General features: G+C 39.9%; 1 protein-coding gene across 6 annotated transcripts; it reads left to right on the top strand.

Moving 5' to 3' along the window:
- Positions 1-89,000: 89,000 nt before the first annotated feature.
- On the top strand, positions 89,001-281,689 carry SLC8A3 (solute carrier family 8 member A3). 6 transcript variants are annotated; one of them, XM_070939214.1, is made up of 9 exons: positions 89,001-90,766; positions 234,883-234,989; positions 237,523-237,601; positions 237,703-237,806; positions 245,915-245,932; positions 265,431-265,555; positions 272,627-272,726; positions 278,355-278,630; positions 281,027-281,689. In XM_070939214.1, the coding sequence occupies exons 1-9, from the start codon at positions 89,001-89,003 to the stop codon at positions 281,401-281,403; spliced, it is 2,952 nt and encodes a 983-aa protein (XP_070795315.1). In that variant the 3' UTR covers positions 281,404-281,689. The 6 variants fall into 6 exon arrangements, with proteins under 6 accessions (XP_070795315.1, XP_070795357.1, XP_070795332.1 ...); XM_070939256.1 differs by lacking the exons at positions 237,523-237,601; positions 237,703-237,806; positions 245,915-245,932 and adding exons at positions 259,739-259,746; positions 262,644-262,666 and having other exon boundaries at positions 234,883-234,991; positions 265,440-265,555; XM_070939231.1 differs by lacking the exons at positions 234,883-234,989; positions 237,523-237,601 and having other exon boundaries at positions 278,358-278,630.
- The last annotated feature ends 6,669 nt before the right edge of the window (positions 281,690-288,358 follow it).

The following is a 288,358-nucleotide window of genomic DNA, read 5'->3' as shown; positions in this document are numbered from 1 at the left end:
AACACACCTTTCTCCTTCTATTTTACCTTACAACAACAACTCTGCAAGGTGAGTTGGAGTGAGAGTGACTGTCCAAGGTCACCCCAATAGCTCTCATGGCTAAGGTGGAACTTGAATTCACAGTGTCCCACTTTCTAGCCTGGTGCCTTAACTACTAGACCAGCGATGGCTAACCTTTTCTGGACCGAGTGCCCAAAGCACGCGCATGTGTGCATGAATGCACGCGTGCATGTCCAATCCCCCAAAATGCAATGCGAGTGCAGCCCCTGTGCATGTGCCCTGCCACCGTGCATGCACACATGGCTCCCTGCATGCACCCTGCCCCCCACGCATGCAGAGATCCAAAGATCAGCTGGCTGGTGGGAGGCAGGCATGCATGCACAGCAGAGCTAAACTGGGGTGACGGTTCACGTGCCATCAGAGCGGATGCTACGTGCCACTTCTCGCATGCGTGCCATAGGTTCACCATCATGGTACTAGACCAAACTGGCTCTGGTTATGTTCCCTGTATTACTTTTCTCAGGTATATACTCAGTTCACAGTTGTGCCACCACATTTTATTTTTTCACTCCAACAAACAGAAATGTAAAATTTCCTGAAAATGGGGAAAGGGAGTACCATGTTTCCCCGAAAATAAGACCACGTCTTATATTTTTTGACCCCCGAAATAAGCGCTTGGCCTTATTTTTGGGGAGGTCTTATTATTTTGGGGTACATGGAGCAAAATGGGGCTCCTCTTGCCATCTTACCTGATTTCCAGCTCTGCGTTTAAATATTTTCAGGGAGGGCTTATTTTCAGGGGGAGGCTTATTTTAGCACATGCACTCACAAGCTCGATTGGGCTTATTATCAGGGGATGTCTTATTTTCGGGGAAACAGGGTATCAATCCCTAAACTTCTTTGTAACAGCTGGAGAACAGCAAAATTGGTTGCCAGTCGACTGATTGGAATATTCCCAACTGTGCCCTGCTAGTAGAAGGAAGTGTGATAAATAGAAGAGGTAGTATCTTAGTCATCCCTGTTGAGCAAACATGACCAAACTGTTCATGAATCACATTAATAAGCAGTTATGATTTAATCAATCATAATAAAACTATCTTTCGTCAGAGTAATGCATTATTTTTATAATGAGCTTTGTAAATCTTAGTCTATTTGCTGAATATATTTTGCTGTTTTGAATGATATACTGTAAGTTCAATCTTTTTTTCCTCTTACATTTATTAAACCTCACCAAGCAAAATAACTAACAGTTATGAAAGATTCTAAATTTCATTTAAAATTAAAGGACCTTTTTCACTACTATGTAAAAATCTTAAATACCGTATGTATAGCGTAGTGGGAAGAACAGCCCACATATGAAGTGGAAATAGGGTGATGCCATCAGTGAAGGGCCCATAAGGCCCATACCAATAGCCCAAAATTGACTGATGCTAGAAAGCTGAAGCTCGGAATTATCTTGGATTTAGGAAAAATGCTAAGAACTTATTTAGATATGTTGAAAATGAAAGGAAAGATACACCAGCCTCTCAGTGAAGATGAAACATACTAACAGGTAATAAGGAAAATGCAAAGTTAGTCTATTACTCCTTTTTAGTTCAGTCTTTTTCAACAAGAAAATATATGTTTCATTAGATAATGGTGATGAAGAGATACCAGAATGAAACTGGAGGGTGATGGAAACATGGACTGGGAATAAATCTTCAGGACTGGATGAAATAAATTATAGAGCACTAAAGAAACTCTATAGTTTGGCTAAACTACTATCTATTACATTTGAGAAATCCTGGAGAATTGGTTAAGTGCCAGATGACTGAGGAACAAATGGGGTGGGGGAATGTGGGAATGTGTAGACATAATATATTACAGCAAAATACTTGTCAAAGTACACAAAGACATTCTAATTAATAAATTAGTTAAATATAGGATGGATGGCAAGATAGTTAACTGAATATATAGCCAGCTTGAAAATCATATTCAGAGAGCGTTCATCAATATCAATTGAAGAGAAATCCCAAATGGGATGTCAGAAAACTTTTCGTCTTTAAAACGTTTACTAATGACTTGGACAAAGTTTGCAGATGAGATACCATTCAGCAGTATAACTAATGCCTGAAAAAAAGGAAAAAGAGAGAGAGAGAGAGAGGGAGGGAAGGAGGGAAGGAGGGAGGGAGGGAGGGAGGGAGAGAGGGAGAGAGAGAGAGAGAGAGAGAGAGAGAGAGAAATGAATGCGAAGTAATGCAAAGTATATTTACAATAATTCTAATAAGTTGTGTGTGCACATGTTTGTGTGCATGTGGGTGTGTACTGCATGTAATGTACTAGGTACACTAACAAAATCTACTAACAATTTAACAATTTGATAACTAAATAATAAAATATACTAAGAGAATTGTAACCAAGTGATTCAGACTTCTACCCCTTTACTTTGTAATAGAAAACACAACAGCTTCTAGTTTCTTTCCTCCTCCCACACATCATTATCTACAGGCTTAGCAATTTTAACAACTTTTTCTGACTACCAGACCCAAACTGTATCAAAGTTTGCTATTCTCTGTCCTGTTAACTCACTCTTGCTCACTCCAGTTTTCCACCTGATGTTGGTTCTGCCACTGTCTATAGTCCAAGACTGTGTATTCCTTTTTGCCATCTCTTTATATATTCCTCCTCTGGCTTCAGCTGCCTCAACATCTTGGTTTCCTCTTTCCCTTGACCAAGAATCATCTGGTATCTGTCTCTCTCTCTGCTGCTCCTTCCTCTGTTCCACATCTTGTCCAATCACCTCTCAGTAGCATCTCCTACCCCAGTGGTGGGTTTCAACATTTTTTACTACCTGTTCTGTGGGTGTGGCTTGGTGGGCATGGCATGGCTTGGTGGATACTGTAAAATCTCCATTCCCACCCCACTCCAGGGGAAGATTACTGTAAAATCTCCATTCCCTCCCAAATCCAGGGGAAGTTTACTGCAAAATCCCCATTTCCTCCTAATCAGCTGGGACTTGGGAGGCAGAGAGTAGATGGGGGATGGGGCCAGTCAGAATTTTTACTACTGGTTCTCCGAACTACTCAAAATTTCTGTTACCGGTTCTCCAGAACTGGTCAGGACCTGCTGAAACCCACCTCTGTCCTACCCCATCTAGACCATCACCCCTTAGTTTGCCTGTTCTGGTTTCTTCTATATCTCTTTCAAAACCTACATGCCAGCTTGCACGTGACTCTAAATGGGATAAGTTTTTATCCTCTTTTTTTTCCTGTGTCTACTTATGTGCCTAAGCTGTGTGCCTGACAGTCAGACCACCACAGAGTTAACCTTGACAGTCTCATGTGTAACATTTTCTTTGTTTCAGGGCAGTTCTTCCTTCCACACTAAGAAGTACCAGTGAAGTTGCACAACACAGCGCCTCTAACTAACTTGTTATCTAACAAAGCTAACCTTTCCATTCACCTCTTGTAAATCTGAGGATGCCCTCCGTGTGTAATGTTTCAGATAACTGATTATTTATCCCTTAGATAAATGGGAGTGGTTGCTCTTGTTTCTCTTCTTTTGAAGATTCACTGTCTGCTGTCTGCAAAGAAAACTCCTCTTTGCTCCTTTTATGTGGCTCTTTTCTATTTGAAAGTTCGTTATGGCATGATAAGTATCTCCAATAAGCCTTGTCACTCACTACCAGATACAAATGGATAAAGTGAAAACCCTTGAGTTTGTGGATTGCGTCAGCCCTTGTTCTAACTCTTTTTGGTCTCAACATCACCTCTGCAGATGGTCTCGTACTCTTTGCACCGTCCCTCTGAGAATCACTTCATTGTCTGCAGCACAGGCATGCACGCACACATACAGACACACAAATGTTAAAGACAGAGATAAAGAAGGCATAGAATATCACACAAATAAAAAAGTGGTGCAATTCTAAAAGGTTTCGTCCTCTTTGTTTATAAATAAATAAATAAATAACTTTATTGTCATTGTACGTGTATACACAGTATACCCATACAATGAAATTCACTTAACATCCAAAGACCAGGTCCAACACACATAACAATCCCCAAACACACTCCCACCCACCACAATTCCACTACCCCTAAACCACCCAAACATCCACACAACAGACCAAGTAATGCTGTCCAACAGCTCACTGATGGTGGCCCTTTAGTTCATTGTTGAGTGCAATTATAGCTCTGGGATAAAAACTATTCAGAAAACATTTGCCTGCAGGGATGGTCTTCTCCTGGGGGAAAAGGAAGACTAAATGAAGGAATAGGTAGGGATCACTTGCATTTCCAAAGCCAAAGTCCCACGCCAAACAAACTCTTATTGTACTGTCATAGTCAAGGGCTCAGCAATTAACTAATGAGAAATTAATTGAATACACATGTTTGCCAACTTTTTTATCTTATACCACAGGAACACTGCTAGCCAGTTGAAAAAAAGAGACCTCTGATGGTTGCAACTATTTTTATTTGCAATAGCCACAGTATTAGCACATTTCAATCAAACCACCCCAAAGAATGCCAGAATACCTCAAAATGGCATTTCAAAATTAATCAGAACAACATCATCCATTTATAGAAAGTTAACTACTTTTCTTACAAAGTGGTGTTGCTGGGTCCGAGAACAGCTTTTCCCAACCTGGAACCTTGCAAATTTGTCACATTACATACACCTCCCACCCAAAAGAGTTGTGTAATGTACTTATAATACAAGCATCTCTGAATGATGCCAGACTAAAGAAGACTGAGCTAGTGTTATCTCCTGCAGAAGAAGGCATTTGCAAGCTGGTATTCATTTGTGAAGGAGGAGCTACTGCTCCCTTTGAAGGAGGGAGGAGACTCGATGTCTTATTTCTGGGTAAGACAGCTATTTTTAGCTGGACCAGTGACAATAATGAGAATTCTGCTCAGACAGCATCCCTTCAGTTAGATCTCCATCTGCATGAGCAATGAGGTCAGAGCCATCGGCTTCCAGATCACATCCAAGTCAACGGAATGAGTAATGTTCAGATGTCTTCTACCATTAAGGATTGTGTTGCATGTGGTTCAGAGTGGGTGACAATTTTTTTTTTAAAAGGCAGTATAGGGCCATGATGGCAAACCTATGGCATGCGTGCCAGAGGTGGCACGCAGGGCCCTTTCTGATGGCACACGAGCCATCGCCCCAGTTCAGCTCCACTGTGCATGCACACGCACCTCCCGCCGCGCATGCACAGGGGACAAGGTGCGTGCATGGGGGCTGCATGTGTTGGGGGTGGGGTGCATTTGGGGAGGCTGCATGCGGCGGGAGGGGGGCATGCGGGGGCCCGTGCGCGTATGCACAGGGGCGGGGTGCATGCACAGGATGGGACACATGCACAGGGGCCACACACACATTGCATTTGGGGGGTTCAGATACGCGTATTCACACAGACCCCCACGCACTTTGGGCACTTGGTTCGGGAAAGGTTAGCCATCGCTGGTGTAGGGTCTTAGTTTACCTTGTGCTAATTCTTTCAATTTTTTTTTTTTTTACCATGCATAATTCTCTTTGAGAAGAAATTCAAAATGAACCTTGGAAGCTCTCCCCATCCTTTGTGTGTGTTATGAGACACATTTTTTAAAAAAACTGGCAGAGTCGCAATTATTTATTTATTAAATGTATTTGCCACCCATCTCATTTCAACGTGTGTTTGGGTGGCTTATTGTACCCTTGCAGCTGCTGCCTTGACTTTTGGGACCACATTCCGTGGATGTTCCTGATTGTTAAACTGCAACTAAAAAAAATGTCAGTGAAGATTCTCAGTCATCCAGGTAGACTTGTCTGGAAGTTGAGACTGAAGAAACGACTTGGATAAACAGTGAAACCTTTCAAACAAACAAACAAACAAACAAACAAACAGAAATCCAGTTGCCATGACTCAACTTCCAGACATTAAAAAACAAACAAACCAGGGGTTTTTTGGGGAGATGGGAGAAAGAAAACCTTAAGTAAGCAAAACAAATTAAACCGACAGAGCAAAGACTGAACATGCTCAGGGCCCATTATTTGGAAGGTAAGGATTATCAGGAACTCTAAGAAGGATCCTCCTTCAAGAGTGTCCGCAGCAGGGGTGAAATGCTCCCAGTTTGGATCCGGTAGCAATGGCAGTGGGTGGTTCGGAGAACCGGTAGCAAAAATCCCTGCCCCCCCCCCATGCCCAGCTGAGCCGCACGATCATCAGAGGCTTTTTTTTTTTTTACTTTTAAAAGCATTTTTTTCTACAACCTCTTTCGATGAAAAAATGCTTTTAAAAGTAAAAAAAAAGCCTCTGATGATCGCGCAGCTCAGCTAGGATCATCAGAGGCTTTTCAAAGCATTTTTTTCTGCAACCTCTTGGCCGAAGAGGTGGTAAAAAAAATGCTTTGAAAAGTCTCTGACGAATCCAGTTGAGTTCCCTGATCAGCAGAGAGGCATTTTTTAAAAAGCCTCTCGGACGATCCCAGCTGAGTTCCTGATCAGCAGAGAGGCTTTTCAAAGCATTAGAAAAAATGCTTTGAAAAGTTTTTTAAAAAAAGTGGCCACGCCCACCCAGTCACATTACCCACCACCACCACCACCAAGCCACACCCAGAGAACCGGTAGTAACAGATTTTACATTTCACCCCTGGTCCATAGGCAGGGCTCAAATAAGTCAAGAAGGGGGCTGCAGCTGCTTTCGTGATCTTTCTGAAATTACTTCCCCAACCCTGTATGCCCTGGCCTTCCTTTCAGAAGGAAGGATATTCCAGAACTCCCCAAACCCTCAGAAGCACAACTGCATAATTGCCTTCATTTCTGTGGTTTTGAAATGCTTGGAACAAGGAGTGAAAAATCCCCGCCCCACCCCAAGTTGCTGCAGATCCCAAAGCAACAAAAATCCCATCTCCACGCTGCACAAAAGAAAGAAAGGACAAGTTGAACACAACTAGTCTGGCACAATCTATGTATTGTGGCCCACCAGCTACCAGTGGAGCTGGCGGTGGACTTGGACGATGAGGAGGTTGGGGAAGAACGTGGGCCAGTTCTGGAGCCTGGGGAAGACTCTGATGGATGCTCAGCATCAGACACAGAGATAGAGCCAGGGCCGTCCGGCATTTCCCAGGCAGAGAGGCAGCTGCCTTTGGAGTCAGGGATGAGCAAGGAGGAGGAACAGCTGGGGCCTGTTCCAGATGTGTGTATGCGCAGAGCGGCTAGGAGAGGTGAACAACAGAGACAATGAGCTGGCTCGGGAAGCAAAACAAATGTGGATGCTGACTGGCCCCTCCCTGCCTGAGGAATAAATAGGAGGAAAGAGGAATTGTTTGGTTGTCGCAGACAACAATTCACATTTCTGGAAAGTTTGCTCCTTGTGTGTTTCGTGTGATAAAGACTGCCTTGCCAGAACTGAGGTTTGTCTATTTCTCTGTTAGAACTGACTTAATTTGCAGCCTCCTGGCTGGGAGCTTACAACCTTCCATTTTTTATAATGAGATGATAAGGACTATTGTTTCAGTTAACTTCTTGCAGGACTCTTGCCTGGACTTTCTGTTGGTGAATGCAGTTAATTCCCAATGTGTAAATAAAGAGGGAGTTTTCTTTGTGGGGAGTCTGTTTCTTGCTTCTGCGAAGGCCGGCTCAGAACACTATGCCAGTTCCTACCCTACAGAAGAGAAGGGGAAATGGGAAGCGGGATGGGACAACTTGCTGCGGCCAAGTTGCTTTGGCCAATTCACCACAGGAACAACTCAGCCATTGAATACAGTTATTAAAAAATAATTTTAAAATATTTTAATTTTTGTCATTCACATTTCATTTTGTCCCTCCTTTGGCATCCTTTCTTCAATGATTATATTGCAACATTTCTTTGATATTTCTGTAACTCTTGTTCCACAGTGAATTGGCCATGGTGAGTTGTCCCGCAGCAAGTTGGCTGTGGTGAGTTGGCTGTGGTGAGTTGGCCGTGGTGAGTTGGCCATGGTGAGTTGGCCGTGATGAGTTGGCCGTGGCGAGTTAGCTGTGGTGAGTTGGCCATGGTCAGTTAGCTGTGGTGAGTTGGCCATAGTAAGTTGGCTGTGGTGAGCTGGCTGTGGTGAGCTGGCTGTTGTGAGTTGGCCATGGTGAGTTGGCCGTGGTGAGTTAGCTGTGGTGAGCTGGCTGTGGTGAGTTGGCCGTGGTGAGTTGGTCGTGGTGAGTTGGCCGTGGTGAGTTGGCTGTGGTGAGTTGGTTGTGGTGAGTTGGCCATGGTGAGTTGGCTGTGGTGAGCTGGCTGTGATGAGTTGGCCGTGGTGAGTTGGTCGTGGTGAGTTGGCCGTGGTGAGTTGGCTGTGGTGAGCTGGCTGTGGTGAGTTGGCCGTGGTGAGTTGGTCGTGGTGAGTTGGCCGTGGTGAGTTGGCTGTGGTGAGCTGGCTGTGGTGAGTTGGCCGTGGTGAGTTGGTCGTGGTGAGTTGGCCATGGTGAGTTGGCTGTGGTGAGCTGGCTGTGGTGAGTTGGCCGTGGTGAGTTGGTCGTGGTGAGTTGGCCGTGGTGAGTTGGCTGTGGTGAGCTGGCTGTGGTGAGTTGGCCGTGGTGAGTTGGCTGTGGTGAGTTGGCTGCGATGAGTTATCCTGCAGCAAGCTGGCTGCAGTGAGTAGTCCTAGAACTGCAGCTCTAGAATCAGGAGGACAGACAGGTGAAACCATTCCCTCACCCCATTGGGGAAAACGGTGCTACAGTGTCTTACAAAAGCCTGGCCTTGCAGCAGCTTTGGTTATACCATCCTGCAGCTGAACCAGAAATGAACTGTCCAGCCCTGCTGATTATGCAAGCATAGAGGTCCCAAGCTGTTTTTAGCAGAGAAGCACTTTAATACAGTTGATATAGCCCATGCGTTTCTACTTGCTCTATAGGACATAGGACTTGATTTGATGCTGGGGGGGGGGTTTCTGGATCAATCTATTATAGATCTATCATAGATCTTGGATATGTTAAAATCTGACTGCACAGTCAGATGAACTACGATTGAAAGAGCTCATCTAAGTATATAGAAAGCTATAGTCTCTTTCTCTGAACATAACATGCAATTTAGCATGGAAAAAGGTTGCTGTGCTGTGCTATGCTATGCTATGCTATGCTATGCTATGCTATGCTATTTTTTCTCACATTTCTGAACTGCCCGTATAGGGACCCTATAGTATAATTTCTAGAAGGATCCAGGGATTTAATTTTTTTTTTCTCCTTGGTTTCTTTCAATCTAATCAGGCAGTTTGAAAAGACAATGAGCAGACGATTTTGGTTTGGAGAATCAAAGCATTTGGTCTGGTTATAAAATGATTTCTGGTGTGCTTAATTGGAAATTGCTTTTTTTTTTGCAGGAGAGTTAGCAGTGTTCTCTGAGAAAAATCAAGAAAAATCATTCTTGTAAATTTAAAGTAGCATTGAGGATACAGCCTGGATCTTACCACTAGGCATGGCAAGGCATCTAAGTTTGGGTGATATATTAAGAGAGAGAATGGTATTTTATAATTTATTATTATTTGCCAGGGACGTGGAAAGGGATTATCCTCTTTCTGGTGACCCAGAGACGAAGCAAGAAATTGGGTAATGATGATGAAAATGAGGAGGAGGGGGGAGGGGAGAGGAGGAGGAGGAGGAAGAGGACTCATAGTGGGGTTCCTGACTATAGTGAACATATTTGAACAACCTCCAGAAATTGCTGACTCTAATACCAAAGATTTCTTCTTGTTATTAATCCTGCTCATGTATTGGTTGTGTCATTAGACTAGGCATGGCAAATACATGGCTTCCCACTGGAAAAACAGGAGATGCCTTCGAAGGACATGCAAATAGTTCTCTGCTTGGACTGCTGTCAGTCCTTGAATAGCTCTTTTTTCTGAACAGCTGTCTAGCTAATAAATCAACTAAGCTCTTTGAGAACTCCTGGAATACAGACTGAAAGAGCACAGCAGATATGTGTTTTTAGTTATCCCCTGTGATATGACAAAGTGTGCATAGTATAATACGTGTCCTGAGTTACCACATCACATGATTCTTTGTTGGGGAAAGTCAGCCTAGGGTTCAACCCATCTAAGTGTCATGTTGAAAAGGCTCCTGCTGATTGTGTGAACATTATTTCAAGGTATAGTGTTTGGACAATTTTATTTATAATTTGGCATGTCACAGTAAGGTAAAGGTAAAGGGTTTCCCTCACACATATGTGCTAGTCGTTCCCAACTCTAGGGGGCGGTGCTCATCTCCGTTTCAAAGCTGAAAAGCTAGCGCTGTCCAAAGATGTCTCCATGGTCATGTGGTCAGCATGACTAAACGCCAAAGGCGCACGGAATGCTGTTACCTTCCCACCAAAGGTGGTCCCTATTTTTCTACTTGCATTTTTTACATGCTTTCGAACTGCTAGGTTGGCAAAAGCTGGGATAAGTAATGGGAGCTCACCCCGTTATGCAGCACTAAGGATTCAAACTGCTGAACTGCCGACCTTTTGATCAACAAGCTCAGTGTCTTAGCCACTGAGCCACTGTGTCCCCTAATGACACAGTAATTGTTTCAAAATTCTTTTTGCATACAATATGTGCCACATTTGAAGTGATTATTTTCTTAATAATAATTGTGACTGATACATAGATTTTGAGGCTGCTTCCATACGAGTCCTTCTAACAGCCTGGCAATATTTTGAGCATTCCATTTCAAAGAATATTAATTCTGCTTTGACAGATTGGTCTTTATCATTAGGCTACTGCAAAAGCTGGTTGCTTGCCTTGTCTGATTGAACTGAAAAATAATTGTACAAGATAAAACCTTCTGCTTCGGAGCCACTGGCTTATAACATCACATAAAATGCCTGATACCAGACCTGGCCCAACCGTCAGACAGAGTAAAGGGCACTGATTTTGAATGTTATAAAGGGAAATACTTAACAACAATAGCAATAGCAAATAAATTAATAATAATAATAATAATAATAATAATAATAATAATAATAATAATAATAATATGTGACAGTGATACCCATTGTCATTGGGGTACTTGGTACCATGTCCAAGAATTTTATAACATACATCAGCAAATTGCTTCCTGCAATAACACCAGCGGAACTGCAAAAAACTGCGCTACTTGGAACATCGTACATCTTAAGAAGGTACTTGATTGATACCTAGGACGCTGGCAGCAACCCGTATCAACCATTAGCACCAGTCAATGGTATTTGTGATGCATTTTTGAATGTTCAGTTGACTGAGTTTCATATTTAATGAATAAAGATAATAATAATAATAGATTTTATGGGACTTTAAAATTCAGACAGATGGATATCTTGTTCGTAACAGGTTACTGTAACAGTCATTGAAAAGAAGAGAGTCTGGTTTATCGATGAACTTAGCAACTCTTACAATGGGGCTACTTAGGAGAGGAAGAGCCGTGGTGGTGCAGTGGTTAGAATGCAGTACTGCAGGCTAATTCTGCTGACTGCCAGCAGTTCGATTCTCAACAGGCTCAAGGTTGATTCAGCCTTCCATCCTTTCGAAGTGGGTAAAATGAGGACTCAGATTATTGGGGGCAATATGCTGACTCTGTAAACCGCTAAGAGAGGGCTGTAAAGCAATGTGAAGTGGTATATAAGTGTAAGTGCTATTGCTATGGCCTAGATCAGTGTTGGCGAACCTTTCGGCACTGAGTGCCAAAACGGGAGTGTGCGCATGTGTGCCAGAAACCGGAAGAGCAGCCGCCCAGCACACATGCCATAGGTTCACCATCACGGGCCTAGATTCAAAGTTATAATGGCCACACATTTTGATCCTGTGATTGTATTTGGGGCACTGGGCAACTGGCCTGCATTTCAAATAGGTGATTGTAACAAAGAGGAGGAATGCTCTGAATGGGATCCCATTGAATCAGTGGTGGGTTGCCCCCGGTTTGCACCAGTTCTATAGAACTGGTAGTGAAACCAGCGGGAGGCTCCGCACACCGACCCCGACTTCATCAGAATGCATGCGCGCGGCCCTGTTGTGAACTGGTAGTAAAGGTAAGTAGAACCTACCCCTGCATTGGATGTATGTAGACTGGAGTGCTATCAGTTTGAAAAATCACTCTTTCCTTGCAACTGTCTCCATGCCGCCCACCCACCCATTCTGAGAAATGTTTGACAAGACTTTTGCTGACTTTATGAATATGTAGCAACCCAGAGTATGGCTTTTCTGCCAACAATGTAGAAGTGGTCTGCACTCCCTTCTTCAGGGGCTTTTTCAGACTTCCTATGTTAGATTTTTAGACTTCCTAGATTACAGCCACTCATCGAAGTCCTGATTCTCCTTAGTTTCTGAGCCCGGATGAAGTCGGCCAAATGCTGCCAAAAACTGAGGTAGCTGTTTTCAATACTAATCTTCTCTTGCATCTGGCTTTGTGCCAGTCCTTTAGGAGGAATATTTTGCAAATCACCAGAAAATTGCACACACAAATACATGTAGACAAATGCATGACTGGGTATATGCAGTGGTGGGATTCAAATAATTTAAGCACCATTTCGCCCAGGGTCCTGGGAGGCATGTCCGATCCCCATCCTCCCTCCAGCTCTGCTGCACATATGGGATGAACCTCCCGTAATGGCCAACCTGACTCCGGGCAAACCAGTTGTTAAATTATCCTCCCTATCAAAATGGATCCTGTGTGCTGCACTGCACTGCAATGGAGAAATGGGCAATGGAGCAGCTGGCATGAGTAAAGATGGAGGGAAAGTGGGCTTCTCCTTCTCGTGCACCGGCTGCTCCATTGCCCATTTCTCAATTGCAGTGCAGCGCCCAAGATCCACTTTGATAGCAGGAGTGGGGAGTGGTAATTTGTACCGGTTTGCACGAACTGGCTGAATCCCACCTCTGAGTGTGTGTGTGTGTGTGTGTGTGTGTGTGTGTGTGTGTGTGAGAGAGAGAGAGAGAGAGAGAGAGAGAGAGAGAGAGAGAGAGAGAGAGAGAGAGAGAGAGAGAGAGAGGCAGAGAGGGAGAGAGGGAGAACACAAGGGAAAATGTATCTCTTTCTCTGAAGGAAGGTGGAAGGGTAATTTACAGAGTGCAGCAAATTCTCTTGGAAGGGCAAAATGGTAAACTTGGCAATTGAAAGTTTGAAGCAGAAAGCACTGATTGGCTAGCATTCTTTGTGCTCAGAATAAGCAGTTGTTTAATAAACCCTAAAAGAGCCCTCTGTGAGTATCAGAGGCCGAAATATCAAGCTAATATGATGAGAGGGTTTTTGATCTGCAGATGGTGACAGCAAAGTTGAAGAATCGTGGGAATGATTAGAAAATGGAAGGGTGGATGAAGGGGCAGCCCTCCATTAATGAATCTATTTATTCATGAGTAAGCTCAGTGAGTGGAACAGAATATACTTGGGGGACAAAAAAAAAATTGCAGAATGTGGATGCACTGCAAAATTCTTGCCTTGTTCATAGATAAGCTGCTTCTTTGACAGAACCAACCTTTCCTCCGTATGAGATGGATGGCATGTAATACTCCTTGGCAACTCAGAGTGATTAATGACCATGATAGAGAAAGAAGGAATGAAGCTATTGTTTTTGATTGATTGTCGCTTTCCCTTACTACCTGTTTTACCTTTTCTTTTTCTTTTTTGGGAGGTAATGCAATGTTTTCTAAAAAAAAATAAAATTGTGCATTCCTATCTTGTTTTGGGAAGCTATGAACAGATGGCATAGTTATTAAATAGCAGCCTTCCCATAATTACCTATGTCATGATAAAATCCCATTTGCCACGGTGCCTTAGACGTGGGTATCATTTGAAGATGGCTAACAAATCGGCGATAGTAGTTTAAAATGCAGAATTCATAATTTGAGCTGATATGGCTCACTTGGATTCATATCAGGGAACTGGTTGCTTGTTCCCTGCTGAAGACAATGCAAAGAGATGGTAATTGCTTTAAAGAGGGCTTGCTTTTCTATCACACTGCCCCATTACGCCAGGGTCTTTCGATAATCTTCTCCAGGTACCATTTATCTAAAAACTAAGATGGATGCCTAAGAAAATAAATAAATAAATAGCTCCTTCTGTAGTGGCAACTATAATTCTTGAATGCCCTACTCCAAGAGCCTTGCTAGACACCACTAAGATATTCCTTTGTACTTACTTAAGGCTTTTCATTGCTATTTATATTGAAGGATTTTATATCTCAACATTCAATCACATTTTCAAGTTGTTTTATTTTTCAACAAATATTCCACAGGCACAGATTTGAAACTCAGTTGCTCTTAGAACAGGTATGGGCAACCTTTTATAATTATGGGGCTTTGCAGAGCTGCAGAGAGCCGAGAAATATTTTTTTTTTCCTGGGGGGGAATTCAGACAGTCAGTCAAACCCTGATCTCCTCATGGTTTGACTACTGAAATACACTCTACATGGGGCTGCCCTTGAAGACTACTTGAAAGCTGAGAATCAGAAGTAATTGAATTATTAAATAACAACAACAAACATAGGCTTGTTTCCTGACCATAACATGTGACTTACTGTTTCTTATTAGACTGTTTTATTTTATTACTTTATTTTATTTCTATAGTTGCCCATCTCAGCCAAGTAACTCTGGGCAAGAAACAACTAAACAATAAAAAAAAAATACAAAATCAATGCATACAGCAGTCGAGAAAATTATCATAACAATTGTCAGTAATTTATTTATTTATTTAATCTCGATAGCCATTTTTTATTGCTGCAGTTTTTTATTGTTTTATGTGAATTTCATTACACAAAGTCACATTCTAAACTCTGCACATTGAGATGACACTCTGTTCTCAGTGAAAGAGTCCATTTTAATATGCCTCCCTTTGATGTTAAAATGAAACTCTGCAGTCACATTTTTAGCTCTGAAATATTGAAAGTATGATAATTCACAACATCTTAATACTAAGTAAATGACTTAGTTTTTATATTAATCTAAATATGTCATAGTTTACTTTTTTGTTAATGGTAGCGTTAACATTTAAAAGATATTTTAAAAAATATAATTGTTTAGGTAGTCCTCGACTTATGACCACAATTGAGCCCAAAATTTCTGTTGTTAAGTGAAACATTTGTTAAGTGAATTTTGCCCCATTTTACACAGTTGTTTCTTTCTTGCCACAGTTGTTAAGTGAATCACTGCAGTTGTTAAGTTAGTAACACGGTTGTTAAGTGCATCTGGTTTCCCCATTGACTTTGCTTGTCAGGAGGTCGCAAAAAAAGACACAGCAACGGTCGTAAGTATGAACCAGTTGCCCAGCATCTGAATTTCAATCACATGATCACGGGGATGCTACAGAGGTCTTAAGTGTAAAAAACGGTCATAAGTCACTGTTTTCAGTGCTGTCGTAACTTTGAATGGTCACTAAATTAACTGTTGTAAGTCAAGGACTACCTGAACTGACATTTTCAGGCATTTGACAAGTCCTGGATACAGGGTTTGTAGCTTAAAACCACACTAAGTCCATGCCAGTTGTTTGGATTGTCAAATGACCACATGGCACCTGAGAAGAACCATCCCTGGATAGTTAGTTATTGGGCACAATTCCAGATCAATTTCTTGGGGGAGAGGTTGATGGGGGTGGGGAAGTAGTATTTGTTGCCCTCACTTAAATGCAGCATTACGTGGGGACAAGTGCCATGATGGCGAACCTATGGCACGCATGCAACAGGTGGCACACAGAGCCCTCTCTGAGGGCACGCTAGCTGTCATCCCAGCGCAGCTCCACCACGCATGCACGTCCGCCTCCTGCCAGACAGCTAATCTTTGGGTCTCTGCCATGCATGCGCGGAGGGTGGGACACATGTGCGGGGGATGCTCGCATTACATTGCACGCGTGTGTGCCCCCCGCACTCTGTTTTGGGCCTGCAGGGGAGGTCAGGATGCATGTGCAGGGGGTGCATGCATGGGGGATGCGTGTGCATGCATGAGGGCAGGGTGCATGCCCGGGGGGCCACTCGCATTGCATTTTGGGGGTTCGGGTACACATGTGTTTCTGAGAGGGAGATTGGGATAAACTTTGCCCCAGATTCTGACTTAAATATTGATCATTACAATATTGTAATACTTATTCCAAACAAAAAGCCAAAACCAAGAGTGCTAAACTACTTTTTACAACTAGTTCTCATAGAGTGACCACTCATTTAGCAACTGTTGGAAATCACCATGTGCCATATGTATGTACCATGTATGTACCGTGAAGGAGGACTTACGATGAGTCCTCGTAATTCTGACCTTTGCAGCATCTCTGTGGTTATGTGATCGTGATTTGGGCACCTGGTGACCAGCTCACAAATACAACATTGCAGTGTACCAGTCTAATGACCCACCATTTGTGACCTTCGCTGCCAGCTTCCAACAAGCAAAGTCGATGAGGAAGCCAGCAGGGAGGCCGTAAATGTGGTCATGTGACCATGGGAATGCTCCGACCATGTGGAATTTGCCTAATGATGGCAACTGGGACTGCCGTAACTGCTGTCGTAAGTCAACGAGAACACGACGTCACACTTTATGACTATATTGGTGACAGAGTTGCCAGTCCCAATTACCATAGTCAGGACTTCCTGTATTGTAAGTTTACAGTAACCAAATCATGCAAGTCTAGGAAAGCACCTCTTATCTCCCTTGCCTTACTTTCTAGAAAACCAATGAGGGTTCCTTCTGAGATGCTTTTTCCAACCCCCCACTCCTTCTTGGGCTGAGGTATAGTTTATCTGACTGTGGTCTAGACCAGGGGTCTCCAACCTTGGCAACTTTAAGACTTGTGGACTTCAATTCCTAGAATTCTGGGAATTGAAGTCCACAAGTCTTAAAGTTGCCAAGGTTAGAGACCCGTGGTCTAAACTATGGCTCTTCCTCTGGTCTCCCAAGGTTGTTCTGACAGAGCATTACATTCCCTTCTTGAACTATGGAAGAGCCGCCTTATTTTTCTGGACTCTCCTGTTAGAGAAGGGCACTTCCTCCCAGAACCCTGAAGGCAGCACAAAGAAGATAATTAAATGTGGCTGATCACTGCCTATCTGTATGTACACAGTGTACAGAAAAAAGGATTTTAAAATATTTGATGATTCAAAAAGAGGATAACAGAGGGAAGGATTTTGACCTCAAGGAGAACCTGCTGACTTCTGGGAAAATTTTCTATAGTTCTGTAGGAAGCTAGCACCCATCCCTTTCCTAGAAGAATGAAATATTTTAGGGAATATTAAAAAGGCAGAATATTATGTTTCCCTGGATGAGAAATGGAGAAGCATGTTTTAAAAGACGAAGCAGCTCCCATCTTCTTGCCCCCCCCCACCCTTTGTCAATGGGCCAGAGGCAGAAACTCAATCTTTGTCAATGGACCATCATCTGCAACACAATAGGACCCATCTAGCAACAGAAACTAACACAATAGGACCCATCTAGCAACAGAAACTCACCACATGGCACCTGGGAAGATTACATCAGCCAGCAAGGCTAGCTAAGACCCCCACCCCTGGGAGTCTGACAACCAATCAGGATACTCTTTCTGGGCCCCAGGAAGTTCAAAGCCAGAGAGGGCATAAAACCCGGGGACTCGCAGCTTCTCAGCCCCTTTTTCTGTTCAGGAACTCAAACCATGTGATCCTGTCCACCATTAAAACATCTTTCCAAGCAGTCTCCATGTTTCCAGTGTCTTTTTCCCCACTTGGAGCTGAACCCAGAAGGATATTTCTTCTAACAGTTCCTCTCTCATAAATTTATGACCTGCTTTTCTGCTGTTTGTTACAACCACTTCTGAGGTTACATTGGTTCTATCTTCCATTACCTGTAAATAATTCTCAATATTGCTTTCAAGGAGCTGGCTATTTAAAAACAACAACAGCAACAACAAACAATAGCAACAGGTTTTACTTCCCAGTCAGTTATGCAGTGTGCATATAAGTTGGCATTTTATTCGTACAAATCTCTAAATTGACTTGTCTTCACACTCCTATTCCATGGCTGTGTAACAGAAATAACAACTGATGACAGGAAATTGAACATGTGCTCCATGACAGAAGCCAAAGGGAATGAGATTGAGTTTTCTGTCTGATGGAATATCTTTGGGTGACTCCAAAAGCCTCTGAAAGACAGTGTCAAATCTTGTATCCAATTTCCTGTTAGTCTTTAGGCATGTCAGTCGAATCTACCGCCTGTCATTATCAGACCACTCATCACAGAAAACAAGGGGAGCAAGGAAATGAATGCTATATATCTTTCTGAGAAACAGAAACCAAGAACCTCTCTATCCATCTCTACCCATCAAAATGTGATTTGGATAGCTTGCACCCAGGTTCAGTTCCTTCCCAAAATGGATGTTCAAAAGATGAAGTGCAGAGCTAATGATCCGTAGCACCAAGAAGGCATGAAGGAGCACTATTAAACTAGAAGCAATAATGTTTTTCTTCTGTAATTCCCAGATGTCATCTGGATGCTGCATTATGCTAGATTATTGGCAAACAGGGTAATACAAGTTGTATGGATCTGCAAAAGGACAAATTGCTTAACCTCCATCTAGGAAGGGTTTTGAAAAAAATTAACATATCTTTTAACATAGTTGTATGTTTGGTTTTCATTTACAGAATGGAATTGAAGATTCTTAAAACATTTAATATTGCTTAGAGATAGCATATATGTACTAAATGTCAAGAGTGGGGAATCAGGAGTCCAAGCAATTCAAATGAACATAAAGGTTTATTGCAAGCTTAAGTGCTCTACAAGAATCTGAACTACTAACAGTCAAAGTAAAATGGCAGTAGATAAGAATAAATGAAACTCAAGGTGGGGTAGACTTAGATCTCTTGTGGGCACAAAGGGATTTGAGGCTGATGATGTGTTTGACCTTCGGCTCAGTCTGGTTATATTCTACACTAAAGATACATGTGGTCATCTCTGTAAGAATTTTCAGCTGCTGTTTTCTGCCCACTGATCACAAAAGTGGATATTTGCAAATTGATTAAACTTGTCAAATGAGATGTGGAGGAGATCATTCGGATTCTGTCATTATATCTCCCTTCACTATGTAATAGCAATAGCACTAGCACTTAGACTTATATACCGCTTCACAGTGCTTTACAGCCCTCTCTAAGAGGTTTATAGAGTCAGCCTATTGCTGGGTCTGGGTCCTCATTTTATTGACCTCGAAAGGATGGAAGGCTGAGTCAACCTTGAGCCTGATGAGATTTGATCTGCCAAACTGCTGGCAGCCGATGATCAGCAGAAGTAGCCTGCAGTACTGCACTCTGACCACTGAGCCACCATGACTCATCCTATTCTCTCTACCTGAAATATTTCAGGCTTCAGAGCCATGAACTGGGACTAAAGTTACTAAATCAAGCCAAAGCAGCTTGAGGTATCACATAGAGTACATTCCTTAGTATCTGCCCACCTGCTTCAATCCAACATGGTTAGCACACTCCAGGTTCCTTTGATTAAACAAAACTATCTATCAGGACCCAGGAAGGGCATCGTCTCTGCAGAAGCATCTGTTCTCTGGAATGAGGTTTCCCTTGAGATCCTGAAGGCCCTCCACTCTGGTGAAGTTTCAAAGGATCTTGAAAACATGGCTGGTTGCCCAGGCTAATTGGCTAGGTTGGGTGTAGCCCATTCAGAGGAGTAACTATGTATTCATTGCTTCCTGATTTTGCCATCTTTGCCTTTTCCTTTACTGATGTATTTGTTTTTATTGTTTTATAGTTATTATAGTTTAAATGAACTGTCCAGAGTCATTGGGGGTCGGGTAACGTGCATATTGAATAAATAAATAAATAAGCACTGAATTCAGGAGCTAACACAAAAGGGAACAAGGATGCATTTGAAAAACTGAAATGTTACATGTTATGGACATGCTCAAAACAAGTTGCCATGGTGGAGGTGGCCAATTACAAAGCACCTTCAGTCAACCTGGTAAACTTTCACAGTAGCTATCCACTATATTGCGTTCTACTAGACTTCTAAGGTATGGATAGGTACTTCTAAGGTATGGATAGGGCCCAAAGATATTGTTAGAAATGCAGTATAAGCTATGCCTGCAGATGATACTTTGCTTTGCAGCACATTTGCATATTGTCCTTTCTGGGTTTCAATATTCAACAACATAAGACAAGATTTTCAGAGGCTTTGTCCAACTAATCTTTCAAATTTTCATACTCATATTGCCTTTTCTTAAGCAAACTCTTAAGTGTCTTGTTTTACAGTCTCTATAATGATGATGAGGAGGAGGATGTACATGCATTCAATCAATGGACTAACCTCATAATAACAATAACAATTTTGCTTGTGCTGGAAACTCTCATCCTCTTTTGCTTTGCATGACACTGGATAAAAGTCTTCCGTATCCACGAAAGAGGTCAGTGGAGCAACTAGGCAAAGTGAGAATAATTTTGCTGCTGTGATTGCATTGGCCACACTGAGGCTTTAGGTCTTCACCTTTTGTGTGAAAATTACACTTATAAAATTAAACAGCAATTTCACACATCTTGATACACCATGGAAATGATTAGCCATGGCTGCAGCTGGAGACTGGGAAAGGAAGATCTACCATGGTCAGATTTCCGTAAATAATCTTGTTTTCGGAAGGCAATTATTCTTCACTTAATACTGCCAGACCCTGTGGATGGATGGTCTGCATTCATGCCCAGATGGCATCACTCTGGATGGCAAAATTAGGATTAGTAAAGGTAGCTAGCTAGATTCTCTGCTGTTCTGGTAATTATTACAGCACTGTTGGCTGGGGAATTTGGGGAGTTGAAGTTCATGCCTCTTAAAGTTGCTGATATTGAGAAACACTGCATTAGAAACTTTATATCCCTCTAACCTAGCATGACTATGACCTAGAAGCTGTTTGTGCATGGCATATAAACATGGCTGCTTTCCTCTTTATCCCCAGCTCACAGTTGAGGCAGCAAAACTATTGTGATTTTGAAGTAGGCTGTACTTCTTTCCCCAACACAATTGTGACCGTAAATGTGACTGAGCATCCTTCATCACAGATGTCTTGCTGATATGGCCAGGGATAGGCTTTGCCTTATTGAATGCTTTAGTTCAGGGATCCCCAACCTTTTGGACCTCAGGGAGCACTAAATTCATAATTTTAAATCCCGCGTACCACTAATATGATCTGCCTAATGACTGGCTGGGTGGACATGGCTAGGTGGTCGTGTGACTGGGTGGGCGGGCCACCTTGATGTCACTCATATTGAGGGGCACCTCGCCGGCCTCTACTCGCCCCTCCCCTTCTAGCCACTCCTCACCTGTCCGCCTGGGCTCCTTAGGGCCCCAATAGGAAGCAGTTGTTGGAGCTAAACAGCCACCATGAGAAAGAGTTCGCAAATAGCTGGCTCAGTTCAATTTGGATCTGACCAAAAATGAGGCTCAGCAGAAGCACCTCACTGAGGACTACAAGCATAGGTTTTCCAAGCAGAGGGAAGACCTGCGGGAGTGCAAGACCAGGTACCAGCGCCTGGAGGCTCAACGGGCTGAGATGGTCAGCCAGTTCCAGGCCATGACAGTCCCACTGGAACAAGGCCCTCCAGCTCTTTGCCACCAGCGGCACTTCCCTCCAGCCTTCGCCCAAAGCCCCGCACCAGGAGGCCGAAGCAGACCCCAAATTGGAATTTTTGTCCCCCTCCAACCTACACAAAAAGACCCCTAAGGAAGAGACTCTCTGCAACAACACAAACGTTCATTGCACTTATCCGGCCCAAATTTATAATATACTACAGAGCCTGTAGTTTAAATTTATATTGCACTGAATCAGGGGTTTCCATCCCCTGATTCAGTTCAATATAAAAAATGCAAATAATTTTTCTGCGGATCACCAAAATTTTCTCAAGGACCACCAGTGGTCCACAGACCGCCAGTTGGTGACCGCTGCTTTAGTAGGTTAGACCCACTCCCTCTCCAGTTGCTCGGAATTGCCCTCCATGGTGATTTTGGTTTAGGCTGTAGGAAAACCAGACATCTGACTTTCTTAGTGGCATCGGCTATCATAGTGCCTGACTGACACTTTTCAAAACACCTTACCAGGACCTTTGTGGGCTTCTCATAAACCCAGGTTTAGCTTTCTTTTGAAAGAGCATTAGACATATAGCAGTGCTTAGTGCTTTCTTGATTAGCATTTTGCTCCTGTCCTGTACCGTACAAGAGATTGATTTAAACTGAAGAAAACAGCCAGGCTCTTCCAGGTATTCTGCCGCTGCTGGTTCTGCCACCGCTGGGGCATTATATTTTTTACCAACAAGTCATTTCATGTGCCTATATTTTTTATGGTTTACTTGGTGAAGGGAGAGTACACCATTTTGCTTAATCTAGTGACTATCTGCAGGGTACTTCTGGAATTGTAGATTACAAGCAGGGGTGGGATGCTGGGGGTTTGCATGGGTTCAGGAGAACCACTAGCTAAGATTCTGTGCAGTTCAGAGAACCCCCAAATCCCACTCCTGGCTGGTCCCGCCCACCCTGCCCCGCCCCTCCCAGGAGTCCCCACGGCCCACGCAGCCCGTTTTGGATGCAGGTAAGTGCAGGGCATGAGCCGAAGTTCAGGAAGGGCGAAAAACAGGCCTTCTGGAAGTTTGGGAAGTCCAGTAATGGGCCAGTTTCCGGCCTCCAGAGGGCCTCCGGAGCCTGAGGAGGCCGTTTTCGCCCTCCTGGAGGCTCGAAGAAAGCCTCTGGAGCCTGGGGAGGGCAAAAATGCTCCCCCCGGTGCAGAAGGTGGACTAGGCCACGCCCACCATAGCCACGCCCACCCAGCAACCAGGCAGAGAACCCCTTGCTAAAATTTTTGAAGCCCACCCCGTTTACAAGTCTGGTACTGCGACAAATGTGTTTTTTCGGGAGACAACTGGACTTTCTTGTTTTTCTTTGAAGACGTTTCACTTCTCATCTAAGAAGCTTCTTCAGCCCTTACTGGATGGTGGGGAATGGAAGGATTTATATTCCTTGCAGGCAGCTAGTCATCTGCATTCTTTTAGAGAGTCACTGAGGCCCCTGGAGGTTTATCTGTGTCATCAGGGTCACCTGAGTAGTGCAAATGTTTGTGAATTCTTCTTGGCTGTAGGATGTTTTCTGCCCTGTGTCCCTTCACTGTTGGAGACAAGCGCAGGCTGTTGGGGATGAGTCTGTGTTGTGTGCATCTCAAAGTGAAGCACATATCTACAATTTTTTTGGAAATCCGTTCATACTCCATTTGAAGGGTGCTCATCCCAAAGTGCATAGCTAAATATCTATGGAAATTCTCAGTCATCCAGGTCATGTCAACCATGACCTGGCTAACTAAGGATCTCCATAGACAAGTCTGGTACTGAGTGTGTTGCCACTACAGCACAACAGCAATTGAGGTTAGAGTTCTTATCACTCATTGTCTCCAACTTCACCCTTCAGTTTTCCTCCATGCTTGGGACCTGTCAGCCAGGCTAATTTTGAACACGGTTTTAGTACTGCTTCAGAAAAGCAGTGAGCTTCATATTCAGAAGCAACCCAGCTAACAGATCATAAGCGCAGAATACATTTGCTCCTTCTACCATTTGCCCAGGCAACTTTAAAAATGATAAAAAATGCTGTCCCGTGGTCCCGGGACCTGCCTATACTTGCCCCACTATATGCTAGGAAGAATGATCTGTGGTTTGCACAGGCAGAAATGCTTGGTGGGAGATGAAGCAAAGCCACAAAAATTCATCTGTCATTTTTCTTAATTTGTTTTCCATAAAATTTTTGGGACTACATGAGACCTCTGCCTCACCACTGTAACAGAATAGCTCATAAATCAAGGCAGCAAATTTTATGTTGGCATCCTTTTCGGCCAGCTCAAGGAATTATGAATAGTATTTTAATGTGACCATCTGGCTATGCCTCATGAGTCTATTATTTTGATACTAAACAGGGATTCATCTGGAAAAGTCCAAGCAACAGCCACCCAATTTCAGTAAGAAGATTTCTTGGGAGACTTGTCCCCCTCTCATTTTTTATAGCTCTATGTGAGCTCAAGGATTGTTGCTATGGTTTATGATTGGACAAGAAATCAACAAGTAAAATGACCTTACATGAACAATTGTCAACCATGCCCCCCCCCAAGAAGAGTTTCACAATTATGACACCATCTACTATCAAGCACACAGATTTTATTTTACATGCTTTATAGGGGAGAGACTTCCCTCCTATCTCTACAACCCAAATCTCCTTTGAAAGGCCTCTAAATCCAGAGGAGAATGCATAGGGTGAAAGGTGCACTGTTAAGTTTCCTTCTCCTTCACCATCCCCCTTATTATTCCACCAAAGTTGAATTGATCATAACCAGATTCTCTTAGAATCTCCAAACCATCATCTTCTTTTAATGACCCCATAATCCCTTGCGGGGTGGAATCTTGGCAACTCAATGGAGCTGAGTGTTTAGTGGCTGGATGCTCTTCCTGTTGTCAATGCAGAGTTTTTTTCAGCAGGTATATTGTCAGTGTGCCCAGAGAGAGAAATATCTGCTTCTACTTAGGATCAAACTTACAGCCTCCAGATTGTGAGATGAGAGCTCCACCTCTAGGCCACCACACCACTCACTCCTAGAATCTCCAAATGGTATGAGAAAATTGGATGGAGAAGGAATTTCTGCAAGCTTGAGCCAGCTTAGCGTTGTGATTAAGATACCAGGCAAGAGAGACTGCAGGACTGTGAGTTTTAGTCCTGCCTAAGGCACAAAGCCAGATGGATGACCTTGGACCAGAAACTCACTCTCAGCCCTACAAAGCAGGCAATGGCAAACTAGTTCTAAAAAACTTGCCATGAAAACTGCAGGAACCAGTTTACACTCTGGCTGAGGAATTCTGGGAGTTGAAGTCCACAAGTCTTAAAGTTGCCAAGGTTGGAGACCCCTGCTCTAGACAGTTGCCAGGAGTCATTGCTGACTCAAAGGGCATGTGCATTCTGTGTGTGTATGTGTAAAAACACGTGCATACCAGTGGTGGGTTGCCCCCAGTTCAGACCGGTTCGCAAGAACCGGTAGAAAAACCGGCGGGAGGCTCTACCCACTGACTTGGACATCATCAAAATTGATCTGCGCATGTGCAGAAGCTTTTGTGCATGCGCAGAAGAGTGCGGGCGTGCATGAGCGAAGCAAGCTCGTGCGTGCAGGCGCGATGTGAAAGTAAGCAGAACCCACCTCTGATGCACACTATGAGGCTAAGCTGTGTAGGCCCTAAAGACCAAAGGAGTACTTGGAAGCTAACAATGGAGCAGTGCAGGACTTGAAGTACAAGTGTGTATGCTTAGATTGGTAGAAGCCTTATAGTATCTTATTCCATTCTCCGCCCCCCACCACCCATTTTTCCATTTTTTTCCCATTTTTCATTTTTTTCCCCTTTCAATAGGGCTTCATGATCCCAAATTGAGTTGAGGTGAGCCAGATTCTTTTAATAAGAACTGCTAGTCTTTTTCCTGGCCAAGTTCCAATGCTTTAATAGCTTCAATTCCAATAAAAATTCATCAGGTGAAGCTGTTAATGATATGCCAGGAAAACCTGGTGTATTACACTTATATATTGTGTTCCTCCCATTGATTAGCAGTGAGGGTGAGAACTATTATATAATTTGGATATCTGCTTTTGGAACAAAACCTTCTTGAGAGGCTGCTGTAGGAATGGAATTAAAAGGCAATAGAGTCACATAAGCACCACAAAGTGTCCATTGCTCTTCAAGATTCTGTATTAATAACCCTAACCTTAGGTGACTTCTGTGCTGAGCAGGAATCTCTTGCATTAACTGAACAAGCAGATAAATGTAATAGCGAAGTGAAGCTGCTCTACCAAAAAAAAAAAGAATTTGTGAGGGTGAAAAACCCATAGAGAAGTAAAACAAGCAATCCTTTTAGTGGTTAGGTTTTAAAGATGTTTTAATGAGAGAAAAAAAAAGAAAGACAAAATACAATAGCCTTTGTATTGGTTTAGACAGATCAATCAATAATGGAGATTAAGGAGAAATGGAAGAAGAGAAAAATAAAAATCTGGATCACTGAGCCAGAAGCAGTTATTACAAATAGCTGTCATACTCATGTCCTGATGTGCAAGGAAGCTGAATTCTAAGTGCTACCTGTGATCAAATGGTTCCTTGAAGATTCTCTGCCCCCTTCTAGAATCTTCTAGTTATAGTGGTGTACAATTCCCATTAGCCCAGGAATGATGGCAGCTGTATTTAAGAGCTTTATCATCCAAACTTTGGCCCATGAGAGACCTGCAATATCTCAGGGGCTGCCACCAGTGGTGAAATCCAATTTTTTTTACTATCGGATCTGTGGGCGTGGCTTGGTGTGGCGTGGCGTGGCGGGCGTGGTGTGGTGTGGTGGGCGTGGCAGGGGAAGGATACTGCAAAATCTCCATTCCCATCCCACTGTGGGGCCAGCCAGAGGTGGTATTTGCCGGTTCTCTGAACTACCCAAAATTTCCGCTATCGGTTCTCCGAACTGCTCAAAATTTCTGCTACCGGTTGTCCAGAACCTGCTGGATTTCAACCCTGGCTGCCACAAAGAAGAGGGAGCCAAGCTATTCTCCAAAGCACCTGAGGGTAGGACAAGAAGCAATGGATGGAAACTAATCAAGAAGAGAAGCAACTTAGAATTAAGGAGAAATTTCCTGACAGAACAATTAATCAGTGAAACAACTTGCCTCCAAAAATTGTAAATGTTCCAACACTGGAAGTTTTTAAGAAGATGTTGAATAACCATTTGTTTGAAGTGGTGTAGGGTTTCCTGCCTAAGTAGGGGGTTGGACTAGAAGACCTCCAAGGTCCCTTCCAACTCAGTTATTCTATTCTGTTCTAGTGCTAGGGAAGGGGTGTGCAATGGTTTTATACATGATCTCCAAGAGGGCTTCATATGGAGGAGGCACAATTTACTTAGTCAAGGCACAGCATAAGCTTTAGCAGAGACTTAGATCAGTTTTCTTGTCAAGATACTTTATGACACCTCAAGATTTTTTCCAGTGTTGCCAATTAAAAGATTTTGCTGATTTTTTGGGGGGTGGGTGGTGGGAGGGTTATCCTTCCACTTTTCTTTTTTTATAAGATCACCTGCATTTATTTTAGATAATGATAAATAATAGTAACCTCAATAGCAAGTCTAGAATTTTGTCCTGATTTATTGATTACTAAATTTATTTATTACCCATCTCCTTGTTCAAGAAGACTCTGAGGGCCTTACAATGTATACGTTTATATATAATTGTAGATATAAAATAGGCTAAAATTTCAAAAAATTCAAACAATTTATGGTTATTTTTCAGGATGATATAAGGAGTTTGTTTTTATTTGATAAATAATTGATATTCGATTATTCGATTAATCAATGACATTGCAAATTCTGTTTATTTTTCTGTTTATTATACAAATTTAAAAATAAATAAATAAATAAATAAATAAATATTTCTTGATATTTTTATATATATTAGAGCAATAGCACTTACCGCTTCACAGTGCTTTACAGCCCTCTCTAAGCAGTTTACAGAGTCAGCATATTTCCCCCAAACAATCTGAGTCCTCATTTTACCCACCTCGGAAGGATGGAAGGCGGAGTCAACCTTGAGCCTGGTGAGATTCGAACTGCCAAATTGCAGGCAGCCAGCAGTCAGCAGAAGTAGCCTGCAGTACTGCATTCTAAACACGGTTCTTTTATTATGCCTTTTCTCACCTTCTTTTCCTTATTGTAGTCATTTGTTTTAGTCTTTAAATGTTTTAAAATAAATTAACAAGAACTTTAACAAATAGGGGAATTTGGAAGCTTCTGTGGTAATCAAGGTCTTGAAATGGAACAACGCTGCTGCTCTGCTTTGTGAAGCATCCATGAGAGAAGGAATACATTGCTTTTTGGAAGCATTTGTTGAAATGAAATATCCCCCTGAAGCTTTTTTAGAGCCTAATAATAAAATAATTGTGTATATGTATTATGCATCATATCTGATGTTACATTATTATTGCCAATATACTTAGATTCACCAATATTCTTGTGTAATTAGAGCATTAGCTGATTTTAAATGGCAATTTTGTGTGCCCCTATGTACTAAGATTATTTTGCACATCTGGCAGTTGTAATATGGACCAGTGATTTTCATCTGGTGGTAATTGCAAATGCCTTTGATGAGAATGTAATGGTTTGCATAAAACAACAAGCTGGGAAACAGGCTCCAGAGCACAGAAAACTTGTTTAGTGACTTTTGGAAGAAATGCAAAATAATTAGCAAAAAGATATCAGACAAAGCAGGATAAAGATACTTTTACAATTCTTACCTCACTTACCATCTATATGTTACCAAAGCTCTCATTCCCACAACCTTTAACTGGGCAAAACCATGCACCACAGGGCAAAAACTTTTAGACCAAGATGCCTCAAATGGGCTAACTGACAGAATGCATCCAAAATCTGGAACCTATGACTCCTGTGAAATTAAAGTTTTGGCAAATTTTATAAAACAGTTTATGACATAATACAAAATATCATAAAACATTTCCTGTGCTGATGTTTAACTGCGCTATCTGTCTCAACACAGACTATTTAATGGCTAGTTTAATGAAAAGTACTAGGAGTGACATGTTAGCAGTGTTCCAATATCTCAGGGGCTGCCACAAAGTAGAGGGGGTCAGTCTATTCTCCAAAGCACTTGAAGACAGGACAAGAAGCAATGGATGGAAACTAATCAAGGAGAGAACCAATCTAGAACTAAGGAGAAATTTCTTGACAGAACAATTAATCAGTGGGACAATTTGCCTCTAGAAGTTGTGAATGCTCCAACACTGGAAATTTTTAAGAGATTGGCCAACCATTTGTCTGAAATGGTATAGGGAAGTGATGGCTAACCTTTTCTGGACAGAGTTCCCAAAGTGTGCATGTGTGCAAATGTGCACGTGCATGCCTGAACCCCAGTGGTGGGTTGCTCCCGGTTCACACCGGTTCTTGAGAGCTGGTAGCGGTGACGATATGATGTCACCGAACTGGTTCTCTGTCTTTGGGAGCCAGGCCCTCCCGCCCGCCCCGGCGTTATGCCGACCTTATATTTCTTCTTTTTTCGCCCAGTTGAAAGGTGTGGCAGAGCGGATTGCCGCACCTCTGCTGGGCAGACTCGCAACGCGCTTGCGCAAAGCACAAGTTTGGCGCGCAGGCGAGCAAAGTGAGCATCCGCACGGCGATCACGCGCAAAGCACGTGACCGAAGAGGCAATCGTGCACAAAGCTGTGCACAAAGAGAACCGGTAGTAAAGCCAGTTAGAATCCACCCCTGCCGAACCCCCAAAATGCAATGTGCATGCTGCCCCCGCACATGCGCCCCTCCGCACGCATGCATGCACACCCACGCATGCCCTCTGTGCATGAGCACACAGCCCCCTGAATGTGCACAGCCTCCTGCGAATGCATGGCAGAGACCCAAAGACCAGCTGGCTGGTGGGAGGTGCGCATGCATGCGTGGCAGAGCTGAACTGGAGCAATGGCTCATGTGCCCACAGAGAGGGCACTGCATGTCACCTCTGGCACACGTGCCATAGATTCACCATCATGGGTATAGGGTTTCCTGCCTAAACAGGGTTTAGAAGACCTCCAAGGTCCCTTACAACTCTATTATTCTTCTCCGCTCTGCTCCATTCCATTCCATTCTATTCAATTCTAATTTCAAGATAGATACATCTCTAAATGTATCCCTGATTTTCCATTAAAGCCAGGACATTAAGAGGCCCTGATATCATTGAAGATATTGAGGACTTAGATTGTTGGGGGCAATATGCTGACTCTGTAAACCGCTTAGAGAATGCTATAAAGCACTATATAGGTGGCCTATAGGATCAGAGGTTGTCTAGTTTACTTTAAATACAGGGGCCTGGTCCAACATGTTAAACAATAAACTATGTTTTACAAATCACAATGACTAGGTTCCCCTATGATACCAACATGCTTGATGATTTAGCAGATAATTCAGGAATGTCCATATCTAAGATTTTCAGTAGAAAGTCTGCAGGAGTTCTGTCCCAGCACTGCAGCCATAGATATATCATCAACACCACTGATAATAAGACTTTGGGACGAGAGCAAGGAACTTTGCACATGTGAAAAAAGCCTGTCTACAGATAATTGAACTGTGGCTAAGGCAGCCTCCTATAGAGGCATTTGAGGAATATAAGCCTTCATCCAGAATATTTATTTGGTCTTAAAATAACTGGTTTCTTTGAATAAACGAGTCCTGGATCTGCACAATACATGTGACCTAACCCAAATGCTAGTAGCAATTCATTTCCTAATCCTCCGTGAATTTGTGTAATCTTTGTTTTAAAGCTGTCCAAGTTGATTGCCATCACTACATTTTTGTGTAATAAATTCCTGAGGTCAGCTACATATTGTACAAATTATTTTAGGCTCTAGTACTTTTGTGATAGTTTTCACACAGAAATAAACAATCTGAAACCAGCCGAGGCCAGTTATAAAATAAGGAACAGGTGCAAACTGTTTCTCCTATTCCAAAAAAGTTTCACTTCTAGCCTTTTACTTAGAATGGTCAGAAGAAAGAGGTGTGGGAAATCTGAATATTGAGTTACTACTTGAGTTTACATTTGATACATAGCCTTACCTGAAATTTACTCACAACAACTTCATAGTTTTACTACAATGAGTCTACTTATTTGAGCCTGTCATGTCCTGGGAGATATACTGTTGCAGTGCTTGGTTTTGTTAGTTAAGAGAAATTGCAACATTATGGAAGTGGATTGTTGTTACTGTTGTGTGACCATAACATAGTGACCTGCTTAACAACTGGCATGACTTATGACTGTAACTCTGGGCTCAATTATAGTCCTACGTTGAGGATTAACTGCATATACATTGATCAATTTTTCTTTAATTGTAATTTTTATTAATTCATGCAGAATAGACTGTAATGTATGTAATATATGATCTTCCAGGCCCCATTTTAAAAACTGGCACTATACTAGCTACTTTATAAACTTCTGGTTTATAAAGTTAGGGACATGTTATGTATTTTTATTAGAAGATCAGTAAGTTGTTTAAAAACGATTTGATAGGTATTATCTGGGAACGACTGAGGACAAAAGAAGAATGGGATGGCAGAGAATGAGGTGGCTGGATGGAGTCACTGAAGCAGTAGGCGTGAGCTTAAATAGTCTCTGGGGGATGGTAGAGGACAGAAAGGCCTGGAGGAAAGTTGTCCATGGGGTGGTGATGGGTCCGACACAACTTCGCAACTAACAACATCAAAGGCTGCTTAATTGTTTTTAATCAAACAAAAAGATTTTGAAGTTAATCTTTTGCTATCACTGCTTGGTTCAATTCTTCAGGCTTTCTTCCTGGAAAAAAAAGAAACAGGCAGAGATATACGTTCTACAACTTCTACAAAAAAAGAGAGAACTATCATCAAAAAACCTATCATTTAGCTTTTTTCTCATTTTTTATTACTTTAATATGAACTAGGCATTTGATAGTATTGAAAAATATTTTGGTAATAAAGAAATGTATTCTTTACAGGTACATTGTGTTAAGAAGAGTGGAAACTCAAATAAATACAATAGCAGCAAAAAAAAAAGCTTTTGATAGAATATCTTTGATCTAAACAATGTTCAGTCTACGCAGACTTGAAAAATTGCTAGAGCACAATGGTTCTCAACCTTGAAGATGTGGACTTAAGGCACCAGGCTAGAAACTGGCAGACGGTGACTTCTAGTGTCGCCTTAGGCATGAAAGCTGACTAAGTGTGACTTTGGGCCAGTCACTCTCTCCCAGTGCAACCCATCTCACAGGGTTGTTGTTGGGAAAGTAGGAAAAGGTTGCAAAGATTTAAGAAACACTTGCTTAGATTTCATGGACATGATCATGTTGAATATTGTTCTTGGCAACAATATGCAAATAGTTTATTGTTTTCTTCCAAGACCTGTTTTTTTCCCCATTTCCCAGCACAGTTCTGGTTCTTTGCTGGATTTTTTCCATCCAAATACTAACCAGGTGTGATTGTTCAGTTCTAATCTCAGACTGGTTCAGACTGCTCCTTGCTACATCTAAAACTGCTTGTTTTAATTGGAGCAGTTTGTAGTTGTTTTATAAAGAACAATCTAGAAAAAAAACCCCTCTATTTTCTGTTTATAGAGGAATAACACATGCAGCCTTTGTAAAGACAAATGACATTCTTGGAATCAAGAGCTAATGAAATTTTGTTTGGGGTGTTATTTTTTGACATCCAAGTTAAATAGGATTGGAGCCCAAATGAGTTTTATAGCCTAAATGCAGTGCTAATTATGCAACATACTTAAAAATGTGTCTCATTTTTAAGAAGCCTTATTTGAAAACATTTGAAATAAGACACTACACAGAATTGTTTTATTGGTATTTGTTATACCATGTCTTATGACTAACTTTATCAATTAATATAGATTGGGAAATATAAATTTGATAGATAATAAACTTCCAAGAGGGGTTCCAGGAGACAAATCAGTAGATAATATTATAGCGTAAATTATGCCTTCTCTATAACACTGGCACATTTTTGTGTTACCTTTCCTCTCCACATAACAAACTGTGAATGGTTTTAGCCATATTTGTCATGATAAGGATGTGAGGCTTAATAAAATTGTGAAACTAAGATCAGGAACTCTGCAACACAATCATTGGTAAAAAAGCTATTTAAGATACCGTCCTATGGTCTGAAAAGTCCCCAATGATCATAATTGATTTAGTGTTTAACATGTTAATTGATTAAAGAAGGTACAGATGTAGACCAAAATAGCAATAGCATAGCAATAGCATTTAGGCTTGTATATCACCCCATGCTCTACAGCACTCTGTGCAGTTTGCAATGTCAACATATTGCCCCCAACAATATGAGTCCTCATTTTACCAACCACAGAAGAATGGAAAGCTGAGTCAGCACCGTCAGGATTGAACTCCAGGCTATGGGCAGAGTTTGCCTGCAATACTGCACTCTAACCACTGCACCACCAGGGCTCCAAAAGAATATACTGTGTTTCCTTGAAAATAAGACAGGGCCTTCTTTGGCTTGGCCTTGTTATCAGGGGTCTTATTATTTTGGGGGTGCAGGAGGTGGCGAGCATAGGACTGGATGTCCCCTTGCTGCTGTCACCTCCCCTCCCTGTTCTTTGCACCAGCCAAGTAGCCCAACATGTCCCACCCCACCCCAATGGCAACAGCTGCTTCCCTTCCCACTCTTTATTGAGGGGTAGCAGGTGGGGCGGGGGAGAAGTGAGACCCGTGGAATGAGACGTGGTTCCCCTTGTCATCTCTTCTCCTCCCCCCCCTCGCTGGCCATTATGGGCTCCTGCCCCTTAATTTAGCTACTTCCTCCCTTTAGGGATGCAATTTGGGGGTGGCAGGTAGGGTGGGTGAGAAACAGGATGTGCATCTGACCTTTCCAGCTCCATCACGTTGTGTCCACCATGCCATTGTGTCCAAGGAAACACGCTGTAGAAGAAAACCTTATTGCGAGTTCAAGAAGTTTGATTGAACTCACAAGAAGGCTTTCTTTTACAGTGTGTTTCCCTGGACACAATGGCGAGGAAAGTGATGGAGCTTGAAAGGTAACACCTTTCTTCTTGCCTGCCCCACCTGCCACCCCCACATTGCATCCATAAAGGGGGAGGGTGGCTAAGCAAGGAGCAGGAGCCCTGCCATGCCCAGCGAGAGGGGGAGAAGAGATGGCAAGGGGAGCCACGTCTCGCTCCACACCTTTTGTTTTTCCCCACCCCACCTGCCACCCCCTTGATAAAGAGACAGAGGGGAAGGGAAGCAGCCAGGCTGCTGTTGCCATTGGGGTGGGGTGGGACATGTTGGGCCGCTCGGCCAGCATGAAGAACAGGGAGGGGAGGGCATGCCCCCCCTTACACCTCAACTCATTTTGGTTGCGTGCCAAGCAACCAGAGGAAATGGTGGGACCGGCTGTGCATGCATGTAAGTAGTTGGTGTGGGGGGGGCTTATTATCCAGGCATGTCTTATTTTTGGGGAAACACGGTATTGTACTTTTCCTTTCATGAAAGAGAGGGAGGGTTTTCTTTGGGAACAGATCTGCTTAGAAATCCTCCTTATACAGGTCCTTCCTATAGAAGATTTCTTCTATAACTGGCCAACCAGTAAGAAAAAAGTGTAGAAGCAAGGATGAAGAAACGATGGAACAAAATCAGTGGCAGGGGAAATATTAAAAAGGGGAAGAAATGGTGGGAAAAGGGGAGAGTGAAATATCCATTCATTTCTTGTTTGACTAATGGGAACACAGGAGTAATTAGAAAGTGTTGGTTCTTCCACCATTGAGCTTCCCCCAATATTCATATTTTGCATTTGACCTTCCTGGTAAGTGCAGGGAAAGGCACTAGATTAAAAGTCCCAATTTTTGACCCTGTCCAATGAAAGTGACTCTGGAGGATGATCCAAGGAAGGGAGGGACCATGTTTGCACCTGCCTAAAATAGCCAACAGATGCTAAGTGGGCAAAATACTGAAACCTCACAAATGTAATTGACCTTCTGTAGTGAAATAACATTTTTCCTTTGCTGCTTCATATACTTTTTCCATATACTGGACAGTGCCTCCCGGAGCAGCTGCAAGTTACCACCTGTCTTATTTTCTTCCAATCCTTCCCACAGCCCATCTTTTCTGTTAATGTAATGCCTCCCTGTGATACATGGGAGAAATTCATCAGTACTTTAGTGGATAATGAACTGGGTGGCAGAGATGAACTAAGTGAAACAGGACATTCTTCTTAACTTACTGACAGCCCCATAATGCTTTCATACCTTATCTTAGGCAGGATAAAACAGTTGCAACCACTAGTTGAGGAATTCACCCCATCTAAAAACTTAGCAGCGTGCAAAGCAAACCTAGAGTTCAGCAGAAATATCATAGCTCATAGTTCAAAAGCAGTATTTTGAACCAACCCAAGATCTGAGGCTATAATGAATCCAGAAATAATCAGAAATAATAGTGAAGTAGTTCCTGCATTGACTGCTAGGAAATGAGAACTTGTGAACCCAAGATTCCTGGTGTCCCACCATGGCATTGACTAGAACTATTCCTTCCTATGAATAAAATCCTACTCTTGAGCAAGTTTTTACTTAGAAGTAAGCCTATTTCTCACTCTAATACAGTGTTTTTCAATCTCAGTCACTTTTAAGATTTTTGGGATTCAACTCCCAGAATTTTCCAATATTCTTGTGGGGGGAGTTGAATTCCACACATCTTGAAGTGGCTGAGATTGAAAGACATTGTTCTAGCAGTACCCTTTTGGGTTTGAATGCTCTACTCCCCCCAGGTTCAGTCTCTTCCTCCAAATTTAGTAAGAGGTTTCAGGCCATAAAATGGTCTTGAATGCTGTTCAGAGAGTATTCAGGATTTATCAGCAACAGTCAGTCTCTGGAAAATGCAATATATCTCCTGATGATTGACAATATACAGAAATTGTTCAGAAGCAAGTATTACAGCAATGTCTGGCTCACCCAACATTCACTGTTGTTTACAAAAGCAAAATAAAATTAGGGCACTTCGTCTTAAAACTAGCCTGGTGAATTATTGCAAATCCCTCTGTGTGTGTGCGTGTGTGTGTGCGCGCGTGTCTCATTTATTCCAAAGGACAGCTGAACTTCTCAAGAACATGCTCCCATGGAACAGCAGGATGATGGGTGCTGTAGTCCATTACATTTAGAAGGCATCATATCAAAGGAGGCCACCCTCTCTAAAGGACCATAAAGGAAGAGCTAGGCCAGATTTCTTCAAGCTCCTGTATAGAAACAATAATAAAGATAGAATATAAAATACTGATATACTAGATTTAGTAAAAGCTTGTTATTCTGTAATCATTAGGTTCCTGTAACATATATATTGTGCTTTTTGTATCACATATAGTATTCCTTTCTATTTGTATCTCCTGTTACAAACATATTGTCTTTAGATCTCTGAAATGTATCTGGTATTTGTCAAACGTATGTCCCTGCCATTCGACCTGAACTCATATCAATCTCTTTCTGTGCCATCTAAAAGCATGGTACGAATCTCAGTTGAAACTAGCCATCAACAAAGGGATAAACTATACCTCAGTCCTAATTTATGCCTGATCTGGATAAGATCTGGTCTTCCAAAGTCAGGGGCTAAGTAGCCAATTAAGTAAACAAAGAAATGCTTAAGATAAGACTAATTGGAAGTTTAGATTCCTTTGCAGGGCAACAAAGAATACACAAACATAAATTAAGGGGCCAGAGTTGGGGACCTAACTGGTGCTTTAAAGGTATAAAAGTGGTTACATCTTCTCTGAAGGTGTGAACCCTCCCATATACATATCTCTTTGTATGTGTTTGGAATGGTTTTACCCAGCCTTTTGTCTTTGATCAAAGATTAAATGTTGATTCTTATTCAAGCCTCTGTTTAAGTCTTTCTTTTTGGTTCACTGAGAGCTTAAGCGTATAGCCGGACCTTACACTCCTTTCCCAGAAGTGCTTGCTTCTGACAAATATAGAGAAGCAATTCTGGGTCAGGAAACTTCTCTGCTTGGCTTCCCTCAGTTCCAACATTCAGAGGTTAACCTCTTCCAGGCTGAACAAATCCACATTTTCCAGCAAGCTCATTCCTTACTAAAGTCAAACAGTAATTTGCCAGGCGGCGGGTCCTATTTTTAGCCTTCAAATATTCCCGCTGCCTCCCAAGTAGTTATTTGACTAGGGTGAAGAAAGACTCCCAAGTGGATGGGCTCCTCGGGGCTCGACCTGCAGGTCAGGTGGCTTCCCCAACATTCGCCACGCCACCTAACTCTCCTCAGCAATTTCCAAAAAGGCTAAATTAAGGCCTCCTGGCTCGGGCTGGCTGGTACGTTTCGCCACGTTTACGCCCGCTCGTCACCCGCCCTCGTCTCTCGTGTTTTCTCTGGCCGAGTTCAAGCCACCGAACTCGAGCGCTCCTTGACCGCCGGCCTGTCTTTCCCTCTGCGGCCCAAAGGCCGCCCCTGGCTGGGCTCCCATAATAGCGAGGGGCTCGCCTGTGGCTTCCAGCCTCGCGATTGGCTTCCAAGTCCTCGTTTGAGTCCGAAACCGCCTTTCCTTTCCCTCCCCCCCCCCCGCCTTCCTCCTCCTCCTCCTCCCCCTCCTCTTCGCGCGCGGCGTCGCGAAGGATAAATATGCAGGGCTTGTAATTCGCTTGCAGTTCTCGCTCCCGGCTGGCAGGGTGACGCGGAGCTCGGAGAGGCTGGCAGATTGGCTTTGTTGATTCGGTTCCTTCCCTCGCTGCAGTTGTGCCCAAGGCGAGCTGTGCCCACCTTCTCGTCCACAAGCCGAGCGGGCGCCTGAGCTTCCCCCGGCTGGTGCTGAGATGCTGGGAAACCTCTGAAACTGGGGTTTGTGTGAGAAGAGGGAAGGGAAAAGCCCAGCCGATCCTTTGGACTGCAAGTCGTCACTTCCCTCTCTTGCCTTCCTCCCCCACCGCCGCACGCTCTGCTTCTTCATCCTCCTCCTCCTCTTCTTTCCCCGGCTCCCTGCTCGCACGCCCCCTCCCTTCCCAATTCCTCTTCTGTACGCGGCCAAAAGCTAAGCAGTTGCCTATATTCTACCCCTGACTCGTGGCGGCCGAAGGCAAGGCAACTTCGACTGACATGTCAAGGAGATTCCCTCCCTCCCGCCTCCCCACCCCGCAGATTCTGGCAACAATCTACCACGGGATGCAATGAGACCGCGCTAAAAACCGGGAAGGATCTGTCACGGGGGGAGTTCAGAAGGAACGCCCTCCCCCGCCCCCGCAGAAAGGTAAGTGTCGGGGAGGGGGAGGGGGAGGGGGGGTTCGATCCCATTTTAATAGCACGATCTCCGCAAAGCAAGCCGGAGGTTTGCAAGCCGAGCGAAGTGGACTTGCTATTTTATTGCCTGTTTCAGGCTTTGGAGGAAGAGATGGGATGGTTTTGCAAAAAAAAAAAAAAAAAACAGTCGTCAGGGACCTGCCAGGTATAAAACCCCGCAAATGAAAACACACGAGGCGTGATTTAGTGATTTATTTATTCTTTTCTCGCCTGCCTGGTTGGAGCGGAGTCTTTTGCTCGTGCAATTCTGTGCGTGCGTGCGCGTGTTGAACCTGCATAAGGAGATAAGCCTGCTGCTGCCGTTGCAGCCTCTTTTTCTAGCTCCGCACTCAGGACCAACAGCAAATTGCTGGGGGAAATTGCAGGGAAGAAGGAGGCGATCTGCTGGCTTTTTTGCGCGCTCCATCCAAGATGTAGTTTGAAGCTTTGCACCCGCTTGCTTGGGGCGGCCGCTCAAAAAACTCCTCTCCCTGGCAGTGGTTATACCCGGGATCAGGCTTTGGCAGTGGGGAGAGCGGTTTAATATCAATCCAGTAATAAGCCAGGGTGACTACTAAGATGCACCAGGCGCAGGAGGGGGTTCTTCCTTGCACCCAAACCCGGGATTCCCCATATCTACCGAACTTGCTGATAGACGCCGCAGGAAACGGGGGAGGGGGGGCGAGGAGAGGGAGAGAAAGGGCACCAGAGGTAGCTTCTCGGTGCCAGAGACGAAGAACAAGGGAGAGCCTCGAGAGCAAGAGGCCGAATGAATTCAAAGGCGATCGGTTTCTTTTCTTTCTTTTCTTTTTTCTTTTTTACTTTCCCCAAAACCCGATTTCTACATTCAAAAACAAGCCTGCTTAGTTTATTCTCGCGCCGGTGGCAAAGAAAAATTACCGTTCGGTACAAAGTGGCAAAATGTTATAAGGATCAGAATAATCCCATCGGGGCCATCTCCCCCCCACCTTCCGCCCCCGCCCCGTTTAAACAGTAGAGGAGGGGTTATTGGGGCGGAGAAGGGTTGGAATTGGAAAAGGAAGATCCGACTGTTGGTTGAATCCCGGATCCGAGGCTGCTTTCAAACTGAAACCGGCGAAAGGATCCCCCCCCACACACACACCTTTTAGGGGGTAGTGCCTGCGCAAGCCAGCCGCTTTCTCTCAACGGGTGCGATTAATCTTTGGCAGCTGTTGCGCTCCATCCGTGGTGTTTACCTCGTTTTGCAAATATAGCCCTTGCGCCATCATCGTCCCTAAATAGGACGAGAAGTGGAGACTTTTAATAGGGACCAAGGGGGGCGGTGGGAGGCCATGTTTGCAAGGGGCCCTTAGTTCTGTCCCGGACTGAGTACTCGGGCCTATCAAAGCCCCTTTTCTTTCCTTCAAAGGGGGGGGGGATAATGCCAGAGGAGAAACAGATGGGCCTTAACTTTATGTAGTAGTTTCTACTAGGGAGGTAGCCCTCTCCCTCTGGGACAGCTAAAATAAAGGCTACCACACAGTGATGGTTGCATAAGCTTTGTAGACTTTTTTAGACTTTCTTCCAGTTCAACATAAGGGACACTTATACAATTGATGCTGTTTCCTGTGAAGAAAGAGTTGGAAATATGTAAATTGAAGTGAAAATTATTGTAAATTGGAAAGAGTATCATTGGTATGTTTTAACTTATTTAATTGTTATGGTTTCCTCTCCGTTTTCCTATGTAGATATTGTAAGCAGAAGTTATCCCAACAAAACCTTTTTCATTTTTAACCAAAAGAACCCAAGAAGAGCTTAGCTTATATTGTCTGGTATAATAACTCTACTGCTTCTTTCAACGGGGTAGATAGGTAGTTTTCAGGTTTGTGAGCTCTATGTCTCTTCCCTGAAATCCCAAGATCCATCAACCAGTATTTGATGCAAAAGGCATGTGTTCAAGAATTAAGAAATGTTTTGCATCCTTTTCCTGCTAGAGAAGCAAAATTTCTTCATATGAATTGTACAGTGGGGAGCAGATATTATTCTTGCTGCATTAAACCTATGGGAGTCTACTGCCAATTATCCAGACAAGTAACCATCTTTCCAGATGTGCCCTCTGCTCAGCCTTGATCCAAATAACATAGTAGTCCCTGAAAAATGATAGACAATGAATACTTGATGATAGAATCTTGTAAGACCTCAGACTGTCCAACTGCTGCCTCTTTAATTCTAGTTGCTGTTTTTTTTCCCCTGGCTGTTTTTAGATCTTGTGGTTCTGTGGTGAGGTCACTGCAAAAGTACTAGCATGGTGCTTTTGGGGGCTGTTGTTAGTGCACATGTGTTGAGATTCCATACTTTTACATTTAACCCTTATTTTGGAAAAGCAGTAATATTGAACAGTGTCCTCAGCAGTTGTACAATTGAATGTATGTATTGTGGTTTCTCAGTTGGAAAGATCAGTTGTCAGAGCAAGTTACCATTCTTCCTGTCTAAAATAAGATTGCCTCTTAGAGGGTTATAGGACTGGGAACGCGACAATACTTTCTAATGTATTTCATCTTCATAATTAGTCTGCAATGAAAAGGCATTTGTATTTGATTTAGAGATAGGGAACCAGCCCAGCTAAAGACTGAGCTGTATCAGACATAAATCCACCGATTCCCCTTAGCTTGACCTTCTCATCCATCATGAAAAGAGGTGAAGGAGGAATCGGTGGGTTTGTGACCTATTTATATGGCTCAATATTTGTCTGGCAGAAACCAGTCTTAGGCTGCCTATTACTAATTCACCATCAACCTTTGGATAGACTGAGATTGGAGGTAGTTCTGTGTAAATAATGAAAGATTATTGTGCCTGATTCTTCTCTTCCTAACCAAAACCTTTCACTCATCTGTGGCTGTGCTCAGACTATCCAATGGTCCAAAATAGTTTCTTTCCTTCTACTTCAGCTGATAGAGGTTTTCTTTTACATATTGCATTATAATTTCACTGTAGTTACCTGGGTGTGGTATCTGTTAGTAATTATCCTGAATTAGTGGACTTTCTGTTCCATGGGGATGTCTTTTCTGCAAATAGAAGTTGTTTGCAGTAAGAAGGCATATTTAGTGGATACTGTGATTATAGGGAAAGGAAAACCCAAATTAAAGAGAAGGATATGCAGCTACTAGTGGGATCTTTGATTTTTAACCATCAATATTTGTTTATCTAATCCAGACATGCCATTCCGGTTTCTAAAATCTGCCTTTCTTAATTTAGCAGCCCTCAGATTGTTAGTTAGACTACAGATTCTATAAATCCACCCCACATAGCCTGTGAAGAAAGCTGCTTTTGATTAGCAGCTTTAATATCTATTATAATTCTATATATCAGGGAAGTAAAATACAAATGATATTTGCAGAGTAAGAAAAATGTTGAGATTCTAGAAAGAATGCACAGAAGAGCAACAAAGATGATTTGGAGACTGGAGGCTAAAACATATGAAGAACATATTGCAGGAATTGGGTATTTCTAGTCTGGTGAAAAGAAGGACTAGGGGTGACATGATAGCAGTGTTCTAATATTTGACGGGCTGCCACGAAGAGGGGTCAACTTGTTTTCCAAAGCGCCAGATGGTAGAACAAGAAGCAATGGATGGAAACTAACCAGGGAGAAAAGCAACCTAGAACTAAGCAGATATTTCCTGACAGAACAATTAACCAGTAGAATGGGTTATCTTCAGAAGGTGTGGGTGCTCCATCACTGGAGGTTTTTAAGAAGAGATTGGACAGCCACTTGTCCAGAATGTATAGGGTCTCCTGCTTGTTGGACTAGAAAATCTCCAAGGTCCCTTCTGACTCTGTCATTCTATTTTGTTTTGTTCTGTTCTATTCAAATGCTCTGGGTTAGACTGTTTGAGTGAACCCCTTTTTATGGCAGAACTTCTTGAACATGCTTAGCATCAGCATCACACTCATGGAGACCTGGGATTTTAGTTTCCTTCTAAGTATTCTGGGAAGTGTAAAGATCTGCAGATCTGTAAATTTTAAAGATTTGCAGATCTGGCTATTTGCTAACAGTGCTTGGAACCTGCTAGAATCTTATGTGGTCGTAGGGCAGTGTTTCTCATTGTTAGCAAGTTTAAGAGGGGTTTAAGAGGAGTGGGCTTCAACTCCCAGCATTCCACTACTCTTAAATTTGCCAAGGCCAGGTATCACTGTTGTAGGGTGACTGATATGAACCTGGGTAATTGAAATTTGAAGCACTTGATATCTCTGTAAAATATTTAATGGAATTCTAGAATGACTAGAGATTCTGGGTTTAATTGCTTTTTTATTGGTAAAAATATTAATTTCATTTATACACTTTCCATTTTTAAAGATTGAAGGGCAAATGGAATCGGTTTGAAACTGAAGAACCTAGAAACAGGCATGGTTTATCCTATATTTTGGATGCTGGATTAATTCCTGATCTAGGTACATATGACTATGTATCTGGCTATGCTATGCAATTCCTATGCAATTTCTTCATTTTGGGGGAGAGCAATGACGCTGTTAATCTACCATAGTGAGTAAATAACATCATGGTCAGAAGAGCACCAAAGAGCTAGAGATGCATTATAGGCATTTATCTGAGTCACAAAAGAACCAAGTAAGCTGTGTTCATAATAAGAAAATGCAAGCAACACATCCCTGCTTCACATTGAGCCTTATTTGTATGTGGCAGATAGTCTCCTGATATTCAGAATCCTGATAATAATACAAACTTTGAAAACTTTTAGTCAAACCAGCCTTTTCGCTTCTTGCCTGTTGCTTTTTGTAACTCTGGAGTGATGAGGACATCTGAGGATCCTTGACGAACAATAGCATTGTAATCTGTTGAGTGGGACCACTAAAGATTTTGGATTTGGAAACATTTGTTGATTCAAGTCCTGGTGAAAGTGCATTTCCATAACACTTTTATGTTTGGTGTCCTCTGTATATTCAGAGTGATTGATTTTGCCTGTTGGAAAAGAATGCAGTAGATGGGCTACTGAAAATGTGAGGAAAAGTTGACTGTAAAAAAAGGAAACCTCTTATCTCTAACTCAGTTGTAGAAATTAATTTATCTATTAGTTTGATATGACCCCCCCCCCTTTAGATTCATGTATGTGAGATAGGTGGCCATATCAGTCTAATAAATAAATTAACTCTCTAAAATGGTGATCTAATTTATAGTTATTGTACAAAGTCGTATGTGAAATTCTTTTTATTCATAAATAATCATATGCTATTATACTAGCTTATATTTTTTATGCCTGAAATCAGTTTTCTTGTAAAAGTCTATATATGAATTGGTCCTCACTGATTTTATTGCATGATCAAGTTACTTAATTCATTTTACATCTACCAAAAAGTCAGATTAGGTGGGCTTGTTTCAAGGTTTATGACATTCTCCTTGTGGGTATGGATCTGCTAAAAACTTAGTTATTTATGAGTTTAATTTGATATCTTGCCACACAGGTTGGCTATTTCTGGATTGCTCTATAACTCTGTTTTCAGGGACAGAAAAATGAGTCAACAACTTCTAATTAGAAATCGAACTAAAGTTAAATACTTTAAAAATTTATGTTATGTCATTTAATACTGAAGTTTATAAAACTCTACGGCCAACCTACCATTGTACATCATTCTACTGGAGATTGCAATTTCTCTGCTGCTGTCCCCTTGCAGAAATACACTCTTAATTAGCGATTCTTCAAAATCTGAGATATGCCAGTGATTGATCTAGGCTTATTAAGTTCAGGCCTTTTCAGAGATAATAATTAAACTGTTATTTTTCTATAATAGTTTTTTTTATATTTTATATTTCAGGTAAAGACAGCTATTGCTTTGAGATTGTTTACATAAATGAAGGAGAAAAGGTACAATAAGAATTATTCTGGCGGATTTGAATACTAAACTAGATAAATTTCCAGTGTCTCCATTAGCCAGGATTAAATTTACTTGTATATTAAAAACTGATGCTTTAATTTATCTCCATAAACAATTACTTCTTTCTTGTTTTCTAAAGAGTTCCTATAGGCTTAAATTATACTTATGATATTATAGTTTGAGTTTACTCAGGATATTTTAAAAAAAAATATCAAAGTTAATATCTAGCATTTATTTATACCTCCTATTGAAACCTTTTGGAGAAGAAAGTTTATTGGGGTTCCAATGCAGCTTTTATCTGCCGGAAGTTCAGTTGATTGATACTATCAGATATAGATAGAATTGGAGAATTGTGAGAATTGGAGTGTACATCAGTCAGAAAATATTTGTGTCATTTGTGTCATTCTGACATTGTGGCTTGTGCTGGACACCTATGTTTTCAGTTTATAACTCTGACAATCTTAACCCATCACAATGATGGCTAAAAGTACCAGAGAATACATGGATGGCCAAGAAAACAAACCAATTGATGATCAAATAAAACATCCCGTAGTTCTCGCTCAAGGTAAAAATGACCATTGCTCTATTTCAGATAAATTATGTGAAGGCCTATCTCTCTGGAGAAGGTTGTCCTGCTGGAAAGAAGGAAGGAGAGAGAAGAACAGGATGACTAGTAGGAAGGTGGACGGACTCAGTTACAATGTTTGTGGGTGCATCATTGGAAGATCTGAAATATGGGGTTAGAGACAGATTGTCATCACTAGATAGTCACTAAGTGATCATCAGGATTGATTGATGGCCCATAATCAAAATCAATGAATGATGACTAAGTATAATAGTCTAAGAACATCTGATAATTCTTAGATTTTCTATCAAATGTGTGATTTGTTAACAAAAGGATATAATTGTAATGGAAGGAGTGTATATTTGTACTTTTATAATAAAATATAGTTTAATCGGGGAGGCAGTTTTTCAGCAAATAGAATATCTGCCCTCACTAAATGTATTTAATTTAAGCACATAGACTTACATAGGATATCGCCTGAAGTTACACACTGTGTAGTTGAACAAATTTGTTCATTAGTATGTTGTATGAATTTAGCCTAATTTGTTATATGAATTCAATCAATAGTGATTTCTTCAGAAAACAATGGCTTAGTATAATCTGCATTCAGATTATATTCAGTCATAATCACTGTGCTCATAATGGCTAATTGCCATTATGTGTACAGTTGCATTGTTACAATACGATCTTACTTATAACTAACTATTCAGGAGAAAATCCTGAATTGGTTTCCTATTCCTTTAAGACTATCTGGAATTCTGAGTATACAATGGAAGTCCACCCTACACAACACATGATCTGTGAACAACAGACCATCAGTGAGGCATAGTGGAGCACTTCCATAAGTTGCTGTGGGTAAACAGAATGAGAATTTAAGTAGTGGCAGGCCAGAGAGGCCAACATTGACGGCTTGGACGTTGTACAAATCTAATGAAGGACATTTCAAGATCCTTGAATATGATTATGCAGGTTTGTTTAGAAAATGGATAAAATAAGAACTGCTTATTTATATGTTTATGATACTATATTGTTGCATTAGGAGTTTTTAATAAGTCGGTTCATTAAATTGGAATTAGACGTTTAGGCTCATCCTTGAGATTATGTTTAAATCCCAAGTGTTTTATTTGGAGTGAATCTGAACAAAATAAATAGCACTTAGTTCAAAAGCAAATTGTTTCAGGACATTTCCTCAATACTGTTTTTATTTTCAAGTCCTTCCAAAGCAATTGGAAATCAACCTGCAATTTTCCTCCTGCTGGCTTGGAAATATAAGGAACATGCTGAGAACCCCGTGAGTCACTTAGTGCTTCTTCGTGTTGACCAACAGGAGGTCCTGAACCCCGACATTCAATCAGTGTTCTTCCCCCTGAGCTGCCATAGGTCTGGAGGAAGAAAAATGTCTTTTCCCCCCATTCCACACCGAAAAGGAAATAAAATAAATAGGTACCACATCTTGCTGTGAATGGAAGCTTTGTAAATCCAAGCCATTTTATGTCACCATTGCATTGCACATAAAATTATCTAAAAATACAGTGATACCCTGTCTATAGTACTGCACTTTAGAGCTTTCCACATTATTGCTAACCATGTTTGCAGGATGATGATCACTTGGAAGCTAACGCTACTTCAGAATATGGCAATATAAGCAGTGATGAGCAAGCTTCGTGGTGCTCACATAACATCACTGCTGTGTGAACTATACTGGCTGCCATTTGGCTTCTGGGTGCCATTCAAAATGTAGACGAGTGCAGAGACAACCTTGGAAAGGGAATATAAGCACTGTTAAATAAATATTAACTTAGCCCTAGAAATGAAGAGAAGGTGAAACTCAAGATAACTCCGTCTTGCTTCTGTTTGGAATAAGAAGGGGAAGAAAGAAACTGACCAAACGTTCAAGCTTCTGTTACTATACCCTATAACAGGGGTGTTAAGCTCGTGCCTGCAGGCCAGATGTGTCAGGCGCTGGGCATGCCCAGTGTGTGACCACGGAAAAAAGTCCCAATACATCCCATGACGACAACATGATGACACAAGTTTGACACCCCTGCCCTATAATGTAGATTTTCAGTAGTTCTTGCATTTTCTGTCCCTTACTTGATCTATTTCGAAAGGTCAACAAGTCACCTACCTGGTCTAGCTGCCTGAAGGACCATTTATGTCTCATGTTGTCCATCCCTTTTGTTGGATTGGTTGCTTCAAGTTCCTTCAATTAAGTAATGCCATCTAGGAAAATGTAGGAGGCAGCCTCTTCTGCCGTGACACCTGCCTTTTGGAACAATATCCCCTTAGAGATCCAAAAGGGTTCTACCTTTTCTGTCTTTGGGTTGGAAGGATGGGCTCCAGGAGTTGTGAGGATTATGGACAGGGTTTTGCTCTCTGAATGGACACCGTTTTATTGCTATATTCATTTTGTACTGTATGGTGATTTTTAACTTGTAAAGCTACCCAGGGCCATCTAGAATGGCACTCTTATTATTATTCAGTAAAAAAGGCACAAACAATATAGGAATTTCATTTTAAAATGAATAAGATGGCTTTGATTGAAGCAATTAGCTGTTTGCAGGTCCTTGAAGACTGCAGGGATGAAATTGACAAATTTTGTTTTTGTTTTCTCTTTTTTTATATAGGGGACCAGAGATCATATAAGGCAGCTTTTAGGATTGATTGATTAATGATTGACTGATTGAGAGCTATTGCCTTGAAAAGAATAGGTCAAGGATGCATAGAGCAAAATTTCCCACCACTAAGAGGGCAGACCATCAGTTCCAGTGCTGAAAAACTGCTTTGCTCCAGTTTCAAATAAAACTGGTATAAATACAGAAACAAAGAGCTTTTGACATGAGTTGACATCATTTGATTAGACAATTTCTGAGCCAATTTTGCACTAGCACAAGCACTTGTGTAGAAGGATCCTTAGATAAGATTAGGAAATAAGGAGCTGTCCTTATTCTGTATGTTCCAATCAACAGTTTCCACCATTAAGAAAGTTCTGTTGGTGTTCTATATGCTTAATGGTCTCTAATTGGAATCAGTGGGATTCGTCAAAAGTACCACTCCCTTTTTTTGAGTTTCAAAAAACCCTCCCAACATTAAAAAAAAATCAGTAGGCCCGGAGTCAGGAGGTCCTCTTGTGGAGTTCTTGGTGCTCTCTGAGCTTGGCGGCTTGCTTACAACAAACAAAGGTAATGTCATTAGTGTGAATTTGGGTGGGGTTTTCAGTATAAAATTTGTCCTGCCAAATTTTGGTGGGGGTTTGGTTTCCTTGAACTTTGAAGGCACCAAACCCCACTCTCATTCACACTGATAATGTTACTTAATTCGGTAATGAAATGTCTGCAAGCAAACAACCAACCAACCAAGAACTCACAATTCCTGAACTGCATTCTTTTTTAGTGAGATCTGTTTATCTACTGATGTGTCTGAGCAGCCCAGTGGGTTTTACCTTACCTTCAGAGATTACATTCAGCCACAAAATTTGTAGTGTGATTTTGGATTAGTCACTCTCCCTCAACTCAATTTAACTCACAGGTTTGTTATTGTGGGGAAAATATAAGAGTATTGAGGCATACCAGTGGTGGGTTTCAAAATTTTTTACTACTGGTTCTGTGGGTGTGGCTTGGTGGGCATGACATGGCTTGGTGGGGGTGGCTTGGTGGGGTTGGCAGGGTAAGGATACTGTAAAATCTCCATTCCCTCCCTTATTAGCTGGGACTTGGGAGGCAGAGAATAAATGGGGGTGAGGCCAGTCAGAATTTTTACTACCGGCTCTCCAAACTACTCAAAATTTCTGCTACCGGTTCTCCAGAACTGGTCAGAACCTGCTGCAACCCACCTCTGAGGCATACACAACTCCAGAACAAGAGGCAGAATATAAATGTAACAAATAAATCTAACAAACAAGCCATAAAGTAGTAGATCATGTTTGCCTAATATAATGTGTGAACTCAGTCTTTTGGTTTATAAATCATAGTTTATCACTTATTAGACTTTTGTGTTTTATTTAACACACCATGGTTCAAACAATCATATCTATTTCTATAAACTCAGCATTGGTAATTTTTGCATTAATTAAAAAAACCTTTTTTATTCTAGCTAAAACTTCAGTGATCATTTTGGGGGTATCTATTAAAAAGTGCTGTAAAGTTTTATACAGTTGAGCAATTCAGGACTCAGGCTGAAAATACTAAGTTTGTTTTTGGATTGTTTTTATATTTATACACAATAACGAATCAAATAAGTAAACATTTCTTCCTTTTAACTAGACTGTACAATATTTTTTTTTTAAAAAAAAACCTTTCATACAAACCCATGGAAAATTTTCTTCAGCTGGTCTCCAATATTTTTTTTTAATAAACTCCTAGTCAAAAAGAGTTTTGATTGCCTGCCAAGTTTCATTTGTTTTTCAGTCAAGCAATAATATGATCTAATTCAATATTTCAAGAAATTAAATAAGTGCACAGAAGGTTTTCATGTTATGGCCAAAGCTCTCATCAAGACATTTATCTGCAAATCTCCCAACTGAGATTCATATTCTTGGTTTTGGTATTTATTACTTATATTGCAGAGAATTTTAATTGATTCTTCTTAATGATCATGTTTTAATGTAGTTTATGGACATGGATCATAATATCTGATGGAGCTGTGAAAGCAGATGTCTCATTTTTTTTTTCTAAAGCAATTTTCCTCCCATTAGTCATTTTTGACACATCACCAGCCTCAATGACAAAATATAAGTAACTTTCATGGTCTCTGGGAAAATAATATCTCTAACCATGGGTGACCATTTGAGAGTGTTTTTTCTTTCTTCCTTTTGCCTTTCCTTGAGTTATCCACCCTGCTAAGCCACAGTTTGTTTACCATTTTTTAAAATTGAGAATGATTATTATAATAATGTGTTCCCAAGGGAACCCAGAATGGTGCATGTATCAATAAAAAAATTAAAACAGTCACTTATAATGTATCACACAAAAATAATTTAGCTGCATAGTAGTTTAAAATAAAATTAATATAAAAGATAGCCTGGTCTTAGAGCAGTTGTTATCTTGCTGATGCCCAGTTGAGTAAATACATCTTAAGTTTTGTTTAAAGCTAGAAGAGATGCTTGCAGAAGTGTTGGAGGAAGACATGAAGTGTGTTGAGTCAGAGCCCCTATTAGGGATTACCTCGGGATGATAAGGACAATGAAATGTCCGCATGTCTTCACCCTTATTGTGGCCACTTAGTAGCCATTTAGTGGCTCTGTTTGGAGTGACCTGTTCCCTGTTGGATGGGTGGGTGGGGTTCAGAACATTTGTTGGGCTGCTGTGAGGAATATTCAGGCTATCTGATGGATAAAGTCATTCAGATTTGCTTTGACTTGGACTCTGATTGGACCAGGCAGGCTGAGGTGCCTGGAGTACTAGTATCTGGGGGAATGATCAGAGTTAGAGTTGGTAACTCCTGAAAAAGTGGACAGGCTGTCAGCTCAGCCACCTCTTTGCGGGATCTGGGCCCCACCTGGGTCTTAAAAGTACCCAGGTATATATCAGCCCTTCAAGGTAGACCAGACTAAGAAACCAAAGTTATGAATGCTAATAATACTTTTGTTATAAGATTATAGTAATAGAATCTCACACGTTTGAATACACCTCCCACCAACTTTAGCTTTTGACATGAGTTGACAAAGTGTTTGATTAGACAATTTCTGAGAAAAACTAGGGAGGGTCAAACCTGAAATGCTTTCTCAGATGACATTTCTGCCTCAGGCTGAAGCTTCTTTTGTCTAACCTTGGTCTTGGTTCCAGCTCTTTCTCCTGTCTCTCAAGGTTACTTTTGCAGCCCATTATAAGAGGTGATTTGCAGTTGGATCTGGGCCATGGGGTCAGCCTCTGAAAGATGGGATGCTGCACCCCCCAAAAAGACTGTTTTTTGACCAAAATCTTTAGTAGTTTTTGAAAACTACTACTGTGTTTTCCCGAAAATAAGATCCTGTCTTATATTTTTTGAACCCTGAAATAAACGCTTGGCCTTATTTTCGGGGAGGTCTTATTATTTTGGGGCATGTGGAACAAGATGGGGCTCCTCTTGATTTCCAGCTCTGCGTTTAAATATTTTTTGGGAGGGCTTATTTTCGGCGGGGGAGGCTTATTTTAGTGCATGCGCTCAAAAGCCCGACTGGGCTTATTATCAGGGGATGTCTTATTTTAGGGGAAACAGGGGAAACAGTCTTCAACCTTCCTTTTTTAGGAAAGGTTTTGAGCAATTGGTTGTTCTGCAGGGGAAATAGATGACCTAGACCCATTTCACTTGCGTATCAGGCCAGGATTTAGTATTGAGACAGTCTTGGTTGCATGTGTTGATAACTGGTGGTAGAAAGGGGATCAAAGTGGGGCATCAATCTTTGTGTTCCTTGATCTCTCAGTGGCTTTTGATACTATCAGGCACAGAAGAATACTATGCCCAGTTCTATGGATTGGATAGGGATCATCATTTTCTGTTGATTCTCTTTTTTCTCCTGGACTGGTTGCAGTCTAAGTTAGTTGGGAGGGGGAAAGATATTACTCCGTAGGTCGTCCTGTGGGAGGATCCCACAGTGTTCTACTCTTTCTCCCTTCCTTTTCAACATCTACACGAAACTGCTGGGTGAAGCCATCTGCAGTTTGGGATTCAGTATCAGTAGTATGCCGATAACCCCCGAATTATCTTTCAGACCCAGACCAACCAAATAAGATTGTCACAATTCTATCCCAGTGCCTGGAGGCTGTAAGGGTTTGGATTGGAAGGACCTGTCTCTGACTCAGTTCTCCCAAGACAGAGTGGCTTTGGGTACCCACATCTGGGGACATTCCATCTTTGATCTTGGATTTTAACATTGGTGTGCAATCTAAATGTGTTCCTAGACTCATAACTCCTTGAAGAACAGATAGCAGTTGGGGCCAAGAAGACTTTTACACACTCCATCTGGTGCATCAGTTTCACCTTTTCCTAGTTTGAGGGGCCCTTCAAAGTGCCACACATGCCCTAATTACCTTGTGCAATGCACTCTTACATGGGCCTGTCCTTGAAGAGCACCTAGAATTTTCAACTGGTGAAGAATGGAGTGACGCGAGCAGTGAAAGGCATGTCTTCATATACCTTTGTTTTGTGAGTTGCACTGGTTGCCAATTTGCTTCCAGGTGAGATCGAAGGTGCTGGTTGTTACGTATGAAGCCCTACATGGCATAGGGCCCTGTTTATTTATGGGACTACCTGACTGATTCAGTCTTACAGGGCTGGCAGGCTCCAGTGTCCTTTGATTAAACAATGGCATTTATCAGGACTCTGAAAGCACACCTTCTTTGTAGCAGCACCTGTCCTCTGAAATGTGGTGCCTTCTGAGATCCAAATCGCTTCCATTCTGCTATTATTTAGAAGAACTATGAAAACCTGGTTCTTCACCTAGGCTTTTGGTGAGGGAGAGTGAGACCCTTGATTTTTCCATACCTACTTTAAGCCAATGTCACCAAATTTCCTCCCTTTCAAAGTCACTCAATTGGCTACAGTATCCCATGATCACTGATGTTAAAGCTGCTTAGAAATACAACACAATAAGAAGTCTCTGATGAAAAAAAAAGTACCATGTATTAAAGCAGCCAAGGCTGTTCTGATATTATAATCAGGCCTGAAGCCAAAATTATTTAGAAAAGCTTCTTTCAGATAAATTTTATTATGTGCAAGCCCCACTCTTTCTATCACCTTGCCCAAGGAGAGGATACTTGTGGTGATGGACATAAGAGTTATTGTCCTACTGAAACTAGGACTGCTATGAATGGATTGCAGAAATCCAGATGACAATTAAATGACAATTCAATTTTCTGTATCTCTTTATTGCCAGTCAGTGTGGAGTTTTGAAGCCCAGGTATGGAAGTCTGACTTGATACATAAAGAGCCATTAACTACCTGTTAGTAAAGAGCCCAACTTGTTAAATCTACCATGCTAGATTTTACTATCTTAAGAATGGAAGGAATGTAGGTAGGTGACACAGTTCCCAGAGGGATTGATTGATTGATTGATGATTGATTTCTGCTGATTGCCGACTGCCAACAGTTTGGCAGTTCGATCTTCACTGGCTCAAGGTTGACTCAGCCTTCTATCCTTCTGAGGTCAGTAAAATGAGGACCCAGATTGTTGGGGGTGATATGCTGTAAACTGCTTAAGAGAGGGCTGTAAAACACTGTGAAGTGGTATTCTAAATGCTGTTGCTATAATTTAATTACAATTATATAATTATATTTTATAATTTATTTAATATTTATAATTATATTTAGATTTAGATTTTTATATTAAAATATTTTTATATGTTTACTTATAAATATAAAAACAGATTAAAATTACAGAGGATTAAGATTATCAGGCAGATGATAATGATGATAATTCAACAAGATGTGTGATAAGACATTGCTTCTACAAACTCAATAGGTTCTACATGCCTCATGATTGCAATGATAAACCACAGTTTACAAGGTTTACAACACATTCTGGACATAAATCGTAGCTTAAAAACTGCAGTGGCAGGATGGCACTACACTAAGCAAAAGACTAATATGCTGTAGCATGGATTTGAGTGATGTGTAAATGAGACCATTCTATATTAGTAAGTGCATTTTGGCTACTTTGCTTCCCTGTCTTTCTCAGTCCAGTTTCAGGCAGGTACTTAGGAGTGCAGCCTATACCCCCATACAGTTCTGCAGCAGTGTTCAGGGAATTAATTTTATATCTCAATCAAACTGCTCTTGACTTGCATTATTGCTCCACATCACTGGATCTGGAACAGATCCAGTGACTCAAAGGCTTTTCTTTCAGCATAAATGAAAAGCATGATCACAGCACAACCTCCAACTTGAAGCCCTTCAAAGATTGAGTGATTGATTGATTGCCTGCCCACCTGACTTTTTCGTGGAACCACAACTTCCAGAGTCTCCAGCTAACCTGATTCTCTTAAAAGGCTAACCTTTTTGCCGTCACGTGCCAAAAGCGTGGGGAGCGTGGGGGGGTCACGGGTGCGTGTGCCTACATCCATAATTCAATGTGCCCCGTCCTCCCGCGCATGCGCACATGACCCCCCCACACTTCCCCCTGCTTTTGGCATGTGATGGCCCGGTGGGCCCGGTAGGCCCATTTTCCCCCCTCCCCAGGCTCCAGAGGCTTTCTAGGAGCCTGGGGAAGGCAAAAACAGCCTTCCCCATCCCCCCCAGAGGCCTTCCGGACGCCGGAAACAGCCAGTTTCCTGACTTCCGGTGGGACCTGAAGGCCTGAAAATCAGTTGGCTGGTGCGCACATGCGCGCTGGAGCTGAGCTAGGGCAACACTCGCGTGCCCACCAATATGGCTCCGCGTGGCACCCGTGCCATAGGTTTGCCATCACAGGAATAGTGTATTCTGACTAGCCCGCTCAGGTGTTTCAGTTGGTTATTTTGTCCTAAAAAGGATAAACCCAGGTCTTGGAGTGACGGTGGAGGGGGATAGCTTGGGGTGAGAATGGAGTTGCATGAATCTATGGAGAGTGTTGAATTTTGTACAATTGCTTGTCAACTTTTTATCTTAGGCGTTTACTTTACTCTTCCCCACCCCCATAATTTTAAGGTCACTTATTGACCCTCTGTAGCACCACAAGGCTATTTTCATGAAGCCCAGCCTGCCAATTCAGTAGCATCTGTCTATCGTGTTATTCCAGAGCAATATGCTGGGTCAGCAAAATGGCATTGTGTGACCGTATGCCAGCACTGCAGTCTTTCTGCTTGGCCTACACATTTACTTGCTGAAGTGGCAATTCATAAGTTACGGCTGCTGATGTTTTATGCCACTCCAGGTATCTACAGCATGTACCACCCGTTTGTACCCTTCTCCCCTTCGTTTCTTCAAGCTGTTTGTTTTGTGCACAATTTGAGGACAGTTCATAATTGTTTGTGTGTAGTGTCGTAAAAAGGTTCAAAGATCCAGGGCAGCTTTCTCCACCCATGGAGACAATGCTGTAATCAGTAATACTGATATCTAGCATTTCTAAATGGCTTTGGAAATTACTGTCAGTGTTTGAGCACAAAATTTCAGGAACATGAGGTGGCATCTAATATATTCAGTTCTGCTCCACATTGGATCTGGCATTGGCAGTCCAAAGGTCCATGGGCATTTTAGATTGACTGAATGTTGATCAGCATCTACGGGAGTTTGTAAGTTGTTACACTATGTATGATTCTACATGCACCAGGCAATTGGATATTCCATGCTTCAAATGTTTTTCAATCTGTGAATCCTTTAATATCAGAAAACAACCAGTTTGGATAAGTAGATTAGGCTACCCCTGACTTCTGCAAAATTGTGCACTTCAGAGTCATTGTGAGGAATTTACAGCCAATTTTACTCAGCAGGTTTGGGGAACTTGGCTAAGTAACTGGAAATGAGTCTTCCGTTATCACTGAAGTGCAATTTTTCTTAACTTAGCTCCAAAGAAAGCACAATTGTGGTTATAATCACAGAATGTGATTACATTACGTCAGTAAGATGGGTTTCCAAATTATTCTCATGGATTGTTTACTGGGCTGCTAGCAATAGTGCACCAGAATATGATTTATAATCCCAGTGGAACTCTTTTTATTTAGAGGTATTTATTTTTGATTTGCTGACATTTACAAACCATTAACATGGAATAAGGTGGAAGCTTGACAAGGGCAGATGGCTACATTCACAGCAATTTTGAAATGAAATGATTGATTTATCAAAATAACACTCCTAGCTATCTTAGGGTAGCCTAGTTAATCTGAATGCTGGCTTTGTCTACCCAAAAGACATGAGAGAATGAAGCCATTGGTTTCATTTGTTGATGATTTCATTTCTTAGCTTTTGGGGGAGGCTACATCGAGCCCTTTATTATTTTATCACATTAAGCCTTTCTAACCAAACAGGAACGACTGTTCAGTGGAAGCTACTCATGAACAGAAACAAAACCAATAGACACTGCATTGTCACTAACAAGCAGGGTTAGTCATGGTTAATTTAGTTGTGAAATGATCAGAAAACCCCAGGTTTGTGGATTAGGCTGGGAGGTTGAAAAGGGGGCATTGGCAAATTACTTCCATAGTGCTTACATACCATGTTGTCCCGAAAATAAGACCCTGTATTATATTTTTTTGAACCCTGAAATAAGCACTTGGCCTTATTGCCATGAGCTCAAAAGCCTGATTGGGGAGTTTCCAGTTGGCATCGTGACATCTCAGATAGGGAATTAGCGGGGCTCCTCGGAGCTCCGCAAAAAAACTCGTCTGTTAAGCCGCCGCCGGCAGGTCGATGGACCTACCCTGTCCTGTAGGGATAGGGGAATAGAGAGGGACCCCTTGGACGGTTTGACTTTGGACATATAATCTGTGTACTGGAGGATTTATTGAAGAAACTAAATGGAATAATGAAAACTGATTTAATAAGCGTGCAAACAAGAGAAAAAGGGCGTGGTAACAAAAGAAGGACATGATGATACTATATATGGAATAGCCAATTCAGAATTAACTTTATAGAACTTATAACTTTGAGGACATTGAAATGGAAAATAAATATACTCAGACAGATTGGAGAAAGAAAAAAAAAGGAATATATTATGTAACAAGAGAACAAAATTCCATAGTTTGAATTAAATTTACGAGACCGCCTTCTGCTACCAATAGCCTCTCCCCGACCAGTACGCTCCCATAGAGAGGGGCTTCTCAGGGTGCTGTCGGCCAAACAGTGTTGACTGGCGGCTCCCAGGGGGAGAGCCTTCTCTGTGGGGGCACCTACCATCTGGAACGAGCTCCCCCCAGAGATACGGAGGATCCCAGATCTGTGCACATTTTGTCGTGCTCTCAAAACTTTTTTATTTCAGCAGGCTGGCCTGGCCTAACTCTCCTCTTTTAAATTTTTAATTTGTTTGATTTTATAAATTGGGTGTTTTAATCTGTGTTTCGCCCAAAATATTTAATAATTTTAAGGGACTTTTAATATTTGTATTATCTGTATTTTATCTTGGCTGTTCACCGCCCTGAGTCCTCCGGGAGTAGGGCGATATAGAAATTTGATTAATAAATAAATAAATAATAAATAAATGGATGTAATGGTGTCTGGGAGTTTGATGTCTGAATAATTTTAGAAGATACTTTCCTTCTTCTCTTTGCTCTTTCTCTATTTTTTTCTTTCTTTTTCCTTTTTCTTTTTTGTCTCTTTTCTCCTCTCTATTTTTTCTAATTCTCTTTTCAATTTCTTTTGTTATATTTCTATTCCTTTTCCTTTTTTATTTTTGTTTCTTTTCCTTTTTTTATTTTAACTATTATTAATATTGTTACTATTCTCTCTCTTTTTTCACTATTTTTATTAAAGTTGATTTTATGAATATACAAACAATTTGATTAGAAAAAAGTATAAATGATTGAAAAACATGATTTTTGGATGTCTTAATACCTTTTTAAATTTGGAATTTTTAAGCTCTATTTACAGACCTAATAATTTAAAAGAAAATGTTTTTCAAGATGCTGGACATTAAAAAGAATTATTTACAGATTTAATAATTATAGAAAATTGATCTTAAAGTGATTCAAAATGTTGATACTTATTGGAAATAAGCATGGCACGGGAGAAAGTCTAGGAGAGAATAGGAGTTAAGATATTTGTTGATATACTTTTTTATCTTAAATTAGTTAAAGATATGGAGGAGAATGGATTTAAAAATAAATATGAGTAATACATTGTGAATTAATTTAAAGCTAAATAATTGAATAAGAGATGTAGAAATGGAGGAGAGCATAAAGCTGGACAATAATTAAAATAAAATGCTATGAATCAGTTAAATGAAGTTAGGAGTGGAGGGAAGCATGATTCTGGAGAACAGTGAAAGTAAAGCTGTGATCTAGTCTTACAAATAAGGTAGGAGTGGAGGAAAGCATCATACTGGAGAACAGTTAAAGCAAAACTGGGAACCAGTTAAAAATAAAAATAAGAGCTAGGAGTGGAGGAAAGCATACTCTGGGTAACAGTTAAAGCAAAACTGTGAACTAGCCAAACAATAAAAAGTTAGGAGTGGAGGAAAATATACCTGGAGAGCAACTGAAATACAGCTGTGAACCAGTTAAAAATAGAGGTTGGAGTGGAGGAAAGCACTGCTGGAAAGCAACTATTTGAGCTGCGAACCAGTTTCATAATAGATTTAGGAGGAGTGAAGGAGATAACGTTGGTATGCAGTTAAAATTATACTGTGAACCAGCCTAAATAAGGTTAGGAGTGGAGGAAAACATCGCTGGAAAGCAATTGATTAAGATGTGAACCAGCCAAAAAATAAACCTAGGAGGAAGTTGAGGAGATAATACTGGAGAATAGTTAAGCCAAACTGTGAACCAGTTAAATAAATAGAGATAGAAATGGCGGGAAACACTGTTGGGAAATAACTATTTAAATTATGAACCAGTTAAATATTAGACTTCAAAATAAAGTATTTTGGGAGTGACAGATTTTAGATGGAAATGTTGATTGATTTAGAAACGATTAAAAGAGGAGGAAAATATTCTTTGTCAAGATTATGGATACTAGCTGCCATTTAAGAGAGGTACAATATAGATTCGATGTAATGGGTCTTAGAAATGAGGAATATATATGAAATATTGATTGTTAAAATGACAAAGATTTGGAATGATGTCTATTTGGAAATAATTGTCTAGAATTTAGGGTGACATAGTAGAATGATAAATGTTTAGAATAAGATTTTTCTTTTTCTTTTCTTTTTTAAAGATGTAAATGGATAAAATTTGGAACAAAACTGGTTGAGGGAATGTGAGTAATTGTATTTACTTTATACCGGATCAAATCCTTGCTCTAAAAAAGTGTATTTTATGTTTTATGTTTAAAAAAATAAAAAACTTTTTTAAAAAAAAAAAACCCTGATTGGGCTTATTATCAGGGGATATTCCAAGAAACTACATAGATGTATCTAAGTGATCACAAATTTAATTAAAGGGAGTCTTTATAATTCAGACCGAAAAATGGATGTTATATATGGACCGATGTATAATGATTGGAGTTACACATTGCACTTACACATGGTTTGCTTAACCAAAGGCTATTGAGTTGGCCACAATTGGGTGGGTTACCATGACACTAAGCCCTAAATTACAAATCGCAATAGCATGTTGCACAAACATTAGCTACTATACATTTCATTTGAAGAACAGAGAAGATAGCTGAGATTATAATAACTAGCGGCAGTGATTGTCAGTTCTTACAGAAATGTAAACATGGCTTGTCGTTTCTGCTCAGGTTTTCATATGAATTTCCTGTAGAATCAATAACATCTGTTTCCACTTTAAAAAAAAAAGTGCGAAAGAGTCATACTGTTCTGGATCGTGCATAAATGTATGGCAATTTTTTTTTTTCATTTCACACAAGACAGTTTGTGCTGTGTTTGTTAAATTTTGTTTGACACTTTCACTATTCTTCTGCTACAGTAGTTTGTTTATCCAGCCTGGTTTTCTACCAACATCTTCAAGGTTATTGTCTCGGTGAAGAGGAAAACGATATGGAAAGAATAGATTACATTGCTATTAACAAGGAAAGAGGAACAAGAAAGGTCTGGCTTTTTCTAAAAGCCCAAAAGATGGGTATGCAGCACGGTTCCTGAGGGAGCATATTCTGTAACCTTAAACAGTGTAGGAGAAACATTAGCGTGTTGCAATCCCATACTAGGGGAATACTAACTTCCAAATATTTGCAGTGGTAACATTAATAAAGTTAAGATTTTTTAAAAAAACATTTGGACCTTTGAAGGTGTGGAGAGAATTTAGCACATCATTAATGCTCCGAAGTGTTATATTAAAGCAACGACTTTATTAAGTCCTGTGCAATTGTATAAAACAATGCATAGCCTCTTGAATTTCCAATAATGCTTTATGATACAAGTTGATTCATAAATCAGAACAATGAGAACAGGAAAAAAATGGATAGATTCTTGCAGTCCAGCAGGTTCTGGAGAACCGGTAGCGGACATTTTGAGTAGTTAGGAGAACTGGCAAATACCACCTTTGGCTGGCCCCAGAGTGGGGAGGGAATGGGGATTTTGCAGTATACTTCCCCTAGAGTGGGGAGCAAATGGAGATTTTGTAGTATTCTTCCACACCAAGGAATGCCCACCAAGCCACGCCCACAGAACCAGTAGTAAAAAAAATTGGATTTCACCACTGCTTGCAGTGGATTAGAATATAAATTACTCCTTAGATGCAAACATGGGATAAGCTTCTGATAAGAATTCTCCACAAAGTGCAGGGAAGGAAAACAGGAGAATAAATTTTGATCCTCCATTTCTGGAAATACAAAATCCAGAAATACAAAGTCAACATTATTTCTTTCATTAACAAGATAAATATAACCTCTATCCAGTAGAAAACAAAAGAGGTCTTATTTGCTAAAAAATTATTAACAAAACTGGAGATAATGTAAGATCTTGTATTAAATGAAAATGATAATTTGAAGCCAAATGAGATAGGACTCTCTAGCAGTGACTTTTAAAACATGACTAAATTTTTAGTGTCATTTGTGTCTACGTATTTCACACATATTCACATGAATCAGTGGAAGTATCCAATGTTTAATATAAAATATTGCTTAAGTACTGAGCAAAAGTAACCCTTTCACATCAGATATGTATCCTGAGGAAGAACATGCCAAATGAGAATCAGATATACATTTATTGTGAAATAAAATATTTCTGAAGAAAAGTTTTTATTTTTTTTTATTTTATTGGATTTCTATACCGCCCTACTCCCGAAGGACTCAGGGCGGTAAACAGCCACAGAATAAAACGCATAGATACAAAATTTAAACTAGAATAAAAACAAATAATTTGGCTGAGACAAATTTAAAATACCCAATAATTTAAAAACAAATGAATTTACATTTAAAAGGGGAGAAGGTTTAGGCCAGGCCAGCTTGATGAAATAAGAAAGTCTTGAGCGCGCGACGGAAGGTGCGCAGATCCGGGATCCTCCGTATCTCCAGGGGGAGCTCGTTTTGAAATATAGCTACCCCAAAACAGGATGTCTTCCAGAAGACAAATTCTTTCTTGACTTCACCAGTTTGTTGAGTCTTTGCCTGATGTAATATTGTCTAGATTTGGTTTAATAAGAACTGAGTTTATGCTATTCTTTGGTTTGTCATGGGTCAGGCATTGTCATCCTTGATATTCATGCCATTCTCAGAGCTGGCTCTAGAGTTATTCAATTACTAATAGCAGAACTAGGACAATCAGATTTTATCTAGGAACTTGCATCTGATAGCTGTCATAACTCCATTTCTCCCCTCAAGCAAGGAGAGACTTCTGTAATGCCCAAACAGAAATTAGTTGACAAGAGCTTAGGCACCAGTTTTGGCTGAGACCAAGTGAATATCAGAAACTGTCTTTAGGCATTTGGGCAAGATTTTGTTTAAATTCTGCTCAAGAAAGGCAAGACTGACTTTGGAAAAGAACAAAAGAAATGGTGGGCGTTCTAAAAATAGCATTTCTACCGTATCTTTGTTAAATGGCTTTTAATTTTAACTATTTTTTTTTACTGCTCTGTCCTTTAAGCAGCTCTAAAAAGGTTTAATTTAAAATAGTCTAAAATATGATTAGGAACTTCTAAACCAATTTTCACCTAGTTGAGAAATGTGAAAGTATTGAGACTAGCGACTAATTGTCTATAGTCAAGCTTTCTAGGAGGAGTTGATGAAATACCAGCAAAGCTATTTAAATACTTGCAAAATAATGCAGTGAAAGTACTAATTGTAGTCTTCAAACAGATACAGACAACATAGCAGGAGTTAAGAGACTGGAAAAGATCAATTTATATTCTAATGCAGATGCCTCCAACCTTTTGGGCACCAGGGGCCAGTTCCATGGAGAAAGATTTTTTCGTGGACTGGAGATGGCCTGGTTTAATATGCTGCATGCATCCCATAGAGGGGGCTTCACTTGTTTGCGGGGTCCAGTTTCTGGCATGTTGTAGACCAGTGCCAGTCTATGGACCAGGGGTTAGGGACCCCTGTTCTAATAAAAAAAAAAAAGTACTAAAGCAATTGACCAATGCTAAAGAATACAGTCTTTATGACTGGTTGCATAGCAACGATTTCAGAGTTATGACAGGACCACCCCCTGTCCAAGTGTCTATGGAGATTTTCAGTCATCCAGGTCATGGTTGTCCCAAAAGTGCTTTTCCAAAAGGCAACTGGACTTCCCCCTTGAAAATGTTTCACTTCTCATTCAAGAAGCTTGTTGGATGAGAAGTGAAATGTTTTTGAGGAAAAAAGCAAGAAAGTTCAGTTGCCTTTTGGAAAAACACTTTTGGGACAAACCCCCTCCCCTCCCCCCCAAAGCAACTTGTTGCTTGGTTCTGAAAGGACAATGTTAGTCTTCCCCCTATGGTAATCTGACCGTATTTTGGGCACTCAGAAACCAGCCCATATTAGGCCCATTTGCAGCACACCATGGTAATGTGGTTTAAATTCCCCCCCCCCGAAGTACAGAAAAGAAAAATAGAAAAAAAAAGAATAAAGAAAAAGAAAGGAAATATATTTAAAAATGATTCCCGCTTTCACCCACAAGAATAAACAATTTTAGTAACTTACCACCTTCTCTTAAAACAAATTATTTCTTTTTCTTGTATCTCATCTCTTATCTATAAACAAATCAGTGGTGAAATTTAAAATTTGTTACTACCAGTTCTGTGGCCGTGGCTTGGTGGGGGGGATAATGTGACTGGGTGGGCGTGGGCAATTTTTTTTTTAAACTTTTAAAACCATTTTTTCTACAACCTCTTCAGCGGTTGTAAAAAAATGCTTTCAAAAGGCTCTGACAATCCCAGCTGAGTTGCCTCAGAGGCTTTTTTTCTTTTAAATGCCTCTGACGATCAGGCAACTCAGCTTGGATCGTCAGAGGCATTTAAAAGAAAAAAAGCCTCTGATGATCGCGCGGCTCAGCTGAGCATGGGGGGCAGGGATTTTTGCTACCAGTTCTCTGAACCACCCGCCTCCATCGCTACCGGATCCGGCAGTCTGGTCCGAACCGGGAGCATTTCACCCCGAAACAAATCCTTAAAGTCCCCTCATTTCAGTCAATTCATAGGTTCTAAAAGTAGAAAAGCAGTTAATGACTCATATTTATGACAGTTGCAGAGTCCTGGGGTCATGTGATCAACTTTCACAACCTTCTGACAAGCAAAGTCAACGCAGAATTCAAAGTCACTTAACAAGCATGTTACTAACTTAACCACTGCAATGATTCGCTTAACAACTGTGGCAAGAAAAGTCATAAAATGGGACAAACTCACTTAACAAATGTTTCATTTAGCAACATAAATTTTGGGCTCAATTATGGTTGAAACTTGAGGACTACCTTTACCTCCATTTAAATCATTCTAGGGAATACATTCATTTTTATCAAAGATTCTATTAAACAATGACAATTTTTCCTGGTGGCAACAATAATGACTGGGTTCACATAACATACTATGCCAAGGCATGATTTGACTTTGGTTCACTGTGTTGTGTTAATCCAGCCACTGCAAACCTAATCAACTGTACCTTATTTAATAACTATAATTAAACTATATAATAGTTTAACTATAATTAAACCATTTATAGTTTAACACGATATGTAAACTAAACCTGCATCTTAAAGGGTTCAGGTTCAATTTTCTGCTTCATGTTTTCTAACCAGTTTCTTGATGAGAGAAATAAACAAAATAGTCAAATAGCGGACAAGAGTATCATTAAAAATCATGTCAGGTATATTCTCAGTACCACATTCTATTCCTAAGGGGCATTTAGAAGAGACTTCTGCACCTAAAACATGTGATGTAAATTCCCCTCAACTGTGTGCTCTTAGTATATGGGAATGGAACTCTCACAACTCCAAGTCAGCATTATACAGATTGAAATCCAGCACTTCTGGAGGGCATGGGAGTTGATCTTGTATTCTTTTCCTGATGCAAACATCTTCATATAAAAGCAGTGTCAGGCAATTTAGGAACCAGGGAAATAAAGTAACTTTCATCGTCCCTGTGCTAAGAAAGCCAGGGACGATATCACCAGATCAGACCTGAGACTCTGCCATAGCAAAAGGGCCAGGGGACTTAGATCTGCTGAGGTAATGCCATTTTTTTTAACCAAATAGCATTTCTTGGCCCAAGGCCCAAAGACAAAGCTAGATTATGAATAAGAAGTTCAACAGGGGGGAAGGGGAATCTATCTCATAGATTGCGTAAGTGTGCAGAGCAGAACAAAAAATTGGAAGCCAGGATAATGCTGGTTTATTGGTGGGAAGGAATATTGGTGGGAAGATCCTGCACTTCTCTGAGTCTTTGCCTAAACCCACACTAAAATTCCCACGTGTAACTAATTTTTTTTGATGTATTATTTTAGTAGTCAGTGCTCAAAACTCAAAATTGTGCTCAAACATTCTTCCATTTGGCACCTTCCCAGATTGCCAGGATTCTGGGTAGGGGAGAAAGATCTGGTTGAAATAATCAGATATTTACTATATGCATCTAACTAGTATATTATTGCTTGGCTGTGTTTCTTTAATAAGTCATCTATCCCCTTTCCCTTTAAGAGCTTCCTAGCTGGACAATGAAGCCATTTTAAAATGGCTTTTATTTAAGCAAATTAATTAATTCAAAGAGCAGCCTCCAAAGAGGTCAGGAGAACAGAGGAAATGGTGTAAGAGAGGTGGCAACCCTAATTTTATATGGCAGCTTGAACTTTCTTTTATGATCACGCACGTGATTTCTGTACCAATCCCATCTGGTTCATTTGACTTCAGTTAAGTGAGGAGAACAAATATTCAAAGATAAATCTATATGCATGAGCACGGACTGGGTGGATTAATCTTCAGGCTAGATGGACTTCTCCATAATTTTTAAAGATGCAAAATTTGGTCAAAGTATGTTGGTGAAGTTTAGTGACTGAAAAAGTGGTATTTAGGAAAAATGTTGACTCCAGTGTGCCGTAAAGGTTTACCTGAGGCATTCTAATTGGCTCATATCTATGCATCTTACACAATGAAGGGCTGTATTGCAACAGGCATTCCCCCATCTCGGAGAAAGATCAGTGAGGTACAGAAAAGAATAGAGACATGTTTCTTTCATCTGCATTTACAAGTGAACAGAAGGAATTAATTGCAGATAAAATAATCTTGGGAGAGCTTCAGGGAAGCCATAGAAACAAACAAGAGCAATAGGGAACCTTGTATAAAGAAAGATAAGGAAACTACTTTGAAGCAACATAGATTTCTCCGATCAAGTATTTTTCACATGTGACCATGCACAGCTCCTATTATCCATAGTCAGCATGGACATTGGGAGAAGATCAGACAAACTGAGCAACATGGTTTATATAGTACAATGAAGTGAGCCATGTGCAGATCTGTACATTCAGGAAACAAAATAACTACTTCATTAATGCATGGCACAACATAGAAGAACAAATCCATCAGGACTAGATTCAGCAGTCCATCTGCATTTAAAAGACAAAGGCCACTCTTTTGAAGACAACGAAGTTCACATTTTGGACAGAGAGGACAGCTGGTTTTAAAAAGGGATCAAAGAAGCCATCTATGTCAAAATTGATCAGCCCTCTCAACAGGGTGGGAGGGATACAACACAGTCCTTTTAACAGTTCCAAGAAGGCTCCACACCCATTTGCATCACTCAGGTGACCCTGATGACACAGATAAATCTCCAGGTGGCCTTAATGACTTGCTAAAAGAATGCAAGTGACCAGCTGTCTGCAAGGAGTATAAATCCTTCCATTCTCCACCATCCAGTCAGAGCTGAAGAAGCTTCTTGGATGAGAAGTGAAATGTCTTCAAAGAAAAACCAGAAAGTCCAGTTGCCTCTTGAAAATGCACCTTTGGGACAACCATGACCTGGATGACTGAGAATCTCCATAGACATCAGATTAGGAAGGCTGAATTTAAAAAATGCATAAGGTATCAAGAAAGGAACAAAAGCACAGACTGAGCAGCCCCAGGCAAAAGAAAATTCTGAGAAGAGTACTATAGTTAATTGTAACAACATGGAATAATGAGGTGAAGTTTATGAACTCATAGTGGACATCAAGGCCAAGACGTATTGAGCCCCATAACTTCCATGAGTTGGTTCAACCCATTTTTGAAGCCCATCAGGCTGGTAGCCAGTGCATCTGGTGGTAAAATGCTCTGCCATAGCCTTCCTTAACCAGATACCTCCTCAGATAAATTGGCTAGGAATTGTGGAATTTGGAGACCATTTGGAAAGACTTAATGTTATTTATTTTATTTATTTCTTAAATTTATTTGCCACTCACCTCATAATGAAATGACTCTGGGCAGCTTATAACATAAAACATGTATAAAACATGTTCACAGACATCTGAGGGATGTGCAGTATTTGTAATGTTACATTTTGTAAGCTGCCTGGAGTCACCTATATGTTCTGACCTAGGCTTCCTTAGAAATTAAACAGCACAAACTTAGTCCTGGCAAACCTCTTTAATTCATATGGCTGTAAATTACTTTCATTTACAGTCTGCAAGGCTTGATAAACAGTCTTTCAGAGGAAGGTTATCAACACCCACCTATTTCATATGGAATGCTGCCAAAGAGCTAATTTCCAGACGCAGGGCAGGGCCAGACTTGGCACAGAGTCACAAACAGAATTTTCAAATCTTGAATCGGCCAGATGAACTAATTGCTTCCTGCAAAAGCTCACTTCTCTTTTATGTCTTATGGGAGGGGCCAATCATCTTCAAGCCTTACTCCCAAGTTGACCCTGTTTCCTTAATTGTTCCTGTCTCCTGGCAGCTCTGGACATGCGCATACTGGGAACAGGCTCATGCTGTTCTTCTGTCTCGCTGATATCAGACTCCAGAGGCAGCAAAGAACTACTAGATGGCCTTGGTCCCCTCTCTGCCTCCAACTCAGAGTCATCATCCGAGCCTTCCCCAGACTCCATGACTGGCCCATGTTCCTCCCCAACCTCCTCATTGTCCGAATCTGCTGCCAGCTCTGCTGGCTGCTGGCGGGCCACAACACTATAATGTAAGTTGGGTGGCTATATAAATTTGTTTAATAAACAAATAAATATTGTTCACCAATCTGTGGGACAGACCCTTTCTCCTTCTTTGGCCCAAACCAGAAAAAAAATGATGGGGTTGCTTTTAAGAGTTGCATTCATTGGAATTTTCTCCTTTAAACAACTGCATGCTTTTTTTCAGCCTTGTACTGAAACTTAATAAAAGAAGGGCAGTTTTAATCAATAGCAGAGCAGTTCTGAGGTTTTGCTCCTACGAGGGCTGCAGCTATTCTTCCAAATCATTTTCAAAATTTGAAGAGCTGAGCCCCATTGCTGTTTAGCTTCCCAGAGTAGGAATAATTAACTGGCTATTGCTACCTGCTGAGACACATATAAAAAAAACATGTTTTCTATTTTGCCTTGTATAAACAGATGTTCATATCAGTGGGGAATTCCAGTAGTTGTACAGAATATCTGGAGGGTATCCAGTTGGAGAGGAAAGCTTTTCCTTCATCGCCTAAATTAGAGAGAGAGGGAGGGAGGGAGAGGGAGAGAGAGAGAGAGAGAGAGGGAGGGAGGGAGGGAGGGAGGGAGGGAGGGTGGGGGAGAGAGGGAGAGAGAGAACATTTTATGGGCACAACTAGTCATTGATTTTAAGGATTATAGTCTCAAATAAAAAATGTTCCATCTGCATGTGACTGGATTGAATGAAAAATTATGTCATCGAGGCTGAATTTTATAGTGACTGACAATTTTATCTCGGCTCCCAGATTCGTGATTTTTTTCCTAATGATAAATCACAAAACATAAAGCAGTAATGGTTAAATGTCTTTGTAGTGTCATTTAGAAGCTAAAACTGTGCAATTATCCCCGCCTCATCTCCCAGTGTTGTTGTGAGGAAAATAGGAAGATGCATGGTAGTCCAGTCCAGAAGGATATTTATTCCACACTAGTCAGTGAAGAAAACAGAAAATGCTAAGCAGAACATAAGAAAGTAGAGTAAAATTGCAGTGACCTAATTTCATATTCTAGGCTGTGAAGAAAGTTTCTACTTTGGAGATCAATCAGATTGTAAGACTAGCCCCTGGGGAACCTGGAATATTTCATTTCTGGGCTAGTTTCAAAGGAAAAAGGGCAATGTGAGAAAAATAGCATGCCTAAGAGACAAAACCGTCTTGGCTGCCATGAAGAGCAAAGAGGAAGAGAGCAGATGACTTAATAATTCTCTTGTCTCTAATGCCAGTAATTCTGTGAAATCCCTACTAATAGGACTAAGCTGGAGCATTGACTAACTAACCGTATCATAGTGTCTGCCTACTTCAACGAATTCTCCAGCATTTTAATTTACAGCTTGGCATTAAAAGATCTTTCTTTTTGAAAATCACCATCCTTCCTCACCTTTTCTCGCCATTCCCTCACTTTCATTAATACTCTTTTCACCATCTCTATTTAAGCCTAAGTATGAGTAAGTCAATCAAGTCTGATAAAAAGATTTTGCATTTACCTGAGAGCACCATTAATTGTAATGCTTGCTTTGGAAGAAATGCACTTAAAAATGATGATCTCTTCTAGAATGACACATTATACTTTAGCCACTTGAGTTTCAGTGCCCAATAATGGGAGCTGTATAACTTTGACTGCTTTTCACACCAAGAATGCTCAAACAGTCTGAGGAGATACCTGCCAGATTTTCAAAGTATGATCTTTTGACGATATGGCACACATGCTTGCTTGGCATAGCATAAGCATAAGCATAAATAATTACTTTCCTAAAAAGCATGGTTGAGCCAAAGGACTTCCTCCTGCATTCTTATTCTTTAAATATTTACAAAATGAATGAGTAACCCCTTTTCCAAACATGTCAGTCCAGATTGCAGTTTTGACAAGATGATAAAGGGGTATGTGCCTGTTTAAGCATCATTTCCTTCAGAAAGCATTATTATCTTGGAGAAAGGAAGTAACTTTTCTCTTGTCTCTCCTTTTTCTTTTTCCATGGCCATATTTTTATACTATAAGTTCTTGAAATGAGTGGCATGAATATAGCGGGATATAAAGTTGGGGAAAAAATCCCCTCCCATCAAACATGATAAAATTGTGTTTTTATTTTCTACTTATATCCTTTTCATTCTATATAAATCAGACATTTACGGATGGTAAGCCAGGAACAGATTTTTCTTCCCTGTTTTGAATTCTGGAGACAGTTGGAAGCTGGATCACTGTGATGGCAAAGGTTTGGATTGTGGATTTTGTCCTGCAGTGTTGAACACATCTGGTGACTTTTGCAGCTGGCCAAACAAGTAATGAAAGTCCTTTGTTATAAAGTTTCGTGGATCACAAAACAACCTTCAATGAATATCATAGGCTGCATTAGTGTACACTAAACTAATGGATTATTCAAGAAAGATATTCCACAATGCAGCATCAATTGTCTATAATCAAACAGGATGACTGAGGTAGGCTCAAGAGGTCTTGAGGCCAGCTGAAGTCCAGCATAACCTTTTGCCTGAGATCTGAGATTGGCATTTTTTTAAACAATTATATTGATATTTTTATTTTAATTGAAATGTTTATGACTTAATGTTGCAGTGGGAGGTGCTTATGGATGCTTTCAGTATTTAAAGTTACCACCGATAAGGTGATAATCTCATCAACTCATCAACTCACATCATAAATAACAAAAGCTCAAAGGCATAGAAAGCTAACAGGTATGTTATGAGACAAATTGTTCTCCCCAGAGCTGGATCGAGAGCATCCAGGCATGGGTAGTAGCTCTATGTTCTTCTATAATGTAGGTGCAAGAACTTGAAATATCCTCTCTTTTATTCCACCAAATGTACTTTCATCCTAGATAGGACATAGGAAGGGCCTCTCTTCACAATTTAGGAAGCAGGTTGGATGATCTGGAAGGAGATAGCCCCTAAGCTATTTTGGGCCTAAAACCATGTAGGACTTTATAGCTAATCATTCTGAATAGTTCTTGAAGTAGATGGGTATCAGGCCATCTGATTCTGTCAATTTGTTAGACATTGAAGCTTCTGAAGATTTCTCCAAGTAACCCTATGTTGAGAACACAATATAAATCCAGTCTGAATTGGTTTCGTTTTTAGAAGATTTACCTTGTAGCAGAGACGGGCAGCATGGACATTTAATAAATAATAAACTTTATCCTGCTTTTCCTCTGCAAATTCAAGTCAAAATTTACATGGAGTCTCCCTAATCTTATACCATGTCTTACATCTAAGCGCCATGGTGCCTCAGTGGTTAGAATGCAGTATTGCAGGCTAATTCTGCTGACTGTCAGGAGTTTGATTTTCACTGGCTCAAGGTTGGTTCAGCCTTCCATCCTTCCGAAGTCAGAAAAATGTGGACCCAGATTGTTGGGGGCAATATGTTGACTCTGTAAATTACTCAACAGAAAGCTGTAAAGCACTGTAAAGCCTAAATGCTGTTGCTATTGCTATATCCACAATAATACTATGGGTTATTTTGAGCTAAGGGAGAGTGACTGGCCCATCTTTAAGATTTGTGATCATCACTCTAATATTTTGACGGTGCTGGTTCGAAAGTGGCATTTGCCACCATAAGCAGACTTATCACCTGGGAACAATTTATGTGGGCCAATAATACTCATAGCTAAAATGTATCTGTTTATCCAAATGCAAAGTCCGGAAAGAATCCAGATATGCATCTCATTCCTCAGTAGACTACCACTGCCTGCAAAACAGAATAGATCTGTGACAAATAGCCTGAACAGATGCATCTTCGTTTTGTTTCCATTAAAGCTATATTTGTTTGTCACTATATCAGAACGCCCACGGTGTATTTGATGAAAAAGAGCAATAGCAGGGCATGTCATTTGCATATGGTGACAGTTTACCCCGTTCCCCTGACAATCCCTCTCAGGGGGTTCTGTGTAGATGCCATATATCTAAATGATAAATTTAATACTGTGTGTGACCAACCATACGCTAAATAAATAAATAAATAAATAAATAAATAAATAAATAAATAAATAAATATTAAAATAAATTAAAATAAATTAAAATAAATAAAATAAAATAAAATAAAATAAAATAAAATAAAATTTTTTGCACCACATAACAAGCAACCATTCGAGTGATTTTTTTGGCTGGGAAAATAAATGGGGGAAAGGTTCAAATCGTCCAGTGTCTTTAAGTAGAGGCAGACCTTAACTTGTAAAAATCTCTACAACATCTAATTTGACCTAGTTAAAAAAAAGTAGAATAGCAGTGTATGATTTTACATATTTGAATGAGAGCAAATGTTTCTAAAGGAAATGAATAAGAAAAGTTGCTGAATTTCTATATACAGCTGTATAATTTATTTATTTTATTCAATTTCTATAGTCACCCATCTCAATCAATGACTCTGGGCAGCTTACAATTAAAAAAATATATACTACAATTAGAACAATAAAAACATTTTAAAATAATAAAAACATAAACAAATTATTGGTAGTTTTGTTCACTCTTTTTTTTTTTTTATTGAAAAAGTTTTCAAATACAAATTTTTCCCCCTTTTTCCCCCCCCCTCCCCCCCCTCCCTAACCCCCCCTCCCCACCCTTCCCCCCCTGTGACTTCTTCGTAACAAAAAAAAAACCCTAATTCATAACAGATTACTTACTCCCTCCTCAAAATACTGACCTTTACTTACTAAAAGTATTATAAATCCCCCTTTATCCATACATTTCAGAGAAGAAGAAGAGAAAAAAACAAAAAAAAAACAAACACATTATACTATAACTATTATAAAATAACTTCTAATTTAGCATAATAGTGTTTTATATCTATAGTTTTGTTCACTCTTGTTTTGTTTTTTAAAAAAAGAACTTACGACAATTTAATCAAGCTAAGGGCAAGCAAACTGAAGGATAATTAGCAGAGCTAATATGAATAACATAATTAATCTCTTCAACCTCCTCTGCACCTGGAAGAGCCAAATGTGAATCTTTGCCAATACTGCCACTGACTTCTAGGATTAGAAATTATTTATTCAGAGAATCCTGTTGTGACAATCTTGCTGAATGGCTGGTAATCAATCCAGGCTAATTAAAATATGTACAGTTAAACAAGATCCTAATGTTTTCAGTTGTAAAGGATACACTTCAACATGTCCGGTCTGAGACTCTTAGCCATTCTCTCCAATTAAAGCAGTCAGAAATATTGAGTTGGCAAGGACTGTGCCAAATACCTCTTTAGAGGAAGGTACAATTCCATCAATCAATACATCCTTTGTTACATCTCTGTTGAAAAAAACTCTTCCTAGATCTCACCAGATTGGTCAACTATCAGTCTCAGCTCTGCCAGTCTTAGACAATACAGGTAGTCCTTGATTTACAACAGTTCATTTAGTGACCATTTGAAGTTACAACAACACTGAAAAAGTGACTTATGACCAATTTTCACACTTATGAAAATTGGTCATAAGTCCATTTTCACCCTTATGACCATTGCAGCATCCCCATGGTCATGTAATTTACACTTGGATGCTTTTCATATTTATGACGGTTGCAATGTCCCAGGCAGGGGTGAAATCCTCTCGGTTCGGACCGGCTCGGGTGAGTAGGTAGCGATGGCGGTGGGCAGTTCGGGGAACCAGTAGCAAAAATCCCTGCCCCTGCCCCCATGCCCAGCTGAGTCGCGCGATCATCAGAGCCTTTTTTTCTTTTAAATGGCTCTGATGAGCCAAGCTCTGACAATCTCAGCTGAGTTGCCTGATCAGTAGCAAAAATCCCTCCCCCTCCCCCCCTCAGCTTGCTTACCTTAGCTGCTGATTGCAACGCCTTGCTGTAATCACTGCAATCCATTGCATCAGCAAGCAACTGAATCTTCCTGCCTGCAATCAAGCAGGCAGAGAGTTGTGGACTTCAACTCCCAGAATTCCTCAGCCAGCAAAGCAAAGCTGGCTGAGGAATTCTGGGAGTTGAAGTCTACAAGTCTTAAAGTTGCCAAGGTTGGATACCCCTGTTCTATTGGGTAAGTTTTTTTCCCCTTTGGGAGCTTTAAAAAAATAGTTAATTAGGGTTTTTTTTAGTTGTTCTTTTTTTAGACCTAGCCATTTAAAGTTTAGGAAGTTTTAAATTTAGCTGCTTTTATATAAAAATAAAAATAAAATAAAATAAAATAATATTTGTGCAGCTTTCTGAGATTTAGTGTGTTTCTGTAGTGTTTCACTCTAACTACACAAACACAAAAAATCTCATAAAGCTGTAGGTGGAATTTTGTGTGTGTAAAGTGTGAAAGTTGTTTTTTTGGGCTTCTTGTGGCTGTGTGAAGTTCCTGCTTGTTGCAGGGGCCATTTTGGATCTAGCACAGCTGCTTCTACATTGTGGGTGAGCCAGTTGTGTTGTGTTGTGTTATGTGTGTGTAAAGTGTGAAAGTTGTTTTTTTGGGCTTTTTGTGGCTGTGTGAGGTTCCTGCTTGTTGCAGAGGCCATTTTGGATCCAGTACAGCTGCTTTTATATTGTGGGTGAGCCAGTTGTGTTGTGTTGTGTTTTGTAGGTTAAAAAAGGGCAAAGAAGTGACATTGACTTGGCCACGCCCACCTGACCAACAAGCCACGCCCTCCCAGTAACCTTGCCACCAAGCCCCGCCCACTAATTAAACCACGTCCACAGAACCAGTAGCAAAAATTTTTAGATTTCACCCCTGATCCCACGGTCATGTGATCTACCATTTGCAACCTTCTGACAAGCAAAGTCAATGAGGAAGCCAGATTCACTGAACAACCATGTTACTCACTTAACACCTGCAGTGATTCACTTAACAAATGTGGCAAGAAAAGTCATAAAATGGGGCAAAACTCATTTAACAAAATTTTTCATGTGTGTTGGGCTCAATTGTGGTCATAAGTCAAGGATTACTTATACATGCAAGCCTCTAGTGCCATTTACACACTAGAGTGTTTTAGCAGAGCCAGTAGCAATTGCTTTGATCTTCATCAGAGGTCTTCAAACTTGGCAGCTTTAAGACTTGTGGACTTCAACTCCCAAAATTCTATGCTATGCTATGTTGGCTGGAGAATTCTGGGAGCTGAAGTCCACAAGTCTTAAAACTGCCAAGTTTGAAGACCTCTGTGCTAGATGATAAGTACTGGGAACTAGGAAGAAGAATGGAGGCCTAGTGATTTTATTGGTTATTGAATATTTACTGAATAATATTTAATTGCACTGATCATTATATCCTTCTGAACTTATATCATTCTAGAAAAATATTGTGATAATACTATTCCTCTGAGGGGCAGTTCCAGAGATTGGGGGCTTGGGAATCTACTTTTGTATTTTAGTTAATTATTTATTGTTTCCTGCTAAAATTCAACTTCATTTAGATTAGTATTGCTCCATTTAACAGAAAGCTGTATCTTTTTACAGAGGTTACGCCCTCCATGTAACATACAAAATGTATGTACTAAAAATACAATCCATTATTATTATTATTATTATTATTATTATTATTATTATTATTATTATTTATTGGTTAATCTTTAGTGAGATTCACAGCCTTTGAGGCTGGTTAATAGCTCAGCAGCTCGAGTCCTAACCAAGGACCTAGGAACTGTTAAGGTATCGTCGGAGGATGTAAGCTGTTCCGAGTAAGGTGGTTTTTTGTAGAGTCAAAATGTTCAAGTCAGGCAAATTTAGAATTTCTAAATAGCGGGGTAGCCCTTTGGGTATTGCTCCGAGGGCTCCAATTACAATCGGGACAACACACGATTTCTTTTTCCACAGTCGCTCAACTTCAGTTTGTAAGTCCCGGTACTTTGTGATTTTTTCTTGCTGCTTATCTTCAATTCAATTATTATTATTATTATTATTATTATTATTATTATTATTATTATTATTATTATCTTTATTCATTAAATATGAAACTCAGTCAACTGAACATTCAGAAATACATCACGAATACCATTGACTGGTGCTAATGGTTGATACGGGTTGCTGCCAGTTAGGTTGCTGTCAAGCAGTTAGGCTGCCATGGCTGGGCCTGGGCAGCTATTCGGTGCAGTTCCTACAGTTATGGGATTATCGTAATTGGATCAGTAGTGGCTTAGCCACTGTGAATCAATCTAGGCCCCTACCATCACTAATGATGAGAAGGAATCAATAAAATTCCACACTGGATCGGTCATCGCCTGGGTCAATAAGGACCGCGTCAGATGCTATGGCTCCTGGACATCTATCGAAAAAGGGGCTACAGGGCTCAGTTGTTACTGTTAGAGAACCAGGGCGTGCAACTGCAAAGCTGTTGTTATTATTATTATTACTATTATTACTATTGTTGTTGTTGTTGTTGTTATTTGCATTTTACTAATAAAAAGGTGAAATTCCAGCCATGAATCTCCTGATCTGTTTCACCCTGTATTAAGAACAATGGGCATTTTTTGCTAATGCACTTAAAATGAATCGCCTAGAACCGTGATGGCGAACCTATGGCACGCGTGCCACAGGTGGCATGCGGAGCCATATTGGGGGGCACGCGAGCTCAGCTCCGGCGTGCATGCACACGCTGGCCAGCTGATTTTCCGGCCTTTTGGGCCCACTGGAAGTCAGGAAAAAGGCTGTTTCCGGCCTCTGGAGGGCCTCCAGCGGAGTGGGGAAGGCCATTTTTGCCCTCCCCAGCCTCCTAGAAAGGCTCTGGAGCCTGGGGAGAGCAAAAAACGAGTCTACCTTGCCATCACATGCCAAAAGTGGGAGTCACACATGCATGTGCGGGGGGTGGTGCGCATAGAATTATGGGTGTGGGCACACACACGAGTGACCCCCACTTTTGGCATGTGATGGCAAAAAGGTTAGCCATCACTGGTCTAGAACCTCCAACTGCATTGGAAGCATGGATCAAAAGAATAGAAGACAATATTGTCTTAATATTAAGACAATTAAATATTGGCGGTTAAATATTGGACAATTAAGGCTGTTAAATATTGGAAAAAAATATGGCAATGGATTTTGGAAATTACACAGATTAATTTGGAATTAAGGCCCCAGATTTTCCTATTGGGGGCAAAACCTTTGAATGTTAAATCAGGTATATGGTTCTTGTTGATTCACATTATTACTGCAGCAAGATTAGCATATGCGCAGGAGTGGAAAAATCAATACTTATTGATAGATTTGAAAATAATATATAAAATTAATGAGTGTGCGGAATCAGATAGATTAACTAGATTGATCAATGGTAAAAAAATTCAGAATTTTATAACAGTTGGAAATTATGGTACGATTGGGTCCAGAAAAGGTGGGATAGAATAGATATATGATGATATATATATATAAGATGGCAAATATGTATGTATAAAGGAATGACTTTATATTTATGGACAATGTAATCACATTATACCATGGTGGCAGGATTGTATATTTTATTTGTGTATTGGTGTATAGAATATATTAATAAAAATTATTGAAAAATAAAAAAGAATAGAAGACAATATTCATCCCTAAACAATATCCAGGTTGTTATTTGCATAAATCCATTCAACTCAATAAAATTTATTACCAGGTAAATAAGTTTAGGGATACGTTCAAATAAGCTAATTCATAAGCGTGGCTGACTGGGAAATACGTACATCCCCTGGTTCTTGCTGTGTTGTTTCTCCAAGTGATATGACAAAGTGTCTTGTACCATCTGTGGGGATGCTTAGGGGTGCTGTTCATCATAGGGCATTTTCATAAACAGCTCTAAAACAAATAATAGGAATCAATATGAAATAGTTATACTTTGCAGATAATGCAAGAAGCTTAAATTTAGAGGTAGATAGGAAAAAGCCTATAGATTTGGGTGGGCATTTCTGTCAAGAAACTATGCTTCTGGTTTCTCTTGTTTTTCAGGTATATACGTCCACAGCAGTTTAAATTGGTAGTCAGGTCAATCTATCCATCTTAATGGTTCTTGAGCCATTCATAGTTAATTTTTTGTTTTCTATATTTAAAAAAAAACAAAAAACACAAAAGCAAATTGACAGACGTGCGTTGTTTCCTGACCTTTCTAGAGATCAATAATAATAAAATTATTTAAGGCTAGTCCTCCAAGATATAGAACTTGTTTTTATCAGAAATAAAAACTATTTACTTTGTAAAGCAATTTTACCTTCTATGTTTTGCATCTACAATATTTATCCAAGTTGTTCCATACTTTATTTAACCAACAATCCACATTTAAGGATCGAGCTACTGTGCACAGTGCATTGGCTCAAACATTTCTGTCCAGGTAGCATTAACATGAAGAGGTGATGCCTGTCTCTTGGAAGAGGGGACAATGTATACATGACACTGTTTGTCCGTCAGCCAACGGGTCTCTATTGAGCAATGGATTTTGAGAGATCCAAGTTGATTCCCTATTATTGAACAGGGGAACCAAGTGGTGGTCCAGCCATGGTCCATCTGGTTGCCCGATGATCAATGGAGATGGGGCAACAACAGCAGAAAAATTGTGTCTGTCAGGCCCAAAGAACCAAGAACGATATGTGGAGTTATTTCTGAGTAGCTCTTTATTGTTGTTTGCCTAAAAACAGAATCTTGCCAGACTTAAGCAAATATCTGAATAACTGTTAGATATATACTGTGAATTGTTGGGGATGGGTGGGACTTTGCCCTGTTTCCTGCATACCAGACATTACAAATTCCACTGTTTCTTTGCCCCCTGGGAAATAGCCCCTCCCTCCTTTGATTCCAAACTACATTCCATCACAGTGGCAACAATAATTTGAGGGTGTCCTAAAATATTTTAGAGTATTTTTTTAAAATAAAAGAAATAAACTGCCAGATACTTGCAAATGATGCTATGTCAGCAAATGAATAAGCTATCTTCTTTATTCTACCATCTTATTTTCCTAGGTTATTGAACATAAACGATTCCTTAGATGTTGGTTGATCCATGGAATTTTAGACAGATGGAATAGAGGAGTATAGAATTGTAATATAAGGCTGAATCTTATACCATTTAGAAGGGAAAAAAAGCTTTACTGAGAGGAGTTATTTCCAAGTAAACTTGCATATAATTTCACTGTTAGAAGCTACACATACTTTATGGGTGGCTTCATGCAATATGCTAAATCTAAATCTGAGTTAACAAGATGCAGTTGCTCTAATCACATAACATATGCTCCCCCTGATTAAGCCATGTGATATAATGGAATAAACCATGCAACAAGGCAAGACAATGGTTGATTCATCACCACCACCTGCTGAACCATAAATATCTATTCCCCATTGGAGCCTAGTTAGCATGTTGTTTGTGTGCAGCCTATTTGATATACATAACATACACCATCCATCCATGGTAAATATATACCATAAATATACCAAATATAAACCATTTATATATAATTTATTTACATTAAGTTTTACAACCTTCTCCAGGGACCATTGCACTAAAGGAAAATAAGGTTGAAGTCATAATTATTAATAACTTAAGGAAAAAGGAAAAGCTTGCTGAAAAAGAATCCTATGTGTGTGTTTGTGTTTGTGTTTTAGTATCTTACATCAGGTTCTATCTGGGCTGCAAAATTCTGGTTGATCACAAGTTGGCAACAAAGTTTTGTTTGGTCAATTATAAGCTTGCAGTCAAGGTACGGCAACCTTAATTTTTCAGTTTATAGTGATGGGAATGTTTATAGTAGCCTTCCTTACCTTTGAACTGTGTGTTAATCATGCCTTCTTCAGGCTGATGCCTTGCAGGTGTGTTGAATTGCAACTGCCATCATCTTGGTACTGATGGAAGCTGTAATTCAGTGCGAAGGTCATAGGGTTAGGGAAGGAGATCAGGTTTGTAGAGTGGAGGTAGTACATAATAAAGGTAATGCTCTAATAAAAGTTAGAACCTTAGAGGTAAAGGAGCAGTAAATTACATTTATTTCCATTAGGGTCATGCATCTCCTACACATTATTTATATTTTAAAATTTAAAGGAACTTTACTACTAGAGACTAGAGAAGAGTGCAAAAGTTGGCTTGAAACTCAACATAAAAAAATAATAATAAGATCACGGCATCTGGTCTCATCACTTCCTGGCAAATAAGAGGGGAAGAAATGGAAGCAGTGGCAGATTTTCTTTTCCTGGGCTTCGAGATCACTGCAGATAGCGAATGCAACCATGAAATTAAAAGACACTTGTTCCTTGGGAGGAAAACTATAGCAAATCTAGACAGCATATTAAAAAGCACAGACATCACCTTGCCAATAAAAGTCTGTATGGTCAAGGCTTTGATTTTCCCAGTAGCGTAATGTGTGGCTGTGAGATTTGGACCATAAGAAAGACTGAGCACCAAAGAATTGATGCTTTTGAATTGTGGTGTTTGAGAAGACTCTTAAAGAGTCCCTTGGACTGCAAGGAGGTCAAATCAGTCAGTCGTTTGGAAGGACAGATACTGAAGCTGAAGCTCAAATACTATGGCCACCAAATGAGAAATGGGGACTCATTGGAAAAGACCCTGATGTTGGGAAAGATTGAAGGGAAATAGAGAAAGGGGTAGTAGAGGATGAGATGATTAGATAGTATCATCGACACAGTGGCCATGTGTTTGGATGGACTCTGGGAGACAGTGGAGGACAGGAGGCCTAGTGTGCTATGGTCCATGGAGTTGCAAAGAGTCAGACATGACTTAGTGCAGGGGTGTCAAACTCAATTTCATTGAGGACCGCATAAGGGTTGTGTTTAAACTTGGGGTGGCAGGGGTGTTGGAAATGAATTCAGCCAAAAAAACACTTGGGTCGATGAAAATAGAGATTTTATTAAAAAAAAAATAAAAGCTATTTTGCAAAATAGGGTGGGTATATCCCAGCAGATCTCAACAGAGGAGTTTTAGCCAGGAAGCCACACCTAAAGTTTTCAAAAGCATTACATTTTATAGTTCCCTATCCTGATGGCCCATTTCCCTCCTCCTTTGGACTTATTGGACAGGCCCTCTGGGTTTTCAGCTAATCCAAGATGCCTTAAGGGAATACATTATCTCTCTCTTTGTTTTCTCAGATTATTTTCTCTTCAGCACCTCCCGTACCTCTCTGTACCTGTCCATTACATCTCTACATAGTATCTCTCAGTTTTAAGGAATGTCTCCGTGCACCCTCAGCAGGCCCCTCTCCTATGCCAAAGAACAAGATCCTTCTCCAAGCATATGCATCATAGACATGGGAGAAAAGTTCCACAAAGCAAATAATCAAACTACATTGTAAAATTCAGTCATATTTAGATCTTAATGCAAGAAGAATACAATGGATTTCATACATATGTTTTTACAGAGATACATGTATTATAAATGCTTAACAAATAAATGCTTAAATGGAAAATACTGTTGTAGCAGCATAACATATATTGTACAATAGAATAACAAGTTTCTGTTCATTTATTACTATTCCCTTCGTTACTATTTTATTTTTGAATTCCCTTATATCCTACAGGGGGGCATGGCCAGCTTGACTTCATTCGTGTCAGGGGGTGCCTGTGGTGGCCTGAGCACTCTGCCAGTGAAAACAGGCTCCTGAGCTCCATTCTCAGATGCCATGACCTCCTGCAGCCCTCTGCCAGCGAAAACTGAGCTCAGGAGGGCGGCGTGCTGGCAGAAACACCGCGTGCTGGTCCTTCACTGTGGGCCAGATCTAAGTACCCCACTGGCCGGATCCGGCCCACGGGCCTTGAGTTTGACACCCCTGACTTAGTGACTGAACAAAATACTTTTCAATTGCTTGCACTGAGGAAACCAACTAAACTGATATTTCATTGCAACTACTGTAACATTCATTTTTGCAAGGATATCTAATCATCCAGCATGGGCTTTTCATCAGTTGCTGTTATGTTTACTTAAATGTTACTTTCTTTAGTTATACACTGCTTCCAAGTGGAAGCGGTTTATAGGTGCTTACAGGTTACAATTTGAATTTCAAATTTTAACCTAAGTTTTCACACTTCTATCTTCCTTTTTAAAATTTCATCTACAGAGAAAAACAGATTTCAAACTATTCTAAACTCAGGCTTCTCCAAAAAAAATTGGGGGGGTTAAATCTTGTATGCATATAATTATGCTTCGTGCAGTGCAATCAAGCTAATTGCACATGCAAATTGTGCATATGTAGCTCTCCTAGTGTGGACTTTAGCATGCGCATATTGTTACCAAAGAGAACTGAACTGTGTGAAATCAAATTTTAATATTTAATTTACATATTTATTTTCAGCTGTTGGTAATACATTCAGAATGTGCTTTTTACTGAAGAAACCTATTCTCTGCATAGGGTACAGAAAACACAGCCAATCTTTTTATCATGCACTTCTGTGTTGAACAATGACTTGGAAAACAGGGTGGCCTTCTGCTTCTATCTTTCACTGAAAAAGCAGAAGCTAGTAATTAATTTCACCATATGTTTGGAATGCAAAAAACCACAAGCAAATTGTTATTCTAGTAATTCTGTTTAGGGTCCATTTTAAAAGTAGGCTCAAAGCTCCGGATTGTAGAACCTCTGCAAACTGATAAGAGAAGCCAGTTTTTTTCCCATCTGATATTTTCCATTGTTCAGATTGATTGGGAATAATAAGAGTAGAATTCTAGCTATCCAGAGAATATGAAGTTGTAGAAGGCTGCAGCAAGAAGCTGCCAATCTTCAATAGTCTCCATCAAATTAAAATTTCAAGCAGAGTACACGATCCCCACTTTTAAACTGTTGCTGAATGTAAAGTGAAACATTTGTACGAAACACGATTTGTACTTTGGCATTGATCTCCCTAAGCTCAGAGAACCCCAACTAAAAGAATTTACAATGAAGCTGGGCTACTCTTATCTCAAGCCATCCTTATACCAAAAGTGCTAGTGTAACATAGGTATGTAATTCAAATTTTCTTCTCGGTTTTTACCCAGGTCCATGGAAACTTTCCTAGCAAGTTAAGAACATTTCAAAAATAAAACAATTGGTATCTTTGAGAATCACTTAGAAAAAGTTGTGCATCACATAAGGGTTTAGTACCAGAAACTTTACTTATACCTCCATAAACACAACAGACAGCACACTCCTTCCATCACCACCTGCCCTTCAGTAGTATTGCTTCACCATTCCTCTCTAGTTATATGTGTATTTATTCCAGAGAGCCTGGGTGTGCATTGCAGTAGTTAATTTATTCTCAGCTTCACCTTTATCCATGCTTTTCACTGGCTTTGAGAGTCTCCTTTCTCATCTCTGTTTTCACACAGCTAACTACTGTATAAACTCAAGGCAATTTTCTATTTCTCCTATTTGTAGTGTTTGCTTTATTGTTATTAGCCTTAGCATTATTTTCATTCCAATCACCATCTCTACAGTATACTATAATTGGAGGGTGAAATGCCTTTTATCAGGGATGTCAAACTTGATTTCATTGAGGGCTGCATCAGGGTTGTGTTTGACCTTGGGGGACCGGGGTGGGCATGATCAGGATGGGCATGGCCAGATTGACGTCACTCGTGTTGGGGGTGTCTGTGGCGGCCCGAGCAATCTGCCAGTGAAAACAGGCTCCCGAGTTCCATTTTCAGCCATGATGGCCTCCTGCAGCCCTCTGCCAATGAAAACAGAGCTCAGTGGGACTGTGCTTGGGCTCCCGAGCTCCATTTTCGGCCATGACGAAGGCTGTCCCCCTGGGCTCCGTTTTGCTGGCAGAGGGCTGTGCATGGTCCTTCCGAGCTCTGTTTTTCTTGAAGGACACCACAGGCTGGTCCTTCACTGTTTCCAGGTTGCCCTGTGGGTCAGATCTAAGCAACCTGTGGGCCGGATCCGGCCCACAGGCCTTGAGTCTGACAGCCCTGCTATATATGGTCACAGCAATAGATGCCATCTACACCCTCTGTTTGATATTACACATGGGATTCTAATGTCCGAAATCAGCTGGACCTTTCTTGAGAGAAAAAGACTCTTAGGACTCGTCATGGATATGTTTGTTTCACTTCCTTTCTGCAGGAAAATTGCAATAGAAAAAGGAAAAAGAGCAATTGACTGTGGCATAGACGCTGAGCATAATACACAGTGCACATTAGATAGTGTACACAGTCCAGGCATGTCTGTCAATTCCTTTTTCAGCTGGGGGGGGTGCAGTCTATCCTTTCTGACGAGATATTTTTGAGGACAGAAGTGTTGGGAATAGAGGATCAATATATGCTGATTTTTGAAAGTTGTTAACTAAGTCCTCGGATCCCAAACTTTTACCATATTTTTTGGATTATAAGATGCACCGGAGTATAAGACGCAGCTTAGTTTTTGGGGAGGAAAATAGGAAAAAGAAATCTGCCTACCAGGTATTCATCTGGCTAGCTTCCTTAGTCTGGTGAGCTTCAGCACATTAGTTTGCTGGTTTTTATCCCCTGCTTGGGGATAAAAAGCAGCTTCTAAAGCACAACTGATCTTTGGAGAGAGAAGCAATGAGAAAAGCAGGCAAACCAGGGAGATCATTTCACTCACTAGCGCCTCAACAATTTTTTGTATGGTGCTTAGATCAGACCACAGGCATGGCATCTGTAGATGACAAGGTGTGCATGAGGTCTCCTTTGGCAACTACTAATCTTACCTTCCTGATTTTTACTGTTTTTTAAAAAAAATCATAAGCAAAAATGAGAAAGAGAAAGGCTGTGAAGTCCAGCCTCCAGACTCTTCTTTGTTGTCCCCCAATCTCCTCCAAAAAAAGCCACTGGGCTTCAATGGATGTTGTAAGCCTCCATTGAACATGATAGGTGGCTGAGGTTCAGTGCTTTGTTTGAAGGGTGTCCAACTGCATGTCAAGGAATGAAGAACATCCTATGGAGGGTAAGTTGGAAAATACGGTAGAGAGCATTCATATAAATCTAAATTTTGTAAGCAGTTATGCCCTTTTGTGAGAGTGCCCATATTATGTTCCAAAATATACTCACATTATGCAATACCTTATGTTCCAAAATTCTAAATGCACTCATCAACCCCAAAAGGCTGAGGATTCCTGGCTTCTTTCAATTGTTATGTTTCATAATTTAAAGGGTTATTGAGAAAAGATGGAATTGCTGCCAGCAATGTACAGGCAGTTGGCTCACATAAGTCAAACATATAGCTAAGATTGTGCATTTCTCTAGACAAGCAGCATTTCCAATTATTATAATACATGTTTATATCTTTATTTGGAATATCTAAACAGGAAACAAGTGGAAAGCTCAAGTGTTTTGAAAGATGTATGGCATGATGCAGTTTGTTGTCTAGGGTCCATTCCAGTGGTGGGTTTAATTGTTTTTTACTACCGGTTCTGTGGGTGTGGCTTGGTGGGCGTGGCATGGTTTGGTGGGCATGGCTTGGTGGGCGTGGCATGGGAAGGATACTGTAAAATCTCCAATACCACCTCTGGTCCATTCAAAAATGTAAACATCTTAACACATAGGTTAACTGTGGAATTCACTACTATCAGACACGTTTATAATTTTACAGGATTTTAAAAGGGGGCTATAGAAATTCATGGAGATTAGGACTACTGACAACTACTTTTTTGATGACTACTAGCGTTTCCTTAATTACAGGCAACAAACTTTAGATAACTCTTGTTGGGGAAAAGAAGAATATAGGGCTATTATTGTGAATTACCTGATTGTATCTGATCGGCCATGCTGGATTAGATGGCTTTTTCTTATGTTCTTAAGAAGGTTAACTAGGTAACATGGATAGCACCTGATTCTAGTGAAGTAGCATATAATCTGGGCATGATCTTCAACACACATACACAATAAACTTCTAAATTGGGATGGCCCGGTCATTCCCTAACAGTTTCTCTAATCTCTTTAAGAATTACCATCTTGGACAATACTGTATTATTAAGAAGCAGAATTATTATACTGTTGAAATCTGTGAGATTATTTCAATATTGCATGATCTGACAATAATTGAAAACAAGCTGTTGCATTTTGTGACTGTTTAGAAAAATAGTGATGGCATACACAGGTATATTTAATCTTTTCTGTGAGGATCAAGGATTTTAATGATAGTCTCCAGTTTTTGGAAATCTGCACCATCAGTTAGTCTTTAGTGTGCCCTTGGATTCTTGATGTTTATATGATTCCAGTTACAGATTGGCATACAATATCCCCCTGCGGAATTTGAAAATTATTGGTCCTTTCTTTGTCGAAGGCTATTTGTCCCTAAGGATTATGAGTGATATTACACCACAGTTGCTGCTGGCTGAAAGCTTAATCTTGAGCTACACTTTACCAGATCTCGGCTCACATATTTATCTTCTGCAAAAGAACATTGTCTTCCAGCCTTAGCTGTAGCACTGGAAATTCTAGTCACTGCATACTGTGAAAGCACAGAAACGTGTCTGTTACCCCTCATAAAAGTATTTGTCACTGTGTCTTCCAGCAACATTGATATACTTTGACTAATTAAAAAGAGGACTTGAGGTTTTGCCCCAGATTCTTGTTTGTAGTCTTAATCTCTCATCTCCAGAAAGTCAGATCTAAATTAAAAAAGGAAGTAAGTAACTGGATTTTCAGAGAGGAAGGCAGAAAGAATTTGTCATGTCTGAAACAATCAGTATAATGCCTAGAACAGTGGCCCCCAATCTTTTGGGCACCATGGACCGGTTCCATATAGAGAGATTTTCTGCGGACCAGAGGGGATGTGGTTTTGTTTGCTGCCTGCATCCCATGGATGGGGCTTCACTTAATGTGTGGCCTGGTTTCTGGCATGCCCTGGTCCAATACCAGTCCACAGACCAGGGGTTGGGAACCCATGGCCTAGAAGATATGTTATTTCATTTCAATCTTCAACCATCTAAAGACTGCTTGATATGGATTTGTGATCCAGATATTACAAAATCAGGTATCTTCACTTCATTTCCTTCACTTTGTCAGCTCTGTTTCTTACCGTTTGTATCCTTATTTGTTCGTTTCTTCTACTTGTGGTTGTCATTAAATAGTCTTATCTAGAAGCTTTTTTTATTATTAATTGATATTAAACACCAATAATCATTGATATTTAGGAAGAAATGAGTGAGGCAACCCAGTGTTGGAAATGACTTCAACAAACAATCTTGGGTCGGTGAAAACACAGAGATTTTATTTCAAAATAAACAAGAAAGCAATTTTGCAAAATGCAGTGGGGTATCCCAGCATAGACCTCAACAAGGAGTTTGAGCCAGGAAGCCACACCCTTAGATTTCAAAAACATTCATTGTATACAGTTCTATCCCGACGGCCCATTTCCCATTTCCTTTGGACTTATTGGACAAGCCCTCCGGGGTTTTAGCTAATCCAAGATGCCTCAGAGGAATACATTATCTCTCTCTTTGTTTTCTCAGATTACTTTCTCTTCTCCCATACCTATCCGTACCTATCTGTTAATACATTATTACGTAACATCTATGAGCTCTCTAGCGTTAAGAAATGTCTCCATTCACCCTCAGCAGGGCCCTTCTCCTGTGCCAATGCCCACATGTCCTTCTCCAAGCATATGCACCATAGACATGGGAGAAGTTCCACAAAGCATATAATTTAACTACATTGTAAAATTCAGTCATATTTAGATCTTAATGCAGGAAGGATACAATTGATTCCATACATATGTTTTTACAGAGATGCATGTATTATAAATGCTTAACAAATTAATGCTTAAATGGAAAATACTTTTGTAGCAGCATAACAAATATTGTACAATAGATTAACAAGTTTCAATTCATTTATTATTATTCCCTTACTATTTTATAGTAAGGGAATATATACTATTTTATTTTTGAATTCCCTTATTTCTTACACCAGTGAGAAAAGTTCCCTTTTAGATATACCTGTTTACACTAATAATGTTCAAATGATTCCTGCAATGTACATTATATTATATTTTGTTTGGATTTTCAATAACCTGTATTTCCGGTCTATCATTAGGCATGTAAACTATTTCATTCTGTGTGCATAAAGTTCTTCTAACAATGCTACTGAACATTTCCCCAAATAGGGATGTCTGACCATTTGAGCTTGCAAATAGATTGTTTAAATTCAGACTTCAGAAAACAGTAGATAGACCTTGGCAATAGTGAGCAGTAATAGGCCTTGTGTTTTGAGTCTCCTTCTCAAAATGCGAGATTGAATTCCTGAGGAGGACGGAAGGAGATTTCAAGGCAGCATAAATATTTTCTAAGCTTTTGCCTCACCCCACACGACCCCTGCTGATTTTGCTATCCGTATTGATGGCTCAAAAATTAAAAATGCTGTATTTCTCCATGTTGGCAATGTTAATGGAGCTGTCCATCCATATTATTAACAGAACAAGGCATTTGGAATATCATGAAAGGGCAACCCATAACATTTAATTTATTTATGTTGCATTTGGACTATCAGCAATAAGAACGTATAGGTAATTGGCCTCAAATGTCAAAATAGCTTGTTTACCCACTGACATGAGTTAGTTAGAATGGCATTGACTTCTGATGGCAGACAATTACACAGACAACTGCTTCCTAGAAATATATCTTTGACTCAATCCTTCCATTTTATCTGTTGTCTTTCACTTCTTCTTCCCTCAACTTTGCCAACTACAGGTAGTCCTCGACTTACAACAGTTCATTTAGTAATCATTCTAAATTACAGTGGCACTGAAAAAGTGACTTATGACCAATTTTCACACTTATGACCGTTGCAGCATCCCCTTGGTCATATGATCAAAATTCAGGTGCTTGGCAACTGACTTGTATTTATGACAGTTGCAGTGTCCTGAGGTGATGTGATCACCTTTTCTGGCCTTCTGACAAGCAAAATCAATGGGGAAGTCAGATTCATGTAACAATCTTGTTACTATTTTAACAACTGCAGTGATTCTAGTTAACAATTGTGGCAAAAAAAGGTCGTAGGATGAGGCAAAACTCACTTAACAAATGTCTCACTTAACAACAGAAATATAGACGTATGTCAAGGACTACCTGTATAATCATTTTTTTAGTCCAGGGATGTTGAGTGCTGGACACTATTTTCTGTTCTAGCCCTGAAAATTAGTTGCAGCCAGGTTTAATAAATGCCTGAAGCACACGTAGGTATTTGTTGTTGTTTCACTGTAGGCTGTCCTAAATTTTACAGAATTTTCTAAAGCAGCTTTTCCCAATTTAGATTCATTGAACTACATCTCCCAGAATTGTGAACTAAGAATTTTGTCAGCTGCAGTCCAGCAGGTCTGGATTACATATCAAGGGACATCACCCGAGGAAAACCTTTTTTAGAAAACCATTTTTCAATTCTGGGATTAAAATTAGTATACTCAAGCTAAACACTATTTCACATACAGATTTTAAAGTTTATTACAAATCGGATTTATTTTTATTGATGCTGCTTTTCTTCACTGTGTAATAGTCAAAAATAGTGGCCCTATGTTACAGTGCTATTTCGCCAATCTTCTTTGATGATGCTTTCCAAAAGAAAAAGAAAAGAGAGTAGACTTGAGCCACATTAACTATATCTTACTAGATTTTCAAATGAGATCTATATGCCTGTCCACTAATGTGGACACCCAGTTCTTAACAGAAAATATTATCATCCTTCTGAAATATTGAACCTGTTCTGTATTTATTTATTTTAAATAACTATGCCATACCCTCAAGGTTGTTACAGTATGTGGGAATGAAGTTGGAAGACAGAAGGAAGAGGCAATAGTCAGATAAGGTGTAGGTAAACTTCCTCAAAGGGACCATCCCTAGCTTCTTAAACTGTAAAGGTGAGGGGAGAGACTTCTACTTTCAGACTTTCAAGATTGTTTAATGTACCGTAATGATAGAGCTAGTACTTCTGGATGTGCTTCTTGTCTGGACTACCTTGTAAGGTGGACAGCTGCTCACACAATTCAAATCAAAACAAAATCTGGTTAAGATGCTGGATTTGGACCAAGAAAAGCTAAACCAGGGAAACCTAGTTCAACTTCCTATTCAGGCACTGAATTTATTGAGCGTCTTAGAAGGGATCTTTCAGTCCAATCTCCTTGGTGGTAGAGTTGCAATCAGTCAGTTAAAGTTAGTGTTGACTTCACAACTATTTGCAGCTCTTTACTAGGAATTACTAGGATCTTATTCTAACCAAAATTCATAGGATTATATCATAAACAAGTACCAATTTATCATGTTATCTTGCTTTAGGGCAAAATTGGAATACCTAGTGTGATTCTTTGATAACAATTCAGTTGATATCAAGATACTAATCATGTCTAAGATAAATAACAAGGTTGGTTATTCTGTGCTCAGTACAGACAGTTTCCCTCTATTCTACTGATAAGCCAGGGATATCAAACTGGATTTCTTTGAGGGCCAGATCAGCATTGTAGTTCTCCTCCATGGGTCGGCCCGGGGGTGGGGGGGGATAGGACGGATGCCTCCTGCAGTACCATGCCAGCCAAAACACCTCCCCCGCATCCCATTTTGGCTGACAGGGTAGTGTAGGAGGCCGTTCAGGCCAAAAACAGGGCACAAGGAGGCCGCACGCCCCCCTTCCCCCCCCCGTGCCCCATTTTGGCTGCCAGAGCCACCATGGGCTGGTCCTTTGCTATTTCCAGGCTGGCCCTGTGGGCCAGATTTGAGCACCCTGCCGGCTGCATACGGCACATGGGCCTCAAGTTTGACACCCCTATAATAAGCAAATAATTCAATCTTGCGTGATCCATGTAAAATTAACCAAATATGATTACGATACATAAGGTAGTATAACTAGTTGTGAATAAGAGAACACATTAATATTAATGGCATTAATTGCAATGTCAGTTCTTCCTTTTATTTCTTTCAGTCTCATGGTTTTAATCTCTTTATTTCAGATTCTTAACCTGAACAGAAGACCTTTGCTCCTGTGCTGTGGATGTTAAGCCTTGTGTATGGCGCGGTTAAAGTTACAACCTGTCACCTCAGCCTTCCTCCGGTTTGGGCTTTTTACTTTTGTCCTATTTTTACATGGTCTACAAGTAGATGCTGGCACAGGGACAGATTCACCAAACATAGGACATAACACCTCATGCTCCGGTTCTTCTGAGTGCAAGGAGGGTGTTATCTTGCCAATATGGTACCCAGAAAATCCATCCTTGGGGGACAAAATTGCCAGAGTTATTGTTTATTTTGTGGCACTCATATATATGTTTCTTGGCGTTTCTATCATTGCTGACCGTTTCATGGCTTCCATAGAAGTCATTACATCCCAAGAGAAAGAGATTACAGTCAGGAAACCCAACGGAGAAGCCATCACCACCACCATCCGAATATGGAATGAAACTGTTTCCAATTTGACCCTCATGGCTCTTGGTTCCTCTGCCCCAGAGATCCTTTTGTCATTGATAGAGGTATGTGGTCATGGATTCATTGCTGGTGAACTGGGCCCTTCTACCATCGTTGGTAGTGCAGCTTTCAATATGTTTATCATCATAGCCATCTGTGTCTATGTCATTCCTGATGGGGAGACGAGGAAGATAAAACATTTGAGGGTTTTCTTTGTCACGGCTGCTTGGAGCATCTTTGCCTATATCTGGTTATACATGATCCTTGCGGTCTTTTCTCCAGGTGTGGTTCAGGTATGGGAAGGCTTACTCACTCTGTTTTTCTTCCCTGTTTGTGTCATCCTGGCTTGGATTGCAGACAGAAGGCTGTTTCTCTATAAATATATGCACAAAAAGTACCGTACTGACAAACACAGGGGTATTATCATTGAGACAGAAGGGGATCACCCCAAAGGAATTGAAATGGATGGTAAGATGATGAACTCCCATTTTTTAGATGGAAACCTAGTGCCTATGGAGGGAAAAGAGGTGGATGAGTCTCGCAAAGAGATGATCCGGATCCTCAAGGACTTGAAACAAAAGCACCCAGAAAAAGACTTAGATCAGCTGGTAGAAATGGCCAACTACTATGCTTTATCCCACCAGCAAAAAAGCAGAGCATTCTATCGGATTCAAGCTACCAGGATGATGACTGGAGCAGGAAATATTCTCAAAAAGCATGCAGCTGAGCAAGCCAAGAGGAGTACTAGCTTGCATGAAGTACGGCCAGAGGAGCCAGAAGAATTCATCTCCAAAATTTATTTTGACCCTTGCTCCTATCAGTGTCTTGAGAACTGTGGTGCTGTCCTCCTAACTGTTGTCCGGAAAGGAGGTGATGTCTCCAAGACCCTATATGTGGATTACAAAACAGAAGATGGCTCTGCTAACGCTGGGGCTGACTATGAATTTACAGAAGGGACAGTTGTTTTGAAATCTGGGGAGACCCAGAAAGAGTTCTCCATAGGGATTATTGATGATGATATCTTTGAAGAGGATGAGCACTTTTTTGTGCGTCTTAGCAACCTACGGGTGATTGATGCAGAGGAACCCCCTGAACACAACAAACTGCCATATCCCAAGGCCATACTGGTCTCACCTTGTCTGGCTACTGTGACTATCTTAGATGATGACCATGCAGGCATCTTCACCTTCGAGTGTGATGTGATACATATCAGTGAGAGCATTGGGGTGATGGAGGTGAAAGTTCTTAGAACATCTGGTGCACGGGGTACAGTCATAGTCCCCTTTAGAACAGTTGAAGGAACAGCAAAAGGAGGTGGAGAGGATTTTGAAGACAGTTATGGAGAACTGGAATTCAAGAATGATGAAACTGTGTAAGTAACTAATTTTCTTTATTTTAATAGTCATCTGTATTTAACCCTATAATTTTCATCCATCACAGGTAAACATGGTCAACATGGACTGTCCTCTCCTTTCCTCTAGTTTCCATACTTACCTTCTCTACACAAGAACCTTGTAGCAGGATCTAGTTCCTTCTCTTTCTCAGAGATGAATTAATGGATATATAAAAGCTTTTTGATGGCCTAAATAGCCCAACAGTTGCCTAATATTTATTTTAAAGAATCTGCCAAGATTCAATACTAAAACACTTCAAAACTCAAGCCAGTAGAATCTTGATCATGTTAGCTGTATATACTTAATGGATTGAATTATCCTTGACCATCAAAACCTTGAATTACCAAATTAATCTAGGATTCCCCAATTTGCCGCCTTCCAGATATGATAAATTTCTTCTCCTCTGGGTTATGCTGACTGGGAATTATGAAATTTAAAATCCAACACATCCAGAGGGCATCTGGTTGGGGAAGGCTGCTCTCATCAATTAGCTACTCTTTTCATGAACCAAATTAATCATTTCTTTTTTTAAAAAAGCAGTATCAGTTCCATACTGTTCATTACTTTGAGAATAATCTTTCAATCAGTTTTCAAGAACGGACTCAAATAATTTTCATATAGCAAATTAGTTTTTACTATAATGGGATTCTGTATTACTAAATAATGATACAGTATACTATATTACTATATTAATCTCTGACATAGCAGATCCTGCAAACAAATTCCTCCAGTAGCGAAGTCTGCTTATTGCCACTTTCTTTTGATTCAAAAGGTTTTTATTTAAATGTTGAAGAGGGAAGAATTAATATGCCTCCAATGTAATCATCTCTTTCAGGAAAGCCTTAATAATAGTCTTCTACAACATAACAGTTCACTCCAGTCAACTCTCTACAGTTTATTCCAGTTGATGTCACTGTGAGATTTTTGTTATGGAATGCAAGCAAATTAGCATCCTGTCCTCACCTTGCTCAGGAAAAAGCAGATAGTTCAGTGATTTTACATGATAAAGGCATCACTAGTTAAAAAAAAAAAGTAGGACATTATATCTGCCTTTAATCTCAGAGAACTCTTGCCAGTTGGTGTGGAATGACCACACCGAACTAAACTGATTAACATTGTGACTTGATTTAATGCACCGACTATGCTCTGGTAAGCAAAGGTCTTAAGCACTTATAGAAACAATAACGTGGCATTTAAAAAATTCAGCCCGCTGACATCATAGCAAATTACATCACACATGCTCACTGCATTTTCATGGTTAATTACCTTAATTACCCGGCCCTAATTTTCTGTTCCTTCAGGGGGAGATTCTGCATGTTGTGCTACATCAGATGTGTCAAATAGTCGCTGGTTTGTCAAAGAAACACCAGATTATTCAGACCAAGGAGTTCTGCTTGCAAGTGGCTTTCACATAATGATTCATTACTCTTTCCCATATTGATTAGGCTTCTGCAGATGTTCAGCCTGTTCACAAGAGGATTCAAAACTACTTGGCTATAAGGGTGGGCCTGCAGACCCGCCCTCTAGGCTGCTGTCCACCCCTGGTATTTCAAATATGATCAAAAAGTAAGAGAGAGCTTCTGTTTGAATGTATGGGTAGTTCTCAACTTACGACCACAACTGAGCCCAACATTTGTGTCGTTAAGTGAGAAATTTGTTTTGCCCCATTTTACGACTTTTCTTGCCACATGTGTTAAGTGAGTCCCTGTAATTGTTAAATGAGTAACGTGGTTGTTAAGTGAATCTGGCTTCCCCCATTGACTTTGCTTGTCAGAAGGTCGCAAAAGGTAAATCACATGAGCCCGGGACCTGCCTGCATCCATCCATCCATCCATCCATCAATAAATAAGAAAGAAAGAAAGAAAGTTTATTGTCATTGTACGTGTATACACAGTATATCCATACAACGAAATTCACATAACACCCAAAGACACATAACATTCACAATAAATGTGAGTCAGTTGTCAAGCATCCGAATGTAAATCAGATAACCATGGGGATGCTGTAATGGTCATAAGTGTGAAAAATGGTCATAAGTCACTTTTTTCAGTGCTGTTCTAACTTCAAACGGTCACTAAGTGAACTGTTGTAAGGCGAGGACTACCTGTAGTCAGGCTCTTGGCTGAACTGAGTTGTGTTCCAGCAAACATGAATAGAAGTCTTTTAAACCAGGGGTTTCCAATCTTGGCAACTTTAAGAGTTGTGGACTTGAACTCTGGGAGTTGAAGTCCACAAGTCTTAAAGTTGCCAAGGTTGGAGACCCCTGGTTTAAACCACCATGCTCAGCTAAGAGATGATAAATTTTTGTGTACGCCCACATACTCACAGTGAACATCTGCAGAGTGTATCATGTTAGTACGTTCACATTCCAAGTTGTACAAAAGATGTGTCAGGGAGTAGATTTTGGGCTCCTTGCGGATATATTATTTAAGCACCAGAGGTGATTATAGTGGATGCGTTTTCTTAACCCATAAGTGGCAATGGGGAGGAATCTCATTAAAATACTGAAGGAGATAAAACAATTTTGATTCTTTAAAATATTCTTCCCTGAGAGGAACGGGGGAGGGGGGATCTCTGAAGCAAAATTATGAAGGAAGTTGATCCTGCCACAGTTCTTACTTATTGCTTCTGTAGCTCTAGTATGGTCAAAGTTTCCTCACCTACATTTGGGTTGGAAAAATGCACTCTTGGCATATGGCTGGTTGAGATGATTTTCTTTGAACACATTGTGATTTCCTTGGGAATCTAATGTTTATAAATTACTGTTTAATCCTGCAGGTAATGTAGATTCTTTTTACTTGCTTCTCTCAACAGAGCTGACAATCTGCAGTTCTTTTGCATGTTTTCAGCTTTGCCTCTGTAAATTCCCTCTTGGATTCTATAGGTGTTTGGGGAATTTGTGTATCGCATCTTCATCCTAAAGCTTTAGGTCAGAAAAAATTAAATACAATAAAATAAGTTGAATTGTAAACATAGAGTGGGATTCAAGAATTACTTCAAAAGCATTGTGCATAGAAAAATATTTCAGTTTACCATTGGAAAAGGCAGAACATTGGTGTCAGCAGAGGGTGTTCCAAATTTGAGATGCCACCAGTGAGAAGACCATTTGCAAATGGTACTTGGATTAGCTCTGGTCATAGACTGGAAGCCAACATTTCATCAATTTTCTTACAAGTTAGGAGCCTAGAAAAATTCCCACTACCTAATTCTGCTGATATCACTTGAGCCTCTGATCTATGGCAGCTAGTTATCAATATTTAGTATCCATATATATATATATATTTAAGGTACCCTGGAGCCTTCTTTCCCATGAGTCTGCTTCTCATTAATATGTGCTTCAGACCTTCAGTCAAATATTTTACCCTCTGTAGGTTTTTTTTCCTGTTGTCCCTTTTTACTTGAGTTTCAAACAACAATTTTCTTTCTTTTTTTTTTTTTATTGAAAAAGTTTTCAAATACAATTTTTCCCCCTTTTCCCCCCCCTCTCCCTCCCCCTCCCTAACCCCCCCTCCCCACCCATCCCCCCCTGTGACTTCTTCGTAACAAAAAAAAACCCCTAATTCATAACAGATTACTTACTCCCTCCTCAAAATACTGACCTTTACTTACTAAAAATATTATAAATATCATAACATCCCCCTTTATCCATACATTTCAGAAAAGAAGAGAACAAAAAAAAAAAAAAAAAAACATTATACTATAACTATTATAAAATAACTTCTAATTTAACATAATAGTATTTTATATCTATATATTATTACAACAATTCAAAACCACCTTCCACTTTAAAACTATACGATAAATCCTACTTTAATATTTAATCTTCTATATATATTACTATAACATTTCAAAGCGGCCTCCCCTTAAAATCTAATTTAACATTTATTCCACTCTATCCATTTCCTCCACTCCCCTAAATATATCACTTAAAAATCCCTTTTCTTAAACTAATCAGTCTGTAGTTAGCTTATTCACCCACTGTCCTGCAAATTTACCATACACAACAATTCTTAATATCTTTAATTCACTGCCCACACTACTTAAATATATATATATATATATTCCATTATATCTAAATAAAAAAAAAGAAAAGACAATAACTTTAAATTTATAGTCCATATAATATCTTCTTTGAGGTCTTTCCACTGGATTGTTAAAACCAACATCCATAATAGGGTAACATAGCTTACTGATGCAACAGTTTATTCAAGATCTTCAATCATATCTGCCCCCATCAGTAATAAATATCTTCTTATATGTATAAAAGTAAAAACAACCACCCGAGTGACATTATAATTATATTCCATATAATAATAATTGTGGGTTTCATCAGGATTATTGATTTCCATCATCGTAGTGGGTAACAACCGGATCTTCTGCATGCCCCAGCATGATTCTCTTGCCTTATGATTCAAGATAATTATAATATATTTATCAACACAAAAAGAAATTTCAAAGTAGATAATTCAAATCCATCAGTTTGAGGCTCTTTCCACGTCCCAAAATTACGGCAATGCAGAGATCTGCCACTATCCTCAGGATGATATTGACCAATATGTCGCCTCCTCTATGTTTTCACATAATTATTCATATTTTAAAGTCACTGGCTTCACTGTTGCTTGAGTTAGAAATTTCTATTTTTATACAACCTATTTCTTTTTTTGTTTTCTTTTTGTGGGTTTGACTTCCATCCTGGTTTCCTTTCTACAGATTGTGTGTCAACTGGTCGGTTTTCATTCTGCTTTGTAGATTGGTCGTGTTGATTTTGTTTTGGTGTCTCATGTTTCTTTTTTATCCCTTGTATATCCCCTAATTGGTTTCCATGCTTGCCTTGATAAGTCATCACATTAAAATCAGATGGCACTTCTCTCAAATTTGTAGATAATCCAGCTGGGGTGTCCGGTAAATCCAAAGGCAATTTATCTGGTACAGTCTCTGTAATTCGATATTTTCCCTTTATTTCCAGCTCCTTCTGCTTATCCTGTATCATTCCTGAAGATGTTAAATTCATGTTCAACCTATTTTGATAAAATTCTTCTGCTCTTTCAATAGTATCTAACTGATATCTTTCTCCTTGATGTCTCAGTATAATACCAACTGGGGCATTCCACCTATATGAGATATTTCTCTTTTTTAACTCAGACACCAGAAAACCAAATTTCTTCCTTTCTGCTAATATCTTAGGTGGGAGTTCCTTGTAGATCCATATTTTTCTTCCATACAATTGCAAATTAGAATTAAAGGAATTTTGCACAATATTATTCCTAATTTCCTTGTCCGTAAAATAAATCACCACATCTCTAGGCAGTTGCCTTTGCTTAGCAATCCAGGAATTTATTCTAAAAACTCTGTCAATCCTACAAAACACTTCGTCAGGTTGAACCTTTAAAATCCCAGCTAGAATTTCAGAAGATATTTTCCTTAAATCATCTCTATTATTTTCCTGCAAACCTCTCAGTCTTATCGCATATTCTGTAAAATTATGTTGAACCATTAAAACCTCTTTTTCAATCCTCTGTTGCAGATTTTCTACATTACCAGACTTTTGGTCAGCATCCATTTTAGGTTTTTCTTCTGAGCTATTATCCTGAGTGTTTATCAAATCATTTTCAATTTTTTGAATTCTATTGTCCAATTTATCTTGAATTTCATCCATTTTAGACTCTAGTAAATTAGTATTTGTATCCAACTGTATCATAAATTCTGAAAAACCATTAACCACTTTTAAAATTTTTTGCTCCAAAAAATCAAACTTAGATTTTACCAGTTCTTTAATTTCCTGCTTAAATTCTTCAAGATGCTGATTCACAATCTCATCCCTTCTTTCAATCTCCTCTAAGAGAAATTCTATTATATTAAAATCAGGTTTCTGAGACTGAAGAGTTAAAACTTGTTCCTTTAAATTGTGGGTGAGGGAATCCCCCCCCCCTTCTTGTTTATCTGACTTTGTAAGTCTCAGTGCCATGTTTCCGCCCAGGCAGGCTTTGTTAAAAAGAAAAAAAAAAAGAAAAAAAAAAACAAGAAAAAAGACTTCTTTCCAGTCAACAACAATATCAAGTCTCCAGGAAAAAAAAAAGAAAGAAAAACACAGGAGCGAGGTTTTGTCTACAAATGTAGCCAGTGGTATTTATTCCGCTACATTGTAATAATAGAAAACGGAAAGACTTTTCCTTTCTGCCTCTTCTCCAGCTGCTGCAAGCGCCATTTTAAAAAACTTTTTTCCCCTCCTTTCCTTTCCTCTTTTCTCTTAAGTTATTTTTTATTTTTAAAAGATAAGTAAAATACTTGCGGTTCAGTATTACAGATCCAGCTCACATTTTCTTTAAGTAATCTGTTAGATTCACAGGCTTGCTCTTGACGCCTGGCTCTGCATAAGCAGAGGTCTCCCAAAGCCCGGAGCGACGGCTGGGGATATGGGGCATCTCATCCGCTCCGTCCCAAAAGAAAAAGAAAAACTTTTGGGACTCTGCAGAGAGTTCTACCCACCCCTGCCGGCTCTATCTCCGTTTCCTCATGGAAACGGAGTTTTTTCGAGCCGCCGTTCCGTTGTGAAGGCGGCTCTGACAGGCAGTGGAAGCTGACGATCCCAAAGGAACGTCTGGCGGCGGCCAGCAGCAAACAGGAAGTCCCTCAAACAACAATTTTCAATCCCCCTTTACTGCCACTAAGATTCAGCACAACAGTAAGTCATATTTCTGTTCTCAAGGCTTAATAAGAACGGCAGCAGAATCAAGCCCATAGGCTTTGGAAGGGTTTTGTTTTGTTTGTTTGTTTTTGTTTTTATTTTTAATCATCTAATGTTCTCAGAGCTGATTCTTTTAATACTTAGTAGTGCAACACTGGCTGGTATATACAGCTGTAATGCCTTAAAATCTATCAAGTAAGTTTCATTTATTTTAGTGCATGTTTTTCAAATTCAAGGGACTTTGGAGCACATATATCTCTAACCTTTTTAACCTGGGGGTTTTAAACTTAATAACTGATATGGGGAAAGAAACCTGGAGAGGATCTATTAGGGTTTGTTTCCTCTTTTCTTTCCTTCATCTCCTTTACAAATAGCCCTCGCCTGAATCCTTGCCATCTTTCACCATTTCTGTATGTTTACTTTTTGCCTGAACCTGCCCCTACTCAAGAACCTATCCACAGGTTACTCATTCTTGTACTGGATCCTAGATCTCATCCCAAATGTCCTGCAATGCTCTAGAAACTAATGGGATGCTTTCCTAGAAGAAAAACGGGGATTCCGTGGGAGATGTGTAAGTGGATAAATGATACCCCACAAAAAATGAGGGTCGGAAAATGAATTATGACAACCCATTGGGCATGCCAAGCCAAGTCTTCTCTTCAGTATTTCCCTCAATTTCAGTTGTTTTATGTCTGGTTGGATGCATTGATTTCAATGAGGATTTTGCTATTGTGTTCACATCTGTGCCTTCAGAGTGATGTGCTTCTTAATCAATGAAAATTGTTTAAGGGGAAAGAGGAAGTATAGGCCAATTCCTGACCCTACCACCATTCTTAAAAGTGTGCATTTGTAAAAGCAGGTCTGCTATACTTATGTAGGCTCTATATGCAGTTTAGAATTTGTGCAAGCTATCAAATTGTGTAGGAGGTTGGTAGGTTGGTGATAGAGATGTAAAAGTTGGGTGAGGTCTCAATTTTCCCCTGCTTGTATGGGGTTTATTTTATTGGGTGCATTGGTTGGGTGCATTGGCTTCATAGTGAGATAATGTTGTAGCTCTAGTAATTTTATAACATTAGCTTTCAAATTAAGTATGCAGTATGTCCTTGGTTTGCCAATAAAATTCATGGTTCTATTACAAGAGTAGTATTAGAGTTTAATATTAAGAATCACTCTTCAGTATTAAACTTGGAGACAAGTTGGCTATTAGCCCAGTGAATGAAATGACCATCACTAATCTTTTGCATGATGTCTATTATTATTTCTTAATACATGTTGTTATATTCAAAGCTGTAAACTAAAAGGCTAATTTAGATAGTTGACACCATTGACACCATGGTCTCTAACAGTTTTCTTCCATCAGCCAGCCAGATCAGATCCTTAATTTACTGGGAAGCTGAGCGTGATAACAACTGATGCAAGTACAGAAATCTTAGAATGAAGATTGAGCATGGATTAGGGTTGATGTGTGTGGGAGAAGGCAGTGGAAAGTGCTTACTTCTTTTTTTGTTTTTATAAAAACTTTTTTCTTTTAAAACAAACATTACACTGTTAATCAATCTGTGTGTCATCTGGGTACAATTTTTTGTGTCATCATTTTTAACGCTTACCATCATTTTCTTAATATATATATTTCTTTGCCCCCCTTTTTTTAGTCTTTTTTAGTTTTTTAGCTTTTAAATTGTCAATGGGTTTTAAATTTGAATTGTTTTAAATTTGGGGCAAAGTTATGTAATTCTTTTAATAATTTTAAATTTTGTATTGGTATGTGTTTTAGTTCTGGCTGTGCACTGCCCTGAGTCCATTAGGAGAAGGGCTGTATACAAATTGAATAAAATAAATAAATAAATAAATAATATATCTTCTATTAAGACATTTTCCTTCCAAATTTATTCAATTTTATACCACTTTTTGTCCATATTCATTTTCTATCCAATGGTAAAATTGCCTCCATATGTTATGATACTCCGATTCTTCCTTCCCTTTAATTGCCAATGTTAATCTATTCATTTCTGCACATTCTAATGTATTCTTAATTACCTCTCCCTCTGTAGGGATTTTTTCCGCTTTCCAATTTTGTGCAAATACAATTCTTGCTGCAGTTATTACATGGATAATCAAAGATACATTTTCTTTACTAAATTTCTCAGGTAAAAAACCCAACAAAACAGTTGCAGTTTTAAATCAATTGAAAGTGCTTACTTCTCAACCTCCACTGTGCTTACACTGAATAGGCAGAAAATCACTTTTCAGCACTGTTTTAACCTCCTTTATTCATAGGGGGAACTAGAAAACTCAGTGGTATGCTATCAGCAACCTGCTATACAGTAATTCTAAATCTGTCAATTCTAATATTGGGATAGGTCACACTGATATTGCCTGGGCATATTTAATTAGATGATGATGATATCCATTCAGTTGTGTCTAAAAGCTGAATGGCTTTTAGACATTTAATGGCCTAAAAGGCATCAACAATATCACAACTATTTAAACCCCTTAAAAAGTAAATACTGGAAAATATTCATCTAAACACAATAAACTTATCATGCAGGCCCCCACTTGGTATCCTCAAGGTTTCTGGAAGAACCACAATCTCACCTCAGAGTATGAGGGGTGTCAGGGTAGGGGGGCCTCATTCAAAAGCTCTGTCAATTGAAACCATATGCTCTCAAATATCTAACCATAGGAAAGAAAACATTGGTACCTATTTTCCTGGTTCAGGTGGGCGGGATAAAGAAATAGGGGAATCTACCAACCAGAGGTCATGATAGCTACAGTCCAGACAGAACTGCTAGCCATCATCATTGCCAATAAGTGAAAGAGGTTTCCTTTTTAGGGTAGTTGTGTAAAATCACTATTTTTAACAATACTGTTTCTAATATGAAATTGTGATAATTTGAAGATAAATCTTTAAATGAATAAATTCACAATATTGGGATGAATGGATAATTGGAACAAGGTAATTTTTACGCAGGATATGTTAAAAAGCACTGATATTTTAGACAGAGTCACATATTTCTATCTTGTAATATTTTGATACTGGGAAAGCTGTCTAATATCAAGGTGAAAGTTTTATTATTAAGTATTGGCTTGACATTCTCCAAGCTGGATGTGTTCCAAAGTTGTAAATCTGATATGCTTTCTTCTTTTCTTAGGAGGTAATATCTGTAAAAATACCTATTCCCTTCATTTGATTTTCACTGTATATTTGCTGCATAGAACTATGAGTATTAATTGGCAGCAATGAGTTGAAGAGAGAATTGCGATTTATAAATGTTGAATTCTTCTTTACAGCAGGTCTTCAAATTGTCTGGTTGCTCATCTGTCAGAGATGTTCCTGAACTGACCAATGGGTTAGACTAGATCGCCTCTTAAGATTTCTGTTTCTATGACCTTATTCATTTTATTTAGGTACCTGTTAATGATATTCCTGCTTTTCTTCCCAGAGCTTTAAATGGCATTCATAATTCTCTCGTATGAATTTTATCCTCATAAAAAAATTGTGAGATAGGCTAATTTGAAAGATAGTGATAGAACCAAAGTGACTTGAGGGAGACTTGATCCCTAAATTAGACTGTTAATTGCCACACTTATATAGATTGCATAGGGTTGGAGCATATGGTGGATGGCTTGCAAGGAAATTAAGAGATATTTTCAGAATTTGTAAACTTAGTCTATTGAAATTAGATACCCTGACAATTTCTAAAAGCAGAGACATGCTGATCTGCTCTGTGACCTCTTATAGCCTTTATGATGGTGGCTGATGAAAAGTACATGGAATGAAGAATAGTATATGGATGGATCTGTGATATCTTCAATTCAAGGCAACTCCCATACAATCTGTGACCTGAATGAAATATGTCAGCAGAGAATATGTGAGGAGCATTCTTAGCATTAAAAGACCTTGGCGGGAAGGCTGCAAGATTAATGCTCATAGGGAGGGCATGAATTTACATAACCATAGAGAGAGCAAGCCCTAACATGCCATTTTTGACTTGGACTAAACAACAAGTTTGTGACTGGTGGTGATTCAATTACTCTTCACTGTAGTATGAAATGATATTGCTGTTTGGTGTACCTTAGCAATATGTGTGTTCCCTTCAGGTATTTTAGAAGTGTGGGCAAAAGTATTTTCCCTGACTTCTTTCTGTTGTCAGGAAAATTTAATTTTGCTTTGTAATCTTAGGGTTAGAAAGTTTTCCCTCCTCAGCTGAAAAGTTATTCACACCTCCAAGTCTGGAAAGAGAATGTATATAGTAGGTCTAACTTAGCTTCTGCTAGTGGTGTTGCTGGCCGCTTGTTTTATCAAATCTGCAGGCAACTTCCATTTTTGATCAGAAGAACTTGACAGCACATGTTTATCCTTATGAATCCTTCTATTCATTTTGATCAGAAGAACATTCATTAAGACCTTATGTCAACTGAATAGAAGGATTTCATGACAGTGATTCTTAAATTGCAGTTGTATAACCTAATCGTAATCATCTCAATTAGATATTGCTGCAGATTTCAGGAGAGCAACAGAATAAAGGGCTTTTTTTAAATCCCCCTGCCTTTCAGTTAGACTTTTGTAATTAATATACATGCTCACACATTATCTCTCTGCATGTATGAGGGTGGGGGAATGTAGAGAAAGAGTTTCCCTAATCCTATTGAAATATCAACATGCATATATGAGACGCTCATTTCTTAAAATGCATAAATCTGCTAAGATTAAATAATTCAAAAGGCTATGTTGAACTTCCCAGTAGAATACTTTATAGCAGGGATCAAGGACCTTTTTGAGTAGTGAATACATTTAAAACCTTGAGATCTTGCTCAATTGGCTCAATTTACCAAATGGCTGTGTAGGAAGATTTGCCCATCTACAAAATGACTGCTATGAGGAACATTAGAATGATATCTGCCGTTAGCTCTAGCCTCCCACTCTCACCAAGATGTGGTCAGAAGAAAATAACATGTCATCTATTAAGATAGATGAAGTAGAAATGTAGATGAACAGTGCCCACTTCCCCAAACCACACAGACTATGGTTTCAAAAGCCACTGGGAAATCAAGATGTAACACCACTCCCATTGTGGCTCCACCTGTTAACCATTAGGAATAGTCTAGACATAGAGCACAACTTAAATACAGTACCAGCTCTATCTTTATTCTATGGTTACAGTAACAGAATCTTGCAAGTCTGAAAGTGCTTCTCCCATCCTTACCTTCTACTCTATGGAAAACTAGGGAGGGTCCCTTCTAAAACACTTCCCATGCTCCCTCCTTCTATGGATGAAGCTATCTCCATCCCTATCTCCATAAGAGCCACGGTGGCACAGTGGTTAGAATGCAGTACTGCAGGCTACTTCTGCTGACTGGTGGCTGACTGCGATTTGGCAGTTCAAATCTCACCAGGTTGACTCTGCCTTCCATCCTTCCGAGGTGGGTAAAATGAGGACCCAGATTGTTGGGGGAAATCTGCTGACTCTGTAAACCGCTTAGAGAGTGCTGTAAAACACTGTGAAGCAGTCTATAAGTCTAAGTGCTATTGCTATCTTTTATATGATGATTATCCAGTCTGAAGTTCTTTCTCCTGTCTCCCAAGATCATTTCTGCATACACCACTCAGATTCATCCATTAGTGCAGTCAATGCTGTCTCAATATTGTGCCTACAGACAGTCCATTTTTTCCAATGTCTTTTACAGCTGTAACACAACCACCTTTTCAATAATCTTCCCTAAAAAAGAAAGGTTGGAGAGTGAGATTGTCCAGCAGTAAAACCTTGAAGATGGGGCCCGCACAGATTTCAAGGCTGGCCCAACCATCCCTTTTCTCAAGAAGGATAACCCAACTTGCATGGACCCAATCGTAGCAGCCTTTGCAAACCATATTCATCTTCTTCTTTACTGCAACTGTGCTCTGATATCTTACTTGAAATTTGAACTCAACAAATGCTCTTTTGGAATTATACTGCCCCCCTCCTCTTCCCACTGCTCCAAAACCCTGCACATTTTGTGCTGGATTGCACCATGAATAAGAACCAGTCTAACATTTAAAATGGAGCTGATCTCGATTAATTCACAAACCATAGAATTCTAGGATTTTAAAAGGCCATTAAATCCAGTTCCTGCTCAGTGCTAAAGACCAAATTAAGACCCCATAGACAGATGGCTGTTGACTCTCAGCATAAACATATTCAGTGAACATGTTCACCATCATTCTTAGAAACTGGTTCCATGATAAAACTGCTGGTATTAAAAAAAAAAAAATTCTACCATTCAGCTAGAATCTGCCTTCTTATAGACCACTATTTGTCTGGGATAATAAAGACAAAGTATAGCATTCTTTTCTATGACATCCCTGGAGTCACTCAAAGAATCCTATTATATCTCCCTCAATAATCTTCTTTCAAGGCTAAATATGTCCCAGTACTTCCTTCTTTCCTTTTAATACCTGATTTACAGTCCCTCGGTCATCTTTGCCATCTCCAAGTCTGTTTGAATTTCTCTACATCTTTTTTAACGTGCAACGTTTAGAAGGGAATACAACATTCAATATGAGCTCTGCCCAATGTAGAATAAAGAGGATCTATTATTTCCCGTGATTTGGAAACTATTTCTTTTAATGCAGCCTAAAATTGCACTTGACTTTTTACCAGCCATACTTTTGTGCTTATTCATATTCAACTCTAGTATATGCATATTCAGCACATTCAACACCTATTAATACTAAATGAGATGTTCCCCTTGCATTATCTCTGCAGTTTATTTCTTTTTTTTTTCTAAATGAAGGCATTTGTCTCTATTGCATTTCATTATTTTATTTTCAGCCCATTTCTTTATCAAGATCATTTTTAATTTTATTTCTATCTTCTCAAACAATAGCTGCCCCACCCAGTTTTGTTTCATATGAAAATTTGCTCTGCATTTTCCACTTTTGTGGAGAAAAGAACTCAGTATTAATTTTCTGCCCTATGAGCATCTTAATTGCTTTGGAGCGAAAAAGGTGCTAAGCAAGCAATTTATCACTTATGCTTAAAGATTTCCTTTCCTTTAGTTTGCATATTATTGCAAGTACCTAGATCTGCTTTAAAACTAGACATTCATTTCACTGATCCAAATCATTAATATGAAAAGATATTGAAGATTGTCAAGACTTAATTCTGTGGCACATCACATGATACATCAGCCCAGTTTGAGAGGGAAAATGGAGAAACTCTTTGTATATAAAGTCTGTATATAAAGTCTTAAAGCCAACTGAGCATCACCTAATAAACATGCTACCCAGTTTGAACTTAATTTGCTAAATGGAACATCATGGGATAGCCTCTATTGGGGCTGCTGTAGTAGATGATTCCAGTAGCAGAGAGGAAATAGTACTAGATGTTCTACTGTATGTAGTCCAAGGATAAAATGCACTTACCTTTGCTACCGGATCGGAAATATGAGCATGCATGTGTCTTCTCCGCATGTGCAGAGCCTTCTGCGCATGCACAGAGGGTCAAAAACAGTACATGATGACATCCAGGTGGGTGGGCGGAGCCTCCCACCACCGGCCCTACCAGATTGCACAAACTGGATAGATCCAGCTGGATTTCACAGCTGATGTGGTCCCTCCCAACCCTTAAATTCCACAATTCTCATAGATGAAATGAGCAAATGAGTAGCAGCATGTTTTGACTATTAAAAGATGTTTTGTCTGCTTTTTTTTCAAAGGAAAGCTAAAAATGTGAGTCATACAACTTGTTCTGGTTGAGGGACTACTTTTCTCGTTCATCCTTGCAGATGAATTGGAAGAATCTTCTGGACTGATACCCCATCCACACCATAGAGTGGTGATGTGTGCTTATTCAGCATTCAGTGTTTTTTATGGCGACTCGGGCATTCTGAAGCATACTGATCTGTTCCTGATCAAGGCTATTAAAAAGATAAAGGCTTTTTGTACATCCATGTTCATACAGATAATCCTTGACTTACGACTGCAGTTGGGACTGGTCGGAATTTTGGTCATAAGTCATGACCTGATTTGATTTTATGACCATTTTTACAGTGCTTGTTAAGCAAATCATGTGATCCCAAGTCCAAAACAAATCTCCTGAATAGGTGTTTTTTGCTGGAAACCAGTAAAAAAAACATCACAAATTGTGGTTACATGACTGCGGGATGCAGCAGCTAGTCGTAAAGGTGATACAGGTGCTAAGCATCCAAAATAGGGTCATGTGACTGTGGTGGCTGTAATGCTGTATAGGCCATATAGCACCCTTTTCAAATCCTTTGTAACTCCAAACACTTTTTAAATGACCAGTTCTAAGTCAAGAATTATCTGTATCTGCACTGAGAAAATAGTGTTAGGCTCCATAGGACACCAATCCTTGCATGCACATTCCTGCCCCCTGTATAGGGCATAAATTTACTGTGTTTCTACAAAGGTATTTTCCACAATATACTTATTTTCCAAGGGAGGGAGGGAGGGAAGGAAGGACGGAAGGAAGGAAGGAGACACCATGTTGGAATTTATCCCTCTACTTTTTTTAAAAAAAGTATCTTCTGCCTCCATTAAAAATGACATAGAGGTTTTGCTGTTATATTGTTATCTTTTTAAAAAGATCTTAAAGTGAATATTCAAATACTGAAGAGTGATATTTTGCTCCATCTGCCTCACCTGCCCTCTGGTCAAAGTGTGAGGATTAAGTTCAGGATACATCTGTTTTGCCTTAGAGATTGGTTTAACACCTTTCTTTCCCCAAAAAGTAAATAAGAAATAAAAAAATGGATGGAGGCATTTGTGGGCACTTACAAAATGCCATGTGCTGGGACCTCAGTTTACCACTGTAGCATGCTGAAGAGTTTTTAATATATTGTTTTAAAGTGCAGAGAAACTGATGGTAAGGGTGAAATGATGAAATAGAATTGAATATTTAAGTATTGTAGTTTTGAATGCATTCATCCATTCACAAAGATCTTGGATTGTGCAATTGACTCAGGCAAATTAGAAGAATAACTTCTGGATTGAGAAGATAAAATCCCAAAGTGTAACCTAGTAGTTTAAAATAAATAAATAAATGGCTACCATTATACTTTGTCTGCTTATATCAAAATGATCACTTTCTCCAACATTTGAAATTGAGGTGGGAATTTTTTGAAACTGTACAGTCTCTCCTATAATATTTAGTTCCATCCTAAGGGATGAAACTGCATCCAGACTATCAGCCACTTACCCAGTATTTAGAGGCTACACTCAACAGATTCCCACAATTTGGGTCATCAGCCCAAATCCATTTTAAAACAGCTTTCACCATGCATGATTTATCTGTAATACTGGTAATCAACATTGGTAACACATGTTCCTTTTAGCAATTCAGAGAACTGGTTTTAACAGACAAAATGAGCAGCTAATTTTCAATAGTTATAAGAAGGTAGACATGCTGCAGTCGCTTAGGGGGGAAATGCATTCAGCACCATGGACAGCACAACAAAATTATTTTGTGTCTTAATAACTCGCAACATGAACATATGGTACCGGGGTGGGTTCTACTTACCTTTACTACCGGTTTGCAATGGGAGCATGCGTGCACACTTCGCTCACTTCTGCGCATGCGCATATCACCCATGATGATATTGTGGCAGGTGGGCAGGGCCTCCCGCCGGTTTTACTACCAGTTCTATAGGACCAGACAGAACTGGGAGCAACCCACCACTGTACGGTACCTAATACTCCCTTCTCTTCCTGTTTTCCCCACAACAACAATCCTGTGAGGTGAGCTGGGCTGAGAGAGAGTGACTGGCCTTCATGCCTAAGGTGAACTAGAACTCACAGTCTTCTGATTTTTAGCCTGGTGCCTTAACCAATAGACCAAATTTATTTATTTATTTATTTAATTTTTATACCACCCTTCTCCCGAAGGACTCAGGGCGGTGAACAGTCAGAATAACATACATATAATGTGAAATAAAAATAATTTAAAATAATTAAACCGATTTGGCTCATCAGTTAAGATCCTCAGCATAGAATTGGCTCTATGTAACTTTGTTGTTAAAATGATAGGAACTGATGAGCTTCATACACTTATTATATTAATGGAATAAAACATTGTACTATTTTAACAATTCTGTCAGACACATGGGACAATGCCAGGAAGCAGTGAGACTTCGAGTTTGGTAGAATATGTTCCAGAATATTAAATAGAATTAGTCCTGTGAGGGGGATCTTTTGAGAAATGGAACAGGCAGACCAGCAACAAAAGGCTCTTTTTATCTTCCCTGTGAAATCTGACTGTTCTATAATTACCACAGTTTGGATTTAATATGTTTGCAGGGTCACTTTTCATTAGATATACAGTGGTCAACACAGATACATTGTGCCTGACATCTGCCCAAAAGCAACATTCAAACTAATAATAAACGGGGAAATGTGTTGGTGGACCCAGGGTTTGGTTTTTGTTTTCATTAGCTGTATTACATTAAACTTAAAATGAACAAATAAAACTGAGCTAATGTCATAATTATGATTGAGGTGAAACCTTATCTCCCCTATTTATCAATGAGTGAGCTCCTGCCCATTCATATTGGATTACCTTGGAAGGGAATCTGTTCTGCAGAGTATTTAATGTCTGAGTCAGTGGTAAAATTCAAATTGTTTACTACCGGTTCTGTGGGTGTGGCTTGGTGGGCGTGGTTTGGTGGGCATGGCAGGGGAAGGATACTGCAAAAACTCCATTCCCACCCCACTCTGGGACCAGCCAGGGGTGGTATTTGCTGGTTCTCTGAATTACTCAAAATTTCCACTACTGGTTCTCCAGAACCTGTCAAAACCTGGTTTAGGAGCCTGGTTTAGCTCAACAGATAGAAGCACTATAATTTAACACCAGCTATCTGCAATTAAAGTAAGATCGAATCTCGCCAGGCTCAAGGTTGACTCAGCCTTCCATCCTTTCTAAGGTAGGTAAATTGAGGATCCAGTTTGTGGGGGCAATAAGATGACTTTGTATAAATATACAAAAGTATGAAGGCTATTGCTTAACGCACTGTAAGCTGCCCTGAGTCTCCGGAGAAAGGCGGCATATAAATCAAATTAAAAAAAAAAACCTGCTGGATTTCACCCCTGGTCTGAATGAATCTTATATCTGTAATTTATTCATTCAAGATCCCTGTCCCATTAACAAGCTCTTTTCCACTTCAGTACAACTGATCCATGTAGGATGAAAGTAATAATAGTTGCCAGAGGCATTAAGGAAATTAGAATTGTTATGGGGACTATGATAAAAAAACAACAACTATTTAACAAACCTTAGCAAAAGTCTGTCTTCCTGAGAGGCACAGTGATCAAATCTCCATTTGTTACATCTTAAAAACGACACATGAGCAAGATTGTGCCAAGCACATTTAGAAGGCAGGTTTCCAACAAAGTACAGCTGAAATTTTTTTGATTTCAATCTCAATTCTTTTTCTCTCTAGCATTTTTGCCACAAGAGCTTTTTGTTTTGGGGTTTTGGGTTTTGTTTGAAATAACCAATTTTGTAATCCATTGGTTGCAACAGGAATTGACCAATTAGCATGTCACCTGAGCCTGATGTTTTGGACTGAGAAAAAGTAACTGGCTAAAAGTCACCCAACCAGTTTTCATGCCTAAGTGGGACTAGAACTTCTAGTCTCCCTGTTACTATCCTGGGGCCTTAACCATTAGACCAATGTGACTCTCTATTTCAATTGCAATTGCAATACTCCAGCCTAAAGATCTATTAACTGTTGTTATTGAAATTGATCTAGTTATATTTACAATTACAATTACAAGAACTTTATTTAAAGTTCAGAATTACCTTCTGTCCAATTGAAAACACTCAGAAAATAAGGGGGCAGGTTCAGAATTGTCCTTGAATCAGACTTTAGTCTGCAGTGAAATCTAAACTTATCCAATATTTGCAATCAGAATAAGTCATAATTGTTTCTGAAAATCACAAATCATTGCTTGTTATTCCTTGCTTTGTGTGTGCACTGTAGCTGAAGCAAGTGGGGCAAAAATAGGAGAGAATTTTTTTTTGCACACTTTCTCTCTACCTGCATTAGCAATTGTGTCTGATGAGCAATAGAGTGACTCTTATCTCAGATTTAAGAAGTGTGAATAGGTGGGTGGAAGGGAAATAATCCCTTTAAGATTGCAAATTTAAAAATAATGTGTGTGGCAGACTGCTTCATGTGGTAAGATAATACTCCCTTGAGGATATTTCTAACTTAATTATGGGAGCCTCTTGATCTTGTTCTGGACAAGAGAATGGCTCAGCTTTCTTTAACCAGTGCCCAGAACACTTGTGAGACACCACAAAATTCAATTAGAAATGCCCTCTGGGGAGCATATAAATTATCTGTGAAACCTAATGACAACTTCCTCAAATCACATGGAGAAGAACTCTTTACAGTTGCCTACAATCTTTCACCAGTAAAGAACTAATCTGCTTAGCAGAATTTGAATTTGGCAGTGGACAGCACTTGCCCAGATGCTTGAGAAGGAACCCTGCCAATGGAAGCTGTATATACAACTAAAACTCTAGTGTCTGTTGGATACTACTTTGTAACCTTCAGTTGGGAGAAATGCTGCATCATAGGGCAAAACGTTGTCAACAAAGGTACCTCAGCTGGGCTAACTTAAAGAATGCCAGGATCCATGACTCCTAAGGGAGTGAAATTCGGGGAAGTGGCTGCTTTAGTACGGCTGCTCCTTCAGTAGTGCTGCCATGCTGCTGCAGTCATTTTAAATGGTCCTCATTTTAAATGGTCCCTGACAGCTTCCCAGTCCTCCTCTCACTTCCTCCCTTGTAGGCAAGGCAAGGCGAGGCGAGGCGAGGCGAGGCAAGGCAAGGCAAGGCAAGGCAAGGCAAGGCAAGGCAAGGCAAGGCAAGGCAAGAGCAGAAAAGAAGGAAGGAAAAAAGGATGAAAGGAGGGAGGGACAGTAAGGAAGGAATGAAAGGAGAGAGAGAGAGAAAAGGAAGGAAGAATGGAGGGGAGGGGAGGGAGGAATAGTGAGAAATGAAGGGAGGAGGAGGGAAGGGAGGGAGGGAGGGAGGAAGGAAGGAAGGAAGGAAGGAAGGAAGGAAGGAAGGAAGGAAGGAAGGAAGGAAGGAAGGAAGGAAGGAAGGAAGATTTCCAATGAAAATTAAATGGGGAAGCCAGCTGGAAGTCAGAAATCATTCACACTCCCTCTGCTTTTTGTCGGCTCACAGCCATTCTTTTTTTTGGTTTAGATAAGGAAATATCTCTGAAAGGTTGACCCAACAGGTCAGGAATTGTCTAGTAAAATTGTTAAATGCCCAAAAGGTAGCATCCCTTGAGGTCTGTGTCCCCTCATTCACAGGTAGCATCTTGTTCATTAAAAAATAATAATACAAAGAGCTTCAGTGATTGTTTTAAGAAATGATGGTAATGTTTATAATAAGTAATGTTTCTTTGCTTGTGCCTCAGCCTTCCTAATCTCAAGCCCTCCAGATATGTTGGACAATAACACCCAAAACTCCAAAGAACCATATTGGCTGTGAATTATGACAGTTGTAACATATCTGGAGAGTACTAGGTTGGGGAAGATTGCCCTGGGATGTAAGAATATCATTATTACCATCATCCACTAACTATACACAGGCTTAGTTTAAAGTGTTTGTCATCAAGAGCTTTGCTTATGTGATTTACTTAATCCCTTATCTGCATTTAAACCAGGATTTATTCATTCCATCTGCATTTCCATCTAATCCATCTTAATTTAGGATTCCTGCTATCAAAATGTTTTTTTTGGGGGGGAAAGAGTGGAGAGTTCAATTTAGAATAAATGGTTATTTTATAGTAAGAACCTCCTTAAAATAATGGGAAATTTGGTCTAATGCATTTTTAATAATTGATATCAAGATAGAATTAGTATAGCTAGTAAATAATCATTTACAAAATGTAGCCCTAATTTAAATATTTTTCAAAATCTTTGGAAACCAGTTCATGGTTTGTGTAAGGTGCAATTCAATACCATCTGTGTTGTATAGATTGAAAGTCTTCCCCACTCCTGATTTCCAGGCAGAAAGTGTTTTCCTTAAATTCTTTTGAAATATAAAGATCATCGTTATTTAGAAATAAAACAAATGAGTTCTCATTTGGAACCACTGTTGCGTAAGATAAGACTCTTGGGAGTGGTTTATAAATAAATAATATAAATAAGCAGCCAAGCAATAGTAGTTAAAATGAAAATCATACTACAAGCCTTGTTTTCAATGCTAATTTTACTGATACTTGTTCTGCAAAGGCATGAATAAGAAACAAGCAAATCTTTATTTCCATCTTTGTATTATTTATACAGAGTGGGCTCAGAGAACAACTGCCCCCAAATCACCCAGCCAGCTCAGTATCAAAAACAGGAGGCATTCGAGGTGTTTTTTATAATCCAATAGCCTAATGTTCAAATTAAAAAGATTGTTTTTGTGATGCAGAAGATATCTTGTGAACTCACCCCCACATTCTGCTTACCAGGGCATGAAGAGACCTCACTACCCATTTTTAACAAACACGTCCTTTGGTTGTTCTATTATTAAAGTGTTGCTTTCCCACTTCTCCCAATATTAGTCTTGCTTTATAAACAGCCTATATAACATCTCAGCAATACGGCAAACAATCACATACTGGAGGTCAGAGGTCTGCCCAGTTCTAGTTAATGTTTTAAGTTGATTAAGGCCCCGTCCCCTTTCCACCTGGTCTATGGGCACTGCCCTTTACATCCATTTGGCTTTGAGCTTCAAGAGATACTGGACACTTGCCTTGTGCAAGAATAGACCTGTCAGCCAGAATTCTTTTGTTGTTTTGTCATAGAAACTATCAAAGCCTCAGATGATTAATATTCCTCTGCTCTCCTCCCTCCTCCTCTCCCATTTTTCTGGCCGAGAGCTGGAAGGGCATATGAGAGGAATAAGATAAAGCAGAAGAGATATCTGTTAGTTTCTGTGCTAGCTGGCAAGTCATGGGAGTATGTCTGGGTTTTTTTTTTTTCACTTTGATTTGATTTTTTTTGTCAAAGGACTATCAGCCTTTCAGGAGATTGATAATCTTAATACTGTGTTTCCCCGAAAATAAGACCCTGTCTTATATTTTTTTGAACCCTGAAATAAGCACTTGGCCTTATTGCCATGTGCTCAAAAGCCCAATTGGGCTTATTATCAGGGGATGTCTTATTTTGGGGAAAACAGGGTACTTCTGTAGTTGAAAAATCTGGCTGGGGCTAGGTGGAGAACAGTGGTGGGATGCCTCTGGTTTAACAACCAGTTAGGAGAGCGCACGCTTTGTGCTGAAAATGGAGCATTTAGAAGCTCAGCTGCTTACCTTCCAAGTCAGCAATGGTAAGTAGAACAGCGAGGAGGGGAATCAGCTCTGCTGTGTGATTGGGATGAGCTAGAAAGCAGGAAATAAAGGACAGGATAGAACGGGTGTGGGTGGGCGGGGCCAACTGATCGTCGGAGCTACCGGTTCGCCTGAACCGGTCCAAACTGGCTGAATTCCACCTCTGGTGGAGAATAAGAGAGCACCAGGATGAAATCAGAAGCAGCTCTCTTCACCTGGGTGCGGGATCTATCCCAACTGTCGGGTCTTCTTTTGTCACACAAATAACATTCTCTCAGGCGACTGAAAGCCTGGCAAGCCAACCAACCTGATGGAAAGATCAATGGGGAATATGAAGCAAGTGGGTTAATAGAAGGGGAACTATTAGTCTTCATGTGAGCTCTATCACAACTTACTGGAGAAAGATTAGAAAGATAAGATAGAAATATGGAAAGAGAGAGAGAGAGAGAGAAAGCTACAAAGACAGAATGTGTGTGTGTGTGTATGTGTGTGTGTAAACAAACTTGTATGCTGCCCAATTCTCAACAACTCTGGGTAGCTCACAACAATCAAATAAATAAATTTCTCCCTCTCCCTTTCACTCCCCCCCCCCCCCGGAGTATATGTGAGAAAAATGGATCGCATGGAGTCCACCAACACTGCCCATCCTAGTTTATTTGTTAATCAAATTTACTTGACTGCTCAATTGACGAAAAGGGTGACATAATTCTAGTTGCTTCTGCACTAGTACCACTTAGGTCAGCGCACTTTTCTGCAGACTTGAGGGTACGGCCATTCGTCTACAACTATTTTTTGGAAAGGACATACAGAGTTTAGTCCATTTTTTGGTAGCCTGCCATCAGAAACACCGTTAAAAGGAATTTGAGAGAAACCTTCCTGGTGGCTGCTCCCAAATGTGGAAGTCTCTTCTCTGTAAAATCATGCTGGCTCCTCCTCTATTATCTTTCTGCCAATTGGTGTGCTCCTTCTCTCCCCTTTTCTCTATTTCCAGTCCCACATATATATAGCAACACCACTTAGACTTATATACCGCTTCACAGTGCTTTACAGCTCTCTCTAACTGTTTCACAGAATCAGCATATTGCCCCCAGCAATCTGGATTCTCATTTTACCCACCTCGGAAGGCTGAGTCAACCTTGAGCCAGTCAGGATCAAACTGCTGGCAGTCGGCAGAATTAGCCTGCAATACTAATACTGCATTCTATCCACTGTGCCACCATGGCTCTTTCATACACATATGGACAGCCCTTTGTTCTCTCAAAGGACTTTCTGAGTGAGCTCTGTTTGCTTTATAGTTACATTCCACATTTGGACTCGTGATTTAAAGCTGTTTTTTTTCTTGTAATTTTGAGAATTAACCACTCTAACTACTAGTGGTTGGTAGAAAACCAGGAATATTTTTACTGAATGGTAAATAAATGTGTTTATTAATGCAGTGTAACATTTTTAAAGCGCATGTTGAATGTGTTCTTTTTGTTTTTTTAATATGCACTGAAGCAGCTAACAACTTGTATCCATCTTAGGACATACATGTATTTCCCTTCTTCCACCAAGGGTGACAAGCTTAAAGGAAGCCCTTAATGATGTGAGAGATGATTTGTTCAAATTAGGCCTTTATCTCTAGTAGAGTTAATATTTTCTTTGTCCCAACATATTGCAGGTTTCTATTATTCTGTGGATCCATTGTTTCAATAACTGAGAAAGCTCTATTTGTTCTTTTTTTATTTTACAGCTCGTAATCTTCTAAAGTTTATTACTGGAATAAATGTGGTTGCCAACAGTTTATAATGAATATGATATTATTACTGGTGATTAGTCCCAACATTTGTCATTTGCTTTAAATCCTTTTGCTAAGAGGCAAAAAGATGCCATATGAATGTTACACTGAGGAGGAAAAAAGCTTGATAAATAATGAGAATGCCTCTCGAGAAAGGATTAACAAGAAAAATCCTGTTCCCTTTTGGAATTCTGACTAAAGTGACCTTTAAAAAAAAAAGTGGTATATTTGATTTTCAATGTGAAAGCTTAATTGGAAGGAGTTGATATAATTCTGATGGATACTCATTTGTGAAATCAGTTACCCAAAAAGCTTAATGATCAAAGTATTTCAACATCCACAGGTATCTTTCCGAACACAGGTGCAAAAGAGAAGCAGTAACTAGGAACTGGGATGATAAAGAGCTCATGGATATGAATCATTCCGTCTTTGAAAGTGGCAATAAAATATGCAGAACTAAAAACCTTTTGCCCCGAGGAAGCTTAATGTCCCTGAGCATAAGACAGCAACAAAGCTCTCAGCAGGGATCAACTCCAGCTGATCAAGGCAGTTATGTCAGAGATAAATATTAGGAAGAAGATACCTTGGTCTTATTGAAACTCTTTTTCCCCCTTCCCTTCTGCCAAACTGCATCGTGAAATTTCATTCAAGGAAGAAACTCCAATATCCCCTTGAAGTTTCACTGAAATGGAATTCTGTTTTAATCTAGGTAGGGGAGGTATTTTGATAGATTTGGTGAGGTTTATCTATTCATAAAGTTTCTAAAGCTGCCTAACTCCAGAACAACTCTGGGTGATGTACAATAATAAAACAATATAACAGGTAGGAAAGAATGACAAACATTGAGAGAGATGTTCCAACACATAACCTGAATAACAAAAAAAAATTCCCGTAAGAGGCTTGCTATGGTTCAACCAAGACATGGAGGGAAATGCATATTTTTAGGGCCCTTCTAAATAAGATAAGAGGGGGACTGGGGTGAAATGCTTCCGGTTCGGACCGGATCGCCCGATCTGGTAGCGATGGAGGCAGGCGGTTCTGAGAACCGGTAGCAAAAATCCCTGCCCTCCTCCCCCATGCCCAGCTGAGCCACACAATCATCAGAGGCTTTTTTTTAACTTTTAAAAGCATTTTTTCTACAAACTCTTCAGCCAAAAAATGCTTTTAAAAGTAAAAAAAAAAAAGCCTCTGATGATCGCGCAGCTCAGCTGGGATCGTCAAAGGCTTTTAAAAGAAAAAAACCCTTTTTAAAAAACCTCTAAAAAAACTCAGCTGGGATCGTCAGAGCCTTTTGAAAGCATTTTTTTACAACCTCTTTGCCGAAGAGGTTGTAGAAAAAATGGTTTTAAAAGTAAAAAAAAAAAAATTGGCCATGGCCACCCAGTCACATTACCCCTCCCCCCCAACAAGCCACGCCCACAGAACTGGTAGTAACAAATTCTAGATTTCACCACTGAGGGGGACTATGAATCTCTAGGGGGATATGGCAGATGCTAGGACAAAGAAGGTCCCATCAGATGTTTAATCAATAGGACCCAAAAGTATAATGACTATAGAACAGGCAGAAAGTACAGGAGACAAACTTGCTCTCTGATAGCCAGGTGCTATGCTATGAAGGACTTTATAGATCATAACCAGTACTGTGAATTACACCAGAAGCCAACTGCTAATCAGTGGTGCTTACAAAATAGAGATGTTATATGGGCATATTGTGGCATGCCCATAACTGCCAGTGTTATACATTCTGGGTCAGCTGCAACTTCTGAGGGGTCCTCAATGCGACTCCATGCAAAGTGTATTAAAATAGTTCATAAGTCAGGTGATCAAGACATAAGTGACCATCCAAAGGACTTCGCAGTTCAGGAAAGGACACAATGAATGCACAAGAAGAATCTCTGCAAAGACTTCCAGCAGGATTATTCAGCACTAATGAAACATAGGTAGATATTAACAATATACAAAAGTTTTCTGTAAATTCCTGGTGGCATTGTGCCAAATAAATGTTCTTACTGGACTTAAGTTTTGCTGCTGTGAAATTCCCGGAATAGGTAAAATTCTAATTACTCATATAAACTTTATTGCATATTGTATGTTTATCCACAAGGGCATCCTTGGTGGTCAAATTTAAAAAACCTTTCTTAAAGCCCTTTAAGAACCAGTGTGGTGTAGTGGTTAAAGGCACAAGGCTAGAAATTAAGAGACTGAGTTCTGATCTGGTTTTAGATATGAAGCCAGCCAGGTGACTTTGGGCCAGTCCCCCACTCCCAGCCCTAGGAAGAAGGGAAAGACAAACCTCTTCTGAAAATCTTGCCAAGAAAACTTCAGGGACTACCACCAGGAGTCAATATTGACTCAGAAGTGCATCCATGCATGCATGCACACGCACAAAATCCTTTGCTTCCCATTGCAGTGGAATAAGAATTTATGTACCCTGTTTGTGGTTTTATATAATGTTGCACACACTCTGTCTCTCTCTTCCTCTTCATTCTTTTCTGATGGAATGTCCATCACAATACACAAAATAGAAAACTCTATTTCATCCCATAAAATTAGATATGAATTGACATCTCAGCCAGGGGAAATGGGAAATAGGGAAGAATTGTGAGTCCCAGCTTTATAAGGAAAGTATTAGAACAAGAAATGCATGTTACCCAAGCCTCCGACATCAAAATATTCCTTCCACTTTTATAGTAAGCTTAGATCCCTCTTCCATCTAGTTGCTTTTTCCTCATTTCATAGTGAAATTCAGTTTGGAATATTTGGGATGAGCTTTTTAGATAATTTATAGCAATTTATGAGTTATTATTTTAAGTATCTTTTACTGCCACTGTAATGAAAAATACTTGGTTTTACTGATGTCGCTGTGAACAGCACAGCCATGTAGACTGAGCCTCAGTGACACCAGTTGGTGGATATTCTTACCTTGAAAAACATCATCCATTAAACTATATTGTTTGCAACTGGGAAAATGTTGTACAAACTCCTAACATGCTTTCATCTTTTTGAATAGATTAATAAGAAGTGTTTTGAAAAGCTATGTCTCAAAATATCTTCCCATCTCCATGGCCTTTGACAAAGAGCAGAGTTTGCTGATATATTTTCCTCAATTATTGGTGCTATTTGTTTTCTCTTCAGATGGCAGTTTTCACCTTCTGTTCACAAACTCTCCCAGGCTCAGTTTTCTTCTCTTGACACAGGCTATTGATAAGGTCTCAGTTCTATTAACTGCTAATCTTTGGGGTTTAAGTAGCAAATAGGAAAGGAAGGTAAGGTAAGGAATTATAAGATAGAAATCTATTCAATGTTAAACACGTGGGAGCTGATCCCACTTGGAAAGGTCAGCTCAACTTTCCAAATGTGTTGGAATACAATCTTCTGTAATTCAAAGGGGAACACTTTTCTAAGCACAGAATTTGAACAGGGTACCAAGCCAAGGAAAGCAGGCCATAAATACACTGTAGGCACAAATAGCGAGAGATGGAGCTGCCAAGGTTGGAAGCTGAAGGCCTGAGAGCAGAAAGGACCATGATCAAAACAAGGTCCAGATGTCCTCTGTGTCCCAGGCTGAAAAATGACTGGCAAGAGTCCATTCTCCTATATGGAGGGAAACAGCAGTCAGACTGGAGAGACGCTCTGTCTATGCGCATGATCGAGTCTGCTAATGAAGAAGCTCTGCCCTCCTGGGCCTCTCCAGTTATTCGACTCGGTCTACGCTGACAGGACGTGTCTCCAGCTTTCCGAGTTTCCCTCACGTTTCTGCACATCGGATTGAGCCGGGATCGGCTCCTATCTACCAGCTGGTAGATAGCGCTCACAGGTGACCACAGCACCTGCCGTTTCGCCACTTCCCAGACCATCGGGGAGCTGCAGCTGTGCTTAAAAGGCCTTCACCTAGCAGCCTAACAGCCTGCCTCAGCTTGAGCGGCTGCTTGCCGAGTGTTATTAGTCGCACTAATAGCTGGACGGCTAGTGACTTTCCTTCCCGACGACTCGCCATCGGCGCTTTCTGGTCCGGCTTTGCCTTCTCAAGCCTCTGGTGAGTCCTTTCGCGCCATTTCTTGCCGCCGCCTAACGCCGAGAGATCTTCAAGATGGCGGCCGCCATGCAGTCTGGAGCGGGGGCGCACGGAAGATCCTCAGGCAGACACCGCCATCACAGTGATCCCTTAGAGGGATCTTCGGCATTACCTCCCCCCCCAAGAAATCCAAGGGGAAGAAGGCTGCCACGTCTTCCTCTCTCTCCTCTTTCTCTAAGGAGGAACAAAGGAGACACAGGGCCATCGAGAAAGCCTTCCTAAAGGCTCAGGCCCAGGCTACTTCCAGCGAGGCTCCTTACCATCTAGGCCACCTACTATGGCCCCTCCAGCTGCTACATCGCCTCGGTCGGTGAGGGACTTTCCCCCTGACAATTCTGAATCTACAGCTGGGGCTACAGCTTCTGACAGCCAGCGTCTTTTTCAAATGCTTCCCGACCCTGCGTTAGCTACTTGTGGTCAGGATCCGGCGGAAATTCAGACTGCTCCACCTCCTCCTTAAGCCCCATCTCCTACTCTCTTGGCTAATTCCTTGGAGGCCATGATCTCCAGGGCTATAAGGCAGAGCTTGGCTCAATGCCTTCAACAGACTCCGGTTCCAGCACCGGTTGTCCATCAGCAAGCCCAGCCACGGGAGCTGGAGGACTCTTTCAGAGCAAGATCACATTGAGTCCCAGTCTTCTGCAGACCAAGGTTCGATCTCAGAGGTGGATGATCTCAATGAGCAAGCCTGGTCTGACAATGAGGGCTTGGGTCCGGACCAACCCTCTTTCATCGGTCTTTTCCGGGCTCAAGTCTTTTGCTCACTTCTGTTCAAGGCTATCTCCACCACTCGTTTGGGAGACCCGTCTTCCTCTGCTGCAACTCAGACTCTTAGCGACCCTGCAACGGCCATGTTTGCTGAGCCCGTCGTTCACTCTGAAACCATCCCGGTGCCTAAGTTGTTTACGGATGTCCTCCAACGACAGTGGGCCCTCCCAGGAGCTGGCCAAAGCCCCAATGGGTTGGACAAGAGGCTCTACAATTCAGCTGCTCCTCTAGCTGACCTCCTTCAACCACCGTCGGTGGATCCTCCAATCGTTACCCTCACCAATTCTTCTCATCCCACAGGCCCAGCTGAGGACTCTCTCCACCCTGAGGACAAACAAGCTGAGAAAACGCCCCTCAAAGGCCACCAGGCTTCTGCCTGGTCTATCAGAGCTTCGACATCCGCGTTCTTTTTCAACAGGGCAGCATTGCTCTGGTTCAAACAACTTCAAGTTTGCCTCCCCTTGTCTGATTCTAGGTTGCATCAGGACCTGAACAAAATCTCTGCTGCGTTGGAGTACTCAGCCGACGCTACTCTTAATGCCACCAGATTCTTGGCCAGGGCTCTAGGTTCCACCGTTACCACTCGCCGCCTCTTGTGGCTCTGCAATTGGCAGGCTGACATGCGCAACAAATGGCAAATGGCTTCTGCTCCTTACTCAGCTGGCAATCTCTTTGGTTCTGCCCTGGATCCCCTCCTTGTTGAAACGCGAGACAGACGTAAAATTCTCCGTCCGGCTTCCCGACGAGGAGAGTCCCATTACTCAGTCCCACCCAGACATCAGTCCTTTCGGACCTCTGAATCTCCATCCTTTCAACCTCGATTCCATCGGTCTTTCTCTTCCAGACCTCCACAGGATTCTCAGGTCAGACAGGGGTCCAGGCTCCCACAACGCCGTCCTTCCTGCGGGGGGTGGGGGCGTTTCTCAAGGAGGCACAGATAACCTTCTCTCGGCTCCTCCCATTGACGGCCGCCTATCCCTCTTCTCCGCCCAATGGGAGTCTTCCACTTCTTATTCCTGGGTTCTCCACACCATTTCCTCTGGTCTGGCCTTGGAGTTCCTCTCCCTCCCTTCTTCCTGCTTTCTTTCCTGTCCTGTTTCCCTCGACAGGTCCAAGCGACAACTTGTTGCAGAGGCCATTGACTACCTGCTCCAAATTGAAGCTATTCAGCCTGTTCCCCTATCCCAACGTGGTCAGGGGTTTTACTCCCGTCTATTCATTGTCAGGAAGTCATCTGGCGGTTAGAGGGCCATATTAGACCTCAAATCACTAAACTGGTACATAATCTACCGCCGGTTTAAGATGCAATCCCTGGCCTCCATCCTTGAGTCCATTCACCCCGGGGATTTGCTTTCATCTATCGATCTAACGGAGGCTTACCTTCATGTGCCCATTTTGTCTGGTCATCGCAAATTTCTTCGTTTTTGTTTCATGGGTAAGCACTACCAATACAAGGCTCTCCCCTTTTGCCTGTCCTCGGCCCCCAGGGTTTTTACAAAGATTATGGCCTCCCTTATCGCCCATATCCGTTCCCATCCTATCCGAATACAGTTTTATTTTGGTGCTTTTGTCCTCCCATTCCGAGGCTCATAGGGACCTCTCCGCAGTCCTGATTTCTCCATTAATTGGCCCAAGAGCCACCTGACCCCCTCCACCTGAATCCTTCATTTGGGGGCTCTCATTGACACTGAATTGTCCACAGTTTCCCTCTCTCCCGACCGTCAGGACAGTCTACGTCCCTTAGTTCTTCAATGTTTTTCCTCTGGCTCGGCTTCTGTTTTGACTCTTTCCCACCTCTTGGGAAAAATGGTGTCCTCTTTTGGTATCACACCGTGGTCTCGCTTACATAGCAGGGATCTGCAGTGGCTCCTCCTGCCATTCCAAAAGGCCCATCGGGACACATCTCTCATCTGTCTTCAACTTCCGGACTCAGTTTGCCAATCATTACTCTGGTAGACCTCCAGCGCCATTTCTCGTGGCTCCTGTTTCAGGGAACCGCTATGACTTCAACTCACCACGGATGCCAGTCTTGCAGGTTGGGGCGCCCACTTCTTCCATCATACGGCTCAGGGACTGTGGTAACCTCAGGAGTCCCTGCTCAACATCATCTTTTTGGAACTGCAGGCCATCCGGCTGGCCCTCGTACACTTCCAGGCCCATCTAGAGGGGAAGGACGTCTTAGTCCTCACGAACAATACCACCACCAAAGCCCACATCAACAGGTTGGGGGGCACCTGTTCCAGGTCCCTGATGGACGAAGCCTGTCTTCTGGGCCTCTGGGCCGAATCACACCTGTCCTCCATCAAGGCGGACCACATCTCGGGCTCGGTGAACGTCTGAGCGGACGCCCTCAGCTGGAATTTCGTGGACCAGGGGGAGTGGAGCATCCCTCCAGCTCCCTTTCGGGAGATATTGGACAGATTTGGGACCCCCATACTGGACTTATTCACGTCCCAGACAAACCATCAAGTTCCACGTTATTTCTCCCCAGTCCGGAGCCCGGGGCTGAGGCGACAAACGCCCTCTGCAGCCAGTGGCCAGCCGGCCTGTTGTACGCCTTTCCTCCCATCCCTGTAATCCCCAGGGTTCTCCGGAAATTGCTCGACAAGAGGGTGGAGCTCCTCCTCCTGGCCCCCTATTGGCCCAGACGGCCCTGGCATGCGGACTTAGTGTCCCTATCAGTAGCCCCTCCATGGCGCATCCCGGACTCCAAGGTACGCCTGACTCAGGGGGTCCTCCTCCATCCGGATCCTGCCTGGCTCCACTTGACCGTGTGGCAGTTGAGCAGCTCATCATGATAGAGGCCTGTCTGCCACCTCCCATCATTTCTATCATCCAAGCCGCTCGCCGCCCTTCTACCACCCGGATCTATGAAGCCACGTGGCGCTCCTTCTCTTCTTGGTGCTCCACGAATTCTGTATCTCCAACTTCTGCCACCATCACTCATGTGTTAACCTTTCTACAGGAGGGGTTCGAGAAAGGCCTGGCACCAAATACCCTTCGACGCCAGGTGACAGCCATCGCTTCAGTGCTGGCATGTGGATCAACAGAGACCCTGTCTAGGAATCCCTTCATCCAGAATTTCCTCCGGGGGGCCTCTAACCTGCGCCCCCTGGTCATTCACTGGTTTCCCACCTGGAACCTCAACAGGGTCCTCACAGCCCTCATGTCTCCTCCATTCGAGCCCCTTTGCCAGGTTTCACTTCACTTCCTCTCTCTGAAAGTTTCCTTCCTGGTGGTGATCACGTCCGCTCGCTGCATTTCTGAGCTAGCAGCTCTCTCCATCCGAGCGGATCTGTGCATCTTTCACAAGGACAGAGTAGTTCTCTGCCTCGACCCTGTTTTTTTGACCAAGGTGAACTCTACCTTTCATCGGGCCCAAAAGCTTGTTGTCCCAAACTTCTGCCCTCGCCCATCGCATCGATTAGAGCACTCCTGGCACACCCTAGACGTCCACAGGGCTTTGAAAATCTATATTTCCCGACTGCCTCATTACGTAAAATGGAGGCTCTATTCATCGCCTTCCATCCCACAGCCATCGGTTCCCACGGGAAGGGCCCCACATTGGGTCGGTGGATCAGGGCCACCATTGTGCTGGCCTACCGGCTCGCGGACGCACAGGTACCACACCGCATCACTGCGCACTCAACCAGGAGCGCCGCTACTTCTGCAGCCTGGTCCACCCAGGTATCGCTTGAGGAAGTCTGCCACGCCACCACGTGGACCAGCCTTAGTTCCTTTGTGCGACATTATAGAGTAGACTCTTTCGCTTCGGCCGATGCCTCTTTCAGCAGACGAGTCCTCCAGTCGGTCCATCAAGCTTGACGGGATCTGGACTTGGAACTCACCCGCCCTGGTGGACATGAGGCTTTGGTATGTCCCCAGTCTGACTGCTGTTTCCCTCCATATAGGAGAATGGACGTTGGGCTTACCTGATATGTCCTTTCTCTATCAGGAGGAAATGGCAGTCAGCCCCACCCTTCTGTATCCAGTCCGGTTTGGGGGGCAGGGTGGGTGGACTGCTAATTCTTTCTCATTTCAGGACAACACGTCTCATGGGTCTGCACCTTCACCCTCGCTGAATAACTGGAGAGGTCCAGGAGGGCAGAGCTTCTTCATTAGCAGACTCAGTCATGTGCATAGACAGAGCGTCTTCCCAGTGTGACTGCTGTTTCCTCCTGATAGAGAAAGGACGTATCAGGTAAGCCCAATGTCCATTCTGGTGTAAGGGTAGGAGAAAGAGATGTAAGATTATATAGAGCAGTCTGGAATAAAAGTAATTTATCTCTCTAAGCCTTACCGTTGACTCCCCATTATCACACTAAAACACAGGTTGAGTTTTTAGAGGGAAAGTTATTTTCGGGGTGAAATTCTGACACAAACAGCCAAAGAGAAATTTCTGTCAAGTCCAGCAGGGGTGAAATCCAGCAGGTTCTGACAGGCTCTGGAGAACCAGTAGTGGAAATTTTGAGTAGTTCGGAGAACCGGTAGTGGAAATTTTGAGTAGTTCGGAGAACCAACAAATACCACCTCTGGCTGGCCCCAAAGTGGGGTGGGAATGGAGATTTTGCAGTATCCTTCATCTGCCATGTCCACCAAGTCATGCCCACTGAGCCACACCACGCCCACCAAGCCATGCCCACAGAACCGGTTGTAAAAAAAAATGGATTTCACCACTGAAGTCCAATTCAAGAATCCCAATAAACCAGCATGCTGGCAGAAGAATTTTGGGAACTGTAGTTCCCAACACATTTGGGGAAACCTGAAAAGGTGATTGAATTCCTCTGGAAGCAGGGATTTTGGAAAGATTCAGAAGAGTTCCAAGTACCTCATACCACTTTGGAACAACTATGCTGAAATAAGGCAGGTCTAAATGTCAGCTCTTGTTTCAAGGCTTGCTGCAGGAGTGTAGTTTTTTTTTTAGCAGGGTTGTGTCACTGAGAAATCAACCTGATGCTCACTTCTGCACTGCAGCTATCGAAATGTTTATCCCTCTTTACTCTGTCCCCTTGTTTATTACAGATAGTTTGTTCTCGTTATCCGTGTGTTGCAGGCAAGCATGCACTCACACAGACAGACAGACACTACTAAAAGGGATAATACATTCTCCTTAATTTTTTTATTTAAATACGTTTTTATACTAGCAGCTTATTGCCTCCTCAAAAACTCAGTTTTGATTTCTGTGCTGTTGTGAAGAAAATAACAGGGAGCTACCATAGGCAGGTTATTCTTCGGGTACAACCAATTGTTCAGCAACCATTAAAAGTTATGATAACACTGAATGAAGAAGACTTACAACCAGCCCACAAAGGTGCCTCAGTGGCAGTATCTCCCTGGTCACATGATTGTAATTTGGATGCTTGGCAACAATCTTGCAATTATAACAGTTGCAGCATCCTACAGCTGTTTGTTGTAGTGGTTAAGCCAAGGCATTAGGCTAGAAACCATGAGTTTTAGTCCTGCCTCAGGCAAGAAGCCAGTTGATAACCATGGGCCGGTCACTTTCTCTCAGCTCTAGGAAGGAGACAATGGCAAACCACTTCTGAAAAACCTTGCTACAAAAGCTGCAGGGACTTGTACAATCAGTTTCTGAGAATCGGATATGATTGAATGGAAGGGTGTTGTGACCTAGGCCCAAGTAGTTATTACCAGACACAATCAGTCCTAAACAAACATTTTATTAGAACAGCTGAGAATTACTTCATTCTCAACTTAGTCCAAATTAAGTCCAAAACACATTATTCATAAACAGTCCTTCGGCCTTAACACCAACCTTTGTCTACTTTGGCACCCTGCCAAAGGCTTTTCTTGGCAAAAGTTTAGAAGCAAGAGACAAGAAACAAATGTAGCAGCGGTTGCTTTCCTACAAAGATCCCAAGAGCCGTTGCTGCTCTTTTAAGCCTTCTGGGAGGGGCCAATCATCTCCTGGCCTTACTCCTGAGTCGTCCTTTTTGCTTTAGCTGCTCTTGCCTTCTGGCAGCTCTTCTCATGCGTGCACTAGGAACAGGCTCCTCCTGTTCCTCTGCCTCTCTGCTATCTGCCTCTGGGGGCTCTGGAGTCCGCGCATCACTCCCAGATGGCCCTGGCTCCATTCTCTGCCTCGGACGCAGAGCCCTTGTCCGGGCCTTCCCCAGACTCCAGGACTGGCCCATTGTCCTCCCCAGCCTCCTCACAGTCTGACTTCACTGCCAGCTCCGTAGGCTGCTGGCAAACCACAACAAAGGGTGGGGGGGGGCGAAGCCTACATGTACAATCTATACATATATGGGTGTGTGCGCACACAAACACAAATATTCATATACATATATTGTTAGCCCTTCAAGAAATTATAACTATGAGTACTAAGACTACATTTTTGAAGGTAACCAAATCTTACAAGTTTGAAAGCACGTCTCCTCCCCTGCCTTTACTTCCCAGAGAACTAGGGAGAGCCCCTTCTGAGATACTTTCTCCACCCGCATTCTTCCTTTGGACTCAGATTTACCAGACCATTATCTAGGCTGCACTTCTTCCTCTTGTCTCCCAAGGTTAGTCTCAGAGATGCCCATGCGTGCAAGCACACATGCACAGAGACGTGTGTGTCTGTCTGTGTACATGCTATACACATGCCTTATTGCTATTTCATTACTCTTAATGCATGAGTAGGTCACCCTTAGAGCTTTAAAATATCCTCTTATGGCCAGTGGCTGGTTTTATTCAACTATATTCACCATAAAGAGCTTTTGAGTAGAACAAAGTACACGGTAAGTATAAAGTTAACCCTTCTCTCTCCAATTGTAGTTGATACATCCTGTGCTGGAGAAATGTCCCCTACTGATTCTGAAAGGAAGCTTTCTTAAACCCTAGAGGCTATTTTCAGTGAATTCACAGCACTTTTTCCCAAGTTGCTGTCTCCTCTCCAATACTTCCCCTCTCTTTCTCAAGCAGAATTAAATTTCTTTTGGTATCATGACTGCATGGGACAGAAGTAAGGATGACAGTGGCAAATGAGCCACTGTCAGGTCCTCCTTCCTAATCTTTATTAAACTTGGACTGTACATCTCAATCCATATCATTATCCATATTGTGCCCATGCTAGAACAGGTGAGGGATTTTTGATTTTTTGTCTTGGCAAAAAAATGCACTTGCTTTGAACCTCAAACCCTTTCAAATCTTTTCTTCAAAAGCACAAAAAGAGCTGAAATGTGTATATTTCAGGGAGATGAAAATTTGCTTGTAGATTTGCTCTTTCTTTTTTCTTTTTCTTTTTCTTTTTGGATTACCAGTAGTAATAAATTGCTCGGTCAATATTACCTTATCTTGTGTCCCAGTATTGAATAGTAGTATAACCATATTCATTTGGTATTTGGGATAGTTGCTACAAGTAAACATTTGCATCTTTATAGTACAGTCCTGTATGTGTGCACTCAATATAAGTTGGGGTTTATTCAGTGGTGGGATTCAGCCGGTTCGGGCCAGTTCAGGCGAACAGGTTGTTAAATTACTGGCTGGCCTGCCCCGCCCCTTCCAAGAGTCCCCACGTGCCCCATTTTGGCTCCCAGTTAAGTGCAGGGAGGGCTACTAGGCCCAAAATGGGGTGGGGGGGCTGCGACAGGGCCCCCCCCAGCCCGTTTTTGCTCCCAGGAGGCTGCAGGAAGGCCTACTAGGCCCAAAACGGGGTGCAGGGGGGAGGTGCCCCCCCACAACCTGTTTTTGCTCCCAGGGGGGGTACAGGAGGCTGAGTGCTGCTTTTCACACCCCCTGGCCATGCCCACCAAGCCGGTCACTAGGGCAGAGAACCAGTTGTTAAATTATTTGAATCCCACCACTGGGTTTATTGTCAAGTGTGTCTCATCTGGGCTTAAATTATACATAAAAGCTGGAATTCTCTTTTTTCATTAAAGTGTGATTTAAAATGTTAAGAGTGATTAAATGTGCTATGAAGGAGTATACAAGAGAGGAACATTCTGAAGATAGTTTTTCTTTGTTCATTTTGCATGTTCTTAATATAACATGCTAGCTACCGAAAGATACAATTTAATCTATTTTGTAGAATGCCTGAAATAGATCCTTAGATAGAAAAATATGTAGGAGAGTTGAAGGTGAACTTTCCATCTTTGCCACCTTTCATATTATTAGTGGTTTACTAAGTAAAACAGGAGGTGGGCGGACGAGCAATGAGCTGGAACCATCTGGCTGGAAAATAAACAGAAACTGGCAGTGGGATGGCAAATGAACCCTGGGCGTTGCAAGATGTGATGTGGAAGCTTAGACTTGAGGTCCATATTGCTGCTTCACCAAGACAAGAGGCTGATTAAGGAGCAGCTAATCTGATTTTGATTACTGCCATTCAGGCCTGGAGAGACAGAAAGAAAGAGATGGGATGTAATTCTGTATTGGCAATCAATAGACAGCAAGACTCTTGCATCAGACATGAGGTAATATAGGCTGTTCACTTGCCAGGGAAAATCTCTGCTTTCTTAACAGCCCTTGCCTTACCTATTATTCCCTCTTACTGATGCCAGATATGCTGAGGCATAAAACTGGGTTTTGTCAACGTTGTGTCTTTAAGGAAAGACTTTTTCACAAGAGAATTCTTCTTCGAGGTTTCTACTTCCAAAATATATATAGGAACTTGGTTGGAAAGAGCAATAATATTGCATATGCTGCAACCTCACTGGTCTTGCTTCGTCCCTAGTAGTCTGATAATCACACGAACTCCATTTTAGCAAAATGCTTTGTGGTGGAACCCACCAACACAAATTTATCTCCCCACTCTACCTTTTTTATTTTATTTTATTTTATTTACCCACAATATCTTACCTGCCGTTTTAATTTCTTAGAAAGAATTGTGCCAGCCAACTGGGGAAATGTGGGAAGTTCAGAACAGAAAACATCTTCTAGCTACTAACTCCATCCATGTAAATCTAGAGTGTGGATATCTCAAGCTACAATTTTGTCAGCCCAACCTGGCATTATCAAAAATTGGTTATTTGGAATCTTCTGTCTACACAGAATACACAACATCGCTAAGTATGGTTCTTCTGTGAATCCCCAGTAGAACTTGATTAATTTTGAATTCTTTATAACAGGGTTCCCCAACACCTGGTCTGAGGATTGGCACCAGTCTGTGACATGCCAGAAACCGGGCCGCGTAAACAAGTGAAGCCCTATCCATAAGATGCAGGCAGCACATGAAACCACACCCCCTCTGGTCCACAGAAAAACCTCTCTCTGTGGAACCAGTTCCTGGTGCCCAAAAGGTTGGGGGTTTCTGCTTTATATGTTGCATTCTCACATTTAAAAGCCAGGTTTCTCTTCTTGTTAAATATTACAAACTTCTCCAGTTATGGCTGTATTCAAGGTTGACTTTTAAAAAAAAAACAAAAAACAAAAAACAAAAAAACTTTCTTCTTTGTCTTATTAATGCTTAATTTCATCTTTGGTCAACTATACTACTCTCATACAACCATAATCACCATAAAAGCTTCCTGCTTCTAACCTATTCCCACCTTCTCCTGGAGAAAATTGAATATTGTGATAATTAGAAAGATTTGTGCTGCAGTGAGTCTGGCAGAGCTCAGCTTGATTGCCTTTGCTGAGGATAGCCTGCAAGTATGTGATAGGCCGTATCTGCTGCCGGAAAGGCCATTCCTTCGATTTGCCTTTATTCAAATCATTTCCCAGCAAAGGAATACAATGTCAAAGACTCATGGCCATTTCATTAAGAAACTCCTGTTCACTGTCAGAAAGCGGAACGGAAAGGTGTGTAATTTAAAAGTTAATGGACAAATCCCTTCTTCCAAGGAATCCCCTGTGAAGGATACTTATAGGCTGTTATGAGACCCTGCTGTGTCCCACTGGAGAATCCTTAGCTTTTTTTATCAAATAATTGTCCATTCAGCCTGTCTTAGGGCAAGCTTTTTCAGGCAGCAGAATCTGCTAATTAAGGTGGAGGGGGGGGTGTGTCCCAGAGCTTCTGATCCAGAGGCAAAGCTCTAGTAATAGAAAATGGTTATGTTGACTGAATTTTTCTTTTCTTGACCTTCTTCTCTCAAAGAACCCCATCAAGTTCTTTCAGAACTCTAGAATTCTGCACAACAAATATTGGTAAACTCTCTATTAAGGAAAAAGGAAGAATTTTGGATCTTCCTGTCCAAAACTCAGAACTATAAAGAATAAACTATGTTTTATTCCTGGGCTTTTTCTTTTTTCTTTTTAAATTTTATTATATTACATTACAGTACAATACACGTAAAATCGGTTAGACAGTGGTATTTTCTATACAGATTAGATTCATTCTTTTGTTATAGTGCCTCCTAATTTATCTATTCGTTCTGATATTTACTATCTCTTATCTCTCCCTTATTTGATTATCCATCCATCTATACCAAAGTTCCCACACCGTATAGTATTCTGAGTCCTCTTTCTCATTTAGCTCTAACGTTAGTTTACTCATCTCGGCACACTCTAAAACTTTCTGGATTGTGTGTTCCTCCAGTGGTATTTCCTTTCCTTTCCAGTGTTGTGTGTAAACTATTCTTGCTGCTGTAATAATATGTACAATTAAGTACCTCTTTTTTTCCTCATATTTCCTCTTTAGTACTCCCAGGAGAAAGGTTTCAGGCACCAATTCAATTTTTTCTTTAATTACTTCTTGTAACCAATTTTGGATTTTTTCCCAATACCTCATCGCTTTGGGACATGACCACCACATATGAAAGAAGGTACCCTGGTGGTATCCACATTTCCAGCATTTGGTGCTTATGTTTGGGTATATTTTAGCAAGTCTTGCAGGGGCTAGGTGCCATCTATATAGCATTTTGTATTGATTTTCCTTAAATGATGCTGTTTTTGTTAATTTGTAGTTTCTATTCCAGATTGTCTCCCACTCATCCAAATTTATGTTGTGTCCAATATTTTTTAACTATGTTTTATTCCTGGGCTTTTTCAGTAGCTGCATATTTTCAGCAATGTATGCACTTGAGCTAAGGAGATGCCAACAAGATGCAGCAAAATGCTTTGGGGTCATTAATGTTGCCTTGTTATTCTAGATTCACATGGCTACTGTGCAAACCCAGGAAAAGATGTGGCTTTTAGAGAAAGTGCTGAGAAGTGTGGTGTGCATGCTCACAACTCTTTGAGTTTGATTTCAAAGTGAAAGTGCTGCATATCCTTAGAAAAAGAATAATATGATAACATGAGGGCTATCTAAATGGGCTTTTATAACAATGTTAAGAGGGCAAACAAAGATAATTTTTGCCTTTCTCTATATTATGGGACTGTTGTCACAAAGATTGGATTATTTTACAAGACTTTTTGCCACAGATTTGATTTGTTATATAAGAGGCATAAAAATTGTAGTTCTTTGCCATATCTTTTTAAAAAGGTATCCCGGAGTTTTAAATTTTTCAGACAAAAGGTGGATCAACAGTTTGACTTTTTCCATTATGCTGGATTATTGATTTTGAATAATGCTAATGTGTGTAGTTCAAAGTAGTACCGAAATAATAAATGGAGAGGTTTGGCAGCAACTTGTGATTTCTATTCCTGCATTAACCCATGACTATCCAGGTCTATTGACAGCATTGGAAATCTGCCACAACTGTTAATGTTGCCTTTATTGGCAGTAGGCCCTGAATCAACTGTGATTTGATTTGAAAGGAAGATTCAGAGAGCGCATGGCTCAATTTGAGTTTGTGAGATTGAAATTCAGTGACAACTTGATTTCCTTCCATCTGATTCAAGATTGAAGATTGGACTTGATCCCCACTTGTAGGCTATAATAGAGAAGTAATTTCAAGACATTTGAAATTACTTTATTTTGGGATAGACCTCATTCCTTGATGACATTTGACTGGGCCATGTTTTAGCCAAATAAATGCAAGGGCTTTAGCACAATTTTTGAAACATTAGGGCAGAGAGAATAAAGCTGAGGAAAGGACAATCAAACAAGCCCCCAGACTGTCTAAAATCTAGAAAGGACTTATGAACACAGGGTAATATCATACTGCAAATTAAAAATCCAAACTTTCCAGACTCTTTTTTAAACAAATTAAGCTCATCCCTTTTCAGAGTGGCACGGTGAAGACACTCCCCCTCCCCACTCGGAAGGTTGAGAGTTCAATCCTAAGCAGCAGCAGATGTTTCTCTATCAGAGCACACAGAATATATCTGCTGCAAACTCCACATAGGTGTCAGGAAGGGCATCTGGCCGGTAAATGCTCAGCTCCATTCAGTCACCCCAACTCCAACTCTGCAAAGGATTATAGGATTGCAAAAAAGAAAAAAAGCTCATCCCTTTTCACTTGCTTTTCTGGGACTCCATTGGTTGTAACTAGTCCTCCTGGGAAGTCACCCTCCATGCTGGGTTCAGTGAGGAGCCATATTGGACAGGACACAGTACTTGAACTTGGCTTCTTTGGGGCAGGTCGTGAAAGAAGGAACACGGACTGTGTTTTGCTGCCTCTAATTATGTGCCAGAAGTGCTGGTGCAGTTTGGGAAGACTGCCCCCCTCCTCCACGCTCCTGCAAAGTTTTGGCTTGCTTACAATAGCTGTGTTAGTGAATTATCAGAGGCAGTGGAAGGAGGCAGGCGAAGGGAAATACAATGCCACAGAGATAGGCAGACTGGCACAGAGAAAGTGTCAATTATAGCCTCGTCCCCATTGAAAGCACTAAATGGTTCGATGTAACATTTGCCAATATAAACTTGGCACATGTTCACTCTTAATGTGCAAAGACCACAATGTACCCCCATCATGCAGAATGGAAGAGAAAAGGCAAACATTTGAGCAAAGAATGGGTGCTACTGAACCCTGAGAATGCTAAAAGCAGGCTTGAAATCCCAGTTGTGTTGGCAAGACCATTGTAGAATTACAATAGTCCACAAGCACAAAAAAGAACAAAATGGACTCTTCTGACTGATCACAATAGAGAAGTTGAAAACTGAGAAAGTGAATGAAGTCCAAAATGATGCTAGCCTGGACATTCTGAAAATGTTCAGCCAGTCAGAGAATTCAAATCTCATAGGCTAGCTACTCTTGCCAAAATCATATGACCCATTGTACCACTTAACTCTCCTCATCACACACATGCTATTTCCATATCTGGAATTGAAGTTGCAACATTACATGATGTCTGTTAGAATCTCCGAAGCTTGTGAAGGTCCATAAAATCTTCAAAGTGCTTTGGAGCATCTAATTCAATGTATTGCTTTGGACCACTTCAATTTGCATCAAGGGGGAATTTGATCAAAGGTCTGCTTACTGGAATCACCCATTTAGAACTTCATAGCAGCCTTGATAGAGAGCATCTAGCAAAACTCCATCTGGATAACTCCCTTTAATTTCACTTGAGCCGATGTAGAAAAATAAAACAGAACACCTGAATTTATCTTTTATGTTTTGACGCGAATGTGGTATATACCATCTCTTCTCCTCTAGCTTTTAGAATTGTGTGACAGAAAAGATACTAACTGGTTATTAGAACTGCAAAAGGGGGGAAAAAAATCAAAGATTTTGCATTTGAAAAAGAAGTTCAGGTCTACTTGGTCTTATCCATTTTCTTCAAAGGCCAGACTAATCACAAAGTAGACATCCTTGACGGAACAGCTCTCTTCTTTCATTCTCTTTTTTGCTGCTTAAAAGTAACTGCTAAAGACATACAGATGGGGGAAAAAACTATAAAGTCCTCTCCATTCGCCATTTTTTTCTGCAACCAATAACAACTCTACATGCATTTAAATCAGAGAATTTAACTAGAAGAAATGCTAATCCCATTCCTACCTCTTTATGGATGCCTTAAAGGCCACTTTCTTTTGCATCCTTCCACTGCTTTAAGCAATGAAACTAACTTTGGCTATTAAATCAGAGATTTCCCATATATTGTCTAGTTTGGTATTTGAGTCTTACATTAACTCTATGCCCTTTCAGTACTGCTTCTCCCGGAAGTTTCAAAGCAACTAAAAAAAATTTTTTTTTTTTTGCTCTGAACTTTTTAATTTAGTCTGAATACTAAATTTCCTCAGGGAAAATGCAAGAAGCCATTCCTCATTATTTCATCAAAATAACACTAGCATGAAAATACTCAGGAATATGTTGCTGTATAATAGACGCAGTGGTCCTTCACCTGTTTTGCTGAACATTTGTTCAGAAGCAGATGAAAAGGAATGAAAATTGTAAAAGGCAATGTCAAAAGGCTAGAAAATAAAGCAGCTGTGATTTTGCATATATTTGCCAAATTGATCCAAGGACAACATTTCAACAACAATAAAATTTCAGATACTTTTTTTTAAAAGTAGACCTTAAGTAACTTTTCCTCCCATTTTATCAACCTGAGTTGTTAATTCCAGCTGAAACCAATCTCACCGATCTGTGCATGTGGCACACTTATGTGCAAGTATATTGTGTGTGCGTATGTGTATGTATAGATATTCCTTTCAAAAGCTATACTCCAAAAGAAAGGACAAGGCTAGGACAAAAAAAGAGTACATGTATATTAAGTGAATTTCTAATTACTATACCTTTTTAATTGCCTATGAAGGAAAAGACGACATTTATAAAATTAATTGATTCCTATCTGCCTGTATCAATCATTTCCTGTCATATTGCCAGTCCTTTGCCTCATGCAGATAAAGATAAGTACACACGAGCACGTGCACACACATTCACACACAGTTTCCAGTAGAAATAGCAAAAAATGATATATTTTTTAAAAAATAGTATGGAGAGGAAAGGATGGTTGTACTGAGAAGAGGAGAGGGGAGCTGAAGAGGTAAATGGCCACTGAATGTAAAGGAAAAGAAATTCCTGTGTGCATGTTGCATTGTTGCAACCAAGGTTAAAAATTCTGTACAGAAACCTCTCCCAAGCAGTGACTAATTTTCAAAGGCATCCTTGCTTTTCAGCAAGCTTTCTGCATCTCATCCCATTTACTTGGTCCTTCTATTTTAGTGAATATAAAAGATCCCTCTTGTCAATGCACAAGTAATTATTTGGAGCACAGGGAAACGCTGCACTTCGTCTTCTGCTTGGATAACTGTTGAATCAGGTACAGATAGTCCTCGACTTACAACCCCAAATTTGAGCCCCAAATTTATGTTGTTAAATGAGACATTTGCTAAGTGAGTTTTGCCCCATTTTATAACCTTTCTTGCCACAGTTATTAAGTGAATCATTGCAGCTCTTAAGTTAGTAATATGGTTATTAAATGAATCTGGCTTCCATGTTGACTATGCTGGTCAGAAGGTCTCAAAAGGTGATCACGTGAGCCTGGGACACTGAGACCATCAAAAATATGAACCAGTTGCCAAGCAGCTGGATTTTGATCATGTGACTGTGGAGATGCTGCAATGGTTGTAAGCACTATTATCAAGTAGAAGAATACTATTATCAAATAAGCTGCCTCAGGGGAAGGATGAGGGGAATCCAGGGAGGATGGTGTTTTAAGTGGCTCCTCAAATTTGCAGTCAACTCCAAACTTTTTCTTTCAAAAATGGCACCCTCCCCAAATATATTTTTAGCTGTAGTTTTTAACATTTTGGTTTTTAATGATGTGGGGTTTTTTTGTCACCTGCCTAACGTCATTTTTTTGTGAGATAGGTAAATGGGACAAATAAATAAACTGCAAAAATAAATTGCAAAGCTTTCAAGTTGCCATGAGCAGGAGGGAGGGAGAACTGATAGAGCTGATTGATTTCCATAACTGAAGCTGCATTCCATAGATGCTTTCTTACCGCAATCAGTAGAAAGGTGTTGGGTTTCACAGCCAGCCAAAGGGGTTAATTGGAGAATGTGATTTATGACATGGCCAGGGAGGAGGGGAGAGACAGGGTCATAGGGGAACGTAAATCTACATGGGATTAGTTCTAACTGCATCCGAATATTGCTGAAATGGTGCTCCTAATAAATGACTGTATTTCTTTTGAAGTTTGGCTCATGGCTCATGAATTAATTAGGACATCTTTCAGAAACTTCACATAAACATTGGAGTGACAACTCCCAAATTTCTCAATCAGGATATTCAGAACTCAGCCACACGAAACTGATAAGATTGTAGGTCCAAGGCACCTGGAGGAGCTATGTTGGAGAAGACTATCCTAAAGGCAAAAAAATCAGAGATGAGGCTGTTATTGCCACATTCAGTGCTGGTTTGACATGGCTTTATTTGAAGTCTATAGCAAAACAAATCAATATCAGGAAGCCATAGCAATAGCACTTAGACTTATATACTGCTCCATATTGCTTTACAGCACTCTCTGAGCGGTTTATAAATGTCAGCATATTGCCCCCAACAATTTGGGTCCATATTTTACTGACCTCGGAAGGATGGAAGACTGAATCAACCTTGAGCCGGTCAGGATCGAACTCCTGGCTGTGGGCAGTTTGCCTGCAATACTGCATTCTAACCAGTGAGCCACCAGGAAGATGTCATGCACCAAATAAATCGGTGTCATTTTATGTTAATTGATGTCCATTAAAATGAAAACAACCATTCTATCAGATACGGCCTGACCCAGAGGCTGGGTAGAATTTAGTTAACCCCACACTCTGATTTGTAGTTCTGTGTTAGGTTTTATCTCTTTTTGATATAGAAATAGCACTTTGAGAGAGAGTCATTGTGACAACTGTGCATTTGCACATTTACAGCGGCTTCTCAAATTAATTCTAAAGACTGTCATCTTTATGACCAGTTGAGCAAGAAATAAGAAGCAGAAAGGGAATATTTCCAGCCACAAGTTCCTAAGAGGTGGTTTGCAGAATTAGAATGTGCAAAAAGATTAAGTTGATTTTTAAAAGGAGCATATTTAAGAGGAAGAAATGACAGAGCCAGCCTTCTGATTAAAGCCAAACTTTTAAGACCTGGATGTCCAGCCTTGACAACTTTATGGCTGGCTGGGGAATTCTGGGAGTTGAAATCCACACGTCTTAAAGTTGCCCTGGCTTTCAGACAGACACAAGCCTTCCTTTTTCTCTCCATCTTTCATAGTTTCTAATTTGCAAAACCAAATTGTCTTTGAAAAGACCAGCACTTATCCTCAAGCAAGACATATCTTGCTTACTGGCATAAATTGCAAGGTCATTCCTTGCCTATTGTATTTTATATCCTCTCTAGAAAAATGACAGACTGGCAAGCATCTGCAATCTATTTCCCTTTGCCAAAATGTGACAGGAAAGGTCCATCGCAAGGATTGATGGCGAAGAGCTAGCTTGAATTATAGCTTGTTGCACATGGAAAGTGGCGCTGGATCCTCGTAAACCATCCCTCCCTGTTGCCCACACAAAAGGCAAACGGAAGAAGGGAAAATAAGAGAATCAGCCATTTGTTTAAGAGCTTTTGCTGAAACAAAACATTGTGTATCAATGAAACATTCAAAGACATCTTATTTGAATCAGAGAAATTATTGTCAAGCAAGGATACTTTAAACAAAGGACGGAGGCAGAACAAAATCTCTGCAAAAAATCTTCCCACTTTTGTTCATTATTATGGGAAAGGGGGGTATCTAAAACCTTAGATTTTCTTTAAAATCAAGGGGGGGAATCACTCAATATATGTTAATAACACTATTGTGTTTCCCTGAAAATAAGACCCTGTCTTGTATTTTTTGAACCCTGAAATAAGTGCTTGGCCTTATTGCCATGCGCTCAAAAGCCCAATTGGGCTTGTTATCAGGGGATGTCTTATTTTGGAGAAAACAGGGTACCTTTAAAATTAGGAACATAAACACATACTGTATATACAAAAGCAATTCCAGAACAAAAAATATAGCAATACTAATAGTCATCTAAAAAGAAAAGAGTAACAGGTATCCAAAACTCTATCAAGACCAGGGTTTAATGTAATTGAACTCCTCAGATCTCAGAAGAGCCTAACCCCCCCCCCCATCTAAACTCTCTGCTTATATTCTTCCTCTTGTTCTTCACTGATGTTTCTTGCTCATGGGACATCTCCAAATGCATTAGTAATGGCAAGGTCAAAACTTTTGAGAGTCTATCTTTTTCTAAGTCCAAAAGGTTCACCCTCCCTTCTTTTGCCCTTGTTCTCCACTATAGTATTTGTTGTTAGTTGCGAAGTCATGTACAACCCATCGCGACTTCATGGACAATGTTCCTTCAGGCCTTCCTGTCCTCTACCATCCCCCAGAGTCCATTTAAGCTCACGCCGACTGCTTTAGTGACTCCATCCAGCCACCTCATTCTTTCTTCTTTTGCCCTCAATTGTTCCCAGCATTAGGCTCTTCTCCAGTGAGTCCTTCCTTCTCATTAGGTGGCCAAAGTATTTGACCACTATAGTATAGACTGGCATAAATAAAGAACAAGCAAACTGAGAATAAGAGAAGATTGGGGCAAGGATCAATTAAAGGAAGAGGATTCCCTGAAATCTGGAATCCATAGTGTCAGTTGCTTTCCTTTCATCCTGACTCAGGTAGATTCCAGATATCAGATTACAAAAGCAGGATTATCCCTCATCCTCCACTTTTAGCCGGATATATCTTCTCATCAACAGCTCAGCGTTTATCGAAGGCCAATGAGTATTATGAGCAAACCAGCCATGGCATTTTGCCTAGAAAGGATGATGTGAACTGTGAGCTAACGCCAGTATCCTAAAAGTAGTTATAATTTGACAAAATAAAATATTTTATTTTTACTTATTTATATTCCATGTTTACTTATAACTCAAAGCAGTGAGCATATCCAACTTGTACCTTCCTCTTCTCATTTTCCCTACAACAACAACACGGTGAGGTGAGTTGGGCTAGGAGAGGGTCACTAGAAGGTGGCCCATGGTCATTCAACTGGCTTTCATGGGTTGGGACTAGAACTCGCAGTTTCCTGCTTTCTAGCCTGGTATCTTAACCACTAGATAAAACCAACTCTTTGTACGTTCTCCTTTTATTCCATGTATAAATGTCAATTGGTTTAGCCGTTGAACCATAATTCACTAACTCCATTGCCTATAAGTAGTGTTGGCCAAACCACCTAGCACCTCGATTTCATTGAGGGCTGCGTCAGGGGGCCGGGGGGGGGCATGACCAGTGGGTGTGGCCAGCTCGACATCACTTATCGAGGCTATGTTTTCGGTCGCGACAGCCTCCTGCATCCCTCTGCCAGAGAAAATGGAGCCCGAGAGGACCATATGTGGCCCTCCCGAGCTCTGTTTTCACTGGCAGAGACACCGCAGGCTGGTCCTTTGCTGTTTCCAAGGTGGGCCTGTGGGCCAGATCTAAACATTCTGCAGGCAATATCCCACCCATGGTCTTAGGCACTAAGGCAAAACTTGAACTCAAGTCTCCTAATTTCTAATTGCCTTAACTGATACACCATACTGGCTCTCTACTGGGATATAAACCTAACACATTAAAAGATAGAGAGGCAATGCTTTAATAAAAGACAGTGTACCATTCATTTTCTCACCTTGTTCTTTTTCTATTACTTTAATAAATCTCAGATCCAACAGAACAGAAGCATATTTCTATGCTCACATATTTTAGGTTTTTAGTGGGAGTGAACTGATTGGTTGGGGGTGGGGAATGGCTACAGGAGTCATGAGCAAAATATAGTGCATTACCTTGTTCAGGAAGGACTCTGGAATCACTCACTTCGGTCATAATGGATGTTTTTAGTGGTGTCCCAGGTGACAGAGAAGAGGATTTCATGTAACTTGATGCCAACCTGCAACACTGTTTTCAATTAATGATTGTGTATTTATGGATAGAGGACCACTACTACTAACAAGTGCTGGATGTGTAGAATGCCTACGTTAAGAATAATTTTTTTTCCTGGTGCTCTAAGATCTTCCTCCATTTCTTAATGTTTCCTCTGAAATCAAATATGTATTCTTTGGGGCTAGGTTCCCACAGCGGAAAAGGTATTTGCCTGTGGAAAAAGGAGAGGATTTAGCACTTATAAAATTAACACTGAAGTGCAAATATCAGACTTTGCCACAAGCAGAGCCATGCTGCTTAGATCAAAACTGTCTCTTCTGACATCCTGCTTTGCACAGTGGCCAATGAGACACTCCTGGGAAGGCTATGAGCAGGATTAAAACTAATAGCCCTCTCCTGTTGTTTTCCTGAACATGCCGCCTCTGCCCCTGAAGAAATCAGTATTCCGTTTGATACATCAGACATTCCAGGAAAAAGTAAGCTGTGGTGAGAAAGGGCTTGTTGTGAAATTTTACCGTTTTTAGACTTGCGTTGTCAAACAGTGGCTTCTTTGTCTGGTTTTTCTCAAAACTTTTGAAAATAGAATTTGAAGAGGAACTAGGCTACAAGGGTAGACTTCAAGACCAGGCGGTAGGGCAACAGCTTTGGATTGGAGATCTCAGTCCTTCAAGGTAGACCAGACTAGGAAACCCGGGATCATGCAGGCTAATATTCCTTTCATTATTAAATATTATAAAAATAAAATTAATATTATTTTACTATTATTAAAGTAACAGTGTCCTGCAAGGCTGGTGTATGTCTCTCTCTCCCCCCCCCTTTTATCTTTCTGAGAACTAGAGAGAGTCTTGTCTTCTCAGGTTACACTTCTGCCAGGTTCAGCTATTTTACCTGATCATTATCTCAGGATGGCTCTTCCTCCTATCCCTCAAGGTTATTTCTTCTTCCCATTACAGGAGGCTTAGAGGAAAATATGACAGCACTGTATGAAAAATACCACAGTGGATAATCCAAATAAGTCATTGACAGGTATGCTCAAAAAAAGTTTGAATGGGCTGAGGTCTCAAGAACAGCTCTTCTTGATAGTTCGGCTACCTTTAAAATGTTCCTTTGGGAATAGTGCTTCAGCCCATGAGTCTCAGAAATGTATGCAAAAACTGAAGAACAGAGACAATATTCCAAGAATAGCTTAACCGTATTTTGAAATGGGAGATCAGGCGTGATTGTACATCTGAACGTTGGTTACTTAAAAATGGTTAAGTTTGTATTTTCAGTCCTGTTGCTTTGGGAGATCCCACTCAGCAGGCACGGGATGAAAAGAAGTAGAGAATGGATAGCTGATGATTTCGGCATGCTTGACAGTCATTGACAGATGGAAATCCAACTGGGGACAGAAGGCAGCCTGGATTTGCAGTCCTTGCTTTGGTAATTGTTTCTTGTCTCCTGCACAAAGTCCTTTGATTCCCTTTTTGTTCTGAGCATTTGTATGAATTAGACACTAGGACCAGACATTTCTGGGAATAAGAATAGCATCTACAGACGCTATTAGCCAGCTGTCATAATTACTGTGCCTTTGAATTGTCAGGCTTTAGAACGAGGGTTTTGTATCAGTGTTGGCCAGGAAGATATCCAGACTTGAAAAAAAAGAGAAAGCAGACAGCTTTTACAACTAAAGGTGTTGCCACTTCCTACACATTGATGTCACATATTCAAAATAGGTACACTGAAAAGCAGCTATAATTGGTGCTGCATAGCTCATCCAGTCTAATATCTATGAATAGGCTGGATAACACACCATATTCTCCATCAAAAGCAGAGAGGGCAATGTAATGGAAATGTGCAGCACTGTTGCAATTCAATGAATCTGTTCAATTCAGTCAGGAAAGAGCTATATTTTAATAGCAAATATAACAAAACTATTTTCAGACCCTGTTGTGTATCTTTTAACAACGTGCATCTGGTTGCCAATTTAGAAAAGAAAAATGTAGATGTTCCTGGAGTCCTCATGAAGGCTGCAACACCCTGGTATAATTGTCTAGGGCAGGGGTCCCCAACCTTGGCAACTTTAAGCCTGGAAGACTTCAACTCAGGGGAGGGGCGGGGGGGTGGCGGTTATTATTAATGAAGGTCTGGGTCCGAGGGAGACCACTGTGCCACAGATTGCCGGGTGTGAGTCCCTCTTTGTGAGATGGGGTCATGGGGTTCAGATGGGCTTGCTGCTTACGTACCTGGCTCCCTGCCGCGTGGCAACGGCCCTGCCCGAGCTACTCGACGTGATAGCCACGGTGGCAGTTGATACACCCAGGCTTATGGTCATGGGTGATTTCAATCTGCCGTCCGTTGGTGAAACGTCAGAGATGGCTCGGGAGTTCATGGCTTCCATGACGGCCATGGACCTGACCCAGTTAGTTCATGGCCCCACTCACAGGGGGGGACACACGCTGGACCTGATTTTTGTCTCTGGCCAGTGGTTGAGTGGTCTTATTATAGGGGATATAGACATGAAACCCTTGTCATGGTCAGATCACTCACTCCTTCGTCTGGACCTTCGAACTGCTACACCCCGCCGCAGGGAGGCGGACCCAATTAGATGGATCCGCCCCAGGCGCCTGATGGATCCTGATAGGTTCCAGACGGAGCTTGGGCCAATTCCTGAAGATCTGGCACACGACTCGGCCGAGGACCTGGTAGCTGTCTGGGATCGGGCGGCTGGTGGGGCCTTGGATCGAGTCGTGCCTTTGCGGCCTCTGACCCGGTGTCGATCCCTCACGGCTCCTTGGTTCACCGAGGAGCTGAGGGAGATGAAACGCCGGAAAAGACGCCTAGAGAGTGGTTGGAGGGCCAGTCTCGCTGAATCTGACCGAACACTGGTAAGGTCGCATATTAAGACCTACCTAGTGGCGATAAAGACGGCAAAGTTTAACTACTTTTCCGCCTCTATTGCGTCATCAGGGAATCGTCCGGCCGCCCTGTTCAGGGTAACCCGCTCCCTGCTCCATCCGGGAGCGCGGGAGGATCCCTTGGAAGGCAGGGCGGAGGATTTCGGACAATACCTGTATGACAAAATCGCTCAGATCCGGGGGGATTTGGACTCTGACTGGGTAGATCAGGGCAGGGTGACGAGGAATAGTCTTGAGAATGTTACCTGGGAGGAGTTTGATGCTGTGACTCCGGATGATGTGGACAGGATTTTGGGGAGACTTAGTGCGGCCACATGTTTACTGGACCCGTGTCCCTCCTGGTTGGTACTGGCCTCCCGGGAGGTTACACGAGGCTGGCTCCAGGGTGTTATCAACGCTTCGTTGAGTGAGGGTCACTTCCCCGCCGCTTTGAAAGAAGCGGTGGTGAGGCCTCTCCTCAAGAAGCCGTCCCTGGATCCGGCAATATTGGCCAACTATCGTCCTGTCTCCAACCTTCGCTTCCTGGCGAAGGTTGTTGAGAGTGTGGTCGCGCGACAGTTTCCACAATTCTTGGAGGAAACATCCTATCTAGATCCGTTCCAGTCGGGTTTCAGGCCTGGACACAGCACGGAAACGGCATTGGTCGCGTTGGTTGATGATCTCTGGAGGGCTCGGGACAGGGGTTGTTCCTCTGTTCTGGTCCTGTTAGACCTCTCAGCGGCTTTTGATACCATCGACCATGGTATCATGCTGCACCGGCTGGAAGAGTTGGGGATGGGGGGCACCGTATTACGGTGGTTCTCCTCCTTTCTCTCCGACCGGTCGCAGTTCGTGTTGGCAGGTGGGCAGAGGTCGACCTCAAGGCCTCTTATATGTGGAGTGCCTCAGGGGTCGGTCCTCTCGCCCCTCCTGTTCAACATTTATGTGAAGCCGCTGGGCGAGATCATCCGTGGTTTTGGGGTGAGATACCACCAGTACGCTGATGACACCCAGCTGTACATCTCCACCCCAGGCCACCCCAACGATGCCCTTGAAGTGATGTCCCAGTGCCTGGAGGCTGTGCGGATCTGGATGGGGAGGAACAGGCTCAGGCTCAACCCTTCCAAGACTGAGTGGCTGTGGCTCCCGGCATCCCGATATAGTCAGTTGACTCCATCACTGACTATTGGGGGCGAGTCGTTGGCCCCCACAGAGAGGGCTCGCAATCTGGGAGTCCTCCTGGATAGGCAGCTGTCCTTGGAGGAACATCTGACGGCTGTAACCAGGGGGACCTTTTGTCAGGTTCGCCTGATCCGCCAGTTGCGGCCCTTTCTTGATCGGGATTCCCTGTGCACAGTCACTCATGCCCTCGTCACCTCTCGCCTTGACTACTGCAACGCTCTCTACATGGGGCTCCCCTTGAGGAGCACCCGGAGGCTCCAACTGGTCCAGAATGCAGCAGCGCGGGTAGTGACGGGAGCAGCCTGGCGCTCCCATGTAACACCGCTCCTGCGCGAGCTGCACTGGCTCCCAGTGGTCTTCCGGGTGCGCTTCAAGGTGTTGGTTATCACCTTTAAAGCGCTCCATGGCATAGGGCCTAGCTATCTTCGAGACCGCCTGCTGCCACCGACAATCTCCCATCGACCCGTGCGCTCCCACAGAGAGGGCCTCCTTGGGGTGCCATCAGCCAAACAGTGCAGGCTGGTGACCCCCAGGGGGAGGGCCTTCTCTGTGGGGGCACCTACCCTCTGGAATCAATTGCCTCCAGAGATAAGGAGAATCCAAGACCTCGGTGCCTTCTGCCGTGCCCTTAAAACCTTCCTTTTCCAGCAAGCCGGGCTGGCCTAATTTTTTTAAGTGTTTTTAAGTGTTTTGTTTATTGTTTTTAATTAATGGGGCCAAATTTATATATGTATATTTTAACTGTATTTTAATATTTGTACTTGATGTTTTTACTTGGCTGTTCACCGCCCTGAGTCCTCAGGGAGAAGGGCAGTATACAAATTCAAAATAAAATAAAATAAATAAAATAAACTCCCAAAATTTCCTAGCCAGCTTTGCTGGGTCTAGGGGACTTTGAGATTGAAACCTAACCCATCCAGAATGCACCAGGGTGAGTGCTAAACTATTATAGAATCCCTATGTTTGAAGATAAAATCTTATCACACAAAGAACTACAGATCATAGTAAACAGATGACCGAAAGTAACATTGCCCATTTCACAGTATGTTTTTATGTTTCTTTACAAATCCATCCTGGAATATTAAATTCTTCTGAGCAGTTTATTCTTTTGGAAAAGTCTGTGGCTCACTTCAAAAGCAACTGGGGATTTAAAGATGGACTTTTCCCATCTTCAAATTCAATTTATATTTTAGAACAGATTTTCTAAATCAATAGGAATTCTTCTGCTGGATCAGTTGATATTCCATTGTGCCTTGTATTGTTTTTAGTAGGCAAACAGATATCTCTAAGAAAAGTAAAAGCAATGTGCATCAGGGAATCTGTTCCTTGTTGATGGCATTGGATCCTGGAGGCTTCACTTAATAATTAAGAGATCTATATTTCCTGGCTCCTGGACTTGCGGTACTTTAAAAACCATTGAAGGCAAAGGTCTTCAGTTGCTAATCTTACCACAGTATTCTTCTATATTATGTTGAGCTTTTGTTTATCCTAGTGTCAACTTCTAGAAAGAATGAAGGGGGAAAAATATCCTCACTTGGTATATCACCTAATTACAACATGCTTTACTTTTCTGGAATATTCCACAGTGGAATAGTGGCAGTTAACTACTAAAAATAAGGCCTGCTGAATTCAGTGACATTTATTCACAGAAAAGTCAATACAATATAGGATTATGCCTCAAGTAGTTCCTGGTGGGAATTGTATTCTGTAATTTTATAATCACATCTTTTTGCCAGTATAATTTCAGCAAAATTGGTCTGATTCTGATGTTTAAGACAAAAGTCACTGAAATTCCCCTGTAAAGATCTCATCCTAATTCTAGGAATGGATGGATCCATCTGTATATTTTTTTTATATACAGTTTCTTTGAATGTCTTGTTCTTGAAAAGTCTCCTTTTAGTGCGTTTTTTAATACACGCTGAAAAAGATGGAGAAATATAAATGTAAAGAAGTTAATAATGTTCTTGTTCACACATTAGACTGACAAGTAGGAATTAAGTTGCTTTCTATTAAATCGTCAGCCAAATTGAATTTGTCCTTAATCATTCTAAATTCATTAAAATATACATTTTAAGCATATTTTTATATGTCTGCTAGTTTTATTTTATTTTCCTTCAATGTTTTAGCATTCATTGCATTTGCATTGCATTTGCATTCATTGCAACATAAGGTTTTGGAAAAATTACCAAAAAAAATACAATTCAAGTCTTTGATTGGCTCTCACTGCCTCATACATTCATCTCATATCCAGCGAGTGTATTCTGAATACTTTCCATGGTCTGATCCTTTGGCTGTCCTTCTCCAACATTCTGTGCTCAAAAGGTCTCTTGGTTCTTATTAATACCTTCCAAAATGAATGAAATGCTGAAGTGACAGTTCAGCCAACTTGAGGCTTTCACTTAGCTCCAGGACAAGCAGCACAAGGCAGTCACACAACGTTGCTATTTCCCCTTCATACAGTAATGTCACTCTCTCTCTCTCTCTCTTTTTTTAATTTGATTTATATGCCGCCCTTCTCCGGAGACTCAGGGCGGCTTACAATGCGTTAAGCAACTCTCTTCCCAATCTAGGAAGAGAAGAGATAGTAAACAAGGAAGGAAGATCAGGCATAGCATTCTTTCTGATTCCTTAATAACAGCTCCACTGAATCATGTGATTGGGGAGTTTGAAATGGAACATTCAATCGCATCACAAGCATTGGATGCATTGGGTCAGGGGTGACATTCGGCAGGTTCTGACAGGTTCTGCAGAACCGATAGCAGAAATTTTGAGTAGTTTGGAGAACCGGCAAATATCACTTCTGGCTGGCCCCAGAGTGGGGTGGGAATGGAGATTTTGTAATATCCTTCCCCCAGGAGTGGGGAGGAATGGGGATTTTGCAGCATCCTTACTCTGGAGTGGGGTGGGAATGGAGATTTTGCAGTATCCTTCCCCTGCCACACCCACCAAGCCACACCCACAGAACTGGTAGTAAAAAAAATTGAATTCTACCACTGCATTGGGTGATTTAAAAAAAAAAAAGTACTGTATGTATGTAAGTATGTATGTATATGTATGTGCAACAATCAACCCCAAGCAAGATCTGGCCGATTTTCAGGTATAATATTTCTTTTGCCAGCTACTCTACACACACACACACACACACACACACACACACACACACACACACACACAAAATGTGACCTGGTTCTTTTCAGTTGTCAGAAAGTTGTTTTGCTAATGGACAGATAGACTGAGTTCTGAGCACCTTTATATAATTTCTTTCCAATGTTCTATTGGATTGGGAAGAATAAAAAAGTAAGATCTTGATTGTACTTCCCCATGTAGCATGCCACTTAGCTAATGTTTGCCAGGTAGAAGCAAAATAAACTGTTAACTTGTGTCAAATGCTCATTATCAAAGTTAGAAAGCCAGCAAATTTTAATTCCTACTAGATTTCAACCCCATCTCAATGTTTCCATTTCTGACAATTTATTGGGCCACCCAATCCCATTTTACCCTATGATCTCAATAAAAATACTTTATTATCTTATTTTTTTGAAATATTAAGGTTATACTATAGCTTAACCAATGCTAACCCAGGGCTTTTAAACCATGTTTAATGCTAAACTTTGACTTTTCAAATAAACTACAATGGCTGGGTTTATTCAGTTTCTTTGTCAAAGCTAAAGAAAATGAGTTTATGGCTTAGTGCAATGAATGAAATATATATATTTCATTCTGCTAATCATCAGTCACGATATTTTGAACCTCACTCCATGATTGACCCTATCTCCATTTTTCTATTTGTCCTTCTATGTGAATTCAACATTTACTGAAAAAAAACCAGTTTTGAATTGTAATGTTTTAATACCCAATGGAGAACGAAAAGTCACAGGATTAATTCAATTTTGGATTCAGTTATAACTTAGACATGCCTAGGACTTAGGCCAGAAAGGAGATGAAATGTGCATATCAATGAGGAAGGTTCTCCCTGCACTTTCTCTACTTCTCTGAGATAAACTACACAAAATCTTAGAAATTATGGAGTCATAATAGTCGTAAGGGGGAATTTTTGAGCCATTGAGTCTAATATTTGGCTCAGTCCATAAATCCAAAATCAAATATCCCTGACAAATAGCCGTCTTGCATCCTTTGAATATAACCAGTGAAGGAAATCGTGTCACATCACCTACATTTCATTTTATTTTGTTTGGCAACCTATACATCTAAATCTAAATAAATAAAGCTCAGGATCATTGCTTCCACTGTCAAACTGCTCCGACTGTTAGGAAGTTGTTAGTTTTCTACTTCTAACATTCAATGCCCTCTGCTTGCTGTGATTTCTGTCTGTTATTCTGTATCCTGCATTCTTGGACAATGTTGGGTCCTGACCTTGTAGCAATTTGAAGCAAATTATCATCTCACCTCAGACTTTTCTTTCCAAGCCTAGACATTCCCAATTCCTTCAATCTCTCTTTTTAAGACTTGGATTTTTGTCCGGTTTTTCAAAATGCAAACTTCTGAAAGGCTTTAATAATTGGTGGTATATCAAGTATATAAATACACACTTAACCTTGTTGCTGCTTTTGAAGATTTGGTCTCCTCCAGTTGTTTAGCATTTCCTTCAAATTCCTTCAGTATCTGAAGACATGGTTCATTTGGCCCTGGAGATTTCATCTCACTTAAATTCCCAGACCATCTTTTTGTCATCCTCAAGTTTCTCTCTTGCCTTTTCTTGCTGATCTTCATAGTTCCTGATGAAACAAATTCCCTTGATGGAGAAGACTGAGTGAAATATGAATTGAGTATCTTTATTTTTTTTTTCTTTGTTCGCTGTTAGCATTTTGGGCATTTTACCATCTTCACTGAGCAGTTGGTATTCTGATTCTTTTTCTTTTATTCTGAAAATACCCATATCCTCTCTCTACAATTCTACATGACATGTCTGTCTTGTTCCTTGGTGATCTGATCCTCTTTGCACTTTTTCTTTCTTTTTTCTTTTCAGATTTTTTTTTTTGGGGGGGACATCTCTACCCATCTCTCTTTTTTTTTTTTTAGCCGTCTCTGCTTTTTATCTTTTTCTCCCTTGTACTTGTTTGTGACTGTGCTTTTAGTACTTACTTCTTTCAAAATCCCTAACCACCATGGGATTCTTTTTCCATTAGCTTCTCCTGCCATGAAATCCAATTTATCATTGCTCTGAGTTAATTAAAATCTATTATCTTGAAGTTCAAGATGTGTGTTTGACTACATGCAATTTTGTGTACCTAAAAACAAGAATTCCCACATTATTCCATTACTTTTTCCTAAGCTGCTGTTATTTTCATTTAGCTTCCTATTGGCTAGTATCATACCAAGGAAAACATATCCCTTTCCATCTTTTTCCACCACCTAAAGCAGGGGTGTGAAAGTCAATTTCATTGAGGGCCACATCAGGGTTGTGTTTGACTTGGTGGGGGGGCAGAGTGGCCAGCTTGACGTCACTTATATCAGGAGAGCCTGAGGTGGCCCAAGTACTCTGCCAGAGAAAACAGGCTTACAAGCTCCGTTTTTGGCTGCGACAGCCTCCTGCAACCCTCTGTCAGTGAAATCAGAGCTCGGGAGGGCTGCATGCGGTCCTCCCGAGTTCCGCTTTCACTGGCAGAGGCACTGCAGGCCAATCTTTCATTGTTTCCAGGGCAACCCCACAGCCCAGATCTGGCCCGAGGGCCTTGAGTTTGATACCCCTGACCAGGGGTGAAATGCTCCTTGTTTGGACCAGATCGCCCGTTCTGGTAGCGATGGTGATGGGTGGTTCGGAGAACCGGTAGCAAAAATCGCTGCCCCCCCCCCATGCCCAGTTGAGCCGCGCGATCATCAGAGGCTTTTTTTTTTTACTTTTAAAAGCATTTTTTCTACAACCTCTTCAGCCGAAGAGATTGTAGAAAAAATGCTTTTAAAAGAAAACATGCTTTTAAAAGAAAACAAAAGCCTCTGACAATCAGGCAACTCAGCTGAGATCGTCAGAGCCTTTTAAAAGCATTTTTTTTTTTGCAACCTCTTCGGCTGAAGAGGTTGTAGAAAAAATGCTTTTAAAAGTAAAAAAGAAAAAAAGTTGGCCACGCCCACCCAGTCACATTACCCTCCACCAAGCCATGCCCACAGAACCGGTAATAACAAATTTTACATTTCACCACTGCCCCTGACCTAAAGGAAGTGGTTGTCAGCAAAATACATCAGGAATTTCCTGAAAGGACCATGTTTCCCAGCAGTAAATGAAAATCTCCCTCTCAACACTACTATTTCAAACTCTTTGAAAATGCACAATTTTAGTTTTGGAAATCATTTCCACATCTTCTCCATTGGACAGGCAATGGCAGTCACCAGCAACAACATTACCTTTATGTTTATAGGATTATAGGACTACTACTATTAAGGCTGCAAAGTTTGGACAATCGGAAGATGGCAGCAAACAATAAGGATTGTATTTCCTTGCTTCCATCCGGTGGCCATCCAGTGTACTGCAGTCTATTTTTTGCAACTCATATGTGGCAAACTATTGGATATAGGATAGGAATGAGCTTAGGAAGCAAATATTAAAGCATACTCTGAGTAGTATTTCCAATTTGGGTCCTTTCAGATGTTTTAGACTACAAATCCCATTCTACATAGTACAATTGGTGGGTGTGAATGATGGGAAATATACTCCCAATTATCTAAAGGAGCCTAGGTTACAAAAGGTTACAACTTTTCTTGCCCCATTTGTTAAGTAAATCACCTAACAAGTTATTAAATTAGTAACACAGTTCTTGAAAGAATCTGGTTTCCTCATTGACTTTGCTTGTCAGAAGGTTGCAAAAGGTGATCACATGGATGGATCAGGATGGAACACTGCAATTGTCATAAATGTGAATCAGTTGTCAAGCGTCCGAATGCAAATCACGTGATCATGGGGATGCTGCAATGGTCATAAGTGAGAACAGTGGTCATAAGTCACTTTTTTCAGTGCTGTAGTAACTTTGAACGGTCACTAAGTGTTGTAAGTCAAAGATTAACTGTGATTTCAATCATGCAATTCTTTACTTTACTTATATGGAAATAAACCCCACTGAACACTGGAGGACTTGGTTTTCGGTAGACAATAGACAGAACTGCATTGTACACTTCTGATTCTCACCATCTGCAAAAAATAAGACGGGAGTGTATTTTAATTGATGTTGATTTGCCAAGTAACTCTCTTATTGTTCTGCAAACAAACAAACAAACAAAGTCTGTTAATGAACTTTCTTAACAGCCAACAAGAATTCAAAGAATAAATAATCTTAATCTTACTATGGTTGGCAGAAAGCCCAGAAGCAATTTGCAGAAAACTAAGATCAAGGCACGAAGGAGAGTGAACAAAGTTGTTCCCTGCAAATTGCTTCAATCAGTGTTCCTCCTTAAATAGGCTAAGGGAGTGGCCAATTAGCCCCAAGCCTTACTCTTGAGGAGACTTCCTCCTGAGGAGCCACTCCTGCCTTTTGGCAGCTCTGCGCGCCTGGGCATCGAGAAGAGGCTCCTCCTCTTTGTCTTCAATGATGCCCTTGATGTGATGTCCCGGTGCCTGGAGGCCGTGCAGATCTAGATGGGGAGAAACAGACTCAAACTCAACCCCTCCAAGACTGAGTGGCTGTGGCTTCCGGTGTCCCGGTATAGTCAGTTGGTGCCATCACTGACTATTGGGGGTGAGATCTTGGCCCCCACAGAGAGGGCTCGCAACTTGGGTGTTCTCCTGGATGCACGGCTGTCTTTGTAAGAGCACATGACAGCCGTGGCCAGGGGAGCTTTCTATCGGGTTCGCCTGATGCACCAGTTGCGTCCCTTTCTGGACCGGGATGCCCTGTGCCCTGTGCACAGTCACTCACGCCCTCGTCACATCCCGTCTGGACTACTGCAACGCTCTCTACATGGGGCTCCCCTTGAAGAGCACTCGGAGGCTCCAACTGGTCCAGAATGCGGCCGCGCGGGTGATTATGGGTGCGACTCGGTGCGCCCATGTAACACCCCTCCTGCGCGAGCTGCACTGGCTCCTGTTGGTCTTCCGAGTGCAATTCAAGATGTTGATCACCACCTTTAAAGGCTCCATGGCTTAGGACCGAGATACATACGAGACTGCCTTCTGCCATCAACAACCTCCCACCGGCCAATACGCTCCCATAGAGAGGGGCTCCTCAGGGTGCCGTCGGCCAAACAATGCCGACTGGTGACACCCAGGGGGAGAGCCTTCTCTGTGGGGGCACCAGCCCTTTGGAATGAGCTGCCCCTAGAGCTTTGTCTTAGCCCCGACCTGCGTACTTTTCGCCATGCCCTAAAGACCTTCCTGTTTCAGCAAGCCGGACTGGCCTAATATGAATTTTAAGTGGGTGTATGTGTGTTTTAATTGAGGGCCAAATTGTATATATTTGTTTTAATTGGTTTTAAATTTTATAAATTCATGTGTTTTAATGTGGCTGTACACCGCCCTGAGTCCCCTGGGAGAAATCCATTTCTATAGAAATCCAATAAACTCGTAAACTCTTCACTTAAGGGAGCTTCTGGAGGTTCTGAAGGCCCTGGCTGAATCCCCGCCTCTGGCAACACATCTTCTCCAGCCTCATTGTCCAACTCGAGTACCAGCTGCACAGGCTGCTGGCGCAGCACCACACCAGCCTCCTCACTATCCAAATCAGCCACCAGCTGCACAGGCCGCGTACGGGCCGCAACACTTATACAACTCTTGTTAACTTCTTCTAGAGGATATATTACCTCATTTTCTTAGACTAATGGCTTCGAGGACTAGCTGCTAGAAAGGCAGCTAGAAAGGATTACGTTATCAAATAATTCAATATCTCTATTTGATTTTTAGGTAGGCCTAATGGGGACTCTGGGGACACTTGAAAGAACAAGGCAGGGATAGATTGTCGTGGAGAAAATCTATTTGTCTGGCCGCCAGTAGTCGAAATGACTTGATGACACATCATCAATTATCAATCAACATATTGACTCATTTCACTCTGCTGGGGATGTTCTTTTAGAAGAATATATTGTCAGCCTTGGTTTTGCTAGATTCCCATGCTACCTGGGAGTTCTGAAAATTAGTTTCCACCGATTTTGGCAGGCAGTACCTGGAGTCCACGTATTTTCTTTTGCTTCCTGGAGTGAATGAGATAATTAACTAGAAGTTTGACATTAGAAATGGGGCATATGATCAGAAGAGGCATTGCCATCTCTTGTTGGGGCAGTATGCCCATGTAGCTTTTCATAGTTATTTGAACCATCTCAGCTGGCTAAATGCTATATCTCTCCCACCCAGCCCCACACGTGGTTTTTACAAGCACATTGCTTTCAATCTACCGTGGTTTTCCCTTGATACCTCTACTGCTGTGATGTCCTTAACAGACACCGATGTGACATGCAAAGCTCTGAAATAGAAGCTCTAGGGTGCTTTATCTCCTCTTCCTGCAATAAGCAGTGACAGTCTACGTGTTCTTCTCCATAGGCACGATTCGTAGTCTTTTCATTAACAAGTCCCTGTGAATTAAAAAGGCTTGCAGGGTGGGGGAGGGAGTGCATGGCATCATTATTAGGAGGTAAAGATCTAAATGAAAGGTGATATCCCAACTATCTCCCGAGTTACCTGAGTCTTCTCTTTCCACATGGATGGTGAAAGACTGTTGGAACAGGATTTTAACCTTTGCATGATACTTGCATGATACTAAATTCCATCTCAGGCCAAGACTGCAGGAGTTTTTTGTCCTGAAAGAGGTCTTTATTTGAAACCAACTTGACAAAGAATAGGCTACTAGTACTGTATCTGGTCTGCAGTAATAAAAGCCAACTATTAGGTGCCATGAAGTGTTTGGTTTTTCAATCACTCTTTACAGCTTCTAGTGGTTGGCCACATTTTTGCAACCCATCTTGAAGAGCCCTAGAGAGAATGCTTTGATAGGATAAGCTTTCTGCTCGCTGCAGCTACATATGAGGAAGAACTGTATAACGTAGCAGTCAAGAAAAAGAAAGAAGCTTTCAAACTCAAAGGTTATCCTACAGCAGAGGTAGGGAACTATGGCCCTTTTATGATTTGTGGACTTCAACTCCCAGAATTCCTGAGCCATTGGAATAATTTCCAATTCCTTCAACTAACAATAAAGCTGAATCAAAAGCCACCAACCCAATTATCCTTAGTCCCTCTCAAAATATATTTTCAGGTTTAAATGGAATTTATGGAACTTCCTGGGTGGTGGAAGAGATGGCATTTCAGCTTTAGCAAGTTGATTGTTAAGGGAACAGATTGATCTGTCCCCGTCCACACACACACACAAACACAGCCAGCCGAGGGTTAAGGAAACACTTTGGCACACACCCAGGTCTTTATCTCCAACTTGGCAGCGATTTACACACCGTCTGCCAAGTGCGTTTATTTCCACAAAACAGAAAGATAAGATACTTAGCGTACAAAAAGTCCAGTCAGAATAATATTTCTCTCAGCAGTTCCGGACGAGGCTTTAGTGACTATCCAAGGTTTACTTTTGTTCGTCACAAGGATCACTGGCCACCACCCTCTATTATATAGTCTCTGGGGTGTGGTCCAGTGACTCAGTTCTAATCCCTAGCACGCCTCCTGAGCTGCTGCAATCGTTTATCACGCCTTCAGAGGCGTGCGTCCAGGAATGATGTCTCTCCCTCGCTCTCATCCGAGCCACCTGTCTCCCTGTTAATCTCCTCTCCCTCGGCTGGCACCTGAGACAGTGCCAGAGGGGAGGGGCCTGGAGAGGGAGGCCTGGCTGACTCCTCTTCCTCATGCTCGGAGCTTTCTTCCTCTGATGGGACAGGCTCAGAGGGCGGGGCGACAACACAGATAACCTCCTGAATCAACTATGACTTGGAGCAATGGTGAAATTTTAAAAAAATTCCCTACCGGTTCTGTGGCCGTGGTTTGGTGGGCATGGCTTGGTGGTCATGTGACTGGGTGGGCGTGGCTTGGTGGGCATGTGACCAGGAAAACCAACTATCACACTTTACACAAAAATAACACAAAAGCTACACAACTGAGTCACACACAATGTAAAAGCAGCTAGACTTCACACAAAATGGCCCTGCAACAAGCAAGAACCTCACAGAGTCACAGAGAGCTCAAAAACAAACTATCACACTTTACACAAAAATACCAGTTCGGGCAATAGGTAGTAAAAAAAAAAATGATTTAAAAAGTAAAAAAAAAGTTCCCACAATCGTGCAGCACGGCTGATTGTCCCAGCTGATCTTTGGAAGTTTTTTTTTTTTACTTTTTTTAAAGCATTTTTAACTACCTATTGCCTGAACTGGTAGTAAAAAGTTTTTTAAAAGTTTCGAGGATCAGCCGTGTGATCGTCGGAACTTTTTTATTATTATTTTTAAGGCATTTTTTTACTACCAGTTTGGGCGAACCAGTAGCATTTTCACTACCAGTTTGGGCAAACCACCCCGAACTGGTGGCATTTCACACCTGGCTTGGAGTGGTCTGTAGACCCTTGACCAGTTAGAAAATAACATGAAGCAGAAAGAAGAAAACCAGAGATTCTCAGAATCTCAGCTCCTACCTAGAGTGATGCCATCATTCAGTGAAAGTAACTGGCAAGAAATCCAAATCAAACAATATTTATTCTTTGGCTAATTAAAAAAAGAAAACTTGGCTACTAAAAGTGATAATAGCAGTAGCATCCCCCAGCTTGCTATATTATGGTCATGTTACGCTTCAGTCCAATAATCTGCAGCCATATCAAGAACCCCATAGAATGGACAAGGTTGACCTGATCTAGGAACCCCAATACATTTTCTCACAGTGGTCTTGAGAAGCCAAAAAGAAAGATTTGAAAGCAGTAGTGCTCTCCTGCAGTAGCCCTCTCAGAGATATCTTGACCTTGAATGTGGGAGTTCTTGTAGATTCTTCCTAAATAATACAGAGTTATTGGATTTGTTCAACATCATGGAGTGTTGTTTAATTCTCATAACACCCTAAGCAAGAACAAGCACAAATATGTGAATGCAAAAATTTCTGTGTATGTATCTAATACTTTTCTGAAATCCACGTAAGCCAACAGAGCTCTTCTTATCTTAGCAAAACAAATTTGTCTTTGCCTAAACAATATAAAAAAAATTAAGTCTAGTACTAATGGAGCTTTTTGTAGGTAAATTGTTTTGGGAACGACCCAGCTGCATTTTTTCATTAACACTTCCAATACAACTCTTCACTTCCCTTTGCAATAGTAGCCTTCCTGGCTGTGACTTTTGTCCCATTTTATCTGCTACTAATATAACATTACAGTTTGTATTACTGCTTCTGAGCACTGTACTGTAAGATTGAAGATACTTTACTTTCAGACTTCCAAGTCTGGATATTTATTGATAGATATGTTTTCCAGAGCATGATCTCTGACTTCAGAGGAGTAATAAGGAAGAGAAAAGGTGAGTGTTAGAGTTTAAAGAAGATATTTGCCTTTACTATAGGAAGAACAAGAAGAACAAATGCAAACACTTAGGAATCAATAGTTGAATTTGATGGGTTGTGGGTTCAAGGAACAATTCTGAAATCTGAACTCCTTCCTATGTGGAAGCTAAAAGGGAGCAATCTCTATTGACAGATGATGAGTGGCGTGGCTGACTGCTGTTAATCTGCAATGCAAAGTCCTTTTTTTTCAAAAGCCATTTCAACGAAATCCATGGAATTGAGTTAATGATGTAGAAAAGAGTTGCATAGTCTCCTTCTGCTGTAAGAATCAGTAGCTTTTTGTACATTCAGGTCTCTGGCAAGCTGAGACCTTCCATTTCCCCTTTTTCTGGTAGTCTTCAGTCAGCTGTCTAGTTTGCTCTTTTCTCACATCTGACACCTCCTGAAATGGCAGAAAGTAATTACTGCATTCTGTATGGATCACCTTCACAAATCATGATAAGCAAGCCCCATCAGGGAACAGGCTTTCCCTTCCTAATTATTGTTGCAAACCACAAAAAATCACCTGGGGGCAGTGCAGATAACTAACAATCTGAATTGTCTCTCCACACGTTATCCTTGGTGAAGTGTGCAAACCAGTGTCTGCATTTCCTGTGTCGGATGAGGAGAGCACATCTTTCTCGTGTCCTGGCCACTTTTTACAGAGGCACAATTGAGAGTATTTTAACAAACTGCATCACTGTTTGGTTTGGTGGCAGCAGTGCTTCAGATAGAAAGTCCACACAGAGAGTGGTAAGGACAGCTGAGAAGATTCTAGGAAGCTCGCTTCCTGTCATTCAGGATACTGCTTATAAGTGCTATGTGCTTAGAGCTCAATGCATTGTTAGAGATCCCACACACCCACTTTATGGTCTGTTTCTGTTGCTCCCCTCTGGGAGGAGGTTTCAAAGTATTTCTAGCAGGACTACCTGATTCTGTAATAGCTTTATTCCCTATGCCATCTGTCTGGTAAACTTGCAAGATTCATTTCTCTCGCCATGTACATGTATACATCTGAACTAGACAGTGTTGTTTCTCTGTTTCATATATATGTGGGTACGTGCATAATTTTGTATTTATTTATTTATTTTGTCATGTTTATGTAGTATATATTGAAGGTGGTGACCCTATGAGAGCTCTGTGCAACGAAATTTCATTTTAATGTATGCTGATTAGTGTACAAAGTGACAATACATTTATTCTATCTATTCTATCTATCTGGCCCATGAGCCAGATTCCTATTTTAGTATGACTCAATAACAAACCCACTTATTTCTATTTCTTGATCTCTTCCTGCTGTCTGTCTCTCTAAGTTGCTAATACTAAAAGCTGTAGTCCCAACACATCTGTAAAGAATCAGCTGGGAAATTTTCTACATCATTAACTCAGTACTTTCATGTACTTTCAATATAACATTTCTACAATATCCAAATCCTTTCTCAGGGTCTTCTTACCAATCTCATTTGTGACTGGAGATAATGAAGCTTTTCTTGGTTGCCCCTATATAGGGGGTGTTGTAAATCCACTGAGAAATTTTGGTAACTGGCAGTTTTAAAAACCAAACAAGCGAATTAAACACCTCCTTGCTGTTTCCAGTTTTGCACCATTTTTTGTGTGAGATGACAGTAAGAGCGATAAGATTAGAATATAAAATGCAGTGATCTGCTGAAGCATTGCTACATTTCTTCCTCTTACAAAATACCAGTTAGGAGTCAACAGATGAACTTGATGGATTGTGGATTCAAATAAGTTGAGTTGATAAGTTTTTTTAAGAATCAACATTTTTCTATTGCTCGAAGACAATTAAGGGTTTTAATTAATAAGCATAATTAGTAAACAATAAGTTATTAAAATAGTAATTGTACCACACCCAAAATCTTTCTGTATAATGAATACATGCATAGTTCAAGGGAAGTAGTTACTGAACACAAGTGACAGTCTGAAATCTGCCTGATTAATGTTATGTTAACATATTTTAATAAATAATAAGTGTATTATTAGAAAGCAGGAATCTTCAAATAAATAGAACAGTGGTTTTCCTTCAAACGAAGCATCTTCCTTAGCGTGTGATCAAATCCATGATTGTATGTAGTCAATGCTCAGTAAACATGGAACATTTTCAGTAATGCATTTTAAAAGCCTTTCAGTAATCCATTTTAAGAGCCCAAGAACCAAGTTTCATTGTTTTTTCAACATCTATTCAACTATGTGTCCCTACATCGTCTATTAGTTATGATGGTAGGGAACTTGCAATGAAAATCAGTGCATCCTTTTTATACCCCATTATGATTTGCTTGCTTGGAGTTCATTCAAGAAGTCTTTTCTGTGTGAAGGCACTTTGAAGTGAGGGTTAGAAATAGTACTTTGGCACACACTACATTATGTTTCACATTATTGTCATGCCAACTCTATGGACAAGTGAATGTCAAGCACTAAATCAGCTGCTTTTTACTTGCATGGTAATGCACATGCTTTACCATTGAACTATAATCTTTCCTATTGAGTCAAAAGTTTCATTTCTCCAATCATCTATCCATTGTTTGGTAACATGAATCATCCTATGGCTGAGTTGAGCCACTAAGCTACAAACATGATTTATTTGGTTTTGGCTTGACATAATGCGTAAACCAAATTCTTGTGACTTGTAAGCCTCGACGTACTGTAGCTTATTGCACAGGGCAAAGTCCTTAGCTCAGTAGTTCAATTAACCACAGTTAAATGAGCCATGACTTCATACAATATACGAATGCAAAAATAGCAAGCACTAGCAGAGATGGGTGAAGGCTGCCTCCAAGGCTGCGCTGTGCCTAGGAATTAGCTTTCACTGTGGCATAGAAAGTGTTGGCACAGAAACCCTTGTCCCATTTTCAAAACGGCTTTCCAATTTGGCTCAGACTAGAACATGTTTTGCTTTACAAAGTTCTGTGTAGTTCAGCACTGAGGTGAATTGGCAGGAAAACCTAGAGGAACAGCAGCTGCTGTTGGAGGTCATGACCGAATTGCATTGGCGAGACTGAGTATTGGAAAGTTGCCAATATCCAGTAAAATATTTTGTGAGCCCAAGATGTGAGCTCTATAAATAAAATTACTAAATCATTCATCTTTCCTGAGTGATGTTGCACCAAAGTTTGGAAAAATGCAGAAGGCTCTTTTTTCACTTTATGCCGTCCTGCTCCATTAGTCAATCACGTATAATGCACTCAGCGGGAATTATACAGAGAATAGTTCAGGAAATCTTGTATGCTACCAGAGCATGGGAGAGAAATCTAGGCTATGGAGTCATTTAATGTTTGCATGTTTTAATGTTGTTGCACTGTCACTTGTGTGTTTTTCTAAATAAATCAGAGAGGTGACAGCAACTAGCCCGTCTCTACAGAAAAAAAAGTTATGTATGATATATAACTCAAGAGGGTTGACAGCTAGTTGAAGCACAAGTTGTTTTCATAAGGTTTTCTCAGCCAACACTGTCTGAGAGTCTTTCCTTTTTTGTTGGCAATATTACAGCAGGCTGCTACTTCTTGTTCTTCTCCTGCTTCCAGGCACTCTGTAAGAGTGGCCAATTCTTCCATTTCCATCAAGTCTCCTGCAGGGGACACCAGCACCTGTAGCCTAGCTCTCCAAGCTCCAGGAGTTTCCTCTCAAAAGATGTCAAGATGACTCCAACTGTGCAGATCTTGAAAGAAGAAGGAGATATTTTGTGCCCGATAGTCATGGTGACAGTATCTCCCTCCTTATCAGAGAGCAGAATTCACAACATGCAAAGCTATCATGGGATGTACTTGGTTTTGGTTTAGTATGTTGCATGAACTTTCTCATGATTTAATAACCATTTTTGTGGCTTAGCACAATGTGTGAATGTAGAGTGTATTCAATACGGTAGCTTATTTAGTAAAACACAATTAAACAAACCATGTTTAGTCTATTACACGAACCCAGTATTTTCTTCTCAGCAAGTCACAATCAATTGGAGTTTTGCAAAATATGCTTCTGTTCACACAACACAATTAGCCCAGTGAGGAAAAGATTTAGCTGTTGTATTCAAAGAGTCAGCATTTCCCATAGTGTCAACTATCCTTCCCCACCAGAGTTTCTTCAGATTTTTCGTGATTACAGTGCCCATAATTCCTAGTCATCATAGATTGTAGCTCTGTGGAAGGAATTTGTTTCTAATCCTAATTTTGGCTTATGTTAAATTTGTGCATCTCTGCATTTTGTGGATTTGCAAGCCATATGAGGCCAATCTGTTTGGATTGTTCACTGTATTGTGAGAACCTAGAGTATGGACTGGAGTCATTCATCACAGAATGCTAAGAGTTGAGAGGGGTCATTTGGTCTACTGTCCTGCTTAGTGCAGGAGCCAATACAGCCTCTCTGACAGATGACCATTTGGCCTCTGAAGATCTCCAATGAATTCTCTAATGAAAGAGAATTCTCACTTCATGTAGCAGCCTCCTCTCCTGGCTAACAACTTGGAGAATTTAAGTGTGTTAGGAAATTGCATCAACCCATATGGGAGATCAAACACATTTTGTTTGAACTTCAGCTGTGTGCGCTGAAGAAACTGCACCCTCCCCATAAAAGACTTTGTGTGAATTCTGCATGAAATTTTTTGTCTCTGACCTTTTCTTAATATTTCAGGTGATGCTTCCACTAAAGACAAAGTTTTTTCCCTGTAGTTTTGTAAGTGTGAAGGCAGAATGTTTGCCTAGTGCAGGGCTGTCCATCTCCCAGCCCACAGGCCGGATGTGTCATGTGCTGGCCACGCCCATGCCCGGTTTAGCAAAGAGGAAAAAAGTCCTGATATGTCACATGACACTGCCATGACAATGTGAGTTGGACACCCCTGGTCTAGTGCTACTGTGTTTTCCCAAAAATAAGATCCTGTTGTGAAGTTTCCGAAAGATGCCCTAATTAATTCATGAGCCATGAGCCGAACTTCAAAAGAAATACAGTCATTTATTAGGAGCACCATTTCGGCAATATTCGGATGCAGTTAGAACTAATCCCACGTAGATTTACATTCCCCTATGACCCTGTCTCTCCCCTCCTCTCTGGCCATGTCATAAATCACATTCTCCAATTAACCACTTTGGCTGGCTGTGAAATCCAACACCCTCCTTCTGATTGCAGTCAGGAAGAATGTATGGAATGCACTTCAGTTAGGGAAATCAATCAGCTCTATCAGTTCTCCCTCCCTTCTGCTCATGGCAACTTGAAAGCTTTGCAAGTTGACAGTTTATATTTTTTTGAACCCTGAAATAAGCGTTTGGCCTTATTTTCGGGGAGGTCTTATTATTTTGGGGCGCGTGGAGCTAGATGGGGCTCCTCTTGCCATCTTACCTGATTTCTAGCTCTGCATTTAAATATTTTCAGGGAGGCTTTATTTTCGGTGGGAGGCTTATTTTAGCACACGCGTTCAAAAGCCCGATTGGGCTTATTAACAGGAGATGTCTTATTTTCAGAGAAACAGGGTACTTGTACTCAAAGTTATGAATCAAGGGAAGAGCTGCCCTTGGGAATGTGCACCTTTAGGTTGCTAGGCAGTGAACAGAGAAGTATAGGAGATCCATAGGGTTCTTGCCCACCTCCTTGCTTAATCTCTTTTCTCACAATACTCACTTTGGGGCTTTGACTCTGAAATTCTTATGGACATTTTAGAAAATACTGGTAATTCTTTTCTGGCCTCCTCCCTTCATCCCTAGTTCAGTTCTCTTTTTCTAGGGGGTGGCTGCTGCTGCTGATCACTTAGGCTTGGTTAAATCATCATGTGATTTGTGAGGCTAGGGAAAAAATACCGGTAACTGGAAAAGAAGAGGCAAAGACGAGAAGCGGCTCAGTTAGCAGTTGAAAGCTAGGTTTATTCAATATTGTTAATTGGGTCAGTGGTGCATTGTGTGGGCCTATTAATGCAGTTCCCACTTTGCAACTTCCTAAAATGATGCATGAATCTGTATGTTGCTCCCCACAAATAAACCTAATGATTTGAGCAAGCGATAAATATGTCATTGTTTATTACTGAACTTATATCTCTGTTTCATGGGAGGGAGGGAGTCTCAAACTTCGCAGCACAACAATTGTCCAATATCAATCAGACTAGAGCTGGAAGGGACTTTGGAGGTCTTATAGTCCAGCCCCCTGTTCAAGCAGGAGACCCTATACCATTTCATACAAGTGACTGTCCAGTCTCTTCTTAAAAACCTCTGGTGATGAAGCACCCATAACTTCTGAAGGCAAACTGTTCCGCTAGTTAACTGTCCTCACTGTTAGGAAGTTTCTCCTTAATTCCAGGTTGCTTCTCTCCTTGATTAGTTTCCATCCATTGCTTCTTGTCCTGCCCTCTGGTGCTTTGGAAAATAAATTGACCCCCTCCTCTTTGTGGCAGCCTCTCATATACTTGGATACTGCTATCATGACCCCCTTAGACTAACCAAACCGAAATTCTGCAACCGTTCTTCATATGTTTTAGTCTCCAGGCCTTTGATTATCTTGTTTCTCTTCTTTGCACTTTTTCCAAAGTCACAACATCTTTTTTGTAATGTGGTGACCAAAACTGGATGCAGTATTCCAGGTGTGATCTTACCAGGGCTTTATAAAGTGGTACTACTTTAATACTTAACGTAATTTTGATTCTATGCCTCTGTTTACACAACCAAAAATTACATTAGCTTTTTTAGCTGCTACCACACACTGCTGACTTACGTTTAAGTGATCCACTGACTTACCTAGTGATCCACTAGGACTTCAAGGTCCCTCTCACAGTTACTATTTTTGAGCCAGGTTTTGCCTAATCTTTACTTGTACCTTGGTCCATTTCAGGCATGTGCACCCCAAACTTGGGAACAAAGCCCAGGGCAGGTTTTGCCTATGCAAGCATCATTAAGTGTTTGGTTTGGTTTTTTTTTTTTTTTTTTAAACCAGGGCCATATTTTTTTCAACTGTGGCCATATTTTTTAAAATCATGGCCATATTGTCAAGTTTTCTCCCTGGATGATCTAACTCCCAATTTGAGAACCCCTATATTCAAAAGTAGATAGTGTTAGCCTATGAGATACAGCTCATCTGTCTGGAACCCGCACTGCATATCAGACGTAAATACAATTGAGAGAGTCCAGAGATATTTTACGAGAAGAGTCCTCCATTCCTCTACCCGCAATGAAATACCTTATACCACCAGTCTTCAAATTTTAATTAAGATACATTTGGTGTGTTTTACAACCATCTTCCTTAAACATGACAAGACATTGCATCAATCCATCTTTCTTGCTGGATACAATTTTACAGCAAGGAAGATGGAAAACTGTTACCAGTTCTAAGGTCCTTTGGTGCTATCCTCTGTTACAATTTTGACTTGTGACTACAGCATTTACAATCCTTTAAGGAATAATCTGACGGAACACTATTATACATCTTCACTTTCCTCTTTTCAGCCTGTGTCTTTTAAGATGCATTATATACATGATGAAGATTTGCTAAAACAATCTGGATGCAAGGCTTCAAGATATAACTGGTAAAACTGGAGGGAACCATTGATGGTATGCTGTCTAATTCCAGCCAGGAACTGCAAAATGTAAAGCTGCTTTGCAAAGCACTGAGTTATCTCTAGATGGCAGAAAAGAGTTAGGGTTTTATATATTTCTTTGTTTGGCATCTGGCATTTTCTCCTTTTTTTTTTTTTTAAACCCAGGTTGGGCTGTACAGCAATCCAAATTCAAAGGACAAAATAGTGTGCAGATTTATACACATGTAGAAGCTACTGGAACAACTTAAATCAAATGTGTCTTTTGATAGGACTCCATACCATATGTGGAGGGCAGCTGCTTGAACCCAGGAAAAGATCAGGTGCTTTAAAGTGTTCTCAGCAAGTGCCATGCACACATCAACATGTGCTCTGAATCATGTTTTGCCCTTCAAACCTGGATTTCTACAAAACTGTAACAGTATCTTTATTACTATCCCACTGACTGGCTTCATGTCATGATGTAAATGTAACCTATAAATAAACTCATCAGTTGGGGATGTTGGGGATCTACACGAGGTTGTGATTTTATGCAGAAGTAGTCCCTAATTATATGCCACAATTTGTCTGTGTTAACCTAATAAGTTAAAGACCTAACTGTACAACATGCTGACTGACTGAAGGTTGATTGAAACAGATGGGCATGTTTAGTCTTTAGAAGGCTACAGGGAGATGTGATACCTGTCATCAGAGAACCAAAAAGTTGTCATGGAAAAGCTCTCTTGTACTCTTTCACTCTACAGGCCAGAATTAGAAGTAATGAATAAAAACAGCAAGAAAGTTGACTTTAGCAAAAAGTCACCAGAAATGTTCTAATTGTAAAAGTTATTTGACTGGGGAACAAAGTCTTTTGGGAGTTGATTGAAGTATTTAAATAGGTCTTTTTCTTCTCATATGTGTTTTTCAACCTTGTTGAAGTCTACATATCTATATCTGTATCTATCTGTCTATCTATCTCTCTATCTATCTATCTATCTATATAAGTTTTTAAGAAGCGATTGGATAGCCATTTGTCTGAAATAGTATAGGATTTCCTGCCTAAGCAGGGGATTGGACTAGAAGACCTCCAAGGTCCCTTCCAATTCTGTTATTCTATTCTATTCTATTCTATTCTATTCTATTCTATTCTATTCTATTCTATTCTATTCTATTCTATTCTATTCTATTCTATTCCATTCTATTCCATTCCATTCCATTCCATTCCATTCTCTATATCATCTATCTGTCTGTCTGTCTGTCTGTCTGTCTGTCTGTCTGTCTGTCTGTCAGTCTACTATCTATTTAATGTTTTATCAACAGGAATAAAATGCAAAACAGAGAAAACAGAAAAACATACATGAAGTCCACATATCTTAAAGTTGTCAAGGTCACATGATATTGCATTTTACAACTGCACTGCTTAGCGCTAGAAATTTTAGTCTCAATTACCAGTGTCAGGTGAGGGTTACCTGTATGGAGATTGGGCATCTTGTACTTAGTTGTTGATCTGCCTGGAGCCTCATTATTCATTTTGCTGCTCATTGCTGAAAAGTGACAGCACAAAGGCCGACTTTGATAGCAGGCCAAAGTACGCATTTTCTTAAAAGAATGTCTCCCACCATTATCATTTATAAGAAAAATGTTAAAATATGAACCAAAATAGCATTACATTTTTAAAGTGACTCTTATCACTTTCTTCATATAAATAATACGCCTGTCAAGATGCTACTGAAATTCTGCCCTTCAAGCTGTGAAAGGAATGACCTTCCTAAATCATGAAGCATTCGTAGTATCTGTCCTTTGGCAATGTTACATTTATTAGATGTGTCTTCTTCAGGATATTTTCAAGTGTCTTGAATCTAGCTACAAAAATAATCAGTAGAACTGTGAATGTCTCCCCTCTAAAACTAAGAATGAATACAGAGATAGAAAAAGAGAGAGGAGGAGACTTTTAAAAACCTGAGATATATGACTTGCTTGGGGGAAAAAAAACACATTTTTTTTGTCTATATGAGAGGTACAGACACTAAAGGTTACATATGTAGTCTAATACCATGTGTCTGAGATCTTTACTCCATACAGAACAAACCAACTGCCTGTATCTAAACTCTGAGGAGAATCAGGTATGTAATGGAGCTACAGTTATCTTCACATGTATGGCATGCACTTTGAGGGATGTTGTTAGCCCTACAAAGTAGAAGAGGCTAAGAAACTAATGCCATATAGATCATATAGATTACCATAATAGGTACAGAACAGAAACTTACAAATCTGAATGTGCTTCTCCCCTTCCTTATTTTGCCTTCATGTGAGGGGCTTGGAAGGGGCTTGTCCGTTTGTTGTTGTTGCTGCTGTTCTTTTTTTTAATGGTAATTTTATTAACGATTACAATTGCCGGGATAAGAGATAAGAACTAATACAATCCGAAACAATAAAAAGTAGAAGGTACGGAAAAGATAAAACAGAAAAAATAAGAATGTAGTAAAGAAAAAGAAAAGTATATAAATTCATCACAAGTATATTTTTAGTAACTTATTACCGTCTCTGAAAATACAACAAATGATATATTCTTGTCAAATGTTATTTATTTATATCCCACCTTTATAATTTTTATAAATAACTCAAGGCAACGAACATACCAACTTATACTCCTTCCCGGTCCTATCACATTCGTTATAAGCAAATCCTTAAAGTTTCATTTCAGTTCTGATTAGCAAAATCCATTAAGATTTACCAGAGATAACAACTTATATATTTTAACTTGATCAAATAAACCAACTTTACATTTCTTCCTTTTAATTTTAACAACCTAACCCTTCAAATATTGTCCTAGGACTTATCCCTCCCCCCATGTTTTCAATGCCCTTTCTCACAAATTTCTTCAAAGCTTTAACAAGCCAGTTTTGTAAATTCAATATAGGAAAATTATCCAGACCACTTTTTTGTTTTTATATTTGTACATGCCTTTTAATTATTAAGATAATAAGTATTTAATTATTAGTTATCAGCCAGCTTCTTTTATATGTCCAGCATAGCGTCTTTCTTTTTCTATATCTGTAATGGAATGTACAGGTAGTCCTCAATTTACGACCACAATTGAGCCCAGAATTTATGTTGCTAAGTGAGAAATTCGTTAAGTGAATTTTGTCATTTTACAACTTTTCTTGCCACATTTGTTAAGTGAATCACTGCAGTTGTCAAATTAGTGACATGGTTGTTAAGTGAATCTGGCTTCCCCATTGATTGTGCTTGTCAAAAGGTCACAAAAGGTCACAAAAGATGGTCACATGACCCCGGGACACTACAAATATGAACCAATTGTCAAGCATCCAAAAGCAACCAATTGTCAAGCACCCACATGATCATGGGGCTGCTGCAATGGTCATAAGTGTGAAAAATGGTCATAAGTCACTTTTTTTCAGTGCCATTGTAACTTTGAACAGTCACTAAATAAACTGTTGTAAGTTGAGGACTACCTGTAGTAAGGTGGTGGATCCCCAGGTGGGAGGAGGTGCATTTCAGAAGTAAGGCAACTAAGAAGCAACTTAGTCCAGATATTATATGTGGGAGAAAGAGAGTAAAGACAGTCTCTCTCTAATAGTTCATAGAGCATGTTGTGAAGGCAGATAGTAGAGTGTTCAGTCTGTCAAGAATTTGTCCGTAAATGGGAAACAATAAAGAACTCCGCTTGGAAGAATTGCCATGTCATTTCTTGGCTCTTGGACTTGACAATATCATTTTTGTAGTGTGTTATTTTTAAATCCACTTTCAGATCAGTCTCAATCTTGTCTGACAAAATTTATTACTCTTCCATAACATTTTTAAACACAGTATATCTATAGAGACAAATGCTCTTAAAATTGACTTCTGAGTTCATTGTTCAAAAATACCTTTCAATATATCCAAAATATATTGCTTCCTTCTGTATTAGTAAGTTGAATTTTATGTTTTCTTCTCTGTTAATTATAATTTTTAGTTCCTTCTGGTGTCCAACCTTTAAAGTCTCGTTCTATCTTTAAAAAAAAAAAGAATTGAAAACAAAAAAAATATATTTTCCATGCGATGGATTCTTATAATTAATTTCAGGGTGATAGTGAAAAGCAGAGTTTGCCTGGTTCCCCTCAAATCCATTTGCAGGGTGAGGCTGAAATGCTTTGTTTTGGTAAAATGCACTGGAATTTTAATTACCCCTCACTCGTGCACAGCACGACTTTTAGTCTAGTTGCAAACTCGGTTGCAATAAATGACCAATTAGGACAGAGTGTGTGGAAGCATCCCTTTGAAGGTAATGCGTTATAAAGCAGGATCACCCACAGGATTGTTGTTCCATGAGGTGGATACTCTTCATTACATTTAAGAGAATAGTTGCCTCTGGACCCAACCAGGAGGTGTGAAAGTACTGGCATAGTGGTTTCTTTATTTCTTGGGACACTTGACTCTAGAGTGCAGGTTGTTTGGATACCTTTTCCAAAAGGACTCAAAAGATCACCCTGAAGGTGAAGCTACTTTAGTGAAGGCAGGTGTTTGCAAAATGAGCTGTTATTTTGGCTCAGCTTCAGGACAGAGTGAAATGGCTACTTAAGGGAGGCAGGAATTTTATTAGCATCCTCGTTGCCTCTGGTGGCAAGCTGTGTGCTGTAGCTTGTCAGAACTACCAAAGTGAAGGCTTTGTGGCAGGAAGAGGAGCCCCAGGGTAGCAAATCCACACAAAAAGCCATTGCAGACAAATAGCTCACCATATTAAAAAGCTGGGCTGTGGGTACAACGCTTTCCATATGTTGGCTTTTGCGCATGAAATGAATAGTAAATATATGGGGTGTTGTTTTTTTCTTCTTCCTTTTTAATTTTTTTTTCCCCAAGTGCTACTCTGAATGAGCAAATGGCCTCCTTTTTACGTATTTCTTTGAAACACAAAATTGGCATGGATTGCCACCATTACCTTTTAATTCTTGGTTTTCCCTGAGAGCTTGTAGAACTGTAATGTGCAATTATAAGTGTACCGTGCTGCCAAGTCAAAAGGTATGAATTAAATATGCATGTATGTTCAGCTGTCATACTGATTTGGAAGAAACCGAGTTTGCTTTCCTGTTTCATAGCATGGAACAATCCACCTGGGATGTGGTCATAGAAGGAACAATCAGACCAACTGCATGATATAAGAAGAGCCTTGGTGGCGCAGCAGACTAAAGTGCTGTTAAGTAGCACCAGCTGCCTGCAATTACTGCAAGTTCAAATCTCACCAGGCTCAAGGTTGACTCAGCCTTCCATCCTTTCGAGGTAGGTAAAATGACAACCCGGATTGTGGGGGCAATAAAAAAGAACACTGCTTGGGGGGGCCGAAAGCCCTACTAAGCAGGTATATACAAAAGTATGAAGAGTATTGCTTAACACATTGTAAGCCGCCCTGAGTCTCTGGAAAAAGGCAGCATATAAATCGAACAAACAAACAAACAAACAAATAAATAAATAATAAATAAAGGCAAGGACTATGAAAGGGCTGAAAGGAATGTCCCAGATAACAGCTATGTGGAACCACAATCTAAAACTCTATAACCTGATATGCTGATAGGTTGCTTTTAGTTTCTGTGAGTTGCTCCTAAAATGCATCTAGGTCAGGTCAGGGCTGTCAAACTCCTGGCCCATGGGCCAGATGCAGTGGTGGGTTTCTACCGGTTCGGCCCAGTTTGGGTGAGCCGGTAGCAACGATGGTGAGCTGAGAGCAAACCGGTTCTCTCTGATGGTTTGTTTGGCCCTCCCGACTGCCATTTGGTCATTTTTAGCCCAGCTGAAAGACGCGGCAGTGCAATTGCTGTGTCTCAGCTGTTCCATAATATACTGCGCTCGTGTGGAGCATGCGCAAAGCGTGTGCATGAAGCGAACCGGTGGTAACACCGGTTGAAACCCACCACTGGCTGGATGTGTCATACACTGGCCACACCCACACCTGGTTTAGCAAAGGGGAAAAAAGTCCTGATAGGTCATGAGATGCCACCGCAACGACGTGAGTTTGACACCCCTGATCTAGGTAATATTCCTAAATCGATGGCTGACCGTGCAAAATATCCGAATGTTGCCATTGTTATAGAGAGGCAGTCCAAAGAATGGAGGATCCATGGCTTTGCCAATAGATCACACTTGAAAGCAAAAGATATGGTTGTTTATATCAAGAGTATAGTCAGAGAGAAACTGGCTGAGCACAGAGGAGTCAAGCAGCAATTAGTCTGAAATCTTTACGAAGGCACAAGACAGCAAGAGCCTTGAATGCCATTGATCCTTATCTAGTCTGGCCCAGTTGCAAACTGCCACTCTGGGAAGATTGCTGTGAAGTAGGCATCAAGCAGCTCCCTGGGTGATGTTGGGCCAGTCACTCTGTATCAGTCCAACCTACCTAAAAGGACAGTTGTGTTATATATGGGTGGTGGTGGTAGGAGCAGTAGGTCTGGTACTGCACTCAGCTCTAAGTACATGCCAAATAAATACTAATACATTCAATATGGGATAATGAAAATTATCAAGAATATTAGTCTGAACTAAATTTAGTCTGAAACTGAACTCTTCACGTGTGCATTTAGTTGTCCTCTTTTTGATTGACCCTTCCAATATCACTTTCTTTTTTGGGTTGGAATGGCAGACTAATATTCTTGATAATTTTTATTATCCCATAGTGAATGTATTCGTATTTATTTGGTACGTACTTAGAGCTGAGTGCAGTACCAGACCTATTCCTTCTCTTACTACCCCTACCACCACCACCCATATATAACATAATTGTCCTTTTAGGTAGGTTGGACTGAGAAAGTGTGACTGCTACAATGTCCTACCTGTCAATGACTCCTTCAGCTTCAACCACAACAATACACAAGCACACAATAGATACAAATTGAACTGCTCCAAGCTCGATTACAGAAAATATGACTTCAGCAACAGAGTGGTCAATGCCTGGAATGCACTACCTGACTCTGTGGTTTCTTCCCCAAACCCCCCAAATTTTAACCTATGACTGTCTACTGTTGACCTCACCCCATTCCTAAGAGGTCTGTAAGGGGCGTGCATAAGAGCACCAGTATGCCTACCGTCCCTGTCCTAATGTTTCCTCTATTCATATCTATTTTATGTATTCAATTCATGCTTATACTTATATATATTACCTAATACGTTCTTGACAAATAAAATAAAATATAAATAAATCACCCAGGGAGCTGCTATGGCAAAGGGTGAACCAGAACCTGTATCTCTCTGCTCTAGACTAACTACTATACCACACTGACTCTCTAATGACCTCTATGACTGTTTATGCATAGTAAACTGCAAACACATTGCTTCACTTATACAGTGAGGAAGACCCACTCAATACAAAATTTATGGATAGCAAAAGGGGGGGGGGAAGTAGGATGAATTAAAGAGGAATAAAAGGAGACGAAGGAACAGACTGTACTATCAACTATATATATATATATATAGTTATATATATAGTTATATATATTTATATAGAATAAAAAGAATAGAATAAAAAGAATAAATATTTGACCTTTACAGGGAGGAGTCATAAAATATGGGTGTGGCTGGCTGAAGAGGTCCAAAAAGACCGAAATAGTGCTATCCCAGTCTCCCATAAGTCTCAGAATAAATAACACAAAATGTCTGACAGGCCTGAAAGTGATGATTGGAGATTTCATCCCACCATGGCCATTTAACAACTTTATCTACATAGGAAAAAACCCTGATTACAAAAATATCATATATGTATGTATGTATGTATGTATGTATGTATGTATGTATATGATAGGTATGGTTTGTAGACATGGTAACATTGCTCTGTCGGCTACCTTTTTCAGCATCAGAGAGTAGCCAACACCGTTCAGCCCCCTCCAAACTGCTGTTCCTATAGAGAGAGAGAAAGCTACAACAGTGTTTTAAGACTTTGGAAAGCCGGAAAATCAATCAAATGGCTGGATCGTGAACGAATCCCTCCAAAATGAGTTCACAGCACTTGATTTGATGCCTGCGATCAATTTAAGATTCAGTTTAAAGATTCAGTGTGAAGGGGTGATTTGATTATATTTTCTTCAAATTGAATTGCCCCTTCAAAACAGTCTTAATCAACATTCCTTGTATTTCTTAACGAAATGAAGTGGAATCTAAATTCCAGTAGAGTCTAAGCTTATTTGAGAATTGCATTGGATAGATCTTAAGTTAGTGACACTTTTTCTGCTGTTTGTACTGCTGCATTGGCTGTAGGAGATGCCCGGAGTAAAACTGGGACAAAACAAGGAGAGTTATATGATGTATATTTTTCTTCTGTTCAACTGAGGATAACTCCTTTGGAGGTTCATATAATTCCTTGTTATTTTCCTCCAGCTAAGCTCAACTACTATGTTTATTTCTTTTGAATAGCAACAATAACATCTAACAGCATATCTACCTTATTCCCCACACCTCTTATTTTTCATTTGGCTAATCCTTTTTCCAGAGCTGTAGACCTGCCTTCTCCCAGCCTGATGCCCTCTTGAGGTGTTATTCAGTTTTTCAATCTCATACAGGATAGCCAAAAGCTTCATTGATTAGGGATTATGAAAGTTTAAAACAAAAACATCTAGAAAGTACCCAAAGCAAGGAAATCTGCTTTATATTCCTAGCAAATCTCTCACTCCCAAGATATGAACTCATTTGAACAATACATATAAAACCTGATTTCCTCCAGGCCAGTCTAATACACATTTGTACTTAATCTCATTCTGTCTTCTTGAGGGATTGGAAGGGAATATAAATAAATTCCTTCCAGCAGATGCTGCTTCTATATGAATATCATTATTTAGTTTCATCTCCTGTTACATGATGATAAATACCTACCCTACTTAGTATTTGGGATGGTCAGAGTGAGGTAGCCATATCTACCCGAAGCTTTCTCTTTTTCACACCAAGTTTCTTTGGACTTTATATTTGTCAACTCTGCCACATACTGTTGGCATTTCGTGTGTCATCACTCCTCGGAGACCAATGTTTTCTGCTTTTAAAAATAAAAAATAAAAAATACAAAGGGAATACATTTAATTCAGAATGTTTCAACACATGAGTCAGGCCTTGTATAGTTGTAGTTGTGGCTGTGGCTGTGATTTCTGTATCACTATTACAGTTTATGGTAGCACTCTACCCTCCAGCAATTATGGGCAATAACAGTGACTGTACTCTCTCTTGTTCTCTTGGTCACTTGTTCTCTGGATGAATGCATATATTTCTTCATGGAAGTAATTGTTACCCACAGCTGTAACCTTCCCATTAAAATATCCAACACCACTGCCAGCAAAATTACATTATTCAAATATCTCTAATTTAAAACCTCTTTTTTTGCTTGCAGAAATGCGACTTTCCACTTTGGGCTTTCTATAATTAATCATAACATTTTTACTGAATAAAGAGGTTCTTGGATCAGTTGTCTTCCATAGTCAAATCTACCTTTTGTTTGGAGTGCTATATATATATATATATAGGCTGTTTAATTAGCTGTTGCAGAAAATAAATGGGTTTCTAATTAGTGCAGTTCATTGGTAAGAGAGCAGGGTATGTCTACTAACTAATATTTTTGGATAATGCCACAGGGTAATGGGTGTGTCTTCTCCTTTACTGCTATATAATATTCAGCACAAACTTATCAGCTTGGAAAAAAGAAAGCAAATGTATCATAGCAAGCTGTCAAGCAATCATGGTGGAATAAGGTCATGGTATGAATAAAAATGTAAATGAAACCATTTAAGTACATGCACATTATTCTACTTATATCACCAGCAGTATTTTTCCCATTCAGAAAAATAGGCAGTAGCAAAATCATTGGTCCTCACTAATGATCCACATCATCCTTCCATTTTCATTAAACTTATTATAAGCTTCCATTGCCATTGACCTTTTAAAAGTGCCTTTAGCTCATATAACACATATGACAAAAACATAAAATGTGTTATATGTGTTTTATATCTGTTTTAATAAAGTTTATAAATTTTTTAAAAAATGCCTTTAGCTTCCTGGTATGAACTTAATGTTTATGTTGCAGTTTAATAGAAGCCATGATACATAGCAAGACTGGTATATAACAAATTAGCATAATGGCAGTTATCACAGGGAGTCACAGGCGTATCTCCATGCTGTTGATTCATGTTGTTTTATCAACCATCCATAACTTAGGTACTTCCATCAGAAGAATTCCACCTCTGAACAATACATAGATTTTCATTTCTGGAGTTTGAAATAATCTACCAAATATTCCAAGAGGTACTACTGAACATGATTAGTTTGTTGATGGTGTATATTCAGGGGTGGGCTTCAGATCCTTTAGCAATGGATTCGCTGCCTCGTTGCTGGGTGGGTGTGGCCAAGGTGGGCATGGCCTAGTCGGCCACCTGCACCACAGTGGGGGAGGGGTGTTTTTCACCCTCCCCAGGCTCTGGAGGCTTTCCTCGAGCTTCCAGGAGGGGGAAAACAGCTTCCCCCGAGGTACAGAGGCCCTCTGGAGGCCGTGAACAGTCCCATTTCCGGACTTCCAGAACCTCTGATAGGCCTGTTTTTTTCCTCTCAGACCCTCCGTGTGGCCCCTGCACTTACCTGGAATGATGAACAGGCTGCGTGGAGACTCCTGGGAGGGACAGGATGGGTGTGGCCAGCCAGAGGTGGCATTTGGAGGTTCGTTGAACCCCAGCGATCCTTGGCTAGAGGATCGCCCGAACCCTGCCAAACCCCCAGGAGCCCACCTCTGTGTATATTCATGTGCTTGAGAATAAACCCCATTAGTTCTTGGTGGACATGCCCTTAGCTTCCTTCTTTCTCCTGCACTTGCATAAACATAATGGATTTAACAGACAGTAGTTGGTTCTTAACAGAAAATGGAACAGCTTTCATCCCTAGAACAAGAGTTTAACTTGTGGATACACTGTAAGCTTATATCACAATACACTTCTATACTCCAATGCCATATTGTGGGCCTCTTGTCAAGAAGCCAGCCATGGTTGCCAGCAAATCATTGGGAAGTCTATTGGCTAGATCATGATCACTAAACCCTGAGGCCAGGGGGGGAATCCAGCAGGTTCTGACAGGTTCTGGAGAACCAGTAGTGGAAATTATGAGTAGTTTGGAGATCCGGCAAATACCACCTCTAGCTGGCCCCATAGTGGGGTGGGAATGGAGATTTTGCAATATCCTTCCCTTGGAGTGGGGTGGGAATGGAGATTTTGCAGTATCCCTCCCCTGCCATGCCCATCAAGCCACACCACGCCCACCAAGCCATGCCCACAGAACCGGTAGTAAAAAAATTTGGATTTCACCACTGCCTGAAGCAAAATTGAAAAAACCAAAGCTTTTACAGCAAATGGGTTTATTCATATTTGTTTTCCAACTCCCCAACTCCCAATCAAAACATTATCTGGATAATGTTCTTATCGGAGCTAATAAGCAGCTATAAATAGCCAATAAAGTTTGTAAAATTTTTCTTCTGGCAAGATCAAGGATATTATCTAAATTAGGCAACAACTGGTTGCAGTGATAATTTATCATGTTATACAGTTGCTTGGGAACCTACTTTCTGTTTTGCAGAGGGTTTCTAAATCATGCATAAACTTCATTTTTACTCCACAGGGTTTTTTTTTTATAAAAAAGTTGTTAATCTGGAGGTAAAGGTTGATCAGTAAATTTGTATGCAAACGAATGTTTTCAAAATCTCCTGCTTTGTGGCCACATTTAGAGCTGTGGGAGAAAGTCCTTCTATGCTTTCAGTATACTAATTCCTCAATAGATAGTAATCTTCAAACTCTGATTCGAGATAATAACGAATCTGCATACAGACCAGAGGTTGAACAACTAGCCATGTGGTGCAAGCAGAACAATCTTGAACTAAACACACTCAAAACCGTAGAAATTGTGGTATTTGGAGAATCCCTCCTATACTATCACCTCTTACAATACTAGACAACACAGTATCAACAGTAGAGACCTTCAAGTTTCTAGGTTCTATCATATCTCAAGACTTAAAATGGACACCTAACATTAAAAATGTCATCAAAAAAGCACAACAAAGAATGTTCTTTCTGCGCCAACTCAGAAAGCTCAAAAGGAGCTGCTGATCCAGTTCTACAGAGGAATTATTGAGTCTGTCATCTGCATCTCTATAACTGTCTGGTTTGGCTCTGCAACCAAACAAGATAGACACAGACTTCAACGGATAATTAGACCTGCAGAAAAAACAATTGCTACCAACCTGCCTTCCATTGAGAATCCGTATACTGCACGAGTCAAAAAGAGGGCTGTGAAAATATCTACAGACCCCTCACATCCTGGACATTCAACTTCTATCCTCAAAATGACGCTATAGGGCACTGCACACAGGAACAACAATTTGATTTGATTTGATTTGATTTGATTTGATTTGATTTGATTTGATTTGATTTGATTTGATTGATTGATTGATTTTTGTCAAGAACGTATTTGTTAAGTATAAGCATGGATTGGATATATAAAATAGATATAAATAGAAGAAACATTAGGACAGGGATGGTAGGCATGCTGGTGCTCTTATGCACGCCCTTGACACAAGAACTAGGCACACAACTAGACACAAGAACAGTTTTTTCCTGAATGACATCTGGAATGTCTGCTAAAGAATTAATTCCCACAGCACTGTCAAACTATTTTCTAAGACTGTATTACTATTATTCTTCTCATCCTTCCTGTTACCTATCTCCTCCCACTTATGATGATAACCTTGTTGCTTGTATCTCTATGATTTATATTGTTTTGTTTCCTAGTAAGATTTGATTGCTTATTTAGTAACCTATGACTATCACTAAATGTTGTATCTTATGATTCTTGATGAATGTTTCTTTTTTTTTTTTTTGGTGTATATGCACCAAAGACAAATTCCTTGTGTGTCCAATCACACTTGGCCAATAAAGAATTCTGTTCTGTTCTGTTCTATTCTATTCTATTCTATTCTATTCTATTCTATTCTATTCTATTCTATTCTATTCTATTCTATCCTATCCTATCCTATCCTATCCTATCCTATCCTATCCTATCCTATCCTATCCTATCCTATCTATCCTATCCTATCCTATCCTATGTTTGCTGTTTTCTCAGAGGACCAAGAGAAAAAGGTTTGATTGATTATTCTGTGCCATCAAGTCATTAACAATCACATATTTTTTTTCCACAATGATCTTTCCCTAACCTGGTCTTTCAGGTCATCCAATAGTATAACATTGCTACTGTAACTGAGTCCATGCACTTTGCTAAGAGAGTTTGAAGTTTATTCAGCCACCATCTTGTTAGCCTGCAGACAGTTGCCTAAGCCAGCAATCAACACTCCAGCAATTCTGAACTTACAGTGGCATCTTTATTACTTCTTCCCTCTGCAAAAGAAAAAAAAAATCTGCTTGAGAAAGAGATACTCTTGGGTACTAGGAGTATGTTTACTGGGAAGTAAGCTCCTATGCTCAGTGATCTAATACATAAGTGATCATATCAGCCAGAAGCATTAGAACTGCAAAATGTGTATTAATTTTCTAGACCAGCGTCTGATTACATTATGAGGATCAGTGAGCTTTGAATTTCTTCCTCTCTCATTCTCTTCTCTCTCTCAACACGAAATGTAAAAAAGCAGGCACAATTTAGAAAGAACAGTGATTAGATCTATTCCTATTAGCAAAACTGTTTAATAATTTGTACCTTGAATAGGAAGTGGGTGATATATATTCTTCGGGTTACTGAATGTACCATGGCACTCCTGTTTCCTCCCAGACTTCAGTAAATCAAATCTTCTTTTCTCAGCCAGCTAAATTTCTCTCCATGCCTGTTTCCATCTAGATCTTTTAACTTATGAAATCATAAACTTTCACTCCTTTCCCCACCTCTCTCTTCTTGCACTCCACATTCTTCTAGAGAACATGCACAAACTATTTGCTTTCCGCATACAATGAAAAAATAATCAACAAAAGATGAGGTATGACTTGCCAAAAAATGTAACATTAAGTTTGCACGAACCAGACTGAAATAATTAAATAATATCACAATGGATCCCCCCCCAAGGATGTAAAGTACAATAGTGGTTGTAGTGTAACTAAAGAAAAACGTCATTTTAAAATTAAATATAACATTTTCTGATACATGTAATTATAGATGGGATTGTTGGAAAAGAATCATGCTATGCATATGTAGGTGCCTCTTCCACTTCCAATTAAATGTGGTTCTTACTTGGAAGAGACTTTTGGAGAACCATCTAGGTCTGACAGGGGTGTCAAACTGGCGGCCCATGGGCCAGATGCGTCATATGCAGACCACGCCCACCCCAGCTCCATGAATGGGAAAACATCGCAAAATGTCACGTGACAGCAATGTTGACACACCGAGTTTGACCTGGGATAACCTGTTTATAACATGGTCAAGCAGAAAATGCCTTATAATGCCTTGGTAAGGTCACACTTGGAATATTGCATTCAGTTTTGGTCGCCACGATGTAAAAAAGATGTTGAGACTCTAGAAAGAGTGCAGAGAAGAGCAACAAAGATGATTAGGGGACTGGAGGCTAAAACATATGAAGAACGGTTGCAGGAACTGGGTATGTCTAGTTTAATGAAGAGGACTAGGGGAGACATGATAGCAGTGTTCCAATATCTCAGGGGCTGCCACAAAGAAGGGGGAGTCAAACTATTCTTCAAAGCACCTGAGGGTAGAACAAGAAGCAATGGGTGGAAACTAATCAAGGAGAGAAGCAACTTAGAACTAAGGAGAAATTTCCTGACAATTAGAACAATTAATCAGTGGAACAACTTGCCTGCAGAAGTTGTGAATGCCCCAACACTGGAAATTTTTAAGAAGATGTTGGATAACCATTTGTCTGAAGTGGTATAGGGTTTCCTGCCTGGGCAGGGGGTTGGACTAGAAGACCTCCAAGGTCCCTTCCAACTGTTATTCTATTTTATACTATTCTAAAAGTTAGAAATGCATTGGCAATCTTTCTCAGCTTGTTATCTGCAAATGCATTAATAATTTCATTCATAAAATCCATATATATGTATGTAAGTACAGCAATAAATTTAGACAGCACCACGGTGGAGAAGGATGATGTACTGAATAAGCTATATACAAGTACGCACATAACAATTTCTCACCTACTTTTACAGCTTCTTTTACAACCGTTTTAAAGGCTTCTTTTCAACTCAGCTGCTACTTTTATAACTGTGGCTTGGCTTAAGCATTTGGGCAGATGGTTCATTATAAATCTTCTGCCCTCCTCCAACTGATACACCTGGATTATCTCCAAATTGATTTGACTGTAAAGCCACAGCTAAAGATCTCACACGCATGGGGCATTTCCATGTTTCTGAGGATGCTAGTGCCTCTGATTCATTGTATGTGCTTGAGGCAATATGTTGTGATCTCCTGAAGCAGTCAGGGAGACGCAGGAGTGAAGATGCAAAGACTTTTGATAAGGTCATCTGAAGCCTAAAGGAACCCAGCAAAACTATCTGGGATATACTGTATTTTGCTGCTGTTGTTAGTCCACATAGAGCAGCTTTCTTCAATTTACTGCCCTCCAGATATGATGAACTCCTGGCTATTCTGACTATGGATCATGGGAGAAGAAATCTAGCAAATTTGAGGAGATAGCAAGTTAATAAACATGGTGGGGGGGATGGATGGACAAAGAACATAATTTCAGGAGTTTCAAGCATATTTGTATCTGTTCACCACTTCGGTGTCCTTAAATTGACCCTCAAGTTTCTTTCAAAATTATTTGGAAGATATTTCTAAATTTGAATTTATCTTAGATTAAGACAACTCCGACAGAAGCTACTGCAGTCCTGGCAAAGCCATGTCAGTTTATATCAGTGTTTCTTCTCTTTCTGTTCTCCCTCTCTTTGCTTTTTCTGCACTTCAGTCATCTGAGCTGACGTCTCTGGTTTGGTCTGAACATAACAATGCAGAAAAGCCAAATGCAGTGCATACAGGGAGAAAAAGCACCTGGATATCACATAACTAGGTTCACATAACTAAGACACCCAGAATCTTAAACCTTCCTGGTGTACCGTAAACAGTGTTGGAGAGTTGAAAGTTTGAATGGAATCTCCATTGGAGATTCCATTGGAGTTGGGCAGCTAATAAATTCAAATGAATTCATAAATAAGAATGAGAGCTATGGAACACTGAATAATATTCAGCTTCACTGAACTGTTTGCTTGCTGCCATGCTGGGTGAGAATTCTGAAAACTACAGCCCCAAGAAATTTGCAAAATACCAGTTTCAGAAATACTAAAGCCTGATCTGTTTTAGCAACAGATCTCTCTGTTTTCTTCCATTTAGGCAGGTTGCTAATTCTTTTTCTGAATGAAACAAAATTTTTCAAGGTTTTAATTTGAAGAATCCTGGATGCTTGTTCAGACACCACGTTGATATGGGGGTTTTTTGGTTAATGCAGACACGGGTACAAAAAAACCTCCCTCATTAGAGGCATCATGTGAACAAAGTGGGCTTACTACAAAAAAGAAAAAGAAAACACCAAAAACAAGATATGGAAAAATAGATTTAAATCACAGGAAAGCAGATTCCAATTAAGGGATGAGGAAGAGTTTAGGGGTTTTTTTTTTGTTTTTTTTTTAATATTGTAGGATTTTTAATGGTGTGAGCCATCTGGACTCACTGTTTGGAAGCCATATAAATGTCTTTAACAAATAAATAAACTAAGTATTTGAAAAATCTTCCTAACAACAATGGAAGTTTGACAATGAAATTGATTATTTATAGAAATAATGAAAAGCTCTTCATTGGATGCATTCAAGTGGAAAGTAGACAGTCATCTACCTGGAATGCTTTAATTCGGATTTCTGAATTAGGTCTTGAGCTCAATTTCATAATTGGCTTCTTCTGATTCTCTGCATAGGTTTGGACTCTTGGTCCTTAATCATGGATTTTGTTTCCTATCTGGGGATACATTTTATTGGACTCAGTTGAACTTTTTTTTTCCTAAATAGGCATGTATATATTAAGCTCTGATTTGTAGGTATTAATGTACATTGGAGCCAAAATCTGCTAACAATCTAACTTCATTTAATAGATTTCCATATTCTGTTCTGCATCTTTCATTGAAAGTTAATTACAGCCTTTGACAACTAATGTCTATTAAGAAATTAGTCTTCACATTTAGAGTTTCTTTAGTAGTGGTTATCATTCTGTTCACTGTGTTTGTTTAATCTTACCCACCCTGCTATCCCCCCAGATGTGATGAGATTGTCAGAATTCCTGGTTAGTATTAACAAAATAACAAACTGGAAGATGCTACATAATACAAATTGGGGGGGGGCAGAGAATGGAGCGGTGTTCATTAAAGGATGTAAGGAAAATTAGCTACAGGTAGTTCTTGTTTAGTGATACAATTGGGACTGGTAACTTGGTCATTAGGCAAAATATTTGCTAAGTGAAATTGTGATCAGGTTTCTGTGTTAATTCAGCTTGCCTTTGCTTTACAGACCCGTGAAAGTCATAAATTCAAAGACTGATCCTAAAGTTACTTTTTCTTCATGTGAATAGATGTTAAATGAGGACTATCTGTTTTAAACCTGTAGTTTGCCATTTTCACATGAACTTTTTTCCCCCTAGAGTAGACACCCTAAAACAAAAAATTAATTCTTAGCAAACAGAAAGAAAAGCACAGCTGAATCTAACTTCCATGTTTGTTTACATTGCAAAAAATGTGAGCTAGCAAAACTCCTTACTATAGAGAGATTTGCCAACATTGTTCCGGAATCTTGCACTCACATATATCCCCCAGTGAGTGTATGAGGGAAGATGCAATCATTTTCCTATTAAAATCCTTGAAGCAGCATTCAAATTAATCAAACACAAAGTTTAAAACAACAATTCACTGAAACAAGACAAAAACAAAAATAACAGCGCTGAGGAAGAGATTCAAGCATTCCAATTGCTGCCAACTCATAGAGCAAACATTTGCGTTGTCAGTATAACAATTAACAAACCACTGTGCCCACTGACATCTCCCCCTGTGCCAAGTCCCTGCTGTTTATTTACTTATCTGAGCAGACTCAGTTTTCTGCTCAAAAGACTTTGCTGTTGTAATCTGTCTTCCCAACACCCTTGACTTTTTTTACTCCTGGCTCTGCACTCTGTAGCTACACTGACTTCCTTTCTTGTCTTCCATAATCCTACTGTAACTACTGTAATTTAGGAAGAAATTATAAGGGCATCTAGACCTTATCTTCCACTGCTGCTTGAAGTACTGATTTAATCTATTTGAGGAGGGGGCAACAGTGGATCGGGCGAACTGGTAGCAGTGGCGGCGGGAGGCTCTGCCCAGATGCTCATGAGTGAACCAGTAGCGATGGGTTTTGAAACCTGCCCCTGGGGGGCAGACATAATTACTAGAAAACCCTCAGTCTGACACTGCAGGTGACTCCTCTAGGGTCAAATGCCAGCATAGCTGTTCCTAGCCAGAGCTGAAAGCCATCGTTGAAAGGCAGCAGCTGTTGAGTTTGCTTGATGGATTGATTGAACTGCATGAGGATCGAAGTGGGAAGCTGACATGTCTGCATTTCCATAAAATGGTTCTTTCATTGAAGGTGGAAGTATTGGTATTGGTTGGTTTTAAAATTTGATATGGATTTTAATTGAAAAGTTTTAAATTACGGGCCAAATTTATTTAATTATTTTAAATCTATTTTTAACTTTTGTGTATAAATGTTTTTTATCTTGGCTGTTCACCGCCCTGAGTCCGAAAGGAGAAGGGCGGTATAGAAATCTAAAAAATAAATAAATAAATAAATAAATAAATAAATAAATAAATAAATAAATAAATTTGCTTCAGTCACCTAACCTGTTTGTGGGAATTATCATTGTGTAGCACTCTGCAAGTGTGATGAGGCTAAGACTTCAGAATTCTCATCCCATGCTGTTGGGGATCTTGGAATTGAGGAAGACAGGTAAATGTTGACAATAAAGTTTCAGGATAGGTGACTGTTTTTCTGTCCCATCTGGATATTCTGGAATTTGAACCTGACCTAGTCTGTAAAATGCGGATGGGCTAAAGAGAGGAAACTTCTCTTAAATAACAGAGAGTCTGAATGTGTGAAAATAAGAAGTGTGACATAATCAAGCCAACAACAGATTGGGGGTGTCTGAGAAATGTGGATTCAATTCCTCACTCAGCCCCAGTTTATCTGACAGGAAGCTATGGAAATAAGGGTGGATGGATAAGAAATCTGAGATTCTTAGAAGTACAGGATAAAAATATAAATAATAATGAAGTGTGAGGGTATAAAGCAGGGGTGAAATGCTCCCGGTTCGAACCGGATCGTCCGATCTAGTAGCGATGGAGGCAGGCGGTTCGGAGAACCAGTAGCAAAAATCCCTGCCCCCCCTCCCCATGCCCAGCTGAGCCACACAATCATCAGACGCTTTTTTTTTTTTACTTTTAAAAGCATTTATTCTACAACCTCTTTGGCCGAAAAAAATGCTTTTAAAAGTAAAAAAAAAAGCCTCCGATGATCGCGCGACTCATCTGGGATCATCAAAGGCTTTTAAAAGGCTCTGATGATCCCAGCTGAGTTGCCAGATCAGCAGAGGCTTTTTTTCTTTTAAATGCCTCTGATGATCCAAGCTGAGTTGCCTGATCGGCAGAGGCATTTAAAAGAAAAAAAGCCTCTGCCGATCAGGCAACTCAGCTGGGATCATCAGAGCCTTTTGAAAGCATTTTTTTACAACCTCTTCACCAAAGAGGTTGTAGAAAAAATGGTTTTAAAAGTTAAAAAAAAATTAAAAAAGTCACATTACCCCCCCACCACCAAGCCACGCCCACAGAACCGGTAGTAACAAATTTTACATTTCACCACTGGTATAAAGTGTGTATGTTCATTACAGCAAGAGAAGTACCATTAAGCTGCAAGAATTTTCTTTGTAAACTAATTCATAATTCATACCTTGTGCACAATAAGAAAGTTGAGAATAGTCAGAATATCGTTTTTCTTTAAGAATTTTTCCCATCTCATCTAGATCTTTCTGATATAATTACAATTGATCTGATCTATGATCAAAACTATTGTGATCTGTGATCTGAACTATTTCTAGTTCTATTTCTGCCTCTAATTTAAAATGTACATGAAATTCCGTTATAATGCACCTGAAATTATATATGAGATGGTATTTCCCAAGGGCGTGCACACAAATGATTTTTATGCAAATATCCATTCTCAAATTATAAAAAAAATATAGCAATCATACAAGTATATATACATGACATAGGCCACTTGAAACTTTGTGAATAAATGGTGCACATTTGCTCCTGTTCCACATGAAAAGGATTCTTGGCCCGTCAAGAATTGACTTCTGCTTATTAGGTTTCAAGAAGATGTTTTAAATTGGAATAGCAAAGTTTGAGAGATTGGATTAGTTGCATACTAACTTCAAGAACTAAATCATATATTGAAGGAAGAGAGATGTGATATTCTGTGGGACTGCAGTCATGAACACTTATGCCTTTTTTTAAAAAAAAAAAATGTGTTAGTTGGAAAAGGTGCTAGCAAATTCCTGATTTGTTACAACATGCAATGGGCCTCTTGCATACTAACTGATGTCAGTGTGTAATGAAGCTATAAAGTAATTAGATATTTTCAGCATCTTGAGTTATTTATAAAAAATAACAAAGGTGGGATAAAAGTGATATCTGAAACTTAGAGTTACAAAGTAATCCAATTTGCATCTCTTCCCCCCCCCCCCCTAATATGGAACGTTCTAGAGGATGTGATGACAAACTACTCTTTTGGCAATTTACAATATCCATACATCTTATTGAGCCGTGGTGGTGCAGTGGTTAGACTTCTGTATTGCAGGCTAACTCTGCATTCCCACTGCCAGGAGTTCGATCCTGACCAGTTCAAGGTTGACTCAGCCTTCCATCCTGTCATGGACCCATTGGAACCCTGTTAGGAGGAGGAGGAGTTGGAACCAGAACTGTCCGATGGAGATGGCACGTCTCCCTTGGCATGTTTGGAGAGGCCAGGGGCTGAGGACGATGCTGTTCCAGGCCCCTCAGGCATTGGGGGGGTGGCGGTTGACCAGATGGAGAGCTACCTGCCCTCACTGACACAGGGTGGGTCAGTTGCTGACAGGCAGTAGTGCTGATAGACAGTGGATCCCCTATGATGAGGAACAGCTGCCTCCCCCACTTGATCCCTGGGTAGGAGAGCAGAGCATAGGCAAGCTCAGAGAAGGGCTACAAGGCTACTTGGGAGAAGGTTGCCCCACGTCTCCTCACAAGGAACATCTGGAATGGATTGACTTAAGGAGAAGCCATGGGGAATTAGTCTTTCCAGGAACAATTGTTTGTTTTGGCTTATACTATACCAGGCTTTGACTCAAGCCTTTGGCCTTTGGCCTTGCCTTGAGGGCTGCTTTTCACCTTTTGCTTTGCCTTGCCTAGCTTGAAGACTGCCTTCTGCCTTTTGTCTTGAACCTTGTCTTTGCCTTGTGGAGTACAGTTTGCCTCATGGACTCACTTAGCCGGGTGGACTGGACTTGGGACCCAGAACCTTGCCCTGTGAGCATGCTCCTACTCCGTGGACATTGTTATATATGGGCTGTTGTTTGGGGGATTGAGGATGGCTCCCTTCAGGGTAACATTGGGTGGACCCTTTTTTTTTTTTTTTTTTTTTGCTTTAATTTATATGCTGCCCTTCTCCGGAGACTCAGGGCGGCTTACAATGCGTTAAGCAATAGCCTTCATACTTTTGTATATTTTATACAAAGTCAGCTTATTGCCCCCACAAACTGGGTCCTCATTTCACCTACCTTTGAAAGGATGGAAGGCTGAGTCAACCTTGAGCCTGGTGAGATTTGTACTTGCAGTAATTGCAAGCAGCAGATGTTAATAACAGTGCTTTAGTCCACTGTACTATAATGACCCTTATTGGTCATTGGAGAGCTGCTTGTAGAAACATTTACTTAGAACAATAAAGAACTCTCTAGAGTCCTGCCTTGCCTTGATCATAACACATCTATCATGATCCCGACTCACAAACCCAAGCAAATCAGAACTCTGAGGCTGAGGTCTTCCTCTAGGAACTTCTTTATTGGGTACATCATATCGGCACGATCAAATGGAAAACCAACTCTAAATGGTTCCCACGGTTTCAGTATAATTAAGATAGGAAATAACTCCCTCCCCAAAAGTCACAGGTCACGTTGGCCAATTAGGTTAATTGGCGGACTCTCCAGGCACTCCTCCCCGTCTCTATCCACCACCTGTAGAGATGACCTTGGTTCCCACAAGAAAGTTTTGTCTAGCAACCTATTTTATCTTCCTTCCCCCTCCCCCCCTCTGTGTGGCAACTGAGGGATAGAAAAATGGCTTCTGTCAGGTTCGCTTCAAAGTTGACAATATCTTTCCAAGGTCGGTAAAATGAGGACCCAGATTGTTGGGGCCAATATGCTGACTCTGTAAACCACTTAGAGAGGGCTGTAAAGCACTGTGAAGAGGTATATAAGTCTTAAGTGCTATTGCTATGATAAAATATAATAAATGTTGGTATGTAGTAACTTTAGCTCTATTCCCTTTTCTTTTTCTTTTCTGATACTTTTAATTTTTTAAATTTTTAAAAAAGTCACTGCTATTGCTATTATGGGGTCAGATAAATAGCGGGGGGAAGATGTGTGCGTTTGTGTGTGTGTGTGTGTGTGTGTGTGTGTGTGTGTGTATAAACATACAAGATGAGTGTGGGTATGCATGCATATATATGTATGATATAAAATGTATACTGAAATGCTTATAAAAGAAAGCTGTCAGAACTGTTTTTTGTTTTGTTTTTTTGTTTAAGAAAAGCAAGCACTTTTCTCTAATCCAAAACCCCCTAGAAAAGCCTTGGAGAACTGCCTTCAGAGTAAATTATAGTTCTCAGTCTTGACAGATGTGTATAAAATGTTTTTTTTAAAAAAAAAAAAAAGCTGTACCATTTGTAGGAAGCCGGTTTTGAATATGTTTAACTTGTGAGCCATTTTTCCTGTCCACTTCTTTGCACTCACTATACTACTAGTCTATGACGTATTATTTTACCCCTAGTATAGTCCCAGGATACGATTAAATCAAGTTCTTATCGAATGTTTGCCGTCTTCGAACCTTTTCTGTGTTTCCTGGGAAAAAATTAGCTTGCCCTAAGGTAGCACTGTGAAGTATAATATCCATTAGGTATAGGTAACAATGACTAAGGAGTGGTTTTCCAGTTTTCTCTTGCAGTGTACGATGGACATCTTAGCACTGTTCTTATATGCCTTTTCACTATTCAATTACATCCAGAGATTAGGCTTACCTGGGACTGAGCTATCACAAATTGAAATCCTAGGATAGCAATAGTGTGTATACCAACCAAATACCACTCTGTTGAAGGACTTAAGTATTCAACTACAAGTTGTCAAACACTGAAGTGTTGAAAGCTCGAGTTATAGGTGCATATGTGCATGAGTAAAGCACATCTTCCTTGGAGACCATCCATCTGTAGAACAAGAATCTGGGAATAATTCCAAAATTCATGTATCATCTTTGTAATATGAGTTGCACTTCCAGCATTGCACTTCAGTGTAATGTGAATCATAGAGTGAGATTCCCAACAGCCTTTTTAAAAACAACCCCCTGATAAATTGCTATTCTTCATCTGTTGGAATAGGCAAGAGGATTCATACCTCTGGATGTGGACGAAAAGGTTTTTTTTTAAAAAAGGATTAGTTTTTCCCTATGGAAAGGTGGCATTGTGTGCCATCTAGTTGTAGGCCCAGCTGATAGACTACTATTTTTATTCAATTGATTTTCTTATTCACAATGTTCTTGAAGGTGGTGGAAGACCATTTTTCCCAGCCAGTTGTCTTTTTTTAATTCCCAAAGAAAAGAAGCAACTTGAAGGCAGTCCATGATTATTTTTCTTTTTACTGATTTGAAATGCTGAGAAAAAGGAGATTTATATTTTTTTAAAAAATGAAATGGTCCTGAACTGCTGGTGCAGTTTGGTGCAATAATTTCCCCCTTGTCGATACTCCACACAAAACAGGGGAAAGTAGCCTGGTATTTTGTTGAAGAAAAGGAGGAGGGAACTCTCTTGTCAGTTTCACTCCCTTTCTGAAGGGAACTGCAAAACCCTCAAGTCTGCATTCCTCTTTCAAGATCTGAAGCTCAGGAGCTGGGAGGAGACCTGAGGCCATTCTCCAATGGGAAAATGGACTCACGGGATCTGGGAAAAAAGGCTAAGTAAATTCTAATATACGCTGAAATAAATCATCTTGACTGAACTGGTGGGAAGACAGATTTCAAACCAGCACAAAATCCTTGTGCCTCAGATTTAATGACATCTCCAGATTGCCACTTACCTGAGCAGGTTTCTCAACAATGAGAGAGAAGACCCTAAAGATAATGAAGGTGCTGGTGTATCTCTAACTGATCTCACGCTAAGTCTTGACTCTGCTACATCAAGTCTGCCGATCCCCAGTAATGCTAAAAAGGAAGCAAAACCTGTCTTTGGGAATCTGAGAGTCATGGTTCAGTAGAGGAGAACATTTTTAGCTCAGGGTTGATATGAGGGCTCCTTGGGGCTCTCTGAGATTGCTTGGCTTTCTTGCAGATGTTTCATTACCCAAACTAGGCAACATCATTGGGGCTAGTCAAGGCTAGATTTTTTTAAACAATAGTCCCATGTCTTTCTGAACAGATTGAAACTCAGAAGACTCCAAAGGCAAGCAATAGCAGTAAGCTGGGCTCTGGGTTTGGAGCCAAGGATACAAGAATACAAGGATAGAATAATTCTGTTGTCATTTTCCAGCAGCATTGTGTGTTTAGGCCCATTTTGTAGCCACCAGAGAATGCAAGAGAAGGATGGCGGTGGCGGCAGCAAGCCGAAGGAAGTGAAGTGAGAGAGGCACATGAAGAGAGGAGGTAACAATGATGCACAAGGGAATGTGATTTGGTTAGTAACAGTGCAACGTCTGGTTGGAGTTGCAACAATTACCAAACCAAATGCTCAAACAGAAAGCACTATTGGCAACATCACCCTCTGCCATATTGTAGGACGAAGATCTAGGTTATAATATAGTGTGTTATCATCACCACCATTCACTTCCTGACTAGCACATGACTCTTTCGGTGAAACCTGAAGTTTCTGTGGGCTGCTTGGGAGTATTCCTTACCAGCATTAGTTCCACTCCTCAATTTGTCAAAAGGAATCTACAAACAATCTGTGATCATCTTCATTTCTGCCAGTGCAGAAAGGCTCAGATCAAGGAGTGAAGATCTTCACCCTGTCCCGAATTGCTGTGTATCCTACACCGCCACTTCACACAAAAGGAAAGGAAAGAATCAAAAACCCAAGCATCTTGTTACCATGTTCTCTTTTCTTGGGTTACAGAAGGGAAGATGCCAAGCTGTCAAGCCAGCATTCTACTTGGAGGGCCTTTTGTTCAGGAGACCTAAAGCAAAAACTCCTTCCAATGGGGAAGTGGCCCAAGCTCCACAGACTTTCAGAGAGTCCCACACACACACAAAAAGGCGTCAAAGCACTTCCTCCTGCATCATAGCTCTGCTAGAAATAAATCAGCTGAGCTACCCAAGACAGAGAATGGCTTGGGCCATAGAGGTTCTAGAACAATGCAAATATCTGGGAAGTCACCTTATTGTTTCCTTGAATTCTGCACTGATCCTAAAATCAGTGTTTTAGGTAGTTTTCATTTCACTTTTTTGGGTGACCTTACTGATCGGTTGCTGCAAGATAATTTGGCCTAATGTTGAGTAGTGGGTGTATGGAGGTGGGTGTTCAGCCTTTGGATAGCAGAAGCAAAATAGATCCTAAAACTATTTTAATCTTGTAGTTATGATGTTTGTGTGATGAACTAAATGGTTTTAAAATGTGGGACTTTACATATGATTAAAAAAATAAAACATCTTTGGCTTTTCCCACTACTTCTGGGGAATATAACTAATAACTGTTTGCTGTTATATTTAGAGAATGAAACTATTGGGTGAAGTGGGAATGGGAGGCTTTGTTGAAAATTTCCCTGATTTGCTAATTATTTGTTACCTTTAATCTCCAATATCTTTTTTTTTTTTAATTTTGAGATTAGGATTTTCTTAGGTGTAATCATTATTCCCAAATTAGTTGCGGATAAGCTCTATTGAATGCTAATGGGAAAAATTACATACTTAGGAATTTACAACATTCTATGACATTTAGAAGCAGTGAAGTAGGCTGAAATATTGTTTTGAACAGTATATTTTACGTATTATCTAGAGGGAAGGACTGTAGGATCATTAAATCCAGAGTCTAAAATAAACTAACTGGTTCATTGCTTTACCCAGTTATGTTGGCAAATATGTCTTCTATGTCAATCAATTTCATATCCATTGTGATAGAATTTCACAAGTGTACAATGACTGCTTTTTTTTTTTAATGTGGCCCAGCAGATCATCCAGTGCATCAACATTAGTTGGCTAGACTGTTCATGATGGTAATTCAGAATGTATTTCAACTATTTTTCTGTTCTTGGGTTACAACAGAATGTGGAAATAAAAATATTTGCATCAACCCAATTTAATGATATAAAGCCAGTTTGGTGCAGAGGTTAAGGTTAGAAACCAAAAGACCATGAGTGCTAGTCCATGAGTCTTAGTTACAAAGATAGTTGGATGACCTTGGACAAGTCTGACTCTCTGAGCCCTAGAAAGCAGGCAGTGGTATATCGTTTCCAAAATCTTGCCAAGAAACTTTTAGGGACTTGTCCATGCAATCACCAGGAGTCAACACTGACTCAAAGCCCCCTCTCCCAAAAATCAAGGATATACATGAAGTGCCTTCTCATCAGAGACCTATACATCTCCTAGGTAGGAAAAGTGTGTACTGTTTTTAATTATGAGAGTGTTACACAGCAACTAGAATTCTGAATGTTGCAGTCTCACAAGATTGGAAAGTAATGGTTGGATGAAGAAAGTGAAGAGAAGAAAAGAAGGTATTTGCTCATATGTGCAACAACCAAGTGTATGGGCTGATTTTCATAATCATAATCATAAGTTTATTTGTCAAGCATATATAAGATAACAGGTAAAAGTATAAACATAATTTGAATACATGAAAAGAGTACGTAAAAAGGAATATTAGGACAGGGACAGTAGGCACGCTGGTGCACTTATGCATGCTCCTAACAGACCTCTTAGGAATGGGGTGAGGTCAACAGTAGACAGTTTAAGGTTAAAGTTTTGGGGGTTTGGGGAAGAAACTACAGAGTCAGGTAGTGCATTCCAGGCATTGACCACTCTGTTACCAAAGTCATATTTTCTGCAATAGAGTTTGGAGCAGTTTACTTTGAGTTTGTATCTATTATTTGCTTGTGTATTGTTGTGGTTGAAGCTGAAGTAGTCATTGACAGGAAGGACATTGTGGCAGCTAATTTTATGTACCATGCTTAGGTCAGACTGAAGTCGGCGTAGTTCTAAGTTGTCTAAGCCCAAAATTTAGAGTCTGGTGGCATAGGTATTTTATTGCAGTTAGAGGAATGGAGGAGTCTTCTCGTAAAATATCTCTGGACTCTCTCGGTTGTATTTATGTCCAATATGCAGTGCGGGTTCCAGACAGATGACCTGTATTCAAGAATTGGTCTAGCAAATGTTTTGTAGGCTCTAGTTAGTAGTACAACACTACCAGAGAAGAAGCTACGCAAGATTAGGTTAACAACTCTTAATGCCTTTTTGACAATGTTGTTACAGTGGGCTCGGGCACTTAGAACTTTAGAAATGAGTACTCCAAGGAGAGGGTCTGCAGAAAAAGACTGTAAAATTAGCCAGTGTATAAATCAAGATTTCATGGGCTGCCTGAAAATTTGTAAAATCATTAGTTTAGTTTATTAAACTTCTACACCGCCCTTCTCCAGGAGGACTCAGAGCAGTGTACAGCCATGTTAAAACACACATAAACTCACAAAATCTAAAAACAATTTAAAACGAATATATAAAATTTGGCCCATAAAGTTAAAAATTGACAAACAACCCAATTTAAAAGTCATATTCTAAGCCAGCCCGGCCTGTTGGAACAAAAGGGTCTTAAGGGCACGGTGAAAGATACGAAGGTCGGGGATCATACAGACCTCCAGGGGCAGGTCATTCCAGAGGGCAGGTGCCCCCACTGAGAAGGCTCTCCCCCTGGGTGTCGCCAGTTGGCATTGTTTGGCCAACGGCACCCTGAGGAGTCCCTCTCTGTGGGAGTGTATTGGCCGGTGGGAGGCTACCGGTGGCAGAAGGTGATCTCATACATACCCAAGTCCTAAGCCATGGAGCACTTTGAAGGTGGTAACCAGCACCTTGAATTGCACCCGGAAGACCACCAGGAGCCAGTGCAGCTCACACAGGAGAGGTGTTACATGGGTGCACCGTGTTGCACCCATAATTACCCGCGCGGCCGCATTCTGGACCAGTTGGAGCCTCCGGGTGCTCTTCAAGGGGAGCCCCATGTAGAGAGCATTACAGTAGTTCAGACGGGATGGGACGAGGGCGTGAGTGACCATGCGTAAGGCATCCCGGTCCAGAAAGGGACACAACTGGTAAATCAGGCGAACCTGATAGAAAGCTCCCCTGGCCACAGCCGTCATGTGGTCTTCTAAAGACAGCCATGCATCCAGGAGAAAACCCAAGTTGCGAGCCCTCTCTGAGGGGGTCAGGATCTCGCCCCCAATAGTCAGCGATGGAGCTAGTTGGCTATATCGGGACGCCGGAAACCACAGCCACTCTGTCTTGGAAGGGTTGAGTCTGAGCTTGTTTCTCCCCATCCAGATCCGCACGACTCTAGGCACTGGGACATCACGTCAAGGGCATCATTGGGGTGGTCCGGGGTGGAGATGTACAGTTGAGAATCATCAGCGTACTGATGACACTTCACCCCAAAACCACGGAGGATCTCACGCAGCGGCTTCATATAAATGTTGAACAGAAGGGGCGAGAGGACTGACCCTTGTGGCACCCCACAAACAAGGCGCCTCGAGGTAAACCTCTGACCCCCTACCAACACAAACTGTGTACAGACAGAGAGGAAGGAGGAGAACCACCGCAACACGGTGCCCCCCCACTCCCAGCCCCTCCAATCGACACAGCATGATACCATGGTCGATGATATCAAAAGCCGCTGAGAGATCTAATAGGACCAAGACAGAGGAACAATCCCTGTCCTGGGCCCTCCAGAGATCATCAACCAATGCGACCAATGCCGTTTCCATGCTGTACCCCGGCCTGAAGCCCGACTGGTATGGATCTAGATAGACAGCTTCATCCAGGTACTGGGGAAGTTGTCGCGGCACCACACTCTCAACAACCTTCGCCACAAAGCGAAGGTTGGAGACTGGACGATAGTTTGCTAATACAGACAGGTCCAAGGAAGGCTTCTTGAGGAGGGGCCTCACCACCGCCTCTTTTAGGGAGGGAGGGAAGAACCCCTCATTAAGACACGCATGCAATTGACTATTGCTTAAACAAATTATAGGTGAATGCTGAATAGAAGTAAACATCCCAAGAAGAGAAGGACATATTCAGTCAAAGATTTGGTAAAGTTGGAATCCCAAAGATGCTGTTCAAGAGGCAATTGGACTTTCTTGGTTTTGTCCTTGAAAACATTTTCACTGCTTATCCAAGAACTTTCTTCAGTTCTGAAGTTCTTCTTGAATGAGAAGCGAAACGTTTTCAAGCGGGGGGGGAACCCCCAAGAAAGTCCAGTTGCTTTTGAACAGCACCTTTGGGACAACCATGATCTGGATGACTGAGAATCTTGTGGAATAGCCCACATCATTACCAAGGCTCTGCTGTGTGTTGAATAATAATTTAAAACATTTATGAGAGGTGGTTGTTCAGCTTCCCTTATACCCCCCAGAGATGGAAAACCTACAGCTTCCTCGGATTGGCAGTTTTGTACAGATTTTATGATCAGGATAATTTGCCTCTATTTAAGTCTTAGTCATAATTATAACTATTTACAGTTATTCCACTGCATTTTTAAGAGGGAGAAGCACATACATTGACTATCTATATTTTTTTATCCAGTCCCCTAAGACATTACAGAAGTGATCCCAACTTTGCTGATTCAGCTGCCAAACTTTGATGGTGCATTCTGGGATCCTAGGGGTTACAAGAGAGCCAGTTTGATATAGTGGTTAGAAACCAGGACACCATGAGTTCTAGATCCACTTAGGCAGAAAGCCAGCTGGATAATCTTGGGCCGATCACTTGCTCTCGAGAAGTCCTAAGAAGCAGGCAAGAAGCAAGCCATTTCTGCAATCTTGCCAAGAAAGCTTCAGGAACTTGTCCAGGCAGTCATCAGGGATCAACTTGAAGGCACACACATAAAAAAGGGTTACAAATGGAGGGGGGAGACCTGGGAGACCACATGAAGGCTGTGGTTAACCCCTCCCCCCCACTGGAGTATAATCTTGTTTGTAATCTTGTAATCTTGTTTGCATGCATATGATTTCAATCTATCCCAGAGCAAGTAGGGTAAATTTTAACTTCACAAGAACACTGTGAGATGAAATAAGGCTGAGAGATTTGCTCTATACTTCCAAATTATTCTGATAGCTGAACAGGATACATTGGGAACCTGATTTTTTTAGCAAATGATGAGAACATGATAAACATGATAAAGAGAATAAAGCTATGCATATAATCTACGTAGTTACTGTATATACAAAACTTCTCTGGAGATATGGCAGTGGCCTCATGTTGTGGCCTGCCAGCGGCCTGCACCGATCATGGCTGATCCCGACGACAAGGAGGCTGGTGTGGGGTCGCGCCACCAGTGCTTGCGTCGGACAGCGGGGAGGCTGAAGAGGATGTGGTGCCAGAGGCAGAGACTCAGCCTGGGCCTTCAGAACCTCCAGAGGCTCCTTCAAGTGAAGAGAGCAAAGTGGAGGAGCCTCTCCTCAATGCTCGAGCACGCAGGGCTGCCAAAAGGCAGGAGTGCCTACTCAGGAGGAGGAGGTCTCCTTGAGAGTAAGGTTTGAGGATAATTGGCCACTCCCTTAGCCTATTTAAGTTGCACGCAGTTAGTAATTTCTTGCTGGAAACAATGTGTAATTATTACAGAGCATTTTTGAAGAGTGAGTGTCTTATCGTATCTTGTTTTCTGGGCTGGTTGCCAACGTTTGCTGGACTTTGTTTATTCTTGGTACATTATAACTTTGATAAGGACCGTTGGTGTGTGTCACAATCCTTGGGAATCTGGAGCTGGGGCAGAACACCTCATAATTCGATGTTCAATTCAGCTATCCAGGTGATCGCCTTTGGCATTGCTTTTTGTGCGGATCTTCTAAGGAACCAGTGAATGCATGTTGTGGGCAGTTTCACATAGCAGCACCACAGTCACAGCAAGGGGAATTTGTCCAGCCCCATTGAAACAAGGCAGAGGCACTTCTTCCAGTATCACATCTAATTCTGTTCAATTCCATCCGGGAAGAGCGAAGCAGGTTAAAACCAGCTGGTTTGGCAAAGGGCTCACTAATGGCCAGACCACAAGAAGTAACTTGGCCCGTTCCTCTCTTCAGACATTCTTGGAATTAAACTAGGTAGATGTTAAGTGAATAGCTGTTTTCCCTATGGGATTTCAGTCTTGTAATGGATAATGTGTGCATTATCCTGGTGAATAGGGAAAGCCTTGTTGTTCCACATCCTTGACCGTAGCCAAGCGAAAGCTTGCTGTCTTCTGATGTGGGGAGGTTATAATATCGCTGAGTACTGAGTAACCAGTGCAGAGGAGTGAGATGCAAAGTGCCAGAGATAATACACATTGTCTGACAAAGTTGGACACTGAGGATTTGGGTGTGGATGCTGTTAAGCCACCCGCCGGCACAATATTTAGCTGTGGAATATACAAAGCCAAGGCTGTTATTCATAGGGTGTCGGCATCAGCACTCCAGGATGTTCCAGCCAGTCTGTTCAGTGAATAGTTGCTGAACCTGAATGTAACAGCTTGAAATCCTGATGGCTTTATGGACTTGTCTATGATTTTCTTCACAGCAATAAGTGGTTTGACATTGCTTTCTCCTGGGTTACTTTAATTTTCCAATCTGACTGGAAGCCCAGTATTCCTCAGCAGTCTCCCATCCCCAAGCTGACCAGACAAAATCCTGCTGAGTTGCTAGGAATGCAATGAGTGTATTCTATATCAAAATGTTTTATTCTGTCATTGACCCCCACACTGTGTGTTTAATAAGCAAACACAATCACTCAATGCTAAATGCAACATTTGAATTGTGCTCTTGAAATAAAACATGGAAATGTGAAAAAATATGAACTATTGTAATTTGAGAATAATAGAGCAACATTTCTCCAACTCAGCAATTTTGAGATGGGTGGATTGAACTTCCAGAATTCCCCTGCCAGCTATGTAGACAAAATTTGCAAACTTCATATTTTAGGACTTAAAATATACCGGTACTCCTAGGCTGGAATTTAGTCAAGATCCTGAGGCCAGTAAAAAAAAAAAAAAAATCACTAATAAAGAATGTATATCAGAATGCACATCACATCCTTACACGTTTCAGTATCCAGTGGGCTCATCAATCAGAAGCCTAGCTTCCCTGGGAAAATCCTCAGCTCAGTGTTCACTGGCCTAGAAAATGGGACTAGACACTGTTTTTCCAAGAAAAGGTATTTATAATATTGCAACCTGGATGGAAACTCCTTCAATTTATCTTTCATGTTGTGTGCATATATTTAATTTCAAGCCTGGTAAATATTTATTCTCCCTCTGAGAAGGACTAATTATTCATTTTCCTTCTTTCTGAAATCTATATTCTTGGCTTATTAGAATTAGAGGGGCTTATAATTTTTTTAAATGGCTGGCTCTCCACCATTCCTCCCCTCTTTGGCAAAGGAACATCAGGCTCCCCACAATGCCCCCTCCCTGGCAGCTAAGTGAGGCTTGTTTCCATGGTAGCCTCATTAAATTTGCATCTTGTTCGGCTTGGGCTGCATCACGGCTGCAAGTTGTATTTTTAGTTCATGGCAGTTACATAATAAGAGACTATTGGGGGAGCGGGGGAGGGAAGTTGTAGTGGGATCAGTGGCTTTGTGGAACCCATCTGGCTGACTTCACTGGAAGCTTGTGGAGCTTCTCTAGATGGTAGATTCCATCATGGTGTGCTTGGTGTGAGGTCACATTCACTTTCTTCCCCCCCAGCTCAACCAGTGGTAGAGCTCATCATTTCAGAAAGATATACAGGCCTGTTTGCATTCCTCTGGAACCTTTTAAATATGACCATAGGGGGGAAATATATAGGTAACTCCATCCTTCACAACTGTGGCCCTCGTTAGCCAGTAAACGCTTCTCCAAAACTTGCTTTCTGAAATGAGAACTGACTGGTTAGCTGCTATGATTTCTGATGCAGAAGTCCCTCATGTATAGAGAAGGTCGAAGTGATTCCATTTATACAGTGATGATGAAAAAGCACTTTGCATTTTTCATTATTTTTATGTCTCTTTTCACAGCTGAGCTCTAGAACTTAGCACAGCTGGGCTAACTTCATGAGTGTTAACTCAGGTGAGAACTAATATTGTTGTTAACATGAGCCATAAGCTAGAATCCCTGCTTTTTAAATAGCGATCTTTGGCAATGTTCTCTCTCTTACTTTGCCAAACTTTTCACCTCAACTTTGGGATATCTTCTTGTAAACTGTACAGAAATCTTGAAGATGGCATGAATATATATTTATAAATAAATATGCGAGACACGTTTGCATATATTAATGTAAATATGAAATGGCTTTAGAACCAACTGGTACATAAATGCAAAGTGTTAATGAAGTATATGAAGTTCTGCCTGACTCACAGACTATCTGAAGCTATATCTCAAAATAAAAAGAAAAGGAACTCTTAAAGTGTTGGGAGAGCATCTGCTTTCCATGCAGAAGATTCTCAATTTAATTCTCAGAATCTCCAAGAAGACTGCAAAAATTCCTGACCAAAACTACTGGCAATCAACAGTAACGCTATTTATCAAGAAATACCAATAGCCCTTTTTTCCCACAACATACTTAATGGGTTTAGTAAGGTTGCTGTTAGACTGTTGTGAAAATAAGAGTCACTCAACGTGATCAACGAATTCTTAGGATGTTAGATCTAGCCCCAAGCAAACCTAGTCTTGAGTAGGTTTAAACTAACTCAATGCAGTCAACCATTGACTGTGAAACACAGCCAATTGCCTTATTTCAAGAAAAAAAGCTGAAGGGAAAAAACAGATAACAAAGCCATTCTGTCTCCTATGGAACTCCGCAGCAAGACCTTTCCCAAGCTCTGCTTCACCATACATCTGCTTTATTGAGAGAGAGATGAAGAAGTAATGAAACTCTGGCAATGGTCCCCCAGCACAAAGTTCTGTGGGATATAAACATTTCTCAGAGAAAGGGAGCGGAACTCTATATTCTCAAAATGAAAAGATTTGTATTTACTGTAGTTGTAGTATTGGTACAGGGAGTTGAGTGAGCCAAGTATATTGTGATATTAAAACAATGTTCTAATGAAATGGTGGAGCGTACTTTTGAGTAGATTCATCTAGGTTTAGTTTACTAGCCTCATCCCATGGGAGGCCTCTTCCCATCAATACCATGGAGCATGATGGAAGAATCTATGACGTTATTCTTGGTTGCTTCCAAAATGTGGGCAGTATTGACATCAGGAAAGGTGTCACAGCTTCTTTTCAGGTATTCTTGATTTACTTAAACTGCCTAGGAAAAAGCTGCAAGGCAGTGGCTTCCACACCATCAAGTTTATATATAAACAGGAATGTTTTATGTATTACCATCAGGCCTAGTTTGTAAAGTATCTATTAGTAGCAGGGAACCTTGCATTCTTGAGGAGTCAGGCTTTGATGATAAAAAGATCTAAAAAAGCTAAAACAGGACATACCACCAATCGAGGTCAAACAAGACAAGTGGTCAGATAACTTTTTTAAACTCTAGAATGCAGCAATAATGGACACACCCATATGACTTCTCTGCTCGGTTGCCAGTGAGCTTCCTGGTGGAATGCAAGGTGCTGGTTATTATCTATAAAACCTGATGTGGCTTACAGCCAGGTTATTTGAGAACTATTTCCCATGGTTTCTGCCTGGCCAGTACAGGCCATCAAGAGTTGGCACATTCCAGGTCCCTTCAATTAAACAGTATCATCTGTGATGCATGCATTCTCTGTCATGGTGGCTGCCCTCTAGAATGTGGTTTCCCATGAGATTCTTATAGCCTCTAAACTTCTTGTTCTCCCAAGTCTTGGATTGAGAGATATGGGGAGGGGAGTCTTTGCTGAATGTGCTTTTTCATGTTTGGTTTTGTCTGTATATAAGAGCCATGGTGGCACAGTGGTTAGAATGCAATATTCCAGACTAATACTGCCGACTGCCAGCAGTTCGATCCTGACTACCTCAAGATTGATTCAGCCTTCCATCTTTCCAAGGCCGGTAAAATGAGGATCCAGATTCTTGGGGGAAATATGCTGACTCTATAAACTGCTTAGAGAGGGCTATAAAGCACTGTGAAGCAGTATATGAGTCTAAGTGCTATTGCTATATGACTGGATCTCCTCTTGTTTTGGTTTGTGGTGGAATTTTTTTTTATATTATTGTATTTTTGCCCACCTAGTGTTAGTTGGAGTCCGGCAATGAGATAGAGATGGATGGATGGATGGATGGATGGATGGATGGATGGATGGATGCTGTTGTAATACAATGCTTAAGTCACAATTGCAAACCAGAAAAATTTGTTTTGAATACTTGTTTGCCAGGGGCATGTGCACCAAAGTGAGATTTTTATCATGACACAAGTATAAAAAGGAATGTGTTGTATTCCTGATGTTGTGATGCCTGTTTGGCAAACCATTGCTTCTCAACCCATTATAGACATTTTCTCTCATTATTCATTGCCACATGTGAGAACCACATTATATTTTGACAGAAGAGTGCGTAATGCACAAAATTGGAACATGATTTCTCTTTGCTCTAGATGCTTTTTTTTTAAAGAGACATAATTACTAACAGGAAACAATGCTTGCAGCTCTTGTTTTCTGGCATAAATGGCGATATGCTTATGTCAAACTATTCCAGGAAGCAGAACACAGAAACCAGAAGGCACATCTCATGATTGGGGCTGCATGGAACATCATCTGTCAATCACTCTGGCTACTGTATTGTCTCTCTTTGTTTCTGTAGCTTTATGCAGGGCTCCTATACCATTGAATTAGTGAAGACTGTTTGATAAATTGTTCCAGTAGTGTCTTTATTGCAGCTTTTATTTGTTCTTGTCCCTAGACTAATGTCACGGGACTTCAACAGTCTCAGCACTAATTGTTTGTGAGAATGTCATCCTCCCAGCCTCTCATTCTTTCCCAAAAGAGCTCAAGAACTACAAAAAGATAATTTAACAAGGATTTTTTTTTTTTTTTGCCACAAGCATGCTTATTCAAAACTAAGCCCCACTGAGGAAATCCACTTTTCCAGCAATGGGATGCCAGTATTTGCAACCCCAACACATGATTCAGGTCCAGGGGATCTGTTCCTATAAATACTGCTGGAGGTTTGGCTGTTTCTAACTTTGCAAACGGGGCTGTCACTATGGATCAGTCTACTCATAAAACAAGGTAATTTGCTGTTGCCAAAAATAGAAGAGGTAGATCCCATTGTACATACATCAATGCAGAGACAGAAACTGCCATCAGCTAAAGCATTCAAATTCAACCTAGAAATAAGGAGAAATTTTCTGACAGTGAGAACAATCAACCTAGTGCAGTGGTTCTCAACCTGTGGGTCGCGACCCCTTTGGGGGGTCAAACGACCCTTTCACAGGGGTCACCTAAGGCCATCGGAAAACACATATTTTCAATGGTTTTAGGAATAATTTTATGCTTGGGGGTCACCACAACATGAGGAACTGTATTAAAGGGTTGCGGCATTAGGAAGGTTGAGAACCACTGACCTAGTGGAACAACTTGCCTTTGGAAGTTGTAGGAATTTCATCACTGGAGACTTTCAAGAAGAGACTAGACTGCCATCTGTCAGAAATGGTGTAGGGTCTCCTGCTTGGGCAGGTGGTTGGACTAGATGATCTATAAGGTGTTAGAGTTTGCAGCAATCCAACCAGCACACAAGTAAATAATTCAGCAGGATTCATGTATAAAAGAAACTTCTTTATATACAGTAATATAAATCATGATGCATGTAAACAAAACCCATGCAGCAGAAGCCAGAACCAGAAATCACAGCTATCCCAGCTCATAATTACACTGACACAAGGTCCCTTCCAACTCTGTTATTCTGTTCTGTTTTGTTCTGTTCTGTTTTGTTCTGTTCTGTTCTGTTCTGTTCTGTTCTGTTCTGTTCTGTTCTGTTCGATATTGTTCTAAAGCAGTATCTTGACTATCCATTGTAGAAAGCCAGTTATTTCCACTACTGTCAAGAACTGCTTGGGTTAGAGTCATTAAGTCTCATATCATCCCTGAAACTACTCTACCTAGGGCAGGGCTGTCAAACTCCCGGCTGTGGGACAGATGTGTCACACACTGCCCATACCCAGTTTAGCGAAGGGGAGGAAAGTCCCAATATGTCATGTGATGCCGCCATGACGACTTGAGTTTGACACCCCTGACCTAGGGAATCGTTGAATTACAGACTTTTTAGGGCATTGGAATACAAATTCTCAGTCCCTGCAGAGACAGTGCCCACCAGAAGTAGTTACTGGGTCTTTCTGGAACTGAAAAAAATTAGGAAAAGGGTCTTGTTAAGCTACTATACTATCTGACCAGTAATACTCTTCCTAACCTCTGCAGGGTTTTAATCAGTGGTGAAATGTAAAATTTGTTACTACCGGTTCTGTGGGCATGGCTTGGTGGGGGTAATGTGACTGGGTGGACGTGGCCAACTTTTTTTTTTAATTTTAAAAGCATTTTTTCTACAACCTCTTTGGCTGAAGAAGTTGTTTTAAAAAATGCTTTTAAAAGCCTCTGACGATCCCAGCCGAGTTGCCTGATCATCAGAGGCTTTTTTTTTATTTTTAAAAGCATTTTTTTCAGCTGAAGAGGTTGTAGAAAAAATGCTTTTAAAAGAAAAAAAAAGCCTCTGATGATCACACAGCTCAGCTGGGCGTGGGGGTGGGGGCGTAAGGATTATTGCTACCGGTTCTCCGAACCACCCACCGTCATTGCTACCAGATTGGGCTATCCAGTCCAAACTGGGAGCATTTCACCCCTGGTTTTAATGCTTGAATATTTGTCAACATTATTTTAATATTTGATATTCAGTGACATTTAATTATATGAAGGTGGCATTTAAAATCTTATTAGCAGTTTCAGTGCCCATGGGGGAAATAATTCAGATATAAATAAGGAGAGATATAGATACTGTAATTTTGGGAAATTGGGGGAATTTTGACCTCAGATTTAGGGCATGTCCATGCAAGAATTGGTAACCAACTCAACATAAAATGAGAATCTACTCATTCTTTTTACTAGTCAGGAATGGAGAAAATACATTCCTGATTGGTAAATGACTAGTAAATATAATAGAATACATTCAGCTATTCTATTCCTTTCATTTTAAAATCCAATTTATATTTCAAGTTATTAGAACGGAGACTTTTCAGTCATTTCCTAATGTCTTTCTTGAGAACTCATCAGATGGCTATTCTTTTTCTAGATAATTGAGAAATGTACGTATTTTGGAAATCTGAAAATGCTCTATAGTAGCTACTCGGTATTTTAATTCTTGACTTACTGATGCCACATCCTGAAAAGTTTATTGAAAGAATAACAATAAGGAGAGACAATGAAAAATTGCCAGGCTCAGTGACCATAGCAGTTGTTGTCACCTTTCCTGTGGATCCCCTATGAACAAAACTGGGAAATTTAGACACCTTGCCCAATGCCCTGGCACTGGCTACAGTGCTTGTGTTTAGCATAGGATAAAAATTATAAAAAATACATTCTGAATTAGCTCTCCTAGCAATAAGTGAATCTTTGTATCTGTACCTCCCTATCAACTACCATCAACAATCTGAAAAACCAAACAGCTCCCAAACCTCAGACTGTTTTAAACATCATGCTTTCCTGATCAGCTAGCTGTTAAAATGACATCCTGGGGGTTCTGCATTTGTTATATCCTAGTGATTCCAGAATTTTTTTCCCTCAGTTTACAAATAAGGAGATCAATCTTAGCAGAGTCTGGAGTTACTGCTTTAAAGGCAAGCTGTTTTCCCCTCCCTCTTCTCTTTCAAAGCAATCTGAGTAATAAACATTCTGCAGATTAAACTAGGCTGGAGCTGATGCCATAAGACCAGGGGTGAAATGCTCCCAGTTCGGACCGGTTCGGACCGGATCCCAGCTGAGTTGCCTGATTGGCAGAGGCATTTAAAAGAAAAAAAGCCTCTGCCGATCAGGCAACTCAGCTGGGATCATCAGAGCCTTTTGAAAGCATTTTTTTTACAACCTCTTCGCCGAAGAGGTTGTAGAAAAAAATTGTTTTAAAAATAAACAAATAAAATAAAATAAAATTGGCCATGCCCACCCAGTCACATTACCCCCACCACCAAGCCACGCCCACAGAACCAGTAGTAACAAATTTTAGATTTCACCACTGCATAAGACCAACCATAAGAACAATTGTGCCATACTGGTATAACCAAAAGTAGAACTTGGATTTGCTGTACATTTATTTCTGCTCACAGTGGGATGATCAGTCAGAACTGGGTTTTGTTGTTTTAAAAATACTACGTTCCTACTAGTGATCGTAATTGATCTGGAACTATTCAGCACCTCAGTCTACTTTATTCCCAAAATTAAACTGTTCAGAAGTTGCCCGGACTACAAATCAATAGAAATTACTACGTTGTTCTGATTTTGACTTCTACCCTTCTATCTAAATAAAACTTTTCTTCCCCCTCAACTTGTAAAAGCATGGCAAAAATGGCTGGAGCACCGTTGTGTGCATCGCATTAGACTTGTGAGCGACATCCATGCCGTTTTGTAGTTACACACTGTAATTTGTTTCCATTGATCATACTTTATCCAAAACAGAATTCAATGTCCTCGGTGCTGTCTGAGTGTTTTGGGAAGTGTCCAGTACATAGGGCTGTTTTGATTGAAGAACTGAACGATTTGGAGGAAAAGCAGCCAATGCCATCAGAGAGTCAGGAAGGTGTGCAAATTAAAAATTAAAAGTGTCACTGCAGAGTCTGGCTTGAAGGACGTGAAGAAAGCGGTTCTATGATTAATGAGGATTTGTGAAGCTGCCACCACTGAACCACAACCAGAATTAGAGCAATGACAAAATTTCTCATTTGGTGGCAGTGATTTCTGTATCACAAAGCAAATTGAAATCCTTAAGGCAGACACCTATTATGAGTAAGACAGGATTCCTCAGTGTTGTTCAGTACAAAAATACTTCTCTATGCTGCCCTTACTGCTCTATATCGCATTAGTAACGTCAGACTTAGAATATTGGACACTGTGATGCAAAACAGATGCTGAGGCCATAGAAAGAGTGTAGAGAAGATGATAAAGGCACTGGAGGCTAAATCATATAAGGAATGATTAAGGGACCTAGGTATGTCTAGCCTAACAAAGAAAAGGATTAGGGGTGATACGATAGCTGTTTTCTGGTACTTGAGGGCAGTCACAGGGAGGAAAGGGTCAATTTATTCTCTAAAGCACCTGAAGGCAAGACAAGAAACAATGGGTGGAAGATCATTTAAAAGAGATCCAATCTAAGGAGAAATTTCCTGACAGTAAGAACAATTAATTAATGGAATAGCTTGCTTCTTGGAGTTGTGGGTGCTCCATCACAGGAGGATACAGGCAAAGATTGGACAGCCATTTGTCAGGGATGCAATAAGGTCTCCTGCCTTGAGAACGAGGTTGGACTAGAAGACCTTCAGACCTATAATTCTAGATGAATCCTCACAATTCATCTTCCTCTCCTCCTAGTTCTTTCAGCATTTCATCTTTATCATCATCTCCATATGCCATCTCCATAGCAACATCATATGACTGCTAAAAACATAAAAAATGACTAAATGTAGCTTGCCTTTAGCTTTAAAACAATTTGATGTTCTGGTCAGCTAACAGCATGGGATAGGGTAACATCCTAACCTGGGGGGTGATGGAATGGAATGGAATGGAATGGAATGGAATGGAATGGAATGGAATGGAAAGGAAAGGAAAGGAAAGGAAAGGAAAGGAAAGGAAAGGAAAGGAAAGGAAAGGAATGGAATGGAATGGAATGGAATGGAATGGAATGGAATGGAATGGAATGGAATGGAATGGAATGGAATAGAATAGAATAGAATAGAATAGAATAGAATAGAATAGAATAGAATAGAATAGAATAGAATAGAATAGAATAGAATTTTTTATTGGCCAAGTGTGATTGGACACACAAGGAATTTGTCTTGCTGCATATGTTCTCAGTGTACATAAAAGAAAAGATACGTTCATCAAGAATCATAAGGTACAACACTTAATGATAGTCATAGGGTACAAATAAGCAATCAGGAAACAATATCAATATAAATTGTAAGGATACAAGCAACAAAATTACAGTCATACAGTCATAAGTGGAAGGAGATGGGTGGTCGGAATGATGAGAAGATGGCATTAAGGGAAAAACTGTTCATGTGTCTAGTTTGTGAGGGGTCTGTAAATATTTTCACAGCCCTCTTTTTGACTCGTGCAGTATACAGGTCCTCAATGGAAGGCAGGTTGGTAGCAATTGTTTTTTCTGCAGTTCTAAATATCCTCTGAAGTCTGTGTCTGTCTTGTTGGGTTGCAGAACCAAACCAGACAGTTATAGATGTGCAGATGACAGACTCAATAATTCCTCTATAGAACTGTAATCAGCAGTTCCTTGAGCAGTTTGAGCTTTCTGAGTTGGCGTAGAGAGAACATTCTTTGTTGTGCTTTTTTGATGATGTTTTTGATGTTAGCTGTCCATTTCAGATCTTGCGATATGGTAGAACCTAGAAATTTGAAGGTCTCTACTGTTGATACTGTGTTGTCTAGTATTGTGAGAGGTGGAAGTATGGAAGGGTTTCTCCTAAAATCTACCATTTTTATGGTTTTCAGTGTGTTCAGTTCCAGATTGTTCCGGTCACACCACGAAGCTAGTTGTTCAACCTCCCGTCTGTATGCGGATTCATCATTGTCTCAAATGAGACCGATCACTGTTGTGTTATCTGCGAACTTTAGTAGTTTAACAGATCTCATTAAAGATGCAGTCATTGGTATACAGAGAGAAGAGAAGTGGGGAGAGCACACAGCCTTGGGGGCCCCCTGTGCTAATTGTACAGGTATCAGATGTGATTCTGCTTAGCTTCACCTGTCTGCTAGGAAGCTTATGATCCACTTACAAGTGTGTTCAGGTACCTGTAGCTGGTTTAGTTAGAAATGTGTCTGGAATGATGGTATTGAATGCTGAACTAAAGTCTACAAAGAGGACTCTTGCGTAGGTCTTTGGAGATTCAAGATGTTGTAGGATGTAGTGCAGAGCCATATTAACAGCATCATCTGTTGATCTATTTGCTCGGTATGCAAATTGCAAGGGGTCTAACAGCGGATCCATGATGGTTTTCAAGTGGGACAGCATTAGTCTTTCAAAGGTTTTCATGACTACGGATGTTAGAGCAACTGGTCTGTAGTCATTCAGTTCCTTGATGGTGGGCTTCTTCGGCACTGGGATGATAGTAGAGCGTTTGAAGCAAGAAGGAACATAGCACATCTCTAGTGATTTATTGAAGATACGGGTGAAGATGGGGGCCAATTGGTCAGCACAGACATTTAAGCAAGAAGGAGTTATCTTGTCTGGGCCTGGAACTTTTCCTGGCTTTTGTCTGTGAAATAGGTCTTGCACTTCCTTTTCTGTGATCACTAGGGGTTGTGAACCCAATGGGATGGGGTCAGTTGTAGGAGGCTTGGCTGTTGTTGGTGTGTCTGAGATGGGGGTTGTGGAGATAGGTGGCTGTAGATCAAGCATCCCTGACCAAATTTCTTGTCTGTAATTATTATTATTATTATTATTATTATTATTATTATTATTATTATCATCATCATCATCATCATCATCATCATCATCATCATCGGCAAATGTGTAGGAAGGCACCACCAGAACCCTCTGATCCTATCTCTGGCAGGATCCTATCCCTAGCCATACTACAGGGATACATACTATATTTCATAAATCAAAGATTTTGCTAGGTCTTCAACAAGGGAGCAGAGTTCCAATTTTTTGTATCCATTTAAAAAATTGCCAAATTGGGTTTGCACCTAAAGATATTGTGTGAAAGATTGTAACTGTACAACATTATATATGATTTACTTCCCAAAAATTGCAAATCTTCTTTCACAGTTTAATCTTTTAATACATATCTACAATGAGATTGGAGCAATACACAGTTAACCCATTCCACAAAATCTACTATCTGCTTGCTTAATTAAGCAAGTATTCAATTAGCATTTAATACTCCTTCCGCCCATCCCTCCAATTGCAGCTATTCAGTAATAGCAATGTCTATCATAAAGTATTTGATTAGTTGTCTGTTCTTTCTGTAAGGAGTTTCATGTTTTCAGTAAAAGCTGTGGCAGTTCCTTATGCAATTCTTTGTTACCAGTAGCTTAATCACTAGATTTGTGGAGCTATTTACAACTATAGATCTTTCATTTTGGGACAGTGCAACTACACATTCCATTGGAAAGGACTATTTTTGTTCAGTAGCATTTGGATTTCACTGAGTGTCAGAATGGTATGAAAACTGAATTGAAGGATTTTATTTAATTTATCTAAGGAAATTATGTTATACTCAAACTTGCTGAATTTTGGTGGCAACTGCAAGGAAAGTAAAAGCAATCAATGCCTTAAAAGATAGGCACTGGGATTGGTACAGGAATCTGTTTCACACAATCCCACAGGAGGCAATTATTTGTCAGTGGCTGGGTTAATTTCTCAGTGCGGGTTCAACATCAGCACCAAACTACATGAAATAAAATGGTGCCTGAAGCTTCTTTCGTGCTACGAGTGCCATTGCTACCAAAGTTTAATTGGAGGCATGCAGAAAGTTGTATGTTTTTATTGAATTAATCTTCTCTCTCTCTTCTTTTATGTTCCTCTATTTTGAAACCCCAAAACTCTAGAACTTTATAATGGTGGTGGTGGATACTTTTCCACTAACAAAGCACATGTGTAGTACTGGATGATGAAATACAGACTACGGCATACATGTACAATATGCAGACTGATCCTTTTTTATTCCAGTGGGATGTTGTCCCAAAAATGGGTCAGCCTGGCTCAGAAGCCAATCAGAGCCAGACACAAAGTTCACAAAACTTTTATTGAGGCGCTTCAGCAAAAGGGTCCTAGCCGCTAAGGGAGCTGAAACCCCAAAGAACTGCAAAGCACGATCTTTTAAAATATTTCCAGAAATAGGGAAGTAGAATTTTACAAAGCTATTATCTTTTTTGGAGTTCTAGCTTGCTTTTAGTCTATTTGTCCATTTGTCTATGGAGATGCGCCCTGCTTGAGCATACATGTCATTTTGCCTCTATAGAGTTATGCCTTCTTAAGCCCTACATGTCCTTTTGTCCCTACTTGTGGTTTCTGCTGCTTATTTTTTTGTTGCCAAATCTTGTAATTTCCTATGTAATCTGAATATGTCTTGTTACATTTCCTCCATTTCATGCTGACACATTATACAGTTACATTCCTCTAAGTTCTCACTCTTTCCCAGGATGGGGGTATATTGCTTCTTAATGGGTGATCCATCAGGGAGAGATGACACTCTTTCTGTTTAATGAATAGAAAGAAAGCAATATACCTGGGAAGAGGATTCTGTATATGTGTGTTGGGAGAGAGAATTAAGGCTTTCACAAGAACAAAGCTAATCAACACTACTAGCTATAGGAAAAGCATAATCTACAGCAGAAGCCTGAACTTCAGAGTGATGGGTAGCCAGAACACAGAGTAACAACAACAGTGACCGGTAAGATCCCACAGAGTTGGTCTCCTCCGGGTCCTGTCAGCTAAACAATGCCAGCTGGCGGGCCCGCGGGGGAGGGCCTTCTCTGTGGCTGCCCCAGCTCTCTGGAACCAGTTACCTCCTGAGATCCAGACTACCCCCACCCTATTGGCCTTCCAGAAAGCAGTGAAGACCTGGCTTTTCCGGCAGGCCTGGGGCCGTTGATCTTGCTGTTGTAATCTTGCGAGATCCAGCCATGAATGGTGTGCATGAGCTTTTAATGTTTTTAAAATGTTTTTAAAATGTTTTTTAATAATTATCCTCTGTTCTTTGTTGTATTATTTTTTGCTGTAAGCCGCCCAGAGTCCCTTGGGAGTTGGGCAGCATAGAAATGTGATAAATTAAATTAAATTAAACAGACACAGTGGCATCCACATTTATTCTGGTAATAATCAAAACCATCACCAGGTCAAATTGGTAGTTACTGTAGAGATGACAAACAATAACCACACTGAAAGTGGTGTCAGATAGTGGGGGCTAATAACTTCTAAAAAGTATTTTAATTTATACATTCCTGTTCATTAATTTTAAAACATACATGAACATATTGCAGATAATGAAAGTATATATTGTTTTCTGTTTCTGCATTGTGGTACATATAATATTATTTTGATTTCAACTTGATGATGATGATTCAGTCATGTCCAGCTCTTGGCGATTCCATGGGCCAGATCTCTCCATATCTTCCGATCTTGCACTATTTCTTTGAATTGTTCTATGCTGTGGCTGCTGTCAGATATGATTGTGGTCCAGCCATTTGGCACCCTGGTTTTCTTTAACTGCTAACTCTTCCGAGCATAATTGCTTTCCCCAGTGAATTCCCCCACATGACATGGCCAAAATTTCAACATAGTATATTGCAATTACCTAGCCAATTGGTATTCAGTAAACCAGCAATGCACAGCTGTTACATTGCACAGTCTTTCCATGGCTTTTCAAGGACAGAAGTTTAAAGCTGGATAAGACTAGAATCTAAAAGTACCCCTTGCATGCACTCCAAAAATGGACAATATTTCTGGACATGGGAAAGCTGTAGACCAAAGGGATGCTGTTGGGTCTTTTTTCCCCCATTTCTTTAAGAAAAATGAGTAAACAAACAGGTTAAGTTCCTTCCCATTTTTTCCCTTTAAAAAATTATCTGATTACATTCTTACACATTTTCAATGGTTTATATGCTCCCATGGCTTTTCTTTTTCCTTCCACACCCAGAATCCTGCATCTTGCTGTTCCTTTCTCTGTAGCGTACCATTTGGCTCAGTGGCTAAGATGCTGAGTTTGTTGATCGAAAGGTCGGCAGTTCAGTGGTTCGAATCCCTAGTGCCGCATAACAGGATGAGCTCCTGTTACTTGTCCCAGCTTCTGCCAACCTAGCAGTTCAAAAGCACGTAAAGTAGAAAAATAGTGACCACCTTTGGTGGGAAGGTTACAGCGTTCTGTGTGCCTTTGGCATTTAGTTATGCTGGCCACAAGACCATGGAGACGTCTTCAGACAGCACTGGCTCTTCGGCTTTGAAACGGAAATGAGCATCGCCCCCTAGAGTCGGGAACGACTAGCACATATGTTGAGGGGAACCTTTACCTTTACTGTTAAATGCATGTACAGGTCTTCCTTCATCTGAAACTTTCTTGCTGTTATTTTTTTTTCTCTCTCTCTCTCAGTACTATCATTCTTCCTTATTCCTTGCCCAACCATAATCTTGGGCAATTTGGAATGCCAATCCTACTTCTACTCCCCTGATCATGATATCTATTTTAGGGTAGCATCATTCCTGAACTATAATGAATTGTTGAGGAACTCAACAACCTCACTCATTTGCCATAGATTACTTAACCACACTCTTAAATCTTGTTTTGCTTCTATGTGAATTCTTTCCACATTCATACAGAAGAGATCTTCCAAGCATGGTCACTGCTGCTGCTACATCAGTTTCAGTGGGAAGAAAGCAAAACACAAAAAAGGTATTGAGACAAAACTCAAATTTCCCTTTATGTATTCCCCTTGTATTCACAAGCTGATTAGTAAGATCGCCTGTGTTTCAGTTAGGGTTATTGGGAAATGTGTTCAACAATTCATAAAGATTTATTTCCCTGGGAGCCTGGAGTTGCTTTCCAGAACAGGTGCTAGGCCACATCTCTTGCATCCTGCAATTCGCCTGCCCTCCTTCAAAAGACACTCTTCAGGGAATTCTTTTGTTCAGATCTAGCTCCCCTTCCCCACTACAATTAAGCCTTCAGCCAACACATATAATTTAAACAATTGCATATTATTTCCAAGTTTATGTCAACTTCAATCCTTTTTTATTGTTTTCACATTGTCAGATTTTAAACTGTATACTACCGAGACAGAAATCTAGTCTCCCATGTTGCAGAAGGCACCGGGATCAAAGGTGGTATTCAGCCGGTTTGGGCCAGTTCACCTGAACCGGTAGCGGAAATCGCTACCACCACCACCCCACCCCCCAGGCCCTATGCCATCCTATTTAGGCACATTTTTGAGGCCAGGCGCATGTGCGGAAAGCGCATGCACCAGCAAAGCACATCCGGATACGTGCGAGTGAGTGAGCACACTGCTCACATTTGCGAACCGGTAGGGAAAGTAAGTGAATACTACCCCTGCACCAGATCTACCATTTGTGCTACTTATATAATTAATATAAACATTCCAGTCATGAAAAGGGATCTATAAGGTAGACTCAAGGTTATGGGAAATGTGAATAAGGAAGAAATTAATTATAGGCACTTCATATTCCTGTGTAGGAAATTATGGGTAATTATTAGCACACCAACTCCCCACTGATGGCATACACAAGACTGATACTGATTGGGCTCCTCCAATATTCTTGATATTACAGATGGATTTGGGGAAAATAATAAGGGACCTAATTGGGGCTGACACAAAGCTGTTCGTTCACTATCTCTTGTGATTTAGAAGGTTATTTCACGCATTGTATATCGGTTATTGGTATTGTTCCTTGAAAATGATAGCAAAAGGATTTAGACTTATATATACCACCCCATAGTGCTTTACAGCACTCTTTGGGCAGTTTACAGAGTTAGCATATTGCCCCCAACAATCTGGGTCCTCATTTTACCCACCTCAGAAGGATGGAAGGCTGAATTGACCTTGAGCCCTGTCAAGATCAAAGTCCAGGCGGTGGACAGAGTTAGCCTGCAATACTTCATTTTAACCACCAGGGCTGATAAATTGTATAGCATTCTGTTTTTCTGAGTAGATTCAACTGAAGATACAGAAAAATGATGATGGGGACTGAAGGCATCTTTATGACTTTAAATGTCTGCTTGAGCCCTATTTTTTTTAAAAAAAAAAAAAGCTATAAAAATACTGAGCTGCAAGGGTTAGAGAGTTATTCATAGCCATGTGAAACATTATCAAGCCTCGTTGTTGACGAGTACTGTACTAAGAGTAGAGAGGGAATAGTGCAGTTTAAGTCAATGCAGGAATGAAATCCAGCAGGTTCTGACAGGTTCTGGAGAACCGCTAGCGGAAATTTTGAGTAGTTCAAAGAACCGGCAAATACCACCTCTGGCTGGCCCCAGAGTGGGGTGGGAATGGAGATTTTGCAATATCCTTCCCCCTGGAGTGGGGTGGGAATGAAGATTTTGCAGTATCCTTCCCCTGCCATGCCCACCAAGCCACGCTCACACAAATTTGAATTTCACCACTGAGTCAATGTATATTACAATGTAATATGAGATACTTTCAAAGTAGCAATTAATATTCAGCCTTTCTAACAGCCAAAGCCAAAATAAAATACAGTGCTTAGTGACCAGATGGAAAAAGAACTTTAGCATTAGAAAGGAGGAATCCGCTATCTTCTTAGCTGCTGCATAAGTTTTCCCTTAAGGATACATTGGGAATATTTTTTTTCCTGTTATTTTTCTCATTTCCTTGACCAAATTTAGCCCATTTCTTTTCTTTTGTGTTTCTTTTGCCAGGTTCTTTTTCCATAGCTTCTTGTCTTGTTCTCTTTTATTTTCAGAGTTATTCTGCTGATGGACAGAATCCCGTGTCCCATTACATAGTTTCTTTCCAACATTCCACTAGAAACAGACAAAATATCCACAAAAATGGATATTATGTTCACACCTTTCCTCTTGCCAAAAACTTTATCCTTTTTACATGCTTTTTATCCAGGTACTGAAAAGATGAGGATACAATTAGAAGAGAAACTATGAGACTTTGTACTTTCACTGATGCTGAAGTCTTAGTTGGCATGATATTTCCATCTAATTCTCAGAATTAGGGACACATTCAATATCCTCTGTAAGGTCAGGGCCAGGGTAAGCTATTTTGCAAACCTTAGTGCAAAATCTATTTTGTTCATAATCATGTACCTCTACGTGCTTCCTATTTTATGCAGATGAGGAAGGTAATTAGTTTTTCTTCCAAAGGATTTTTCTAGTTTGAAATTCTTTCCTAACCTTTCATCTAAGAAGAAAACAGAGAATTTCATTCCATGCCCAAGCATGGAACAAAAAGCAACCAATTGGAAAGGGACAACCATTCAGGAAAATGGGAAGGCATAATTGTGATGTCAAAAAGGACTAAATCTGCTGCTCTCCAGATGTGTCAATCTATAATTGTCATAAAGGAGGTCTTTGAAAGATATTTCAATTCATGTGAAGAATAGCATATTGTTAGCTACCCTCTGGAATACGATTAGCCTCTGAATGAATGGGGAATCAATGAAGGGAAGGGGTGGGGTGGGATGGGATGGGTTAATTACACTCTGAAATGACGTTTCACATCACATCTAGATGGTCCCACCCTGCTGTTGTTTAGAAGAGCTATGAAGACCTGGGCCTTTGACAAAGGAGATTAAAACCCCTTGCTTCATTTCATCTGGTCTGCTGGTCTTGGCATCTTTTATCTTTTATTGGTTTTATTGTAACTTTGTTGTTTGATTGTTGTGAGCTGCCCAGAGTCATTGGGAGACAGTTTACATGCAAGTTTAATTTATTATTATTATTTAGATAAGATGGTATCAACTGAATTAAGCTACCCCCAGTTAGCTGCCTTTTAGGCTGGGATGGGCCCTTTCACTGTTCTACTCAGGCCCAATCAAAAATCAAAGGGTGAAACTCTGCCTGTTGCCAGGATCATTATTCCATCACCCAGAGAAAAATCAAGCAGATTATGTAATTTTAAGATTAATAATCCTGTTGGTCAAACAAGCAACATTAAACATGGAGGTTGTGCATACTAATTAAATTAGAAAGAAGTTTTTTACAGATTGGGAAATTAGCTCCACTCATTTGTAAGACCCTTGGATCTAACTAGTCAATTGTCATTCCTGAGAACAGGACAAAGATGAATGTATAGGAATTTCAGACTTCGCCCCCCAAAAAATAATTCAGTATTTTTTTATATCTCATTAGTAGTCAGTAAACTTAGGGCTAGATATGAATTCACTTTTTGCAGCTGCAGTATCACCACTGACTATGATGATTGAAAATTGGCTAATTTTCCTGCCACTTTGAGATGAGAAACTACAAAAGCTGTACTATAAATTGTAAAATAGACAATGCATGGGTGAAATATTTACAGCAGTTGCACAAAGAGGACAGAAGCGAGGATATTATTGCATCTCTTGTAGTCTTCTTCTGGGACTCACAGGTACTCATGTCAGAGCCATTCTATGCAAAAGCAATTTATATATCCCCATAGGGCAGGGTTGTCAAACTCTATTTCATTGAGGGCCACATCAGGGTTCTTTTTGACCTTGGGCGGGGCGGGGCCAGGGTGGGAATGGCCAGCTCGACATCACTTGTGTTGGGGATGCGTGTGGTGGCCCAAGCACTCTGCCAGCGGAAACAGGCTCCTGAGCTCCATTTTCAGCTGCAACGGCCTCCTGCAACCCTCTGTCAGTGAAAACAGAGCTTGTTGGGGGGGCACATATGGGCCTCCTGGGCTCCATTTTCGCTGGCGGAGGCACTGCAGGCCAGTCCTTTGCTGTTTCCAGGGTGGGCCAGATCTAAGCACCCCACGGGCCGGGACCAGTCCCCAGGCCTTGAGTTTGACATCCCTGCCATAGGATATTTTTAGAATAGGTTTCCCCTATCTGGGGTCTCTGGGTTTTAGACAGGATGTTACAGTCCAAGGTGTATATTAAAAGAAAAGCATTGTGCTCCAAATCACCATGTAGAATTGTCCTCATTTTCTTAGTAAGAATTGTGATAAGGCATATTTTTCTACTGCTATTTACATTTCATTAAGGGCTTTTCCAAATATTAAAAACAACTACTGGCATCATCCACTCGTAATTGCCCAGTCTCCTATCCTTGGTGTCATCTTTGTCACTTATTACCCCCTAATGTTATCCTCTCTATAGTTGAGCCCTCTTTACACCAAAGTATACAAGTGTATGCAAACATATTCACAACCATAAAGAGAAAACAAAATGGGAGCTTAGAAAGGATTACAATGGATTTGCAGTATCCTTTGTGAAAGTCATCAAAAGGACAGGTAAAACTATTATCTTCAGCAGCTCCTATCCATTGAAAGAGCTGCGGTAGTCCAAGGGGTTGACAGCAAAAATTCTAATAGCAGCACAGAGGGGTTTAGGTGAAACTGAATGAAACTGTGAAGAGTGATTCAATTTGAAATACATTTAATCAACTTTTGTCTCTTTGACTCCATTTGAGGCATCAAATAGAATCAAGTGTCTTTAAATCACCTCAGAGAGTTTCAAAGGCAATTTGGAGAACCAATGATCTCTCTGGCATTCTCTGGAGAAAGCGAGCAGTCTGATGGGCTCTCTGATATTGACATGACTAGCCAGCCAATGAGTTTTATCATGTCTACACACCTTGCCTTGTGGGGCGGGGGCTTCCCAACTGTTTTTGTCCCATTAGCCAGGTTTGCTTGGAGGGAAGGGAAAGAGCAAGAGACCCAAATCTTCTCTGCTACTCTTTTTAAAAATTGACTTGTTCTGATTGACTTCTTGTCTGATTATTTATTTCCCCAAACCCATTGCACGTTTTAAAACCCATCCATCAATCAATTCTCTGTTTTCTCTCTGTTGCTTATCTATCTTGGTTTGTACTTAACAAGTCCCCTTCACTGCATAACTGAGTCTGAGAATACCATGTGGCTTGAGTAGTATTTATATGATACAAAATATATTATTTCCTCCCCAGTCGTGGCAATATGTACCATATACTTTGGAACTATTTTTTTTTTTTATTGCAAAAGTTTTACAATTACATTTTCACCCCTTTTTTCACCCCCCCACCACCCTCCCCAAACTTCCCATCCTCCCTAACCCTCCCTAACCCTCCCCCCCCAGACTTCCCTATTACATACTCATAACTAATAACACTAATAAATAAACCTGAACCCATCCCTCCCCCTATATAATTTTTCCTCTTTGTCTCTTTACATTAAAATATTTCTAATACATTATTTTCAAATAAAGGCTATTTGATACTTTCTAGTTTGGTATTTGTTCTGAACATATTCTATCCACCTTTTCCATTCCCATTCATAAGTCTCTTGTGAACAATCTTTTAAATACGCTGAAATCTTCGCCATCTCTGCAAAACTGGCCATCTTCAAAATCCATTCCTCGATAGTAGGCAAAGCTTCATTCTTCCAGTATTTACCTATCAACAATCTTGCTGCTGTTATCATATACAATATTAGTTTTATTTCACCCCGTGTAAAACCCTTAACTATACCCAATAAAAACAATTGTGGAGAAAATTGAATTTTTTTCTTCAAAACATTCTGCATGACCCACCAAATTTTTATCCAAAAAGCCTTAACTTTCCTACAGGTCCACCATACATGATAATACGTAGCATCCAAACATTCGCATCTCCAACATTTTGGCTGAACATTAGGGTACATACATGACAACTTTTTAGGATCTAAATGCCATCTATAAAACATTTTATAAAAATTTTCTCTCAGGTTTTGCGACTGTGTAAATTTAACATTCTGAACCCAAATTTTTTCCCAAGTTTCCAGCATCACTGGTTCTTCAAAATTCTGTGCCCACTTAATCATACAATCTTTAACTAATTCCGTTTCTGAATCTCTTTCTAACAAAACATTATAAAGCCTTTTAATATGCATTGGACCTTTCTCACTTATATGTCTAACCAATTCTTCCTCATGCAACATAATACCAGTTTTTTGGTCCTCTTTCCATCTCATTTGTAATTGATTATATTGTAACCAGGTTAAATTAATCCCTTCGTCCAACAGTGTCTGCAATGTCTTCAGCTGCCATCTGCCCGCATCTGTAAAAAGAACCTCTTTATATAAAAACCCCCCGAGTGACATTATATTTGTATTCCACAAGGTATGACCAAGATCCAACCATAGCGGTATTTTATAATCCCATTTGAGTCGGTGCTTCTTCCAAACTTTCATCAGGGAGTCTCTAAGTATATGACTTTTAAATACTTTATCCACTTTATTTTCATAGAATAAGTAAGCATGCCATCCAAATTCAAGATCAAAACTTTCTGCATTCAATATTCCAGCCTTTTTATTTCCAAACCAGTCACTTGTTAAAGTTAAAGCTGCTGCATCATAATATAACTGTAGGTTTGGGAGTTTAAGGCCTCCTCTTTCTGGAACATCTTGCATAATTTTCAATTTCACTCTCGGCTTTTTCTCGTTCCAGACAAACTTATTCACACCAGACTGCCAGACTTTCAGTTGTTTATCACTTTTAAGCACCGGAATCATTTGGAACAAAAACAGAAATCTTGGCAAAATATTCATCTTAACTGCTGCTATTCTTCCAAGTAAAGACAGTTGCAGCTTTTTCCAAGTCTCCATGTCTTTCTGAACCTCTCGCCACAACACCTCATAATTATTTTGAAACAATTTCATATTTGATTCTGCAACCTGAATTCCAAGATATTTTACCTTAGGTACAATTTCAAAACCTGCCCTCCTTTCAAGCTCGTGTTTACGATCTTGTGTCATATTCTTAACTATCATTTTAGTCTTTTTTGAATTCAGTTTAAAACCTGAAACTCTACCATAGTCTTGTATAATGTCGTTCATCAGGATTATTGATTCCATTGGTTGTGATAGGGTAACAACCAGATCATCTGCAAATGCCTTTATTCTATAATCCTCTTGCCTTATCACTATACCTTTCAAAATTTTTGAGTCCCGTATTGTATTTAGCAAGACTTCCAATGTTAATATAAATAAAAGTGGGGACAACGGACATCCCTGTCTTGTTCCTTTTTCAATTTTAAACTCTGTCGTCAAACTTCCATTAATAATAATCTGTGCTTTTTGCTCTTGATAAATTGCTGAAATCGACTGTATAAATTGGTCCCCAAAGCCCATCTTTTTTAAAGTCTTTAGTAGAAAGTTCCAATCCACTCTATCAAAGGCTTTCTCCGCATCCAAAAAAACCAGCACTGCAGAAATCTGTTTATTCTTATCAAGATATTCCAATAAGTCTATTACTTGCCTTACATTATCCTTCATATATCTGCCCTCAATAAATCCCGCTTGGTCCTCATGAATTACTTTTTGGATTACTGGCATCAACCTGTTGGCTAATACCTTCGCATAAATTTTATAGTCTGTGTTCAAAAGAGATATTGGTCTGTAGTTCTCTGGTTTTTTAGGACCAACTTGTTCCTTTGGTATCAGAGATATATAAGCAGTTGTCCAAGATGGGGGTATTTTACCCCCTTGTTGAATATTGCAAAATAAATCTCTAAGTTGTTCCACCATTTCAGCTTGTAAAGTTTTGTAATACACTGCAGTCAAACCATCCGTGCCAGGAGCTTTGGCTGTTTTTAGCTGCTTAATTGCTGCTATTATCTCCTCCTCTGTTATAGGATAATTCATTCTTTCCTTTTGTTGATCAGTAATTTTTGTAACTCTCTTATCCTTTAAATATTTTTCTATAAGTCCATTCTGCACCTCTTCTTTGGCATATAATTTAGTATAATAATCCACAAAAGCTTCTTTAATTAATTTTTGTTGAAAAATTTCTTTCCCTCCAATGTTAATACTATCAATAGTCCGTATACTTTGTTTTTTCCTCAGTGTGTAAGCCAACCATCTGCCCGGTTTATTGGCATTGCAAAATGTATTATGCTTCGCGTATTGTAAACTTGTTGCAACTTGTTCCGCCATAAGCATTTGAAATTGGTCTTTCAAAAGTTTTATAGCACTTCGTATTCTTTCATCTGTTGGGTTTTTAATAAGTAATTGTTCCTTATTCTTTATTTCCATTTCCAACTCAGATCTTTTCTTTTGTCGGAACAGTCTATGTTTAGAATTCATGTAGATAAGTACCCCTCTCATATAAGCTTTACTAGCGTCCCAAACAATTTCAATTGGGGTACCTTTATTCAAATTTATCTCAAAAAATTCTTTCAAATGCTTTTTAAGTTCTATTGTATTTTTTTCATATCTAAACAAATTCTCATTTAATCTCCAAGAACGTCTCTCAACCTTATCCATCTCAATTTCTATCCATACAGGGCTATGGTCAGTCAAAGTTCTTGGAAAAATCTTTGTTCTTTTTGTCTTAATAAGTAGATCATTTGACAACAGGATAAAATCAATCCTAGAAAAGGATCTATGTCTATCGGAAAAGAAAGTGTAATCCAATTCATTTGGATTATGTATTCTCCAAACATCTTTTAGTTCCATATCTTCTTTCAAATCAAAAAAGGTCTGCGGTAGTCTAATTCTAGACTTTGCCAAGCTCTTTTTGTCTAATTTAGAATCAATTACTCCATTCCAATCTCCCATAAATAAAATAGATCTATAGTCCCATTGCACTATTTTAGTATGTAACATCTTGTAAAAACAATCCTGTTGTTGGTTGGGAGCATAAATTCCAATCAAAAGAATTTGACCATTTGCTGTAAGCAATTCAATTGCTACAAACCTACCATCTTGATCTACTTCTATAACTTTTGCTGTTAATTTTTTATTTACATAAATAACCACACCATTCTTTTTCTGCGAAGTTGAAGATATATAATGTACTCCTAATTTTGAATTTATCAGATATTTCTGATCTTGAGTTGTAATATGCGTTTCTTGTAAACATATTATATCATTATTAAATTGTTTCAAATATGTAAATAGTTTCTTCCTTTTCTGTGCTGAATTCAACCCATTGACATTCCAAGATAAACACTTAAGGGTCATCGGCCTGTTTCTGGAGCGCAGAGCAAAATATTTGAAGTTCATCCAAGAGCTTCGATCTTGCTCCTCCCATAGCTCCACTCTCTTGTGGGGTACTCTTTGCTGCCTTCTTGTCTTGTCTTTCCTGTTGTTGTTGTTGTTTTTGTTTAAGTAATTTGGATTGAGCTCTAGTTATACGTTGATCTTTAACTTCAGTCAACTGAATCAAATCCAAAATTGGAGAAGAATCCAGCAAGGGCTCACTCAGAAAACCTCCTTCTGCACCTTGCACATTTTCTAATTCCTGCTTAGGCTGTTCTTCCAATTGCCTCTCTTCACTCTCCTTAATCTCCAAAACTGTAGATGTACGTGGAGATGGTGTTCTTTCCTTAAGAATAGTACTATAAAAATGTTGTGCCTTCTCCACAGTATTCAATCGATATCCTTCTCCCTTATATCTAAAAATTATCCCAGCTGGCGCATCCCACCGGAAGGGTATCTGTAAGTCTTTCAATTCCTTAACAAGAAAACCAAATTCTTTTCTAGCTTTCAGCATTTTAGGAGGTAATTCTTTAAAAATTACAAGTCGTGAGCCCCCCACTTGTACAGAGGTGTGAAAAGATTTTTGGAGGATTTCATTTCTAATTTCTCTCTCAGTAAAATATATGACCACATCTCTAGGCAGTTGTCTTTGTCTGGCCACCCAAGAGTTCACTCTGTAAATTTTATCTATTTTGTGAAATACCAGATCAGGGTTAACTTGTAAGATCTTAGCCAGGGCTTCAGAGCAAACTTGTCTCAAGTCCTGTCTCTCCTCCTCTCGAATTCCCCGAAGCCGTATGGCAAATTCCATCGCCCGGAATTGTATCATGACAATCTCATCTTCAATTCTCTGCATTTTATTATCAGCTTCTTCAATTTTATAGTCATTATCTTTCATCCTAACATTAACTTCTAATTTGAGTTCTTCAACTTTAAAATCAACTTTCCCAATAAAATTTGCCAGGCCAGACGCCACTTCTGATATTTTTTTGGTCACCATATTTTGATTCTGCTTCACCATATCTTTAACTTCATTAATTTCCTGCAGAAATTCCTCATGTGATTTTTGAAGTTTATGATCTATTTCCTGTTGAGATTCTTGAAATTTTTCATCCAAAGTTTTAGAAATAAAGTCTTTTAAATCTCCCACATCAATTTCTTTTTTCTGAGTTTGTAACTGTTGAGCAGGGGGAAGTTGCGTTTGGTGTTTATGTGTGGGGGATCCCCCCCCTGATGCCTTCCCTTCCTGCTTCTTTGAAGCCATTGTGCCACGTAAGCTAATTTTTCTAAAGAGGGAAGTTCTTTTTCCTTTCCCTCTTCCACAAAAGTTTCTAAAAAAGTCCCCCAGATTTAATCAAGTGAAGCTGAAGTAAAACAAAGTCAAATTTTAGAGAAAGAAATTTTTTCTTTAGATAGAGCAACTTTGTAGCAGCTTTATAACTTTGTAACAAAGCAGGAAGGCTTCACAAATCCACTTTCATTAGCTCGTTAACTCAAATGCTGGGCGCCATTTTTTTTCAAATCACTTTCACTCACTCACTTTCTCTTTTAAATTAGAAAGTCAACAAAGCACTGATACTTGCAGTTTTCAAGTTTCTGGATTCAAGTTGATATTTCCGTTGTTTGTTAAAATTAGTTCCTTTCGCTTTAAGAGTTTGCTGCTGCCGGCTTGTTCTGCTAATTAGCAGAAACGTCCCACGCCGCCCGGAGTTTCAGCAGGTTGGAAGGGAGCCACGCCTGTTTCCTCCCCAGAAACAGTTCCCTGGGGGGTTACAGGGGCTCAACCTGTACCCTGCTATCTCTTCTCCTTCAATCTTCAAGATTTTGGAGTTTTCGAGCCGCTCCTCGATCGCGGGGCGGCTCTACAGGCGGCGGGGCTGGCGGTCTTTAAAGAAACACCGCCGTCGCCGAGGCTCGCAAACCGGAAGTCCACTTTGGAACTATTTTTTAATGTTGCACAAGACCTAATGAGTCATTCCTCAAAAAAGCTAGTCTTTGTGATAAGCCATTTCAACATGATTGCCAGTCCAGAAAACAAATGATCAGAGGATATGGATTTTTCAATATTTAGTGGGAGTTTAACTCACACTTTATAAAAGCTTTTATTTTGAAACTGGAATAAGACAGAGACCACAAGGAACTGCCCAGCAGGCTGATTTTTCTTTCCTCACTGCTACTAATGGGGACTGCCCACTAAAGAAAGAGCTTATATTTTTAAAAAACCCCAAAAATAGTGGGAACCATCCACAACTCTGACAGGCAACCCAATAGGATATTATCAATTGAATCAAAGATCAGTGAGAAGAAAAATAAGGACCACTAGGGATACACTTCATCCAAATCTGTAAAAAGGTTTTCCAAGAGTAATCAGTGCTGGTTTTTATATAATGTCAGATCTGAAAAGGATCCAAATCAGTGGTGAAATGTAAAATTTGTTACTACCGGTTCTGTGAATGTGGCTTGTGGGGGGGGGGAGGGGGGTGACAGAGTGGGCATGGCCAACTTTTTTTTTTTTTTACTTTTAAAACCATTTTTTCTACAACCTCTTCAGCTGAAGAGGTTGTAAAAAATGTTTTTAAAAGCCTCTGACGATCCCAGCTGAGTTGCCTGATCGTCAGAGGCTTTCTTTTTCTTTTAAAAACATTTTTTCTACAATCTCTTCAACCGAAGAGGTTGTAGAAAAAATGCTTTTAAAAGCCACTGATGATCCCAGCTGAGCCACGCGATCATCAGAGGCTTTTTTTTTTTTACTTTTAAAAGCATTTTCTCGGCCGAAGAGGTTATAGAAAAAATGCTTTTAAAAATAATTTTTAAAAAGCCTCTGGTGATCGCGCGGCTCAGCTGGGCATGGGGGGGGGCAGGGATTTTTGCTACCAATTCTCCAAATCACCCACCACCCTTGCTACCAGATCAGGCGATCTGGTCCGAACTGGGAGCATTTCAACCCTGGTCCAAATAATTTGCTTTCTCTAAGTCAAACTGCAGCTAGAACCATATCTGACAACCTACCTTTAAAAGTTTGGTTCTGATCCAGATCCAAGGAAGCCACTGGAACAAACCTTTTCCCCAAAGAAACATTAACAACAACTTCTAACTCAACTATTCTCTTCACTCATACATTGGAGCTAGAGATGATGTAGGTCAGGCTTAGAGGCGAAAGAGTTCAGACAGGGAGCCATTTCATCAAAGTCTAGAAGCCAGAATGAATCCCACATAACAATACAAAAATCTCTCCCAATTTCTCACCAACACTTTAGACTACCCATCAGGAGTCACGTTTCTAGTACATTCGAGGGACTTTATCAGCATAGTATTACACAAAAATGGAAGGTACACCTTTCTCTTTCTCCCACTGCACAGAGATCGTGCAACTTTAATCATGTCTGCTAGATGACAATTCGATGATGCAATATGATTGAGAAGCCTGAATGCTTCACTGCCGTTCTTGCAGTGAAGCAAGCTCAAATATGAGCTCTTACATATGCTTGATCAATTTTACTTCTAGTCTTCATCCACTGGTCCCCCAGGCATTAGGAACATCCTCCCTGTCTCCATCTGTAGCTGTTAAATTTTCCTCAAATAGCACATATCCAACCCAAAGCCCTAATATGACAATGAAAAAGAATGGAAGAAGGTTCCTTCGTGGTCCATTGGGTTAAAGACTCAGAAATGATTCATTATAGCTTATTCATATTTCATCTCCCAGATTTATTCCCTCACAAAAGGAAACACCCCAGGATCTACCAACAAAGAGAGACTGCTTAGAAGCAATTGCACCAAATGTCCTACTTACCTCTTGACCTCATATGCCAACTGGTCCCTACAGCCTAATCTACAACAACACATAGATTGTTCACACCTCATCAGCTCCAGAGCAGAAAACTTGGTTACAGTTAACACATGGGAGAACTTACCAAAGAAGGCTGTCCAGAATGAATTAACTTCTTCATTTTCCATTTTGTAATGTACTACTTGATTTTAAATGTATAACTATGCTAAAATTTGCATGGCATTTTAATAAATGTTATTACCTTGTGTCATGTTATTTATTGTAAACCATCTTGTACTAGTCAATGAGCAAATAAATGCTCTTTCCACCAAAATCCCTTCATCTGTGATCAGATCCCCAAATCCTTGAAATCATTTTACTGGGAAATAAGACACTGAGCTTGTCAATCGAAAGGTCGGCAGTTCAGCGTTTCAAATCCCTAGTGCCGCGTAACGGGGTGAGCTCCCATTACTTGTCCCAGCTTCTGCCAACCTAGCAGTTGGAAAGTATGTAAAAAATGCAAGTCAAAAAATAGGGACCACCTTTGGTAGGAAGGTAACAGCATTCCATGCACCTTTGGCGTTTAGTCATGCCAGCCACATGATCACGGAGACGTCTTCGGACAGCGCTGGCTCTTCGGATTTGTAACGAAGATGAGCACAGCGCCCTAGAGTCAGGAACGACTAGCACTTATGTGCAAGGGGAATCTTTACTTTTACCTAAGCCATATCAGGCTACTCCAGTCCAGACATCCTGACATCTTGTCTAAACAAGGACAACTAGATTATATTGATGGATACCATTTAAACTATGGATACCATAAAAACCAGAAAGTCCAGTTACCTCTTGAAAAAGCACCTTTGGAGCAACCATGACCTGGATGACTGAGAATCTCCATAGACTTTCTTGCCAGAGCTGTTAAGTGAATCACTGCAGTTATTAAGCTAGTGACAAGGTTGTTAAGTAAATCTGCCTTCCCCATTGATTTTGCTTGTCAGAAGGTTGCAAAGGGTGATCACATGACCCAGGGACACTGCAACCATCATAAATAAAAGTCAGTTGCCAAGCATCCGAATTCTGATCTCATGATCATCTGGATGCTGCAATAGTCATAAGTGTGAAAAATGATCATATGTCACTTTTTTTCAGTGCCATTGTAACTTTGAATGGTCACTAAACGAACTGTTATAAGTTCAGGACTACCTGTAATGTGTTGCACGGAGAGTACTATTACCTCTTCTCTATCTCTCCCACTTCCAGCCTGGCCAAACTAACTTGATTTTTGTTCTGCCCCAGCTATAGACCCCAAAGAACACAGCACACACAAAGTCTGTACAAAACTTAAATTTACTAAAATAACTCAGTCTTTTCCAAATAAAGGCTGTTAATAAACTTTCTTAAGAGCCTACAATAAACCAAAGATAAAGTAATCACAATCTTACTAAGGTTGGCAGAAAGCCCAGAAGCAATTTGCAGAGAATCCAGACGCAAAGGAAAATGAACTAAAGTCGTTCCCTACAAATTGCTTCAGTTGGCATTCCTCCTTAAATAGGCTAAGGGAGTGGCCAATTAGCCCCAAGTCTTACTCTCAAGAAGACCTCCTCCTGAGGAGCCACTCCTGCCTTTTTTTTTATTAAAAAGTTTTAACAAGTATTACAACAATTTTTCCCATCCCTCTTCCCCCCCTTCCCTCCTCCTTGAAAAAGAAACAAAAACTTAGGCAAAACATTCATTTTTACAGCTGCTATTCTTCCTAACAAGGATAATTGTAATTTTTTCCAGTTTTCCATCTCTCTGTATTTTTTGCCACAACGGAACATAATTATGCTTAAATAATTTCGCATTTGATGTCATAATGTAAACCCCTAAATACTTAACTTTTTTTACAATTTCAAATCCTGTTAGTCTTTCTAATTCATCTTTTTGATTTATAGTCATATTTTTAGTTATTATCTTCGTTTTCCCTGCATTTATTTTAAATCCAGATACTTGTCCATATTGATTAATTATGTCCATTAAACCTACAACCAACTGTAATGGTTGGGTTAAAGTAACAACCAAGTCGTCTGCGAATGCTCGTAATCTGTAGTAATACTGCCTAATTTTAATTCCATTTATTTTGTCCGACTCATGTATCTTACTTAACAAAAATTCCAAGGTCAAGATAAACAATAATGGAGACAAAGGACATCCTTGTCTTGTTCCTTTTTCTATATTAAAAGTATCTGTTAAACTACCATTAATTATTATCTGCGCTGTTTGTTTCTGATATATTGCCTTAATAGATTGTGTAAAATATTCTCCAAACTGCATCTTTTCTATTATTTTCAATAAGAATTGCCAATTCAATCGATCAAATGCTTTTTCTGCATCAAGAAATATCAGCATCGCAGGGATTTGGTTGTTCTTCCCCAAATACTCCAATAGGTTAACAACTTGCCTTACATTACTCTTCATTTGTCTACCATTTATAAAACCAGTTTGATCATTATGAATCATGTGTTGCATGACTGTCATTAACCTATTTGCTACTATTTTAGCAAAAATCTTGTAATCTGTATTTAAAAGTGATATAGGCCTATATTTTTTTGGCTGGGTGTGGAGCCACTCCTGCCTTTTGGCAGCTCTGCGTGCCTGTGCATCGAGAAGAGGCTCCTTCTCTTCATCCTCTTCACTTAAAGGAGCTTCTGAAGGTTCTGAAGGCCCTGGCTGAATCCCCCCCTCTGGCACCACATCTTCTCCAGCCTCCTTATTGTCTGACTCGAGTGCCAGCTGCACAGGCTGCTGGCGCAGCACCATACCAGCCTCCTCGCTGTCAGAATCAGCTACAATCCGCACAGGCTGCTGACGGGCCACAACAATTTTGCTCACCACTTTGTAAAAATTATTGCTTCCTCCTATAAGGAAGCCTATATTACTTGACTTTGATTTCTGAGGATCAGAAAAAGAAAGAGTCCATATTCCATTCAAGACATTTATTTCCGTTTGTACACATAAGCTTTGTCTGCCTCGGGGAGGAAAGAATAAAGAAATGTGAATAAGCTATGATGAATCATTTCTGAATCCCTATACCAGAAGACCTCTTGGGAGCCCTTCCATACTTTTGATTGCCATGTTAGAGCTTTGGTTGAGATTTGTGCTGTTTGAGGAAAATTTAATAGCTACAGATGGAGAGAGACAGGGAGGATGACAAATACACAAAGGGCCCAGCCTTAGAAGTAAATGAATTTGAAGACTTGTGAATGGGAGCCGCTAAACTAGTCCAGCTTTCCTTTGAACTTCTCAGCTTTTATTAGGGCAAATGTAACTGTCAAGCAAACTAATAATAATAATAATAATAATAATAATAATAATAATAATAATAATAATAATGATAATAATAATAACTCCTTTAATCCATTCCAGTTTCATTAACTTCAAAAGACTGTCATGATATCCTTATGCTCAGCTTGTCCCATTGTTCTTCTCTATCAGAGTGTGTTTTTCATAGCTTTCATATTAACCTGACATTTTCCCAGAATATTGTCACACCTCCTGGGTCTCCATATTCTGCTAGGTGAGTTCTGCCAGGTGCTAGTGATGTAAAGAGAAAGTGACTATGTGTACTTTCATCTAGTCATCAAATGAAAATTTTCAAGGTTTGATATTCTTTTAAGACATGAAAGACACTCTGGAAGATAAAACGTCCAAGAATTTAAATTCCCAAGTCATAATTGTTGATGCTACTGAATCCATATTGTCAATAGGCTTCCTAATGAAGAAAGCTTGGATCCAGTTATAATTTTCTACTTGCAGAAATTGTTTTGCTAGATCAGTCCAAGATTCCTCTATACCAGGAATGCATAAATGCCACTATCTTGGAATTTTTACTACAAAACAAATGGGAAAAATACATACATGCATAGGACCCGGGTACCTTCGAGACCGACTTCTGCCACCAATAGCCTCCCACCGACCAGTCCGCTCCCACAGAGAGGGTCTCCTCCGGGTGCCATCAGCCAAGTTATGTCGGCTGGCGACACCCAGGGGGAGGGCCTTCTCTGTGGGAGCTCCAGCCCTGTGGAATGAACTGCCCCCCGAAATACGAAAGATTTCCGACCTCCGGGTGTTTCGCTGCGCTCTGAAGACCCTGTTGTTCCGCCAGGCAGGGCTATTAACATAACGTTTTAAATTGGGGTATTTTAAATTTCTGGGATTTTAATTGGAGCCTAATTATTTAATGATTTTAAATTTTAAATTGTTGTTGTGTTTTTTGTGTTTTTAAATAGGCTGTACACCGCCCTGAGTCCTTCGGGAGAAGGGCGGTATAGAAATAAAATTATTATTATTATTATTATACATGGGAATGATTTTATTAATTGTATTTAATGAACTGTAATAGATTTAAAAGTCATTTTATATTAAATAAAATAAAAAAAAATTAAATTTCCCCCTCCTTTGTACCAATCTTGTCCTTTGGTGGTAGTGGTGATGGTGGGGGAACTGCAACCCCAGCATTCGATTAAAAGACGAAGCATGGCATATGCCTGCCCTCAGCTCCACAAATGCACAATTGCTACAAAGGGTAAGGAAGATGACCTTAAAGGAAATACTCAAGAACCAGAGGTGGATTTCAGCAGGTTCTGACCAGTTCTAGAGAACCGGTAGCGGAAATTTTGAATAGTTCAGAGAACCGGTAAATACCACCTCTGGCTGGCCCCATCCCCATCTATCCTCTGCCTCCCGAATCCCAGCTGATCAGGAGGAAATGAGGATTTTGCAGTAACCTTCCCTTGGAGTGGAGAGGGAATGGAGATTTTACAGTATCCTTCCATGCCCACCAAGCCATGCCACCGAACCGGTAGTAAAAAATTTTGAATCCCACCACTGTCAAGAACCACTACTTGTCAAAGGAGGCTGAAATGTTTATTAAAGCCCTAAGAAACAAAATAATATTTAAAAGTGGCTTAGAAAGAGATTGTCCAGATTCACTGAGGTATGAGAAATGGAAGAGGTACAGCATGGTCAGATTCTGTTATTGTAGCCAATTTCAATTAAACTAGATTTAGCCTAGTTAGGAGTTGATTTCTGATCTGGTTTCCAGTACCTAGTACAGCTGACAATTATATATCTTTATTTAAAGCAGTATTTTTTTACAAACAGCCAGATGCTGTTTGAATAACTTCTTTTATTGTGTGTCCCAACAGCTGCTATTTAGAGGTGTACATGATTTTTTGATTTATAGAGTACTATAGCTATTAATAAGTCTATTCTTCATTATGTTTGCCAAGGAAGCTATAGTCATAATCACACTGTTTATTAATTTTGTGTTGCCTCCTCTTTACTGCCAATTAAGAACAAATACATTCTCATTAATTGTAAGTGGTTAAAATAATTCCCATCTCCACTTCCAGTTCCCCCCTTTTTTTTCTTTTGACTCTTGTGGCAATAGATCATCTTTCTGTTTTCCTATCTTTTAATTTCATTCAGTTTTGTTGGGTATATTTTTCAGTCCTTATACTAAGATCCTTCTTTTTGTAACCCTTTTCACTTCCATTTCTATCCATAGTCATCACCTGAGTTTGCAATTATAGGATAATTATGAGGAATAGGAAATTACTTTAGCCACAGTATTCAACTATAATTTAGAAAGGTCAATTACATCGGAAAATGATTGAGTTGTCCTGTTGATTTGAGGCATTGTTGTATTGCAAGTTGGTAAATGCTGGCCCAGATAAGTATTTTTCTAATTAGTTGTTTGGTGTAGATGTATAATGTGGCTGAAATAATCACAGTATTTTAAAACAGCTTCGTTATTGTAACTATCTCTTAAACATTTCAAATTGGAATTACAATTTTGGATTAAAACTCCATTTTATAGATTCTGTTCATAGTAAGCGATTAGCTAGCAGAAAATGTTAATATAGTATAATATTTTCTTTAATAATTTAAAATATTTTTTTCTAATTATAAGATCATCTCAGCTAATAATGGATAGTGTACATTTAAAGTAAGTAGGATACTTAAATAAGCAAGGGAGCAAAAAAAAAGGATGTGTGTGTCAGGTGATGTGGAAAACACATATCACAACCAATACACATCAAGTGATCACACCATCAACCTTAGTGCTTGGATGGAAAAAGCAAGTTTTTAAAGATTGTCTAAAGTTACCCTCATGTAGACTACGACAGAGAAAATGTGCTTCCTACTTCCTAAGACTCAATAGATGGCATTATTTAATGGATGGGACAGCTCCCGCAGTACCTGGATGAAACCGTCTATCTAGATCCGTTCCAGTCCGGCTTCAGGCCCGGGTACAGCACGGAAACGGCATTGGTCGCGTTGGTTGATGATCTCTGGAGGGCTCGGGACAGAGGTTGCTCCTCTGTTCTGGTCCTATTAGACCTCTCAGCGGCTTTTGATACCATCGACCATGGTATCATGCTGCGCCGGTTGGAGGGGTTGGGAGTGGGAGGCACTGTTTTACGGTGGTTCTCCTCCTATCTCTCCGACAGGTCGCAGTCTGTGTTGGCTGGAGGGCAGAGGTCGACCTCAAGGCACTTGGTTTGTGGGGTGCCACAAGGGTCGGTCCTCTCGCCTCTCCTGTTCAACATTTATGTGAAGCCGCTGGGCGAGATCATCCGTGGTTTTGGGGTGCAGTGCCATCTGTACGCTGATGACACCCAGCTGTACATCTCCACCCCAGACCACCCCAACGATGCCCTTGAAGTGATGTCCCGGTGCCTGGAGGCGGTGCGGGTCTGGATGGGGAGGAACAGGCTCCGACTCAATCCCTCCAAGACTGAGTGGCTGTGGCTGCCGGCGTCCCGATATAGTCAGCTGGTGCCATCGCTGACTATTGGGGGCGAGACATTGGCCCCCACGGAGAGGGCGCGTAACTTGGGTGTCCTCCTGGACGCACGGCTGTCCTTAGAAGAGCATTTGACGGCCGTGGCCAGGGGGGCTTTCTATCAGGTTCGCCTGATACGCCAGTTGCGCCCCTTTCTGGATCGGGACTCCCTATGCACGGTCACTCATGCCCTCGTTACTTCCCGCCTCGACTACTGCAACGCTCTCTACATGGGGCTCCCCTTGAGGAGCACTCGGAGGCTCCAACTGGTGCAGAATGCGGCCGCGCGGGTACTTATGGGGGCGACATGGCGCTCCCACGTGACACCTCTCCTGCGCGAGCTGCATTGGCTTCCAGTGGTTTTCCGAGTGCGCTTCAAGGTGTTGGTTCTCATCTTCAAAGCGCTCCATGGCTTAGGACCCAGTTATTTACGAGACCACCTTCTGCCTCCGATAACCTCCCACCGGCCAACACGCTCCCACAGAGAGGGTCTCCTCAGGGTGCCGTCTGTCAGGCAATGTCGGCTGGCGACCCCCCGGGGAAGAGCCTTCTCTGTGGGGGCATCCGCCCTCTGGAATGAGCTGCCCCCAGGGATACGACTAATCTCGGACCTCCGGACCTTCCGCCGGGCCCTGAAGACTTTTTTATTTCAGCAAGCCGGGCTGGGTTAAAAAAATTTTTAATTGGGTGAATTTTATGGGTAACGGGGTTTTAAATTGGAGAAGCCTAAGATAATTTAATTTTGTTTTAATGTATTTTAATATTTGTATTGTGTGTTTTTAATTTTGGCTGTTCACCGCCCCGAGTCCTTCGGGAGAGGGGGCGGTATAAAAATTTAATAAATAAATAAATAAATAAATAAATAAATAAATAAATAAATAAATAAATAAATAAAGTGCTCTGTTCTATCCCCTCCCACGAGTGGCCTTGCAGAAGCTCAAATAGCCGGCAGTAACAAACGCAGGCTAGAGAGATTGAAGCTGGCCCTTTAATAAACAGTTCTCTTTCAAAAGTATATCAGTTCAGTAATTACTGGGCAATGTTCCAGAGGTCTTGGCAGATGGCCAGCAGGCTAATGCAGGAATGCAGACTTCTTTTCAAAACTCAAAACTAGCAGTTCTAAACTCCACAGCATCCAAACGCCAACAAATTGTTCACCATGCCTTTCCGGCCCAGCCACACCCCTTCTACACTTTGTAGGGTGTGGCCCTACGTCTCCTGACCACACCACTTGGGACGTGGCAATAGCTGTTCTCTATGACATCTCCTACGTCTCTCTCTTGCATCCAATAGGGGCTCCCTTTCCTCGTTACCGTTCCCCTAGTCCTTCTTTTCATTAAACTAGACATAGACATACCCAGTTCCTGCAACCATTCTTCATATGTTTTAGCCTCCAGTCCCCTAATTATCTTTGTTGCTCTTCTCTGCACTCTTTCTAGAGTCTCAACATCTTTTTTACATCGTGGAGACCAAAACTGAATGCAATACTCCAAGTGTGGCCTTACCAAGGCATTATAAAGTGGTATTAATACTTCATGTGATCTTGATTCTATCCCTCTGTTTACGCAGCCCAAAACTGTGTTGGCTTTTTTGGTAGCTGCTGCACACTGTTGGCTCATATCTAAATGGTTGTCTGCTAGGACTCCAAGATCCCTCTCCAAAATAAAACTTGTTCCTTCATGAATATGTCCGATTCCCATATCAAACCTTTCTGTATCAAATGGAAAGTCATCATATAGGATGCAATGCATTTTCTTTTTTTAAAACGAAAAAGTTCCAGCACTTTAGTTTTCCACATAGGAGAGGTATCCAGTCGTTCTTAGTTCCTACTGATTTATTATAGACTTCAGAACAGGCTCTTAGAACAGCTAGGAAGCCATTAAATAAAATTAATACTAAAATATAATTATGATCACAAGCAATTAAATGAGCCATAGCAATTTAAAATATCTTAAGGAAGCACCACTAGGCTGGAGAGCTTCTCACACTATCAATTTTTCTCTGTTCTTACCTCTCCAAACAAGCATCTTGAATCCTAAAAAACGCTCATCAAGGGATGATTCTCAGCAGTGTAGACAGTGTTGGAAGTTGTAGTGGGAGAGGTAATTGCTTAAAATTATGCTTCGCTGAACTCCTTTTTATATTGACAACATGAAAATAACTAAATAACTTGCAATTATAATTTTAAATATGTGTTGATCCAGATAAAAAACCAAGAGTTTTTTCCAGCCAGCCCCATCACAATACATTTTTTCTACATTTACTTTTACTGTAGCATACGTCTTTTGTTATTCTGAAATTACTTACAAAGTTGTTATTCCTGCATGAAGATGAAAAATATCCTGTGGGGGGGGGAGAATACATCTTACATCTATGTTTCTGTCCTTACAGTTTCTAAGAGATGTTTTGGTTTTTGAATTGGCAAAATAGGTATTTGGGGATTTTGAAATTTGGAAACACTGCATTCCCCTGAAGTACGACAACAAGATCTTCCTCAACAATTCTAGCTGTGTTCCCACAGAGATAAGACTGCTATTCAGAGGAATGAAATAGAAATTCTATCTGGAATACAATATCTCTAGGAATTTATATAAAGTCTCCTTTTAATTGTTATTAATTATGGCAACCCAACCCCACATCCATCAAAGGTAATGAGGGAATGAAGCTTAAGTGCTTATCTGAGAAGTTCAAAACATGTTATTACTATATAAACCACAGGGGTGGTATTGACTTACCTTCGCTACCAGTTCGCAAACGTGAGCATGCTTCGCTCGCGCATGATACCTTTGCACATGCACAGAGCATCAAAAATGGGACGTGATGATGGGCGGGTGGGTGGGCGGAGCCTGCCACAGCCACCACTACTGATTCGCTCGAACCGGATAGAACCAGCTGAATATCACCACTGATAAACCAGCCTGCTCCAACTTATTGATATACTGAGACGGAAAAAGCTGTGCTGCTAAGAATTCTTAGTAGTATAACTCCAACATACAAGGGATGGTAGATTATTTAGTCTTTTGCTATTTTCAAAAGAAAGAACATGGAGTTAAAATAATACCATAATTAGGGGGAAATGGACACTTTGAAAGTACGCTGGTGTTCTAATACATAAATGCAGCTTTATCATAATTAGCTTTCATTGTCTGATAGCTTTTGAAGGCAGTAAAGTGTTATAAGCATTGAACCAGGCTTTGCTGATTTTGAACAAAGTAAACAAATTTGGACATACCGGTAGTTAGAAACTTGTTTGGGGAACTAATAGGAAATACAATCAATGTGGAGGATAAAGTAGATAATCACAAACCACTCCACCAAAACACTTTACATTAACTCTAATGGATCTTGATTGTATGAAAGTCAAACAAGTGGCATTTGGAGGCTGAATTCATACCAAACCATTTGTTTTATCTTTGTGGAATAGCAATAGTATTTAGACTTATATACCACTTCACAGTGCTTTACACCCCTCTCTAAGAGGTTTTACAGAGTCATCATATTTCCCCCAACAATCTGGGTCCTCATTTTACCAACCTTGGAAGGATGGAAGGCTGAGTCAACCTTGAGCCTGGTGAGCCTCGAACTTCCAAATTGCTGGCAGCCAGCGGTCAGCAGAAGTAGTCTGCAGTACTGCATTCTAACCACTGTGCCAACAGAGCTCATAATTGGTAATTCATTTCTGTCAAGGAGATCATGAGGTTGAGGACACCAAGGTGGATAGATATTATATTTAATCTCATGTATTTATTTTTGTTAGTTGGCTAAGTTCATGCAACTTTGTAAACAGAGCTGGGAATCCTTCCGGAGTCTGTGTAGTATATAAAACTACCATATATAGATAAGGTTAAAAAAAATAGCATCCATAAACATTGATGGTTTTGCTACTGAATATCTGTGCACAAATGTGGTTGGTACACCACAAAACGCCACTGGGATGCCTGAGGCAGATATCTCTCCAAGCCAAGAGTATAGTGGCTCATTTCACACTGAATAGCAAGCCATAAATCACAGTGAGGTGTCCTTGGTGCTTTCTGAGCTTGGTTGTTTTCTTCCAGCTGTTTCATTTCTGAAACTAGGTAACATCATCAGTGCTAGTCATGAATCACAGTTCACACATCTTAATGGGTGAGTATATATACACCATAGTAAACCCAACCCAGATTATGGCTTAGTGCAATGTGCAAATTTGTGCAACTGATGTGCACTTTTTATTCTGTAAATAGCAGTCATTGTGGAAGGCTGAACAGCACTGGGACTGAAGAAGGTAGGAAGGAGGTATTTTAGTCTTCTCTTCCATGTTAGAATGGCTCCTGGAGGTTTCTTTTGAAAAACAAAACGGTAGCTTTTCAGAATAATTTTTGTTAGGTAGGTTGGGAAAGTGTTCTCTCACAATCATTGTGGCATACCTATCTCAACTTTTCAGTTATTAAGGGAAAAAAAGCATTAGGTTAAGTTAGGAGATTAGAAGACAGATAAGAGGGAGGGAGGGAGGGAGGGAGGGAGAGAGAGAACGAATATGCTTTTTAATATTCTAGTAAAGCAAAAATGCTTAAAGCTGCATCAAATTACTTAAGAACACCTTAAATATACAGTATGCATTCCATAAATTACAGCTTGTATAAATACAGATATTGTATGTATTTCTGTTTTTAATTAAATGTGAAAGCTGCCAATAGAATTCTAGATATCACTGGATATCTGAGATGTTATTGCTGGAATATTTTTTTTTAAGAATCTGCTTCCATTCTCTATGCAAATGCTCTTCCAGATTAGCCAGCCACGATATAAAAATTAAAATTCTTTTGGTTGGTTTTTTTATTTTTTTCATAATGGGTGAGTAAGCTTTGACCATTTAAATTCTCTCTTTTTTCCCTCTTTTGCCCAGCTTGCTCATCCCCTTCTCCCCATTATGACAGTTATTATTTTTCCATTCACAGCAAAACTATTCACATCAAGGTAATTGATGATGAGGAGTATGAAAAAAACAAGACTTTCTTCATTGAGCTGATGGGTCCTCGAATGATGGATTTGAGTTTACAGAAAGGTGTAGTACTGGCTCTCCCAACTAACATTAACATTCTTCTTTCCTCTTTTTCTTATTTCCTACCTTTCTTTTCTCGCTATCAATGGCCTCTTTTTTTTAATTTTCCAACTGCTCTATCCTTAACACTGCTGTATCTGCACAGCCTGTCACATGGTACTGATAGAAGTTAGCAAGATGGTGCTTTGTTTAGCTGAGAATGCAGTGTTTAAGTGTGTGTGTGTGTGCTGATTTGACTGAAGGATGTCAATGCATATTCTTGAAATAACAGGGCACTGGGGTTTTCAAATCCATCTTCAACACTACAGAAATAGCCATAGAGCTCAACCCTGCAGCATGATGCAAACTTATATGCATATTGGAAGGCTTCGAGCTCAACTTGCTTTTAGCATACCTATCATTGTCCCAAGATCTGCACACTAATAATACTTTCTTGCCTTGCAAAAGAAAATGGTTATTCAGTTTTCTGTACAAAACAAGATGTTTTATGAATCAATGGACCAACATGCTAACATATCGTTCTTGTCTTCCCTTTAAACTCATTTGGCATTTTAACTTCAAATCTATGCGGGTTCAATGTACCATGGAAGGGGACTAAATATTTCCTCTAATTAAAAGCTATTTATTTAGAGATAGAGTTGGCAAAGAGATAATCACTTGGCTCAGTTCCTCCAATAGCGGTATATTTTGTATATATCAGGGGTGAAATGCTTCTGGTTCGGACCGGATTCCCCGATCCGGTAGCGATGGAGGTGGGTGGCTTGGAGAAATCCTTGCCCACCCCCATGCCCAGCTGATCATCAGAGGCTTTTTTTTTACTTTTAAAACCTCTTCAGCCAAAAAAATGCTTTTAAAAATTAAAAAAAAAGCCTCTGATGATCGCGCGGCTCAGCTGGGATCATCAAAGGCTTTTAAAAGCCTCTGATGAGCCCACCTGAGTTGCCTGATCGGCAGAAGCATTTAAAAGAAAAAAACCTTTTTTTCTTTTAAATGCCTCTGACGATCCAAGCTGAGTTGCCTGATCGGCAGAGGCATTTAAAAGAAAAAAAGCCTCTGCCGATCAGGCAATTCAGCTGGGATCGTCAGAGCCTTTTGAAAGCATTTTTTTACAACCTCTTCGCTGAAGAGGTTGTAGAAAAAATGCTTTTAAAAGTAAAAAATAAATAAAATTGGCCACGCCCACCCAGTCACATTACCCTCCCCTACATTTTGCACGAAGTGTTGGAACAAAAAATATTTTTTCATCGAACCACCCAAGAATGTTCCTTCAGAATCACACATTTATTTTGATATTAGCCTGACGTCTGTGTGGCCAATTGATACGGAGGCTGCTGACAACAGCATATGGAGAAGTAGAATGCGTACAGTTGTAGGGTTTTGTTTTGTTTTTTTGCCAAAATCTCTTTCCCATAAATGCTTTTTCATTGACTGTGTAGAGAGATTTGAAAAAAAATTGGCTCCAATCAATCTACATGTGACAATACATGAAAACTGAGAATCGCAGTTAATCCTAAAAATACATTCAAGTTTTCTCACCATTCTGCAAGTTATATGAGGAGTTCTTCCTTGGCTTAAAAAGCTAATTTAATGTTATATTTCAATTCTTGACGTTTTGAGGATACATGCATATATCAGGATCTAGCTCTTTTGTGGTACTTTCTATAAATTAAGATAATAATAAATTAGGATTCCTTGAGAAAATAACAACAGAGATTCTGTTAGAACTGGTCCAGGGTCTCAAATAGAAACCCAATCAATATAAATAGATAACTTCTAAGGAAAAATGGGAAACCATTAGTATTCATTCTTTGTCATTCTTCATGTTTGTATATTTTAAAAAAGTAGGTAAGAAAAGAAGAGGAAGTAAAGTTTCTGAGTGATTCTGAGGCATGTTGATGTAAATGTGAATGCCACTGAGTTTGATAGGATTTACTCCTAGCTAAATGGATATAGAATTGCAACTTAATTTTTATAAGGGTGTCTTTCGTGGCATTGCACGATGCTCACATAGGTTGTATTGTATTCTGCCCATACCCTTATAACACTGAATTTCATAAGCACCGAGCAGTTCAGTCAGCAAAAATGAATTATCAATTCTCAGTAAAAAAAAAAAAAAAAAATACTGTATCAAGTATGGGGAAAGAAACCAAATTGCCTTTGCAGAGAAAAAGATCTAGATGGGGAAATCCTGGCTATGTTTTGTGCATGAGTTTGTGCATGCGTGTGTGTGTGTGTATGTTAAAAGGATATTTTAATTCTGTCTTATTGCACTCTCCACCCACTGTTCAAGGCAGAGAAAAATTGGCTTTTTATCTAATACGCTAAAGATGCTTGTCCCATCTCTACCTGTATGCTGTTCTGGATTCAGCCAGTTGATGAACTGTTATTACCATGTGACATTTGACTAAATGTGCTGCAGAGGTCACCTTCCACTAACCATCACTATAGACCAGGTTCCTCTTCCTCACTCTTTGCCCCTTCCTCCTTTCCTTCCTTCCTTCCTTCCTTCCTCTAATGTTCTCTAATTCATCTAAAGATCAGCTCCAACTGATATGTCCTAGAAAGCAAGTGAAAGACCACCAAGACAGTGGCAGAAGCAGGCTGCATGTGAGAAGGTGTGGTGGTAGGGGTAGTAGTAGTGTCGACCGCTGCTGCTGAATTTGCTCCCAACCAGGCTACCCACTGTACACCCATCTTTTTCTTGTTGTCCCTACAGGAAGACCATAAGGGTTAAAATAGTAGATGAGGAGGAATACGAAAGGCAGGAGACTTTCTTCATTGTCCTTGGTGAACCGAAATGGATGGAACGAGGAATATCAGGTGTGAGATCCTTTTTTTGAAAAAAAGAAACCAAGCAAATGCAGCTTGCAAAAATCACCTTTTTTGCTCCGCCTTTTTCTCTTTGATTTTTACACAGACCAAGTTTTATTCTATCCTATATTCTCGCTCTCACCCTGTTTCGGTCCCATCTCTGCATTTTTGAGCTTAGCTTAAGATCCTCCTTTTGTGCAGTGCTTGTGCCTGACAGGCTGTTTGAACTTCCGTGCATTTGGATCCTCCCCTTTCTCTTTGCTCTCCTTTTTCCCCCTGTGTTCCTTGGGTCATATTTTTGATGTAATCTTGTCTCCTTTTCTTATCCCAAGATGGAAAGTCCTTTTCGCAGAAGAATGTGTTAAACTGCATGGCTGCCTCTCCAGCTTGCTCCCCAGTTCTGAACTTTGCACAATGATCCCTGTCTTTTTTTATTCTCTTCATTAATTACAGCTTTGTAATTAATATTAGCTACTGATTATTTTTTTATATAAATATATATGGATATAGACATGTACATATTGGAGTCAGATTTAACAAATGCTGCCAACAGTAACAGCCAAGAATGTTTGCAATTAATTCCCTGCCAAAAAAAGAAATCTCCAAATAGACCAAAATACTTTATAATATAACTTCATAGAATTCATGTTAGGAAGCACTTCCTCAGAGTTTCAGTAAAGACATACAGGACCTAGGAGAAGTTACCCTGCCATCTCATTCCAGCCAACTCATCCTGGCCAACTTGCTGAAGGACAAATCACTGCAGCCAACTCACCACGGATAATTCAACCCAGGATAACTCATGAGAAGGATAAGTGAATTGCAGCAGACCTTGTATTGCTTTAGGTTTGGACCTTCTCAAGTTAGACATTCGCAAGGCTGGAGTGAGCTGCAATTCCCTCTCTTCAGTTATCCCACACTGAAGTTGTCCCACTGTGGGGCAAATTGTCCCACAGTGAATTGGCTGCAGTGAGTTGGCCAGGTGAGTCAGCTATGGCAAGACGGCCTGGATAAGTTTTCCTGTTCTGGACATACAGGCATTACAGAAACAAAGAACTTCCAAGATGGAAGTCAAAGCATGCTTTGAGGGAATCTACCTTAACTTGCTGCCTACCAAAATGTGTTGACCCACTCACCAGAAGGGCCATGCTGGCTGCAAATTCTAGAAGTCTAATATATTTGGAGAACCACAAGCCTGGGGAAATCTGTCTTCAGCTGCCTTTGCTGAGTTTGTTAACCCATTTGTGGATCCCAGAGATTTTGGGTCTGACCTTGCATATTTCAAGAATCTTTAAACAACAGTTCTTCTCTCTAATGGGTCACATTAACTAGAAAGTCTAGTGGACTTTCATATATTTTGCATTCTTCTTCACAAAATGTGAAAAATAAAGCTCATTAAAAAGATGCCTATAACAATGCTTAGAAATTAAACATACTGTAGATCAGTAAAAAATGCTTCATAATATACATTGTACAAAATATTCAGATTATTTAGTTTTTCTATTTTAGTTTTTTCAAGGAAGATGGCATAACACCGATGCTTCAGAACTATGGAGCTAATACCCTTGAAAACAAAGAAATAATAGCTCTTGTTACAGCAGCGTACTGCTATTGCTTCTTTCATTGGCTTTATGTTTTATTCCGGACTATTCTTCATTCAAGGGCACTACAGAACAATTGTTCAAAGTTACAATGCAGCTAATTGTTACTTAGCTTTGAGGCATTTAATCTAAATACCAAATCCCTTCTTTTTGAGCTGGAAAGTTTGTTACCAGCCATTCTTTGCTGGGTTTTCAGAACCCAAATTAGGTTACTCTGATGATTCCTTATTTGTAAACTTCCATCTTTTTTTGAAATCCTTTTATACTCCAAATTTCTGAGTTCACCTCTCTCTCTTTTCATTCCAACACTCTACTACCAGCAGCCCACGCACATCATGGGTACTTGGAAATTTTCATGTGAACTTTGTACATCTACCAACAGTTCACATTAATGTGAGTTTTAAGCCATTTTAGTCATGTGAAGATGCTGATTCTATTTGAAAGGAGGACAGTGTTTTATATATTATGCATTCCACTGAGATGGTGTTTCACTGGAAACAGAGGCCAGAAGTGGTTTGGTTGTTTGCCTACTTGTGCAGTTTATCGGCCACCCCAATCCTAGTGGACTTTAAGTAATTTATTGATATTAAAATAACTTTGATAAATAATATATTACTTTTAAACATTAAAATTACAGAAACAAGTATATAAGCACTGATGGCTCCACAGTCCCTGAAGGCCTTCCAACAGAGCCAGGTTTTAATTTACTGGGCTTAGACACCTTTCCAATCAATAAAGGTCTCCAACAGGTTTACTTACCTCATCTACTCATCATTAAAAAGATTTTTAAAAAATCATTATAATAGCAACAATAACAACAGTATGAATTAGTTCAACAACAACTAGCACTGGGAAGTACCATGGTCAAAACTATTTCCCTATAAAAGGTAAAGGTTCCCCTCGCACATATGTGCTAGTCGTTCCTGACTCTAGGGGGCGGTGCTCATCTCTGTTTCAAAGCCGAAGAGCCAGCACTGTCCGAAGACATCTCTGTGGTCATGTGGCCGGCATAACTAAACGCCAAAGACCCATGGAACAGTGTTACATTCCCAACAAAGGTGGTCCCTATTTTTCTACTTGCATTTTTTACATGCTTTCGAACTGTTAGGTTGGCAGGAGAAGCTATTTCAGATCTCAAAGACTTGCTGAAACAGCCTCATGGAGTACCAAAAGCATAGGGGATAAGCAGATGTCCACTATACCAGAAAAGTGGGTAATGGCAGAGAAAGCATATCACAAGGCATTTTACAAATATGCGCCATCCATACACAAACACAATTATAATTAAAGTGATTCTGAGGGCCAAGCTTCTTCCTCTCACACCAATGGTGAACAATGTACATTCTGACTAAGGGAACTGAAACAACCGAAGAGGAAGTTGATGAGCTGTAGAAATGTTGGATCATTTTTCCCTAGGCTAATGTTACATGCCTTGTTATGGTCTCATGCAGTTTTGTCTTCTCACATCTTGAATGATGTGACTTTGGGACAGAGATGCACTAATGAGTGTTGAGTGTTGAGAAGATTGTGCCAATTATTTTAATAGACTCCATAAGGTCTATTACAAGCTGGAATTGAGTTACCCTGGTTCAGCTATTTATTATAGCAAAGAAAGCTGTGGCCCATAAAGTCATTTTCCTGCTTCTGTGAGCAGTGTCCATCCCCTGATAAAAAGCTAAAATCCCTTTTCTATATTACTGAATCTTAGTTCATAGAATTCTTCAAATATTCATGCACTACATTAGAAGTGAAAGAGAGATGAGCACTCTTTTAATAGACTGAAGCACAAATGGTAGTCAGAGATCTCAGATCTTCAGGAGATTAATGTTTTCTCTTGAGGCCACACTTGTAGCAAGGAGCACAAGCCAAAGCCCAGGGGGAGAAAATAAGCTTTTTCTCCTGGTGCTTTTCTCCAGTCATTTGCTTCAATTAGTGTTTCCCCCTCTCCCCCTCCCAGATTTCCAATATCAAAGCTAGAAAGCAGAAAAATGCCCCCAATAAACTGGTTTGAGGGATATAGGATGCCAGCTGAGGCAGATCCAATGTCTTCCAGATATTCTAGAATCTAGACAATCCTCTTGTCATTGCTTATGCTGGTTCAGACTAATAGGAATTGAAGTCCACAAAATCTGGAGCATACTAGATGGACTGCCTCTAATTTATACTGCAAAAACATGACATCCCTGCCTTCATTTTATATTTGAAAATAGCCCTGTCAAATGTAGTTCCATCCTGAATTTCCTCCTGCCATGTTAAAGGTACAGTCCAACACAGTTACTATCCAAATAGTCTTTTGCTGCTGCCTTAAGCAAGTATTAAATAGCCCTACAAAAGTGAATGTATTTAAAAGGGTATCATTAACAATTCCAAATTCTGTTTATTCAGTATACTTGTTAGGTTCTAAATACTAGGCTCTTCTTTAATGGGCATTTCTGTGGAAAACTCATGCAGCATTGTTAGTAGAAGATGTCATTTATTCAAGGTCAACAACCACAGTGAGATTCAGGCTTATTTTTAAAAGCCGTTCCTTGCAATGCTATTCTTCAGAGCTTCCCAGCTCAACTCATAAACTTCTGTGAAGCCCGAAGCAGCAGTCAGATTCTTCAGTTGCAATTGGCCAGGCCAGTTAAGTCATGCAGCCTGTATGGATTTCACTGAATAGTATTAAGTGAAATAGTATGGTATAGATTAGGTTTTCTCTTGTCCTTGAAATTCCATCATCATTGGCAACCTTCAATCTCAAAAGACTATGGTAGCATCTGGTGTGACTAAAAAGGCCAATTTGAGAGTGGCAATCCCTTCCACACTGAGGGCAGATACATTCTGTCCCCTGCCCAGCCCCCAGATTTCACTGGTTCCGGGACTGCCTCTTTGCCTCGGCCTGCCGAACAAGTGTCTCTTTGAATTGGAGAAGGCCATGCTGCATCTTTAGCCTCCAAGCTGAACAATCGGAGGTCAAGGTTTCCCAGTCATTAATGTCCATTCCCAAGGCCTTTAGATCCCTCTTGCAAATATCCTTATATCGCAGCTGTGGTCTCCCTCTGAGGCACTTTCCTTGCATTAATTCTCCATACAGGAGATCTTTTGGAATCCGACCATCTGCCATTCTCACAACATGCCCAAGCCAGCGTAGACTGTTTCAATAGTGTATTACATGCTAGAAATTCCAGCACGTTCCAAGACTGCGCTATTTGGAATTTTGTCCTGCCAGGTAATGCCAAGAATACGTCGGAGACAATGCATATGCATTGTCTCCTTGAAATTAGATTATAAATTATAGGGCAAATCTGTAAAACTAAAGGACAAAGTTCAGCTCCTATTTCACACTGGCAGCTCATTTTTATAGAGACAATGTATTTTTTTTATTCCAAACGGTGATACTTCTCCAGATTCTTCTCTAAGAATCAAACAAATGTTTCATTCTTCTTTCTGAACCATAGGCAAATATAGAAACGAGTACAAATCAGAATAAATTTAGAAGGTAAGATAGTTGTCTTTAGAAATAATTGCACAAACGTAAGAAATTAATTCTTAGAAAATAAAATGCTAAGAGTTACATTGAGATATATGAAATAGAAGATAGTACAATGAGATTTAATTAGAAATCTGAACACTTAAAAGATCATTTCTAATCAAAATTAAAAATACTGCAAATAAAATATTCTTGACAGAAGCATACTATCAATTAGCAAATAGAAATTAAAAGAACAGAAGAAGAGACTTTTAGGATTCGTATTCAAGTTGTTTCTTGAATACTAATCAAGCTATTTGACTGATTTAGAATGAACTAGTTACTGTAATCAGCTTTCATAGACCAAAACTATAAACTGACAGTTCAGAGTTTAAAATTAAAAACAATACTATTCTCTGTAGCCATCCATCTTATCTCTTGATCTCAAGAGGCCAGGAGCACAGATTTGTTTAAATTTCCTTTTGCTTCAAAGTTGTGGAACTTTTAAAAAGTTTAGACAATAGGTTAGGGGAAAGGCATCAATTATTCTTACATTTAGGGCCCTATTATAAAATTTATTCATGTCTAGGAACTGTTATAAGTGAAACTTCACTTCTACCAATAGAAAACAATATTTGTAGCTCAGGATTGAACTGTGGAGTTCTTGGTGCTCTCCGAGCTTGGTTGTTTTCTTGAAAACATTTCATTAATGGGTTTTGCTTTCTGATTATATACAGAAAGCTTGCCCTGTCATTGTTGAGGGCATCCCCTTCATGGATATCCTCATCAGCAGTGAAAATGGCAGCAAATTAGAAACACAAATCTATCGTAAAACCCACCCATACTAACCAAGTGCTCCATTACCAACAAAAAGAAGCTATGTAAGAACATTATGAGCCACAGTGACAGTAGAGTGCAGTACTGCAGGCTACTCCTGTTGACTGCTGGCTGCCTGCAATTTGGCAGTTCGAATCTCACCAGGCTCAAGGTTGACTCAGCCTTCCATCCTTCTGAGGTTGGTAAAATGAGGGCCCAGATTGTTGGGGGCAATATGATGACTCTGTAAACTGCTTAGAGAGGGCTGTAAAACACTATAAAGCTGTAAGTGCTATTGCTATTATTCAGATGGGCACAAATGCACTACCACTACCCAGAACATCAAAAAAGGAAACATCACCTATATAATATCTTCTAACAAAATGAATACCCACTTAAGTTTATAAAAAAAAAAAAATACTGCTCGCTCAACCTATTAGAGTACAACCAACATAAGCTATGAAAAGGATAGCACTCCCTGTATTTCAGAAACAACCAAAAGACTAATGGTTGTACATAAACTAACTAAAGTTCTCCAAAATATCTTAAGTAAACCAAAAGACCCAGTAACCCAAGAACAAAAAACAGGGTTCATCTACAATATATAGTGTGAGTGATATAACAGCCATTCTGTAGGACAAATAAGCAGAAGACTAGCAGAATACATCCATGAACACCAACCAGCAATCAGAAGACACAATAAAAATTTGGACATACTTCACCATAGTTTCAGGTGGGAAACTGTGAGCATATTACCCTGTTTCCCCCAAAATAAGACATTCCCTGATAATAAGCCCAATCAGCTTTTGAGTGCATGGCAATAAGGCCAAGTGCTTATTTCAGAGTTCAAAAAAATATAAGACATGGTCTTATTTTCAGGGAAACATGGTAGATACAAGCTAAATTAGGGAATTCCCAAAAGCTTGGTATTCAGACAGATCAACATGAACAAAATCATAGAGATAAACCATATCTAGACAACTTTCAAAAAATACAATAAAAAAACTAAAAAGAAAACAAAAAGATCAGAACACCTCCTTGCCATGAATCAATACCCAGATAAGCAGGGATTGATACCAGAAGCAACAGCAGACAATCAAGTGGTAAATAACAGCCTAATCAAGGAACTACCAAAGAAAAATCTACATTCCCACCAACATAGACTGGACAAGTTACTGAATATAAATAGAGAGCAAGCCTCACACTCTTCTAGCACTGAAGATGTTACTACTGAATAATGAAATATCTGCAAGAAAACAAACAAGCTCAGAGAGCACTAAGGATTCCACTTCACACTATTGTTAAATGAGTACATCTGCCAAAACTGGACTGAAAAAATCTGGATGAACACAAAATGGCAGCAATCAATTAGAGATTTCTTTTTATTCCTTTCTTGCTATCTAGGAGTTACTGGAAGCTAGTTGTTATAAACCCATAAAGTTGTGGTAGAAAAGCTCTACAAAGTAGGTAAGATGATATTTCATTCCCCATTGAGTGACAGTAATTCAGCTAGGGTGATACAAATTTAATTTCTAAGTATGAATCATTGCATCTGTCTGACTTCCTTATTCATTTTTACTGAAACCAAAGTTGCTTCCTTAGGTGTAGCCAATTGAGAGTTTTAAATGGTAGAAATACTTTCCTTAGGCCAGTAGCTAAGTGCCAGTACTGGTTAAGGAATCAGGCTAGAAACCCAGATACCATAAGTTCTAGTCCCATCTTAGGTACAAAACTAGGTGCATGACCTTGGCAGTAGCTCCTTCCAGTCCTAGGAAGAAGGCAAGGGCAACCCACTTCCAAAAATCTTGCCAAGAAAACTGCAGGGACTAATCCAGGCAGACATCCACACTGACTCAAAGGCAACCCTCCCCCCCCCCAAAAAAGCCACTAGATGTGCCCCAGATTCTGGTCTTGTGTTGCAAATTTCTATGTTGATTGCCTCCACAATCCTCACCTCCAAGTCCTGTCCTTCCCACCCTACTGCCTGCACCTTGGTTCCTGAGGAAAAGGGGGAACCTCTGAAACCCTTACAATTGCACCTGTTTGATACAGCTTCATCTCCATTTTGTGGCTCCCACACATGCTTACAAACCTGCTTCTACCATGAGGCTACCAAAAAGCCATTGTTTACTTCAAGCAAGCTCATTATTATTTAACACGGTTATATGCAAAATGTTTATAAACCTGTCATACAGAAAATAATAACTCTGTCTCTTCCTTCCTTTTCTTTTTTATTTCTTTTTATATAGCGCTTCTCTTGACTCAAGGTAAGTCAATTTTTCCCTTACCCCCCCCTCCTTTTCTCTGTTTGGATTTCTGCTCTGTCCTTTTCTTGTCTAAAGCCTAGATTCTAAATGTTGTCTTTCATTTGGGATGACTTCATACTTCAAGGATTTCACCTCAACGTTTAGAACCAATGCCATTGTTGAGAATAACATGAACCCGAACCCTTGCTAGGATGTAAGGAAAAGGGTTCAGCTGGAGAGAAAGAACCGAGGTTTGTTGGAACTGAGGTTGCATCTGTGTTCTCTACACCCTTGAGGGAACCTGCCACATGCCAGGGTGAACCTGTAGTGACAAGTTCATTTTGCACAGATGAAAGTGAACATACGCAGATATGCAGACAAGGAAAATGAGTTCAGCCTTGTCATTCTGACTCAGCCAGAGGAACACAGAATGACGGTATATCATTGTAAAGGCATCTGCAGGATCTGATATTTTCATCCAAAGGATGAAAGCAACACCTCACCATTGTGCTGCACACATTCTATGTTTGTGCAGTATAAGATAAGATAGGATGATAAGATAAGATGAGATGATAAAATGAAATAGGATGGGATGGGATGGTACGGTACGGTACGGTACGGTACAGGACAGGACAGGATAATAAGATAAGATGAGTTGAGATAAGGTAAAGTGAGATGAGATTAAATGAGATGAGATAAGATAATTTTAATTGTCATTTTTTATTGTGACCACACTGGCACACATTAAAATACATACAAACATACATACATACATACATACATACATACATACATACATACATATATATATGTGTGTATATTTAATATTTCGGGTTTCTTCCCGTGTAATTGTGGATATATCCCTAAATTACACGGGAAGAAACCCGAAATATTATATATACACACATACATACCAAAGACCTACATATATATATATATATTTGTACATTTTGAATACAAAGTGGAAAGAGGAAACCTGAGAGTTCACAAGGTTGATACTGTGGCCTAGAGGTGGAGCTCTTGCCTCACAATCAGGAGGTTCTGAGTTCAATCCTAGGTAGAGGCAGATGAAGGGTCTCCTGCTTGGGCAGGGGGTTGGACTAGATGACCTCCAAGGTCCCTTCCAACTCTGTTAATCTGTTAAAACTGTGACTGAATCTAGATATTCTGCCTCTCCCAGAAGGTAAACAGATCACAATGCTTTTCCAAAAGGGGCAGGACTTGAAATACAATGATACTTTTAGCGTTTGCTCGACTCCCCCTGGATATCTCTGCATATCTTTGTATGAGATTGTAAAAGGTGGATCTTGTCAAGTGCAAAAAACTAGAATCACTCACAGAGAGGCCCAAATAGATACTCTATTGTTGATCACCTGTATTACAAGAATCTTGCCAGGCTGTCTACCTTGCCTTGGGAAATGGCAGATATATACACCTAAGGGTTTGATTTCAGACATTTCCTCCTCTGAACAAACTCTAAACTGGAATTTCTCCTTATTCATGTAAAGCTGCCCCCCCTTTCAGCCATTGGCTCCACCATAGATCTGGAGTAAACAAATTAGAAATAATCATAGCTAGCCTTGAGACAATGATACAAAAATATTGCTTTCACAAATATTGATTGACAGTTTCCCTCCAGTTGTGAGGATTAAACCTTCCCCATATGGGAATTATAATTAAGTACATCAGGAAATCTGCTGAACATTTATTTATTTAGGTATTTATTTGATTCATATCCTGCCTTTATTTGTACAACTCAAGGCAGCATACATAATGTTCCTCTCTTGTATTTTCCCCACAACAACCCTGTGAAATGAATTAGGCTAGGAGAAAGTGACTGGCCCAAAGTAAGCCAGCTGGTTTTCATGTCTAAGGAAGGATTAATACTACAAGTAAGTGTCTCCAACTTTCTAGTCCAGCACTTTATAGATTAGCCATTATACCAAACCAAGTCTCTCAAACTCTCAAGCAGGTGCTGAGGACGGAGTTTTTATTCATTTATTCAATTTGTATTTTGCCTCCCTGGTTGGTAAGTGTGCAAAAGTGGCTAGCAAAATTTTAAAGAGCATAAACAATATGAAAAGTTTAACTTAGATATTAAAACAATAAAATAAATACCAAAAGACCAGCAAAAGATATGTATCGTTACAGATTTTTCTGAGCAGTGAGAGAGTGAAGATCAAACAACTCTTAAGGAAGGGCATTCCATAGCCTGCAGGCAATGGAGGAGAAAGTTCCCTCCAGATGCTAGAATGATAGCCTTGAACAGCAGAGATATCTCCAAAAGAGTCTCTCCTGCATCTGTTAACAACTAGATAAATTCATAATGGGAGCCTGAATCTGTTTAGGGTTTTAGATGCCTTAAATTCATCCTGGTAAGTAATAGATAACCAATACAGAGCTTTCATTGCAGGCACAATATCTCTAATCTTTCATAGATTAGAAGTAGCAATGCGTTTCCAATATTCTTACCACCGGTTCGCCCCCAGCGCACACGCTCACTTTGTGCACACACATGTCTTCCGTGCTTGCGCCCAGCCTTCCACGCATGCACGGGCCTCAAAAATTTGCCTAAATAGGATGGCATAGAACCGAGGCGGAGGGGCAGGCCCACCCATGATTTCTGCTACGGGTTCGCTTGAACTGGTATGAACCAGCTGAATACCATCTCTGATTAGAAGTCTATAACCATGGTGGTTATGATAAAGACTCTTTCCTGACTCACTTGAATTTAGCAAGAGTTATCCACATCTTGGTAGCACCCTACCTTAACTAATGTAATGTATTCTATATGCTGAAAAGTGTTCAGAAGTTGCAATTAATGTAAAATATAGAACAGATAGACTTCTAATCAGAGGTGGTATTCAGCTGGTTCATACCGGTTCAAGCGAACCCGTAGCAGAAATCATGGGTGGGCCTGCCCCTCCGCCTCGGTTCTATGCCATGCTATGACGTATTGTGACATATTTGGCCTACACTCCTGGTGTAGGGTAAAGGGGAAAAGAAAAAAACAAGCATTAAAACTTTGATTTTTGGTTTTTCCAGATTAGCTAAATTTATTGTTAAAGAAATGGCTAGTATATATTATTATATAAAACTAAGGTCGGTCACAGCATCTCTTGGATCACCAGAAATGGAGTTGTAAAGTTTTATATCATCAGCAGACTGATGATATCTCATTCCATGTTAAATGATCGCACTCATCAGTTTCATGTAGATATTAAACAGGGTCAGAGAGAGCATTGAGCCCTATGGCATCCCACAAGGGAGTGGCTATGGGCTGGACCTCATGCTCCCTATCAACACCAACTTGGACCAGCCTTGGAGAACAGAGTTGAACCAGTGTAATATTGTGCTACCCAGCCCCAAACCCCATAGCCAGCCCAAAAGACTACTAAAATCAATGGTATTGAAAGCCACCAAGAGAAAATATGAATACATTACCCTTAGCCTGCTGTTGGCAGAAATCATCCACAAATGCAACCAATACAATTTCTGTCGCATAATCTGGTCTGAAACCTGACTGAAAGGGGTCCAGACAATCTGTTTCATCCTGGACTCTCCAGAGCTGTAACACAATCCCTTTTCCACCACTTTCACTAAAAAGGGGAGATAGGAAACTGGATGAAAAGTATCCAGACAAGTTGGGTCCAATAATGGTTTATCGAGGAGGGGGCATTCCAAGGCTTCCTTAAATTGTGCTGAGAGCAACCCTTCATGGAGCAATGTATGAATCACCGCCTGAACCCACCTGCATCCTGGTGACTTTTACCAACCAGAAGGGATAAGGTTCTAATAAGCAGCAGTTGCATTGACAGCCCCAATGACCCTACCAGCTTCCTCAGGTCCTCAGGTTCCCAGAAAATTGGGCAAGTCCATTCCCTGGGAATCTCTAATGGACCTGCTCCATGCTTAGTCTCAAGCTTAGAATGGATCCAAGTGACGTTATCCTTCAGGTATTTGACTAATTCCTCTACACAGCCCTGTAAGTGATCATCCAAGCCCTCCTTCCCAAGGAAGGATTACCTTAATTGCAGCTCTGAACCCATGTGCAGTTGGATTCATTCTTAGTTTTCCTCCAGCAGCACTCTAGCCATCTTCTGGCCAATTAATCAGCCAAAGGAGCATGGGGCAAATAAGCGCACGAGGATTCCTCATATCATATCCACCTCTTCAAGATGTGCAAATAAAAAAACAATTCAAAATAAAGGTACAACTTGATTGCCTCAGGGACCCTGTCACTTTCTCAAGTCCAACATTGTCAAGATTACATGTCCATAACCTGCCCTAACTCTGCCTTGTTCACCAAAGGTAACATGGTTTCAGGATTAGCAGACTTCTGGACAAAGTATCTAGTTGGAAAGTATATATGTACCTCTCTTCTTCTCTGCCTTCTAGGTCTAGCTTGCTATAGTACAACTTAGACTGGTAAACAAAGATCTAAGAAATTAATTATACTAATTCCAGTTCTCCGTGGCCCACATCAGATCAGCACTTTCATCCCGGATTAAGTCTTGGATAATAGATGCTTTATCAATAATTGTTCTGGCAGTCCTTTTCCAACAGCCTCCTACCTCGCCAATATTCCTTGCTGATCATATTGGAGAGCTTTCGTGTAGTTAGGTTTGATGTGCTGCCTTCATCCCTTTACAAGCATTTCTCTGTCTCTTGTCAATTGGGGAAGCCAAATCAGATGATCATTTTTTCCTGCATTGGCCATTTCATCCACTTGACTCAAGGACTTAATTTTGGCATTATTAACCAAATACCAACAGGAATTCAGAAGACAGCTTTTTACTCCTTTTAGTTGACAAATCAAGGATGACTTCTAGGAGCATTATTGTATGCTTGTAATTATAATTATTGTAACTAAATATATGTTTAAATAGCAATAGCATTTAGACTTATATACCGCTTCACAGTGCTTTACAGCCCTCTCTAAGCAGTTTACAGCATCAGCATAATTGCAAATCACATTCGAGTTAGCTTCTTTGGACAGTCATAGTTCCACTAAACTTTGATTCGTCCCATTATGATAATAATTAACTGACATTAGACATTTTCCACTCTCCTGTTTGTAATCACGTTGGAGGAAGCAAAGGGAGGGATGTGCTCTTTACACATGAACAGGAGACTTAGCAATAGCATTAGCACTTAAGACTTATATACTGCTTCGCAGTGCTTTACAGCACTATCCGAGCAGTTTATAAATGTCAGCATATTGCCCCCAGCAATCTGGCTCCTCATTTTACCAATCTTGGAAGGATGGAAGGCTGAGTCAACCTTGAGCCTGGTGAGATTGGAACTGTCAAATTACAAGCAGCCAGCAGCCAGTACCTGCCCTACAACTTCTCTTTCATTACAAAGAGCAGGATTTCCAAGTTAGAGTTTGATGGGGCCACCATCATTGTCACCTTTAGTTAATTACAACTTAGTTGTGTGCAAAGTTAAGAATGCCTTCCTTTAAAGTTTCTATCGTATCCTCTCCTGCCAGTTACTAGCATAATTTACTACCATTTTCCATGACCTGCTCTTTCTGACTTTCCTGGCACACCTCTTAATATCAGGCCACAACTAACCAGCAGCCCTGATTCCATCCCACAAGCAGAACCCCAAAAACCTAAACAATTTAAATGAAATGCTTAAGTCTTTCTTGGTAGAATTTTGCCATCATAAAACAAAGGGGAAAATTCTTAGCTTTATTCTCACCACAGGCTTTTCACAGAATAGTTTATGTAATCCAGAATTATAGGAAACCTGTTGTGGTTTGATTTAAATAATAATTACAGAGAGAAGAATTCAAAATGAATCCATGCTCAGTATTATTAAGTTATTTGTGTTTTTGTGTTTTGATGAAATAAAGAAATACAAAACAGAAAGGTTTATTTTGTTTTGGTTTTTTTAAGTACCATGGCAGAAAGTTTTGAGTTGGGTAGATTTTGGAGGAAATTGCTGATCGTTTTCTTTAGAGTTGAAAGCAAAAAAAAAAAAAGATATTCTTATTATCAACAGCAGCTGAACAACTCTAGAAAAGATAGTGCCTCCTTCTCATGTACTGTAATGTACATTAACCAACCATACCCGTTGTGATTGGTTATTTGAATCTTATCTCACAACTGGTGAAGGGAACAGAGCAGGCAATTTTCATGGATATATTTACTTCATAATATAAACACAAGAGTCAGGAAACCAGTATAATTAGTGATTTTTTTTCTGTGTCTAGGAAAGGGAAAGGGTCTGCTTCTACAGTCATTTCTTTCCTAGGTTATAAAGTCACATGAATTTCTTGCATCCCAAAAAAATCATGAGAATAATGGGAGCCTAAATACTCTTAGAATTCTAACAGTTCTTTATTTCAGAAGATCTGTCACAGCTGTATTCATAATAATTGTGCAGTTCTAATTCAGTAGTGTGCAAATTCAATTAATTCTCCTTCACCCAAATAATATGTATTAAAATGATGCAATTCTACCCCTTCGTGTGCTCAGATCTTATCTTTTTTTTCTTCTTTTTTTTTTTTTGCAGAAAGTCCTGAATAATTCACTTGCTTTATAGAAAGTTGCTCTTGCTTTAATAAGCGAGGAACTGGAAATTCTGACCGTGTTAGGAAAAAAGGGTGGCCAGAACATTGTGTTAAGTCCTTTTCCACATCCCATGCACTCTAGGTAGCATCTTCTTGCTTCCAATGAACTTGTCAAGTTGCTATTTCAATTAATTCCTACAATTGGTCTCCTTTTCAAAGCTTGAATTGACATCTCTTGGACATGTGGACATAGGACTTCAAATTCTGTTAATCTGTGACATGTCAAAGGCAGAGTAATATAAAAATGCATCTGTTACTGCACAGGACAGATCATGACTAATAAGTTAAGAATGGCAATGACATTTTCACTTACTCTATGTCATGTTAGATTTAGAAAATGTAAGCATTTCAGGAGTGCTGGAAAAAATTGCATTGAAGATTGCACTGAAGCTTGTCATTGTCTTTTTGACTCTAATTTAGCTTTCTTCAATCTGGTGGCACCCGGATATATTGGGCTTCAAATCTGATATTTTCCAGTTATTGCATTAAGCTGGCTGGCAATGATGGGACTTAAAATCCAAAGAGCTGAAAGACATATACTTAAGGCAGTGATGGCTAACCTTTTCCAGACCAAGCCCGCTCCTGAACCCCCAAAATGCAATGTGTGTATGGCCTCCATGCATGCTTCCCAACCCCCTACACATGCACAGCAGAGACCCAACCACCTGGCCAGTGGGAGGCACGCATGCATGCATGGCAGAGCTGAACTGGGGTGATGGCTCGTGTGCCCACAGGGTGCTACGTGCCACCTGTGGCACGCATGCCATAGGCTCACCATCACGGACCTATGGCATGCTATTTTTAAATTTTGCCCTTCCCCTTTCCAATATTCTGCACTGCATAGGGTTTTTTTTTTTTAATTGGCTTGATTCTTCAGCTTTCTGCTTTCTTCTTTCTTTCTTTTAAATACATTTTTTATCTATTTTCCATTTTAAAAAAATATAAATATTTCATCTCTCCTTAAACAGTGTGTCATCTGAGTACAAATATTTCTGTGCAACATTCTTCCATAAATTATATACATTGAACAATTATACCTTGTGTAACTTCATTTCCCTCCTCCTTTCTTTCTTATATTCATATTTTTTTATGTTGCACTTTCTCTACTCTTCAAAGTTTTGGCAGTCCTTAAGATCTGCCTTCTGACTTTTCTTGGGTTACACGTGCAAAATGTGTGTTATGCTTTTTGCAGGACTAACAGTAGTTACTAAGATAATTTGTAGTTACTAATATAATACAAATTAAAACAAACATATCATACTATATGGAACACAGCAAAGCAGGTATACTATCCTAATCACCGACTAGGATCAACTTTGTGATGTTAGCTATCGTATCAATATCAATTACACCCTTCCCATCCAGAAGTTCAGCTTCCCAGGAATGGAATTCACACCCTTTATCCCAGGGGTGTCAAACTCAGGGGCCAGATGCATCACACGCTGGCCACCCCACCCCCATTTTAGTAAAGGGGAAAAAAGTCATGATACATCACGTAATGAAAATGTGACACCGCAAGTTTAACACCTCTGCTTTATCCCATTTCACTTTTTCCTTCTCCCAGTGAGGGACAAGAAAATTTACAACTTCATTCATCCAATTCAATACTTCCAAAAATGTCAAGACACATCTCTTCAATTCAGCCTTTAAATGGCTTTTGCTCATTCTAATGTTTAATATGGAGTCAGTTCAAACTTTTATATAAGGTATTGCATTTATCTTTGTTGTTCACCAGTTTGAATAAGGGAGGCTGAAAAGACGTACCACGGAAAAAGGCAATTGATAGTCTTTATGAAGGCTTATGACCAATGTCTATATACAGACATTAGCTAACTAATTAAGCAGGTGTTTTCTTTTTGGTACATAAAATCAGTGGCTTTTTAAAAAATTTGGTTAGAAGCCTACTTCAATGAGATGAACTTCTTAACCTATCTGGAAATACATTGTCTGTTTCTCCTTGTCAAGAAAAAGAGCTTTTTATCAGCTTCCTGTCCTTTAATACTTGCTTAATTCTGGATGAGCAGCACTAAAAATTGAATTCTTTCCTCCCTAACCTTTTGCAATACCTGGAAAGCAGGGATGGGAAACACTGACAGGTTTGTTCCCCTGCTTGGCATCTTCAAACTAATTGAAGTTGGCAGCTAGGAGTCTAGGGTGCAATCCATCTGAAAGCTGAATACCAAGACTCATGCAAACAAACCAGGAATAGTTAATAATTAAGTTACAGTTTGGCAGTGTTCACCTTGACAAAGTTGACCTGCATGTGCATGCAAACACACACACACACACCACAAAAGAAATGTTAGCTTTTTTCTCCTGCCTTATGGATCTGTTCTTGAAATCCCTACCCCTTGAAGCCTGCAGGTGATTGTCCTCTAGCAATAGCCCAGCTGGAATTCCTTTCTTTCAGATTTTCATCTACATGCTTCTCATTTTGATACAGTGCTCTACTGTATTTAATTGTGGGTTTTTGCTTAGTTGTGCCTTCCTTTCCTTTTACCAAGCCTCCCACAAATGCATTTATTGTGGTCTTTGTGAAGTTCTTTGACTGCCAGAAGCAGGAAAAAGTTGCTTTTGCAATACTAGTAATCAATGCTATTGTTCTTACCGTTGTCATCCTATGTTTTAGTCAGCTGCAGAGGAGAGTTTTAACGATTCAGAAATATGGGGTATGTGTGGGCATTTCAGAAATGATCACTCAGAAGATCCAGTATATTGTTAAGAGTGAGACAGCAGGGTCAATTCAGTAGGCAACATGGGGAATAGTTTCCAAAAGGCTCAAGCAGACCCTTTCACTTCTTTCTTCTTGGAAGAGCCAAGTAAGCTATATAGTCTTTGCAACCACTCAGACGTTACCAAGTAATGAAGAAGTCAAGATCTTGCAGTCCATATGCATGGATATGAAGAATATGTGGTTTATTATGTGCACACCTCTAGGCTACACTTGGATGCAGCATTAGAGACTGAACACTTGTCTCAGATTGCCTTTTAGCAATGTACACTGGAAAGAGATAATTGCAACAGTTATTTGCATTCGAATAACTTCATATTTGGTTTATCACAGCATATTATACATGGGCTGACTTTGCAGATGGTCCACAAACCAGAGCATGTAGGCACAGACAGAGGAAGGCATACAGTAGATGAGTGGTGTCATGCCCCAGCATACAACCATTATATACTGTTGTTGCTCTCTAGCCCCATCTAGTGGCCAGAGGGACAAATATGCCCCAACATACGATCTTCAGAACAAGTGGTTTGTTTTCTCTATATCTCCACAGGTGTTTAGACAATTTTTCTCCCATTGGTATGGAGAAAAATAATAGGTTCACTTTGAGATGCAAATCAATAAATTACTACATGAACCCATGCACCTTTTTCAAGTAGCCTCTTCCGGATGGCTCTAATATATGTTCTGGCTATTAGTGAAAATGAGAATTCAAACCCTTGGAAGAATTGTTCAACTAAATAAATTCTTCCTGTACATTGACCCTATATGCTAGTTCCAGCACCATCCAGAAACTGTGAAATCAAAAAGACAAAAGAATAAAGAGCTGCTATAATCATTATGAACAATCATAACTTTGATCTGGCTTTTTCTATTGTAGTTTCTGAGGTACCGATAAGTAAGAATCATTTTTCCTTCTACTATGATGAGCCAAGTGGTAAATATTCTCTATTGATTCTTTCTCATCCATTCATTCATACATTAAAGTATTAGGAGTCTGGCTGGCATTCATTGTAGTATATACTATCTACTACTGTTCTTTTGTGCAACTATTTCTTACACACTACTAAGGTTTTTTTTAAAAAAAAATGGTACAGAACACAGACACAGAGATTGCATTTCCCATACAAAACTGTTTTCTCATGCAAACTTAAACTCCTATCTTATTCTATTAGCTTCCTATTACTATAAGTTTGCAATTATTCTACTTCTATTCTTATTTTATTTTATTTATTTATTTATTTATTTGTATTTATATACCGCCCTTCTCCCGAAGGACTTGGGGCGGTGAACAGCCAACAGATAAAACACAAGAAATACAAAATTTAAAACAGTATTAAAATTCAATTAAATTAATTTGGCCCACAATTAAAACACCCCTATATTAAAACCGATAATTAACAATTTAAGAATTAAAACAAATTAAAAGAGTTAGGCCAGCCCAGCTTGCTGGAATAAAAACGTCTTTAGGGAATGACGAAAGGTGTGAAGATCTGGGATACATTTCCATCTTTCATGTCCTATTTCGATGTCCCTATTTCTATATTAGCATTGTTTTTGCCTCTTAACTATTTAAATTTCTTCTTTAAATCACACACACACACACCAGGTCCTCAGCTCTTGTGGCCATTCTCAGTCCATGTGCATGTAAAAATTCTTCACTCCTTTTTAGACTTGGGAATGAGCTTTTCTTCCCCACCCCCAGCCCTCACAGTCATAATTCTGGACCTGGTTTGCAGAGCTCTGCACCTAAGTTGCTGCAGGCAAGTAAGCTCAACTTGGTTTGTTTGATATTGAAGGCCCATCAGGCTCTTTTCCTCCGTTTCTCAGCTCTGCCCCTCAGTGGTCTTGCAGGTCTAAAAATTGATGGTTTCTCTTGCTATCTGAAAACTGCTGCTGTGGCGCTTGCCCCTCGATTGGAGTTCCTTTTCCTCTTATCACTGCTGTTTTCTGAGCTTAATTCTTTCTCAACACTGACACACCTTTCAATTCCTTTTTTTTTTTTTTTGGTAAAACTCTCCAGTGAAGAGGTAGGTGGGGCTGTTTTGACCCTCCTTTCCACGTAGCACCCAAAGCTCAGGACCCCAGAAGGAAAAAAAATACCTGCCCACTCCAGGTGGTGAGTTCACTTTTCCACATTCGCACAACATAAAAAGGGAGCAGGAGATTCCCCATCCCAGAGACTTGGTGAGATGAATGCAGATGTTGTTGTGGCAATTTGATATATTGGTGATGGCAAAAGGTGGCTGGATTTGTTCTTTTCTTGCAGGGATAATTAAGATGGCATTGCCTGAAACATGAATGCATGAAATTTCCTTTTTAATGTATGCCAATTAGTGTACATTCAAAGTGACAATCAAGCTATTCTACTCTATTCTGTTCTACTTATGTACTTTGCAACATGTGCTGGCTCTGTAGAGTTAATACACTTTGTAGCTGAGATTTTATGTTGAGACAAGATTTTAATGATATATGAAGTCTATGCAGAGGTATTTTGCTTCTGAATAATTTCTTGAGGTCAGGAGTCATGCAGGATTTATCATTTGAAGCGCTTTGTGCTCACAAAACAACCTGAACACTTCATAAATACAGAAGGAACCCTCCGTGTTATGCTTGCTTGGCATGCCAGCTCAAAGAAGAAAGGTCAGCATTCAGGAGAGAAAGGGGAGAAGAGAAAGTTCAGAGGAAAAGATGCTTGTTACCATAGCTACAGACTCTACTGTTTTTTCAAGCACCGAGGTGGGTCAACTCATGTGACACTGGTGAGAGGATTGCACCTGTAATGCTCTTTCGAGATACTGGGTATCTTGGGTGAGCAGTAAGGATTGAGCTGTTAATCACTACAAGTTTTAAAATGCCTTGCCTGTCTTTTGACTCTGCCTGACTTTGTTATTACTCCCAATTAAATACATTTTTAAAGATTAATTTAGATAGCGACAAACTGAATATTTCTGATACACAGAAAGCTGTAAAAATTGTGATTAAGTTTCTAATAGTAACAATAACAACTGCAGAGTGTAAAATTGGAAGCAGTTTTTGCAATATTGATGGCACATAAAATGGATTTTTTTCCCCCCACCTCCTCCTGAAAGGAAAATCCATTGTATTGAAATAGAGGTTATTACTTAGTAATGGATAAAGAAGTGCAACTAGCGCTGTTGTGTTTTCAGATGAATTTCCATTTTCATGAAAGTGGCGATGGTCCAAGGGTGGGGGAAAACTGTTCTTGAATATTTTGCACCATCAGGGCTGCCTTCAGATTTCTTAGATTTCTGCATATTTTGGCTTGGCTCAACTTGTGGTCCACTGCTCTACCCAGAGATGTAAAAGTTTAAAAATCTGGAGGGGGGGAAGTGAATTCTAGTACACACCGATATATTTTAAAGGATAATAAGACACATCCTTGAAAAAGAACGTATGGCTTTTTATTGAAACAAATGGAATGTAAAGAAGAAAAACAGACTCAGAAATGAGGCTAAACAAAGAATAAAGGGAAACAAAGCAAAGACACTTGGAGGGAGAGAGAGTGAAATATAATATATTTAAACAATTATATTCAGTAATTTTACTCAGACATTTGTCTGAGGAATATTAATCTGGCTAATTAATTGAGAGGATATTAAAATGCATCTACGCTTAATTAAAGGTTCTTCAAAGCTCTTTTCTGCCCTTTTAGATAGCGTTTATGCAAATAAGGTTTTTCAGTTTTCCATTATTTGGTTTGACATAGTACATCTGGCACTAATTGTAAGCTCTGTATTGTGCTGCAGCAATTAATAAATTGTAGGAAAAATAGCCAGTGAACATCGGTAGGCTTAACAGTTAAACATCTTTCAGTACCATGGACAAGGCTGGTTGCTTGTAAACCTGTTTCTAAGCTGTTACTCCACAAATTTTGAAGTATCTTCGTGTGTTGTATAAATTGCATGAGACTGTACAAACATCACATGATAAATTATTTCAGTCTGATTTAACTCACCAATTTTTTTTTTAAATTTGATTTATATGCCGCCCTTCTCCGGAGATTCAGGGCGGCTTACAATGCGTTAAGCAATAGCCTTCATACTTTTGTATATTTATACAAAGTCAGCTTATTGCCCCCACAATCCGGGTCCTCATTTTACCTACCTTAGAAAGGATGGAAGGCTGAGTCAACCTTGAGCCTGGCGAGATTCGAACTTGCAGTAATTGCAGGCAGCAGTAATAACAGTGCTTTAGTCTGCTGCACCACCAGGGCTCTTAATTTACTTTCTTTCTACAATTTCCCTCTTGATTATTATCTTTGTTTCTTGGTTTTCTCCTTTATTCGGGCTATTACAGGTAGTCCTCGACTTATGATGACAATTGAGCCCAGAATTTATGTTGCTAAGTGAGAAATTTGTTAAGTGAGTTTTGCCCCATTTTACAACTTTTTCTTGCCACATTTGTTAAGTGAATCACTGCAGTTGTTAAATTAGTAACGCGGTTGTTAATCAGGCTTCCCCCATTGACTTTGCTGGTCAGAATGTCGCAAAAGGGGATCACGTGACCCCGGGACAGTACAACCATCATAAATATGAAGCAGTCATCAAGCATCCAAATGTAAATCACGTGATCATGGGGATGCTACAGTGGTCATAAGTGGCCATAAGTCGCTTTTTTCACTGTCATTATACCTTCAAACAAACACTAAATGAACAGTTGTAAATCAAAGACTACCTGTATTTTTCATCCCTTGTATCTATAAGAATTTAGGTGAGTTAATTATTTGTTTGTTTCTTGGAAGCCCTTCTGTATATTGATAATACTATAGAGAATATGGTCGATTAAGTTTTGTGGCATCAGTAGAAAAATAACAATTCTGTAAACATAATTACATCCACGCATGTAATATAATTGTTGATTTAGTAAAGTAGAGAAGATGAAAAGATTGGTGGGCTACGGTCAAGGTGTATCGAGAATGGGAATTATGAAATGTCACAGGGATTGTGTGCATCTGTCCAGCTGGTATTGGCATAATTTTCCATATATTTTTTCCATGTTCCAGTTGGCCATGAATAGATAAGGGAAGTTTTGAAATTCTAAAAGACTGAAACAGGAAAAGTGTTTAGACCAGAAGAAATAGTGGAAGATTGTAAAAATAATTAAAAGAGTTTTTAAAAATAATCTTAATAAACATATAGATGTAAGAATGGTTTGGGATACAAACAAAGATTTCACAAAGGTTATTTTATACAACATAATAGTAAACTCAAAAAGAAGAGAGGAGAAAAAAGCTATTTTGAACAAGATAAAAAGGGGATTAAAGAAGTTTTCATAGAAGATAAATATTACTCAACAAATTAAGCTTCTACAGCAACAATAGTCTATATTAACACTAAAATGAATTATAAAAAAAAACAAAAAAAATTGAATTTGCAAATAAAGCAGGGAAATTATTGACATACTAATTACAAAAAAAAAAAGAAAATGCTACTGAAATTACAAGAGGGATATATTATAATAACAGATAATGTGGTTTCTTAAATATAAATGCTTTGAGGATGAACTCTTGCAACTTTTACAAAATATTATGAACTCTGTTTTACAGAGTGGAAAGAGCTGGAAAGAGGTTAATGTAGCATTAATATTTGACTTAACAAGAAACTATTAACCAATGTAATTATTGAATAATGACTGTAAGTTGTTTGCAAAGATTTTGGCTGAGAGGTTGAAAATAATTTTGCAGTTCATGAAGATCAATGTGGGTGTTTACTCACTTTATGTTTAAAGGGTAATATAAGAAATATGTTGGACATTTTGGAATACTTGGAGCAACACAATGAAAAACAAGCCACATTGATTTTCTTAGATGCAGAAAAGGCCTTTGAGAATTTGAAATAAACTGCTTAAAATTATGAAAAATGTGAATTTTGGCAAGTTTTTAATACTGATAAGATTGATCTATACTTCACAGAAAGCTCATATAACTATCAATGGAGATCTAAAAATACTCTATGATATATAAAGAGGAACGAGACAGCTGACCATTCTCCTTTCCTGTTTATTTTAGTTCTTGAAATATTGAATATAAGTCAAAATGAGGGAATTGTGGAAGTAAATATTTAAAAAGAGACTTATAAGTCAAGGACCACTTGCAACACCAATAATTTGGTATTGATTCTGGAGGATAAAGGGAACAGAGACATCAAAGATATTTTTTTTTAAAAAAAATGTACACTTGCATATTTTAAGATTAATAATTATAAGACAAAGATGTTTTCAAAAATATGGAAACAAGATCAAAAGAATTGATGAAGAAAAAGATTTAGAAGATAAAATATCTTCTAAGACAAATATGAAGTATATGTATTTCAAAATGTTTACATTAGGACATGGAATGAGCTTAAAAAACGATATATTAAGTTGTAAGAAATTACAATTGTCATTGTTGGGGAAAATTTCTATGATAAAAATGAATGCTTTGTGGAGAATGATATTTTTGTTTCAGACAGTACCAGCTTTGATAACTGTTATATCATTTAAACTCTGGCAAAAAGTTACATCTAAATTTGTACAGCAAAGGGGAACAACCCACAAGTTAAATATAAGGCATTACAAGATGCAAAGGAAAGACTTGGGTTTACCTGATTTCAAATTGTATTTACAGTTTGGTTTGGATGAAAAGAATGGAATGTGTCTTCTAAGTGTCTATGGGGATTCTCAGTCTTCTAGGTCATGGCTGTCTCAAAGGTGCTTTTATGAAAAGGCAACTGGACTTTTGTTTTGTTTTGCTTCTCATCCAAGAAGCTTCTTCAGTTCTGACTGAATGGTAGAGAATGGAAGGATTTATATTCCTTGCAGTCATTTGGTCAAGGAATATAAATCCTTCCGTTCTCCACCATTCAGTCAGAACTGAAGAAGCTTCCTGAATGAGAAGCGAAACATCTTCAAGGAAAAACAAAGAAAATCTAGTTGCCTTTTGATAAAAAGCATCTTTGGGTGTCTTCTAAGCCTTTTAGACTTAGAAAAACATGACCTGATAATTTGGGTGGCATGAGTATTTGTGGTACGACAAAGTTAAGGTTAATGGAGATTTCTAAAATCACTATGTTAGATATGCCCTATTAAGAATATGGAGTAGATACAAATCTAGTTATGCCTTAAAATACTTTTGTGGCTCTCGGCACAAGAAGCATTTTATAGACAAGAAATAATAGGCAAACATAAAACTAGAATTCTGTCAACGGGAATTTAAAATAAAATCAAGAGAATAACTGATGGCAGAAGGGCATAACTGTCAGTTGTTTTCTTATTTACCATTATCGGAAAGATTAGACAAAAGAATTTATGGTATTATGTACTCTAAGACTGACTTAGAAGTGGAATTGTGTACAAATGAACATGTTTTGCTGAAATGTGTAAACTTTCATTGAAATTTGAAAGAGAAGAGTAAGCGAAAGAATGTATGATGAAGTGGACTACAGTTGGGAAATGTGTGGTTTAAAGGATTGAAGTTTACTACAATCTTAAAGAGAATTATAAAATAATGTACCATTGGTGTACAATACCAGAAAATGATTCAGAAAGTATAAAGGTACTTCAAAGCCATGGTGGAAATGTGAATGACGGGAAGAATCATGTTACCATGCTTGGTGGACATGTAAAAAGCAATTAAGAAGATTTGGGGTTCAAATGCCTACACCAATTCAGAAGGTTTTAAATATTAATATACAACTAATTGTATATTAATATACAAGCAGTTTTCCTTTTGGGATTTTTTTTAAATGGTTAAATGGTTGGAGAGGGAATCATGGAACTTTGTTTTTATATTTGATAACTGCAGCGGGAAAATTTTTATCTTTTGTGTGATTTATCACAGAAATTATCTTATTTATCTTTTCAAAGATGGAAAGATTTGGCAATACTTTCTATTGAAGAATGGTTGGTGAAGATGATAGAATTTGCTGAAATGGCCAGATTGACCTGTTTGATAAGAGAAAATATATCTACTGTACATTTATTGCTGACTGAAAATCCTTTATGACCTATTTTGTATAAAACAGGAAAAAATGAACTTATGATCTATAACTATTAGATAGGATAAATGATAGAAAAAAGGGACTCATGGTGTAACTTGAAAAAGAGGTAAATCTACAATTGTACTTATAACTGCTGTAAAGAAGATCAGAAGCCATTTCTTTATATCTTTTTTAATGTTTTCTGTTTTTCTTCTAGCCCTTTTCTTTTTCTTCCTTCCTTCCTTTTCTCCTTCTCACTTTATTTTAGTTTGTATTAATTTTTTCTCTTGCTTTTAAAACTTTCAAGAAAATTATATTTAAAAAAAATCCTTCGACACCACATGAATCTTGTTTTTTTAAAAAAAGACTGCCAAAGTTAAATGAATGTCACTTTTCCCCCAATTGCTGAGTTTGCTAGTAATGTTCATAAAATATCATGTTATGCCCACTGCCTGTCACTATAGGCAAGCCACAGTAGGATCTATCTTTTAGTCATTTATAAGGTGAAGTACATAGTACCAATGCCCTGAGGCAGTTTGATTCCCTTCCAATTCTGAAAAATAAAACTTTATCCAGCCTGCTCATCAATCCCATGTTGATAAAAACGGTTTATTTTCCTGAAAATAGGTGCATTTCTTTCCTCTTTATACGAGACAAATGTCTCAGGAAAGAAAAAACATTAATGAAATAAATTAAAACATAAGAGAAAATATATGCTGGTACATGCAAAAGCTGAAATGTATGTGTTTACATCATAGTAGAAGAGATTAACAGATACCAGCTGAAGGTTTTTTCTTCCCTGCAATATGAGCAAATAAATAAAAAACATTGAGTTTTTTCATCCAAGTTTTGGTTTTTGGGAAGGGAAACTAATGATTGTTGCATTTGTCTCTTCCAAGCTGGATTGATAGCAACGAGTGCCACAAAAGCACACATTGATTTCCTTCCCTTGATCAATGTATTTTACGTTGTTGTTTTTTTAATCTACTGAAATCTTGAATTGTTTCTATAGAAGCTTAACATAATAAAAACTATGATTTTCTTCATGAATGATAGTTAATAGTTAGTTAATAGATAGTTCTTTTATGTACACTGAGAGCATATGTACCAAGACAAATTCCTTGTGTGTCCAATCACACTTGGCCAATAAAAATTCTAATAGGATTAAAGCTCACTGCAAACTCTGGTATAACAGAGGTGTTCCAAAAGAATGAATAAAAACTTGATATTTTGATAAATACATTTCACATGCAGCTTTTTCTCTTTTGAAATATTAAAATACTAGATCCAAATTGTGACATTTTTTGGACACTGATCTGCTCATAGCAAAAATAAGAAGCAATGAATGGGAGAGATACACAACGTAATGATTTCATAATCTAGGAAATCATAAAAGGAAGCATGTATATTTAATAAATGTATGAGTCATATTTCAGATAATAAGCCCTCACAATGACCTAAATAGAAAATTCATGTTTAAATTACCAAGGCTACAATCCAGCAAAAATATAAGCATAATTAAACTTCAGAGGGTTATATGGCCCATAGGTAGCAATATTAAGTATAATATTGCAAACAGTTAAAAAAGAAAAGTAGTTCCAATATTTTCGGTAAGCCACATTTTTGCAAAGAGAACGAACTTACCCTCCCTTTATTCTGTTTCATTCAGATCTTATCATATTAAAAAGCAAAACATAAAAATATGAGAAGAAAAATGTATTGGTTGTATTCTCTGCCATGCTTGGTAATATATCATAGTTTCCTATAAGATTCAGAAACTGATCTTTTAATACAAGAAGAAACTGTTTGTAAACAATGGACAAATGGCAGAAATCGTCACACGCAGAAAACAAGCAGATGTTGACTTTAAAAGACAGCTGAAAAAACCCAAGATTTAAATCTGTGGGTTAACATACTGTATATAGAGAGCAAGATTCTGGTGTGCTTTTTGATGATGAGTTTCTTCCTCTTTTAAATTCCTAGGTTTTTTGCAATAAATCTACATATAAAACCTTGTGTCTGTCTGGGAATGGAAATATAGAGAGTGTATCACTGCTATAAAGCCTGGATAATTCTGGTGAACAGTTGATAGGATGAATGCAAATGTAGCCCTTGAAAAAGAAACAAAACCAATTAATTTCCAAATCCAGCCCTTTTGGTATTGATTTTGGCCTTGTCCTCTTACTAGTATATTGGAGACTCACTGTATATCTATGTTTTCTTCCACAGAGGTGGCAGAAAGAAAACTGACCATGGAGGAAGAGGAAGCCAAACGTATTGCAGAAATGGGGAAGCCAATACTGGGTGAACATCCAAAACTGGAGGTCATCATTGAAGAGTCCTATGAGTTCAAGGTCAGTGCTGTGTATTCAGGGTTTTTGCAGGAAGTGAGAGAAAGAAAAGCAGGAAAGGAACTAAACAGAAAAATTGGTTAGCAGAGCTAAGCAGAAGAAAGGAAGAGGACTGAAAGGAAAAAGGAAAGGTGCAACAGAAGAAGAGGTTTGCAAGGAATGCTAAACTAAGGCAAAAGTCCAGGCTAAGTCCTGGGAGGGAAGAGAAGACAATGAGAAAAATAAATAAAATGAGGTCAGGGAAAGAGAGCAAGTCTGAAAGAAAATAATTAAGAGATGTTTTGAAGAATACAGTCCTACTTTAACAATAAGGGTATGTCCAGAAGTTTCACCACTGTCTTCTGAACAGTGAGGAATGGAAAGTCCTACATCAGAAGATAGGTTAGGTTGCTGCTTTGAATTATTTGTAAAAAAAAAAAAATAGAGACAGGATATAAAAAAGAATCTAATAAATAAATAATAAAAGATTCAAGATACATAACTAAGAACCAACTAAGCCAAACGTGTGATTTTTTTCCTAGCTAAAAGGATTATCACACTGATATATGTGAGAAATTAACTGGCAAATATGCTAAATTTTATTCTGCTGTTTTCAGTTGCTAATCCTTACCGTCAAATGACTCTAAGGCCAAACTGGCATGCCCTTACATCTAGCTGAAACAGATTTCTGTCTCTCTGAAGGTTGGTTGCCCTGGAAATTGTTTTTAGCGACACGTCTGTCTCAATCCAGGTCATGTCTACTAAGACTCATAGAACACTGTAGAGGAATTTGAGCTTGCTAAGTTCACGCCAGTATGAAAGGGATTTACTGTATGAATGGGAAATAATTTATCCATTGACAGAGTACATTGCGGGCTGTGAAAGAAGAATGGCATTTACCAAGAAGGGAGAAAGTTTTATATGAGTAAAAAAGCAGAAGGTGCCCTTTTTCTTAATGATGCAACTATGACTTTTAGCAAACAACCTTGTCATAAAAAGACTTCCTGACCTGCATACGGTTTGATGGTGATATCTTTCATTTCTTTTATTCATTTCTTTCATGGACACTATCTGTGGCTTAAGTTAGCTTCTTGCCGTTAATACTTTCTCAAAGAGTTAAGACCACAATTACAAGGAAACCTATAAGGAAGGGAAATTCTGGGTCATGTGATTATAAAACCCTTGGAAGACCCCTGCATGGGAAAGCTGCCTAACACCTTCAGTCAATCTCCACGTTGACTGAGAGATGCTCCAAAGGAAGGCCTGTCACAAGTAAATGCCTTATTCTCCATTATGTAAATAGTATATGAACGGGATATCAGGGGTTAATTTATTCTTCACTTCTTAATGTATTCATACTTCACCACTCCCATATCTAGCTCCACCCATTGTATATATAAGGAGCTGCACGCATCCCTTCCTTGCTTCTATCTGTGAATATCCAGTGAATATAGAATGCCTTATGTAAATAAAGAGAGATATATTTGAACTCTTAATTCTCAAATGATTTATTGAGTCTGATCCTGAAAATATTGCAACAAGCTGGTAGCAGAGGATGGTTAAATTGACTCAATAAAAACTTAAATATGTCTAAGAGAGATAGGCCCAACACCAGGGCATACAGCAAAGAAATGGAAACGGATCAAGAAATAATCGATGAGTCCACAAATGCAATTTCGAGAGAATCTGAAGAATACACCACAGAAGACGAAGAAATAATAAATGAAAATGATGACCAAGAGGAAAACAAAATAGAAAACAACGAACTCAGGTCAGAGATATTAAAACTTTTAAAAAGCCAAAAGAACGATGAAAGCCTCATCGCGAACCTCCAAGATATGCTAAAAAACAGCGGAGCAGCGAGAGAGAAGCACATCGCTACTGAAAAGCCAAAAGATTCAAAAATAGTGAGTGATACGCTTACAGACAAAAACGCAATGAAGAAGAAAAACGGTGATCCCGCGCAAAATTTCGAATGGCAGCCATCTTGGTTTCAACAGACCTCCAAGGTGAGCGAAGCAGAGCCAATCAGAAAACTTGATTCAAAATTTCTGGCGCGAAAGACATTACTAGATAAAGAAAATGAAAAAGAAAAGTCCCATACCTCAGAAGAATCAGAATCAGAAAGTGAAGGTGATTCAACAGACACACAAATAAAGTCAGCAATGAAAATGCTTTTTGCTGCATTTGGACCGAAACTGAAGATTACTAAAAAATCAACTAGAAAGCAAGCAAGCAAGCCAACGCCTCAAAATCTACCCGCTCCCATCCAGACGACGAGAGCACCGACACCTGAACCCAGAGAGCCCTGCAGATACCACCCCACACCGCAGATCGATCCAAGGACCAACGCTCTCAACAGAAGAAAACGAACAACCGCTATCATCAGGACTCCCAAGATCGAGCCAGAGACCGATTCATCTGAGGAGGAGCAGAGCGAGCGAGCCACAGCGACGAGAACCTCTCACGACGACTCCAGGAATGAAATGAGCAACGCGCATGCGCAAGACTACGCAGACGGCCCAGGAAGACATGAGATGCTGAGAGGATCGTGCAGACTCGTTGCGAGCATTCCCACGCCGTTTTGTAATTTCCAGCATTTACGAGACCACGGACTACCCCCGGTTGTAAGTAATGGACCCAATAATGTTGGAAACTTACCCAGTGACTTCCCAAAGCTGAGAATAGATGGCATTAATTTGCAAGAATGGTATCAGCAGCTCCAGGTTGTCTTTATGAAGGAAAACTTACTGTTTTTTATCACTAATCCCCCAAAAAGACCTTGGACTCTAAAGTTAGATTGCTTACACCATAGAGCATTTTTCTTATTAATTTCCAGTGTATCTCCTGCAATGTATCACAGCATTAAGCAAAATCTGACTGTCTCAGAAATTATTCAATGCATGTTCAATTTGTTTCACAGTGATAGTGTAGCTACCACCACAAGAATGTCTAAAGATTTCTTCTCTTCTAGGATAAAACCAGGGGTTTCCATAAGTGAACATTTAATATCTTTAAACAAAATTAGAGCAGAACTGCATTTAAGGGGGGAGGTGATTTCAGACCAAACGATGAAAAGTGTTATCATCAACTCACTTGACCCATCATGGGATAATTATATGTCACATTTAGACACAATCAATCTAGGATACTTATCCATAGAAAGCCTATCCAATAAGTTAATAGCTGAAGACAATTCAAGGAGGAGTCGCTCTAACAACCACATAGAACACAAACCATATAGAAAGGTAGCTTTTCAAGAAAGATATCATGAAACATTTAGATGCCACAACTGTGGGTCCAAAGAACACAATAGGAGGGATTGCCCTAAAATTTCAAAAGAAAGACATAGGTCAGAATATAGAAATAAATACAACAACAGACAGTCTTCCATTGATAGACATAGGTATAGAAGTCCACCCAATTATAAAGAACATAGAGGGGGCAGAGATAATTCAAAGGATAGAAAATCTGGTTCACTGAATGGACTAAACAAACAAGACAACACTAACATACAACAAACAGAGAACAATAATTGGCTTATTGATTCTGGAGCAACTAATCATACTACAAATAATAGAAGTATATTGTCTTCATTTGTAGAGGATAAATTTGTAATAAAAGTAGCTAACCAAGAAAAAGTCCAAGTAATAGGTAGAGGGAATGTAACCTTACCTGGCCTAGGAAAAATAGAGGGGGTATTACTAATACCTGAAATACCTCATAACATACTTAGTGCCATAAAACTAAGCAGAGATTCTGATATTAACATTGTGTTTTCAAAAGGAAAAGCGACATTGGAGAAAAATAAAATAGATATAGGTACAGTAATAATCAAAGGAGGCCTACCTTATTTAATAACAAAGGAGAAATGGTTACACAACATTGATTCAAATATGGAAGATTGTGTTGAAATAGATAATGGAAACATTAGTAACAGTGACAATGATGAATGTAAAGTAACTCATAATCACAAAGATACACATAATGAAAAAAAACCAAAAATAGGTAAGCCAATTCATGATGAGTGTGCTCATGTTTTACATAGGAAGTTAGGACATGCCAGTTTTCCTGTAGTACAAAAGATGACTGAACACGCAGAAGGTGTTAAAATAAAAAATTGTGAAAACTATTTGGAATGCTCAGTATGTAAGTCTACAAAGCTTAAAACTAGTCCCAGGCCTAGAAAATCAACAAGGTCAACCAACAAAATTTTTGATTTGGTACACATGGACCTGGTTGGTCCACTAACACCATCAATCATTTACAAAAAACGTTACTTTCTAACCATTGTGGATGATTATAGTCGTTATGGATTTGTTTACACATTAAAACATAAAGATGAAACTTTTCAGAAATTTAAAGAGTTTTACAAACGCATAGAAACACAGCACAATATTAAAATAAAACAAATCATGACAGATAGGGGATGTGAATTCATGTCTAAGGAATTCTCCCAATGGCTGAAGGACAAAGGAATGTTACATTACACATCTAGCCCATTTTCCGCATTCCAGAACGGAGTTGCAGAGAGAAAGAACTCAACATTACAAACCATGATTAGATGCACATTAGAAAATGCTGGCTTAAGCAAACAATTCTGGTCAGAAGCCCTACAATATTCCAATTACACACAAAATAGAACTTGGTCCAGCATTGTAAATAAGACACCATATGAAGTAATGTATAATAGGAAACCAAAATTAGCACACATGCACATATTTGGAGTCACTGCAGACGTACACATACCTAAACAATTGAGGCGAAAAGGGGAAAACGTGTCTAGAAGACTTAGATTTATGGGATATGAGACAGGTACAAAAGGATACAGATTCATCGATAATAATAACAAATTTATAGTTTCCAGAATGGCTGTGTTCCATGAACAGGCCAACTGGTCTAAAATACATCTTAATGAAATATTCCCAAGCACCAACACAGATACCAAACTCCAAGAGAAAAGAGCTATAGAAGAGCAAAATGACAACAAGCATAGAAACAAAACGAAAACATGGACAAACAGTCAACACAAAATAAAGACAGATTCATTAACAAAAAAGGAAGCAAGATATTTACATGATAATGATAGTAAGCCTGAAAAAACAATCAGAAATACCAGAAATCAAATGCCAAATAAGTACAAGGATTATATAATGCATATGGATGGAGAATCAACAACACCTAATACATATGAGGAAGTGTTAAAACTTCCTCCTAAAGAAAAAGAAAAATGGGAATCAGCAATGACTAAAGAGATAGAAAGTTTACGAGGGTTAAATGTATTTACACCTGCAATTGCACCAAAGGACAAAACTATTATTGGCACTAGGTGGATATATAAAATTAAAAATTTAGAGGGAGGCAATACTCTATACAAAGCTAGATTAGTTGCACAAGGTTATGCACAGAAATATCTGAGGATTATACTGACACATACTCCCCCACAGTAAGAACTGAGAGTGTCAAAACAGCTCTAGTTATAGCATCAGCAATCAATCTCGATGTGTTCCAATATGACATACAGACTGCGTATTTACACGCAAAATTAGATAAGGAAATATATGTAAGAGCACCTCACAGTCAATACACAAACAAAAATGAGACTTGGTTATTAAACAAAAGTTTATACGGGTTAAAACAATCTGGTAAACGATGGTATGATTGTTCAGTAAAAGTGCTTAAAACTATGGATTTCAGTGCTACTACTGCTGATAACTGTTTCTTTGTAAAAAAAAGTGATGATTCCATAGAATTTGTATTGATCTATGTGGATGACATTTTGTACATAGGTAAACATAAAGAAAGAAGAGAAACATTTGTAACAAAGCTAAATGAACATTTCTCACTGAAATCTTTAGGCAAAGTAAATAAGTATCTTGGTGTTCAAATTAGTAAAACTAGAAGAGGATTCAAGCTTTCTCAGAGAGATAAGATCATAGAGCTCTTGAATAAATGTAATTTAAGCGATGCTAAACCCTGTGACACTCCTATGCAGACTGACTTTCTAAAGAATGCAGACGAATCATCCCCTGAATTCAAAGATAATACATTCTATAGATCAATCATAGGTTCCCTTCTTTACATTTCCAATTGGACTAGACCTGATATCGCTTTGCCCCTCAATTTATTGTCCAGACATGTCAGTAAACCAACAATGTACCATTGGGAAGCTGTCAAAAGGATATTAAGATATTTAAAGAATACCTTAGATTTTTGTTTGATATTGGAGCCTAATAATGTCAAGGAGCCAAGCCTCACATGTTACGCCGATGCGGATTGGGCTGGCGACACTTCATGTAGAAAAAGTACATCTGGTTATATATTCCTCCTTAACGGTTGTCCAGTTTACTGGTACACTGGCAAACAAGATTTAGTGGCCACTTCAACAACAGAAGCAGAATATGTTTGTCTATCTAAAGCAGCAAATAACCTTGTATGGTTTAATGACTTAATTTCTGACATTTGGAAAAAACCCACTTTGCCTTTTATCATGCATGAAGATAACAAAGCTGCTATCGAAATATCTAGATCTGACGCCATTGGACAAAGGTCCAGACATATAGATATAAAATTTAAACATGTGAGACAGTTATCTCAGGATGGATTTATTAAAGCGGTGCATTGTGAGACATCAGAACAAATAGCTGACATATTAACAAAACCTTTGCCATCTAAACAACATAAATACCTGACTTCTAAGTTATATGTTTTGTATTGTTCTGAATCTGAATGTAATTTGTGTAGCATATCGAATCGGCATTTAGAGGGGGATTTGTCACAAGTAAATGCCTTATTCTCCATTATGTAAATAGTATATGAACGGGATATCAGGGGTTAATTTATTCTTCACTTCTTAATGTATTCATACTTCACCACTCCCATATCTAGCTCCACCCATTGTATATATAAGGAGCTGCACGCATCCCTTCCTTGCTTCTATCTGTGAATATTCAGTGAATATAGAATGCCTTATGTAAATAAAGAGAGATATATTTGAACTCTTAATTCTCAAATGATTTATTGAGTCTGATCCTGAAAATATTGCAACAAGGCCTTTAGTAAAACCAATATTCTTTGTGTCCTTCTAATTGACAGAGTACAGTGGACAAGCTCATCAAGAAGACAAACTTGGCGTTGGTTGTAGGAACTCATTCATGGAGAGACCAGTTCATAGAAGCCATCACTGTCAGTGCAGGTGAGACAGAGTTGAATGCCTTGTTCTCAGATAAGGAAACAATCACTCAGAGGCAGAGGGGAATTCTAACATGAATTCTTACTTTGGGAGTTTTTATGAAGCTCTTGCTGCTCAATAGATGTTATGAACAGGTGAAAGTGTTTAACTTGCTTGACTTTGGTTTGACTTTTTTTTGAGGGGTGGGGTCCATGCACTGGATAGTAAATGAGTATATATTAAGTCTGATAATAAATAATTTTTAGTTAATTACTTGTTTTTTAACTTACTTAACAGCAGGTGTTCAAAAAAATCACTGAATGATGAAATTTCCAGGAAATGTAAAATCACAATAAAAAGAAAATTTACAGTTTAATAAAGAAAAGTTTTTCACTGATTATAAGAAAGGAACTGTTTTTTAAAAATAATTCCTGTTACTGTAATTTTCCAGAATCAGAATAGGTAAAAATTAATTCCTTTAATTTCTATTGCCAGTAATCAACATTAACCCCACACTATTAAAATTGTTCTTGACTGATCAGTTGGGTTTAATTTTGAGTAATCCAGCTGTTTTTATTTAAATAATGTAGTAAAATCTAACTAGTTGATTTATCCATTCAATTAAATTAGATTGCTTAATCCTTTGGTACTTTGGTAACTCATTTCAATACATATCACAGAACCTGCCTCCTTAGTGATAAACAGTGCTTTAAATCCACCTGTGGTTAGGCACGCTAAGGGCTTCTGTTTTAAGTGAACTCCGTGATTCGCAAATAATCATAGTATTTGAGCTGGATACTAGCATTCTTCCTGGGAAAAGAGTTCATTTCCAGTAAGCCTACATTTTCTGCTGTATGTGAGCTTCCCAGAGACAATGAGAAAAGTGCAAAGAAAATTCCAGGCATTCTGTTTATGAAAGTATTCTTACTACCAACTGTGGGACTTCCTTGCTTAGGGCAGTTTGCATTTCAACACTTACTATGTCTCTCTCACTCCTCTTTTCTTCCTTCCCTATTTGAGCATGGCTTAGGGAATACTCTGCCTGCAGCCCAAATCACTCATTCCCCCCAAATAAAAACCATCAGAATCAACAGGATCTGTTTTCACAAAGGCCTGTTTTATATCAAACTGCCGATTTGTTGTTCCCATACCTCTCCTTTACCTGTTCCCAGTTTATTTTATCCTCATTTTGTGATACGTGCTTCCTGTAATAGTGCATACCCGTGTTTCTCCAAAAAGAAGGCTGGGTCTTATTTTCTTTTGACCTCCGAAAAAATGGCTAGGACTTCTTTTCAGTGGGGTGTCTTAATTCCCTCCCCCACCCCCCAAGAATCGCAGGCAATTCTGGAAGATTGTCGGAAGCAATTGTGCCTGCAATTCTTGTTACTGTGGGAGGCTGCATGTTGCAAAGAAGAACGAAGCGAGGTGGTGGGGGGGGTGGAGGACGAAGCAAGGTAGGGGTGCAGAGCTGCACCGAACTAGCACCAGCATAGGGCGTCTGGATTGCCTGCCTCACCCATGCCAATGCCAGTGCCGGTGTCACCGCGCAAGCCTCCCGCGAGCCTCCCAAAAAGAGAGAAAAAGCAAAGCAGCTGGCCACGGAGCTGCCGGCTTCGGGCAAGCGGCCCAACAAGCAGAAGTGCTGCACCCAGAAAAAGAAGGGCAAAAGTGATATTTGCGCTGCCCCAAGCGGGCTGCAACTGCAGCCGGACAGTTGCCTCGCACCCACACTGCCATACATGCTGGCCACGCCCATCCCCCCATGCTTATTTTCAGGGTAGGGGTAATATTAGGCCCACCCCCAAAAAATTAGGGTAGGGCTTATTATTGGAGTGGGTCATGTTTTCGGAGAAACATGATATTATTAAACAAGTTCTTCTCAAGATTACTCTGTGCAAGTCTTCAATCTCAGGATTTTGCCCTCATCCATGGTAGCCAACTGCCAGTGCCAAATATGCCAAGACACAGTGAAGTTCAGGTGGAAAACATTTCCTATTTGATCTACTGCTACTTATTGTGTTGATGGAAAACCTTGCCACTAGCAAAGACAGGCTGAAAAGCAGGAGCTCCTACATTTTGTGCCCAATGGATGTGTTTGAGATTTTGAGAGAGTGTCACGGGCACCGTTACAGATTTGTTTGGTTTTTTTTTTAAAGAGCAGCATGATTAGAAATCAGAAGATTAAAGTTACCAACTACTCCACTGTCTTGCTTTTCTTTCTAAAAGAATCCTTTGAATTCATGCATTGCACAGAACTATCCTCGGAGACAAAAGGGGAAGAAGCAGGATTGGGATTCAAGTAATTTAACAACCGGTTTTCTGCCCTAATGATTTCTTCCAACAACCAGTTTGCCAAAGTGCCCAGAAAGTTAACAACCGGTTCTCCCGAAGTGGTACGAACCGGCTGAATCCCACCACTGGGAAGAAGGGAGTTGGAGACTAGGAGCCTCTTGCTTTCTAACTAGCCAAAGCAAGTTTTGTAGAGCCAAGAACTCTGTCCAAATAGGAAAGGTCATGAAGCTTAAGTGGGTGTTTGGTTAAATGCTGGGCAGAGCTGTGATATAGGGTTGCAGGTCAAGTCATGGTTAATCCCAAGAGGAGTTGAAGGAAACCATTATTTGAGACAGAACAAATTGGATTTCATTTTTCACCCATTTTTCTCAGTGCAACCCAAGTGTTTAGTGCAAGAAACCTCTTAAACAAGGTAATCCATTTCAAATCCACCTTCCAGATGCAAAGCTGTTAGATGAAATATGTTGGTGACTTTTATTTATTTGATTGAATGAAATGGCTGCCCATCTCACAGCAGTAACTCTGGCCAGCATGCAGCATTTAGCATGCAGAGTTAAAAACAACAGTGTAAACAATCTGAACCATAATGTCCAATAAGCCCAGCTGATAAGAAAACATTAACCAGCAGAGCCTTAACCCCGGAGGAACTAGCTATATCATAGAAACTCTGAACCCTTTTGATTGTTCTGCCCATGTCAGCTGGCACCTGAATTTGAGCCTCACTACAAAGGAAAGACTTCAAGGGGGGTATGGAAATTCCAGCTATGACATTCAAATTGGTAGTAATGTATTTACCCAAGTACTATTACATTCTTTTTCCTTACATTCAGTGGTGAAATCCATTTTTTTTATCGGTTCTGTAGGCGTGGCTTGGTGGGCATGGTGCGGTGAGGCTTAGTGGGCGTGGCTTGGTGGGCATGGCAGGGGAAGGATACTGCAAAATCTCTATTCCCACCCTACTCCAGGGGAAGGATACTGCAAAATCCCCATTCCCTCCCCACTCCTGGGAGAAGGATATTGCAAAATCTCCATTCCCACCCCACTCTGGGGCCAGCCAGAGGTACTGTTTGCCTACTCAAAATTTCTGCTACCTGTTCTCCTGAACCTGTCAGAACCTACTGGATTTCATCCCTGCTTACATCCCTCCCCCCACACCCCAGCATAGCATTACATGCACAATCTTATTGGAATAAAGGTAGATTGGTATTACCTAGTACATTTCTTGGTCTTCAGCGATAGATTGTCATGGATTGCTTCCTGATTATTTAACAATGGTAAACAATTGTAGTAGCCATCTATTACTGAAATAAAATTGGAGGGAGACTTTTACTAAGAGAAATGTTTGTGGAGAAAATATTGTTTTGAGATTTCGAGCAGATTGTTGGACTCAAGAGTTCTTTAATCCCAATCATATATCTTTTGCATCAAGCTTCAGTTAAAACTTTTAAGGTCCCAGAGCTGGTCCCCTCCTGAATTTTACTGTACTGTGTAAGAGAAATCAATCTTGTAACCTTGGGCACTGAGAAGTATGAGCCCTTCTAGCGCCAAATACTGAAGTTCATCTACTTTACTGTGTGAGAAATAATTTCTTTGAATAACTTTAGTTCAAATGCTTGCTTCTTCTGAGAAAAGATGAAGAAGATTGCCTATCTTCAATCTTTTCACAATGCTTTTCACTGTTGCTATGGTAATAAATGTGGTCATCCTCTAGGTACTCATATAAGAACAAAGTTAAGGACATTAAGTGTTGCTTCCCTTGCTGTTACCTACTTTCAAGGTTTATATTATCATTACAAGGGATAAGGAACCCCAGTGCAGTCTCAAACTGTTTATCCCTGCTAACTCTCCAGAAACTAATAAAATCAGAAGGAATGAAAGTACAGTTTTAATACTGCCTTTTTATTATTATTTTTAATCACTCATGAAAGTTTCTGACTAGAAAAAGACTTTTTCCATGGTCACCTTTGAGGAGATTGATTTTTTTTTTTACTTTTCCTCAATATACTGATGTCTTTATGCTGCACCACTGTTTTGGAATATATAGAGATTGTCTATAATTAAATAGGTAGCCTTTCAGGAAGCATAGAGGTATACAATGATAAGTTCCTTGTGCACCTTTTGGGAGGTAAGAAGAACAACATAGAACAGGGGGTCTCCAACCTTGGCAACTTTAAGACTTGTGGACTTCAACTCCCAGAATTCCTCAGCCAGAAAAGCTGTCTGAGGAATTCTGAGAGTTGAAGTCCACAAGTCTTAAAGTTGCCAAGGTTGGAGACCCCTGACATAGAATGCTGCAGGCAAGAAAATTGGTTACTATCAAAGAGCCTCTAAAGGCTTCATGTCTGCAGGAGAAGGTGGAGCTGTGTGATCAAGAAAACAGAGCAGTTTCAGGAAGAAGATAAGTGACAGGATCAAGAAGTAGAGACTCAGAGGAAACAGCCAGTAAGCAATGTTCATAGGAAGATTGGAAATGAGAAGACAAAATCAGGACAAATTTCTGGATCAAACAGCAGCATGGCACTAGATGGAGGTTTCCTAATTTGGTAGCCTCCATGTATATTAAGATGACAAGTCCAGCCCTCCATATCTCTAGAGGGCAGCTAGTTGTGTATGACTGTGCTGGACATTCCGAAGTAACTTACTAGAACACATGCTGAAGCTTCTTGGGAGCTACCCAATAACCTGAAGTTCAGAAAAGCAGCTCTATCAGGTGGCTTTATTTATCCCTTAGCCTGGAATGTTCCCTTTTTGATCAGATGATGGTTCTAAATACAAAAATGGCTGTGGACCATATGGGGCAGGCAAGAAAGTTATTCTTCTGCGAAACATGATTAACTACCTAAATAGTTGTCCCAAATGTGCTTTTTCAGGAGGCAACTGGACTACAGGAATACAAATCCTTCCATTCCCCACCATTCAGTCAGAGTTGAAGAAGCTTCTTGGATGAGAAGTGAAACATCTTCAAGGAAAAAACAAGAAAGTCCAGTTGCCTCCTGAAAAAGCACCTTTGGGACAACCATGACCTGGATGACTGAGAATCTCTACAGACTTTTATCTAAATGGTTGTTTTCATAGAGAACCTTTTCAAGGGACAGATCAGTAGTTGATACTAGCCTGTTCAAGCACGTGCATACAGTGAAAAAGTTTGGAAAACTGTATTATCTTGGTCCTGTTCATCTGATGTGCATATTGGAAAGCGAGGTATTCTGAGAAACGAATAAAGCCACAGTGCCTCCAAGAAGAGCCCAATAAAGCGGTGATTGTATGACTTGCTATCCCTTCACTATTTCTAAGGTTGGAGCGTTGGGGTTTTGCATAGCATCCACTGATCTGAAGCGCTCAATTTTGTCTTTCCTACAGCAGGCGAGGAGGAGGAGGATGAGTCTGGTGAGGAGCGCCTGCCCTCCTGCTTTGATTATGTCATGCATTTCCTGACTGTCTTCTGGAAAGTGCTCTTTGCCTGCGTGCCCCCAACAGAGTATTGCAATGGCTGGGCCTGCTTCATTGTGTCCATCCTGATCATTGGTATGCTCACTGCCATCATTGGAGATCTGGCCTCCCACTTTGGCTGCACAATTGGCCTCAAGGATTCTGTGACTGCCGTGGTCTTCGTGGCCTTTGGCACTTCAGTCCCAGGTGAGACTGGAACTCTTTGAAATAGGAGGGTAGCACCACAATGCAGTGGTGAAATCTAAAATTTGTTACTACCAGTTCTGTGGGCATGGCTTGGTGGAGGGTAATGTGACTGGGTGGGCGTGGCCATTTTTATTTTATTTTATTTACTTTTAAAACCATTTTTTCTACAACCTCTTTGGCAAAGAGGTTATTAAAAAAATGCTTTCAAAAGGCTCTGACGATCCCAGCTGAATTGCCTGATCAGCAGAGGCTTTTTTTATTTTAAAAGTCTTTGACGATCCCAGATGAGCCATGCAATCATCAGAGGGTTGTTTTTTTTTTTTTTACTTTTAAAAGCATTTTTTCGGTCAAAGAGGTTGTAGAAAAAATGCTTTTAAAAGTAAAAAAAAAAGCCTCTGATTGTGTGGCTCAGCTGGGCATGGGGGGGGGGGGGCAGGGATTTTTGCTACCGGTTCTCCAAACCACCCACCTCCGTCGTTACCAGATCGGGTGATCCAGTCCGAACCGGGAGCATTTCACCCCTGCCACAATGGCTTCTTAACTATTCCATCACTAACAATGATTGCAAGCTATCATGGGGTTACGTGCAGCTTCCTAGAAATGTCCTCCAAAAATGATGTTAAAAAAATAATCCAGGCTTATTCAAAGAGAATAAGCAGGGGCATCTGAAAGCCAGTTACCGAATTTTTATAAGGAAAAGCAAGAAGAAGAAATTATGTTTGCCTTACTTAACTCCTGGGAGGGCTGTCAAGTAGGAAAAATAATGAAGAAATACTTTGCATCACCTACCAGCCTTTTTGGAATTTATGATGTATTGCACCTTCCAAACATATGTATGTATAAATAAAAAAAAGAATGTCAGCAAATGATAAAGTGCCTCATAGTTTATCTCAAGAAGTCTGCTACAAATATTCCAGCTGAACTTCTTAACAAAGAAACTGTTAGAAATGATTCTTTAAAATATTTCGGGTAGGACTTGTTTGTGGAGTAGGGAACATTTCACTATCTTCCTTCTTTGCACAAAATTAACAGCCTTGACTGTGCATATCACTACCAAATTAGGTTACAAATAAGTCACTTCCACCAAACAGGTTTCCAATTGTTTTCATTCTTACGCTAAGAAAACACTTTAAGGTATTTTATGCTAAATGGTAGCATATAAACACAGCTATCATTTAACAAGCCCTGTTGCTACTAAGACTAAATGCTACGTATAATTTCAATAGTCAAGGCAGCCAAAAGCCATGAGACACAATCCAGAATCAATGTAGTACTTTTTTCCTTTGCTCCACTGAATATAAATAGGGTTGCACATGCTGCCAAATGCTGTTCCTCAGCATCATCTGTGGTCCCACTTGCTATCTTGCTGATTTTGACACCGCCCACTCCTGCAGAAACATCTGCTTCTTTCAAAAATACGATTTGATTAAATTTCAAACCGTGAATAAAAACTAAGCAAACCAGCAAAAAGAAGTGCAAAAAAGAAGAAAAAACATAGATGTAATATAGACGATTGTTAATTTTAGAGTACAAGTTGATGTTTTTTTTGTTTTTTTTTACCAATATCTCTACCAGAGAAAGTTGGAAGCCACATGCTCATCCCTCCGCAAACACTTCTACTGTCCAACCTCAGTTTATCTATCAAGTCTCTCTGGGTGTAAATGGAAATATGAGAAGGAAACATTTGCATGTATGGTTCTCCTTTGGAGTACAACACATAAAAGGAGGAGGTTATCATGACTGGAGCCTTTTCAGGCATTCATCTAAACCAGTGTTTCTCAACCGTGGCAACTTGAAGATGTGTAAATGCATGGTTGGCTGGGGATTTCTAGCAACTGAAGTGCACCCATCTTCAAGATGCAAAGTTGAGAAACCCTGATCTTAATAAATGGAACAAATAAAGAAACACCAGAGGCCTTGAAAGTGGGTGGAGGAAAGATATGCATGTTATTGCTAATTCCACTTACTAATCTCCTCAAATTTCACATTGGAGGTCTAAGAGGGACATTTATGGTTATTTTTCCGTGAATGGAACAGAAGATGATCCCCAGCTGAATAGGGACAAGTGGGTATGAGTGCAAAAGTCCAGCCCTGCTTTGGATTTCTTGGAGATGGGGCCAGTATACACATCCCACCAACCAGGTTGGGAAAGATTAACTTAAGACCTTGTTCTCTTAATGAGATATCCCTGGTGGGATTGATTAGATTAAGTACTCTTCAGCACATCTCTTTCACGTGAGTTGTCATCTGAGCACACATCTTAATGCTGTTTGCCCTTCCTTTTTCTGCCCTAAAATGTATCCCCATCTTCTTCACAACGGGACCATGTTTGTCTTCTTTCTATTGGGAGGACTGCTTGAACTTGAACTTATGCATTGGTTTCTTTTCCCTTCCAGATACTTTTGCTAGCAAAGCAGCCGCTGTTCAAGACATTCATGCAGACGCTTCCATTGGCAACGTCACAGGCAGCAACGCAGTCAACGTCTTTTTGGGCATTGGACTGGCATGGTCAGTAGCTGCCATCTACTGGGCTTCTCAAGGAGAGGAGTTCCACGTGTCAGCTGGCACTCTTGCCTTCTCTGTGACACTGTTCACCATTTTTGCTTTTGTCTGTATCAGCGTGCTATTGTACCGAAGACGGCCTCATTTTGGAGGAGAACTAGGAGGTCCTAAAGGGTGCAGACTTGCCACAACTTTGCTTTTTGTGAGTCTGTGGCTGTTGTACATTTTATTTGCTACCCTGGAGGCCTATTGCTACATCAAGGGGTTCTAATTCCTGGAGAGATTTCAAGCCAGAAGGGAGGCCTTCTCCTCCTCTGATACCTCATTGAACACTAGTCCTAAGAGTGTTGTCTAACCAGGAGTGGCCACTCACTATCAATTTTCCAGAACTGCCCAGGTTAAAGGATGACCGGGCTTCAAGAAGGGCAAAATTATCATCATAAAAAGTCAAGACAGATATTAAAATAAAGCCAACAGCATCAATCATTCAGTCAAATCAGAAACATCAGCAGTTCCTAAAGTACCCATTTGCTGAATTCTTCTGTAAGACTCCACAATGTTCATTCCTCCACTTTACGAAATATATATTCAGATAACGATCTTATAAAGCATTGGGGTGGGTGTTGTTTTTTTTAATTTGGGGAGGGTGAATCTTACCTGATCTATTTTCCTTTTTTAACACAAAGAAAGGGTCTGAAAAAAAAAATTACAAGTTCAACTTTCATGCCACATCAGAGCTGGAGTTGAAAATGCTCTATATTTTTTACTCTATATGAACATTTAATTATCATTTTTCACTTTGTTTTAGAGTTATAGTGCTATTGTATTTTAAGTGCAAACATAACCCATATAGACATGACACCAACACGTACGGACACACAGACGAAAACTACAGTTGAAAACTGGAGCATGTAGCAAATAATACACCTCCCTGGGCTACCAAAAAAAAAAAAGAAGAACAAGGAGAACAAACTGTAAAGATATTCTATGTAATGTGTATATTTTGAATATGGCAAATCTCTTTGTGTAATTAACATAAAAGCTTTTAGCACTGCAGAATTAAATATATATAAATATATATAGTTATTTATACACAGCAAATAAATCAATGCAAAGGAAAAACTGCAGTGTGAAAAATACAAGCAAAAGAAAACCAGCACAAGTTTATTACTATTGTCATTATCATTATCATCATCATTCTCATTCTCATTGTCATCACCTTCTTCATCATCATCTATTTGTTCCGTATGTGGAAAAAGAAGATTCTTTTTTAAATAGAGAATAATTTATGTAAATACAGTTCTCACACTTTTTGAGTGTTAAGATATCACTCAAAACCCTTCAAGAATTATATTGTTTTGCTTTGACTTTGCTCTTTAAAACACTAAATGAAGTTTAAAACAATGGCAATATCTCTATACGTTTTGTCAGATTGGATAATGGAATCCCTCTTTAACAAAGGTTGTTTTTAAAAAAAGCTACATTCAAATCTAATACTAAATCCTAGTTTGATGTTAACTTGAGGCCTGGTGGTGCAGTAGTTAGAATGCAATATTGCAAACTAATTCTGCCGACTGCCAGGAATTCGATCCTGAGCAGCTCCAGGTTAATTCAGCCTTCGATCCTTCTGAGGTCAGTAAAATGAGGAGCCAGATTGTTGGGGGCAATAGATTGACTCTGTAAACGGTGCAGTAAAGGGCTACGAAGCAGTACATAAGTCTTAAGTGCTAAGTCTCCTGTTCATGTATAAAGAGCACATTCCTCCCCCCTTTCTTCCTCCAATGTGATTACAAACAGGAGATTGGAAAACGTCTAGTGTCAGTTAATTATTATCATAATGCGACAAATCAAAATTTAGTGGAACTCTGCCTGTCCAAAGAAGTTAACTCAAATGTGATTTGCAGTTATGGCTTGTTCAGGTGATATGAACAGAGAGGGATGATATGGGTAACATAACTATATTTTAATAGATATGGAGTGAAGATGTCTGTGATTGCCCATTACCAACATTAGCCAAGAATGAAAGTAAATTATGAAACAGCTGCAATGCGTTATTACTAATCTACATTTTGCCATTGCTTGGTGTTCCAACGAGATAATTTATGAACCCCTTTCAAGATACAGGACAATCTTTCAGATGATGCTACTAGAGAGTCACTGCACTTTCTTGTAAAAATGACCATCAATCTTGAGGGTTTGCAGAGGGATTTCCATTTTTTTCCCCCTATAGAAAACACTGCTGATAATTTTCCAGATAACGTGATGCATCCATTTTACTTGCAATGCAAGTATCTTTTTGTTTCTTTTATGTTCCTGCTTCTTGGCTTCCACAAGACTGAAATGCTATGATCTTAATGGCCACCATTAATCGTATCTACAACTTTCTGGAAAAAAGAGCCTTTTGATTTTTTTTCCCCCAACTCTGTGTGTGTATATGTGTATATCTTTCAATAACTGCAGATTTAAATATAGGATTGATACTAAAAATTATATTCGTCTCAGCACTCTTTCACATGCTTAGGCACACAAACCCATTTCTTAAGTATAAGGAGCAAGTGGGAAGCTAGATTCTTTTTATTTACTTAAGAAAAATAGTTCTTTTTCATCCAGAAATACAGGAGTTGTAAAGGAACTTTTTTTTTCTTAGATTTTGAACTCCTTGGCAGGTGAACAAGAAAAGTGAAGTATCTGTATTTTGTACCTTTTTTATAAGTTTTTTTAAGAAGCTTATGAGCATTTGAGACTGATCCTATATAGGGGCAGTGACTCAAAGAATACATTCCTGAGCGTGGAAATAGATGCAAAGTAATTTCAGAGTTTTGACACTGATTAAAAAAAGGGTTAACGAGTTTTTATGCCAACCATACTCCGCTTTTATTGCCTTATTCCATATAAAAAAGGAATCCCTATGGATTTTAGGGGGAGGTGCTCATCTCCATTTCAAGGACTGTTGAGCTAGCGCTGTCCAAAAATGTTTCCACAGTCACGTGGCCAGCATGAAGTCACAGAGCGCTGTTGCCTTCCCAACGAAGTGGTACCTATTTATCTACTTGCATTTGCATGATTTCAAACTGCTAGGTTGGCAGGAGTTAGGGCAAGGACAGGCGTTCACCCCATCACGTGACATGCGGGTCTCAAACATGGACTGTTGGCTTTTCAACCAACAAGCCCAGCATCTTAACCCCTGAGCCATCACCCCACCTCCTATTCTATATAATTGATTATCTCAACCTTCAGGTTGGGGGGGAAATGCCATCCCCTAAGAAATTGCTAAAAAAAAAAAAGATTAATTTCAAACAAAGGTGTGGCTCTTCTCAATGATTACAGTATATAAGACAGACAGGATGTACCACGTCACCAAAGCGTGATGTCTCACACTGTGGTTCTTAACAGTTTCAGAACAGCAGATACCTGTGCCTAATGGCCTAACAGGGATTCCCTTTGGGTAGAATCACTTTGTGCCCAACACAAGCATCGTTATCCCTAAGCCAGGCATATTTTGCAGGGGGGGGGGGAATGCTTTCCCCATCTTTCATTTGCTTGTTACAATCTATTTTAACGTTACCTGCTTGAATTCTTCAGGATAGGAAGGAGGCAGATCTGAAGTCTAATAAATCTCTTGGTTCCTGCTGTACAAAAAGTCCTGTACAAATCCTTGACTTTATAAATTATTACCTCTTCTGGATATAAAAAGAAAGAAGATTGATATAATTTTGAGGAGTCATCATAGTCAGCTAGAATCGGTGTGATTTAATAATACGTTGTTGCAGCGTACCTTAATACTAATGATCTTTTCACCGGAAAAAAAAAAGTTCTGTCCTTCCTTTGATTTTTCATTTACGTCTTTGGGTTTTTTTTGTCACGTTTGTGTTGTACCTTTCCCCAAAGAAGCCCAGGACAATACAAATGAAGCCTTGTTTTATCCTTACATCCTTGCAGTGACCTTGCAAGGGGAAGTTAGCCTGAACCGTCTGTATGGTTGCTAAGCATTGCATTTGGGCTTGCAGTCCAGTTTCACAAATCATTTGTTCAGTGCAGTGAATATTGTTGTCTTCCCTGACTCAGATAGGAAGTTTCAGCTCACAGCTCTTAGTGATGAGCTATATACAGGCAACAGCCTGTCTACTGGTTTATTTAAATAGTGTTTTTGGTCATCAAGGTTTTCAGGTGAGTTGTACTTGATTTTGCCTATCTCCCCCATTTCTGGTTGATACATGGCCTTGTTACAATAAAGCCTGTTAACTTTATCTACATGGATGGTTTCAACCACATTCCTATCAGTTTCTTCATGAAGTCTACCTTTTGGGTAGGGAGAACTGGAGGTATCACCATGTCATGTTTACCATATATATGTACAGGGAAGATCTGGTCTAGGCTGACTTTCTCCACAAAGTGTTTTATCATTTTATTTTTAACTCATTAAAATGCAAGAGAAATAAGCTGAAATTTTGTGCTGCCTCTTTTTCCCAATGAAGGTGATTTCCATTTCTTTCCAAACTTGTGCGGGCAACGTTTTAAAGTCTCTTACATTTTAATTCCATTTTATCCCTCTTATTTATTCTTACTTATTTTGCAGCAAGAGAAACCACCGAGATTAAAAAAGGAAAAACATGTAAAGTAATATCTTAAAGCCTAAATTATTAAAAAGAAAAATGTCTGCAGTTCAAAACTTACAAAGCTCACTAAACCCCAAGATTATTAAAATGTTTAGCCAGTCATTTCCTTATATAACACATAAACAAGGACAATCTTGGAGTTAACAAATCTTTGTTGTCTTCTGCAAAAACAAATGTGAGATATCTTTCCCAATAGGAACACATGGGAATTATAGTCCAGTATCTTTGTCTGATAAGCACCTTAATTGAGAGGTTTGTGTGTCTCAGTCCCCAATCCTATTTGGGTGAAGAGGCTGATATCCATGTTCTACTTGGGCCTGGATCAAAAGAGAAAACATCATTCATTCAGACAAAATGGGCTCAAGACAAAAAGGAGCTACTTACCAGAGGTGGGTTTTAGTAGGTTCTGACTAGTTCTGGAGAACCAGTAGCAGAAATTTTGAGTAGTTCAGAGAACCAATAGTAAAAATGCTGACTGGCTCCGCCCCATCTATTCTCTGCCTCCTGAGTCCCAGCTGATCAGGAGGAAATGGGGATTTTGCAGTAACCTTCCCCTGGATTGGGGAGGGAATGGAGTATCCTTCCCCTGCCACGCCCACCAAGCCACACCCACCAAGCCATGCCACGCCCACCAAGCTACACCCACAGAACCGGTAGAAAAAAATTTGAAACCCACCACTGCTACTTACTTGAAATATCTTTATGTGCATTGAATTATCCTTTAAAAGCTGAGTTCATTGTTTTGCTCAACTCAATATATTTGAATCTATGAATTAATTCTGTGATCCCTTTTACCTGCAGAAGAATTTACTTTGTATTGGAGGCGCACTCCAACCAAAAAAGAAGACCATTTTTTTAAAATTTATTTTTTATTTTTGCTTCTCCTTGCTCATTCCTTTAAAATGCCCTGATTTTCTAGAGGAAGAGAAGCTGCATCAGTGAGATTTGTTTCTTTTCCTTAATGCTAATAGAAATATCACTTGAGTAACATCCCAGATATTACTCTGGTGGCACAGCAGACTAATTAACATCCACTTACATCTGCTGCCTGCAATTACTGCAAGTTCAAATCTCACCAGGCTCAAGGTTGACTCAGCCTTCCATCCTTTCTAAGGTAGGTAAAATGAGAACCAAGATTATGGGGGCAATAAGCTGACTTTGTATAAATATACAAAAGTATGAAGGCTATTGCTTAACGCATTGTAAGCCGCCATGAGTCTCCGGAGAAGGGTGGCATATAAATCAAATTAAAAAAAAAAATTACTTGACTAACATCCCAGCTGCCAGAAATTTAGCAGTTTGAATCTCACCAGGCTGAAGGTTGACTCAGCCTTCCAACCTTCCAAGGTCAGTAAAATGAGGACCCAAATTGTTGGGGGCAATATGCTGACTCTGTAAACCGCTTAGAGGGGGCTGTAAAGCACTGTGAAGCGGTATATAAATCTAAGTGCTATTGCTATCCCATGCACAGGAACATAAGATCTGGTTCCAAGTTCAGAATTACCACATTGAAATGGAAGGTCCATTTCAAGAAGTAGATGGATAGATAGATAGATAGAATTCTTTTTTGGCCAAGTGTGATTGGATACACAAGGAATTTGTCTTGGTGCATATGCTCTCAGTGTACATAAAAGAAAGGATACCTTCATCAAGAATCATAAGGTACACTTAATGATAGTCAGAGGGTACAAACAAGAAATCAGGAAACAATATCAATATGAATTGTAAGGATTACAAGCAACAAAAGTAGCTAGGTTGTAGATGTTATGCACATTGTTTGATGGTTGTGCTTTAGATTTTATGATTTTTTTGGAATTGGCTTGTCTTTTAGAATTTTTATTCTTTTATGTTTATAGTTTTGGGCCGGCCAGAGTTTATGATTGCAGAAGCATATGAATTGAATGAAATAAATGAACAAACTAGGTCTTCAGGATGGCAAGTGAAGAAGATAGTTGCTTTATGACCACTAGGAGATGCTCTGGCCCTTGAGTTAGATTTGTATTCTCTATGTTTGTTTTTCTCCAAGAAATGAACCTCAAAATAATGGATGTGCCTACAGAAAGTACACTGCAATTCCCAGGACAACTGGCAGTTAAAGTACAGGACTCTTCCAGCCAGAAGGGATCAAATATAAAAAGAGATCACATCAACATTTTATGTTCTTATAATGGCCAATCAGTCAAGATGGCCACAAGAAGGATATGGATGCAATAGCTGAGTTTGCTTTAATGAACCAAGAGAATTTGTCCAAATTCTCATCAGACTGTTCTTCTTGAAAATGAGCAAGAGGTATAATTTTGTCACCAATTAGTAGGTCCAACATCTGCTTTCCTCTCAGTGAGGAGAATCTGCAAGGCTGTGGCTGACTCCCTATTTTCATCAACATTATCCCAAAGCAATATGTAGCTTTAATTTATGTATGCTATATGCTGCCATTTTTATTTTAAAAAAATAAATGGATAAAATAATAAAGCCAGGACATTATTTTAAATGTGTATTAGAAATTAAGGGAAGAAGGAAAGATCATGTGGAAGTACAGCCAAAGTCCAAGTTACTTAACTGTCTTCACCTCTTTTAGTCTCTTCCAACTTCCCTTTTAGTTTAGGTAAG

Source organism: Pituophis catenifer, unplaced genomic scaffold, assembly GCF_029215685.1.
Source record: "Pituophis catenifer annectens isolate HBS135680 unplaced genomic scaffold, rPitCat1.0.hap2 SCAF_1, whole genome shotgun sequence".
NCBI lineage: Eukaryota > Metazoa > Chordata > Lepidosauria > Squamata > Colubridae > Pituophis > Pituophis catenifer.
This window is presented reverse-complemented; position numbering and strand designations above follow the sequence as displayed.

Bases quoted from the DNA above. Each gene is read 5' to 3' on its own strand.
- SLC8A3 (XM_070939214.1), top strand. From the start codon at position 89,001: ATGGCGCGGTTAAAGTTACAACCTGTCACCTCAGCCTTCCTCCGGTTT. The intron at 265,556-272,626 runs GTCAGTGCTGTG...TCTAATTGACAG, and splicing joins AAGAGTCCTATGAGTTCAAG to AGTACAGTGGACAAGCTCAT. The intron at 278,631-281,026 runs GTGAGACTGGAA...TTTCCCTTCCAG, and splicing joins CTTTGGCACTTCAGTCCCAG to ATACTTTTGCTAGCAAAGCA.